The 288,358-nt window shown below is 37.2% G+C and overlaps 1 protein-coding gene and 5 pseudogenes across 1 annotated transcript; 2 read left to right on the top strand and 4 right to left on the bottom strand.

The window, feature by feature from the left end:
* Positions 1-10,142: 10,142 nt before the first annotated feature.
* On the top strand, positions 10,143-15,801 carry LOC109105470 (annotated as a pseudogene).
* Positions 15,802-17,410: 1,609 nt separating this feature from the next.
* On the bottom strand, positions 17,411-18,044 carry LOC122144395 (regulatory factor X-associated protein-like). The gene is made up of 3 exons (XM_042755256.1): positions 18,038-18,044; positions 17,628-17,989; positions 17,411-17,551 (listed from the first exon to the last, which is right to left on the bottom strand). The coding sequence occupies exons 1-3, from the start codon at positions 18,042-18,044 to the stop codon at positions 17,411-17,413; spliced, it is 510 nt and encodes a 169-aa protein (XP_042611190.1).
* A 1,184-nt stretch (positions 18,045-19,228) lies between these two features.
* On the bottom strand, positions 19,229-19,573 carry LOC122144404 (annotated as a pseudogene).
* A 31,337-nt stretch (positions 19,574-50,910) lies between these two features.
* On the top strand, positions 50,911-92,848 carry LOC122144394 (annotated as a pseudogene).
* Positions 92,849-102,564: 9,716 nt separating this feature from the next.
* Positions 102,565-209,064, bottom strand: LOC109048322 (annotated as a pseudogene).
* A 9,423-nt stretch (positions 209,065-218,487) lies between these two features.
* LOC109111507 lies at positions 218,488-236,359 on the bottom strand (annotated as a pseudogene).
* Positions 236,360-288,358: the final 51,999 nt, after the last annotated feature.

The raw sequence follows: 288,358 nt of genomic DNA, 5'->3' as shown, positions 1-288,358 counted from the left end.
TTCACATGAGGAAAAAGGAAAAGATTGTGCCGGAAATTCAGTCTTGTCATTTTAAAAGTTTACGAGTTGTTACATTGATCGTGAGACCAATGTTCTCTTCACCCTAATGTCCAAGAAATCAGTTTTTTTTTGATTTGTGCTAACAGCTAAAAAGTGTTTTAACACCAACCCAGACTGCATCTGTGTAAATAGAGAAATGTACGTCTGTCAATTATACATCAAATACTGCAAATGATGAGCCAACTGGATGCCGGTTGCTCTTTCAATTGACTTCTCTTCTGGTATGTCAACTTATGCTAAATCGTGGCTCTTGTTTTATAGTGGCTTCAGGGCGTCGGGCTGAGTGAAAATATGGAATGTCTTCTCAGTTATTTCATCATAACAGCTGGAGTAAAATTGTAATATATCAGAAGAAGTCATCCACCCGTACTAAAAGCTGCCAAGCCAGCAAAGACGATCATACATGGCGTCAACGTAAGTTCCCGTCGCTAAGCCAAACCCTTTTTAAATCGTCACAGTACAGCACCAAGCAAAGATAGAAAAACAAAGTGAGTCAAAGACTGGCAAAGGATTATGAAAACAGCTTATTTAGGATAAGGTGGATTTTATTAGAGTCTTCTTATTAAGATTTCTAGTGTGATAAACAGACAAAGCAGTATTCCATCGAATATATAAGCAGTAAATTATTAGAATGAATTTATTACGATATCTTACCTTAGATTTTTTCAAGTGCACAAGTCCTCCCAATTAATTACATGAAACTCTAAAAAAAGCAGTACAAAATAAACATGTAATTTCAATGCAATTTCAATGTTACGTGTGACTTTGTAAATTATTAATATATATATATATATATATATTAAATTATTAATATATATATATATATATATATTATATATATATCTATATATTTATATCTATATTATATATCTATATTTTTTTTTTTTTTGATTTGGAAAAAAAAAAAACCCACTTTCTTCAACGAGACAGATCACTTGTGGTTGGACCCTTTGGAATGACATCTGCGATAAACTGGCTGGCAGCGGGAGCCTGGTTTTCTCTTGTTGACCCCGGAGGCTGAATCTAGATGAGCACAAGATGTAGGCAGATCTATACAATTTGAGGATCTTTGGAGAGACAAAGAGGAACGCGGGTTATATTTCATTCAACACCCCAAGGGTATATACAATAGTCAACTATTCGATCCTTATTTACATGTACCTATAATCCGTTATTAGGAGCATCAGATGTTGGCAATCGTCAATTGCCTGAAAGAAAGAAAAACAATGCTGTAAACTTCATAATCCACAGACATATCATAATCTTCAGGGAAAATAAAAATTGATCCTCCACAGCTTTTGATCCCACACATATCACTGTGGTGGTTTACAATTTGCCCAACCAATGCTGAAGATCCATCAGCTGTAGATCAAGAGGCCTACAGGGACCACAATCATCTTCAAGTTATGCTGTAATACCATCTCTGTATTTGTGAAGGCCCCACAACTGAAAACTTTGATAATTTTTTAAAATCAGCATACGATACTTACTAATATTTAAGGTTGTGGAGTCTGAACGCGTAACCATGCCCGTCCATCTGGACGCCATTTCTTTCTGTCATAAGATTAGATTTAGACAACGAGTAAGCTGGAATTATTAAAGATAGTGTTATAACACGTATCGAAAGCTGACGGGAAAACACATATCGTCAACTCCAACGCACCAGAAAAGCTCCCTGTGATATTCTAGAGGCTCTGCGCCTTCTAAAAAACGGTCCCCTCGTTATAAAATATTACATTTAATATACACAGCACAAGGTAACCTTATCAATCACTACTCCTGAAACAATAAGGAAACATTCCTAACCATGTGATTCATGCCTGTTGTAGCGGTAAATCTCTCAATTGAAACCAGCCGCCCATGATGTTGTTTGACATAGCACCACCGTGAAGACTGCAGTGACGTAAAAGGACTGCTAGTCTCCGCGTTCCTCAGTTCCAGTGTGGGGGCGGCTTCAGTAGCGACTTCCCATCCGGCGCTCTTCGGCGCTTGTGCTGTTCCTTCGGCCGCTTGTGAGGATTTGTTGTTCGTAGGAATGGACTTTTCGCGGAGGTCGGTTCCCGTGACTGGAGGAAAAAGTTAAACAATGGAGTAAATGTAACTATTTATTTTATCCGTTAATTTTAGTACGACACCCATTCATGTTTGTCCCGCCTTACGAAGTCGCCGTAGAGGCCGCGTTTTAAAAAGGCTGCGCTCTATTGCTGCAGTAGGGTATGTTTAGTTATGACACTGGTGACAGCTTCACTGAAGTGCAATGTTCACGGTGGGACATGGGATGATGGATTTCACCTTTAAATGACTTATTGCAGTATTCGATGATCCTGTCCGCGGGAGTTCGGCTGAATACTATTGGGACATTATATGCTGTTTGATATCAATCTAATGCAATTGTCATGCTGTTTTTAATCCGTCTAGTGAAATAATATTAGGGTGAAGCGGTTTTTTTTTTTGAGGCTAGTTTGGTTGGCTCTTCTTGCTTTGTTATTTTGTTATAAACCATGTTTCTTTAATCATTGTAAATGAATGAACGTTGTTTTGAAAAATACTTTGGGCTATACTAATAGTATAGTATAGTATATATAGATATATAGCTATATCCTTCTTAAGCGATCATCTATATATACTATAGTGGACACTTTTGTTGCTTTCGCAACTTCAGCAATTCGTCCAGACTAACAATCTCCTCATCCCCTTGTGGTCACACCTGTGGTCTTTGTATTCAGGATTCGTTTGTCATACTACATTTGCCCGGGCTAAAACGGTAGTAGCATGACTCGTCATGATAAGGAGAAACACTCTTCTTTAGCAGTAGATGGCAAGTGAGTCCCTTTCCCCCCCCCAGCTTGATGGACCTCCATCACTGGAGCCTGTCCCCGGTTTGGTTTTTCCGTCATACAACGAGGAACTCAGATGTGAGTTGTTTTGATGGTATATGGCAGTACCTATGTATACACTGATGGTCAAAAGTTTGGAATATTAAGGTTTTTAAAAGACGTCTCGTTAAAGGTATAGTTTCCAAAAATGAAAATGACGCCATGATTTACTCACCCTCAAGCCATCCTAGGTGTATATGATTTTTTTTCTTTCAGATGTATATCAGAGTTATATTTAAAACTGTCCTGGGCTCTTCTAAGCTTTATCATGGCAGTGAAAGCTGGTTGAGATTTTGAAGCTGAAGGCGCTTTATTAACTCTCTTTATGATGGATGGACAAACCTTTTTTGAGTTTAAAATCTTTGAATAGCATTCACTGCCCATTATAAAGCTATGGAAGAGCCAGGACTGTTTTTAATATAACTCACAATTGTAATCTTGTCTGAAAGCAAGAAAGAAAGTCTTATTGCGCCTAGGATGGCTTGAGGGTGTAGAAAATCATGGGGTCATTTAGTTTTTTTTTCAGATGCTCACCTGTTATGATTTCTGCATGGATCATGTCGAATGACTGAAGGACTTGGATTAATGAGGCGGACGATTCACCTTTGCCATCACAGGAATTAACTACATGTTAAAATCTCTTGAAATAGAAAACAGATTTTAAAATTATTAAATCATTAAAAATACTTGTAGTTTTGATCAAATATATGAACCTTTGGTGAAGGGCATACTGAACATCCTACATTAGACCAAACTTTTGACCAACCACTTTCCTATAATATTGGGGTTTATCAATCCCCACTTCGGAATCCATACTGGCTCATAAATTAGATCTGCGTCTTGGGCAATAAGAGGATTTAATAATTGTTAATGCATATCTCTGTCCCTATCACAGTGGGCAGGTTATGCCATTGATGAAGCCATTGAATACCTGGAGAAAAGACAGGGTCTCGTATCTCATTGTTTTTGAAGAACTCCATGTATAAGTTCTGTGTTTTCTGATTAAAATAGTTTGTTGTTATGATTTTTCGGTAACATATGTACTTACACAAATATCAAATCTAATATCAAAATATATAATAATCTGAGTTCAACCTTGGAATCCCAGAAATGAAGTTCTGTTGGATCCTTTTCTAGCAGCCCAGTTGTTCAGGAGTATGTTTCGATTGTTTTTCACCACGAGAGGGCAGTGCTACCTCTCTTGACATAAAAATCATAAAATAAACATTACATAAATCCCATCCTCTTGTGTGATTTTACACAGAATGATAATCCAACATGTCACTTATGAATTTAGTTGGTGGTAGATGATGCTGCATCACAAGACAAAACTACACGAGGTACTTTTCAGATCTATACATTTAAAATAACAATATCAACATAGTTTACTGGGTGCATTTTTTCAAATTAAATGTTTGTATCCGCATTTTGCCATGAAAATTATACACAAAAGAAGTATGGATCACAAAAAGTTAGAGTTTTTGACATGGTTAATAACCTTGGGAACAGGCGGTGCAGTGAGAAATAGGTACTATATAAAAACCCTAGTTTCTACAAACCTCAGTAAGTTTATGCAGTTTTTATGGTTTGATGCCTGAAGAGTTTAACTATGTGCTCAATCCCAGCTAAAATGGCTTATTTTGGCACCCGACTTAGCTACTTCAATTAGTTGAACTTGGTTTCTTATTGTGTTTTTTTAGATTACCTTTACTCTGGGAAAGCTAGACTGTCGCGGACCTGCTCATGTCTTATGGCTTGATGCAAGACGGAGCGACTAAATTTGCCTGACATTGAAAATGTTGAAAGAGGTCTTGATGCACATCGCTGAGCAGCCTGTGAGACCTCCACTTTTTTTGTAACCTACAAATATACAGGCAGCATATTGGCCAATCTCTTGTTTGGTAATGTTGGATGTAAATATCTGTTTGAAGCGCTTATCCAGGATAGACGTTTATCAGATTACGCAACAGACCTTTCCTTGCCATATGTACCTTCTGACAATCTTTTTTTCCTCATGTTTCCTTAATGCAGAATTAACATGGTGAGTCTCCTTTGTATCCAGAGCTTACCTGGAAACCAGACCTCAGTGGCCCTTCATCGTTAACAAGGGTTTTCTCAAATAAGCTAAATACTGGATAGTCATAACGGAGAAAATTGTCAATACTTTTTGCATTTTCATTCTTCGTGTTAACAGCGGTCCTCCCCCCCCTGTTTTTCCGTTAAACGTCTCCTGATGTCTGGAGTCCCACTTCCTGGTGTGGTTCTCTTCTGTGTGTGAGGGAATTAAAGACAACACAATGTTGGTTTTTTATGCTCTTCACACTCGTGAAGCTGCCTTGGAAACTTTCTCCCATCCTGCATGTGGAACGCTGGTAAGGCTGCTTTAGATTAAGTAGCTCTGCCAACTTTTTGCACCCAGCATCAACTCCCAAAAATCACTTTTAGATTAAAAAAAAATTTAATTTTTAACCTTTTTAATTGACTCTTCTTTAATTTACTTTACTTTTATTATTATTATTGTTTACATTTTAATGTAACCTTTTAATTAAAATAAATGTTCCTTACCCTTAGCGGCTTTTGATGTGTAACCTTCTCTTCATTGCTCAGTGTTTTGCAATCCCTGTAAACCGTAGAGAGTAAGTCTGATTACCGGGCCCGAGAATCGAGAGTTTGTGCGTGTCAAGATTTTGAAATAGAACTTGCATTTAAATTGCAGTGTACGGCAATTAACCTAGGAATCTTTCAGAAAAATGAAGGTGATTTCCTTCTGTGAGGTAATGAACAGACTTGTTAGATTATCCATTTTAGCGTCAAAGGTTGGTGCCCAGTCTGGAGTTGGTTACCGATTGGGTTATAAAAAAAAAACAAAAGAACAAACTACGGATACAAAAAAAGGAAAACAATCCCTACATCATCACCATCAAACACACAGACAACCAAAAACAGCGAAAAACACGACAACTGCGTTAACTTCCTCAACTGGTGCCTGGAAGGCTGGATGTCCCTCCGAGGAAAACTCAGTAGGCTGCTGTTCCTGCTAGTGTGCTGTTTCAGTGAGCTAACAGGGGCCATGGTTATTACAGCCCTTGCCTCGCACCAGCCTCTTGCCCACATGTGTCGGCTCAGACGCCGCCGTGCGCGATGGACGTGGTGTACATGTGTCAGCGTAGCATTTATTATTACTCTGGTGACGCTACATAGGGGGGATTTTTCCTTGTTAATTCTTTTTGTTAGTTTCATTTTTGTATCCGGTGTTATGTTAATATTGCCTCATTTCCCATCTCTTCGCTTCCTCCTCACTAACATCGCGAGGTACAGTTTTGTTTTTGATTAAAGAGGGTGCATGCGTCGTTTTTATCGAGTAGGGGGCCAAATAAATATAATATAATGTAAAATAAAAAGTATAATCAGTTGGCTTTCCTTCTGCATATGCAACTTAATTTGAAATCCTTGTTTTAATTAGAAACGACATGATGATAAATGTGGTCTTTTTTTTCTATTTCTGTTTTTTTGTAATTGCGATGTGCTTTATTGAAGAAAAAAAAAAAAAAAAAAAAAGAATTTGTATGCAGAGCATCAAGAATCCATCTTCTGGGTCCTGATTTGCAATTTTACTAAGAAAATCAAAAGTAGCCTGCATTTTAACTGACATGTTAAAAAACACTCAGTGCCCAGGCATCCCTGAGGTTACCACACGTGAACAGCCGACTGATAATGGTTCCTCACAGTTGTTCTGCAGTACTCAGTGCTTTTTAATGTGGTTTCACCTCTATTCGGGGTTTAGCTCTGCAAACCCTTGGAGAGTAGGGGGGGGGTGGGGGGGGGGGGTTGAGGGGTGCCGGTTTTGCTTTCCTCTCCTTTCTCCTCTCCACGCAGGAAGGCTATTTGAGTCCTCTTATATGTCCCCTGAATTCTTGTCATCCAACTCCTAAAGAGGGCTATACTTTTCCATAATTTAACAACTGGACACATATTTATTGTTATTTTTTTACATCAGTGATTTACGCAGCTACTGATGCATTGTATTTTCCCCGCCCTAAATATAAAGAGCATTGTCAGTAACACAAATATGATCCTGTGCCACACTTGATTGAAGAGGGAGGCATTTTGCGGTTGCCACTGTTATTGGAAGCGAATTTTTCCCCTGTCAAACTCATTTGATCAAATGGGCACTAAATATTGCGAGCTGTCCACTTCTCGGTAGTAATCAGGAGTGTTAGACGTCCCTCAGTTGTTGTATTAAAACTGTGAAAATGTCCAAACTTCTAGACTCTCGGTTCGCCATGTCCGCGGCATTGTGATCATTAACTGGACAAGTCACTGTATGACACAATCGAAGTGTAATCCTTCCGCGCCGAGGAACCGCACGAAAAGTAGGGCTATCGATAAAACGCTTGTGGGCACTTCCGCCAATCTGAAACTTCTAATTTTACTATGAGAATTTATATTTAAATTTTAGCACGCTTCTATTTTTCAAGTGTTTCAAAATATCAGGTATGTGTTCACAGGAGAATAGAGCAATGTTTTTTTTTTTTTTTTTTTTTTTATGAACACCTGTTTTTTTTTGTTTTTTACTTAGTCTAAATTATTAATAAGTTATAGCCTAGGCCTTTTATTCCATTCCAGCGTCCCATATTTAGCGTTTTGAAATTAGCAGGTTACGAGTTATATGGGATAGACCCCACTAATTAAGACCCCTCAAAGGAATGGTGAAACAAAAGATTGCGCGATGTTCTTACACGTACTATTTTAAAAAAACATAAAGTATATATAACCCTAATGGTTCAACAGGGTTCACAAACCAACTTTCAGTATCCGCAAATTTGAAGGTTAATCCTACAAGGTAGTGAGAAGGCGCTCGTTGCGCTCTTTAAGGTAACTCATAGCAACAGCGTTTTCTTTTCCTTTGGGATCGGGAAATCTGGTCGTACGTTGACAAAAGGTAATAAATACTATTTATTAACTTTCGTTAATATTTACGTATCACTTAATATATAAAAACGTTTTATATGATTAATATATGTATATATTTATAAGTGTTTTTAAGATAACTGGCAGTCATCAAAAACTAACGTGTACAGTTTGCGGGGCGCGTCGTGGAACCACAGACCGATTTTTTCTTTCAAAATATCTTACAGAAATTCCTTGGAACGTTGACCGAAATAATTCGCGCTGGCGGGAAATTTCCGCTGAAAAAAGTCAGGAAAATGTAAACAAATTACTTTGACTTTACAACCTTGGCCTTAAAGGTGCATCACTTCCTGTGAAAGGGAAAACAACTGTCCCGCACTTGTCATCTGACCCTGAAAAACAAATTAAAAGTCAAACGCCCTCTTGCCCACAATGGCCCTGTTTCCTTCCTCTCAAACAATAGGCCTGTGAGTGAGTCTAGTTGGAATGGATGATCCCAGTGTGTCTGACGTGCTGGGAGAGTTTCAGAGTTACAGGAGCGGCGGATGAAATTCCGCACGAAGGCGCTGAGGCTCCAGTCAGACTGACGCCAGCTGCTCTCGCTCCATCCAAACACACGCGACTGTACACCTCCAGTTCGGCGCGAGCTTCCAGCCTCGTTCGGCTGTTTTTGTCGCGGAATTACCCCGACTACGCGGATCGTTTGTTTTCGACTCGTCAACATTAGGGTAAAGAATTAAAAGTGTTATATAGCACTTTTGATATTTATTTATTTTTATTACTATTTTTAACTTTTCACAATTCATGTCATGACAAGTGTCTGTATTTTAACTTTTTTTTTTTTTTTGTCACACTTTACTTTTTCTTTCTCACGTTAAAACTTCTTGCATGTGAACCGTTTTAACAAGGTAGGCTGCGTAAATAAAGACGTTGTTTGTTATGCCACTTGCTGTTTACGGAGCTGCTTTATAGAGAGGACGGTCGCTGACAGTTATTACACCCTGAAATAGTTTTTTAGATAAGTGCTAAATTCAAACATTACAACATTTCTTAAAGCAAAAAAACCAAAGTGCGGTTGATGGGAAGGATGCGTATGCGCGTTTGCGGGGGAGTTAGGTGATTAAGCCTATCTCAGCACTCAGACTTCCAGACGCCAGTTTCATAAGGACACACTGCCTTTGAGAACAGAGCAGATGAATTCACCCTCAACTGATCTGCCACTGCCTGTGCCTATTTGAAACCAAAGCAATGATTTCATGCATCGCTATTAGTCCTAATATGGTGTGTACGCTGAAAGCATTTTTTCTCCTATGGGTATTTGATTAATAGTTAGCGGGTGGTTGTTAACACCTATAGTATCGCATGCAGTAATATTTTCAGAAGCTATTATTTGACCAGTCCAGCCTCAAAGATGGAAAGCATGCATCTCTGGTTTCAAATGCTCAAACGGCATTGATTTTTAGCAGATCGTATTCTGCATCAGAAAGCTTCGGCAAGAAAGGGAGAGGACGAATAGGTGAGCTGAGGTCCAGTGAGAAACACAGTAGGACCTGCTGACAGCAACAATAACTCAGCAATAATTCATACATCCCAGCATGCACAGATGCATGATGTTGGGCTCCAGTATAAGATTTTGAGATCTGCATAGGGAAATGTTGTTTTTACGTCAATAAATTACACTCTAATAGGGCGAATCTCAAGAAAATATCCATGTCACATTTCACCCCAAAATCATGAGAAAGAAGCAGGAAATTATATTTTGCTTAAAGAAAATAAAACCATTTAGCTTAATATTATTTTAGATGTTGTCATTATTTTTCATGACATCAGAGCACAATTTGTCGCTAATTCACATAACCATGATGCAAAGTAGTATACATTTTTCTTTTACTAAATACATAAATAACCAATAAAAATAAAATTTTTCATTTGTGTAATTGTTAAAAATATTTATTTGACCACAATGTAACTAGTTATATAATTATGTCCATATTTTTTAACTTTTCATTTGTACTGATTTAGATTAATTTTTTTATGTTAATTCAGTTCTAACTAATTAAATAATTTAACAACTTTCAAAAATGTTAAATAATTTGAAAATGAATAACAATTATTTTAAATGCAAATATAGTTAAAATTTCTGACATGCTTCTTTGTTTGTTCACCAGATAAAAACGACTGACTGCCTGATGAAAAATCCCTGTCAGTGGGTTATTATTCTATACCCACCTGTATCTTGTCTGTAGAGAAATAAACGGAGGCTTCTGGGTTGGAGTGATTTAAAACAAGATCTGCCCCAAGCTTTGAGAAAAATCCGGTCGCTGGTGTCTCCCCATTGCATGATGCACTCCACTACATCCATCACGTCCCTCTTCTCCTTCACCAGTCCAGCTGTGAAAAGGCTTGCTGGGCTGGAAACAAGGAGAGACGAGGAGGAAAAGTGGGCGGAAAAGGCTGTGGATTCCCTCGTAAAGAAGCTCAAGAAGAAGAAAGGGGCCATGGAGGAACTGGAAAAGGCTCTGAGCTCTCCTGGCCAGCCCAGTAAATGCGTTACCATCCTTCGATCCCTGGATGGAAGGCTCCAGGTGTCCCATCGTAAAGGTCTGCCGCATGTTATCTACTGCAGAGTGTGGCGCTGGCCGGATCTTCAGTCCCACCATGAGCTCAAAGCACTGGACTGCTGCGAGTTTCCTTTCGGCTCTAAACAAAAGGAGATCTGCATCAATCCATATCATTACCGCCGTGTGGAGACGCCAGGTAGAAATCGATACACAAACCACTTTTCTTTTTTTCATATTGATTATCGCTTTATGCATCTGTAAGTTACTGTTCTTACTTTTTTCTTTTTTTTTTTTTCTCTAAACAGTTCTACCTCCGGTCCTTGTGCCACGTCACAGTGAGTTCAATCCCCAGCACAGCTTGTTGGCAAAGTTCCGGAATGCTTCCCTACACAACGAGCCTCTCATGCCCCAAAAATGCCACTTACCCAGACCTCCTTCCCTGTGATGCCCTGTAGCTCATTCTCTTCATCTCCCTCCAGCTCTTTAAACCAGTCCCCGACTGCGCACAGCTACCCCAACTCCCCCAGCAGTGCGGCCGAACCTGGGAGCCCCTACCAAATTACAGGTACAACAAATGGACACTAATTAGCAGTGATTTCTCAAGCATTTTATTTGATGTTTTGGATCTTAATTTAAGTATAGTGCCAGTGGATTGCATACATTTATACAATCATCTTGGTCATTCACAGCAGAGACGCCTCCACCACCCTACAGTATGATGGAGACCACTCCATCTGAGGATGTGAAACCTGGAGAGTCCTCCAACGCCAATAAACTCAAATTCTGTCTGCCCCACACAGAGGTGAGACACTCGACTAAATATACTTACTGTGCTTTATGTACATTGAAATGTGCAGAAGCTGTGAACACACCTCATTTACAATGTTGTTATTGTTAACAAAAAATGTTGAAAATATATTTTTTAATTGAAATAAAACTGAAATAAAATGCTAATATAAGATGAAAACTTGAACTTTAAATTAAATTATAATTTAAATTAAAAATGTAAAACAAATATTCACTTGGCCAATAAATGAAATAAATAAAATACATTGAATAACTAAAAAAATGCAGCTAAATAGAAAGATTAGGAAAAAAGGTATATAAATACTAAATAGTACTAAAATAATTTATTTTAGAATAAAAAATAAAATACATATGAACAATAATTACGTAGTGACAAAAATGTTAAACAGTTTTATATAACATTGACACTTAGCCAGTCAAAATCCACCTGACTTGATACATTATATATATTTTTTTTTCTAGACTTGAGGGCAGTGTGTTATGAGGAACCAGAATACTGGTGTTCAGTGGCGTATTATGAACTAAACAACAGGGTGGGTGAGACGTTCCATGCCTCTTCCAGGAGCATCCTCGTGGACGGCTTTACGGACCCCTCCAACAACACGAACCCCCGCTTCTGCCTCGGATTACTATCCAACGTCAACAAATCCGAAACTCCACCATTGAACACACTCGCAGACACATAGGCAAGGTTTGTTTAAAGATTTACATTCCTTTTTTTCTGTTTTGTGTTTTGAAGAGGTTTTTGTATCAGAAAAAGACAGGAAACCCAGTTGTTCTGAGAAAAGCAAGCTGCTGATAATGACTTCCATCAGTTGATTCAATTCCAAGAGAAAGTAATAAAAAATAAAAATCACCACTTGCTAGACAGTGTTTTATGGCACCAGTCAACACGGCACTTCAGAAAGCCAGCGAGACTTAGAGATAGATTCCACACATTGTGATCCAAATATTGGCTTTTCTCAGGGCACTAGATGAGCATCCCTGTGTCAGTGTTGGAAAGACATTTAGTGTTGCCATAGGTTACAGCAGTTACAGGGAGAAATATGCACACATACACACGCCAGGCACAGTGTGAGTTCCATCGACTTGTGTAAGAGATCCTGGTGGGAAGAGCGCCAACAACAACAACAAAAAAAACAACATCATGATTCATCAGAAATAAAGAATATTAATAATTCCTCCTCTCACCACATAAAAAAACAAGAATGCTGGGTTTGGGGATAGTGATTTCTGGGATTTACCAAGTTCAAAGGTGGATATACTGTTTTATGTGTGAACTTTGTGCTTGTGGTTAACACATGTATAAAATTGTTAGATGTTATTTTTATTCTTTTTGAGGACCTGTTATATTAGCATTATTTATATACTGTTATAGTTTTTATAAATATTTTCAATTCGATTTTATTTTTATATTTTCAGTATATTTTTGTTTTTGTGCTTCTTTTTTAATACCCGTAAAAGCTACGTTCGTCTTCGGAACACAAATTAAGATATTTTGGATGAAAATCGGGAGGCTTGAGACTGTCCCATAGACTGCCAAATAAATAACAGTGTCAAGGTCCAGGAAAGTATGAAAAGCATCGTCAGAATAGTCCATCTGCATCAGTCATTCAACCGTAATGATATGTCTCTCCAAATCAACGTAGCGGTGCTGATGCGTTGTTTTCTTTCAAACCAAACTGTAAATACACGTAAAAAACGTATCCTTGTGGCGCAGCTGATACAGAAGAGCATACGCCATCTGTGTACTGCTCAGAATTGCCAAAATGGTGTTACGCTGATTTGGAGAGACACAGAGGAGAGGAATTGTTGAATAAAGTCATTATTTTTGTTTTCTTCATGTACAGAAAGTATTCTCATCGCTTCATAACATTACGGTTCAATCACTGATGGCAGATGGACTATTCTGACGTTGCTTTTCATACTTTTCTGGACCTTGACAGTGTAATTTACTTGGCAGTCAATGCAATAGTCACAAGCCTCCCGGTTTTCATCCAAAATATCTTAAATTGTGTTCCGAAGACGAATGAAGCTTTTACGGGTTTGGAACGACATGGGGGTAAGTGATTAATGACAAAATCTTAATTTTGGTATACCTTTAAATGTATTTCAGTTAGTTGCCAAGGCAGCATTTAAATTTTTGTTTTTTTTTTTGTTTCATCTATAATATATTATATTTTTTTTTTATTCCAACTTTATTTTAATTAACAAAAATGCTATAATAGTTTTCATTTTAGTTAACAATAATGTGGCTTAAATGCTTATGGTGTCTGTCTATAGTGAATTCATTATACTAGGTTGGCGATTACACACCTAAATCTGATTTTGTTTTCAAGAAAATTGTATTATTATGGAAATTAAATGTATAAGAATAAACGAAATGTATTACTGTTGTGTAACAAAGTTACTGTTCACATCATACAATAGAAATTTTACTAAAATAATGACTTGTAAATAAATAACAAAAATAACTTCTTGACTATTGATTAAGTGGTGCCAGTGGATCCAGAAAGCTCTTTTAGAAAAAGAACATTTGAAACAATTGTATAAATTTTTAAAAGTAACAAGACCAGGAATGTGCATTAAGTAAGTTAAAAGTACATTCCAATTACGTTTATGACTTAAAATGATATATGTGCAGTTTTTAAAACATTTTCCTCTTTTGTTTTAGGTGTGCACTTGTATTACGTCGGAGGGGAGGTGTACGCAGAATGTCTAAGTGACAGCAGTATTTTCGTACAGAGTCGGAACTGTAACTACCAGCACGGTTTCCATCCCACCACTGTCTGCAAGATCCCGAGTGGATGCAGCCTGAAGATCTTCAACAACCAGCTGTTTGCCCAGCTGCTGTCTCAGTCGGTAAATCATGGCTTCGAGGTGGTGTATGAACTTACCAAGATGTGCACCATCAGGATGAGCTTTGTCAAGGTAAAGAGGTTTATATAGAATATGTGGTGCATCATGAGCAGCTAATAAAGGTCATGTTAACACCCTAGCAGCCAACTGGAACAGCATAGCAACACCCTGCCTACCACCAGTAAAAAAAACAACTCATTAGAGTCACTAGTTAAATCTACACTGGAAATAAAACTACACTGATTTTAAGGTATGCTTCTAAATCACTTGAAATAACCCGAATCATTAGAGTTTTCCTTAGAGAATCAGTCTACATTGGTTGTGCTGGATGCTTTTTATTCACATAGAAGAACTGGCTCATAAGAGTCATTAACTAAGGAATCAGCCTTCATTGGTTGCGCTGTATGCGTTTGATTCACTAAGAAGAACTGGCTCATAAGGTTTATTCGTTCTGGAATCAGGACTACTCAAGTAGTGCTGTATGCTTTTTAATCACTAAAAAGATCTGGTTCATGAGAGTCATTAATTCAGACAGCAGACTATTCAGTAGCAATGTCAATGTCAATAAGTATTTTTGTAAGGTATAGTAAGGTAACGTGTGAATATGCAGAATGCATGTGCTAGAACCGTTTGGTTCCAGTATTTATTTATTTTTTAAATAGAACCGGATCTGATTAAGAACTGATTCTCAGTACCAAAGCCTAGAAAAAACTTACTTTCTTTTTTCTTTAAAAATGCAAAAATCTACTTTTATAGTTTATCTAAATATGAATATAATAATATGCAGTATTTTAAATAAGACTCAGTTGTCAAGCTTTTTTAACCAAACAGTATGGGTGAAAGGTGCTGTTTTGATCATCGTAATACAGAAAGGTCATCAACGTCATTCACAAGCTAACAGCTCTTGAGGGGCTTAGCACTTCCAAATAGAAAATCTTCTATGTGTTGCTATGCAAACATAATACGTAGTTATTCTAATCTCTGGCTTACTATTTTATGGATCTTGCTCTGCCAAAACACACTGCGGATCCCATAGCTCTAGAGTTCTCCGGTTACTGTCTTGATATGACACATAACATTTTCCCTGCTTGATTTGTATGTATATAGACAAAAAAAAAACAAAAAAAAAACAAATTGATTGTGATTATTTCTATGTTAAAATATGAAATGGAAGAGTTTTGGGGAAAAAAGTTTGCAGGTTTTTTTTGCAATTCCTTTTGTTGCTGCTGGGCAAATTTTTATATTATTGTTGTTGATTTGTTTTTAAAACCTGTTTGCTGCTTTAGTTGTAGTATAAACGCCCAATTATTGAGAATGAAATCTGTCCTCTTCCCAGGGCTGGGGAGCGGAATACCACCGTCAGGACGTCACCAGCACCCCCTGCTGGATAGAGATCCACCTGCACGGGCCGCTGCAGTGGCTAGACAAAGTTCGACCCAGATGGGCTCCCCACACAATCCTATTTCCTCTGTGTCCTAATGCATTACAGAACAAGAGGAATATAGTTCTCCAACAGACATTTATAGCGCTCCCCAAGACACATAATGCTCTTTCTCTTGTGAAAGTATCTTTTCAGTGGATTTTATGGTACTTCTATAGGATCAGCCAGGAAATATGTACAATATCATGCTGTTAAATAAGCAGTGGTTAGATAAATGCTGCATTGTTTTAATAATATATATATATATAGGAAGGTACTTGTTCTGGAAATTTTTCATTTGGTCATATTTTGGCTAATATATGCCTTCTATAACATTTCAGGTTGTTTTTCATTTGCGTTAGCTTTCTTGATTTGTAATACAAACACCCCCCCTCCTTCTATTTTTGCCTGTTTATTTTCTAATCCAAACACAAATATTAAAAAGTTGAACAATCCATAAGTATTACTGCCTTTTAAAAATCTGAAAACTGCAGGTTATCAATTTTCACAAGATCAATAAAACTTTCAGCTGATCGCTCTTTAGAAACTTTTCTGAGTTTACTCCATGTTTAAAATAATAAAGCTGATTGAACAATTCTGTGTGTACGCTGTTACTTCCAGCTACACGGTCAAGTTGTGGCAAAAAAACTAAATTGTAGCTTGCACTGGTGACATTATTACAGATTAGATTAAGATCACTAAAATTATTTTTTTATGATAACAGCTGCTGTTTCATATTTTCTTTCATTAATTTAAAATTCCTAAATGACACTACATGTGTCCAAACAGGATGGCTATTCAAATGTATTGTTGCTATACAGTAGATTTAGCTGCTAATTCGTTTCATGATCTCAAAGAGCTTGATGATGACAGCAGTGCTTAAGATCGATTAGATCCTTTTCAAGTATCTCAGAATGCAGTGTTAATAGTCTCCACACCACTGAGGATGGCCTGCAGCTCATATTACTCACAGTTCCCCACATGAATATAGAATACTGCCCATTTAAAAATGTCTGTGAAAATGTGACTTCATTAAACCTTGACAGGGTGAGGTAAACCTTCTGCAGTCTTCAGTAGTTGTGCTGTGCTTGAGCTCGATTCTGTGTGGGCAGTAAACGCTGCTGCCTGCTGAAGGAAAAATGATGACTTCTGGACTCCTCAGCAGAGACTGAAACCCAAAAATAACACAACATCAGCTAATGGTAAGTCACTCTGCTAAAAAATAATATTTGGTTAATATAAATATTAATGGGATTTATATTACATATAAAATATACATATGAGGTTAAAATGATATAAAATTCACTAACCCAATGCAACAAAGAGTATTTGGGGCATACAAATAATACATAGGAGAGATTTAAAAAAAAAAAGAGAATAAAACTAGATTTGAGATATATATAAAATGAAAATGAACCTTCAAAAAAATAGCTTAATTAAATGTTAGATTCATTTGTTAATTTTATTTATTTATTGGTTTAGTTATTATGGTTAACTAAAAATAATACTATAAAAATGTTAATTGAAATAAATTATTAACAAATATTAGATGAAAACAATGAAAAATTATGTTAGTAATTTGTTAGTAATTATTAAAAATGTTGCATTGGTAACTAACAAGTTTAAGTTGAAAAAATAAATATTGACTGTGGAAATAAAAACTAAAACCGAAACATAAAATAAAAAATTAATATTTGAAATAATATTAAGAATACATCAAAAGTAACAACAAAAGCACATAATAAAATTACTAAAAAAAATGAAATCTAAAACTATAAAGATAAAAACAATTTAGAATAGTAACAAAAACTATAATAGTATATAGATAATATTAAAATAACACTGCTCTAAATGACTAAAACTACTCTATTGCAAAACACCAAGTGTTTCAATGCTCTTACCAGTCTCTTACTGGTTCAGCACCTGCTCAATGAGGGACGGTCTGGTGGGGCTCTGTCTCCCGTGGTACCCAGCCGTTGCTTAGTAACACTAGATACAGGCCTCTCCTCCGAACCCTCCTTCACATCACGAACAGAGGAAAACAGTTTGAAATAAGCCTATGAAGTTGGGATAAAGGCTAAAGTTAATACATCAACTGAAGCTGTTATTTATCCCAAATAAGCACGTCCTTACTTCTAGTTTTCCCGATGACATGGCCTGGTCGTTTTTCTTTTTCTTATACTTGTCCTTGTACATTTTATTCCGGTGTTTTTTACACATCCAGGGTTTCCTGGCTTTGGCCACCTGCGTCGTGGTCTCCGTGCAGCCGTCATAGGTGCAGGTCTTGGGCACGTTCTCGCTCTCTCCGGACGTGTCGTCGTCGTTGAGCTCCTCCGGACTGGCCGCGCCGTCTCTCGCCTCCGATACGTCGCTCTCCTCGCCCGGGTCTTCCGTGTCGTACGGGAAGTTCTCCTGGTCGGACGGAGTGGTGCTGCTGTCCGCAGGTGCGGGGGTTTGGCCCTCTTTACCCGTGTCTGCCCCAACTAAGATGAACGCTGTCGCTCATTTTGTCTTTTTAGGGGGAGTAAAACCCAAGTTCTCACCTGTCATCCGATCTTTATAAACGTACTGACCAGACGTGCCTTTGTAGTGAACTCGGCACAGAATAAATTAGTATTAAGCTGATTAAATATGACTGTCATTAAAATGCCGCATTTTTAAATAAAACTATACAAACAAATAAGACCTATACGCATAAAAAAGGAAGAATATGAGCTGTGAAGGACTCCTGTCACAACAACAACAACAAAAAAAACGGTAATGGCTGCTGCATAAAGAGAGACGCGCCTGTGTGATGAAGCGCCCTCTAGCGGTACCACGCAGCGATGCAAATACCTGAATACAATGGTCCTAACTGCATTAGCACGTGTGGAAGACACTATAAATAGCCTATATGAAAAATCCATTGCATTAGATGACTAGATATCAGACTAAAATGCAGATGATAAAACAAAAAATAGCCAATACCTTTTACTCAGAGTATTGACACTGAGGTGGTATGGCAATACTGATTCCCCAACAAAGTGAAGAATGCATCGTTGATAAAGCCTCAAAAACCACAGGTACAGATCTCACGTACAGGTGAGTTACTGTTCAACCAACATAGCCTACGTGCTAAAGACATCAGCAATGCTCCATCTCCACACCAGCACATAACTGACTGAGATCACTAACAACTTTCAGCTGTTGTTTCTTCTCAAGTATCACTCCCCTGACTTCTCATTATTTATCTGTGTGGATCTCAGATTGCTGTATTGTTATTGTGTATTGCTTATATGTATTCTCATCGTCCATTTGCGAATAGTATTATCAAGTAGATAAGGTACAAGTATCTAAAATATATCATTATATAGTTCTAAAAAGTCATGAAAGTGTAGTCATTCATATTGTTAAATTATAAAATTCCAGTATGACAGAGTATGACAGTTTTTTTATTATTACAGTTCATTATATACATAATGTGACTGACCAATACACAAGTCATTAAATATTTTTCCGAAATCATACAAAGCCTTCATGATAATACAGTCTATTTCAATACAGCATTCCTATGAAGTTTATTTATTTTAAAGTTAACACCAGGTTTGTGGAATTATTTAATCTAATAATGTTAATGAAAATGACATTGATAATGATGATACATATTAATTAGATACCAGATTACTTGCTAAAATATTTCTAATATTCTAGAATATCCGAAAGTTCAGACATGTGTAAATCAATCTGTCTTTCTCTGCTGTCAGGACAGCGATGACACTCTTGATCTCTGTGAGGAAATGCTGCAGATCTCCATGTTAGTGAAGGAGCTCCGGCCTCACTGCCGCATTCTGGATAATGAAGAAAACTAGAGGATATGATGTTCTTCAGCCTGTGGAGAGCAATGATCAGCAGGGTAAGGAGGGAAAAAGCAGGCAAGCTGAGGAAGATGGAGACGTAGAGTAAACATTCGCAGTCCGTCCGTATGAGGCAGCGGGCCGCCCCGTGTAGAAAGAGATTTAGGGTCTGAACCTCAGGAAAACTCTCGCTGTCCACTTTCTGTTACCATTTATCTCATCCACCAGCCCATCCATCCCAGACATGAACTGGTTAGAGATTGGGAATCTGTTGGGAAGATAGGATAGAAAAGAAACAGATAAATTATTATTACAGAACACATTTTTTTTTTCAATTCGTTTGCTGTTTTGTAAATTCAATTATTACTTTTATTACTGTTCACTTTAAACTTTGGGATTATGCTCTGTGAACATATGATTTGGATCATACAGATTTTTCATATTTTTAAATATTATTGGATATTAACAATAATGTTGTTACATTCCCACTAATGACCTACTGTATAGCTATCCATAAATATGTTTACTTGTGTGAAAGTATTTAATAAATTGTAAACAACAAACCATCATTTATATTGTATTTTATTATAAGTAAATATTATATTCAAATATAAACAAATTTATATTCAATATATTAAACAATATATTATGATATATAATATAAACATTTATTTTAATATATTAGGATTAGAAGCATTGGAACTTATGAGATCATGCAGGAATCCGTCAGAAGATATTTTAAATTATTATTGGACACATTAATGTTATTCCATTTCCATTTTTTTAGGCCAAATTGTAATATGCTTATTTAATTTATGAAATATTTAATAAATTATAAATAGTAAATAACTAAAATGCATTAAGTTTATTATGAATTTATAAATTACATTCATAATACATTAATATTACAATTCTTTTTAGATAGTTATTTTTTTAATATAATAATAAGTTAATGGATTATAATTAAAATAACATATTATATCTGCACTATATATTTATAGCATACAAATTATTATAATATATTAAAATTAATAATAATCATGAAATAAATGATATTAAAATATTCTTTCTTACAGCTCATAAAGACTTTTTTCAAGACATTTTCCAAAGGTTTTCTTTGCTGTTGCCTTCCCCTTCTTGATCAAGGCATCAATCACTAAACTGGATGAGAAACACATCCCCGAAATGTCATAATTTTATTCATCTAACAGGCCAGTCATATTTAACATCAAGCCACCAGAGTTCATTGACACACAGCTGACTGTTTCCTTATCTGATCTCTGTCTTTGATGAATGTTGGATGGTTGGTATGGTTTCGAAAAACAACAAACAACAACCAGAAACACTTAAATACTTCAGATTGAATGTGAAGAGGATGATAATCACATTTAATTATGCTTTTTGTATCAGGCAACCTGCATATCAGTGGGCTCGTAAGCTGGTGCGGGTTGTGTGATAGGCCAACCTCTGGTCCATTAGGGACTTTGGGGGGGGGTCACACCGGCCCAGGGGTTGCAAACAGAAGGTCAGTCAGTTGTTTACACAGCATGCATACTCATGCCTCATGAATAATAATTGAGAGGTACCCGAGTCACAGAGTTTCCCAATTTAAAGAGACCCAACATGCCAAATCCTTTGTTTGACAGGCTTTGTCAGTATCAAAAAAATGTGGATTTTACAACAGCTGGGTTAATTTGTGGCCATTCAAAAGCTGAGCTTATACAAGACTAACATGCAGTCAGCTTTGAGCGAAAAGTTGTTTTTCATATTTACAAGCTCATATAGCAGGCAGCGTTACATGATTCACATTTAGTCTCCCTGAGACGAGCACAATTTAGCGGAGGTCCACCTCAGCTGTTCGAGAATCCTTTTCATTTCAATTTATAAGAGAGCATGTGTGCTTGTGCTGTAGAGTGCATTAGTGTGTAAACGAGCTGCATCAGCGGTTCACCATTTGGTTACAGGTTACAATATGTGCCTTTTTATTATGGTTTTTTCACATACATTGTGCTTTATCATAAAATGAGGATCAAAAATATAGTTTAATTATTAAATATAATGGCAACACTTTACAGTAAGATCTCATTTTGTGACATAATTAAACATTAGCTAATGTACAATGAATGCAATGTATTTATTAGTTAATAAAATTACATTGTCATTGTTTGTTTCCAAAAACAATTTTTGATTTAAAAAATGCATTAGTAAATGTTGTGAAGATGGAAAAATGCAAAAAAAAATAAATAAATAAATGAAGTTAACTAATGCAGTTAAAGGATGGTTCACCCAAAAACGATAAATCTGTCATCATTAACAGATTTTCAAGTTGTTCCAAACCTGTATGAATTTCTTATTCTGTTGACCACAAAAAAAGATAAAATGAATTTTCATTTTTGGGTAGACTATCCCAACAACTGAGACCCTATTGTAAACAAAATACATTTTAGGAGCTGCAATAGATCAGTGTAACGTTTCTCACGATGTTCAGAATTTGTTTTCAAGAATCCTAAAAATTGTACACAGATGTTGGACAAGAAAAGTGAAGTATTTTTTAGTCTGCGGTACACCTCAAAACACAAACTTTTTATTTGTTTGTTTGCTGGCGTATTTCAACCCTAAGCTTCATTGTATGGGACTACAGCCGTCTGAGCCACAGTGGGCCCTGAGAGCCTGGTGGTTTTAGAGTCTCATAAAGGGTCGTGATTTATGACCACTTCCTTTTTTTTTCTGAGACGCATTCGTCTGCGCAGACGTGCTAGGAGACAGCAACAAACTGGAAATCCACACTTTATTTTCCTGGTACATTTCCTCAGTCGACTTTAATGTTCCCCCCTACCAGCTTTTCAATTTACGAGTGTGAGATGAGAATCCCTGCGGCCGTATAAATCATTCCATCCCTATTGTGGTTTTGCCTGCAATCCAGGAGAAGTTCAGCGGGTCATTACGATGTGCGGATCTGTATCTCTGTTTATGGATTTCGGTTTAGAGAATCTTGGGGAAAGAGAATGTGGCCTATTAAGAAAATGACTCAAACATTAAGGCTCCACAGAGGTATCAATGAAACAAAAACAAAACGGGGAGCGGGGGATGGCGAAATACAGAGAGAGGAGAAAAGGAGATTTGAGGGACTGACTGGACTACCTGATGATGGTACCAATATCACTAGAAGCAGATACATCTTTTATAAATCACTTAGCATAATGATATTTCAATTAAGTGCATTAAACGTCAGCATGACTATTTAGAGAAAAGTTTAGTTTTTTAAACATTCAAATGAAAAATAACATCAGATTTTATATTTTTTTCTGAGTAACTATAGTATGAAAATACTGACCTTTTCGAAGCAAAAAAAACTAAACAAAAAACGTCGCACTAAATCACACAGCTATCCGTCGCGCTCATCTCAGGGTCCTGGAGTGAATTCCCTCGTGGGATTTCCTTAAGCTATAGCGCGCAACTGGGGGAACTAGATGCCACTTATGTTTGTGTTGAGTAGCAGAGAAGGAAGCAGTCGTTTTCTGAATGCGCTTCAGTCTGGAGAGCTGCTTCTAAACAGTGGGCTGAATATCGACTGTCCAGCTGTTGTACTCTGAATTCCCCCCCCCTCTCTGTTTCATTCCTGATCATCTCTCTCACTTTCTCATTCTCCCCATCTCTACTGGACGTCTTCTCACTTTCTTTAGCAGCTGATTTATGTTTCCAATTAAAACCAAAGGATGCCTCAATAACACACAAAGATGAGACCATCATTCTTGCTTTAATTGCTGTAATTGGGATTTCGATTATCTTATAGTGATTATACCTCAGCTCAGCAGCTCAGACTCTGTTATGGCAGGCTTCGTCCAGGCAGGGTCTGCTTGTCTATCTCCCCTGCTGCTGTGCTCAGTCAGGTCATATCTGACAGAACTTAATCACGGCTACTCATCAGCATCATGAGCCGAGAGCCTCTAGTGTTTAGCTGTCTTTGTGCGCTTTACTCTCAGATACGCTCGTAATGAACACTGAAAAATGAGACCTATGCTGGGCCCATATAATGTACTGTCATCATTTAGTCACCCTTGGGTCGTTATTCAAACTTGTCATTCAATACTTTTGTACCATGGCTGGTCAATAGGGTCCTGGTAAAGCATCATTTTTGGTTTTACGGTTTAAACTTAAACGCTTAAAGTTAAGAAAAAACTATGTAGAGGGTTGACAGTGGTAATAAACACAAATACAAAAACACCATCATGGTAACACACTATAAAAATGGCACTAATATATACAATAAACATCTAATTTGAACAACATAAGATATAACTTATTATGGCATTTTTAAGTGTTTATGTGTAGTGGACAAAAGAGGCTTTTTACAGATACAGATTTACAAAAACATTAATATATATAAATGTATTTTCTTGTATATAAAAGTAATTGTATATTGTCTCAAATTTTTTAGCATTTATTTTTTAACCACAAAGGTTTATGGATACAAAAGACCCAAAGCAATAATGGTTTTCTATTTTGATTTTATTTACTTTAATTGAAACTAACTTATAAGTTACATTAAGTGTTATATAGACATGTAAATGCTCAGAAAAATATAGAATATAAAAAAAACAACTAAAAGCACTAATTAATATTTGCAATAATTGTAAGTTTCCAATTCAAATTTGAAACTTAATTTAAGTGAATTAGCAGATCTTTTTCTTTGTAGATCTACAATTAACAAAAATCACGTAGATAAATGTATATTCAACTTTTTGTTTTAAATTTTATACATTAATCGACAAAGATATGGAATACAAATATATATATGGAATGGAAAATTATTCATTTTTACAGTGGTATGGACCAAAACATTTTTCCATTTTATAAACCATTTTCTTTTGTGTTCCGCAGAAGAAGTAAGTCATACTACACGAGGGTTTGGGACAACATGAGGGTGAGTAAATAATGACCGAATGCTGTATTTTATGCGCTGAATACCTCTTGTAACATTCATGTCGAAGTATTCACTCTCCTTATAAAATAAAGTGCAAGGATGAGAGTTAGAGGCAATTTCTGCCTATAGACATATATTGGCCGCATTCCACTGTCAGCTTAGATGGCCTACTGGGGACTGTTGGTACCCTTCCTGAGTCCTGGTGGCTGTGTCTGCTCCTGTCCTTGTGGGTCTTTCTAATTGCTCCAGCTAATGGCTGGCGCTGAGGCACATGAGTGAGTGCTGTTGGATTTTGATAAGAACAGTGCCTTGGCTGATTTTTCCTCTAATCCATAAAAACTGTAAAAAATCAGAGAAAGTTTCTTATTCCCCTGATGCAGGCGATTCAGACCCAGCTTTGGTGCATTTATTCCATTGCCACAAGTATAGGTCGAATGTTTGACTCACGGCAATCACGTCAAGGCCGCCTGGACAGCATTTTCATTAGAACTGTGTGCTGACTTCAGGGTGAATGGGGTGCATTGATAATGAATTCATCGCTCACCCCCGAGTTCTGCTCTACTCTTTTTGACAAGAAGTCATGTTGAAGAAGGCTTTGTGGCAGACAACAGCGTGTGTCAGTCAGGATATTCCTGTGAACTTCTACTAGGCACTATGGGAAGGTTTACACAGTGGGAGCATGTCAGAGAAAGAGTCCATGGAGAGCACAACTCTTTCGATTTTCCGTCCGTCTGTTCCAGTTTTTCCACAGCTGAGATGATGCTCTTTGCATAGTAATCCAAGTCTCTGTATTTTCTCTGACAGCGTCAGAGGCAGTAAGCCACCTTACTAGTAGGCCTAGCAACTCACACGGTGACCATATAGACATGGATATTAACATTTATAGTATGATTATTTAATAATTTGGCCTCATATTTCATCAATTTATGGATGTTATCTTATATTTTATATTCTTGTAATGTTAAAACCTAATGTAAGTGAAGTTTTAAAAACGTTGTGTACAGGGTCAGGAAATGTATGGAATAGATATTAAATATACGTTTTGATTTAATTTAATTGTAAAAACTTTAAAGTCTAATTCTATCTTTAAAACCCCTTTGTTTTTTTTTTTTTTTTAATCTTTCTTATTATTTTTTTTCTATATTTTTTTTGTTTTTTTTTAGGTCTTTAGATTTACAAAACCATTCAATTTCTTCGATAAGTGTATGTACAAAACATGCAATTGCTCTTAATCATTCTTACTTCTTAACATTTATGGGACAAAGACATGGACACAAACAAGGACTAAAAGTAGCAATGAATGATATTGATCCTATTTTAATCTAACTTGAATAAAAAGTGGAATTTAAAATGGCATACAGACACATAGATGTTCAGGAAATTACACGTCCATGGACAAATATATAGATTAATTCATTAATTATATATAACTCCAATTTTCATTTAATATATTGTACCTTTAATTTAAAACATGAGGAATTTTGAAATGGTCATTTTCTTATAAAACATTCATTAGGGAGAACAATGTATATTTAATCGTTTTGTTCTAAAATTTCAACATTTACTGAAAAGATGGAGTACAGAATGACTAAAATAGCTATAGAAGATACATTCTAATTTAATGTCCATTTAATTTGGATTGTCTTAATTAATGTAAGTGTCATACCAGACCTACATGTTCAGCCAAACTTGATGACGAAATGTAGATAAAAAACAATTAAAAAATAATATATGGGTCTTCTTTTTCCTCCTAGAGTTCTAGGGACCTACAAAATAAATGCATATTTAATCACTCATATTTTTTACTTTTTCCACAACATTGACCGGCATGGCATATAACGTTCTAACCAAAGCCAACCTCATGCCATGCTTTGCTAGCCTGAGTCTACAGAAATATGTGAACCACCTCCATCATATCTGTCCTGAAAGACTTTTGGACACCATTTTTGGCCATAAGCCTATTCAACTAGCAATCGACAGTTATCTCAGCATATATGAGAACTGTGAACACGTGTCGCTCAGCCCATCAGCTGCTGGCGATTGTCTCGCTGAAATACCATCAAAATAATTTGAATGGCAAGGACGACGTACAATCTGCCTTACCACAGCAGTAACAGCACTCCTTACTCCCAAACATTTAGACCAATGTACATACATATACTGTACATTATCCGTTATCAAATAAATCACATTTCTATGTTTCAGGGGGATTCCTTATTCATCAAATGCTCCGACCCACCACTTAGGCCCACTCACACGTCAAGCAAACTCCAAATAGGTGCTACACCCACGACCCCCGGTCAGTACCGTGACGTGTTTCAACATACATTCATCTGAATTTTCTAGTGTTAGATGTCATGGGTTTAATTGTTGGGAGAGGAGAGACAATCCTCAAGTGTTATATAGCCTCCTGAACTCTATAAGCACAAAAATGACTTAATTTACAGCCCTCCTGCAGTACGCGCCCCCCCTGCATAACCCATTTCGTGTCGATATTGTTTATACACGCGATACACACCCACCACCCCTGATTCGTATATCAGCAGATCTCAGAATCTTGTTGTGCAGCACAGATTACCATGGCTTGTATTGTTGAAATTTCTCTTTCTGAAAGACAAAGAGAAAACAAACTGCTGGGAGGGTAAGGAGGGGAATTTGTCCAATTCCAGGGGACAAAGGCCTGTTGTTGACATGTAGAAGGACAGGAAAATAATTTCTTCTGATACTCTGTAAATCACACAATGAGTTGTATAAGACATTCCAGCCGTTACCCTTTGGTATATGAAATGTGGGAGTTTTCTTGATCGATCTGTGTTGAAATTTACATATAAATTCTTCTTGTTTGTGCTTACCAAACATGTCAGGGTTCTTTCTACTGTATGTGATCTTGTGCTTGAGATATTGAATCTCCAGCCTGTGCCTGTTGGATGTTGGATGATGCAGTGGCGTGCAGCTTGTGTGGTCTTCAATTAGATTTATAGAGGCTTTGTAGTGTGGACATGTTAGATGTGTGTCCGGTAGATGTGTTGATGGCTGGTATTCAATTTCTCAAAGAAAGTCCTGGTCAAGGCCCTATGCAGTGGAATTGCTGAGTCCTAACATCACATATTGAGAGCGGTATATCGCAGGACCCCTCAGGGAGTGTGGAGTCTACTCGGAAATGAGAGCCCATGATGGTTGTGTTACAGTTACTTAAACATTCTCAGTATGAGCAGCACATCCACAGCCTGTTCTCAGCTCTTAAATATTGGTTGGTGAATAAAGAAGTGGTCAAGGCAGTGGCCCAACTGGGTACTGCAGTGTGATATATGGATGCGACTGCCTATTTCTTCAATCATTTGTTAAATTCTTAAAACTTATCTCAACCTGCTGTTTGTGTGAAACTAGCGGGGACTACCTGGACTGTTTCGTTAACAATCCATATGTGTTGCACTGCAAAACAGGAACCATAAAGGGGAAAGGAATGCAGAACTAAGGGTTATACATATAGGCTAGTCAACAACAAACGTTATAGCAACCCTAAAATTACAAGAAAGATATAAATGGATGTTTCTGCAAATTTGGGCACTTTTAGTCCAGGGGTTGGTTTTTATTAAAAACAGATATATGCTTTGTTGATAGGGCCAACCATTAAAACTTTGCCTGTTAAAGCTCCATGCTTTCATCATTTATTTTACTGCTTTTTGATGTACCCTACCGTTTTATGTAGGGACTATAGGTTTCTGTTGAACATTTGTCCCCGAGAGCCAAACTTTGCAAAATCCATCATTAACAAAACTATGAATCTTCTTTACACGGTTTAAGGGGGACCATGATTAAAACAGAGTGAACTAAACACAATGTTTAAAAAAAAAAAAAAAAAAAAAAATTCATAATTTGTGACCAATTTCATAAAAACACCCTTTTTCCCACCAATTTTCTAAAACAATTGTTTTTTATTTTTAAATGTTGATTATTTCAAAGGGTTACTAATGACAACATTCATTTGGTTATTTTCATGTCTGGGAAAAAGTGGGGATTAAATGGGTTTGTCTAAGAGTTTAATTGAAGGTTTGTTCGAACTTTTTTTTTAATGCCTTTGATTCAAGTAGTTGTGTCATAGTTGGAAAATAAACTACAACCTGACTAACTTTTTAGGCAGCCATAACATGGCCTCCTCCAGTGGTTCCGGACCCCGACCTTCTTTCCCGACATCAGGAAAAACCTTCATGGGTCTGGGGAAGAGGGGGGTGGGCGCCTTGTGACGTAAGCACATCGAGTGCTACACGCTGATCACGTGGTTTGAACCAGTCATTGATCCAGTCAACCTAAAAGCACCCACCCTCACTCTTGCTGCCTTCAGAGGTTCATGCTTCTAGATTTGATTCATGTCCAAGATTTGGTTTCAGGTGATGCTGAACGATGAAAAGTCTATAAACCAGCTGAGAGGGGTGTGAAATTCATAACAAAAAGTAAAAGGGGTAAACTATTTGTTTACGGCTAAAAACTGTTTTTACAATTCTTGTATTTTAGGAATGGAATCACACCACCCCCCAAGTGTGGTGATGTGTCTTGTAGCTGTAGGTTTGCGAGGGCCCCGGTGCAGTTTGTTACCAGTGGGGCCATGTTTGAAAATTGTTTAATTTGTTCTGTTTGTTCTGTTTATGTATTGGTGATATTTACCCACAATGTTTAATTTTTTATCTTTTCTAGTTTGTAGGTGTCCAGGTACAAAGGACACACCAAATCATAACATGTATAAAATTGCACCTGCACAGTCTTCACTGTAAACAATTTCATATAGTCAAACCCAAAAAATGATTCAGGGACACCTTCAAACATTTCTTCACCCTTATTACAGTTATTTTGCTATAGTTTAGGAAATAGTTACTACAATTATTGCACCAAGAACTCTGAGTTAGGCAGGTGAGTTGTCAGAACAAATTAATCTTGATCATGTCAGATAACTTTGATAGAAAGGTATGTAATTGGCTGTAAAGGATGACAATATTTACCACCCCTATCGCTACATTTGTTGGCCAATACCAAAGCCATTCTTAAATGTTTGTTTCAGTCTGTGGTTGTTAAAAAGTTTGCTTAGAATAGGCATTACCACATTCAGCAAAACCTCGGTCAGGTCAAAGTGTGCAGAATTTTGGTCCCAAATTTTTATTTTTTGTTGTGTATCAAAATTTTATGGTTAGTCAAACTGTAGGAGGAATTTTTTGGGTATAATAATGTCCACAGTGTCTTTATTGTGCCTTCTACGCGCTTACATAAATGCACTATACATTTCGTGTCCTGCACCCATAAAATATATCAAAAATAACTAGCTTATCTGGTGTCTATTTTTTTTGTTTCGGATGTGGATTAATTCTTGTTGTTAAAACGTTACAAAGTAATTCAGTCAAGAGCCGTGAGTGATTTTTTTCATTTTTCTGGATTAAACAGTTTAACAGGCATCTAGTAGCTAAAGTCGGTGCGGTCACTGTAAAAGGGCCATTATAATGATACACAGCCGATTTTCTTTCTCCAATGTTTACTTTCACTTAAGAACATTAACTGACATTTTTTTTGTGGCTTTACTCTCCAAAGACGGGTATTGTGGACAAGTTTTTATATTGCATGTTTTAAACTCTTGAATCTTTTTAAAATTGGCAAGCTTTAAAACATCTGCAAATGATAAGGCTTTCGTGTCGTGACTAGTAAGGCAGGTACAAGGCGTTGTCAACGACTTGTGGCCTTTTTAGGGGGGGCTTTGTGGGGCTTCAGCCAGTTGGTTGAGATCGAGGGGTGGGGGGGCCCTATTAAATTGTCACTACTTTTTTACCCCACTCTTAAAGACGGCTCTGGTTCCCCCTTTAACTTGTTCTTAAACTAGTAGTATAACTAACTACACTAAACTTTGTAATTTCTCAGGTCAATCTGTTGTTCTCTCTTTTTTTTTTCTTTTTTTTACTCTCTGGGTGTTTTATGTAAAAAATGATCAGCTTTTAACCCTCTGGTGCTCTTCGGTCACTTCTTCGGCCGCCCGGCAATGTGTACAGGGTCTTGGGCCTGTATACTATTTCTATTACGATTCACATCCCCTTCTATTCGGCCGAGGTGTACCGGAATGGCTTTGGTGGGACGGCTAGTATGTCTTTATATCCCCTCTGGGAACCCCTGTTTGAACACCCCCCCAAGTGAGGGACATGATTTTGGCGGTCTAAGATGGTTGTGAAATCCTAGTAGGTCCATCAGACTTGGTGGTAGCTATCGCACGTGGTTCAGATGAGTTGCCCATACAACCCGAGGAAAGTGAAGATGCGGAAATCGGACAAAATATCCACAGAATGTTATGTAGGATTGGGTGTCGTGTAACGTACATATCAAAATGACTGCTCTACAAATTGCAGAAAACACAGCAACAAAACGCACAATGAACAAAGGAGAGTGACTTGTTCTGAAGAAGAAACCCTCTAAAACTTAGCCCAAATTGGATGAGTGGCAAAACCCAATACCACATCCCACTTCTCACACATTAATATTCACATCTACCACTCCCACGTGAACGGCAGTGACTGCGTAATGCACAATTTCAATCGGTAAGTGTCAATACATACCAAAATGACAAAATAATACCACGCGTACGACGCACGTAGAACTAGAGACAGTGGCCTGCATATGCGACGGGCTGTGGGATTAACAACTCACGTTCACAAACCCAACAGATCGAAAAATGCAGCTAGCACCCCAGGCATTACATAAAACAAATTTACACCCTCAAATGAGTTGATGCTGGCTCTAACCAAAACAAGTCAAGAGGATGACACTGAACACAACTACTTCTACGTGAGATTTTGAAATAAGCACTTTCATCAGGTCATCATTGGACTTCCCCTTCCTTTACAAAATAGTAGTTTACGTTTCGTTAAACAAGAGCGTTGTGTTCAACTAGTGCTATGCGCGAACTTGTAGTAACTAATTCAACAAAATGATTGCTTCATAAAAAAAAAAAAAAATTATAGGCCGTTTTATATAGCGCTACTATAATAATACTTTGGACCTCTCCTAAAAAACCATGGGAATTGCTCAAAATAAACTCAACAAATTGTGAGTTTTAAAGACATTGGATATATTTTAACATGAATTCTTTGAATTCATTGAAAAGTAATTATAACAACACTTTGGGTTTATTTTCAGTGGGCAAGGATTATGATTCATATTTAGGTTGACCGTGGAAATTATCTCAAAATACAAAATGACAAAAATATTATTGAGCAAAAATATATTTCATTGATTTTACTGGGACGAAAATTACATTTTTAGGTGGATCTGGTCACTTTTTTGACCATGAAAGCTTTACAAAGTGGTACTCCCCAAAATTTAAGGAGGCACAGAAGGGTTAAGACTTGGTCTATATAAACTTTAACTTTTAAACTACCAGTATGTGTGGGGAACTAACAGTAGTTTAAGTTTAATTTATATCTAGGTAATCTCATCTTTTCTCTATTCGCTCTCTCCCTCTCTCTCTCTCTATCGACTTTCTGTATAATGGCACTAGGGTTTTTTCTTGTTTTTGTTTTAAGTAGTGTAGGTTTGGTATAAAAAATCCCCGGTAAATAATTGTTTGAAGACAAATATTGAAGCTGTATGGTTGTTGGGTTTTGGCAAAGGCAATGACAAAAACAGATGCCTTCTATGGTTTTTATAGATTCATAAAATTCAGATTAAAAACTCCATATAGGGGTTGCAAGGGGCGGCACACCAAAAGGCAAGCCAAACGAGGAAACACAAACAGCGTCAAGTACCGCATGGCATTTGTAACTGGTGGGTTGGGGGGTTTTTCGATTTTACCATCTTGTCCTAATGCCTGATTTGGTGTTTCAGATATTGTGGAGTCTCTGCCTCTCTCTTGATGTTTTGGTGACCTTGGCCAACAAATGAACTGAAGCCACTTAAGTCTGTGGTCAAATTGATTGATTGCTTATTTAAATGTGGCCTTTTTAAACTTCTCAACGGGCATTTTTATGCATGAGGGTGCTTAGAGACTATATAGTAGTCAACCATATGGTGACTTGATCTCTCATGTAAATTCCACACGTGGCTTTTGGGTATGAAGGCTGAAATCAACGAATGGGTTGGTACCACTTTGGTTCCTTTTAAGGTCGCTTTTTCTGGGATTTATACCATTTATTTTACTGTGTATGCTAATGGCACTATCACGTAACAACTCTGAATTTCAATACAACGGAAAAAATCTGTTTCTGCCTAAGTACACTAATTTGGTTTTATGGTGCACGACCGACCTATTTGCCGGTCGCTTGGACTTGCGTCTTCATTTTACGAAAAGAGAAATTTGTTATTATTGTTCGAACCGGCTTATGTGGGGAACAATTATTCGTAACGGCTATCCAATGTTAAGTGGCAGGGCAAACATAAGCGATTTCCAAACAAAAACAAGAACAGGTGGTCCATCGCGCAGCTCTTAGTAAAGTGCGTCATTGCGGTGTTACTTCCTTGACACCCCACCTACCCTCTATATATTCAAGCTAGTATTTAACTCCGATTTAGGCGCTATATCGTTTTGGGTATGAAATCGGAGACGAACAGATAGCCCGTTTATTCGGGTTGACTTTGTGCAACTTTTAACATCAGTAGAGCGTCAGTGACCAGAAGCTCCAAGAATTTTTTTTTCGTAATCCTCGTTTAACCTGCTTGATGACAATACTGCATAATTTCGTCGAGAGTGACCCTTCATTGGAAAAAAAAAAATCTCTTCATTACTATTTTAAGCGCACGCTGTCAAAGATGCCACCCCCTTTTGTAAGTTTCAAATAACTTTTTCGTTAGAAGGTTTATACATTTTGCGCTTCCTGGCCACGGTAATGGAGGACCTCAGAACCGTCGAAATCCCGCCCACCATTCGTGAGAACTATGGAGAAAGCGCGCACTGCACAATGCAGTCTCTCAAACTCAGAGGTCTTTCAGTATGATGAGATGGGGGAATAAGGACCAAGGCTTCATGCTCTGTACAAACAACTGGCCCAGACAGCGTATCTTCTCGGCGGGCTAGGAGGTGAAGACACCTACGGCGAGCGCTGCGTCCGGGCGCTATGGGACTTCGCGCGACAGACGCAGCTTGAGGCTCATTGAAAACGAGAGGACTCCTGAGGCACAATCACTGAATTCGTATTAGGAGGTGCTGGAGTCCACTGGCGAACTCGAGTCAGCGCCTTTATCCGACCCTTTCCTGTCCTCAGCGGACCCCCAGCCAGTAGCTTAACCAGAACACCTCTCTCAGCTTCAGGGGGGGCCTCTGCTGAACACTGGCCTCCCCCCTACGGTGGGCTTCCCACTGTTAACCGTGCTGAATCATTACTTTTCCACCCAAGGACCTACCACTCCCACAACCGACTGAAGGGCATCTGTTCACTCTCTCCATGGAGACAACCTTGGAGCCAATTCAAGCTGCTCCAAACCAGCGACACACAGCGCCAGGCGTTTGCCACATTGCAATCTCAGAAGAGCTTGGCATGGAGATTTTGTTCTTGCCCAGTTGGGGTTTGCCGATGTTCTTCGTTGTCTGACTGAGGGTCAAGTCCAGCGGGCCCCTTCGTATCCAAGGATTTCCTACAGAAATACAATTCATATACCACCAGCCAGAAACGGGTGAGTGACGGCTATGCCCCAGCCTACCTACCAGGTAAAGCGTGGTTTGGATAATATTTGTTATTTATTAATAATGTCGATACTAGTGGTTTATCTCTCCCGAGTTTTGGTTATTGTTTTCACTAAATCTCTCTAAATCATTTTGGGTAATTGAATTATAAGGGTTGAAGTGAATTAATGAATAGACTTATTAGACAAAAAAAATAAAGACCTTAAACCAACAAAATTAGATGAGTGTTGTCTTGGGTGAAACAGTTATAGAATGGGGTTTTAAGAGGACCGCGGTCTCATCTAAACGGAAGTAAGGGTGCACCCCCCTTGAGAATGGCGATCACCAACCCAAATAGAATAGTGACTGGATAATAAAAAAACAGGGCAGGTCTGAAAAAAGCTCGCACAAACCGACGCCCTTACTAGACAACCTTACAATCTAACACAAAGGTCACATAAATAAGGACATGTGTGCGTGGCAACTACAACACGTTAATTGACCCCTAATGAGTTATAACTTCACACTATACATGTGGAAAGAGAGGATATGGCACACTATGTGTTCTAGTTATCTAGTACACAAATGAAATTTGTAAATTAATGTATGAGGCTAAAAAATGAAGGTACTACTTTGCACGGAGAGAAAAATGTGATAGATGGAGAAAGAAACTATAATTTAACAGCGTATTCTTGATTCAAACGAAGACAAAATTCCTGTGATTTCCAAATAAATATTTGAGTTAGGGGGGTCTGTAGTGCGCAAATGGACGGCAACAATAATAAAGAAATTAGTCACTTTACTACATCTATTTTTACTTTTTATTGGGATGATTAGTGCGCCGTGTCCCATTCCCCCATGAGCACACGCACAAATTACAGGTGAAAGCACCCATAATGAAAGAGTCTTGATTGTATTGAAAAACTTGCATTAGCAATAATTCGATTATACTCCTGAGACCCCAGGTGTATCACACTGTGCATGAAAACAAACCATTCATCACCCCACACCAGAAGATGCAATGACAAAAATCATGGTATAGATTGTGTTCAGCACGATGCATACACAAGAGATAGTTAGGGATGAATTTACTAACTGACACAAATATTATACAAGGTTAATTGTCTGTAACCCATCAAAAAAATGAAATAAAACTAAATACATACTTTTATTAGATTTAGTATTAGGAGGAATTACATACTGCATATAAAGAAAACTAAGAGCAAAAGTAGAGAACGACAGATCAGTGAAACAGGGTTCCATGTGGGAGATGATCACGATCGCTACACTGAATAACTTCAATTTTCATGTTGGAGAGTGACTTTATTTTACTCTTGTGCATATTTGCAGATGTAATTAATAAGAAAGTTACACCGACTCTCTGATTGTAGGAAAGTATTGTGGACAGAAAGGACAAAACAAGTCAGTTCAAGGGCTGGTTTGACAGCAAAAAAAACTGCGAATTTACAGTTCATGCTTCTCAGGTTTATAACAAATAGACACTGTCTTGCGAAGTATAGAGCAAAGAGAGGAAGTTAGAAAACCTTGTGTTATTTATTAAGAGAAGCCTTGGGAGTATTTAAGTAGGGCTAATTTTGATAGGTTAGTATTTAAGTGGGACTTTTAAAAATCAGGAAAGTGGTTCTTTCAGTTGGTTGTTTTTGTGCAACTCAAATCTGACGTGGATTAGGAACCCGTTTGCACCTTTGCAGATTGAGGTGTACGCCAATATCGCAAGAGTGGCATTTTTTGCTAGAGCACGGTCTTATCACACCACTTCTGTTGTTGACACTAATAGCACACCAACTCAAATAGAAAGGCGTTGGTTATTCTCACACCTTGGGACTGGAAATAGTGAAGGGAGGAATAACAACAACAATGCAACCTGAGGGCTCTATATGGTCGGGTTCTGTGGCGTGTTCTTGCCCCTGAGTGCGGACGAAAAAGCACCTAGCGTCACGCTGCTGATGCCTCATTGCATGGTACGGTACATATGTCTTTGTGCTCGAGCGTGGCTTGCTGCCTTAGTGCCCATGCTTGTGTCAGAACACATAAGGATCAAATTGCGACATTATATTGAGAATGGTGAGCAGTACGGTGCGGTCCTTGCGATAGCCCAGGTAACACAGAGTAATGGAGTCTTGAGGAAGGGACCCGCTTCCTGTTGAGATGAGCGGGTATCGAAACATGTTGCCGAAATGTCCACCCAGCGTTGTCGTTTGATATGCGCACGTCAGTCCACACACATTGGCGTTTCGTTGAGTTACATTTGTCCCACTCACGAGGTAGCGCAAAAATGGTACCATTAGGTAGAAGAGGTGTTGACGAAAAGGGTGGCTTTCGGAATTACTCACAACCGTGCCAAAACATATGCAATATAATTGGCCAGTGTCTTATTTGAGAGACAGGGTAAGGCACTTACTAAAGTTTCCCAGTGTCCTACGCCACTTCATAATGCCACTAATGACATCCAAAATAACACATTAATCCTTTTCTTGTAAGTTTAAACGCAGGGGTCATTACACACTTGTATGATTGCGTCAAGAAACACCCCAAATGTGTTTTTTTTGTATTGGTCTCCACACTTATTAGATGAAGAGAATCACACAAATTGCAAGGCATTTAGACTAAATTGCACAAATCGGCCCAATTTCTTGATTCGCGCTAGACCACATTTTTCTTAAGGTGAGAATCTATCCTAACAAAGTTATGAGATTATGTGAAACCAACTTATACAAATTTGCATGTAGCACGCCTTTTTTACTTCCCTTTTCGTCCTTTTGCACTAAGCATAGTTCACAACTGATTCAGCTCGAGAAGAGATAGTAACACAGGGTTATCTTCTTAATTGGATAGTCAGAACTATAGAATTCCTAACACACTTCTCGGTTAACATGCATGCGTACCTTGCTGTCCAATCCCACCCACTTATGAGTAGTGTGGCCTTAAGCGTCATGTTGATCATCCACAAGTAGAGTCGAAGTATTGAGTAAAAATATTGTCCATATTGTCAAAGAGACGTAAACTGTTATCTATTCTCATGTAACCAGGATTGCACATTAAAACACCTGTTGCATAATATGTTCTACTCTTGCCAGAGTCTCCCTCTATTGTACGACAGCCCGCCAATAGTTCTCACTATTTTGGACGCCCAGTGCGTTTGGTTTGTGTATCTACCAGTAGTCTGGACGCGAAGATTTGTGTTAACATTTCAGTGGTGAGAGTTTCAGTGTGTTCACTTTGGCTGGGCGTTTGTGGGGGGTAGTTAGCCATAGCTGGGTGGATTTGATGTATCCACTAGAGTTGGTCTGAAAACGCAAAAAGAGGCGAGATTTATGTTTTACGATCGAGTCAAATAACATGGTGAAAGGTAAATTACCGTTTAAAGGCAAGTAAAAACTCAATTGTTAACCACGGAAAAAAAGTCTTTAAATTTTTTATTTAAAATATTTTTGTGCTTTGCAGGTGTGTGAATGATCTACCCCCGGCGAACCCAGATTCAACGGTCTTTCTTAGCAACAAAGGTGTGTTCACAATTCTTCCCAATTACCAGCTCACAAAGGCAGTGCCGGGGTCCTATGTTGGTGTGGTGCTGTCCTCAGAGCTGCTGCATCAGACAGGGGATCTGTTTTCCAAGGAAAACAGCTGTCCGCTCTGGCACAGCCTTAGGTCCAGGTACCCAATCTAAATTTGATTTTGTAAAATGTCTGATTTTGAAAAAAAAAAATGATTTAAATATCAACAGTTTTATTGAACTCTGAATCTATGCACTTGGGTTTTGTGGTAGCTCACTTTGCTACGTATTACTCATTACCTGCTGATTGGTTCTTTTAAGGTGAGAAGGAAGCTCCAGAGGTAGGCAAATGCAGGAACCGACATTAACCTGGTGGGAAGGTTCCTCCTTCAGAAAACAACCTCTAACCCAAACTCACTAGGGAGGGCGAGGGAAAAACTGCTTCCTCTGTGCGAAGCCGAAAAAAGAAGCACAGAACCTTATCATCAGGGTCGCAACTTTAAGATTCACGTTTCTGTAACCTGACATTGTGCACATAGGAATACTCATTGGGATAGCTAGTGTATTGTGTTTTCTTCTGTCTTCTACTCGAAGTTAAAACCATAACGACACATGACTTCTACTTAAAAATAAAGTCATTTGGCAGCATAACTGGGTTCCTACATGAAGCTCCATTGAATCTGCCACTGAAGAAAAAAGTTCTTCATATAATTACTAACATTTCTTCTAGGAAAGAAATTGTTCTTTTAAGAACTGCTCACTGAGAGGTTCTGGGTTCGGGAACCAAAAAATGGTTCTTCCTATGGCATGATTGTGCAATCAAACCCTCTGTTTGGAACGCTTTTCTTTAAGGCGTGCAACTTGGGGAACACTTATTGATGCAAGTTTTTTATCTATTCGCCACTCTAGAGGCCACTCTAAATTACACTCTAAAGGGAAAACAAGCACTAAAGGTAGTGGTGAGATTTTTCACTGTGGGTAGTTTCAGTGGACCGTCCTGGGCTGAGTCGGGGGCTTGTGCGATGGATCTCAAGCTACCGCGTTAAAGCCATCCAGAAAGGATCACTAAGATACGATGAAACCTCCACTCAGGAGGAGACCCTCAGCAGAGGTCTCAGGCCCAAAAAAAGTTCACCAAAGGCCTTAATGCAGCTAGGCCAGAGGCTCACGTGTGGGGGCTGTGAAAGTCAGCTCAGTATCTAGGTAAGTGACATTGGTTTACTTATATTTATTCCAAATAACTGACATAGTTATAGCTTTTTCTTGATCCTCGTTTTGAAACATTTTATAATACTATGTTTGTTTTTAATTCACCATGGATTGTGATGGTGCTTTTTGCTGCTCGTGTAGTCTGATCGAGTTGGGAAAGAACTTGCTCCACACGTAACAAAAACATTGGTAGCAAAACGCATTCCAGAATCCCTCCAAAAAAGTAAAGATAACTGCTTTCACAACATGGATTGGCGGGCCAAAGCTAGTGGCTTGGAAGCAAGCTCTACAATGGTAAACAAATCAATCATTTGGATGTTCTGAAAGCGTGTTGCCATTTTTACTTGTTGTCATGCTAAATTAAGAAGTGAAACGATATCAAACTTTCAAGAACATTAAGTACTCCTTTATACTTTACAAATGGGTATTTTAGTTCATGTTTAGATGCATAAATGTGTTCTATAGGATTGTCAAACTCTGTGGTCAAGTCTGGAAACAGCAGCAAAGAACCCATTGGCAAAAGTATAAATTCAGAGACGGTGATGTACTGTGAGGCACAAGTAGGTGTTTTTTTTTTTATTGGTGTTACAGGATTCACTGATTCACAGTTTCTCTTCTGCTTTCCTTTTAATCTTTCTTCCCACCGCAAGAGTCCTAATACTGCTAGTTTTTTTTTTTTTTTTGCTATATACTGGGGTGTAACGGTACATGTATTTGTCCTGAAATGTCACGGAACTGATATCATGGTTTGGTTCATGCAGTCAGACGACGAATACAGTCAGTCATAGGCATTCAGTCCAGAAGGGGGCACTTGTGTAATTTCACCACAGGAAAGAGCAGAAGAGGAGACTATCCGAATCAAAATTCAAATCCAGAACAAGTTCAGAGGCTGCGTTTACACTTGGCATTAACATGCGATCAACACTGGGATCAAGCAGATCGGATCATCAGTCAAGCAGAATATGGCCGCCGTGTACACTTGTCAATCTATCAACCTGACTTTTGTCGTATTCTGGATAAACGATTGGATCTGTCTTTCATGCGCAATATTCAAATAAGTCTTCAGAGACATGGCCCGGTGCAAAGTCAACCTGAAGTGGCTGGGTTTTCTTTTGAAAAGCATTTTTTAATCGTGGGACATTTTACAAAGCCAAAGATAAGTGTAGGAGTCTCACTAGTCTCCACACGGTGTTCTCCGTCTTTTTTTTTTTCTGGACAGTTCGCGAGAGAGGGGGCGGCGTTTTTGCCATGACGTCCCCCTGCGAATGCAGAAACACGGATGGCTGGTTTGCCATTTACATTACACTGAGATCCGCATCACAATGTGTCCCCTGACTACCTCTGATTTAGACCAGGACATCGCTGATCGGATAACATTCCGCTTCAGAAGGTGCGTTTTACAATTGTCTTTTCAAGTGTATGGTGGACAACATCCCGATTACAGGTCGACATGTTAATGCCAAGTGTAAACGCAAAGCCAGAGACGCCATTGCAAGAGCTATAAGAACCGCCTGCTTGTTTTTAAATCAGCGGTGTGGAAAAGTTTGGGGTTCTAGAGCTGCCACTGGCGACGACTGACTGATCTCTATTCCAGCATTGCACACAAAACTTGCTTTGCCATCATTTCCCAAAATGTAATTTGTTTGGAATATTTGAGGTCTGTAAAGAGAAAGAATTGTACTGTACTGTACCAGGCAGATCAAGCTCAAACCGTTCGTGATGCTTGAAACCAGGAAGACAAAAACATGTGTGGGGGTTTATATAATGTATTCATTTGAATAGGAACTGGACCGTCCTCCAGGCTCCAAAAACTTTGATGGCATTTTATTTTCCTCTTCACCTCCATTATAATGCCCAAGGAAAAACTGCATCACACTGCTGTTCCACTAAGCGCCACCTGCTGTCATTTTCATTCAGGTCCATCGGCACTGTCTTATGTAGAATAATTTTTACAAATCAAAAAATTCTGTATTTGGTCTTTAAATCTTGAAAATTATACAATCTAATTAAAATCAAAAACAACTGCTCATGCTACATGTAGCATTACTGTCTGTTCAAAAAAAGAAAATAAAAAAAGGAAAAAATGGTGCTGAGTGTACCTGAACTCGTTATTGAACCGTTGATCCTCTAAAACCTGAGGTACTTACTGAACAGGGACTAGCTTGTTACACCCTTACGTAGAATACCTATCCAAAACTTCAGTGCTTTGGGAAATGGATGATTTTACTCTTTCCTGTTGCTTTTTCAGATTTAGGGGTCTAGGAAGCCTCTTGGACCCCCTCTAGCAGCATTATAAATGGTTGGCGGGTCAAAAGTGCTCACACACTGCACTGCATGTTCTGACTAATGGACTCTGCCAAATTCGAAACCTACCCACAGTGCCTTATTTACTGACCATTACTGCCATTCAGGTGGTTTGATGATGAGAAAAGCTGTGCTTAGGTTTCTTATTAACAATCCTGTCAGATTGTTTTGTGAATTTAAACTGAGGTGACTGCAACATTTCGTGCTGTTTACTGTCCTTGGTCATTTTAAGATTGTTTGACATTCTCAAAACAAATCGACATAGGCAACACAAACTACATCATGAACTATATCGTGGCAGTTATTTAGGTCTCAGCATAGTCTACATGGTATTGTGTGAGCAGGGGTTGGAGAACTATGGGCAGGACACAGCTGCAGACCACGTGCAGTCCATGCTGCTGGTCATTGAGGGGTAATCCACAGCATTTGAATGTGGACACATGTGAGTCAAGAGTATAACTGAAGACCAACGGCAAGCACACTGCAAACGCAATGGTGAAAATGATGGTTCAGATAAGAGAAGGATACTGAGAAGGCAAAGCACTCCTAAGAAAGGGCCAGGATCAGGACCCCGGATGAGAAAAAAACAATGAAAATAATAGCCAGCATGCAATTAACTTTTTTATCATGTATAATCCTGATAGCACAACCAAGGCACATATGGGGAATGTTTCGAAAGAAAAGGATGCACTGTAAACAAGTAATAGTTGTAGGAAAACAATGTACTACCCCATGGTTTCACCGTACCTCAAGATGTGTTTATTTTTCTTAAAGATATTCATATTGTTCTTTTTAATAGACGGGAAAGGCACAACTTGGTTATTTCATCCTTTCATTTGACCTTGTTTGCTCATGATTCTATTGCAGAAGGATCATTGACTTTATTTGTATTTGCAGTCAGCTTGTCGTCAGTTTTCAGATGAGAAATTGGATTTAAACTAAGAATTAATATGCACTGTTACTTATTCGATCCTACTGTTTTTGACATTCTTGTGGCCTTAAGTGTTATCTTCTAGGTTTAGCATAAACCAAAAAACAACCTATTAAAAACGCATTTGTAGCTAACTTTTTTTGTTGTTGTTAAAATTACAACGTGCCCATGGTTTTTAATACTCAAGAAAAATCGTTCTTCGACTACTCTTCCTCCTAAATCATGATTTTATACAGAATTGGTCAACATTCATCCGAAACCAATGTTACGGCCTTTCAAAATATATTTTTTCTCAGTGTCTTTATCATTAAGTACTCAGACGTGAAGATGGGAGAGGAGAAAACTGATATCAGAAATTATGAGTATACTCCCAACTTCTAAGCCCGTAGGTTGGAGCAAAGAGAGAGATTCAAGTCCAATCATCTAAAAGCGATTGGCTTCGACTCCTGTCATGTCACAAAGCAGCCATTTGCAGTGTGAACGTCTGGTCTAGATTTAATTATTTAGCAAATTTGTGAATCGTTATTATAAAGCGAGATGTTAACAGGACTCTGTGCTTGACGGCTGAGAAGCCACAACTGGCAGATTTGCGACGAAGGAGACTTCACGTATGTTGATGCTATGTCGGAATGATCCGAGATGCAAGCAAACACGCGACCTCCCAATATTGGACTAATAATCTGGTTAGAAAAAAAAAAGCACACAATTGCGTTACATTAATTAAGGCCAAGCTGTATCTCAATCTCTGCTCAGAGCAACAAGGTGGAAGACGAGATATGAGAGACCAGCTGGAGCTGAAGAAGCGGCTGCGATAAGAACATAATAAGGCTTTGTGGGTCAGGGGAGACGACTTTGAGACCTTCCGGGTGATCTCACAGCTCGCTTTAAAAGGGATGAATCACATAATTGTTGGTCGCCTTACTTGATAGTATAGTATTTATCATATTACCGAGAGTACTTTCTTAGTTTAATTTATGGTGTTTTTTTAGTCCTCCTTTATATGTGTTGCTGCAATCATATCTTGTAATGAGACTAAAGAAACACTTGTCGGCACACTGCTAGATAACTAACGAGGGCAATTCAGTTTGAAATGCTTTGTGGTTAAAAAAAAAAGTAGTCATCACTCAAAATTATGGTTATCGTACATATCCAAAGTTGTCACAGACTGCATTCATGGTTTCCTCTGCTGACACCTCTCTTCATCATCTTCATGGCATCTGTCCATTGATTGGGTGGTCTTCCGTTCTGATCAAATTAATGAGCTCATGGGTCTTCTGCTGACTACAGAATGAAATAGGAGGCAGGCACAGTCAAGCCGTTTGATACTTTGGAGTTGGTGAGGGGAATGAGCCATACGGGTATTTTGATTGTGTACACTGCAACCACTGTAACTTCTGTCTTACTCTTCAGACGACTGGCTTCTATTCGATCATATGCATGAAATATCAGAGGAAAAGCCATTCCCCAAAAAAAAAAAAGCACCCACCTTCCAAATCTTCTTAATAAATGTAATTAAAATTTTCATTTAAACCTTAATTATATAATATAATTAAATCACAAATTATATAACTCATATAGTGGCATAATACCGTACCTACATTAAAGTATTAATTTTAAATAATTATTCTTTCGAAAATTCTAAATGTCACAGACGTGTGGCCATTTCAAGAAACAGTTTTTTTGTTTTTATTTTTTTTTTAATATACAAAATATACCTCACGCCCAGCTGTCTTTGCAACATAGAAGTACGTTTTAATTAGGCCTCAGTTTCCTGCATACAACATTTACTTTTCAGCGGTTATTTGTGCATTGGTGCAATTGTTTCTCATTACGAGCAACATCAGCAAAGATGGAATATGGTTTTCTGCCAAAGACAAGATTAAAATCAATCTGCGAGAGACCGTCCTGAAAACAAAAACACTAGAAGTTAGATCAGTGATAAGTAATCTGTAAATTAGGAAGCTAGAAAGACTTGGGTGAGCCAGGCCACATGTGATGGGATGATAATTCAAATTATTTACAGAGTGAAGAATGTCTGGGGTCACTCATTTACCCAGGCAAATAATTTCTTCTATTATTCCCTATCCTATGAATCAGACTCAGTACATAAGAACATTCTTTCGTACTTATTCTTTAAGCAATAATTCACATCCAGAAATGAAAATTTATCTCCTCTCCCATCCAAAATTGTAGAGTGAGATTCGTCTTCTGAACAGATTTTGAGTAAATTCAGCATTACCATCACTTACGATTGCGTGAAATGGGTGCCAGTCAAAATAAGAGTCCAAACGTTTTATAAATACATCACAATAATCCATAGCATCCACAAGAATTCGGTCCATCAGTTAATGTCGTTTAAGTGAAAAAAAGCTTGTTTGTATGATAACAAATTAAGCACTCAGAGTTTTTTAATCATCAAACAATTAATTGTGGATTATTGTGATGTTTTTATCAGCTTGTTTTGACTCATTCTAATGGCATCACTTCCACTGCAGAGGATCCACTGGTGAACAAGTGATGTATTGCACTTTCCCCCAATCTTCGCTGATAAACGAAACAAACATCGCCTACAGATGTGAATGGCCTTAGTGTGAATCAACTATGAGCAAATTTACAGTGTTGGATTGAACTATTTCTCCATTTGTTCGATATACTTTTTTTTTTCTTTTTTTTCAGGATGCGCTCGAACAGAGGCTGCAATTGTGAGAAAGCAAACCTAATCACTGTGGTTGTTTATAGCAACCATGCAGTTTGAGCTACTTACCCAAAGAGAAATCTCCAACTATGGTGTCGTTTTGAACAATGATGATGATTGTCACTATAGCTGTCCTCACCACTGGATATGGACATAAAGCATCAGATGTTTCGAGGCAAGAGCCGATGAGCAGCACTGGGTCCAGACAAAACGGTAAATTTTAAAATGCACTGAACAGAGTCCACCTGAACAACCACTTTGGATCATAGAATCCATCCCAGTTCTTATTTTTTTTTCGTGACACGTTTTTTTTAAAAAACTTGGGGGAAAAAACATGCAGGTGTTGAGCATTCATTAATTCCACATTAAAATCCACATTGCGACCAGAATGCAATTGGTCTCATCATGTTAGCCTATACTTATATCAGTTCCCTGTTATACTACATATCGTGAGTAACAAGCACCAATCCAAGAATGAGCAATAATTTAGCAGCATAGTTCACGGCCAACGCAAAAAGTATGATTTAATCTGGCCATCATTTACGTCAACCCTCGGGTCCCCTTTTCAAACCTTTGCAAATTTATTTTTTCCTTTCATTAACAGCAGTGGAATTTTAACACTTTTTTTTTCTATTTGTGCTTACTGCAGAACAAATCAAAATCAAACAGGTTGGGCTAGATCGCGCGTTTTCGGTTGGTGAACTAACCCTTTAAATATTTCAGTTATTCAGTTATACTTGTCCTATATCTAAAAATGCAATGAGCCTTAAAAATTTAGACGGATGGGTCCCTGGTTTTGGTTGCTCTAAACTTTTAAATACTTTGGTTAAATTATTGGATGTCCTAAATCATCTTTATATCTGTTTAAAACAGAGGCCAGGAGAGGATGGAAGTCAACATTCAAAATGATTCCAGGCGTTCAGTCCAAACACAGCACCATGCAGCAAGGAGTCCGACTTCCCCGATTAAACAGTTAAATGCACTAGTAGGTATTTTTTTCACAACATGTATTTCAATTTTTCAATTTTCAATTATCAATTTTGTTTTTTTTTTTGATTACATAGACTGAACTTTTTTCCCCCCAATTTGCATTCACTGATTATTTTTTAAATAGTTTAAAAAACAACAACAACTGGACTGCAGTGGGTTTTTCCTCAGCTTTTTTCATTTCACGGTAATTCTTTAATAAATAATCCTCCACTATAAAAACAGAAAAAACAAATTTCCATATCAGAATGTTTGTTCTGTGGATAATCATTTTAAGTTGCATGCTGACGAGTCAAGGTTAAGAACGAATGTGTTTTTTATATAGGCTTAATTATGTTAGGTGCAAAATTTTAGAATAGCCTACACCTACATAATTCTTTTAAAAACTAGTTGATCTCGTTACATGTGCGTTTATGATCAAGGAGAGTTTGAACACTTATACAAACACAAATGTTCCTCTGATTCGTGAAGGGAGCTTTCGAGCAAAGACTGTTTGTGAGCCGCCTCACCCTAGAGGACCGAGGCCGGTGTGTGTGTGCGTGTGTGTGTGTGGTGTGTGAGAGACGAGGGAGGGATGGAGCGTGCAGCAGGTCCTGCTGTGTCGGGGCTGAATGTAAATCACTGCACAGACAACGGAGGAGAGAGAGAGAGAGCGCCCGCTGCCGAACCGACATCGCAGCCCTCCTGCTGCTGAGTGGAAACAAACGGAGGTGCCGGGCTCACATCACGACTCCTGTCAGCACAACTCACCACTGAATCGTGTTTAGAGAGAAGCAAATCTCTGAATATTCACTAAATTCTTCACCTAAGGCAAGTAAGAAAGGTCTTTTTTCCTTTTCTTCTGCTAATATGAAAATTTACGCAAACCGAAAGCTCGCAAAGAATTTGACCCTTTCCCCCTTTGAATATTGTTTTTGCTCATTCTTACTTCATTTGTGTCGATCGTTTTTCGGCTATTGTTTATGTCATTATGGTCAGCGACGGTGACTGTTCCATTTTTGTCCGATCAAAGTTATTCGAAAATACACTAAGAAATTCAACGAAACAAGTTTTCTTGTAAGGGGTCAAAGTATTTTGTCCTATAGTGTTTGCGCGACCGTATTCAAACTGTCAATTGTTTGGGAAATATGTAGTTAATTAGGGCATAATGTTCTTTTATTATGCTTATTTCTTTTAAAATATAAGTATTTGCGGAGAAGTAATCAGTGTCACTCAGTTTTGTGTGGTGTGTCTGTGATCATGTTTTTAAATATTCACATATTTTCGAGCTTTTATGAAAGGCTTGTGTTCTTGGTCGATAAAACCCTCCGCTGGTATTACTAATAATGAATGTTGTTTTTAAGAAACATTCGTTGGAGAAATGTTTTTTATTTTTTATATTTTTGGAAAACGTACTTTTTTACTTTACAGTTAAAACCACCTTTATGTGAGTTTTTAAACCTAAAATAGTGGTAAAAAATTCCATTTTTCAAACATGTAAAGCATTATGAATACAAAATCGATCCTCATGGCAATTTAACATCCATATTTTATTTAGCGATCCTTAGTGGTCAGTTGATCCTGAAATCAGAGAAATAACTATTGGTCAACATTATAAAAAAAGATACTTGAATGTACGCTACACCATAAGTACCTGTAGACTTTTGAGCACATGTTTCAAATTATGTGCACACGTTTTAGTGTTTGCCATGCCAAGTGGACACTGTCAACAACTGACTGACATTCGCATGCATTTAATTTAGCTCTAACGAAACTATAACCTTTAAAAGGTTATTTTTTCAGACAGACCAGACCATTATTGACCCAATAGTCACAGGTTAAAAGCAGCATGCAAAGGTTAAAGAATACCCCCCCCCCCCCCCCCCCCCCCTAATGGCATACAACCCTAACTTGTGTTTCGTGTTCTCTCTGTGTGTGGTAACACAATGAAATATTCTTTGGATGAAAACCGGGAGGCTTGTGACTGCTTGTCCCATATGATTGCCAAGTAAATTACAACGGTCACAGGTTCCAGAGAACGTATGAAAGACTCGTCAAAGTGGTCCATCTGCCATCAGTGATTTCATCCGTAAAGTTATGAATCGACTAGAATACTTTTTTGTATGTGAAGAAACAAAAATAACCGATTTTATTCAACATTTGTCTCCTCTGTGCTCATTCCCATCAACGTCAGCGCCATCTTGAGATACCACTGAACGCACGCAGCATCCACTCTTCTTGTCACCACACTGCACGGATGCTCTGTTTTCGTTCAAATCAATCGTTTATGCACTGTAGCAAACGTATCTTGTGTCTTGGCTACACAGAATGTAGCAATACCAGTTTTGCGTTCATGGACTATCTCCAAATGGCGGCATTTAATGCGGAACGAGACACAGAGTTTCAAATTGTTGAAGAAGTCTTTAGTTTGGTTTCTTCCCGTTCAAAAAGTATTCTCGTCGCTTCATAACGTTACCGTGACCACTGATGGAAGATGACGATTCTGATGGATGTCTTTCACACTTTTCTGGGACCCTGACACTGTAATTTACTTGCAGTCAATGGGACATTCAACAGCCCTCCCGTTCTCATCCAAAATTCTTAAATTATGTTCCAAAGCTGAACTAAGCATTTATGGGTTTGGAACGACATGGGGGTAAGTGGGTTGAAAAAAATTAATGACATTTTCATTTTGATGGAGTAACCCTTTAAAACAAACTCAGTTTGGTAACTTATTTTTCCATATGTAATTTTTCACATGGAATATTCACTAAATCTTCACCTTAAGGCAAGTAGAAAGGTCTTTTTTCTTTCTTCTGTATATGAAATTAAGCAAAACCGGAAAGCTCGCAAATATTTGACCTTGTCTTTGAATATTGTTTTGCTCATTCTAAATTCCATTTTGATAGTTCATTTATTATTATGTCATTATGAACATGACGGACGTTCATTTTGTCCGATCAAAGTTATATTCGAAATACACTAAGAAATCTAACTGGAAAACAAGTTTTCTTTGTAAGACCAAAGCAATTTTCCTATAGGTTTAAAAAGGACGTAGCCAAACTGTCATTGTTGGGAAATATGTAGGAACAAGCAAGCAATGTATTATTATTTCTAAATATAAGTATTTTGTATCTGTGCGTCACTCAGTTTTGTGTGTGTCTGTGCATGTTTTCTAACATCATACATTTGAGTTTTTTACAGAAAGGGCTTCAGGTTCTGGCCGAAAACCCTCTTGGTATTAATACTTAATAATGAATGGTTTTTAAAAAAACCTTGAGGAAATGTTTTTTATTTTTATTTTTGAAAACGTACTTTACTTTACAGTTAAACCAGCATCGTATGAGTTTTAACTCGCAGTGCAAAAAATTTACTTTTTCAAACATGTGCTAAATATGAATACAAAAAATCCCATGGTATTTCATCCATATTTTACATCCTTATTGGCCATTGATCCTGAAATCAAGAAATAACCATTGGTCAACGTGCACACGTACGCTACACCATAACACTGTGGGTAGACTTTGATACTACTTTCAAACGTCACACGCTAGTGTTTCATGTCAGCGACACCTCGTCAACAAATAGACTGACAGTCGTATGATTTAATTAGCTCTAAGAAAACATATAACCCTAAAAGGCTATTTCAGACCAGATACACTGGATACCCATGTCACAGGGTTAAGAGTATAGGCAAGGTTAAGGGAATACCCCCCCCCCCCCCCTATGGAATACACCCCTAACTTTGAAATCGTCTTCGTAACATTAATTGAAGATATTTTGATGAAAACACGGAGGTTGTTACCTGTCCCATTGATGGCCAAATAAATTACAGCTGTCCAGGTCCATGAAAAGGTATGAAAGTACATCGTCGTGGAATACTCCATCTGCCATCAGTGATTCAACTGTAAAGTTATGAAGGGCATAGAATAACATCTTTTTGTATGTGAAAAAAACAAAATAACGATTTTATTCAACAATTTGTCCTCCTCTCTGTGTCTCTCCGATTGAACGTAGCCGCCATCTTGGAGAATAGCCCACTGAACGCTAAGCAGCATACCTCTTCTGTGTCCAGCCACACTGCACGGATCGCTGTTTTCGTTCCATAAATCGTTTATGCACGTAGCAACGGTATCCTTGTGTCGTTGGCTGACACAGAATAGTCCTACGCAGTTTGATGCTTCAGGGGATATTCTCCAAAATGGCGCTACGTTAATGCGGAGAGACACAGAGGATCGTAAAATTGTTGTAATAAAGTCTTTATTTTGGTTTTCTTCTACGTGCCAAAAAGTATTCTCGCCGCTTCTATAACGCTACTCGGATGAATCCACTGATGGCATATGGTCTAGTCTTGTGGATACCTTTCACACTTTTCCTGGAATTTACACTTAAAATTTACTGGAGCAGTCAATGGAGCAGTCACAAAGCCTCCCTGTTCTCATCCAAAATATCTTAAATGATAACCCAAAGCTGAACGAAGCATTTTATGGGTTTGGAACATTATGGGGTGTAAGTGATTAATGAGATTTTCACTTTTGGGATGAAGTAACTCTTTAAAGCCAAACTCAGTTTATGGTTAACGTTATTTTTTCCATAGTTAATTTTTGCACTTTAGACCTAATTTGATCAATGGAGTGGAGGAATCACTTTTAAGAGAGGGATAAAGTTCAACGCTACAGCCGAAGCGCAGAATCGGGGGGCAATGGGCTCCTCAGGTCCCACTCACAGTTTCTACTGCAGCCTCCTGTAACCGATAATGCACCCTCAAATCTCTGAGCTCAGAGAAGCAGGCGAGAAAGCGCGCTTTTTACCAGAATGTTATTGGGTACTTGACCGGGCAGTGTATGCCATCTCATCCGACCTGATAAGAACCTTTGACGCTTTGCTGGCCGCCCCTCCACCTGAATCTTCTTCCTCTGATAACGCCAACCTGCCCCAAGGGGTCAGAACTCATACCCAATCGATGGGCTCCAAAAATCCTCACCAGTGTAGATCAAGCCGATGGAAGGCAAGAAGCTGTCTTGCTTTCGCCTCTTCGGGGTGGGTGTTAGGTAGCCATGCCTACCTGAAGCTGCGCCTACTATTTTCTAAAAAATCTAGCAGTTCGGCTGCCATGTGTAGGCTATATGAGCGCACGTTTGCATTTGTGTGTTTCCATTTTTTCCCAAAGTTTCCATATCTTGGTTGCTTTGAATGCAGTTGGATTCTCAAATCCAGAGCAGTCGATGTTACGGCAAGGATACAAACTTAGGGCACTCGATAAGCAGTTAATTCATGCATGGCTTTACCATAAATACAATGCATTTTAACAGAGTACGCACAATCGACATGCCTCAGGTCTTTTTCCTAAAAAATTAAACTCATGCTCTCATACATGTTCATAGAAAATTTGTAAATATCACTCGCCTATCCGTGACTATGTTCTCTATCATTATTTTAGTTGAGAGTTATGTGTTGTGCGCTCCACCGAAGCCTTTAAAAAGCTGTGAATACTCTCCAGTACAAGTCAAACCTAACCGGTCTGTGAAATGTGGGAAAAGAAGCCGGGCCTTGGGCCAGCTCAAGTGCCCCACGGCTCTAGCCAGCTCGAAATCAGAGACCGCAGTCCAAACAGATGGCAAAGAGACTTTCATCAGACCCAGAGAAATTGTTGCACCATCATCCGCAGTGGGTTGAAGCCACGGAAGGCAGTTCGCATCCTGCTCAACAAGTAAGAGACAGCCCACTCCTATGAGGCACAGTTCTGACTGACATTACAGTGATGCATAAAGCTTGATTCAGGTGTGTAAAGAGGATCCTACACCCTTTGAGGGAAAGCAAGTCAGATTGCTTGTTTATTAATGGAAAATCTTGATATTGCTGCAGTATTTAAGTCAATTTCATAGTCTGAAAGGGAGAATCTGTTTTGTGTGTGTATCATGATTGTTATGTAGAAGTTGATTTTCATTCATGTGATTTTACCTCAGACAACTAATGAATTATCATACTCGTTGTTGTTATGGCAGCGCATCCCTTTGACGACTAGAGGGATGGAAAGGAAAGCTTGAAGCCTTCCTGAAATTGCACATTGGGGATCCCAGATAATTGACTGGTAGTGAAATAGGAAATGTTAGAAATGATTCATTAAATCAGCCAGCTGAGTTCCCTCTTCCTTTGTTATTGTAATCAGTTGACGTCATAATACTTTATAGACCTAAAAGTGTTTTGAGATTGTTTCTTCTCTGTAGGGAAACTCAAAAGAATATCCTAGAAATAAGGAGCTCAAACATCCCAAACAATTTTGCTCTTGTTTTTTTATAATCCTCGTGAAATGAATTCTAGTCCACAAGCCTTGAGATTATAAATAATGAAGCCTCATTATTTCAAATTGCTACAAGCAGAAATCTCCCTCCCCCTAAACCTGCAGCCAGATTTAGGCAGATCTACGTTGTAGTTTATGAATGGGAATCTGTGTCTTTGTCCCCACACACACTCAACATGAGATAACAGGTTTTGCGTCAGAGCATACAGAAATAACTCGGGCTTCTGCTCTCATTTAAATTCCTCCCACCTTTTCGTTGCTGTTCTGAAACATCTGTGCTGCCCACACACATGCAGAATGACAGAAGGTGGCACACAACTCAATGCCAGGACCCGTGCTGTGGATGTACGTGAATGTATAAACAAAATTCTAAATAATTTGAATCATACATCATTGGTAAATAAACCTCCACATCGTACTAAGTACAGTGCAGTTCAAAAGTTTCAGCTTTGGTGAAAGCTTTTTTTCCCTCCAGGCAAGACTTTTATGTGCTTAGCAAATTTTATTATCAGGATAAAAATGTAAATTTAAAATGCTTATTTTTTTTTACATTTGTGTTTATGTTTGTATTTATTTTTCCCCTTTTGGAGTAAAAAACAACAAGCACTCAAACGACATGAACTTCTACACGATTTGAGAATGATCCAAAAGAACATGTGCTTCATGTGGAAGGGAAACAAGAAGCTTGACGACTTTTTGTTAAAATCACATGGGGCTAATGTCTATCAAATTTTGCTTGATTTGAACAGGAAACTGTAAACAATACTAGGTAGAATCTTAAAATATTTGCTATAATTCATTTTACCCGGTCATAAATATATTTATTTTTTTGATTTAGAAAGTTTGGTTTTGCATTAATCCTACAATGCTTTATTTTGCAGGTTTTTATTCTGAAATCAGGGTTCTTTTAGTATTTCATTGAGAACTACTATTATACTTTAATAGAAAATATGTTCAATATTTTTTTGTTTTGTGTGTCCATTTTAATTTTAAAGTGTTCTCTTTTTTTTTACTTTGAGTTAGTTAGTGTACAATAAACTAGCAACATAATTATATATCTAAAACTACAACTAAAAAACCAAAATGGATTGTAAATATATATAAAAAATAAATATATAATATATTAAATATATCTATATATATATATATATATAATGATAGAGATATATTATATAATCTATACGTATGAAATTATAAGAAATATAATAATATAATATATATATTTAGAGATATATATCATATTCTATATATATATATATAATATATTATTTAATTTCAGTAAACCAAAATTTTATCTTTTGTTAAAAGTTTAGTCTGTTTCAAGTACAAAAATAATAATGGTTTTAACCCTGTTTTGAAGTCTTATAGTGTGGACTTTTGAATGTCCCACTGTACATACTTGTCTTTTCAATATGTCTGTGCTCTGCAAGGTAAAATGGCAAATAATCAGACGCCTATTGACTGAAATTTCAATTCAAACTCTATTTAATCTGAATCTGCGCAAGATCTGTTTACTTTTCTCCATGATCTCTGTGCTGGTGGCTCTTGCCAGTATTTCAGATCTTCAGACTTGGTCTTTTCTATGTGAAAAATCCCTTCTAAATCCAAACAAATCCCTTGAATGTTGAAAACCAGCCTTCATATCAATGTGCATCATGCCTAAGACTTACTGCCTTTTTAGAGTAGCTGTATTGATCAACATATACGTATTTTGAATGAAAGTTTCCATAAGCCTTCCTCCCATTGTGTTGGTCTGCATACAGAGATTACACAGTACGGCATAAAAGCCCTGTTCCCATCCAGATAAAGTAGAGCATTAATGGGTAGCGCTAATTTTAGAACAGGGATCGATTGGGCATGAGGGAGCTGTATAATGAACAGCCTTGCCAGACACCTTACAGCACACAATTTTGTCCTGGAAACAATTATGAAGACAAAAAGCAACGGGAACCCAGGAAGGAGAGACACAGAAAAGGGAAATAAAGGAGATAATAGAAGAATCTATAGGTTTTAGAGACGAAAAGCTGAAACAAGTTGCTGAAATGAAATATGAGGTTGATGAGTTCAGGTGCGCATCAATTAACGAAGCAATAAAAAGTACATTTTCCTGTTTATTGTCCAGTTTGAATCTGCATGATCCAGGTTGTGGAAGCACGCTTGCAATGTTCTTGTTTGCGGTACTTGTTTTGAGTTTAAACAATAATAAACTCTGACTGTGTAGGTGATTAATGGGATTTCTAAAGTGATTTTATTTAAGTTCAGTGTTGTTTGAGTCATGAGATAACATTATCTTTTTTAACCTAACACAATCATCTTTTTTGTATATATAATGCTACAGCCATTTTTGACGTAAGGCCTTTCTCTGTTTTTGCAAAGTGCAAAAAGTAACCAAAATTCATGCAGGAATTCATTTTTATCTGCGGATGGAGATTTTTAGGAAGAGAGTTGGGAGACTGCATATTATTCAATGGGTGGCAACGATTTTTAGCATTTTTCTTTCTGCTGCGAACATGTCATGTAAAATGAACCTGTATCTGTGCCTTATGAAAGAAAAAATCATGTAGATTTTCTCCGTTTTTTAGTCCAGTGAATAAAATTACAGTTTATCTCCTTCATGGGACGAGTCTAATGTACAATCTGATTTGTACAGAGACTGCTTAATTGCGTATTGCACATTGCATGGCATATTTCAGAAAAAAAAGCAGAGCGTGCCGAGTTTTCCCCCCCCCCCCCCCCGGAATCTGTCTGTTAGAGAAAGAGCTAATTATAAATGGCAAAGCACTATGGAGATGGATTGCAATCTGATTACTCCCACATGGGAGTATGAACGTGATTTTCCAAGTGCAAATGTATGTTTCTTTCAGCTACAAGATCCTGTCATTTACTTGTGTTTCTATTTGCTTTGTAGGAGATGCGATGTGCCGTGTGTTTAGGTGCGGTTGATGTAATTTTCAGATCAAAGGCCGGTTGTTTTTGGTGCAAAAACCTTGCGTATGTACTCCGCGAAAACACAATGGTTGTTGCAGGAGTTTTTGGAAGTATCTGAAAAAGCCATTAAAACCGCGACACAGGCCTTGCTGTCTTCAGGGATGGAATCACTGTAACGGAACCAACATCTGCCTCTAGCTCTGATGTCTGTAGCACCTGTCGTGATTTTAAAAATAGATGTCAGATACTGGAATGCATGTTGCCAGTGTCTTGTGTGGACAATTAAATGTGAATGAACCGGAAATGCTTCATGATCACGAGCGGAGAGACTCTGGGTTTTTGGGTCTTTGCGTGAGTCTCATGGCACCTTTCTGATAACCCTGCTATAATGAGGTCAGAGACAGTATATCAAGCTCTTATTCCATCTTCCTACATATCGTGAGAATTTTATCTGAGTATTACTTGTAGGTTGAAATATGGATTGTGTAAGGTTTTAAGTGTGTAAAAACCATTGTGAATATCATGTACTACAAGCCATGTATAGATGGGGCAACTAAAGGTTATCATGGTGAGAGAGAATCATCCAATATTATTTTTTCTAGACAGATTTGTAACAGCACCATACAAAAGAGTTATTGGGTGTCAGATCTTGTGGGCTTGACTTTTGCCACTTGACCACTTGACACTAGTTTTTATCGTTGATTCAGTGCTCCGCATATAGATAATTTCAGAGTTAGAAAAGTTTTTCTGTGCCATCTGATCCGTTCCCCTCAGATGGCCAGTGGACCTTGAATCCAGTCCCCGTGTGATCTCCAATAATTTCCTGTCCGGTACACTGATGCAGGCTCACATTTTTTGCTTGTGGTGCAATGCTGCTGAAGGACCATTCCTGACAGAATTGGAACAAAGAGGGCATGCAGCTGCCAATTCATAATTAACAGTGTGCAGACACTTGTCTTACAAACCCATTTTAACTTCAATCTGCCCACCATGCACAGACCCTCCAAATGTCCCTGGCTTGGAGCTTTCTGTCTGTCCTCTGACTTTCTGACACATTTCCACCCTATGCAGCGTACTTACATGAACGTAATCACAGTTGTGGTTGTCTTTCTTCAACAAAGGGACAGGACTTTGGACCTGAGATAATTTTATAATCCCATGCTTGTTGCTCACTCTCCTTCCAAAGAAACTGATCAATCCCCCCCCAACAGGTTTCTATGACGATGTGATCCAGTTGCTTGGTAACGGCCCTGATCCTTTGTGGACATCACTGTGGGCACAGTGTGTGAAGGAGTGTGTTGGGGAGTTAGAGTCTGGGAGGGAGAGGTAGACATATGATAAGTGGTTTAGGCCCTTCGGACATGGCTCTCTTTTTCCTTATCCGTTAAGCCAATATTTACACGCACACAGACTACACACTTACACAAAAGACTTAAAGCTACACAAAACACAGACCTTCTAATAGTTAACACAACACACACACACACACATAATAACCAGACAGACGTGTCTTGCATACTGCAACTGATTCTTAATGACCTCTGGCATATGACTTTGGGCCTGAGACAGAGGACATAGCAGGCGTTGTAATCGGCAATCACACTCATGTGTGTGCTCTTCCTGAGATTTGTCGTATGGACATAACTGATTTTTCTTGCCCCGTTTTGCATATGCACACACCTGCTTAATTAGCCATGTCTTTTCAGTCTCTAACAGCCTTCCATTGTCTGTTGGGCGAAAGGGCCTTTACCCCCTCTTGAGCTCTCCTCACCTCTCGTTCCCTTCCCCTCCTGTCCAATGAAAATGGCCAGATATTCTGCCTTTGGCATATGTCTTGCTCTCTCCCAGAATATTGTGGTCAGCAGAATTTCTTTGTTTCCTAGCGTGTTAAATCCCATATTAAAATCCAAATCTGGGATTAACAATTTAAATTAAGAATTGAAGCGTAATCTGGGTTTCAGTATTGTTTCTTAATGTATTGCATTTAATGAAAATTAAGGAGGCAAACTGCACACTGCACAAATTTTTACTTTAGATGACTTTTGTTGTTTGTTTTTCTAGATGATGGTTTTTGTTTTAGTTAACTGTAAGATGAGGTTTATGTTTTTTGTTTCAAATGTTTTAGATGAACTTTTTGTTTTTGTTTTTAATTTGATTCTAGGTGACTGTTTGTTATTATTTTTATTTTGTTTTACTCTACATGATCGAATAATGTCATTGTTCAAGCTTTTCAGCAAACAGCCTCCTTTCTATGTTATATTAGTCTCATTTTAGATCGTGGTAGACCAACAGCATTAAGTTTTGTGGGGAATAAGCCTCATTTAACAACAAAGAAAAGTAGGAGTGCACAGAATTCCTTTTAGAAGAAAAGTTTGTGCATATTCTATATTGATCATGTAGTAATTCATCAAATGATGATCAAATGAGATTAAAAAATGCACGTATGCCCATAATTAATTCATCATCATTATCATACCCATATCTTTTATCGTGTGCCTGTTAATAATTTGCAGTGTTCCTTGTGCATGACGCAATGTAGTAAAAATGTGACTCTCAAGTTAAAAAAGTTAAACATTTAAGAAAACATTCTGCTCTAGACCTTTACTTTTTTGTTTCCATCCAACTACCCTGTTTTCTTATGTTTTTAAACACACTGCTGTGTGAATGGCCCCCTTATGTGCTGAGTATTAGAAACACCATATCATGCACAGGAAACTGCAGACATGAGCACAATGGTCAAACATGTCCATCTAGCCCATGTTTTCACATAGAAAATAGAAATCCAGAGCAGTGGAAGCAGAAACATGTTCTGTGTGAAACTGCCGTGCAAGGAACGCAAGTCGGTGAGTCTGCTGCATTGTCTGCCAACCTTGCACTCGTGACTCACCAGATTGGAGAATTGTGCCATTGCTTTTCAACACAGATTTGCATGAACATGTTTGTGGTTGCCCTTATTTTGCATAAGTCCTTTCAATGAACTGGGCACTACCGCAACACAGACCGCCAGTTGCAAATAAACAGCATTGAAGGTCCCTCAAAAAAAAGTGCAGTTTTTCATTTGCTTTGTATATTAGCTCATCCATCCTCATTTATTCTGAGTAAGCTGTTAGCGTGTCGGACAGCAGGTGTCTGGTTGAATCAGATTTTAGGTTAGGTCTGCTGCTTGTGCTGAGGTCACTCCTACCCAGGTGTGGTGTGTGTGTGCATGAAGGTGCGTGTGTGTTTTGTATGTGATCTTGTGTGTCGACAGCTTGTGTTTGGGCATATAATAAGCACTGTGTTGTGTGCACAGCAATATGCGCTTTCCATGGCAAATCATTTATAATATGTGTATGCTGCCCAACATAACACACAATGACAGCCACGAAATTAGGAGCATTTATATATGTCTTGTTAAAACAAAGCACCACAATTTTACTTTAAAACTGCTCTAAGTGACTAAGTGTTTTTGGTTTTTTTTTTCATTCTGTTTTTATGTTTTCAGTTTCTTTTTTTTCGTAGTTCATCTTGTTAGCTTTGTCTTCACTTTTGCATTCCTTTAAGTGTTGCACACACTGCATAAGTGTTGCTGCTTTGAATGTTCTTAGGAAATGATTTCTTTGAGGAAACACTCTGAAATTAATTAATCAGTCATCATATCATCATACCCTTTTCTTTTAATGTGTGCTGCTGTAATAATAAGTCCCCACTGAACTTTCTAATGACAGCATGTCTGGTGAGACTCTCATCCCAAGAGAGCAGTGACACGATATGCGAGAAAAACAGTCTGATCATCTGAAAGCTACGTCTTTTACGGCAGGTCTGTTCTTGAGGGGACGTGATTTTTTTTAGACGCTCACTGCAGTCTTCTGTTATAATAAAATGATTTCTAATCTCCACCCACTTCTGGCATAGAATCAGCCTTATGTAATTGAGGTCTTATGTAACTGCTCTTGTAGTCTGCTCGGCATTTAGCAGGCCTGATTTAGGAGATCAAGATGGCCGCTAAGTTCATCTGCAAGAAGCTCCACATTTATAGCAGACACTGACATTAATAGGAGGGCTCAGTTCCCTTGAAGGTCCTGGTGCTCTTAAAGGAACAGTGCATATAAAATATGAGACTTGCGGTCATTATTTACTCATTCCAAAGATATGATTTTCATTCTTCTCTGAAAAGTAAGGGTGATATTATGTAAAATGTTTAAGTTGCTTTTTCTTCAAAAACGACCAAAAATCATCACAGGAGTACCTTAAAAGATGTCTGTGCAGCTTCTTAAGTCATTCAATAGCTGAAAATTACACACATTAACCATTAACCTTTTTTTATTTTTTGAAGAATAGAAAGTTCAAAAGAACAGTATTGTTTTGAAATAGAATGTTGACATTTTGTAATACTATAAATGTGTTTACTGTCACTTTTGATCAAATTTAAATGGATCCTTGGATGCCATCAATATGAATTTCTTTTTATAAAAAAAAAACCTTAAACAACAGTCCATCTTAAAGTGCCATATTGTTAAGTTGTTATTGTTATGAATCTGTTTGTCCTTTTTTTGGAGTATTAAAGGTGACTAAATTATTTTCCATTGCACATTTGTGGAAAAAGTGCCTATATCATGACTGCTTTTGTGTGTTCTCCAGTCAGGCGAAAGAAATTCCTGAACCTAAAAGATATAATTGTTCAACACAATTAATGTACCCCACTATGTCATCAGATTCAAATATGACAGTTATGAAAATGTCAGGGTGTCAAAATTTCATCTTGTGTCTCCCTCATCCGAATGCAAAACAAGCTGAAGACAGCAGTTATTTTGAACACTTTGTGGCGGAGGCTTGAGGAACACTCAGATGGAGGTGGGCAATAATTCAATCTGTTGTCTGATGGGCTTCTTCTGTTTAAGGACCAAACTGTTTTGATGAGACATGAGCCTCCCACGAGATCATAATGCTGTCATAAAAAAACGCCCTATTTTGTTAGGCCTTATTTTTCTTCCCCGTCACTCCCTCTACGCACATTTAAACACACATACACCCACATGAACACACACATATGGGTGTAGGATGGCTGTATATAAAGCTTGATGTTCTACATTTCTACCCCTACAGACTCCCTGCTGTGTTTTACAACATGCACACATGTGTGGGATGAGGATGAGTTGTGAAAGCATGAACTGGTATTGATGCAGGTCATTGATCCATCAGCTTTGTCATGGCAATGTATTTATTTCTCTCTTCCCCCTTGACAGGGACAGCTATTCTAGGTCCCATCACATGATACTAAACTGGATTAACCACCAGCCTGGTTACTCAAGATTTGCAGTATGACCCTGAATGAGTGCGGTGAGAAAGGAAGAAGGCCCCTTTGCCTTTGTTTTGGTTTTTTGTGTCGAAGGCTGTACTTACTTTTGAGGACTTGTTATTTCTTTCAACGTTGGAGATACAATAGCTTGTTTCTCTTTCTTGTCAGCAAACACATGGCATAAAACATCTTGTGGTGTGTTCTCATTGGCGATAATAAAAAATATCTCTGTGCAGTGCTAGATCTCTCAGCACACCCAAGGACAGCGCCACTCACTTTGACTGTCTGTCAAATGCTGCGGTGTTTTTTTTCATGTTTAATGCTTTCTACTTTTCCTGGTTTAGTTTTCATGTTTAATAGTTTCTGCTGCTTTTCCCAGTTTAATATCCAGATAGTAATCTATTTGTAGGTTCCCTGATAAGTAAAAACCCTGACACAGAAACACTGGCTCAACCAATGGCATCATCCAGTTTCCAGTCTTCTGGTTTGTCCAACCAATGACTGTGTGGTGCTGCTCTCATAAACATTTACACATTTCAGTTTTGAAATTTTTACTGTTCAGGTGATTTAATAAACCGTTTTTAAAGGTCAACATTCTTAATACAAATTCCTGTTCTTATTCTGGACCAGAGGAGTTTTTTTTATTATTTAATATTATTTATACTATTGTAGTATTTATTTGTATTTTGAATTTAGATTTTCAGTTCTCATTTTTAATTTCAGTATTCAGTTCTCATTTAATTTAAGTTTTTTGTAATTTTGTCATTTTTTTTAGTTTTCTATTTATTCTCTTTTATTTTTGTTTTAGTAATTTAGGATGGCATTTCAAACTTTTTTGCAGTTTAAAATTTTATTTCAATTAGTTGCCAGAACAACATTTCATTTTTTTTTTAATTTAATATCTATATTTTATTTTACTTCAACTTCATTTCAATTAACAAAAACACTCACTTTCAGTGAACATTATTTTAAAGAAAATATTTTTGATCCAAATGCAACTAGCATGGCATATAAAATTACTTTTTAGAAATGCCCATTTAGGGATTATATAAAATAATAAAGCCTTTCCACATTTTTGACAATAGTAAATGCAGTAATGTCATGTTAATGTCAAGATTAGAAAGATTACCAAGATTTGTTGATCGTATTGTAAATAAGAGTACAATAAATTGTAAATGTACACATTATATTGTTGGGTGACATGGGTGGATTGTTTTTTTTTTTTTTTTTTTTTTTTGACACTAGAGAGTCTGAGATCAAATACCGAGAGAGACAGAGGTGCAGAGTTTGGTACCAATTCCTCTGGTTCACGCCAGCTATCAGAAACCAACACTTTCCTCCTGAACCAGGACAAATGCTGTACTTGTCCTCACTGAGAACAGAGGGGCACAATTTTTACTCTGTTAAGAGGTTTCTCTGCATTTGTTCTGGGTTATTATACACATAAGAGTATGTTTTTGTCACAGAGATGTTAAACACATTTGCTCAGCCCATGAGATGCTCTTCATGTTGCACCCTGGGCTCATATCATGCATGTGAAAGCAAAGGGTCTGGTCTGGGATCAGCTTTCTCATTTTCTCAAGTAAAATATAATATTAGGTGGACATGGAAATGCTGATTTCACATCAGCCTTATTTTTTGTCCTTCATGTTGTCCTCTTTTTTTTTGATGACGACATAGTGTACCTGTGCAGCTATATATAACCCACTGGCCTAACTTTCTCATTTTCTCACTTTCACTTTTCTTCATTTCTCTATGAAACTTCCCTGAAAGCAGGAAATAAAAATAGCATATCACAGTTTTTTTTCTTTTTCTTGCTGAATTACCAGAGCTGTGGGCGAGAACAACAAGATGGAGCATCCATACTGCAGCAAAATGCTGCCTTGAAGAGAGGATTTCATTTGTTTTAAATGTAATAACAATGAGACAGTTCATTTGTATCAAGAGACCCTTTAGTCCTCCAGACTTCAAAATATTTGCCTGCCCAAACGCATTTATTTGTGTGCTCACATTTGGAAAGAAGCAGAATGAAGTATTGCAAAATTTTGTTTGATTTACATGTTGGGGTCTAAAAGTCTGCAGTAGCATTTTGCTAATTGTTGCAAATTACATTAGATCAACATTTTGAGTTTTTGTTCCAAAAAGTGCTCTGCATTTATCCCATTGAGGTTTGCACATACACAGCAGTGAATAGTGAAGAAACGAACACACACACAACTGCCCCGCTTACATTTTAAATATTTATAACATAACTTCAAATTTCTTTGTTTTAAACCTGTGTTCCTGTGAATTTATTATAATTCTATAGTTGTACTATTATAATTGAATTAGATTTTATGTGAAAAGAAACAGAAAGAGTGATGAAAAAGTGTATGTATGTGTGGTTTATTCTGCCACAATTTTAGGCACAGCATTTCAATTAGAATTGCATGTTAATAAATAAATAAATAAATAAATAATTGCCAGTTTACTGTCACTCTTGTTTTCCTTATGTTTTGGCTTAGTGCATGTAAACAGCGTCACCTAGTGGTTTCATTAATTATCGCCCTCTATCATTTAAGGAAATATTCAATTAATTCTATTTATATGGTCTTATCAGTGGAAGGAAATTGATGTGGATATGAATCTAAGCCTCGCATATTCGTAGTGAATAATAAACATTTAATGATTTAAATTGCTCTACAAATGAACCATGTCAGCTGAAAAGACAAATATATCATGCGCTGCCACAGATTTTCCTCTAGATGGCGCAATTGTAGCATTGCAAAACGGGAACTTACTGTCCACTCACCTCTGTGGTGTCTGTGCCCATCTAAGCTATAAATGACTCATTTTTATTGTTTACTCTGTTCTTTCAGGGAAAATAGAAGGTAAAAAAAATTCAACTAAAAAGATTTAATTTAATGTGTTGTCCTTATATTCACTGAACGTTTAACTTCTTTGTATAATTATGTAAGTGGGCATAATCAGCGCTTTGCCATGCATTGGTCTCATCTCCATCAAAGCTGCTGTTCAGAAATAATCCATGTAATATGCATTTAATCTTTGGATAGCTCTGCAGTTTATTGTGCCAGCTTGATCACTTTGTCTGTTCCACTTAGAGAGTCAGAGAACTTCTGATCACAGTCTTGCATAACCAAACTTGTTTTTATATTTCTTCACAACATCAAAGCTACTTTTTTTGCTCTGGGAGACAGCTATCTCTGTCAGTCTGAGTCTGACTCTTTGCTGCTTCCATCGCTCCTAATTTCTGATTCTCTCTCGCCTCTTTTTGTGCATCACCTTCATCCTAGTGGTCTTTTCTGCACTGCACCCTTACGTGGAACTGTTTTTCTGATGTTTTTTAACTGGAGCTTGGTGAGAAAACATCAGAAATATTTTCATCCTTAAGGCCCGGTGCTCCTGCTGTTTTGGGTGCAATTAGTTCTCAAAACAAACCCTTTTTATCCTCCTCTTCTTCTTTTTCTTGTTGCTTAGTACATCAAATGTTGTAATCTGTGCCATGCCAGTTAGCTAATGTTGTTTGTGCCTGAAGATACCATAAATTGATGCTATTACCAAGAAATCAGACTTATAATTTGTGGAAACGTACTATAGATTAATTTACATTGAAAGTGGGATCTGAGCCGTATTTTAGGGATCAGCGTATATTGTATTGAGGGCTTTTTTTGGTGTTCAAAACAGCCAGAATATTCCTGCATCCACCTAGCAATGCCCTAGTAACCACAAGAACAGCAACTGCCTAGCAACAAGCTAAAGCATTTAGAACACCTTAGCAACTTCCTAGAAATGTTCTAAAAATGCAGAACCCTTTAGCAACTAGCAAACCTAGCGATGTGGTAAAACAATCAGAACACCTTAGCATCTGCCTAGAAACATGCTTTCACTATTCAGAACACTTGAGCAACTGCCCAGCAATGTGCTAAAGCACTCAGAACACAGCAACTGCCTAGCAACATGCTTAAACCATTAAGAACACCTTAGCAACTGCCTAGCTATGTGCTAAAACACCCTGAAACACCTTAGCAACTGCCTAGAAACATAAACCCCTAGAAAACAGGACACGTTAGCATCTCCTAACAATGTGCTAAAGCACTCCGAACACAGAAACTGCCTAGCAATCATTCAGAACACCGTAGGCAACTACAAGATACATGCTTAAAACATTCAGAACACCTTAAAGGGATACTCCACCCCAAAATGAAAATTTTGTCATTAATCACTTACCCCCATGTCGTTCCAAACCCGTAAAAGCTCATTTTGTCCTCGGAACACAATTTAAGATATTTTGGATGAAAACCTGGAGGCTTGTGACTGTCCCATAGACTGCCATGTAAATAACAGTGTCAAGGTCCAGAAAAGGTATGAAAGTTGTCGTCAGAATACTCCATCTGCCATCAGACGTGCAATCAGGGTTATATGAAGTGACAGGAACACGTTTTGTAAGCGAAGAAAACAAAAATAACGACTTTATTCAATAATTCCTTTGTCAACGATCTCCTCTGTGTCTCTCATTATCACCGTATGCTGTGTATGCTCTTGTCTATGGGACAGTCTCAAGCCTCCAGGTTTTCATCCAAAATATCTTAAATTGTGTTCCAAAGACGAATGGAGCTTTTACGGGTTTGGAACAACATGGGGGTAAGTTATTAATGATAAAATTTTCATTTTGGGATGGAGTATCCCTTTAAAAAAAGTGCTTAGCAATGTGCTCAAAACTTTTTTAAACATCTTAGCAACCAACTATTATTATTTCCATTTATATAATTTTTATACTAATAAATGTAATGCCATAGCAAACAAAAGTGCAATCTCAATGTCAGTTTCCAACCCCCATGAATAAAATCAAATTAAGAAACTAAAATCTAAAGTTTCTGTACCCTCTCCCTTCATTACAAAAAAATGTCTGTCTGGCTAATGAAGAATCATGTATTTTCTTCATTCAAGCTTTAGGGGGCTAGAAATCATACTTTGTCAAAAAAAAAAAAAAAAAAAAACAGGAATAATTTCCTGGTTCTTCTCTAAAAAGGTCCTCTGTAGCCCTGTGTGTGTTTTGTGCTGTTCTCAAGTCTGATTATATATGCATTTGTTTACTTGTTGTCCCCTTGATTCATTGTTTGAAATAATCAAACTGTAAAAAGATTGTCATTGCAGCGTCCCCAAAGATGGCCACAGGGCTGATGGGAAATGATGCTTGGCTGGAAGATCTAACTTCTTCTTGATTAGGGGCAATCAACAATAACATGGCTGGTGGTTATTCATCTTAAAAATACATTAGCGATGGGCTCAGTAAAGCCTTCAAAGCCTTCTGGGTGGTGATCACAATCAAACCATCTCATTGGTTTTTTGAAGAAGAGAGGGCTGGAGCTGTAATTTGGGCTCTTTGATCATTAGGTTTTCTATCCTAAATCCATTATTAAAGAGACATTCAGATGCTCTAATGGATCTAATGCTGCTAATGACTTTCTCTCTTTCCAATCGCAGGTCATATGCCTTCAAGATTTCTTTGGAGAGGAGGACATCTTCATCGAATGTGGCCCGGAGAAGTTCCGTTACCAGGATGACTTTATGTTGGATGAAAGCTGTAAAGAGCCTTTCAGTAGTTGCCTTTGTATTCATTTGAGTGAAAAACACTACTTGTCATGATTTCATCAGCAGAATGTCCATGTGGATGGCAACTTCCACCTACCCAGAAATGTTCTCTTTGTCCCGTCTTGCATGAATAACATCATGTTACAAATTAATTCACAAGAAGCTTATGAATGAGTCCATTAAAGTTTCATCCCACAAATGTGGAATATAAAATAAAGGCTCATTCCCCCTTAACGCCTACACCAGCCACTTCTCTAATGGGTTTCTGCCTTTGCCACTTGTCCTAGATGGACAGACCTCTTCTCCTCCTCTGGCCTCTCCTTGTCTTTTCTCCCCATGTTGTTCCTGTTGTGTTGTTGTTGTCAGGAAATGACAGTCTGTATGCTTCTGTGTCTGGTTTCCTTTCATTAATGTTGTGTAGAGACAAAGGCTGTTCGCTGTTTGGCTCCTCCTCTGTGCTGATGTGAGCTCAGTGAAGAGCAGGCGCCCCAGTTTTCTAAAGTGTATCCGGAAGAGCTGTTTAATAAAAGAGACTTCTCTCTATTGTCAAAACATCTATCTCTCTCTTTCTCTCTCTCTCTCTCTCTCTCTCTCTCCTATCCCCCTCAATCTCTCTCTCTGTCTGTCTGTCTGTCTCTCTCTCTCTCTCTCTCTGACTATTGACAACAAATTCCTTGTGTGTTTGCACACACTTAAGGTAAGGTACGGTTAACTTTATTCGTAACCAGGTGAACTTATGCAGATAACACTGTAGCTTTCTCTCCTTCTGTCTCTCCATCCGTCCATCCATCCATCCATCCATTGTTCTGTATTTACTCGGTGCAACTTATAACATCCAAGTGAAAGATAAAACGCCAACATGTCAGAAAAAAAATAAAAGAAAAAAAGAATCACTGAGTTGGAAAAAGGAACACCACCCTCCTAAAAATGACTTGTACAATCAGGTCAGGTGTAACTAATCACCTTCTCAGTGAAACACAAAGCCATTTGACTTTAAACTGTGATCAGCTGTGCTCATTTTGATTAGTTCAGAATGAACAGAGCTTTCCTGGAGCATTTCAGCCCTTGGTAGTGCAACTGAAACAAACAATCAGTTATGGGTGACAAGGCACTGTCAAAAGATCTCCGGGATTTATCAATGCCTAGAACAGTGAAGTCTATTATTAAGAAGTGGAAGGTATTTGGTACAACACAGACCCTCCCTGGATCAGGATGTCGCTCCAAACTGGATGAAAAAGCCAGGATGACACTGGTTTAATGACAAATTTATGACAAAGTGGTCATTGTGTGCATGTGACAACAATACCACAAATTCTCCACAAATGTGGCTTGTATGGGAGGGTTGCAAGAAAAAGCCACTCCTCAAGAAAGGCCACATGCAGTCACGACTGAGCTTTGCCAAAACCCACCTTGAAGATTCTGAGGCAGACTTAAATTGAATTATTCGTCCTCACCTCCAAACGATATGTCTGGCGGAAATCCAATACAGCTCACCTTCCAAATAACACCATTCCTACAGCAAAGCATGGAGGTGGTAATATACTATTATGGGGGTGAAAAAGGTGAATGTCTTGCATGGCCAAGTCAGAGCCAGTGAAAATCTGTGGAATGACTTGAAGACTGCAGTCCACAACGGTCACCATCAAATTGAACTAAACTTGAGCAGTTCTGCAAAAAAAAGAGTAGGCAAATATTGCAGTCTAGATGTGCAAACAAACATATCCCAAGAGACTAAAGGCTGTCATTAAAGCAAAAGGTGTTTCAACAAAATACTGACACAAGGCAGTGATCCTTTTTCCACCTCGCTGATTATTGTTGTTTATTTTTACATTTTTTTCTGACATGTTGGTGTTATATCTTTCACTGCAGCTGGATGAAACAAAAAATGCATCCGTCATCTTTTCAGTCTGCAAAGCAACAAAATGTGATTATTTTAAAGGGTTCTTTTCTTTTTTTACCCACTGTATGTCTCTCTCTGGCTCTCTCTCTCTCTCTGTCTGTCTATATATCTATCTATCTGTGTGTCTATTGTCTGTGTGTGTCTCTAGCTATCTCTCTGTCCATCCATCCATCCATCTCTATCGGACTGTCTATCTGACAGATAAATGGCTGTAACCAAGTTACAGCTCCACTGTACAGAACAAATTTATTGAATGTCGAATGGTTTATCACATTGAATTAGAGCGAGTGCAGTCAATCATGAGTAGAGGTTTAATTACACAGGCACTAGTAGAGGAACACGTGCCACTCTAATGAGTTCTGATCAGAGCCGAGAGGAACATATGAAGCATGCCAATGGCGAAATGGATGGAGCCAAAATGGCAGGCTTTGACGACAATGATTTCCCTGGAGGACGCATATTTAATATGAGCAGAATGGTAGCACATAACAACACACTGGCAGTGATATATCGTGTTAATTTTTATTTGATACATAATACTCACAAGTTATGAAATCGTTGTTGATGAAGATTATGTAAGGCTGTTATTAACAATTGTAAGAAAGCATATTTTTAAAACTAGACTGTGTCTTATAAAAGAAATGGATTTTTTAGTACTGGAGAGTAAAGTGCTGGAACTTTCTTTCTATATGTAACTCCATAGAAACAGAGTGGAGTGGTGTCCTGCCCTTTCAGAAATCCTGGCTTAATAGACTGTGGCATTTACTGTCATACCTGGTGTCACAGTTTTATTGCGCTCTCAATGCATTATGTACACAGGGTTATTGCAGCAAAAGCAAAAATGGGATATACAAACACGGAGCATGCGAGAATATGAGCAGCACTTAATCTGCAGAGAATCTAATTTAATCTTCAGTCTCTGAACTCTGTTTAGGGTTAAGGCCTTTTCCTCACTTGTAGCGCTGCCATCTTTTTGATCACACTTGCATAAATGTGCTTCAACAAGCTGACTGTTTTTAAAGGAGGATTAATTTAGCGCTTCAGTTTAAGGATTATCTTCAGGCAGAGTCTGAGTTTTATAGGACATTTAAAAAGGATTTGAGACGGCAGTCGAACTAGACAGTTATTTCGTAGTGTGATATACAGTAGAAAAAGCTTTTGAAATAATGAAAATTAAGCAGTCAGCTATCGATTTAACATTTACTACTGATGCAAAATGGTCAAATTCATTAATGGAGCACCCATATTTAATGGCAGGACCATTTACTCATTCTCATGTCATTCCAGACCTTCCTTCCTTCCTTCCTTCCTGGGGATAGTTTACCCAAAAATTAAAACTCGGTCATCATTTACTAATGAATCCTGAGAGGTTCTGTCCCTCTATTGAATGTTCAGGTAACCACAACTTAATAGATCCAAAAAGGCCATAAGGCATCGTAAAATAAATCCATATGAATCAGTATATTCCAAACCTTGTGAATAGATGAGTTCACTTTATATGATGAAAAGATTTAATTTAGACTTTGATTCACATAAAAATACATGCATAGAGAGCATTGCATGTCGTAAACAAATCTCATTTGAGCTTCCATGTTTACCATGCTGTGTGCTATGTGTGTCCATCTTTGCTTGGATGAAACCAAATTCTAAAACAATCTGAAATGCATTCATTTTTCCACTGCCAAATAGAAGTAATTTCATCAGGACTTTTAGACCTCACTATCTTTTCTAATGTGATTTTGCTGTGTGACAGAGTGCCGAGTGATGAAATCAACATCCTATGGGAAGATGGGGTCTTTAAACAGAAGCTCTCCTAGAAGTCTCGTCCTTTTCAGACACAGCAAGTCTCCTTCTGCATCAGGTAACATTCACATGTGCTTGTATATGCATGTTTTGCAACAGGAAATGCTTCTCTGATTAGTTTCCTTTGCTCTCGATTGAACACTTGTTAAAAAAAAAGTTAATAAATGTCTCACATCAGATAATAAACAAACTAATAGGAAGTCATGCATATGTGACAGCTCTCCGAGTAATAAAGCACCCCTCGGTGCCTGTGCACCCTTGGAGCGGAGTGTGTGTTTGCTCGCTTCTAGGTGCAATTGCGTTCAGATATAGCTGTCTGATTCACAAGGGCACATCCTGATGGAGAGGAGTCAAAGACGAGAGATACGAGATATTGAGGCATGGGGGAGGTAGGTAGATGGGGTGATGAGAGAGAGAAAAAGAGAGAGAGAGAGAGAGATGGAGGGGGTAGTGTGACTCAGTCTTGCAGAACAACAACAACTGTTCAACAAATAATACTGTTTTTTATGATCTGAATTATAGGCACTATGCACTCTGCTTTTTGTACCAGTTTTATTGGTAATACTATGATGCCTTTGATATATGCCATTATTACCATGTTCATATTCCATACATGGTACTCCATATGCAAAAACTAATGGCATAAGCATTATGGTAGTGTCTGGATTAAATCCAGAGTTCAAATTGTTCTATCCGGTCGTCATGGAGACGCCGGCTAAGGGAACTGTGCCTTGGAGACAATAGAGTTGCCCATATATGGGCGTCCCTTCCTGTTTGGCAAGCTTAACGGAAGCAGGCTCAGAGAGTGCGGTTCATCACTTCTAGTGAGGTGGCTGGTTCTCAGCAGACACTCGCAGACGTGAACCATAAAAGCAAGAAATCGCGTTTGCTTCGAGTGCCAGTCATTCATTTTCACCATTCAGCCCTTTAATCCTATAAGAAACCCTAGGGTGAGGGAGAATATGCCAGGTTGATTCATGTTTGCAAAGATTTCATTGCGCCGGTCTGGTTTTAGGATTAATTTAATTAGGATTGAATCCCACTTATAACTATTGTCTAAGTTTATATAATGTGCCGGTGTTAGTTAATGTTCTTTAAAACCTATAAAGCCCTACTCTACATATTCAATATGGATATTACTAAAGCCTCTAAATTATACAATATAAATAACAAAAACTTTGCTGAAAAAAAAAACACAATCTAAAACATGCCCTCTGATTGATAGTTCATACTTTTTAGCAAGAAAAAAAACTTTTAGTATGATTCTAAAAATGTCCACCTTTTAGGTTGTGGTACAAGTAAATGTATTTAAATGGAATTAAGTGAATGTAATAACACATTTTGTACTTTTAAGTAATATTTCAAGCCAGACATTACTGGATTGAAGCAACTGAGGTTTTACTTGATTATCCAAACATCATTTTTAGAATTTAAAAAGTGGAGTATCAATTAATGAGCCTCATTTGTTCTCTCAGTCATCATGTGTATTGCATTGCATTATAAGTTTTGCCCCCCACAATGAAAAACTATAAAGCTTTGTACATCAAAACTACGCATTTAAATATTAATTTTACAAAGATATATTATTGTTAGATACAGAGTGACAACTGATATTTATGCATTTATGTCAATTTAGCCTGTTATACTATTTTATTACACGGCTCTCTGTGGATTTTGATTGGTCAGTTGCGACATTCCGAGGTATGTTATCACCTGGATAACAACCTGTAAAAGCTGATAAACACAGGCTCATCCGGGTGACAGCAGTTGACGCTGTACTCTTGCTTGAACTATTTTTGTTCTTGGTGGAAGCTTTCTGTTTGTTTAGCTAATAAAATATTAAAAACTCGATTCAAAAATGGTGTACAATTGTTTAATTATGTCATCCTGTTATCGTGGACTCGCTTTCGTTTCATATTAAACCCAGCTGCTGCCGTTTTGCTACGATTGTTTTGTACGCTGTAATGGATTATAAGCGAACTAACAAACTGGTAAGGTTTTAAAACATTTTCGTCTTAACTCTTTTATTGCATTAATTATTTTGTGGTGAAATGTTGTGTAATATGTGGTTTGCCTGCACCGTTTCCCTTAAAATGTCCGTTAAGTTTGAATTTGCCGCTTGCTCGCAACTGCTGTCTTCACAGAAGCTTTGCGTTCAAATATTTCAACTCAAATCAATATATAGCATCTAATTATTTTACTTATGTGGCAAGTAGCCGTGTAATAAGCGGGATAATGTACATCCAGCTGGTTGGTCTCGCAGAATAAAACCCTTCAGGCTGATCACGGCCTGTCCTGATCACCCTGTCGGGGTTTATTCTGTGAGAAGAACCGGCTGGATGTACATTATCCCTTACATAAAGATCTCATTGATTTACATTTCAAGCAAATTCAATCTTACTTTTTGGCTAGATAATATCAGCAACTGCATGTGTTTACTATAAAAATTAGGTGTGTTTCCCTTCTTGAGCTCCACATTCTCTGACTATTTGCAATTCTATATCATATTGAGCAATAAAAAATAAATAAAATCACACTATTATTTTATATGTCAAGCTTGAGGATTCAAGGGATATATTACCCCCAAAAGTTTTCATTTGTCGGTCCAAACGTTCTTTCCTTCTTCTATGGAACACAAAAGAAAATATTTTGAAGCATTTTGAAAGATTTTTTTTTTTCCAAAGTCAGTGGGCAGTGTTGTTTTGTTCACTGTATTGAACAAAAACAGTTGGAACATTCTTCAAAATACCTTCTTTTATGTTCCACAGAAGAAATTACATCATACAGGTTTGGAATGATATGAAGGTGAGAAAATTATGAATATTCATTTTAGGTATCTCTCTATGCAATGATCTATTTTTTATATAATAATTTAATTTATAATTATTCATTATTTTTATTTTCAGGCAGTAATGTCAGTTAATGTTTTTAATGGAAATTATCATTAAGTGTGGATGAGAAAAACTTAACTTTTTTATTCTTGGGGTCCCAGGGTCGGTTGAGAGTCTGGGTTTGTGGTCCGTGGCTCTGTACAGTTTGAAAAGCCCTGCCTTACTTAAATTTTCAGTTATTTAATTTAGCCTCCACTAGAATCTAAAGCATACAAACACATGCCTTGTATCATCTTTATTTCTCGCTCTCCTACTAGGAGTCCCACACTGGCGTGGGCAGATGTATACATAGCGGAGGCGTCCTGTACTTTCTCAGCAATGCACAACCAGTGGACAGATATGATTGCAATTGCAATTTTGTAGCTGTTGCATTGCGTTTTAGTTGTTGCTTCTTCTGGGTTGTAGTCAATGGCATTTTATTCACATCTACTGAAAAAGCTGACAGTCAATATACCAAAAATTCCCATCATTGAAAGGATCAAACAGACTGGTTGATAAACAGACATCTGTCTTGTAATCTGTCAGACAGCGTAGGTCAAATGTGAGATATTTCTTGGGATGAATCAGATTAGCGATTTGCAGAAAGGTACTGTGCTTACTTTAGAGAAGGCCACTCGCTATATGAGTGCTGTTTATATAATACACCCTGTCAGGCTAAGTATAGCACATTGATTTCTGGTTGAGAGTGGCCTGCACACCTTTAAACACACATGAACGCACTTTACCTGATGAATTTCTACACAAATGGCACTGATGTTCTGTTTGTGTACAGTTACGAGAAGCCTTTTGTTTTTTTAACACAACGAAAAACCGAAGCCAATGTCATCCTACGGATTATTCACAGTTTGAGCGGCGCAATCAAGTGTTGAGCTTGACAACACATTTCGAGTTGCTTTAACAAAGAAGACACAGTGAGACAGACATAAACAGCCTCTCTCTGTCATATTTATTAACAGCTGTGTGGGCCGGCGGAGATGTTGCTCATCTATGCCGTTCACATTACAGACTGCATCTGCATCCTTCTCTGCCTGTCCTATTTAGTGAAGGCATCCTTCCAATGGATTTCTGATCTATAATCTTAGGATGTTTGTGGGGGACTCACGAATTTCCTTTGAATTTGCACGGATGAGCTTGGCCTTGTAGTCGACCGAATTTTTCTCTGAGCAGTTTATCCAGAGAGTAATCTCTAATCAGCTCCAAACACCGCTGGCTCACTGTCCTCACGAAGTGCAGAGCTGCTCCTGTCACTCAAACCCAGAGACCTTGTTATTATTCTTACTGTGTAATTCTGGCCAGTCGCACAGCTCGTTACTGACAAACCCACAAACAGCTCATTAACCCATTAGCATGTGCCCTACTGCAGGAAAACTGGATTTTGTTAATGCATGTTCCTGGTCTTATTGGGTGTGATTCATCTGTGGACGCTATTCCACAGAAAAACAGTTAGTTAATCATTTTTATATGTTTAATCAAAATTGTATTAACTTCTTTCACCTGGTTCCAAGATATGAGTTTTAAATATTCAGTAATATTATCAATTTGACTGCACAAACACTATCGGACGAGAACAAAACTGGAATTGAATTCAGCTAAATGGATCAAACTGTTTCTGTAGAGCGGATTCATAGGCTGAATTGAACATGATGATTTTTGCAACATCAACACTGATACTGAACTGTCCCAAGCTGAATAACCAACACTGTCTTCTGTAGAGCTGCTTATAGCTGAATCTAAACTCATTTCATAATTGATGAACTTTACAGTTATTGAACTGAACCGAACCAACACTGATGTGACTTGAGCTGAATAATGACACTGCTGTCTTGTTAGAGCTACTTTTAGTGCAGAAATTTAGATTTCTCATATTTAATGAAGTTTGCATCATTGATTGTTATTTTTTCTGTTTATACGGTGAAGCTGATTTGAAACAATCTGTATGGTATAAAGCGCTATGTAAATAATGGTGACCTGACTCTTTTAATAAATATTAGCTAAACTCTAAAACAAAAGTTTATAAAAATAGGGTCCAACGTACTATGTCTTTATAAAGGAATTTAGTGCATTGATTTTTCATAGGTGTTTTATGGTTTAAAGGAAATTTACGTTAACTTAACAGAAAAAAAATCCTACCAGTACCTTTTCTATTTCTCTATGGATTTTTTTTTCTCGGAGTGGAAGCTGCACACTGGTTACTATTTTATACTTTTGGCATTTTTTAATCCAAAGTGACTTGTACTGCATTCAGTATTGCACACATTTTATCAGTTTATGCATTCCCTGGGAATTGAGCACCATTCTCTACTGTTTGAGCTACAGGAACATTTGAGGCTGTTGTCAGTAATGATGTTTCTAGTCACTTTAGTTTAGTATTCTAATTAAATGCTGCCTAACACCCACTTTACCAATCCTGTCAATTCCCTATGGATAAAAGTCCAACCTCACATTTTTACTTTTTTCTACAATAAATAACCTTTTGAACAATGGGAAGTTCATGGATGCTAAAGGTGATAAAGGATCCAATGCCAATACTTTTAAGAGTATATAATATTGTGAACCCTGATTTCAGCAGAAGCATGTAAATAGTAGATTAGAGCCCACAATAGGAATGCTATTTAAAAAGAAAAAGTCTAAACAAATATAGATGTATAATATTGGCCATAACATAAAAATAATCTTTATCTACTTATATCTGTGTGTATCACTCTTTTGCAATAAAAAAATGGTATGAAACGTCGTGTTCATTTGTCAGTGATGGAATAAATTTTTCATAGCCCTTATTGCACAGAGACTGATATTACTGTATCCTGGTCCACTCTATCTGGCTCTCTCTGAAAAACCCTGTCGTGCATATCACATAGATGCACCGTAAATAGAAATTTCATTAAAAATGATATTCACTGTGAAACAGATGTGCTTGCTTGAATGTACTCTAAGCAGGCTGCTTGCTCTCAGAATGGAGCTCTGAGCACCCCAGAGGACAAGCACAACCACAGTCTAGATGCTCCATATTTTTGAATAATGCAGAAGTATATTTATATATAGTGTATTGCATAATATGTGTAAACATATAAAGTGTTCGTTTTTATTTTTTGCCAAGCACTCTATATACTTTATGTAATTCATTCCTGTAATTACAACTTTACTTTTTACATTTTCACTATCATTTCTTGTTATTCGAACATTTTGACTTAAAGGAATAATTCACCTCAAATTGAAAAATTTGCTGAAAATTCACTCCTCTCAGGCCATCCAAGATATAGATGGGTTTGTTTCTTTCATCTGAACAGATAAGTGGATTCTCTGCAGGGAATGGGTGCAAACAGCTGATAAAAACATCACAACAATCCACAAGTAATTCAACATGAGTTCATCCATTAATCTGTTGTGACATGAAAAACAGTTTTATCTGTGGGGAAACAAATCCATCAAGGCATTTCAACTTTAAACTGTTGCTTCTGGCCAAAATATGAGTCCATAATCCATAATAATACTTCCTTCAGTGAAAAAGACTCACATCAAAATCCAGCAACATATTTGTGACCCTGCCTGTGAAAAGTTTTTGAGATTTACTGTTTTTCTACATAAAATCATCCTTCATAAAGATATAGAATATTCTGTGAAACATATAACCTTTATATCTTTAATATTGACTGAGTTAGGCCATGTCCAAAGATTGAAAATCATAGTAAAATTATAGTAGTGAAACTCAAACTTTGTTGCTTGTTATCTCATAATTAGATTTTGAGATTTTAGCCTGGATTGTCACAGACAGGGTCACATTTGTTTAGGACTGTTTTAGACTGCTTTTGCTTTGTAAACGGAGTTTGAGTTGTTCTATACATATTTCACTCCTGATTCATACGAGATTACATTTTCACCGGAGAAAGCATATTATAGATAGAGACTCATTTGAAGTAAAAGTCATCTTAATCATGGATTTTGTTTTTGCAAACACACATCTTTCTGCTTTGACAATGTAATAATTGATGGCAAAAAAGCCAGGTTTTTTTGTAATATTATTCATTGATTTTCTCTCTCTTTTAATTGTCTGGGGGGGCATTTTTTTTGCACATATTGATAGATATAATGAATTTAATTTACAAAAACTTGGAAATCGATTAACAGCCCTAAAAACATAATCTATCTCTTTTGTGATTGAAATCATAAGTCATTCATATTCACACAGGAGTTATTTCTGCTCAGCTGTAGTGGTGAGTGTTAGATCAGGACCAGGGGTATAATCAGGGGAGGACACTGTCGCCTCTTTCAACCGTCCATGTTGTATCGATATCCTCATTTTGAATTCATGGACAAAGGGTCATATGCAAACAGCGGACCACAATTGGCACCTGGTGCGAAAAAGAGAGAAGTAAACAGCAGAAAGAGAGGAGGAGAGATGAGAGAGGTCACATCACGGATCCAGCCTCCCACAGCTGAGCATGTTACACAAGAGCAAACTCAGAGTCATTTTCTATCTTTTTTAGTGTCTAAATTTATATTTGTATTATAAACCATGCTGAAACACATATCCCATACATAAAATATTGGCCATTTTACAAGTAGTTCCTGTGGTGCTGTAACATGCTCTATAGCTGCAGTCATTTATGTTTTGTGTATTTATGAAGGGAGTGGGGGAATGCATTCAACCTCTGCTTTGGTTATGAACGGTGATGTTCAATTACTTGCCAGTCATGGAAAATACGATGTATGTTTGAGCTTTCAAACCTTCGGTATGCTCATCACAAAAAACAATGTGAAAGTTTTCACATGAACGGGGCTGGCTAGTTTTGTCTGTAGCCGTTGATGCTTGCTTTTCCCCACAAAGAAATGTAAACAATAAAAATAAATAAACACATTATATTAATCATCATTACTACTCATTAAAATTTCAAGAGCAATAATCAACAATAATGATTTAGTCATGAGATTGCAGGTTTTCGCCCTTTAATGAGGGTACCCCGTTTTGCTAATTGATAACTTATTTACATTTGGCCGTTTGTGTGTAAATACATGTACGTGAGCAGCATTTTAAACAGTTGGTGTAAATAAACCATCAACGCCATTTGTCAGATGCATCTTCTGTTCCACCTTGCTCAGTTCAAATGGCTTCTTTGTTGGGATGTTGAAAAAATAAAAGTGAATGGTAACAGCTATTAAAATTCTCACTACTAACGTAGCGGTTAAAGTAGTTGACAAATTTTTTTACAATACAATGGACAAATATTGCCCTTTAATGGAAAAGTTTATTTCTGACCCTGAACAAAACCATGAACAAATAACACACAAAAAAAAAAAAGAATACCTCACACACAGGTTCCCAGTCCAGTTTTGGAATATTGTCCTTGCTTTTACATGTTCTGTAGTCTACCCCCCCACCCCCCAAAAAAAGGGGGGGTTAAATTTTGGATGTTTGTCTAGAGTAGGTAGTTTTTTGCCATTTCTAAAAGGGGGACTTTGAGAACATGTTTGAGAACTAACCCCAAAAAAAACAGTGATGAGTCTGTCTGTGAAGCATCACTTGCATCAAATTAATGAAGCACCACAGATGGTGCTAATGAGTGTACTTCCATCATCCCCTAGTCTGACACACACAAACACACCACACACACCCACACACACACACAAGCACACACACACACCACACAGCACTAGTTTTCATTTTAGGAAGGCATCTCATTAGATGGAAGTGGTTTTATATGTGAGCTAAAAAATGTAGCAAACCTCTTGATTATTGTAAAACAAATGATTTTGGACGAGTGGAAGTCGTTTTTGGGCATGCTTACTTTATGTAGCTATGAGGAAAATGTTCGAGATTTTAACCTCACAAGTATAGCAAAACCTGTAAACACTTGCAAAACCACTCAATCATTTCAAAGAGAACTTATAGCGAACCCCAAAACACCCAACTGAATCCCTCAGCTTTCTGTTCTTGTTTCTTCTTCTTCTAGATTAGATTTAATCATGTTCATAAATAATAGACTGAACGCTAAAAGTATTGACAATTCTAAAAAGCTATAATTTGATCTTTGGTCTGTTTCCTGTAAACACCACATCGATCACAAAGGTTCATGCTGACAAATGGCTTTATTAAGAAGCGCTTTTTATAGGGTTAATGTTCACCTGCTTTCAGAAACCAAAATAAATGAATAACTAAATTATTAAATAAATACCTGAGAAACAAATAATACTTAACCGAATTAATAATAAATAAATACCTGAGATCAAATAACGTTAGAGATCCCTTTTTGAATTATTTATATTAGCCTAAGTAAAATGGTCTTTTAAAATATATTTTAACTACACAAAAGGAGCGAGACCTTAGAAAATCACTATCTCATGTTTAAAATACGGTTTTTAGTGTTTCTGTTGTATCTGGCCGAGGTTTCGAGTTGCCATTAAAGGTCTGTCGGGTGAGGAAGATTCTGCGCGTTTCCACCTTTGACCTCAGCCCACGCGCGCTTCCCAACGACGCGTTACAAGCACTGCTCGGGCGCGCGTCACAGCCTACGCAGGCAGGACAAGCGAGCCAATGGGCGAGCAGCGGCCTCACGCTCTGTACTCCGCTCTGCTCTCACGTGCTCCTTCATGGAATCCGCGCTCCTCAGCGAGTGCTGCTGCTTTCTGCCCACTGGAATAGCACTGGTCTCAAGATTGCTGCAATACGAAGGTAGGAGAGGCGGATTCGCTGCTCTTCTGCGGATACATGGTGGGAAGCTGGCTTTTTATTTTTTATAACGGAGTTAAATAGTGATGTATATTCAGCTGGAATGATCGCCAGAAGGATTTTTTATTTGAAGTGTATTTATAGATCAGTCAGTCGGTTAATAATTTCAAAATTTCATTTAATTCTTTTATAGCAAAGACCGAGGAGTGTTGTAACCACAATTTGTTTGAAACTAGGGTCTTTAACTGGTCTTTTTTTTTTTTTTTTTTTTTTTTTATACGCTTTGTGTCTCAAACATTCCCATGTTTTGTCTGCTACAAAAGAACATTTTTTAGAAATGACACTAGTCCCTTTTAAAATGAAATGGAACTAGTATGGTTGCCCAATTAAATTATTGTGGTAATTAAATTCAGTTCCCAAAAATCATTTTTTTTCTGTTATTCCTCATATAATTCTTAAGGCATTTTAACAGCAACAACGACACATGATTGGTGGTGTGTATGCACCTTTGTGGGTCTGTAATGTACTAATAGTGTTACAAACTTAATTAATATTATATTATTTTTGTAACAGTATCTTTTGCCAGTTATCCTTTTTTGACATAAGTAGTGTTGGCCCAGTCATATTTAATATTGTAATCATTCTATGCATTTAAAACTCATTGCAGTCATTAGAAACACAGTGGTTGATTTCTTTTCTATAAACTTCACTACAAAGCTTTGACCTTTCACATCTTATTCTAGACGCTAATAGCTGCGCTTTTATTTCCAATGTTTCAAGACTGTGAATAGAAAGGGAAATGATGCAGTTTTAAAAATATACTTATTTTTGCTTCTTATTTAAATTTTGTTGGGGGGTTTTTTTCTGTTTAAAAATCATCATTTTTGGCGATGGATGTTTCACTTTTTTTTTGTGTCCTGGTAACATATGAGAGTGTGTAAAACTGGCAAGGAGAATTTCCTAATCTTTATCACAGGCAAAAAGAGGCAGTTAGCCTGTGAATATGAATCACTTCAGAGAGTGTCAGATCTTCTCCATTGTTGTTTAGTTCAGTCCTTTCCCATGACTGATGGGCCTTGGAAGATTTGAGGTTGTAGAAAAATGGAGGGATTTTGTGCGCCTGTGGTGTGTGGCTCTCTATCCCCTAAAGAGGATTTTTTTAGTGATGTATGTGTTGGGAAGCAGGATCAGCTGTTTGGCACGTTTCTTCTCTTCCTACTTGGCAGACCGGCTTTTGAAAAGCTACACTCTTGAATATAAGAGCACTGTCAGCCACTCCTAGGACTGTGGCTGGGGGGTGATGTCGGTAGGCAATTTGCGTGGGTAGCTTCATTCACAAACTTGGTTACGGCTGTGTGGTGGGGGGGTGTGTGTGGTGTGGGTGTTGTTGGTGTAGGACATATTTTCCCTTTTTTCCTTTGTAGTGAATGGGACCCCTAGCCAGTCAGGCTGTCCCAACCCCATTTCATGGCAAAAATCACCCAGGTCCCATCTCCCACCAGCCCAGGGATCTTGAAAGAACCGCTAGGGTAAAACCTTCTCTCGCACAATCACCCTAATGCACACACACAACGCCATGTTTTACCACTAGCTCCTGCCCCACCTGCCCACACCATAATCTTCTCCCACCTAGGTGCTTTTGATATAATCTACTCATCCTAAAACCCAGTTCTACTGTGGCAAAATGGTCCTTTTATGGTTTCTACACTATGGGCGTTTATCCAGTAATAATTGTTTGATTTGAGTGTCCCAGACTCCTTCCTCTCTTTAGGACCTTCTTTTGCCCTTCCTCCCCATCTCAGGCTCTATATAACACAGCTCCGTCTATGTTCTCGAGGAAATGGACAAGGCCAACATTGACAGCAACGCTTTACCTTCCCACTTCCTTCAAAGTGGCGCTAAGATCCAACAATCAATCCTTAGTCTGGGCCATTAATAGTTGGAAACATTCTGTCGTCATCAGGTTTCATCATCATAGTTAAGCATGAAAGGTCCACTAGCATCATCCAGTGGAAAATGAGTGAATTCTAGCTTGTAGTAAGAGCAGAGCAACTCTTGAAGTTACACTGAAAACCCGAGGTGCCAGGAATTAAATTTGCCCATAAATCTAGCCAGTGGCGAGTATGTTGAGAGAGAAACATGTACCAAAAAGGCCTTCTTTACCTGCCATGAACGCTAGTATTTTTGCAGTTTTTGTGAACAAGATTTTATTGTTTTTTGCCGTTTTTTTTGTTTGTTGATATTACCACATTGATTTGCTTGAAGACTTCTAGATTTTTCCAGGTTTTTCACTGAAGTACAGAAGTCAGAGACGTGCGAGGGCTGATACAGTGGGACTTTATTTTTTTTTATAGACAGTTCATATACGTGTTAAATTGTAAGCCTCGCAACATCACTTACATCAGTGAGGATGACTATATATGTCTATACATATAAAATCAGGTTATTGTTACATCATATTACACACTCATTTTCTTAATAATATACCCTCTGCAAATTGAGCAAATATTGTTTTTTTTACTCACCAAAAGCCAAATTTGGTGTACTCCCAGGTGTGTGGGCGTTTGAGCGAAATCTAATTTTGGACCCTGATGCTGGGGTTGAGTTCAGCAATGGAGTAAAGAAGGATGGACATAGGTAGCGTAGTGCTGGTTGAAGGAGCATGCAACCCCTCCGCTCACCATCAAGGAAATATTTATTTATTCACATTTTGGTGTTTTTTCCAAGGGCAACGCATTACTAGGGTTGTGGTTGGTGGGGGGCGGGGGAGGGTGGGGGGAAGGGGTGAGTATGAATTTGGGAGGAGTTGGTGTGTTGCATCTGACCCAGTCAATCAGTCTAAATATCCGGCAGTTGATAGACTAACGGCAAGAGAGTTCTAAATGCCCGTAGAGGGAGGTGTTGCTTCTCCATCCCAGTCCAAAGTTTATCTCTCGTATATAATATGAGCCTTAACCCTAGTGACTCTGGGTTTTCTCTTAATAATTCAAGAGTACTCTCTGTGTTTAGAACCAGAGTGTTTGTCTATTCCTCTTTACTAGTTTTCTGCGTGACTAAAATGCCCTAGAGCATTCAGTCATTGAGGAATATTGGCAGCTCCATTTCCAACTGGTTCAAAATGTTGAGCCTTTGGGACACATCAGATCCAGCTGCAGTGCTGTTTTTAACAGCCCGCAAGAACACGTTCTGATATTGAGCCCAAACTAGCATTAATCAGAAACTGTTGGCCACTGAAACACTGGAGTTTTACTTACCTTAAATCGTTCATAGTTGAAACAACTTAGTTAATGCTCTCAAACATGTTTCTCACTTGCTTTTATTAGTTAATGCCTTTCTCCTAAAAGTTGCACTCTTATTATTGTTAACCCCTAACTAAGAAAACTCATTACTACAATTATATCTGACACCAAGATAAAATATAAGTATAATCAAACTGATTTTAAACAATGGTTTGGCCATATGTGGCCACCATGTAAAGATCCATGACCAGCTATTTTTTTTTTTTTTTTTGGTAACGGGGGGGGGCACCGTCTGACTAATTTCACTCAAGAATAAATTAATGGTTGACTGCAAATGGCACTTGTCTTCATATCATTGCAACTGGAACATTTTTTGTCGTTTATATGACGTAATTGACATACATTTTACCGGGGCTGGTGACCACAAAGCCGGTCTCTCACTTAGAGTCACTGGGTTATATTTTTAGTAGTAGCCCATAAAAAAAAGCATTGTAATTGGGCCAAAGTAGCCAATTTTCTTTTATACTTAAAAAATCATTAAGAGATCAAGTAAAGATCCTTATTTCCATAGAGAATCAGCCCCATAAAGTCTCTATCATAAATCTAAATCAAAACCTAATTTCTGATTAGTAATATACATTGCTAAGAAATTAATTTAGACCACTTTAAAGGTGAGATTTTATCAGTATTTAATTTTTTTTTTTTTTTGCACCTCTCAGGTCCAGATTTTCCAAATAGTTGTTTTCTTGGTGGCCAAATATTTTCCTATTCTAACAAATCCATACATCAATGGAAAGCTTATTTATTCAGCATTCCGATGATGTCTAAATCTCAGTTTCGGTAAATAGGAAAGTGACCCATATGACTGGTTTTGGTGGGTCCACGGGTCAAAATTTGTTGTCCAAATTGCATTAGCAGTGGCGAAACGTCCTCTTGAGGAAGAGTCCTGACTTTTACTGATTCTAACTGCGCTTCAGTCAATGTTCCGGTCTGAGAGACAGATGCTGCCAAGCACTTTGTGTTTGCCCCTCCAAAAACACTAGCAAAGACTCTCAGATTCCTCGTCATACTTTCAACTTTATCTTGCACCGCGCAGCCTAAGCTCTTGATGTTGGATGATCTCTCTGCAGTTTGATTCTGTCGAAGGGGTCTAGGTGGCTTGTGCTCTCGGGGGGAGCTCAGTGGTGCTGCTTGCAGAATGAGAATTTGGGACAGTCAAATTTCTGCCCAAAGCAGAGAGACACATCTCAACGTCTTTCACAAAACCATCTCCCTGCAATTTTTTTAAAAGTGGGTCGATGGCTTTGAAAACTCCCCCAGTGGAGTCTCGTGAATGAAGGAAGGAATGAAAAAAAACATTTTGCATAAATATGGATACAAATGCCAAAAGAACTGAATGTTCTACGTTCCAAATGTTTCCCGAGACAGGCAGGCACTTCTTTATCTGGCTTATGAATTTATATCTCTGAATGTCTCTGAATATTGTTATTGCTTCTCTGTGGCTTGGTTTAGTCAATTAGTTGGCAGTGTGCATTAATAGATGCTTAATGTACTGTATGTGATTTACAGGCAGTACTTCTGCTAGCAAATCCGTTTCCAAAGGATTAAACCATCTATGAACCTCTCTGATAGTTTATAACTGCCAGTTTTAAATGGCCTTACTCCTTCCAAGAGAACAATTTAAGCACAGATCATTACTAGTGATTTATTATTAATTAGCTTTGACCGCCTGTCGAGCCTTGGGGCTGTGAAAATGCATTCAACACATGACCCACTTTTCAGAAGAGCGAGCCACGCCAAGAGTGCTGGATATCATAACTGGGAATATATAAGTGTGGTGTGTGGGGGGGGTTGCTTCTGTGTCCTCAGGGTGCATAGTACCCCTCACTATCTCTCTCTCTTTCTTTCCACAATATTGCTGTTCCTCTGGGGGAAATATGGGACACCAAAGCATTTTATGCTTTTATGGCTTGCAAATGACATTTTTTAATCCGTGTCAAAAACCACATGAAATTAGCGATAGGGCGGGACTTGTTCCAAGTCTGCTAATTCCTTCTCAATCTGGCTCTCGAAAAAAGGATGAATACGAGCGTAAAATGAGGGTCACGATTTTATTCGTATCATCAGAATTGTGAGGATTAAATGCAGTTTTTTTTCCATTGGATTTTTGATGGAGGTTGTACCTAGGTGAGAATGAGTGTTTTGATTGTGTGCCTAACATGCAAAGTGAGAGGCCATCGAGTTCAGGACATCACCCCGGTGTCCCCTCTAAGTCTGAGCTGTTTTAGGCTGAAATTGAGATAATGCACATGATTGAGGCTCATGAAGTCTTATTTGCATTTAAAGTAGCAGAGCTGCTCTCTATTTTGTTGTTTTGCATGGACCACACGTACTTTCTCGTTCCTGTTCATGCGCAGAGTTCACAAGCCTCCGGTGGTTATTTCTTCTCAAGTTTCATTTAACAATTTTCATTAAAAACATCATTATTGCATCATCCTCCATTAATGAATTTCCCTCAAACTGTCTGCTGGGGTTGCATGGATCTTCACGATTTTGCCTTTGGTGTTCTTCCCCACCTGTATATTTTCGTGTTTAAATGAAATTGTGTTTGGGTGCATGTATGTTTTTCAGTCATGCCATGAACATTGATTTAAAAATTAATATTAGCAATGTTCCTAGTATGATATCAGTCACACGTTGGATGTTTACAAAGGAAGCTGGATTTTTTGCATGTACTTGTGTATCTGTTTTCATTGTACATGAGCTAAATAATGATGTTCTCAAGCTCTAATGTTACTTACAGGGATAAGTCTTCAAACACATAAAAGAAAAAATCTGTCGTAGAGTTTAATCCCCTGGTCCCCCCAATTGTCATTCCCAAACCTATTCTTTTGTAGGACAGAAACAAGAGCTAGTTTGAAAAACGTGCTAACAGACCATGTTGGCGTGGAGTGTTTACTTCTGAGTTGAGCTTCGAGGATTCATTCAAAAAAATAGACAACTTGTATTCTGTATGACACGTTGGTCTCCACAAGTATTTTCTTTACCCCCCGACTTCAAGTGGGTTTTTCATGGTTTTTGCTTTTTTTCACCTTCTTACCTTTTGGCCTCTGACCCTCAAGAGATTCTATGTCCTTGTATATCTTTGCTGTCGACGCCACTGGATGCAATCAAAAAAAATGTAGTTATTTGTGGTTTTTTTTGTTATTAGTTTTGTACTCATAATCTATCATTGTTTAGTTGTTTTTTAATGTATTAAAAAGAACGATTGTGTCATTGTCTGGTTAAAATATATTGGAATGCATCTATATAAATCATCTAATGATGTTTTCGTAAGTGCACAAAATGATGGTCATTGAATATGGGATTCCAGCAGGTAGTATAATTCAGCTACATTAAAACCGTAAGTCCCTATATGCTAGTACGAGCTCAACTGTGTGTTCTCTTATTTTTTACTAAAATTCTTTTGGGACATCCTCTTCTGTTTTATATTTGGGACAGTTGGGCTCGGGAGCTACCTTTATCACATTTTATTTTCCCCAGACTTTGCGGATGTGTTTATTTTGTACTGTCCAAAACATATAGTGTTAAATGACCGCCCTGCGTTGTTCCAAAACAGATTAATTGAAAGTCAGTCATGTGCAATTAGATTAGAGGATGTTAATTACCAAATGTACCTGAATGTGACTCCTTAGGATGATTTTTCTCACATTGGTTCGCTTCATGGTAGTTAGCAACTTAAACATTGTCTAAGATCTCTAACAGCGCTATTCCCCAAAAGCCTCTGCGTAAACAGTGATCCTGATGAGACCCCCCAAGAGGTATACTGTATGGCCTTATGTGGATTAAAATTTCCCAATGCGAATCCCCATCTCCACACAAATTAAAATCATCTCAGGCATGTAAATCAGGTCATTCAATCAAGTATGCCAAATTGTCGGCAAACAAAATCCCAAGTTATCTCTAAATCATGGTAATAATGCGGGCATTGTTGTTGTGATACTGAGCCATGTTAAATTGTTTTATTTTTGGCGTAAATGCTTGTGATAGAGTGGTTCCTTGGCGAGGGCAGCAGCTACACGGGTCTAGAGAGCATTGCTATAAATGATTGCGCGTTCAGATAATCATAAGTGCATTCACGACTCATCAAGTTGCACAGGATGCTGAATAACAGACGGTTTATGACAACTGAGTACTTACATTTAGTCATGTGCACCCATTGGGATTTTTTAAATTGCTGTACTACTGATCAGTGAGGGAAAAAAAAAAAAATAAATAACAAGAATAATATACTTACTTGCCTGGTATTATAACTGTTGTCTTTCCGCGGTCCTGAGAAAAAGCACAGAAAATTCAGGGCCTGGTGATGGTGTAAAGTCTTGGACCCTTCGCATTCAGCGGAGACAGAAACAGGAAGATGCCTTAGGCCGGGCTTGTCTACCGGCCTGCTTCCAGCCTGGCTTCGTCAGAGGGAAATATTAGTTAGTACCCTTTACAACAGTTTCCATGGTAACACAGACGTTTTTTGATAGCGCCCAGGACAAACTGTGATTAAAGAATGAAAACTAAAGAAACGGGCTGGTGCGATGCAGAAACACACACACACACACACACCCTCTTTGAGTCAAAACTGGTTTTCTGATGACCACGTTAAAAAGCCTAGGGACCTTGACCTGTCTCGTATGCGTCCACGCAAATGCCATTATCAGACAGTTGAGTGTAGGAGTGCTGACCCTCCATGACCCAGCCACTGGTTCGCGTCTCGGCAGATTTGTGCGCGGTCGTTCTTCGCCATTACGCAGCCCCTCTGAGTGCATCCAGGGGCCGTTTGGTGGTGGCAACGCATGGCGTGTGCTTAAAACAGTCCAATAGCAGAATCCATTTGAAGATTCTCCCAGCCGAGCAAGGTAGCGATGAGAGGCGGCAGTGCTCCTGGAGGACATTTTCCATTACTCTCCGCGCGGCGCTATGAAAGGTCGTCCCTGCAGCCCTGACTGGCGTCAACCGGGAGCGAAAACCCACCTAAATTGTACGCACAGCCAGTACTTTCGCTCAAACTGTCTGCGCGATGGGCAACCAGCGAAAGAAACACCGATAACATGTCTTTGTCCTAACACGGTGCTGTGTTTAAAATGAGAAGAAAGGGATTGTGTCCCGACGGATGGGCAGCGCGATGTGTGCGACCGTGGGTAGGGGGGCAGGAACGGGAATTCCTGGTGTTGGAGTAGTAGAACGGGGCCATCTTGTAGTATACCAGCAGCGGAAGAAGAGGCATTAGTCACGGGACATCGGACCCAAGCCGATCTGCTTCCTCAAGTTGATCGTATTTTTTTGAAGTTCAGAGTGCGGGATGTAGGGGGTCGTTAGGCTTTTTTGGAGGTCTAGTATTTGTTACACTGTGCGTTACACCCGCAGTGGCAACTGGTACCGGGGTTGTATGCTAAGATAGTTAGTTTATCTGGTTTAATTCTTTATCTTTTCCTTCCTCACAGGGTGGATCCCATTGAACATCGGGTTCCCATCTCTTGTCCTCATGACCGCTAACCAACGTCTGCCATATGGGATGAGGGAGGAAGTGACTGTGAGTGTGTTAAGAAATCAAGCCAAATCACATTAAAACCATTTCAGGCTTGGTTTAAACAGTGTATTTCATATGGTAAAATACATATTAATATTTTAGAATCAGACTTTTTTTATTCTTCAGTTTTCCATATAAAATTTTGGTTGAAAATTATTTTTATTTATTACTGTCCTATTTTGTCATTTATATTTTATTTTATTTATTTGTATTTATTAATGGCAAAAGGGAAGGCAACGTTTATAATTTTCCTTTTTTTTGAGTTTACAAATGTTTCATCGAATAATATTATGTTTTTCATCTTATCATGTTCATTTAAACAATGGTCAATCTCAATTACAAACTACAAGGGGGTGGGGAAAAAACAACGCCACACTGAGAGATGAATCAACAACTTTATATGAGTTTTTCTGAGGATTTAAAACTCCCGGTCCTCACCACAAAATCAAAGAAACCTAAAAAAATCACCCGTCGTTAACCCAGCTCACACAAACAAACATTAACACCGCCATCAACTCCCCTCCCCTCCTGCACTTCGGAATCAGTTGAAAGATGATTATGTGTCAACTCTTCATGAAACAAAACGAACACTAAAGGAAAGCACCAAGGCAACCAGGACGTTGTTTTCACCAACCGGTGTTTTCACCAGCCTGTCTAAATAACCTGTGCTGGGCCCACATCTTTTCACAGATCTTCAACAGGATCATTGGAGCGGTGTGAAGTCCCCCCCTGCCTTACAAACGCTCCACCATGCATTCCCCAGTCCAAGGAAACCAAAAATCACAGGACTGGAATGACTACATAGCTGTATGTGCCCGAGAAGAGAGGTTAACATCTGGACAAGTGTTTAGACTGCTTGAAAGGATTATTGGTGCCTCCCCTAGACTCACGGCCTTTCACGACCGATATAAATCACAGAAGTTGATGAAAACAGTAGCTTCATAAAAATCCATTCCTCTTCACATCCAAAGCCAAAGTCAGTCCATTTTGGTTGGAACTTTTTGCCATTCTGTCAGTGCTACGAGATTCCCCGAGCACCGGGACATTTCAAGTCAGCAAAAAACGGGGGGTGTTCAACCCCCAACCAATCTAGTTGCATGAACAGTTTAAATCTCCTTCATCCCGCATTGTTGCAATAAAATGTGCAGACACCACTTATAGTTATTTTGATACACCCACAATCTTATTAACCAGCTTTTCCTGTTCTATTCCTATCTATAGCCAAACACCAGTACATCAACAATTTTCTTTCCGAACAACAATGTTTGATTTATATATATAGAATAGATATATATTATATATATTATTTAATATAGAGGTGTGTTGTGTGGTGTGTGGGTTTTAAAAAAAAAATTTGTTATTCCACAATATCTTTATTTTTTCTTATCTTTTGTTTTTTTGTTTTGTTGTGTGTCTCTGTGTACTGGAAGCCTGCGGTCACCAAAACAAATCCCTTGTAGGTTCCAACATACTTGGCAATAAAGCTCTTTTCTACCTGCTGAATTCTGACTAGCTGAATTTTTTATATAGATACTATAAATAATAGGGTTTAGTTAATACCAAACCAACACGGAAGTAACTTGCACCTTTGTCTAATCCATGCTTTATAATTGCATTCCAGAACACGTTCTTACAGAGTGGCTCTTGTGACTCTCCTGATTTTATGCAGATCTGGGAGGTGTTTGCTTAACTGAATGAAGAAGGCACTTTAAGTAATCAAAAACCTTTATAGTTGTGTTCAATTGCTGAACAAGAATGTTGTAATCTCAAGAGTGTCTGCAGTGGAGGTTCATCCAACAAATTGCTTCATTTTAAAAATTGTATAACTTCAATTTGTGGTTATACAATCCATTTCCACTTCACTGCACACCACTGTAAGCTGACCTGTAAAGCACTATGAAAGAATCCTATGAAGTGTAAAACAAAGGTCTTTTTTTTTTGTGCTGCATTCAAGAGATTCTGAATGTTGGTTGATAATCCAATTTTTTCCCACTGCCTACAGAGATTTCAGATTTCAGTCATCAAAAACATAATTTCTGAATGAGCCCCACTCAGTCTTTGCTTTAATTTTCTTCGCCTTACTTCCTTACCGTCTGCAGCCGAGCCCTTGGAGGAGACGCCATAACCACCAGTCCCCGACATCCATTTGCAGATCGTGAAACAAATTGTGGCCAATGATCGGAGATGGGAACTTTTGCGGGTGGTCCACACGTGCGTGGAGCACTCGACTGGCATGGCTAAATGTCTGAAGATCATCAACAAGCGGGCAAATGCAGAGGAAAGGTGAGATGGGATGCATTATGGCTTGTTGTCAATAAAATGCTTATTTTTTTATAACAACATCTTAACAATACAGTTTTTATTCTGAATCCTGTTTTCTCTTTGCACAGGAGACATATGATCCAGAATGAGGCTGGCCTATCCTCAGAATAGTGAAAACACCCAAACATTTGTGTGGCGTGATTGATGTATATGTACACTTACAGGACCTCTAACCTGGTCATGGAGCCTGTTAAAGGGGTTGTAACTACAGCTTACGCACACTGTCAGTTTAATGCACCCCTAAGTGCCCACCCGGTCAAAGAACCTGAGGTGAAAACAAATGCAGCTCGACTACAAAAGATTCAATTGAAAATCCATGTCACAGCTGGTTTTTATACGTCTTGCTGGATATCTGGATGAATTTTAGTCTCTTGGTGTCTTCCGTGTAATGGCTTCCCTGTGCGGTTTTTGCTGGCTCTGTTGAGTAATGATCGTGTATTTTAAGCTGCTGTTTTCACTTACTCGACCTCTTTTGAGGGATTTCTCGGCCATGTAACAGCAAACCATGCCACCATGAACTTTCTGCCTGCTTTATACAAACAACTTGATCTCAAGAACACTTGTGATGAATTTTGTGTACAATGCAAATACCGACCTTCTTTGGCAAGAATCAGAATAAGTGTCAGAACTGGTCCATGCATTAGGTCATAAAGTGACAGGCAGCCAATATCTTGCTGTTTTGTAAACAGGCAATACACAACAAAGGAGAGAATCACTTAGTGTTCTTGGTTGAACAACTTTAGTAGCTTTATAAGAATCAATGTATTTAATTCTACAGTTAAGGTCGTGATAATTATATTTCTAAATTGAATGCTACTGTTTAAATATAGCCTTCTGTATTGAAGCATATATGTTTTTAATTCAACAGTGAGGGGAGGGTGATATTATATTTCTTCTGTTAAATAGACCTTTTTTTTATTTGTACGTATCTTTATTATTTGAATCTGTCCTATTTTTTGTAATTTGAATCTTCATTCTTATTTTTAGGGAGGAGATCTTTTTGATGCCATCACCTCTGCCAACAGATACACTGAGCGGGATGCCAGCGGCATGCTGTACAACCTGGCCAATGCTATCAAGTACTTACACAGCCTTAACATCGTCCACAGGGACATCAAGCCAGAGAACCTTTTGGTAAGATATCAACACGCCATCCTTCTTTCCATCTTTCCTTCCTTTCAAAAACGTACTTCTGAGAAAGTCATCCTGACATGTCTAACACATGTCACAGGTACAAGCGCAACAGTTATCACATCCTACAGTGGCACTGTTTGGTTCACCCACCTCCACAGGCGGTGGGGTTCCTGTGTGACATGCAGAGGAAAGGACGGATGAACTCATAGGTCTTTGTGGGCTGGGACTATATAAATGGTTTGGAGAAAGAGATGATGAATCTGCAACTCTTTGACTTGAGTCTAGACCAGCCCCTACTGAGTGAGTGTAAACTGTATAACTCACTTCTGCCTCGGAAGAACTGAGAATGTGACTCACACATTTCCAGTTCACAGACTGTACTGTTCCTACCAATGGCTGCTTTATGAATCAATGGCCCCTATCATGTCCCCCTTCTCTGCTGAGACAGGACAGAAATGTTGTTTATGAAACCCTGTTTATGAACTGGGGAATTTGTCTAGGAAAAGCTGTAGTCCTTACATTGAAAAGGAGACTCCGCTTACAGTGAATAAAACCATCTGTTTTCTCAACACACTCAGTGAGCTAGAAAGAACCATGGGCCCAAAAACTGGCTCACATAAGCGCTTGCTCTCTCTCTCTCTCCCGTCTCAAAGATAAGCAATCGCTGGCTGGGAAGCAATGCGTGTAAAATGCACCTTGCAATGCAGAATGAGGCTTTTTCAAAACACATCACTTTACATATTATATAACGCATCAACACAAGCCTTCCAAGCTTAGGATCCTGTTCCTTTTTAGCATCATGGATTTTAGGTTCAAAGAGATTAAATGCACAATATCCATTGATTTGAAGCCAGTGCATATTTTTGACACTGATCTGCACATGTTCACCTTGGGAATTGAGATCCAGATATGTCATTTTCACAGATTGCTTTGAAGAGACATGGTTGTTTCTTTTGTTCTAATGTTGCTCTTGGCTCGTCGGTTCACAGTAAATAAGATGAGCATCAAGATGGAAGCAAATCCCTGAAGCTGGGCTACTTTGGCTGGCCAACCGTCGTAGACGACCTCTGTACACGTCTGTGGAAACACCACATAGTACACCAAGATTATCGCCGAGACCGTTGTATTTAACATGTTTGGCACAAATGGAATGTGCAATTCAATTTTTTTTTCTTCGTCATGGATCGTGTGATGTTAACATAGGTGTTGTGATTGTTTATGATCATATGATGAGAGTTTAAAGATAAATCTAATAAACCAACATACTAAAACCCCTTTTGTTTGCTGTTAGGTATGGCCTTAAGGTAGATATCTGGGCCGCTGGAGTCATCACATATATTCTTCTCTGTGGATTTCCTCCATTTCGTGGGTAAGTTCATTGTATATGTCAAACATGAAGAAAATTCATTCTTAAAAACATTCTAGGTGTGTATGGAGTGCAGCTTTGAGTAATGTAATCAAAGCTGTAAGGTTATGTAAGCTGTTACTGCGCCACCCCATGGCTATTTGTGGTACTATCAATGAACACAAGGAAACGAGCTCCCCCTGTTGATATATATTTGAAGTTGCACTCTTTGTTGCAGGAGCACTGATGATCAAGAAGCTCTGTTTGACCAGATTCTGCTGGGACAGTTAGAATTCCCTCTTCCATACTGGGACAATGTATCAGACTCAGCCAAAGTAAGTGAAATATGTGTGGATTAAATAATAAATATGTGGGATAATAAAAAAAAAAAAAAACAATATGATAATTTTTTTAAAGAAATATGATAATATGTTTTTTTAAAGCAAAATAGTATGATAATAAATAATATTTGGGCTTTTTAAAATAAAAATAATATGATTAATATGTGTGATTTTAAAATCAAAATAACACGATTATACTAATAATATGATTATTTCATAATTTGTCTATAGTGATGCATTATTTCCTGACTAGAAAATAATGCATCACTATAGACAATTTAGAATGTTTAAAAACAAATATAATTATTATTATAACTACATATTATTATTATTATTATTATTATTAATACTAAACACCTTTTGTTGCTGTGGTATGGCCTTAAGGTAGATATTCTGGCCGCTGGTCAATCACCATATAATTCGTCTCTGTGGATTTCCTCCATTTTTTCGTGGGTAAGTTCATTGTGTATATGTCAAACTGAAGAAATTCATTCTTAAAAACTTCTAGGTTTTGATGGAGTGCAGCTTTAAGCTGTTAGCTGGCGCCCCCCCATTGCTATTTTGTACTATCAATGAACACAAGGAAACTAGCTTCCCCCTGTTTATAATATTGAAGTTCAGCTCTTTGTTGTGCAGAGCAACTGCTATTCCAAAGAGCTCTGTTGTACCATATTCTGCTGGACAGTTTGTTAGATTCCCTAACCTTCCATACTGGGACAATGGATCGACTCAGCCAAAGTATTGTGAAATAGGTGTGGATACTATGTGGGATACATAAAAAAAAAAAAAACAATATGAGAATTTTGAAAAAAAAAAGGATAATAATGATATATGTTTTTTGTAAAGTCTTATATTGAGATAGTATGATAATAAATAAATTTGGGCTTTTTAAAATAAAATATAATATGATTTAATATGTGTGATTTAAAATCAAAATCACATTATACGAAATAGGATTATTTACTAATTCTTGTGAGGGCTGCATTATTGTTCCTGACTAAACATAATGCATCACTATAGACAATTTAGGAAGTTTAAATCATAATGAGTTTTTGGTTTTAAAAACTCCATAGTAGTAGTCAGATTTATTATAATATTATTCTTATTATTATTATTATTAGTATTATCTTAAAATAGTAATATTTTTATACAGTGGGTATTTTTAAACTTTTTGTTTACTGGAAGCATTGTGTTGACCAATTCAAGGTCTGATTGTCAATTAGGGGTTGCCAATACCCCGCTGGTCGCGTCGGTCCCGCCTCAGGAGCGGAGATTGTCTAGGGCGGCAGGTGGAAGTGGATCAAGATACACAGCGCGGCAAGAGTGCGGGAACATCCCTGGGTCACGGGTGGTATTCCGCCCGCCTTCCATTACATAGACTGTGTCCGTCAGGACTTTCTTTTGCTACACCTTAATAGCCGTACTTGTCGACAGGGGGGGGGGGGGGGCAGAGCGGACGACGTTGAGGGTCGCTGGGTAGTTAATACGTAGTGAGCTGAGGGGGCGTCGGTGTAGGATCCACAAGGAGAAGGGAGGCCAGGGAATGAGGGGCGAAGACAAGAGAGATGGATAAGGAGCGATGGGAGATGGGCCGGGCGAAAACGCGCACCACTGGCAGGGGCGGGAAAGATCAAAAGGCACTGGAACAGACGGGGCCCGCCCCGCAACAACACCCCGGGAGGCGGATGATAGACGTAAGAGCCCACACTGGACTGTCAAAGCCGGAAGTTTAACAATCAAGGCAGCTAACCAATAAACATTAAAGACCCAGTGGGTGAGTACCATACACCATTTGTGATGTGGCCCAGCTTTTATGGGCGGCAAAAGAGTTCCAACACTACAATCATACTTTGAAATGATTTTCTGTACTAACAGTTAAATGGATTTACGAGCTGATGATTTGAGTATATCCTTAATGTTATTCCTGGCGCTGTCCACTGAAGCTTCCACACTGATTTTCACTTGGCTTAAGCTGCCTTTCGACCATGACTTTTTCCCTCCAGAGATCAGGGTGGTTGGAGTATTCTAATCAAAACCCGAGCCGAAGCATCGTATTTGGACTAAGGTAGCATCATGTGTCCTCTGCAGCCTTGCCCTCCCCGGTTCTTGTTGAAACACCCAGTGTAGGCACTGAACCTGCTCATTTCCTGATCACGAGGACTGCTGTGGTGCATACTCAGACACCTGTGGGTGTGGAAGTTTTCAGTCCGTGGAGAGAATGAGCCTGGATTTCTTCAGCATCATGGCATTGGCAATATTTTTTGTGCGTTTGTCCCTCCAGTGGGGCTCGCCTTGTGTCACTGTCCTGCTTTCTAAACCCGCTCCTCTGATGAGCTTCACCTTGTGCAGACAACATAAAATGCTCCGCAGTCCCCGAATCCTCTTCCTGCTTGTCCCCATGCTTTTTGTTTTTTATACAAACGTCATTTTTACATAAAGACAAACACAATATATTTATTAGTAAAAAGTAACACTACAAGTCCACAAGTTTTGGGGTCAGTATACAGATTTGATTTGTTTGAAATAAATACTTGTTTCTTCAGCCAGGAATGCAAATGAATACTGAAAAAATGCATAATGGTTTTAAAAAAAAACAATTATCAAAGGCAACTGTTTTTCACATTGAGTATAATAATAAAAAAAATCTCAAGCATCGACCAAATCAGCATCCTACTGTAGCATGATTTCCGAAGGATCTTCCTGATCTGTGACATCAAACTTTTTGACACTGAAGTGTATTTTATTTCTTTTTTTTTATAAATTTTACTTTAACTTTTTTTAAAAACACGTTTCTCAAACAATAATTTTTAATTTTCTACGTGAATACGTTCCCGCCCAGCTAGGGCAAAATGTATTTTTTTGGAGGGGAGTGACTTTATTAGCAGTAGTTTTATTTTGCTCTCCTGTACTGTCCAATGACGAACATTCTATATTCCTCCATCAGATCCCCGCTCTTGATACGGAGAGGCCGACTGCTCTGACCGAGGATGCCCCCAGGAGCTGAAGCGCGGCTCCCGGGACCCACCCAGCTCAACGCTCGTCGCCCTCCACATCCCAAGCCTTTAACTCCTCCCAGCCCGGTACTTGGTCCCCTTGCGACCTCAGACCCCCTGCTCCCCCAACCACCCCTTAGGACCTTCCTGCTCTAGCCAGGCCCCACCCTCCCCATTCCATGTCCCCTACCACCACCCCACCCCCACCACACCGACCAACGCCCGAGTCTAGACATACTTTTCCGCGCCTGCTCCACAGAGACTGTGCACAGGCCCTCTTCTCCCCCTTCACTCTCACACATTGAAAGGGAAGGGAACAGAGTGGAAGGGCCACTAACAGCAGAAGGGGGTTTACTCGATGAGTCGGGCACCGCGGCCGCGTGAACCGATGACCTGACCCCTTTGTGAAATCTGATCCGCATAAAACACGGTGGCAGGGGAACATGATGACACAACCGTCAAGAAGGGGGTTGTCTTGTTTATTCTGGTCATTATAATAACGTTATTTCTACATACTTCATACATTTTGGGTTTTTTATTCAAGTTCACACACAAGGTCATTCTTTTCTGTTGAACGCCGACCTTAGCAAATGTTATGTTTTTCATGGGTCCGGAATTGTTCCATTACTGTTCACCGAAGGACACTGTAGGGTGCTTTAGAAAAAATGGTTTCCTGGTAATTAGTACCCAGTGTTCCCCAACAACGTTTCTAAGCCGACTGCCAACTAGTTGAATTACTGCTGATACCTCTTCAGAGATAAACCATTATCTCGGAATTCCCTTTCTATTGTGTTTGCCTAGAACTTGTTCATGACGATGAGATGGGGACCTTTTTTTTGTAATCAAATGTCAAGCTAATATAATTTCAATTATTTTTGATATTGACAACGACTTTCTTTTTATCTATAAACTAGGCACATGTTAAGTGACATTTTTCATAAACCCCTTTTTACAGTTTTTAGGTCTCTGTGACCTAAGCCCCACTGCATTGTGGGGAAGACATAACCACCTTCCTTAATAAGGGTGCAGCTCTTGAACAAATCAGAGGGCCAACGGTTCGTCTGATTAATCTTCCATTTCATTAATGCCGGACATGCATTCAGTGGTACCACGGCTCGTGTATTAGTCTCACAGGAGGATCAGATTCTTAGGTTGGTTGTTCAAGTAATGAGGTGTTCTGTAACCTCATACCACGCCCTGCGTACTGTTCCTTGTCTTCTCTCCATTAGTGCATGGAATCAGAGCTTGCTCTTGTCCTTCTGATTTGAGACATTCTCTTATTAACAAATCTATCTATACACCCATCTTTGTTGTTTACCTGATGCGCCTGACCCACCGCCTTTTATCACTCTAACAAGTCATTTTATTGCATCACCATCACTCACCCGTAACCATCCCAAGGCCCAGCTGCTATCCCAATAATAATGACGGTCTCATGTATCAACGTCATAGTAACATCATGTATATTCTCCTCAGAGACCCATACCCAAATCAAACTAACCATAGCCCATATAATGCATAGGGAAACAACACTATACCAAGAAACGCCAACCTGAAATCCGTTTATAGTTGACTTGTGGCACTGACTCATAAAAATGGAGGGCAAACTTTTAAAAGCTCTTAGCATAATAGTCCAGCACTAGTTTTGATCAGCAGACCAAACAACCGATACCTTTTGTACAAATTACACAACAATAACAATGTTCCAGCAAATACAGTAATCCAGTGCATACAAGCCCAGGCTTTCTACTTTCTTTGTCCGTCTCATGATGCTTTCCCAGTCACGTGTTGTCTGCGTGTAAAAAAAATAAGCGAGTTAAATCTGTCTCCAACACAACAAATATTTCTCTTTTATCCTCTACCCATACCGGATCCTTAGGCCCAGTTTATATGCATTTTGGTGGCAACTGGCAGGTGTCGGCGTGGAAGGAGCGACCGGAGCGTGATTTCATCACCACAGTCCACAAACATGTTGCCTGGGATCAACCATCCTCTATTTATCCTGGAACAACATGCCACCTCAAAACCACTCAGAAAAAGAGCTATAACTTTGCAGGAAAATCCTCTGTTTTCGGGCTTACGGAGGGTTAGCCCACCCATGTCCGCACTGCTTCCTCCGGGGGATTTCACAACAAGAAGACACCACAACAAAACCTTTGGTGTTTCAGGACCCTTCAGAAATCCACACATTTCGGCAGATGTTCAGAGATTTCTTTGGTGAGCACCACTACTTCTGTCCTAATCAAGAGGTAATGTATTGTTTTTTTTTTTGTTTATGAAACCAAATAGTACTTTTTCCATCATTTTATATAATTTCCTTTAAATGTAAAAAGTTAGTTTTATTAGCCTTGCACACAAAGCTAATCTCAAGGTCCAAACAAACCATTAGCCTTACTGAAAGACAGACTACCAACAAAGTGTTTTTTACATTCATTTTATCTCAAGTTACAAATAAATGCACCATGAATTATGTAGAGCATATTATTTTAATGAATTAAACTTTTTAAAGATGGGCTTAAAATGTTATAGTACCACAAAACACCATGCAAAACTATAGCCAACACAAGCTCACCTTGAATGAAAAATTAAACATTTCTTAATGTGGGTAACACAATGAAAAATGACTAGGATGATATGTCCACATTATATTTACGTTCCCATGCATGTTTTTGTAAACATATCTTTACATTTTTAAAACATGGAAAAACATTGTCTTTTCGTTTTTGTTCACCCAGTACTCCCCGGTGTTTTAAGCTCATTTTATGTGTTTTATATTCACTGTGAAACCACCATAAGCCCACTTAATGTTTTCAATTAGGCAATCCCTCTAATTACAAACTTTGATACATGTTCAGAGTGAAGTGTTTAATAACAGTTTTTGTGTGTTTTTAACTTACGAATCTTTTACCTTAACTTACTTTATTAATGGAGAAGCCTACAAATCACACAGTGTTTTAAGCACCATTATATCATTTGATTGAAGATATTGAGGGAAGGTTTATCCTTTGCAGGGCAAATCCTAGAGGGTCCTGGCCCTTTTTACCTGAAAAAGGAAGTAGTAGAGAACCTCTACAAAACAGAAATTAAAAAACACCCAGTGACAATATCAGCTCAGTAACCAAAGTTAACCCCAAAAACAGCTTTCATTATTTGCAAAAGGTTGCCTTCTTTGTTCAGTAATCAATATTCTGTTTGCATACCGTATGCCTTTTCGTGTTAAATGTTATTGGTACAGGTGATTAGGCTAGGGGGGGGCAAACATTAGTAAAAAAAATTTTATTTAAATACTTCATCTCTCACTGAATAAATATAATTTATGTTCTACTTCTTTAAAAATCAATACATTTTAATATTTTTGGGAATCAGTCATGATGTGGGCTTATTTGACACCAAGCGGGGCTTAATGGTGCCGAAGTACGTCTGAAGCCATGTCACTTAAATGTTAATACTGGGTGAATACCAAATGACTTTTTTGCGCCCTTGAACAAGGGGATATCATATGTAGGGAAGTTCCAAATGAAAGTGAACAACTGAATCCCTTCATGAAGGACCCTTGCAGAAGTCCGTTAGCGAAGGGAACATGCGATGGTCACTTCACGGAAGTGATTTCCGTTTGTGATCATGTGATCTTCGGTCAGGAGATCTCGCGATGCTTTTTAAAGCAAAGCTGGGGTTGATTTCTACTTCACATTTTTTCGTCATTGATAGAAATTATTTAAGACGGTATGTAATGTAGTTTAGTTTGAAAAAGTTTATTAGTAGGCTAAAATAAGACACAATTAGGCAATATTTGAATAAATTAAAAGGCTAATAATAATAAGAAATATTTATTTGCAACACTGATGGAGTGCTGAATGCTGCTTGCACACTCAGCGTTGTCAAAGTAACATTTGGTCAGTCATTCCCTTCTTCAAGGGAGTTCCAAACGCTTATATGAGACAGTAATGCCCTGCACCCTTCAAAGAACACACTTCAAAGGCTATGCTCTTCGAAGGGATTTGGGCATAGGGATGCTTACTTCCATTTGAAATTCGCCCACTGCCTCTCAGGGACCTTCGTCAAGGGATTCAGTTGTTCCCTTCCCGAAGTGCCCTTCAAGGCCGCAAAAAGTCGTTTACAATTTGACCTATGGTTTTTGATTCATGTTCTGCAATCCAAATCAAAACAAAGCCTGCATAAAAGGCCTCGAAGGCTTCTCGATTTCAAACGCGCGTTTGCCATCATTACACGAGCATCTGTGAAATACTTGATTCTGATTGGTCAGTCGCAACATTCTGAGGTGTGTTATCACACTGGATAACAACTGTAAAAGCTGATAAACCACAGCTCATCCGGGGTAACAGCAGTCGGCGTCTTGTACTCTTGCTTGCTGTTATATTTTTTTTTGTTTTTGGTGGAAGCTTTGCGTTTGTTTAGCTAATAAAATATTAAAACTTGATTCAAAATGGTGTACAATTGTTTAATAATGTCATCCTGTTATCGCGGACACGCTTCCGTTTCATACAAATGCAGCTGCTGCCATTTTGCTACGATTGTTTTGTACGCTGTAATGGATTATAAGAGAACTAACAAACTGTTAAGGGTTTAAAACACTTTCGTCTTAACTCTTTTATTGCATTAATTACTTTGTGGTGAAATGTTGTGTAATACGTGGTTTGCCTGCACCGTTTCCCTTAAATGTCCATTTAGTTTGAATTTGCCGCTTGCTCGCAACTGCTGTCTTCACAGAGCTTTGCATTCAAAGATTTCAACTCAAATCATATAATTTCGCGTCTAATTATTTACTTAGGTGGCAAGTAGCCGTGTAATAAAGCGGGATAATGCACATCCAGGCGGTTGTTCTCGCAGAAACAAAAACCAAACATAATCAGACAACATAACTTACCTAACTCAACTCATTAAATTCAGAATTAAGTTAGTTAAAAAAAAAGAAAGAAAAAACAACACACGAGTACCTCAAAAAGATGTTTTGAAAGATGGTTTGGCTTGTTTTTATTGTAAATACGACAAAAAGGAAACAATTTTATTTTACAGTTATTGATCTATATATTGGCATGAATTTTTAAAAACATTTTAAGAGACACCAGTGAGATTCTGGCTTATCATCAAGTTGCAGCAAATGCATGAAAACAGCAGGTGGGGACTGAATTTAAAAATTAACATCTGAATCTAAATAAATCATCCATTATCTCTACTTCATGCCATCAACTATTCCCTCTCCTTCTCCACAAATGATGCAGATATAAAATAAAATAAATTAAAACAATATGCAATCATGATCAGATACACCTTGCAAAATAAATGAACAAAAGTTATTTAGTAAATGTACAAATCAAATCAAATATACAGTACTGACCACTCACCTACACAGACAGACCTGCACTTTGTGTGCGCACTGCTGTCTCATGTATAATTCAACATCCAATGGCCATGAAAAAGGCAGAGCAACAAATTACTTGCATAATTTATTCATGCTTTTCATTTCTGAACTCAGTCTTAACTTCCAGCTGACTAGTAATGTACACCTCTGCAGTAAAACGACTATATTTCAGAGTATCAGTGTTGTTGATTGAAAAATGTCCTTCTCACTCTTTTCTCTCTCACACTTTTTAAAGAGGGGGATTAGAAAAAAATATCTCAGTATTCGTGTGTGTGGATTTCAAACATCTCAACAATCCAACGTATTAAACCGCATTTCGCAGTCACTCTCGGCTACAAGGATATGTCTTACTGTGGCTGTGGTTGTACAATGTAATCATCACATATGATTTAAATATATAATTCTTTAAATACAACAAACACAATGCACAAATTTATACAATGGAGAATGGGCCTAAAAATGTAGTAGGAGACAAAAAAATCAAATAAAAAAAACTACTTATACGCTGAAAAAAAATATGGGATGTTTAATGGTGCAATGTTGGTTCTGAATTTTTTAAAACTTTAACATTAATAATTTTCTTTTTTCATAAATAATGAAATGTGTGAGTGAAGGAGGGTTTCTTTTTATTTTTTTGTTGTAGCTTTTTTCCTCCTTGTTTTTTTTATGGCCCGCTTACATATGCCTGGGCTTTTCCTAACCACCATCACCAATATTTACATATTTGACAAAAACAATTACCAAATGTACAAAAGAGGAAAGAGAAGCACTTGATTCCTGTCTGAGCAGTTCACTTCCTCCCTGTGAATCCGCACGGCCTTCATCTATAATTGTCCAACATCATCATTATTTCGTTGGAACTACACAATATCTTACCAGCAAGTCATTAATAAATTAAAGGAGTATGGGATCTTCCATAATGGAGAGCAAGCGGGAAGTATGATTTTTATCCCCCTATAGTGACGAACTGCAACCATTGGAGTTTGTATTTACAAAGACTAAGTTCCGCGCATCTAATCCCACACAGACACCTCTTAATCCCACACCAGAACCCCTTCCTTCCCTCCCACAACCCTCCCCCCAGAAACTGTTTTGTTAGTGGTTTATCTCTAAGCCTCTTCTGCTGGGAACTGTCCAACGTACAGGTCCATCCAGTCCTGCCGCCGTCGATCTTATACGATGATCTTCGCAACAAAAAAGGACCATTAGGCAAACTCATCATAGTATGTGTGGGAGTGAAAGGACCAACCCTAAGGGTCTAAGTAACGTTGGCGATATGGGTCTTGTGATTTCTTCCCAGGCCTTTAAAACTCCCCACCCTGAACTTTGAGGGGCACCATGCATCTGTCAAGCAGGAAAGGAACTTCACTTTTCTCACATGCCTCAACTGCAGGCCCTAAACAAGTCCCTCTCTCTCTCTACTCCTGTTGTCTGTCTCTCTTTGTTCTGTCTTAAAGTAACTCTGTTCTGATGTTCGTAGTGCCAACGATTAAAATCAATGTTAAACGCCACAATGCTGCCCGATGCCATCCAGAGTGATCACAAACCAGTCCTGCAAATATATAGAAAAAAAAATAATACATTCAACTATGGAAAATGTCCATAGTATCTTATATATGCACTTATAACCTCTATATGAACTTGTTTTTGTACATGACTTATTGTCACGGTATATGACTAGTAATATGTATATGACTGTGTGTGTGTGTGTGTGTGTGTGTGTGTGTGTGTGTGTATATATATATATATGTTACTGTGTATTAAAAAAAATTTTTTTTACATGCCGTAGAACTATATATAGATATATATCAACACAATAAATAGATTTGTTTTTACTTGACTTACTATAGTAATCACCTATAAATGTACTGTACTGGAATAATATAATATATATTACATGTAAAGTATATAATTTATATATGTAATTTTAGAGACCACTTTTCTTTCAGTTTAATATATAATATAAGTGAAATAAATATTAAAATATGTCCTGATGTATGGTGATATCGTTACTGCTGTTAAAAAGTTTGGCTCACTAAGTTTTTTTTTAAAGAATATAATACCTTATTCATCAAGGACACATTGAATTGATATAAGATATATATAATATATATATATATATATCACACCCACACACACACACACACACACACACACCACACACACACACACAACCAGTCATATCCAATCATATCGCGATGGAGGCATTGCCTTCACTCTCACACGTGACTTTCCCCCATTCATGTCTCAATTCTCAATTACCCCCCACCAAACTCACTGCAGGCTTTTGGTGGTCTGTTAACAAAATCATCAATGAGCCTCAGGGAGGTGAGGAGACGACCCTACGGAAAAACTGAGTGATTTATAGACTTTTTAATGTTATCATTTTGTAATAGTGGTATTGTTTTTAATTTGTACTACAATATTTTAAGGAGACACTTAGCCTCCCTTGCCTACTTGTATATATTATGTACTAAATGACGTTATTTTAGTTAAATAAACACAAAACTTTATTATATTTTACTATATTATTATTTTTAGGTTTTTGAGCTCAGGTGTGCTCACCTCTGGTCATGGGATCAGTCCATAGCCGCTGATGCCTGCATCACAGCCAGGGTAAATATACAGCTGCTTAAAATCACAGGCCTGCCAGACTTCAACAACACCGTTATCACCTCCTGTAACCAAGTTCTGACCGTCGCTGACTCAACAGTATGGCCTGGGGGAAAACAAAATAAGATAAACATAGAGACTATTTTGGGGTTAATGTGTAATTCTGTTCTACTATATCTTCTTACACGTGTGGAGTCATTGATCTCCATCTGTGCCAGAAGTTTGCCATTAATGCTGAAGTTACAGAAGTGTCCTCTCTCATAGTAGATGATGCATTGACCCTCACTGGACACAGAGATCAGACGAGGCTGGAGACAGTTCTCAGGGCCCTCCAGGGCCCGCAGTAAATCTCCTGTGATGGTATGCACCAAACATGGGCCCCTCTGTAAAACAACGGACAACAGCAAAAACCTCTCAATTCTGTCATTACACAGCAAGAATTTTAAAATGGGAGAAAATAAGAAAATAATAAGAAGTCACTATTTTTTAAAATAAACATCTTTAAGACAGTAACATAATTTTAATTTCCCTTAACTGTAATGGTTTTATTTCTATATAAATTCTATAGCTCAGCTCTCATGGAAACCAATACTAGTATGAAAAGAGTTAATTTATGATATGCTAATTTTCCAGATTGCTTCCTCTCAGACTGAACCTTTGGCCCCACTGATGACAAGTCCCAGTTCAGCACATACTGACCACACACACCACCCTCATGGTCAATGGCCTGTCAGAAAACCGCTCTAGGTGCTGGATAATCACCTACAAAACAACAAAAGGTCGACTTCTGGAATCCTACAAATCTCAATCAATCATTTTTTTCTACATAATACGCATTACCACACAAAAATAAAAATGAAAAAGAAGATATGTTAGGAATGAGATGAAGTTAGGTAAGCAGGCAATAAATAAAGGAATTAATTTAATATATTCACAAAGAATTTCAGAGACCATTTTTCTCTCAGTGTGATATCAATATAAATTAAATAAATGTCCTACTGTGTGAAATATCTTTCACACTACTTTTCAAAAGTTTTGGGGTCAGTAAAATATGTATTTTTAAGAAAATAATACTTCTATTCAGCAAGGAGGTCATGTGCTCACTGTTTGTTGGGATTGTCTCCAATGATGTGGTGTCGTCCGCTCCAGTTCCACAGCAGAAGGGTTGCATCTCGTGAGCCAGAGACAATGTAGCAATCACCTCCAATTGTAGGACTCGATCGCGCAAGACAGGTCACCACATCCCAGTGACCCAACAAACAATCTGAGTGAGTTTCCCCTGAATGAAGAGTGAGCAGATGAGCGCATGTGCATTTTAGAAACATACACTTCACATTTATTTGTAGTTTTATATGTTCAAGCTGGCATATAAATGGCCTAAAATCACAAAAGACACAAAGCACCTGTCTCAGTGGAGTAAACACACTGGAAACTCTTGTCCCAGAAACCACAATGCCAGGATGTAGCGTTGTCAGCTTGTCACCACAAAGCAGTGCGTTGTTGATCTGAATGCTTTGATCCACCAAATCTGGTGATCTGCCTTTACTAATGCCAGAGTTATTGGCTGGGGAAAGAAACAGACCAGGTGAGAATGTCTGAAGACACAAGTTTCATCCATTTTTTTAAAGGATAATCCACACAAAAGTGAAAATTCTCCTCAGAATTGACATTTTTGGGGTGAACTATCCCTTAACTGAAGGAATTTCAGGCCTGCCCCCCAGTGACGTGACAAGTTTACATGGTCACATGATTTGAAGAACTCACCAATCAGAGAGTCCATCTCAATAGGAAGGTGATGAGCCTGTTCTAATGAATATCCTGGAGCACCTCTGAGACCTAAACTAAAACAATGCTTACACATTGTAAATAAACTTGCACCAAACATTAAAAAAAGGTGGTTTGAAAAACCTCTGATTTCTTTAACTGTTGTCTAAGAAAGTTGCAAATGGTCGTGCTCACCGACTGTGTTGTGTGCCAGCGGTTGAACGGCGAACAGTCGGCTGCATGTGACTGTGACCGCAAGAATGCTGAGGTGAGGCAGTGTGTTGGCCGCCACGTGCGTGACCGGAGAGTTGGAGGGGAATTTGAGCACCATGATTACATCTTGCTGCATCTGGTCCTTGAACATCAGAGGACTCTGCGGAAGGAAACACTAATGAGCAGAAGAGAGAAAGAGGAGGACGAAGAGGAAAAAAAAGGGAGGTGAAAGGAGAAAGGAAGGGACAAGGAATTAGAAACAAAAAATACAAAAATAACAGGGTTAGGGTTAGGGTTAGGCAGGATTTCTGGGTAAGGATATAGTTTAGGGTCATTTTTGGGATGGTTTGGACTGTCAGGAGGGGGAGGTTGGATGATATGTGTAACACCCGACCCTATACAGCCTTGCTACTGTAGGTGTAAATCAGTGTCCGAACCAGGCGTGATGTCATAAATCACATCTATTACATCGAAAATCTAAATTTTATGTACTACCGGCCTACGTCATTTTGTCACTTTGTGGCACCATTTTGCATTTATGAGGATAGACAATTACAAAATTTTGGTCCATCGCAACTAGTGAGGATAAAGTGTAATACTGAGCTACATAAAACGAATGTAATAAAGAAAAATCGTGATAAAATATGTAATAAATCAAATAACAATAAAATATTGATCTATTTAAAAGAGATCTAATATAGATAACTGATAAAAAAAAAAGTAATATAGATCACAATAAAAAGAGGTGTCTTGAAAAAGACAGTAAAAGAGATATAATAAAGTCTCACCAGATGCATGGCGGAGCTGCGTGGAGGGTGAGGCTCTATTAGCAGCTGTGATGGAGCCTGTCCAAATGACTGAATCTGAGCCTCCATGGACTAAAGAGAGTGACAAAGAGACAAAACAAGCCGTTACATTTTTTAGTTGACAGACCCCTGAGCTGCCTCACATCTGACAGACATTTACAGACATGGAAAGACAAGCGGAAAACACTGCATCATAGTTCACTCATTTTGGGACAGAGGACAGAAAGATATTGACAGGAGACAATAAACACTAATGATTGAGACTATCAAATAAGATTTTATTATTATTGGTTCTATTATCAAGTCTACTGATAATAACAAAAGCACTGCAACTGTTGTGTGTTAAACAGGAAACATAGTGTTCACAGGAAAATGTATTCATATCAATTGTATATATTTTAATAATGATTACAATAATTAATACTACTTTAATTTAATTTTGTGTAAGTGTTTTTTAATTGTTTTTCATACTATGGAAGTCAATGGGGACCACAACTGAAGGTGAACTATCCCTTTAAGACATTAAGTATTTTATCAATAATACTTAATAACAATAATAATTGATCTTAATTATTGACATTAAGCATTTTAATATTATGAAATAAAATGTTTCACATCAAGATTATTTATGATTAATTTATTTAATTCGTTTAAGATTAGTATTGACATTAAGCATTTTGAGATGATTATTACTACAGTATTAATATTAATTCATCATTTTGTTTTAGTTTTTCTAAAATAAAATAAAAATCATTTTTCTGCATTTCATTCTGCATATTTTATTGAGACATATAAAGATGCCAATAAATAAATATACTGAAAAAATCAGTATCATAAAAAACACATACTGGACAATGTGTAATAGAAAGCCATCCAAAAAACACTTTAACTTGATTCACAAAAGTAGGACAAGTTCCTAGATCAATATCCTCCTTTGAATCAATACTCACTGACCTCTCTGGCGAGGGGTCTTACCTCTCTGAGCTGGGGGTCGGTGATGGTGTCCAAGTTCAAAGATCCCTCGTAAGACAGGTAATGGAAAACATTGAGAGCCCTAATGGCCTCCGGTCCTCTCTGCTTGTAGCCAAAGATGAGATCGATCCACTGGTGCAACTGACAGGACACAAATTCACTCTCCAGCGCCTGAGACAGGAAGAGGACAACAGGGTTAATACAAGGGCCAATCAGGGCTTCTAAAGAAATTACTAGCCATGTAAAGACTGTGTGAGGTTCAAAGTTTATTTCTTTTCTCTACAAACTAGAGCTGCTCCATTCAGGGAACTGGCCTTGTCTTATTTTGATTCTTGACACACTGGCTGAATTGGAGTATTAATCCTAATGGCAGCTGAAATTGCGCAAGTAATGTGGAGCGAACAAAGGTGCTTAGATGCACACATAATGATCTTTCCATCCCTCACCATCCTGTTGATGCGAACAAAGTCCTCTGGTTTTTTGGCCCAGACTGGTAGTTCCACGTCACACACAGCTGTCCTGTCCTCTCTCACCCCCAGGTCATATCCGCTGCTGTTCACGAACATTTCAGGGAGGTAGTAGAACTCAGGGATCAACTCCTGTCATACAAACAAACACGCTGACGTCACAGCACAGAAATAAAATCAGTCACAGCATTGTTTTACCTCACAAGACTTCGCTCACCCTAACATCAGATGTGTCCCTCTGGCAACTTCGCCAAGAGCGCGCAATGCCAGAAAATGTCCGGTCGGGATGGTCGAACTTGTTGTCATTACAATTCAAGAAAAACATGGTGAAGGGTTCCTGTGGGATTGAGGAAGTGGCACACAATATCAGATTAAAACAACTTTCATTAGCTTTTCATAAAAAGAGAGTTAAGATTGAGATTTTTAAGTTCTAATAGAATATAAATGGACTTCAGTGAAGACTCACTATCCTGACAAGCCAGAAGAGAGTGGATGCTGCAGTGGAGTACAGTGATGTGTAATGATGGGGTGGAGTTCCGTCATCCTCCCATGTCTCATAGCGTTCGGCATAGAAAACGGCTCGCTTTGGATTCAGGGCTCCGATTGGCTACATTACAAACAGGAAGGAGTTTAAAATAATTTGAGTTATTATACTAACCAAAGGACAAATTAATTTTTTTAAACTATAGCTCACTTTTGATTCAAGGCTCTGAAAGCTAAGTATTATTATTATTATATTTAAATTATATTCAGAAAGTATGCTTTAATTTGATTAAAAGTAACAGTAAAGTCATATACATGTAAAAAAAAAAATCTTTCAAACAAATGCTGTTGTTTTGAATTCCTCAGAATTAATTTATTTTCTATTCCTCAAAGAATCCTGAAAAAAAATGTATCACAGTTTCCACAAAAACACAAAGCAGCACAACCGTGCATTGATGATAAATGTTTCTTGAGCAAACAAATCAGCATATCAGAAAGATTTTTGAAGGATCATGTGACACTGAAGACTGGAGTAATGGCTGCAGAAATAATCAGGTATTAATTACATTTATGGAAAAAGGCTTTCAGGAGTTGCATACCTTTGAGAGATCCCGGAAATTCCCAGGCAAGGTAAGATCCAGGTCCTCGGACTCATAGTTAGTCAGGACCCAAGGGAAGACAGGATATTGGTTCAGATCATTATAGGTCCTACCTGCAAACAAATATCAACAGACAATGTTGTGTGTGAGCATGTTACTTACATACTGCATATCACAATCCGATTAGTGATAAAACTATTAGTTGCAAAGTAGGAAAGTTATTTTTGTGCAGAAAAGAATCTTACCTGCAATTGTGTTGAGGAACATGAGGTACTCGAAATTTGAAATCTCCCTCCGCTGCCATCTCTGAGTCATATTAGACGACTTAAAGAGCTGCCTTGGTGTTGCCAGAGATATCCGTCTATGGGAGGTTAACAGCAAAATAACAGACAATCAATTAGCGTTGGCTAATGACACATTTAGTATTAATTAACCAGTTAAATGTTTAGTCATATAACACCACTCCTAAACTGATCTCATATGACTGAACCAGTTTCAATATTAGAAAGCCAACACCAAAGACCTTACCTTGCCTGAGGGAGGCCATAGCTGGTGCCAACACCGACCCGGGGTAAACTGTACAATACCTTCTTTACTGTGGCCTGATCCGGAAAGTTAAACATGACGGATGCTGTGGAGATGATGATAAAAAATAGTGCAATTAAAAACCTTAAATTAAACAACATTTTGACATTGTTGTTTGGAGTGTTGGCATCTTACTCCTGTTGGCCATGAAGACCTCTAATCCAGTGTTTTGGAGCAGGTAGCGTCTGGAAAAGACTGCTCTGATCTCACTGAACCCTTTCCCGTGCAGACCTTCAGTATACGCCAACACCTGACAAACACAAAAACAAAGCATTTAATACAATCAGAGGAATGGTAGTTCTCTGCATTTTGAACTCTGGGACAATAGCATTGCAAACGCATGATCCTAAATTCTGACTGGATGATATTTAGTAATTCCCCCCAAGGCTATAACTCATAGAGTGACATCAGTTGCACATACAGCACCTTTGAATCAGTCTTTTTGAAAGTTGGATCATCCTCGTCCACCTCGAAATAGATCTCTGTTGTGGTGATTGACAACGTTCCTCTAGCAACGATCACAGGAGCAACGAGCTGGGCCGGTGTGCTCAAAACCACCGGACCTGAAAGAAACCATGACCACAGAATGAGAAACGTAACATATAAAAGTCCTGAATCCTGGATTAGTGAACAAATCAAGTGATTGTGTGAACTTGGGATTTCAAGACCAGTACTGGAGAGAATAAATAATCTTTTTGAAAATCTAACATTTAATACATTTAAAATCTACCTCGTCTGGTCCTAAAAAGCATCTTTCACCATTACCAATCCTTAAAAATGATAATTTTTAGTGGTGACATTAGCTGATTGCTGTTATTATCAGGATGTTACTTTACCAAGGCTCAGTGATTTGTCACATAGCATTTATAGCTCAGGTTTTTTGAAAACAAAGCATGAACAAATGATCAAAAGCATCAGATTTCAAACGACACTGAGATGATCAAACATAGACCTCTTTGACTAAGAAAAGTATTTTGGAAAAAATTAAATAAAAAAAACGAAATTCTGAGGAAATAACAAGCCAATTAGTTTAATTAAATACTTATTAAATAGCCAAAATGTGTTAAATACAGTCAGTGACTCATTAGGATAATGATTAAGTGGCTACTTTGATAAGCGTTAATTAGTTAATTTAGTGATTTAGAGATTCAATATCAAAATCAGACGTAGTACTTAAGCTCATAATCACACTCTTGTGCAGATTCAGTTGAGATTTGTATCAAAAGGCACAAGGGCTGGAGCTCGTTCTGGGCTAAAACGCTAATTAGCATACTCGTTTACTGAAGGACAACTTGCCTCTTGAGATAAATACCCTCGGACGAAAAGCCACTGGGAATAAAGTACAGTTGCATACATTAGCACATGCATCAACAAGACATCAAAGAACCACCACACCAATGATTTTCTACACGAGCGGCTAGAGTGGCACTCTTGGTGCAGGCTGGCATTTAAGACTAATTTGTTTAATAGTGCCATGGCAGTCGTACAATGGGATCTGAGGAGGCTGCTCGAGAATAATAGCCTACTGAGTGCAGTAAAGATGATGAATACCTGCAAGGTTTGTCAATCTCTTTCTCCTGCAGCAGACTGATGGCATCATCATCTCCTTCCAGCATCAGGTCCGTCTCAGGGTTCTGATTGACCACCGAATGACTACGGAACGATTTCTTTGACTTCATGCCCTCTTCTTCCTCAGAGCCTGCCCATACAAAAAAATATAGATATTTACAATAATTACTCTAAATAGTCCATGCAAAAACCAAACCGTATTTTTATTATTTAGGTTTCCTGATAAAAATAATGTGTATTTGCATATGTATTATGTATGGACACACATCACTTTAATATAATATGTCTCTGAGACATATTTGTGCACTGTAAATCAGACTGAGGTGGTATGGATGTGTTTCCTGTGGCTGACCATATTCTTCTAGAGATTTGAGAGCAACATCCAAGTGGGTGGAGCCATAGGCATTGCGTACGAATCTCCGCCTCCTGCGCAAGTCATCCTCCCAGTAGTCCAAACGCCAATAATCATGCAGCTGACTGAGGTGGAAAGAGAGAATGAAGAGGCGATGAATGGCCAGGAAACTAGCAACAGAATTCCAGTAGCAAAGGTTGAGTATAAACTGTGAGATTGTAACCTCTGTGACATGGTTCCCCATGCTCCATGCTTATTGGTCAAAATGTTGAGGATCTTCTGTTTCATCAGCTGTTTTGCCGTCACGTGATCTCTGTGTTTGGCGGCACTGATGAGATGATCACACATCTTTTCCTCTTCTCTCCTGTCTGCAGCGTACTGGGCACAGTTTGACTATGAAAAGAAAGAGCAAATGATCTTGACATCATTCCTTATGTATGATAAACAATTAAACCGTGAACACATGACAATGATCCACACAGACTGACCAACCTCAAACTCAGCATGTTTGTGGACATCTTCTGCTCTCTGCCTGTTGAGGATGAACTCAGCCTCATTGGCGACACGGACAATGTGATCCTTCATGGCATGACACAGAAGCCTGAAACAAAAACACAGTGAAATATGTAAAGAGAACAGTCTGCATTTTAGCAGCATTAACTTGAAATTACTACTTAATTTTGCATAATGAGCAACCTCCTTTCAATATATTGCACCAGATCTCACAAAAAAAAAACAGGAACTGTACATTGTATTTGGTATGAAATATCACTTTGAAAAATTTTACTTAATGCCAGCCGAGAAGGAACTTTAATGAGAATGCAACGTACCTTCCCTCATTAATAAGTTCGATGAATGCAAGTCCTGCATTCTTTTGTATGGAATTCTGCCACTCCTGAAAGCACACAAAACAACCGTTATGGACCTTAATAAATGCCATAATTTAAACATTTTAATGTGCCGAAGATAAATGCATTAGTGAAATGATGAATTTGTGAAGTGTAAAATGCTAAAATGTTTTTGTTGCATGCATATTGTTCTGATAATAAATACATTTTTTCTGTCTATTTTTAGTGTGGATGGGTAAAAAGGCGCCTGATATGGTTGCTGAAGAGATGCACTGATGATCTTTTCTGATTGGCTCTTTGCCACATAACCGAGAGTGATTTTTGAGAAAGAGAGGGAGAGAATGCACTTAGCATCCACTGCAGATGCTTCTAGAAGGACACATCACAGGCAGCTCCCATTACCTTCTGCTTCCTGCCAATCAATATTTAGGGTACGGTTTCGTCCCCTGAGCCACTAATGGAGGGCCTGGAGCTTCAGTAATACTATATGTGCTGATGGAGCGATGATGGGAAATAGAGGAGGGAGGGGAAAGGAAGATGAGAGGGCATCAAACACTGGATGGGCCACTGCTACACCCCCAAGCTCCTAATCTTCACTCCAACTCTGAAGGCAGAGGAAGCCTGCTGAGATGCGGGGGTAGTCTGAAATCTTAATCATTCAGAAGAGTTCAAAGAGGTTTAGTGGGGTTCCCAGTATAAGATACTGACACCCAGATCCAAATGTATGATAATTCTGCTTTGAAATGTTTGATTAGTGGTGAGAAAAGTACATTTCTCCTCATGAGGACTGATGGCAAAGCATAGGAGCACAGGATTTTCAATGAGCGTCTTATAGGTAAGTAAAAATTCTTCACCTTTAAACACTAAATGATTTAAGACAATGTTGATTAATCAATTCTACAAAAAAGACTGTGAAAAACAACAGGAATACTTTCTGAATGTGAAGTTTAGAGGCGTTACTGGAAGCTAAAGCAGCATTACTGCAGCTCAAACAGTTGAGCATGGTGCTACCAAAGGTCTTGGGTTTGATTCCAATGGAATGCATGAACTGATAAAATGTGAATGTATTTTGCTTTGGATAAAAGCGTCTGCCATATGCATGAATATAAATGTAAGCTAAAGCGTGTCTAGTTCCGAAGTATCCAGTGATACTTTCTGATACCCACACTGGCCTTGGCGTAAAGTAGGGTGGGTCTGAAATTGGATCCTGTTTAGGTCAAGCACAAAGAGGCTGAAAAATATTGAAGAAATGTTGCCACATTGCAGCACTGTGACCTTTTCCAAGATTTTAAGCTGTTTAAAAGCTGTTTCATTGCAGTTTATTTGGGGTTTATGAAACCTGAAATGTAAGTTGTGCGTTGATAGAAAATACTGAAACTTGGTGAATGACAAAATGAAGTCAAAATGAATTATTCAAAATAAATTATTAGAGAATAAAAGGAAGAAATCTCACCTGTGAGCAAAAGAGCATCACAAGCTCCACAACCGATGTGCTGGACTTCATGCAAACCAAGCCTGTAGCAGTACATTGACAGAAAAAACAGATTTTAGCATGCGCATGTCTGAGAAATGAAAATAAATCTCAGTGGGTTCCAAAAGACTGACAACAATAGTGAAAATGTTCAGATTCAGAATCTTAAATATGAACTTTTCCTTAACGTGTATTTTCCAAGTTTATATCGCATTTGAAATCCCATATATTCAGTGTAAGACTTTTGGACCCCACTGTACATGCGTGTTACATAAAATTACCTAACGTAACTGGCTCAAAACTTTAAAGTGATAGATCTGATCTATTTTTAATGTACACACAGTTCTGCTTTAATTAAACAACAAAAACAGACAAACATTAAACTATGCGGAGGTCAAGACAAGGTGAGAGCACAGACATTAAAGCCTGACAGGACAACAGGGATGGGAGGGAGAGGATTCAATAAAGAGGGTGGAGAAAGAGGAAGGAAATATAAGGAGACAAAAGACAGTGGTGGAACAAGAAGCAAAAGTGATTCCTCTAGATCTGGCCCAGTGTGAGCAAGTTTTGGGTCATTTGATGGAACTGTCCACTTGCCATACCCAGCTATTGCTGCAAATTATTTGTTTTATACAGTTTTTATTTTCTTTCTGGTAAAGAAAAAGTTTCATAAAATATATTTTGTCTGATAATGTATTTTTAATCAAATTAATTTAATTTAACTAGAAATTTAATTTCATTACTTTATACATATTTTAATTCAAAAAGGCATTTGTTTTTGTTGTGAGGACAGTGAAAATAATTAGAATTATTTATTAAAAATAATTAGAACATGTACACCACTACACTTATCTCTATGACATTTCAATTATTTATGCAGATTTTTATTACAAAAATGAATTTGTCTGTGTTGTGAGGGCCAATGAAAATATATCAGCTAGGTATATATATGACTAGGCCTAAAAAGGGAGGAAAATCCTTATTGTTGAGCAGTTTTTTTTTTTGACATCCTTTGGCGTCCCCATAAATCACTTCCTTAATGTTTAGCTTGCAATTAATCCATCAGTTCCTTCAGGTGTAGTACATCTAAATTTTTTAAACATCCTTTCATCCTAAGCAGTTCTGTTATTCTCATACCTGCTCTGGGTCCATGTACTCGCACAGTTGTGTGTGTATGAGGCAGCCAGTGGACACACACACAGCAGACAGTGAGGGACTCCACAGAGACACCAGGTAGAGAGGAAAAGGAGCACTATACAGCACCTGTACCTTCTATGAGCAACTCCTGCCCATGACTGCCCAGCAGAGTCCGCGAAAGGAAGGGGGCGAAATCCACAAAGATCTCCCTCAGCAAGGGGGCCACTTTCTCTAAGGCACGCTCCAATTTAGTTGTGATACTACGGGTGGAAAATGAAAGACAGACATAGACAGAAATATTCCAGTTAGTTCCAAAGTACAGAGGACCTGTTTCAAAAATTACACTTTGCTTTCAATTCCAGCTGGTTAGTACGTGACAAAGTCTATGGCATTACTGCTGGGTTAAAGCCAACCTACAGTAATTCAACCACAGGGAGGCAGAGAGAGCAAATGCTTAACGATCACCCTGTTATATTGCACACATCACCCTTAAGTGCCACTGCGCTTAGCTACAAGCTGAGTTAACCTGCACTAAGACTACAACTTCAGCGCCAGGGATGCAAATGACACCAAACAAGGGCAAGTGTGAAAGGTTTCATGAGGAAAAGAAATCAGTGATACAACCGTCTGAGGACATCCAATGTGGTGCAAACAAGAAATGACTTGACATTGAAGAATGACAATGTCTCTAATGAAACGGTAAGCTAGCAGGGTTGATTCTGTCAAGTTCTTGGTAAATGTAACTGTTGATTAGGAAGGTGCATGCTTTTTGTGGACTATCAATGTGTTTGTTAGGCATTTTGCAGAATTTCAGTTACAAAGCACTAGCTAATGTCACTGATACTAAATCCTAACCAGGTCTGATGCAAAGAAATACTGGAAATCACAGCCAAACATAGCATATTTTGATCTCTATGTTGCATTCACATCACATTTGCATACTAAGTAGGTAGCTAGTAAAAAATCTTTCCTTTCTTTGTTTTGAAATTGTCATGTCATTTAAAAACAAAGACAACAGCTTCATCAGTTAAGGTGCTTGATATGCCATTTTATTACAGACATTATTTTGCGGCGCTCTTTCTTTAGTTCAGTTTATATAGGTCAACCTTAGTCATATTTAGTCTGTGGCTGTGAATGGCTCAAAAGTAAAATCTCTTCTTGTCATCTTGTAATTACAGTAAATGAATATGATGTGAAGGCAGCATAAAAATACAAAGAAGTGGACCAATGAGATTTCAAAGCGGGCAGGGCTTCCCAGAATAATGCAATGGAAATAGAAACCAGCGACTGGCAAAATGAATAACACAAAAAATAAAAATAAAAAAAAAATAAAATAAAAAACAAAAACAAATAATAAAATACACATAATAAAATAATTAGATTACAATCTTAAAAAAAAATAGAAATAGAAATATTGCCTTGGCAACTAATTGAAATAAGTTTAAGTTGCAGCACCAAAATGACTAAAACTAAAACAGAAACAAAAAAATTAAATAAAGTGAAGAAAGAAATGACAAAAAAATGACATTTATCGCATCATGCCTGGTTTGGACTATATACATAGAGACAGAATCAAATGTAGCAGAACCGTTACAAAATCAAAGCAGCAGTGGTGGTGTAGCTGGCCAGCTTGAAAACTCACAGCCACCAGGAAAGACGGGAAAAAGAGGCAGAAAAAGAGAGAATGAAAATAGAAAGACACAGAGAAAGAAGGGAAAAGAATGTTAAGCTGGTAGCAGTGGGTAAGGGGGGCCAGTTCAAGCTTCCTTGCCTAAGAAACTGTCCTGCACTCTCTGGGGGCTGTTTGGAATCCTGTCAGCGAACTAAAGGATTTGAGTTCAGGAGGCGTCAGCCTGGTTCGCAGTGGACACTGGGTCCACTTCACAAAAGGCACTGCAATACAAATGGGCACAAACAGACAGTAATGACTGTACAGGCATTCACTGCAGCTCTTAGTCTAAAGTGTGACGTAATCCCTGTGTGTTGATCTGTGCCAAATCAAAGGATGATTGAGCCCCAAAGCTTCCGTGTCGTACATGCAAAGAGACAAAAATGAAGAAAATCAATTCTGTTGCATTCAAATTAGAACAGATGTACCCATGTTTTGCAGGAAATACACTTCAGACTATCAGTACCTCAAAGTGCATCTTTAAAAATGCACAGAGACCTCAGTATGTGTTTCTGAGGGAATCTGTGGCTGTGGTGCGTGCTGTGGTTACAAAGATATACAGATCGGGAAGTGTAGAAAGGAGACAGATGTATGTAAGTGGAGAAACTAATGGATTATGGGAATCAAATGAAGAAAGACTGACAAAAAAAAAAAGAGGATGAGCACCGGAAGTGAGAATGGATGATTTAAGGTTTTAAGCATGTGAATAACTGGATAAAGTGAGGAAAAGCACGGGGTGGAGGATTAAAAGATGTGTGGTGTGTGTACCTCATGTTTTCCACTGTGTCTTCAGGCATTGGTGCAACGGTTTGCACCGCTGGGAGGTTTTTACTTGTGGCACCATTCCACAAACTTGATGAAGAAGAGGATGAGGAAGAGGCAGAGTCAGTGGCACCTGTGAGATATAATGGATGAGACACATTAGAACAGATTAAGCACAATGAATGTTGACAAGGAACTGTTTATAGTGCTACCAAAGCATGCTTAAATGTCTAAAACGGTTACTAATGACTAGAAAAGAGTCTAAACTTATGAAAGCCAATGACAACCCCAAATAGAAAAAAAAAAAAAACAAGCTTTTTCCATCCAAATTAAAGTGATATGCACCAATCAAATGCACATAGTGTATAGACCAACAAACTGCATATGCTCATGGGATGGTAAGATGATGGATATATTCAGGACGACTCGCCTGTTGTGTTGATCATGCTTTTAGGTGTTGCCGTGGCAGCAGCAAAGATATTGGGGGTACTTCCTGAAGAGGGCACACCACTGGTGGTGGGAGTTCCTACTGTGTTCACAGCCAGGCTTCCTGGAGGGGGCTTCTTAACAGGCACCACCACACTCCTGTGAATGTACACACACACACACACACACACACACACACACACACACACACACACACACACACACACACAAACAAACAAACATATTGAATTTATTCAATAATTAATCCCTATACACATCTTCATATCAAAATACTTTAATTAATTCAAACTAAACAAAGCCTTTTAATAAAAAATATTAAATTAAATATATATATTTGAAATCTTAATATTAACAATAAATTATATGTAAATACACTTTTTTGAAAGAAGTGTTTTATGCTGACCAAGACTGCATTTTTTAAAATAAATACAGTAAAAATACAGTAGAATTATTGTGAAAAATGATTACAATTTAAAAGACCAGTTTCTGTTTGAGCACATAAAATATTCACCTGTCCTACTGAATTATTAACACTCAAGAAGCCTGTGAATGATTAACAGCATAATCTTATGTATAATTTATTCATCAGGTTTTCTTAATTGGGAAGAACAAAGAGGATTGATGTTCAGAGAGGCTTTAGTTTGTATTGTAGAGTATCAGTGGATCCTACACGCTAAGCCAGTCAGTCTCTTGAGCCCTGAGCACACTATTGCACAGAGCTAGTGGCATTTTTGCAGACGCCTGTGCAGTAATGAGGAGCTAGACACAGAAAAATGGACTGCATTTAAAACAAAAGGAAGGCCTTGTGCTTGCGTATGCGTACATTAAGGTGTTCTTTAATTTCCAATTGTTCTCAAAAAGTCTTGACGTACCACATGTAAGTGTAATCGCATTGATTCATGAATGATTTATTGGTTCAGTCATTCTGTTCCAAAATGTAATTTTAGCATTTTAAAGCATTTTAAGACACCAAAAGCGCACACCTGAAGCAAAAGCTATTCCAAAAGGCATGCAGCATTAGATATTTCATTTTGCTCAACTTAACTTTATATAATTAATTAAAAATTATATGTAGAATTAAATTATATTCGATTAGATTTTATAGATTTTTTTTATTAATTACAATGAAATGCATATCATTGTTTATTAACCTCAGTGCATTGTGGGTCTGTACTAAAAGGTTTACATTATTAAATGTTAACCTAAGTAAAATTATGTCTATATTTTAAGTATAAAATATTAAATTATATAATATTATAAATTATTATATCATATATTTAACCTTGATATGGATCTTGGGGTTTAATACTTTTAATTATTTGAATGATTATTTGAATAATATTGTCTGTTAATAAGGTTGGTCTGAAACAGAACAGCACATATACATGACAGAAAGCATAATGTATCTTGGCTTATTTTGATGTGCTAGACACTTCACCCTAGAGCTGCCCACCTGTCAATGAAGTGGAACTGCATGGGCAGCATAGCAGCAGCTTCTCTCTTCAGGGCAGGGTCAGGGTGGTACGGCCGGGGTTCAGGCCCTGCCTCCCCCCCCTCCATTGGTGCTGCCACTAAACTCTTCAGGATTTCCTTCACATTGATTCCCTTGTTGGCCTGGCTGATGCTGGAGATTGATGCGGCCGGTTTCAGAACCTCCACGCCAGGAGGCGACTCCAGCAGGGACTCGCGGGACTTCCTCACCTCTGATGAAAGTGTGCACAACAACTCGCTCATGGCATCCGGGCCTCCAGAGTTTCCCACTCAATCCGCTGGAGTCTGCGCCCAGTTCAGAGCCATTGAAAGCACTGGTGACTTGCTCCTCCCCGATGCCGGAGTCAGTGTGAGGCAGTGAGCCCTCCAGGGGAAGATCGTCCAGAGGGTTGGCGGCCTGTCGTTCTCCACGTACACCATCTGTGAAGGAGGATGGGTTTTCTGCAATTTGCACACACATACAATAGGGGTCAAAAGTTTGAAGGAAGACTTTTTAATGTTTTTAAAAGAAGTTTCTTATGCTCACCAAGCCTGCATTTATTTGACCAGAAATACAGTAAAACCAGTAATATTGTAAAATATTATTACACCTTAAAATAACTGTTTTCTGATTTATCTGATATATTTCAATAAGTAAAATTTTCAGCAGCCATTACTCCAGTCTTCAGTGTTGCATGATCCCTTAGAAATCTTTCTTACATGCTGATTTGTTATTATCAGTTATTGTTGGTGTTCAATTATTAATATTATTATTTATTATTATTATTATTATCAATGTTTTTGCTGCTTAATATTTTTGTGGAAACTGTGTTTTTTTTTTCAGGATTCTTTGATGAATAGAAAGTTCAAAGAACAGCATTTATGTGAAATGTTTTGTAACATTATAAATGTATTTATAAGTCCTTGCTGAATAAAAGTATTATTTTTTTTTATTTTAATTTCTTAAAAGTTAGTATATTGCGTTTTCTACAAAATATTGAGCAGCAAAAACTGTTTTTCACATTTATATTAAATGTTTCTTGACCACCAGATCAGCATATTAGAATGATTTCTGAAAGATCATGTGAGACTGAAGACTTGAGTAATGATGCTTAAAAAATTCAGCTTTGTCATCAAAGGAATAATTCCACAATATTACTATTTTAACTTTATTTAACAAATAGATGAAACCTTGGTGAGAATGAGTTTCAGAGATAAGAGCAGAGATTCAGAAGCATTTCAGAGATGTTTCCTGTGCAGCCTATGCCAAGAAGTTCTTTTCCACCCGAGTATTAATTTAATATTGCACTCGGATAAAGCTTTGCAATAATGCCTTGCACACTTAAACTGATGAAATCCTCCCTCTGGGGAGTAATTGGATGACTATATACAGTAGCAGAGATAATCAGAGACAGTTAACAAATGTCTGAGTGGAAGATGTCTGATTGTGTTTAAACACTTATTAGCATTTGTTGGTGTTTAAGTGTTAAATGACTAAAGATACACGTCTACTGAGTGCAATCAAAGTCTCACAATGACACTGCAGATGCTATGTTCACCTGTGCTGGTGGGTGAATTAATCTCTTGTCGGATGCTTCTCCCCGATAGGCTGCTGGACCTGCCGATCTCCCGTTGGGGCTCCAGAATGTCCCGATATTTAGACACCATAAGGACAGAGATAAAGTAGACCACAGCCAGAGCCAGGAACTGAGCCTGTTTACTGTCATCCTATTGAACACGCAGTATGGTTAACAATCATACTGTTCATGTTAACATACATGTTTTGTTTCAGCTCAGGTAAGTGAGTGTCTCACCACGTCTCTGAAAACGACAGCTCGGAGACGATTGATGTCCACGTCCTGCAGCAGTCTGTCTGGGTCTTTGATGGGAGAAAGGTTACGCGGGACATTCTGTATGACGGTCTGTGGCAGAGAGGATGAGAGAATCATACACACGCACGCACACACACACACACACACACACACACACACACACACACACACACACACACACACACACACAGGTTTTATTATGTACATATATGCATACAAGAAGTTTTATAGCAAAAATGCATTGCTTTTTGTGCATGTGCATTTGATGTGTTTTCAGAAACTCCTTAGTATGTGTTTGTGTATAGATGCATTTTGCATGCGCAGATGTGTTTGTTCTCTTGTATTTGTGCAGGTGTGTGGGTGTCTAACCTTGCTGGCGGACGCTGCAGTCTGTAGGTTCTCCTGGGTCTTGCTGATTGGCAGTGAGGTTTTGCTGCCTCTGTCTCTCTGCCGCTGCCTGCATTCCAGACAGTTCCTCACTGCTACACAACACACTGAAAGGAGACAAAGAGTTTTACTAGAACGTCTGCCTTGATATTCACAGCACAACACACAGGCACATAACTACACTACCGTTCAAACATTTTGGGTCAGTATGGTTTTTAAAATGTTTTTGAAAGACGTCTCTTCTGCTCACCAAAGCTGCATTTATTTGATCAAAATATAGTAAAAACAGCAATATTGTGAACAATTATTATAATTTTTTAAATTATTTAAAATAACCTTTTAAATATATATATATATATATATATATATATATATATATATATATATATATATATATATATATATATATATATATATATATATATATATATATGATTTTAAAAGTTATTCCTGTGATGGCAAAGCTGAATTTTCAGCAGCCATTACACCTGTTTTCAGTGTCACATGATCCCTCAGAAATCATTTTAATACGCTGATTTGGTGAAAACAGTTGTACTACTAAAAATGTTTCTGGAAACCATGATACATTTTTTTATGATTCTTTTAAGAATAGAAAAAAAATCAAAAGAATAACAATTATTTGAATTTTTTTTTGTAACCATGTAAAGGTCTTTCCTAAATTGAATGCATCATTGCTGCATAAAAAAAAAAACAAAAAAACTTTTGAACGGTAATGTACATACTGAGATGCACATCACGGCTTTTTTGCCTTATGGTTTGAAACCACTGTAAAGGTGAAGTGGTGTTCTTTATTAATGTCTAAATACTTTTTCCTATCCCATCTTAATGAGAGAAAAAATAAGTGAACCCTTCTATCAGTGTAAACAATGCAGGTCTGTTTGTTTGATGGCCTCATATATCAAATTCTTTTAAACTACTTTTTGTAGGCAGCATTCATTCTATTTTGTTGCAAAAAAAAAAAAAAAAAAAAAAAAAATATATATATATATATATATATATATATATATATATATATATATATATATATATATATATATATATTCAGTACTTCACCCTTAAGGTACAAAAACCTTACACTGAAACTACTTTATACAGTCAAGGCATACAGTATATAAAAAAAATTCAATATTTGAAATAGTTACATGGGTAAAATACATCACACATACCTAATCGTAGACACTGGCGCATTAGTCCCCCAGACGACATGTTCTTTTCAGCCTCAATCTCGCTGAAATTGAGAGAACTGGCGAACACGAGCACATCCACCATGGCCATCAGCCGGCTCAGAAATGTGACTGCCGTTTCTGACGACATGCCCTGGGTCGCCTCCACATTCTCAAGCTCCGTCTGGGACACACACACATACACATAACCGAAGTCCAGAAGTTTAGAAAAGTTTCGAAAAGCAAAACACACACACACAAACTAAAACACAGAGTAATGCTCACACCTACAGAGTATTATACTGCTGACAAGGTGCTGACAAACAAACAAATGTGTGATAGCAGCAAATCAATAATGCCAGGCCAACTTCACATGAAACATGCCTCTCGAAAACATTTAGTTGGGGAGGAAGGTGCTTGGAAAACCTCACACCACTAGAAGGAAGTTCAAACCAGTGTGACACCCATTTGAGTGTGAACAGGTAGTGCTGTGTGCGCTTAATCTTTGCAGTGGTCAGGGAACACATCGCCATTTTGCAACATCAATATCAAGAGTTCAACATAATTAAATTGTGTATTACAAAGGAAAAAAGTTTCTGTAAGGCAAAAAGTTGACAAGAACATACCCACTGTGATTTTAAAAAGTCGTGGAGCCTTTCAAGCAGAGGCAAATATGCTTTAAATTCTATAAAAAGCCTCTTGTGAAAAATACAGGGTGATGGAGATATGAACTGCTATCTTAAAACCCACAGCTGAGTACAGAAAATAAAAAAATTGATGTTGCAAACTGGGAACATGCTTGTTGCTAGGAGACAAAATAGTGGCGGATAAGAGGTCAGGCAGTGGTGCACTGTGGGTATGTACAGGAGCTATAGCTCGGACCCACCTCTGCACCTGTGCCAGAGCTTCCTGGCAGGCTATTAACTTCATTGCTTTTTGTCCCTTTCTGTAAGCAAGAATCTCCTTGTGTCTTTATAACCAACACAGAGGGGAACAAATGAAGTTGACATTTAATAAAGAGCCTTATAAATGCACAAATATAACTGGGGGGGGGGGGGGTGCTCATCACAGCACCATGGTGTGTGCTAATTTATTTAATGCAATTTAATATCAGTATCTGTATCTGTTTGAAGGTTTTCAGTGAATAACAGATGATTATGATGAAGAAGGTCTGATAAGATGCTTTATCAGATATGACCACTTTAACTGATCATATAAAAGAATAATGCTAATAAGTTTGCATTTTAATACATCCATAATCTCACATTTAAAGGTGCACTCAGTTTGTTTTACTAATTAAAAGAGTTCTACACATGAAGAAAAAAATAGTACTTCTGAAAATATATTTAAAATCATTATCAATCACTATTTACATGGGAAGGCAGCATTTTGAAATCATAGGATCAGTCAGATAATACTTACTGGACACTTTTATGTAGACTGTAAATGAATCGTGGCTGACTGCAAATATAATATTTTTATATGAACCTGAAAACTTATGCATGATGCTGCAGTTATAATACCTCTATACCCAGCCCAAGATGACTGGAATATTGATCAGCTTAACATAAACATGAATTACTGAGTGCTAACCCTAACCTTGAGTGCATTACATATTTCATAAATCTTTTATGATTAAATCGAATGAATGCAGACATAGTCTGAGGCTGAAAAAGACAGAAAAGATGGAAATGATCTGAAATGGATCATACATTCTGAACTGTGGTATTAGTGATATTAAAATGTAACATAAAAAAATAAACAAGACTGCAAATGTTAGAGAAGAATAAATAAATTGGAACTTACAGGGTTTGAACTAACCTTAGAACTCTGTACATGCAAAAGATACAAAAAAGAGACAAAGAGACAGAGAGAGAATTAGAGGGAAGGGAAAAAAGGAATTAGAGGCAATACAGACAACAAAAGAATACAAAGGAACAAAAAAAATGCTGAGTCAGAGAACATTTCAGAAAAAGCTCTAAGAATGTTTGCCCGAAATAAAAGGGTTAGATTGCAGGAAAAAATGCCAAAGAAAACAGGACAAAAAAGCAGCAAAATTAGGGATTGTGTTCATATTCAATATCTCAGGGTAAAAGCTGAAAGGATGACATTTGACATCAGCAGCACTCAAGGATGTTTCTATGTGTAGGTAAAAATATCTGATCTGGTGTTAGCACTCTTACTCTTGAACTCAGTATAAGATGAGACATGTATTGTTTCAGCAACCATTCTGCGACAATACAACATTCAGTGATATTCAGGGAATAGAAACAACTTTTTTTTTCTTCTAAATTCAATTACAGCCCTTCCAAACAAACAAGAAAAATCAGCCACTAAAAAGTAGTTTTATAATTCAAGGATGTTGTACTGATGTGAATAACCACTAGGGGCCGCTCAGGTGCCACTTACAGATGGGGAGGTGGCAGCAGAGAGCAGGGGAAGGATCCCGCCGCACGCTATAATGATGTTATCAACCATCTGAGAAATGAGGTGGATGGTGTTGTGGACAAATATAATGTTCTCGTTACTGTTTACGAAGTCCATGACCGATTTTGTAGAGTGACTGAGAGAAAAAGAACAAAAGAAGACAGTAGTGAAGCAAGACCATGCAAAAGCATATAACGTTAATCTTTTCAGAGTTTTACTGTCAAATAACACAAAAGAGGTTACAGAGAACTAGACTTTAAATAACATCCTTGTTGTTAGTCTTGGATCAACCAATCAGATTTTACAGACAGGGCAAGGAGTAGGGTTAGGGATTTCAGAAAAGTTGTTTTAGGACAACACAAGACGTTCATCCAGGAAAATGTCTTAGCTGGTCATTTCTGAAGGCCAAAAACTCTCTTACCTCCTCCACATGTGTACATCACTTTCCAGGGCAAACAACAGGTCAGTGAGAAGGCGTTGATGCATGGGTGACCATTTGAATTCTGGGATACGGAACATGGTAGTTCGAGGGCCAGGGCTGAACTGCCGGCGCTGTTCCTCTGTCATCGGCATACCCCTGAAGCCCAGATCCACACGGAGGTCCCTCTCCATCTGACCCGACATACGACCATGAAGAGCCTACAGGAAAGCACCCATTCAATCATTCAATCCAAGCCATTGGCTCTGATTGCTTGTTAGTTCATTATGGCATTCATTTGTCTACTTAATTTTTCTGGTTTTTACCCAGATTGAGACGCAACTTATTTAAAGGGTTAGTTTACCCATATAACAGTCTATCCTTGGTGGAATACAAAAAGAGATATTTTAAAGACTGCAACTTCTTTCGTTACTACCATTTTTTTTTACATCCTCTAAATATTCTTCTTGGTCACAAATTTCAAATCTCATTTGTGTCAATGTATATTCCAAGATGTCCAATCCTGCTCCTAGAGGGCCACCTTCCAGCGGAGTTTAGCTCCAGCCCAAATTAAACACACCTGATCCAGCTAATCAAGGTGTCCAGACTCACTAGAAACTCATTGGAAAAGAGCAGCATGAACATTATTCCTAACATGTCTTTTTGTATTCCACGAAATAAAGAAAGTCATACAGGTTTGGCACAACATGAGGGTGAGTAAACCTTTCCAAGAGTTACCATCGGTGGGCAAAAACAACAAATAAAAAAAATCTAATAAAAGATATAATGAGTGATTCGCACCTGCGTGGTGGCTGTAGTCTGAATCTTCTTCATTTCTTTGTCCTTTCCATCGTCGGATCTCTCCGTGTCTGAAGTGGTGCTGGCTGCATCCCCTCCGCTCTTTCCTGCCCTGGCCTCCCCAACCTCTTGCTCCAAGCACTCTGCTGTCCTGGCTGCAGCCTGGGCCTCGGCTTCTCCTGTGCTGATGTCCGCCAAGGAGCTCTGCAACTTAAACCCATCATCTTCTGTTAGGCCACTTGGGGTTTGAACCAGATCTGAACCACAAGAAGTCATGTGGGCCAGCAGGCTGAGGTCGTCACTGGCGCTTGAAGTGTGTGGAGTTGTTGGACAATGGGGCTGTTCAGGGCTGGGCAGCACCAGTGGCTCCGTCGACGCCAGTGAGGGAAGCAGCTTCTCATCCACCTTGGGGAACAGGAAGCCATTGTTGCTGGGAACGCTGTCCTTTTCATCTGCCAGTGTGATTAGAGGACCCAGGTTCCCATCGTCTTCAGTCAAACCCACCACGACGCTTTCCTCCTCTTTGGGGACAAGACTCCCATTGAGCTTGTGAACTGCTGCACAGTAGTCGCTGTCTAACAGCGAGTCTACTTCCACCAAGGGACCATTCTCCATGCCACCTCCTCCTCCAAGAACCTCTGGGGACAGATCCAGATCGTCTAATTTAACCTCTGTAGCCTCCACCTTCTCAGCTTTGATGTCCACGAGCAAGTCATGGACTTCCACACGAACCCCTGCGGCCGTCCGTTCGGCTTCGCCCTCTGGACCTTTGGTCTCGGCCAGCAGGTTCCGAGAGTCTGCGTTTTCTCCATAGTCTGCCTCGCTCTCTGGTGTTTGCGTCTGAGATGTGTCATCAATCTCGCGGATCTCCAGGTTTCCGTTGACAGTGGTGGGTTGGGCGGAAAGGCCGGAAATTGTGCTGACAGAACCTTTCTTTCCTTTCTTGATGTTCTCTTCCTCTTGTCGTTGGTACTCCTCGTACATCTTTGCCAGGTACTCTTTGTGCGCCTCATAGGTCACCTAAAGAGGTGGGTAGTAGTAGTTGTAAGTCTACCTTCGTGTTAGTCTACTTTCCAAGCAGATTTTTATTCGATCTCCACCATTAGATGGATACAAATGGATCACTGCAACACTTTATCCAATTAGGAAAAAAAAGACTTATCAGTGTTGAACTAAAATCAAATACAATTACTGTTAGTATGACCAAAAGACAAGGCCATAGAGTGGAGACAGTAAAAATAACTGGTACATCTTTCACTGACATAAGAAATACATTAAAACCATTAGATATGATTTTATGAAACTAAATATATCAAGAAAAGGGCATGGAGATTGGCTTGCTCTAACCTTGGAGTGGGCAATGGAAAGTGTGTCCACCCACACGCGCCAGCCTCCCCACTCATACTTGATGGCATGGTAAAGCAGGATACGGAATATGTTGTAGACCATTTCGGTGATCTTCTGCTCCTCCGGGTTCTTTGGATTAATGTAGCCCAGAGAGAACATCCAGTCCTGCCACACTGAACACTGCAGCAGACACCTACACACATTACAATGACACCATGATGCAAATTTAGATAGAATGGACTAATACTTCACTCAAGCAGAATGTTAACTGATGTAAAAGCTCTGGCACTAAATTTTTACGCCACCTGTTTTTAACAGTGGCTATAGTACACTAATGGAAAACATGGTTTTCGAAAGCTACTGAATTGTGCATACTCATTTCCTCTATTTTTACATTTAAATTACCTTTGAGTCATCTAATGCTCAATTGAAGTTAATCTTCCAAAACACTATTGCTTTAATAACACTGTTAAATGTAACATTTTAAACATTTAGAAATCAATATCCATATCTTTTTTTTTATACTCAAAATTAATGCTATGATTTTATATTGTATACCTTTTTTTAATAGTGTGTGGAATAATGCAAATTATGCTCTGATAAATATTTTAAACAGTCGTAAGCTATATTATAGTCGCATGACCCAATTACTACCCCATGTTTAATTAGTTCCAGTAATGGAAACCTGGAAACCTTCACTCAATGTAATCAGAACTAAATCAAATCTAAACTTAAAGAATCAAAAGCTGAACGCATCAGAACCACATAAAGACAAACGGGCTAAGCAAAGTACTAAGGAGAGAGCGATTTATGATTGCTGGAACTTGCTGGAAATACTCCTTCCCTCTTGTCATCTCAGATTCCAGACACGTCTGCTCACTTCAGAATGCCGGGCTTGTTATGGAATACAGAAACAAGCAGTCCCACTTCACCACTGCTTAAATATGCATTGTGATTTTGGTATGCAGTTGTAACCATGGCAGCAGATGACTGAGTCGGCCTGGATGCATGGTGCGCCATGGGCTTATTTAGGATAGAAGTGTGCAGATACACACATACAAACTCTCTCTCTCTCTCAATGTACCTAAACCTTATTAATGAGCAAATAAGGCTAACCTGAAGTCCAACAGGTGACCGTCAGGCTTAGCCTCCGCAGGAGCCCATGAAACGGAACAATGCAGAGAGAGTGCCACTACAAATCTTCATTCCTCAATGCATTAATTATGACACTAATTGATTTAATAGGAGGGAGCATCTTTCCCACTGAGAGGGAGACGCTAAATGCTTCTGATGTTTGCATAAAGCTTGCTTGTGTAAAAATATTGTAGTGTCTGCATATGTCTGGGTTTCTGTGGGCATGTTTGTATGTAAGAGGGGATTTGTATGGTGTGTGATTCATCTTTTGAAATTCTTTTTTGTATGTTTATCTATAAATACTAGGTTTGTTTGTATATGTGTCTTTGGTGTTTTCTCAGAGGATCTAAGAGAGGAAGTGTCTTTTTACGTAACAGTAAAAAGTTATGAATTGTTTGCTCATTGATATTCAATGCTAAATTCAATGCTTAACATGAAAAAACTGTACACTGTATAACAGAACATGAATTTACTTAAGACAAAAAAACCTAAACACAGATTTAGTAGTGTGCATAAACGGCTTACCGCCTGTTCTCTCTGCTATTACTGAAGAGTTTGATCATGTCGGACAGGAAGAGGCGTCGTACTTCCATCAGCTCAGCACTGGGGGAGGAACTTTTAAGCAGCGTAGCCACAACCTTCAGAATCACTTAGAAAATCAAAACGAAAAAGGAGAGAGAGAAATGGAAAAAGGAATGAGAGCTTAGACACTGATCTGATGTGTGTTGAAATTGATCTGATAAAATAACTAGAAATGAACAACAGAGACTTACTGGGGTTTTGGATCTTGACTGTAGAATCGGGTTCTGGGTGAGGCTTATGCACCACCTGAGTGCAAACCTGTTCTGTTAAGATCTACGTTAGACAAAATTCAGTTTGATTAGACCAGGAATCAGTTATTCAAATACACATTATCATCATTCTTATAAATATATTAAAGATAAGGTTTCAGAAAGAACGCTTTCAAGGAAGACTGAATATATTGTTATAAAAATATATCTGAACATAAATAATAATAATTAATCATATTTTTGCTAACAAATTATTTAATATATTCTATTTTAATACACCATATTCCTAAATTGCCCAGAACTTGGATATTATCATTTTAATAAACAATATTTATCATAAAGCTGCTTCAGACACTTTTCATGCCTAAAAAAGCTTTTACTCTTGGTAAAATTACTGCATGAATGGCTCATTGTTTTAACAACTGTGGTAATAAATATTTATTAATAGATATAAGTGATTGCAATTGCACCATAAATTTATTAAAATGCATTGAAGTGTATTTTCCCCTTGTTTTACACAGACATTAATATTCTTTGTTAACTTACACTTCTACTAAAAATAAAAAATTATAATTAAAATCAAAATAACATATAGAATATAGAGAATTTCTACAATGGATTCTCCATTTGTGACAGCTGCCATGTCACAGAGAGCAAAACATACTGAGAGGACCTTTAGAAATACCTTTTATAATGCATTATATATAGAAAGTGTTTAACCTAGAACCGTTTTGCAGACAAGTGGTTACCTCGTAGAGCGTGTTGTAGGTGGTGATGGTCACAGTGCTGGTGTGCATCATTAGTCGCTCTCCGAGCAGCGTGAAGAGGCTGTGTGTGTGCATGATCTCCACCTTCCTCCTGCACACAGACACACACACACACACACACACACACACACAGAGCACAGGGGGAAATGAGATAAGAGGCACATGTGTCATGTTGTTTGCAGTGAAATTGACCATGCAAAGGCAGGTATAAACTCACTCACTGGTTCAATTTTACCCCCCACAGCCTTCCACACCATTAAGATCAATGAGGAGGTGCATGCAACTGGCACACTGATGCGATTAGAAGTGACACCGCACTCCTCAAGGGCACACACACACACACACACACATACACACACACACAACACACAGCTGTCAGTGGCCCTCTTACAGCCTTTCAGTGTTCCCGAGCACGTCAGTTAGGGGGAGGGGGACATGACAGCACATTTAATTCACCACTCAGACAAGGCTGAAGATGCATATGATAAATGAATACGCAAATTAATGACACACAGTTCTACATGTGGGCATGTCTAACATAAAGGAAAATTTCCTAAATATTAGTTATAAATAAATAAACAAAATGGGACATTAACCAGATTTTATTTTATATATTCTATTTGAAGGATTAACAAGTGTTTTTTTTTTTTATATATATATATATAATCTGATTTTATATTTAAGCAGGAAAGTGATGGATGTCTGAATTATGATGGATAACCTTAATACATTGTAAAAAAAAAAAAAAAAAAGATTTTGAGTTTGTAAATAAAATGAAGATTATTTCAGTCTCATATATTTATGCAGTATTTAAGTCTATCTACTTCAAGATTTCACATTTAATTTGATTTGTTTCTTAGCATTTCAAAGTAATTAATTGTGATACTTACTAGCAATTTCTGTGTGAAAATTGTTTTTATACCAAATTGTTTTCTTTGTAGCATATTGTCTCTGCCTTGCTGGACACATGAACTGTCAGGACAAATATTCCAGCAGTTGCTCATGCGTTTAACACTTCCTGTCAGCTACAGAACAGTCATTCTCTAAATTTGTTCTCTTCCCCTCCTGAAAGGGCAGGTACACATAGTGGGGTCCTTTCTGTCCATGTGGTAACTTTTGAACTCCTAAAACTCCGGCTGTGTTGTAATTGAAGGGACTATTTCTATATAAAGGTTATAATGTATGAGACTTAAGCTCAAGAACTTGAAATGAAGAAACTTAACATGACTATTAACCGCACAGTAGGAATAATCCCAATCCCTAGGTTTCTTTGTGTGCTAACACACCAAATACAACTTTGTATGCTCATATACAGGTCTTTACACAAATGTTTTGATCATTAATACTCACTTGTGTCCCAGATGTTTCAGGAAGTAGCCGAGAACTTTAAGAGCTTGGACTCGTATACTCTCGCTTTTGGAGGCCAGGAGCTTGTAGATGACTCTGAAAAGTAAATAACGGAGATACATAAATTGTGGGAAATGTGGTTTCATTATTGAATTAATGCAGATTTGCATCCTGTGTTTTAACATGCTGTGCAGTTTGAAAAATATAGATGTGAATGAAAGGAGTAAACCATGGGTTAATTAGTTGTTGTTTTTTTGAATGGACTAAAACTATGAAAAACTATGTAAAAATTATGAGAACAATCGTGATTACATATTTGAATCGATTGACAGCCTTAGTAATAAAATGTCATAAAGATACCCAGAGGGTGTGAATTCATAGGGAGGGCAGTTCAAACAAGCACTTAAGTCCCTTGCAATGGGTTGTGAGGCGAGAGAGAATGTGATTGATGCAGCTGTGACAGCCCAAATCTATTTAAGTTACGTAACCGGACTATGCAAGAGCCGTTTGTCCCCGAGGCCTCACCGTATTCCATTCCTCTGGTCGAAGGCAGGGATCATGGAGGCGGGGTGCTCAGACATGAGCGCGACCAAGAGCTGTAGCACATCATGGATGTTTTCATCCTGCCGGAGAGAAAAATGAACAAACAGACAGTGAACCAAACAACAGTAGACTGTAACGATCCACCAGATACCCTTAAAATGTCTGGGTGTTATATAACGCTGCACTTAACTAGCAGTTTTCAGGATTCATTTGGTGTTTTTAATCAAACGGCTGCAGAGATGGTGCATTACTGCAATTTCATGGGACTCAATCGAAGCATTAATGCAGCTTTCAGGATAATATTAGCACCTTCCTGATGGACTCAAATACATCTGCACTTCTTCGGACACCTAAGGTGAACATTTCAGGCTTCCAGAAAGATAAAGGCAGCTTGTTTTTCTTACAGATCATGTAACAAGGTTTGTTTAATAAAGGCTAAAGAAAATTAGACCACAAGACCTTTGCTTCGTTTTACCTCATGCATGGTTAGAAGGTAGTTTAATATGCTCTGCAACTCATCTTCCTTTACTCCTCGGTCCTAAAAGAAAAAGGAAAGCACACAAAAATTACATATATGCAGGCCCACATTATAATTTGTCTAATTTTTGTAGATCTAATTTTTACACAAGTTTATTTTTTAACTTTTGATAAAAATTTTCTTTAAATGTGGTCAGTGTGTCATTTCTTTTTTTTCAGTCCATTTAACTAAAATGGCATGAAACCAAGCAGACAAAAATATATATATATATTTTTTTTTAATTTCCAGTATATATTAATTATATATTTTGTTGATGCTTGAGTTAAAGGTTTTTAAGGAACCTTATCAAAGGTCTTGCAATGTATTTCTTACATGCTATGGACATCGGCTGTAAAATCATCTATGATTTGACTTTTGAGAAAATACTTTGATACTTATATAATTGACACTTAATTGATACTTAATAAGTTGGGTTTTTCAAGGTTCTGAATGAATAGGAAAACATTTGATGTTGCTGGTATCTGCATTACATTGTTAGCGTGAGTCTCAATGCTTTGTTTGGTGAAGTGAAGGGCTTTCTTGATGGATTGGGGCCACTATTACAAGCCGCTCACAAAGCTAATAACTGCACGAAAAGCGAGAAAATGTGGAAGGGGCAGAATATAATAGGAACAAAACAAAAAGGCAGCGGCTAAATGAAAAAAAAAAACAAACAAAAAAACGTGCTGCTTGGCAACCACATCATGCTTCTCAAAACAGGACGATAGCGTGTAACACACGTAACACACATTGCTTTGTGTCGAGTGATGATCCATAATGCAATTCTCTCCGTGTTGGCCTCATCAAGCCATCTGTATTGTTTTTAAACAAAGGCAAATAAACAAATTTCTGCATGACTGCCTTTCAAACTGGATCAAATTTGAGGGAAAAATTAGGATAAATTGTGTTATTTTAACAAAACAGACGTGTCTTCTCGCAGTCACTGCTTGGGAACTAATGCATTTTACCCAGGCGGCCTGAATCATTGCAATGACATGTCAAATAAAATCAGTTTTGAAGAACAAAGAGCTGATGCACAGGACAAGGCAGAGCAGAAATGACATGGAATATGTTACCACATGTGTCAAAGATAGTTTTATTATAAAGTCTAACTACAAAATATTCATCAGGGATATTTCTTTTTCCTGTATATACACATACACTTACATATTTATATATAAAAATATGAAAAATATTTATAAAACAAAATATAATGATTTTGTACGGTCTCACCTTGAGAATGAGCTGTTTGAGGAAAAGGAGCTTGAATGCCCGCAGGGATATAATCTCCTTCTGAGAGGGCCGTGGACCATCTGTAAGAAAACACAGTGACGTACAGCGATTACATTGGTTGCACAGATCTAAACTCTTAATAAACACCTGCGTATGGTGTTTATTATATGTGAGACTCTTAATATACGCTATTTATCATCATCAATGAACCGAAAAATTAACAATACCTTATGCCATTTTGATTCCTAATTCTCGGTTTAAGCTTGTTGGAAAAACATTTATGGGGCCGACTTTATAAAATATATCACTCTTTTTGAATATTTCACAAAACCAACAGCTGAAAATCATATGACTCATCTATTAATGAACAAATTAAAACATTTTCAGGGACAAGGGAAAAGCTGCAGCTCAAAGCTGCAGGTTTCTTGCAATGGGTTCGAACAGAATTCAGTACAGCGACACACAAAACACAAGAAAAACAAAAGTAGCACTTAAGACGCAGCTTAGGGAATACAAAATCCCTAAACACACCGCCAATCCCATTTCCAAACTACACAACCACCCTATTTCTCTCTCTCTTTTACAATCTCTCACTATCTTTCTCAAAGAGACACACGAGCACTCCTCATCTTTTATTGAACGTGCAGCGCCCAGACGTTACAAAGCTGCCATGAAAAATTGACATCACTCTCTGTATGGAAAGCCAAAGTGTAGCAGAAACTCAGTGCATGTGTGTGATGTAATGAAGCAGGTCAGCGTCCTCCCGATTTCAAGCCATGTTCATCCCTGCATCAGGTGTGTGGCGCTGTTGTCCTTGCACTGCAGTTCAGCACTCTGTGTGTAGTTACACACATTCGTACGCTGTGAACGTGGTCAAGGTCTATTTGTAGCCAGGTACATCCCTTGACCTTTCCCAGCTGCAATGATTTGGCGCAGTGAGAGAACTGATGATCGGCTGTAGACTGTGCGCTCTGCTTGAGATCTGGAGGAAGGGGTCGGTATATGTGTGTCCCATAATATTTAATAGGATGACCACTTTACAGCATCCCAAAGGTCAAAGCACGGCCAGTTGGGACAATCAATCAGAGCCTGTTAACATAACAGATCTGCTGCATACTTAAGAATATAACAAAATATTTGTCATTGACTGTTCTGTGTGAAAATGTGCTTACAGATATGCAAATGAATGCTTAGTGAAATGCTATTAGAATTAGATTATCACTGTATTTGTTGGCCAAAAGTTTGTCAATTTAAAGATTTAAATCATTTGAGTTTTAAAATCCAATTAAGACTAAACATAAATTAAAACAAGTCTAAATTAATGCTACGCTGCACAGAAACAAACACACTCACTCTACAATGCGACAGACCCATGCAACATCATGGGAAGGGCAACAGGGTTGCCATGGTGACGGGAACTGCATCTAACAGAGATAATCAGCCACAAGTCTCAGTGTTTATCTGAAGTACACAGAGAAGGGAAGAACCTAATGCAACTACAGGCTTGTCTAAATGGGCCAGTACATCTACTATATAATATAATATAATGGACAACATCTAAAAACTGAAGTACATGCACAGCTTTTACCCACCCAGCAGATCAAAAAGAAATACAAATTACCTTTGCTCTCGTCTTATGCTCACTTAAAATTAATCTTTAAACACATTGCAATCCTTGGTAATTCTCAAAATGAATATTCATTTCTTTAATTTATAATGATGCATACATTCATTTGTAGCATTTACAAAATTATTTTTAAGTTGATTACGTTTAATTTACAAAACAGTCTAGAATTTTGTATATTGACCTGCATTGGCCAGAACTGTAATATCAGTGCATCCCATATTATATTATATATATATATATATATTATATATATATATATATATATATATATATATAGTTTTTAATGAATTCATTAACATTTTATTAATATGAATCAAAAGTGACGGGAAAGACTTTCAAATTGTTACAATTAGAAATTTTAAGTTTAAAAATGTCTATTTCAGAAAAATTCCTGAAAAAAAAATGTATCACAGTTTCCACCTACATTTCAACAGTTAATAATTAGAATAATTTGAAATATTTCTTGAGCACCATATCAGCATATTAGAATGATTTCTGAAGGATCATGTGACACTGAAAAAATTATAATATCTACCTTTTATTCACTATCAGCCAGAACACAAGAATAATAATCAGCTTATTTGTATTGGCCAGAATTTTAATGTAAGAAGCTTTTATATACAATACCATTTAATATTCTTATTTACCATCATCAAATATCATATCAGCATTATGTCTGCCATCAGATATGCTGCTTTTTAAATACATTCATTGTTTACTTAAATGTCACTTGTAAACTAAACAAATACATTTGAGTTGAACAAGCAGATCATAGTGATCAGCTGTTTAGGGGCTAACGTTTATAAGCGTGTCAGATCAGTAAAACACATCATCAGGCTGTTATAGTTGTTGGACGCTACAAATCATTCATTTCAGACTTTAAAGCATTAGATGGAAGATCTGACAGATTTTGCATGTGGCATTTGGGAAAACAGTGAGAAGGAAAGAGAAAAAAAACTACAACAGACAAGAGAATGAGAAAAGAAGTAAGAGAATGAGTAAATGGGAAAGTGGAAAACACTGAAGAGCAAGGCAGAGAGAAAGTAAACTTGAGAGGAAACCCGGATTTAGAATGAAGATGAGCAACAAGAGAACAAAGGTGCCCAGGATACTAAAATAGACCGAGACAGATGGGGAAAAAGGAGTGGGCAGTGTTTCAAACTTCATTCATGCTTAATATTGCTGGCTGTCTTTTTGTAGACACACTCTCCACCCTGCCACAACATACCGGTTAGCGTGTGTGAGGACTTCTGAACTGCTCAGCTGCTCCCAGAACATGTTTATTTCCTCTGTGGTATTTTGTTTTGTTCAAAAACTACATGATCATGAGATCTCACTATCTAGGGATTTCATTTAGGCTAATTTCGCTACCCGATCATGTCGACAATGTGTAACTATCTTGTATGCTATGACGTAAAGTGTAAAAGAGTCCTGTGAGGTGGTAAATTCTACAAATAGACATGTTTGAGGACTCACCCAGGCCTTTAGGGGTGATACCGCTACTTTCCAGGGGGTTGCTGGCCCAGTAGTAGTACTTGAGGGTGTGCATGAGCTGCAGGACGGTGCCCACTCTACGGATGGTGCTGTAGATGGTGGCGGTGCCAATGAATTCTGCCGACAGGTACGTGTAGAGGGAAAGCTGAACCTGAGAAATGGAAAACACACACAGTGGATTACATGATTTAAAATGGGCTGAAAGGGTTATAACAAGATTCTGATTGGCCAATACAGAGTCAACGCCATGCTTAAATACATAGAGTAAGCTGCGTTCATGCCATGTCATCATTACGATAATTTCGAGATGACAACATGTGGCATTCTAATTGGAGCTGTTCACATCCTTGGACTCTTAAATATGCATTTCTTTGGCAACACTATCAACACCTAAACATAGCAGCTAAATGAATCTGAGGCGGGCAGGTGGTACAGTGGTCACATGGTACACATCATAGCGCTTAGAAAATTCCAAGTTTACAAGTTGTAATTATAACTCATAAAACTTGGTATCTCGAAATTACGGTAATTACGACATGATCTATAGTACAGTTAGTTTATTTGTCATGGAATATATTTTCCAGCAGAAGGATGATTTTTAATTAAATGCTTAATAAAATAATTTGTGTAATAAAACAACATTTTAATGAAAAATTTATCTTCAATATTACAATATAATTTTTAAAATAATTAATATAAATTTTTAAATTAAAAATATGAATATATTTATATATATATATATATATATATATATATATATCCACGATCCTTCAGAAATCATTCTAATAGGCTGAAATCGAAAATGTTTGTAACATTATGAATGTCTTTACTGTCACTTTTGATCAAATAAACACATCCTTGCCAAATAAAAATAATTACTGTAGCTTAAAAAATTCTCTAACCTCAAACTTCTGAACAATACTGTATATTACACTACTGTTCCTTTGGCTGAAGCAACTGACAGTCCTTTCACGAGTCAGTAAATAAATATGAAAAGCACAGTATTAGATTTTTCGCTTTTACAAATTTGTTCCTGTGAAGAAAATGTTCCTGTGTTTTTGTGTAAAAAGCTGTTCTCCTGAAGCTGACCCTCACACACACACACAGACATGTGTATCCCACATGTACACACAGCCGTTTCTTACACTGATCAACATGGACATGCTAATTAGGCTCAGGCTTAATGAGGCTGCTGTGGAAACCAACTTTTATCAGTGTGTTTAATCTCATGTTTGATCCAGCCTGCTAATTCAGGTCAATATCATGGGGACATTTCCCCCCTAACTAAATTACAGCTTTATACGCAAGCAGTTCAAAGATAAAGCAAGAAAACCAGGACCTCACAATGACAAGATGAATCCACTAGGCTTTTTACATTTTCTTTTGAAAATGTAAGCAGTGCCTGAGCAAAGTTCACCACCATGTGTCTGCTAAGGTGTTATGAGTGTTTTATTTTTTAACAAATTCCTTTTTTTCACATCAAGGTAGAACACTGAAAAGTGTGAAATCTGCCTCAGACTGAAAAAGCTGATCTATAGCTTGACTTTTTTTTTCTCCATAGCTGTAATATTTCACATATCTGCTTCCTGCACTCAAGCCTTCACTTCATCTCTCTATTTTTCATTCCCTCTGGATGTTTCTTCATTCTCTCTATCATAAAGGGCTGTAGTCACTGCAGGATATTCACTCCTCTGCGTGGACGGGTTAGGGAACAAAAGCCGACGATCATTTCTTCCTGCGGTCATGTTTCCGAGGTCATTATCTAATAATTGAGCCTCTCTGCTTTTGCAGAGGAATGGCACTTTTTCCCCCCCAGATTTGTGGATCAAGTGCCTTTGAATGCAAAGCTTATGCACACACTTCTAGGGATGCATGATATATCGGCCACCATATCGATATCGGCTGATAAATATTAATTTTTCTGTTATCATTATCAAACCGATAAGAGAATTTGCCCAATATCTTAGAGCTGATAAATAATACATTATTTCCTGCAGAGACACTTCAGATGCGCACTGTTCACCATGATGGTTTTTAATTGCTTGAAATATCATTGGAAACACTTCGAAAAGGAAAATACAGTTAACTGCAAAATGTGCAGGGCAAGTCTGTCATATTATAATGAGATTATTAGCTACTGTAAAATAATGTAACAGAATCTTTGTTCGCCCGTGTTTTAGCACTTTGTTAAGAGAAGAGCGCATCCACAACGAATCTCCAAATATGTGGTATATCTAACTGTTTTAATTTATTTCTTTCATGTTTCTCTTGTGGCCCAAACATAGTGAAAACAATGAGAAGAAACGTATTTCGTGTTCAACGGGTTGTTTTTGGAAATTGGTGCATAAAATAAAGCTGCTCCTTTGCTTCATTGATAAAGTGTTACTGAAGTGTAACAATTTTATTTAGGCTATAGGCCTATAATTCATTGTAGGCTATAATAGACCTGTTTTAAAATAATTTTTTTTTAAACAATTTCAGTGAGGAGTAGCCTAAGCTAATAGCCTAATTTTTTATTTTCCTCACAGGCTGCGAGTAATAATAATAGCCAGAAAATAACAGGCCTACATTAATTGGAAATGCCAAATACTCTTAATAATGACAATATTTAATGATTTTGACAATATCTCTGGCTATAGTCCTTACATGATTGTCCTCTTTCAACACACTCCATCGTCTTATCCTCAGGCCCCCCGATCCGCTACGCCACTGTCCATGGAACGATTTTAGTTATTTATTTATTTTTTTTACATGCAAGTAATGTTGTCCAGTCACTTGTTTCCATTATTTAAGCATTATTTTATTTATTTGTAAGGTTTATGTTTGATTTAGGTTGAAGTGTTTAATGCTGAGACTTTTTTGGTAATCAGGCTCTCAAAAATTATGTAAAAATGTGGATTTAGATTTATCGGCCAACATATCGATTATCGGCTTTCGTATTTAAGGAATTATCGGTTATCGTATCGGCCAAAATTTTCGTATCGATGCATCCCTACACATTTCACACCTCATAAATGTGACGGATAAAAATATCTAGAAGCATATGCTTTGTGCAATCATGTACACAAGTGCATAATGCATAATGTAAGCTGACTGCTTGGGTTAGAATTTCATTAACACTTAACCTCTTATAAAAGGTCCTTTGGTGGTGGTTCCATGGGGCACTATATATTACATATATTGCAGTTTATCTTACTGAAATAAATGGACAAAATACAATTATATTAATTTGAAAGATCAATACAGTGTGCAAATTTCCTGTAACTTTCCTTGGTGAGCATAAGAGACTTTTGAAAGCTAGTGTAAAATACTAAAATACAATATCTTGAAATACTGTTTTTTAGGTTTTCTTTTACCTCTAGCGTGTGTGGGACGAGCTCACCTTAGCTGGTGTATGGATCCAGATGGCAGCATTAAACAAAACGTGATCACACAGCTGCTTCAGTAAAGGAGCTCCGTGAGTCAACCCATCTAGATACTTGGCAAATGACAGAAACTGCTCCAAAACTGCCCTAGTGATGTGCACCCGAGAAGACTAATAAAAAGAGAGAGAGAGAGAGACAAGTGTCAGACAGAGAAAGTGAGAGACACAGCATAGAGCGAGACATTTGACACTTTCTATTAACAGAAACGCTAGATAGGGGACAAAAAATTTTGGTTTTCGGATAGGGCCACTATGCGAGCTGGATTCAATCCTACATCTCCTGAACAAGTGCTGCAGCTCAGTGTGTCTAGAGCATGTGTGTTACCCACTAAACCATGGGTCTGCTTATCTCAACTATTTCAATTAAGATATTATTGATTAAAATGATAAATAGTCATCGTCTGCAACCTCTGCTCATGTGAATCTGACACAATTTTGGCCAAATACAACTTCTAATTTATGATTAACTGACTTTTATTAATAAAAAAAAAAATACTGGATGACTCTCTTACCTTCTCCAGTAAATAGCCAATAACCAGGAAGCCTTTTCCACCCAACATCTGCTCTTGCATGGCTACTGAACTCTTCAACAACTCCACTAGAAAAGCGAGGAGAGTGGCACTGCAAGCACAAAAAAAAAACAAAAAAAAAACATTTGTGTAGCATTTGTGAGAGAATGGGATCAGGATACAATGTGTAAGGGTTTAATAAACCAAAATAAAGGTTCCAAATGAGGGTTTTCATAAAATAACCATTTTTGCTTCCCCACTGAACCTTTCAGTAATCATTTCTTCAAAGAACCATTTTTTCTCAGAGTAAAGAACATTTTAAAATCTCAAGAATTGTTTATCAAGGTTCCATGGATGTTAAAGGTTCTTCACGGAACCATCAATGCCAATAAAGAACCTTTATTTTTAAGAATGCACATTTCTTATAGTAGCCAAATGTTTAAGGACACCTCAAGGGCAAGATAATATATCCCAATGAGCAGTATTAGAGGAAAAATGTACACACACACACACACACACACATACAATGATGGTTTCCCTTCCTAGAAGCAATATCGTCATTCTAGCAAACACAAATTGTATCTTAGTTTCTTAAATGACATAGTTGAGACAGTGCGATTGCAGATGAAATCCTCAGTGTCTCTTTCAATTTCTAAACTGCCATAAGCTGACGGATGGGCCGGTGACCTCACCCATCTCCCCACAGACAGTAAATCCCAGCGGGGAACATTACCACTGATCGATATCCCACAGATTTCTGCTCTACTGATTATGCCTGCCAGCTCACTGCTGATCGCTAATCTACTCGCCATGCCTGCAAGCTCAATGAGCAGTTTTTTTATGTTTTCGAAAGAAATCTCTTATGCTCACCGAGGTTAAAACAATAAAAAAAAAAAACATTAAAAATAAATAAATTTAAATATTATTTAAATTTAAAATAACCATTTTCTATTTTTATATATTTTAAACTTTCTTTTCTTTCCTGTGATAGCAAAGCTGAATTTTCAGCAGCATTACTTAAGTCTTCAGTGTCACATGATCCTTCAGAAATCATTCTAATATGCTGATTTGGTGTTCAGGAAACATTTATTATTCATATCAATGTTGAAAACAGTTGTGCTGCTAAATATTTTTGTGGAAACTGTGATGTATTTCTTTTGCAGGATTCTTTAATGAATAGAAAGTTCAAAAAGAACAGCATTCAAATTGAAATCTTTTGTAACATTATAAATAGCTTTACTGTTACTTTTGACAAATTTAATGTATTCACTGCTGAAGAAAATCTAAAATTTCTTTTAAAAACAAAAAAACTTCTGAATGGTAGTAGTCTCTGTAGATTAACCTTGGATAGAAATATGTAGTGTAGAAAAAAAGGTAGAATATCCTCTTACAGATATAAATGGAATATGATAAGCTCAAATTGAAGATCTACTAAACCCTACATTAAGTTCAGTGGATCTGCAGTCTGTATGGTCAATACTCACCAGACGGTCGTCTCCACAGGGCTGTCATTGGGTTGCCTGTAGTCCAGCTGTGAGAAGAGCGGGAAGAGAACTTGGATTCCTCCAATAGAGTGGATGGCGCTGTGGATGGAGTGGGTGACGATGGCCTTCACATCCTGCATACACAAGCAAAAATGCACACTTGCTTTAGAAGACTTTCATAGAAGGTCATAATGCATCATATATACAGTATACAATTATTATCAGTTGCATGATGATAATAAGCTGCATGTTGTGCCTTCAGTCCCACAATATGTGCTTATATTTTCTTTTACAACCATGATACATCAACGTCATCACTATTACTATAAAGATATTACTTGGGATTTTTAGATTTTTAGATAAGTAGGTAATGAAAAAAAAAAAACTGCAAATGTGGGATTAAATAGAATATGATTCTTTCTATATTAAAACACACTTTTCACATTTAACAAAAACAAAGAAAGAAACCCGCCCCCCCAAAAAACTTATAGTAAACTAAATTGAAATTTGTATGAACATGTTTAACTAATTAATCCAAAACATTTCCTCTCTACATAAATATTTTTTTCAGTTTTGTAGCCTGTTTTTTCCCCAGTACTCAAGAATCATAAACAGCAGAGATAAACATGATATGGTGTGTGTGAGAGTAAAAAGCGACCTGCAGCATCAGGGCATGTGGCGAGTGCACAAATATGGAGGGGTTTTCTCTGGGCGAGGACTCCAGGCACAGCTGTGCGTCGGTGGCTTTAGCGTTGTAGGTGAAGGCAATGCTGCTGGCCAACTTCCCATCATACAGAACCTGCTTATGGTGTTCAGCTAGGTGGATGTCGCTTTCCGACTTGAACTTAAACGTGCTCTGTAAAGACATAGAAACACATAAATGAAGAGAACAAATCCTTCAAATGAAGTTCTCTCACATTTTCAGTCTCTCTTGGCAGCAGACTCGTGGAAAGCACCAGGGACTGGGCCACATCACAGAGGACTGATAATAATAATAATAATAATAATAATAATAATAATAATAATAATAACAAAGCGTTAATTACTGAGGCGCAGAGCAGCCAGACACACAGGCGTACATTATGTTAATGAAGCTCTGGCTGCAGAAATATGCCATTTCACTAATGGTGTTAAACATTAGTATGAGCGTGTATGTGTGTGTAAATGTGCATGTATCTGCAAAAACTCTCTCATGTAAAGCACTTTGTGCCACTACTGATCTACTCAACTGAGGGAGTGAATGAGGGACTTGCGTAAGATCATGCAGAATTTCCTGACCATGCATGACAGGACTTTAAACTTACCATTTGATTTGCTTTTTGTATACAGATATATATATATATACAGATTTTGTATACAATATGGAATGCTCAGAAAGAATTCTACTCAGTATTTTACACAGTGACCTGCATTTGTGTTTTAGACAAATAAATGGGTTATTTAGAATGTAAACATCAATGTGCAATTTAGGAAAAAATGTAGGATGCAATACAAAACATCCATCCAATCCTATGTTTTACTTATGTAGGGTCATGGGAATGAGATGGCCAATTTAAAGATATATAACATCGAAACTGACCCCATTTACCCCATTATAGATGTATCTAGTCTTATTGTATGCTATTCAACAGTGTTACAATAAAATAAAACACTAGTAAATACAAAATACATAATTGCCCCATGAGTCTACAGCAGCACTTCTGAGCAGAAAGGACAGACGCATTAGAAATGAGAGCAGCATAAACATAGTCACACACACTTAGCAGTTTTTAAAAATGGTAAGATGCAAATAAACCGTTGCACTGGCACTGTGATTCACTGCAGTTTTCTCAGGCCTGCTGCCAATGTGTCCACTTAGCAACACACTGACTGGCACTGAACGCAGCATCAAAACTGATCTACCAGACTCTGTTCACGCACCCTGCCTCACCCCCGCACTCCAGACCAAAATACACACACAAACACAATTAGCTTAAGTTTAACTAGCTCACGAAACAGGAACATATCCTATCCTTCTATAATTTATGAACATTCTTAAGAACAGCACAAGAGGGTTTATCTAACAGCTAAAGCACAGCATGCAATCAGCACACTAAATAAAGCATCAAAACTAAAAATATATACAAATGTAAAACAACAATAATGATAACTAAAATATACCTAAATTAAGTAATGAAATATAAAATGTAAATAAATATAATAACTTTACAAATAATAAAACTATAATACAAATTATAATAAAACTAAAATAAACTATACAAATAATAATAACAATATCTATTTACATTTATGCATTTTGCAGCATTTTTTTTTATCCAAAGTAGCTTACAAAAGAGGACCAAAAGCAATTTGTCAAATAGCCAACAAAATTTGTAATAAAACTTTACAAACAAACAATTAAATAAATGTTTTCATGAAAATATACTTATGTTTTTCTCAAATACAACTTGCTTTGCTGAAGTTGAAACCAAGGCATTGTAAATGGGGAAAATATTAATCAATAATCAATCTTAATCTATAATAAAATCCAATAAATGCCATCTAAAGCACAGCATACTGTTACCACACTAATTAAAGCATCAAAACTAAAAAATAAAATTTAAATATAAAAAAAAAATCAATCAGTATCTAAAGTACAAAAACTATGTACACAATAAACAAACAGTATAAAAATATATAGCACTCAACTGACTATATGACTAGCTAGTTGTTTTATGACCATCAAATCCACCAACATAATTCGTCTCTATTATTGACCAACCTGAGAATCACAAACACTATGCAAAAGGAGATAGAGACCATTAACATGGTCATGCAGTCAGTCGGCATGAGCACAATATGTAATCTGGCCCAGTGTTCCGGCACATTCATGTGGCATTCATCTTCTCTGTCACAGAGGGCACAGGAGCACCGGCAAACTCAAGCAGCTGTCTGGGAAACGGGTCACTGCTTCGACACAGCCTATGGCTCATAGCCCATGCTGTGAAGCTAGCACACTTTTTCCCTTGCTGTCTCTCTCTCTTTTGCTCCTCGCAATCCCATGAGAGGACAGCTGCACCAGCAGCAGTGACAGAGACTAACAGCACTGGAATTAAGCAGAGCTTTCATGCACTCTGGTGATCTATATAACTTATAAACACACACACACAAAGTCACCGGTCCAGACGGCTCTCTTTTTGACAACGCCAAGTGCCCCATACCTCACATGCTAATTACCACGGCAACGCACAGCCAGAGAGCAGCTTGTTGGCTGTCACATGCTGACCAGACATCTGGACTTCCTCTGGTACAGGGACCACAGCAGCAACATACACTGACACCCAGACTTACACAGACAAACAGACAGATAAGGACACAAATGTGTTACAGACACACATGCATGTAAAAATTGGCTCCATATGACTCTGCATGGCATGCTATCGTTCTATTTATACTAGTTTTGTATTATGCAATATGTGTACTATGTCTGCATTCAGTATGTGTACTATGTTTGCACCTGTACATTTTATGTATGCATGAATGCTAAATGCCCTGCTACATTTGCAGAAATGTGCAATACTGTATAAATGCAATAAACTCAGAATACTCTACACTAAATCCCAGAATGCAATGTGCTGCACTACACTTGATCTTTATTTCAAGTGTGACCAAGCAATAATTCCTACCATCTGCAAACTACATTCTGCATACTTTTAATTTATTTTCAGGACGTTAATAATTTAATTAAACAAGGATGCATTAAATTGATCCAAAGTGACAGTAAAGACATTTATAAGCTCCAAAGCAGCATATTAGAACGATTTCTGAAAACTGGTTTAATGATGCTAAAAAATCAGCTTTGCATCACAACAAAAAATTACATTTTAAAATAGAAAACAATTATAAATATTATATTAAATTCTAATAATATTTCACAACAATAATGTTTTACTATATTTTAATCAAATAAATGCAGCTTCGGTGCATTTGCATGTTTTCAATATGGTGACAGCAGGAGGAACGGCTGATGCAAGGTTAGCTTGTACTAGTGACTAGTAAAAAATAAAGCAGTGGCTTAACAAGACCTGTAAATGATGATTACATTAAAAATCCACATCAAGTTTTATATCAATAATGTAAAACATTCATTGCATACATTAGGTCTCATCAGAGCATCACTGACTCATCAGACAAACACACACAGCCCATGAATAATCCACTCTTTCTTCTTCTATTTTTCTTTTATAGCTGGAGTGAGCTGCAATCAGACGCAGAGGAACTTTTAGTCATGTGGGTACATGGATTAATAATTAAAAATCCCTCAATAATCCAGATGAGGTTAACTCTTTGTGCCAAAAGAGAGAGAAACAGAGAGCTTGTTTGGCTCATAATCACAATCTTGTTAACAACCTGACTATCCTAAAAGGCTGCATGTCTAAATTATAAATATTTAAAAATATCTAGAAAAATTTAAACAGAAATAAAATACAGTTTTCATACACAAACTTTACCAAATAAAAACCCACTATGATATATATCATGTTGCCTAATTTTAAATCAACGGCAAAATCATGATAAATACATTGTGAATGTTAGATATATCATCCAGTCTTATAGAGCAGCAGCCTAAACAAGCTGTGCTTTGCCTGATGCAAAGACAATACAGAGATCAGCACTGAGAGTTGGGGTTAATCATCTGTCTATTTAGCTGTAATGTACCACAACATCATCTGACTCAAGTACACAAAAGCTGCCCTGTCCGCATGCTTCCTGAGAGCTTTAACTTTAATAAGGGAGTCTCGCGCTTGGCTGGAGAGAAAAATTCTGCGGCTGATTTTTTTTTTTAGTTAAGGGAGAAAAATCAAACTTGACGGCTTGGATTTCCCCTCAACGCTCCTCTCTGAAACAGCCATTAATTGGTCAACCAGAAAGACAAGACAGCGATTAACATCACCCATCTATCCTCTCCTCTTCCAGTTTTTGTACTGAGAAGGGATTTTTTAAGTGCTGCTTTGCCATAAACACTTTAGCCCATGAAGCAGAAGCAGCAATCAGCCCCACATGCGTACAGATCCGAGAGACGGGCCTGTCTGAGAGGTGAGAGTCTGGTTAATGAACGAGAAAGAGAGAAGAGGGAAGAACATCAGGCATTATTAACAGATCTGTCAGGGAAATGTAGAGCCGGTGTAATGAGAAAGTACTTCAGCATAGCCCATGTTTCAGGAAGGGTTGTCTCAGCCTTAGATACGGACCGCCCAATCTCCATTTACTCAACTACTCACAGAGAGCTGAAACACAACACAACAGTCAGCGTGTACCGGTTTTTATCAGTCCATCTGGAAGCTAAAACACATTCACTCTCTAGTTCATACTCCTGACAGCTTTTCTAAAGGTTTGGCAACAGATTACAATCACAAAGAGTAATTTCTATTCAAAGAAATAAAAATATGAGCATAACTAGAAAAACTTTCATGAAGTTTCCATGGCCTTTGAAAATTTGACAGATTTCCAGTACTTTTCTAGGCATGGAAATCACACTGAAAATAGCATTGCATGTATCCTTTGCAGATAAAGCATTCCCAGAATGCACTGCGTCAAACAAAACATCCAGGAAGGGGAACAAATTCAAAGCACAACATTTATATTAACCCTCATACTGCATTCAATACTGACAGTTAACAGTATATAACAGCTCCATCATTTTTTTTTATTTTTTTTTTCATATGAATTTTTGCAGCATATTACATCATTAGTTTAGCAATATGGGCAAATGCCAAACTCTACTGAATCATCCCAGTTTTATTTTTGTATTATTACATTTACTATAATAGTATTTATTAATATCTTTAATTAGCTATTATTTTTTATATATTTTTTAGTTTAAGTAATTTTGTCATGTGCTTCTGTCAGTTTTATTATGACCTTTTTTATATTTCTATTTAGCTTAAAACATTTTTTTTTTTTTAAGTTTTAATTTTAGTAATTTTGGTGCTTCAACTTCAACTTATTTTATTTCAGTTAATTGCCAAGGCAACATTTCTAGCAAGTTTTTCATCTAATATTCATGTTTTATTTCATTTCAGCTTTACTTCAGGTAACAAAACCAATTTGAATAGTTTTAGTTGCAGTTAACAATAACAACACTAAATCATCGTCTTCATCTGAGACGCCACATTCAAGTGGTGTATTCAAATCCCTTAAGAGGTTTAATTTTAATATGCACACTACCGTAGAGAGTAAGTGTCTGTGTAGATGGCAAACAGTGAGGTAGAGTTTAGGAAGAGAGTTTTTATGTTTCAGAACTAATCCACCTGAATGTTCTCAGCACTGAGTGTTCAGTCAAACACAAAATGCTAACTCTGTACTTCAACAATCGAGCAGCAAAGGTGGAGGAATATCCCACAGCTGCACAGCACCCAACCTGTACAACCAATGACCATTCAGACTCTCTCAAAAGTGATCTCAGGGTTTATACCTTATACCCAGCCCGAGCTGATGAATGGCAAAGATCTGTGCAGGGTTCAGCGCCTCACTGAAGACGTAGACAGCTCCGAGCTGCCCACAGAACACCCGGTTAGCATCCGCAGTCTCTGAAGAGCCCAGGAAAACATTTATCATAACTCTGCAGGAAGGGAGATAGGAAGAGGAGATCATCAAGATAAAGAAAGAAAAGAAAAAAAAAACAAGAAGAAAGATACCAAAAGTGGAGCTTTTTATCAGTTCTACGGCTTGAGAGTTTTCTGAAAAAGCCCTCTGGAGCTGTTTACTGCTATCTTCTGGTCATCTTGTTCTGAATTTGTTTTAGCTAGTTTATACGCAATTACTATAAAGGTTCGCCTAAGGGAAAAAGATGTACTGTGGCTAATCTATATCCTTTTGATCTACAGAGACAAGTGCTTATCTAATTGCATATCATTTGGACCCAACAGGTGCAATGTTTTTCAAAGTTGAAAAAAAAAGTGATTTTGGCAATGCTGAGATGATCGTGTGCTTCCTGGGGCTGTGTATGAAAAAGAATGAGAATGTTAAAGCACAGGAAAGATTGGGAAAGCTGCCTAGCAGCACAAACACTTACATCATTGGTGTTGACGTGCCATGCCATGTCCACCGTATGGAAACCAGCGGGCCGTTGACATAGAACGGATCTCACTATTCCTCCAACGGTTTGTAGATGTGGGACTATGCTGATCATGTACCACTGTAGATAGAGGGCAGAAGTAGAAACAGGCATTCAGTATTCACGCCGGCTCACTCAGCCAAGCAGTATCAGATTCTGAGTTTATATCTTGTAATTTTGACACTATGTCTCACAATTCTCAGTTCGTGTCTTGTAATTTTAGACACTATGTCTCACAATTCTGAGTCTATATCTCGCAATTCTGAGTCTCACAATTCTGAGTCTATATCTCACAATTCTGACTTTTTTTTTGCAATTATGAGTTTATCTCACAATTTAGAGTTACCATCTTATAATTTGGACATTTTTCCCAAAATTGCAAATTTATAGCACACAATTCTAGCTTTATTTCTTGTAGTTATGAGTTTGTCTTGCAAATTTAAGATAACATCACGTCATTTGGACATTTTTTTCTCAGAATTTCATGGATGAAAGGATCAGTCTGCATCATGAAAAACTCTTGTTTTGGAACATTTCATTTTGTATGCACATAAAATACACAAAACCATGTATTTTATAATTTAGGACAGACCATTTTCGTCCACAGAATTATGCAGGTGACTAGGTTCGGATTGGTTATCAGGAGTATTGGGAGAAATTCCATTGAACTAGCAACTCATTGGCCTTCTGCTCCTTCTTATTTTTATTTATTTATTATTAGTTTATGTTATTGCCTGCCTGAAGCAACCAAGTGATTTTTTCCAAAAATTAAATTTTCTAAATTCGGCATTTAGTTTTAAATTGATAATAAATTATCCACTAGTCTTGACTTGACAGCATCAATTACCACAAAATCAAATTATTTGCAAAAACAAGCAAATTAAATACAAGCACTTTAACAAAGAAAAACCCTCAGTGTAATGCCTTGTCTCATTGATGTCCACTTCATTATTGTTAACGCAATGGAACGAGGGAATTTATTTTTTGGGTGGTAACTGATGGCATGCTACATATAAGGGTTTAAATTATACTGAACCAATCTTTCAAGCTTTGGACCAAAGAAAATTCTGCGGGAAATGACCCGGCCCCAAAATTAAAAATGGTTCAATTTTTTAGATCAAGCGCATAAAACATGATCTCATTACATGCTTCTAAACCAAGAGCTAAATTTACTGAAACAGACTCATTCTGTTTGATGGCAGCAATGCTAAAAGCTGTTTTGGCATATGAATTAAAGATCAGAGCCTGACGTTTGAAAGCACTCCAGTGAGGAATACGACAACACGGATCACGTAAAAGTGTCAACCATGTATCCGCAATTCAAGCAAATAACTGAACTCTAGTAGGGTGGAGTCCATATGGATGAGCTCTCTGGAAATTAGTGTGGCCTGTCAGAAATTGGGAGATTTAGTGCAAACTTTCCTCAAAAGACCTAATTTCCCAAATATCCTCTCCACCTTTGAAGCATCTTATTAAAGCGTAAGGCGATATTAGCCGGGGGTGACAGGGGGAAAAAAAAGGATAAGCCAAAATCTCCTAAACTGAAAATCCATCCCGTAACCGAGATTTCATAGCTTTTAATGCCAGTTAAGATTTTACATAAATGCAAGAATGGGTCATCTTCGTCTAGACGGGGCTTTGGATTCCCCAAAAAAACTATTTGAAACGCAGCCATAGTGAGTGTCCTCCATTTCCAAAATTTTCTTCTGAGCTATTGGTCTCCCATTGACCAATAACAATTACACCATTTAAGTTCTGCATGGATCTTTTAGCTCTGTTCAGTTCAATTCAATTTCTTTTTGTTCACATCTCCGATCCTCCCTGATCCCCTGTTTTGGCTCTTTTCTTTCTCTCTCTTAATATCTTAGGATGTTAATATAAATCTAAGAGTCACTAACAAAGTGGTTGATTAAAACCCAGCCCTTTGTTGCCCCCCACACACTGTTTCAATAGCAAAAGTGCGGGACTAATTAGGTGAGTTTGTGCAGTTCCATTGTTAGACCTAGTACACATTTTCTCACACTAGTGTGTGTGTGTGTGTCTGGGGTGAAGGAGTGTAGCTTGCATTCTAATTGGCACACAACCCTCCCTTGTCATCCTTCTCTCTGTGAGCAGACAGGATGAGGTATCATATTTAAACATCCCTTGCCAAATTTATTTTCATTTGTTGTTTAACAACGCGTGCGACTGAGCCGAATCCATCCCACCGGGACAATAAAAGGAGCCAAGTTATCAAAAACCAGATGTTGTTGTATCAGCCCACTCTGAGTGAGAAAAAAATATATAAAAAACACAGAAAGAGAGACAGTGCTAAATAGACAGATCCTCCTGAGTGCTAAAAAGGAATGAGGTGTTATGGGAATAAATCCCACTGGAGTTCCCTTGGTTTCTTTTGTGCACAAGCTAACAAGTCAGAAGGGCTTCAAGTAATGCTGACTCAGTGGATACATCAAATTTGTGCAAAGATAAAGACTGAAAGAGAAAGACAGGTGTGGTTTAACACAGCTGCTGCCCTCTAATGGCTCATCCACTTATCTGTGCAGATAGCCTGTTCATTCGCTTCTCAGAGATTTATATTGAATTACCAATTTAAGAGAAAAAGTCCTTTTCCATTATATTGTTTTTTGTTCCTTATAATGCCTTATATATAGGCTACCAATTTGAGGTAGTTACACTTTGATTTCATGCTTTTCTTTCACCCTAGTACCAATTTTATCATATTACACCATATCATCAGAGAGAAGTCTGTCATTTCACTTGAAGAACGAGTTATGGCATTTTGATAAAAATAGGTAAATAAATAATAAAAAATGTAACTTTTAAACTTCTGCAAGGATGAAAAGTTTAGCAATAAAGATCAATAACATGCATTTAAATAATGCGGATTTCCATATTATGTATGGGTATGCACAGGTAAACTACTACACAATACCCAAAATTATCCAAGAAACGATAGCTAAATTTCTAGATTGCTATGGTTTTTAAGGCTTTTTGTCTAAGTTTTTTACAAGCATAGCTATGTGGCTGCTAGGTTTTACTGGCCTACGTATACTCATCAAAATTTAGATCAGAAGTTCAAAATCAAAGTTAGTTCAAAAAATAAAGGAAAAGACCATATATTCACACTATGGAACCCTCCACTAAACTCTAGCTACATCTACTTATGTGTAGACAGGTCAAAACTCACCTTCCTGGGCTGGAAGTCATACTTCACACAGTGTTGAAAGCCTTTCCCCTTCGACTTCAGTGATGTCACAATTAAACAGTTCCCCACAAAGTGCGCTGAGTAGCCAATCCCTTTGCTGGTTCGAAAACTAGGGGACAGGCAAAAGAGAAAGTCACAGATGGAGTTTTGGCTCTTTGCCACCGTCACCTTTGGTTTGCTTAGTTGGGAACACTTAATTTCTGGCAATATTGTCAGCTTGATTGCACAGACACTATTGGAAGAGAGCTGAACTGGATGAGGACATGACTGAATCATCAATAAACTGACTTTAACTGAAAAAATTGACTATTGTTAATGTAATCTTGCATTATTGACAAACTATTTTCCTGTTTGACACTGTAAAGCTGCTTTGACACAATCTATATTGTATAAAGCACTATATAAATAAATGTTACTTGACAAAACACTGATTTTATTGAAAAAAAAAAAAGTATTGTAAATGTAAACAACGGCTTTACAAAACAATAAATTGTAAGAAAAGGCAATATGAAACAATATTTTAACATTTTTATCATAAACTTCACAGACTTTTCAAATTCTATTTACAACATTTCCCCTGCCTCAAATTTAAGCACTTTGTTATTCAGGCCATGCTACGGAACAATCTGATTTCAACATTTTCCGAGAAAAATAAAAATAAAAATTCATAGCACTCTTATAAGTCAGATGTGAAAACTCCAAAAATGTCAGGCTTTATTCTTGGCGGGAAAACGAATATGGCTGACTGAGTCATTGGCAGCAGAGATTTGCTGGGAGCGCTGGCTGCTGTCGATAAGGTGACTGGCTATCAGTCGGGCCTCAAAGCAGTGCTGCTTCTCTCGCTCTGTTTCCTACACGACTACATAATGCTATGCTGAACTCATCACGGTAACATAAAAATGGGAAACAGGATTACATGCGGATTTACGCGAGGTCAGTGGCCCTCAGACTTCTCAAGTGGTAATATGTACCTTCAGTGTCTCCTCCCTCCCTACTGTGGAAAAACTGCTTACCAAACAAGGAGGATATACATTATTTGCTGTAACAAATATTCATAAAGACTTCCTGGTGATAACGCCGTTGCCACGGTGATGTTGTAAAACCATTCAAAATCCACATTATCACCTGAGGTGCACTGCTTCTGATTATATTCAGATAATGTAATAATAATAATGATAATAAGTACAAAAATCACTAAGTCTTATAAGATCCGCCATCCTGTGATATTCATGGAAAACAAAAATGGTCATTAATAAAAAATGACATACATGTACATACACAATTATGTGTGTATATGCAAATTAATTCCTTTTGAAAAACTGCTGCTACAGCCGTGCAAGTTATTAATTTTTTTATAAGCATATGACTTATTACATGTAATCATTCAGTGTGTCCTTAAGGCAAATATATTCAAGTCATACATTTACAGTACGCTCTTTCCTGGGAATCAAACTCATGACCCTTGACACAGTTATCTGCATGTTGAGCTACAGGAAACGAGCGTGTTAAATTAAATTACATCTATGTATACTAATAACTCATTCTACTGGACTTGTCTGCAACCTTCAACACAGTAAATCAACCAATCATCCTATCTGTTTTCTTGACAGAGAGCATAAGGGATACTGCACTCCACAAGTACTGAAGGTCCTTCAGGGTATCTTGAAGGGGATTACGAGTGTTTTTGTGCAAGAAAAAACCTGACTAACATCAAAACCAACGCTACAGAAGTGTAGAATATGGCAATAAAGTTTAGCACTGACCATTAAATTAACGGTCAAAACTAACAAGGATCCTCAAGGCTAATCTGCAAGGCATCTCCTATTTACAACACTGGTTTATTTTCAAAAACAACAGAGGTTCTTCAGAAAATCTTTTATGATATTTAGGAATTTTTGTGAATTTATCTAGTTTGCCCTCGGTACGGCAGGCTTTTCTTGGTAACTGGAAAATAGGGCAGGGCTCATAACTCCTAAAATTAGCAGTCTATTCTTGTGGGCCAGCCCTGTAGAGACACTTACCACTTCAAACAGAAATGGTAATATAATATTTCATATGCACAGATCTCCCATGTTTCCACCACGCGGAGAAGCTTGAGGCTCACAGGTGTTGGTCTAGGTCGCTCAGAGCTTCTGCTCTGAAATCAGTCCTGGCATTTATATTTGAAAAAAAAAAAAAAAAGCCATAGCATTACCTCTGCACTTCCTTAATGCGTCACACACATTATACTCACCAGTATAAGTATGGTTTATCCTTGTCTACATTGATATTATTGAGTGGGTCCATTCGGAACCAAGTGTTGAGAGTGAATCCATTCTGGTAAGGCCACTTAGCAATGGGCGGCAAAGCAATGGCCTGGGGGTGGGGGGGTGCAAAACACAAGCAAATTAGCAGTTGCACATTTGCAGAATCACAAATACAACATTTGCAGAACAAGCTCATATATAATAAACTAACCACTTTGTTCAAATCTGACCTTGGTGCAGTGGTTAATAGGGCTTGGGCGTCGTGACGTCATTACTTGGCATGGCCGCCATGCTGATGGCCTCCTTTACTGCTACTCGGACTACTGCGCAGTGTTTAGACATACTCCCTCTCAGCCGTGTGTCTTAATTTGATTAATTAAAAATCTATTTCAACCATGGTAAACCGTTGCTGTATTGTTGGGTGTAATAGCGCAACAAATAATCGCCCTTTGAAAAAAAAATGGATTAACTTGCCACTGCTTTCCTGCTTGGAGGCGCGACCACGGAGACCAAGTGAGGTATAATATCTGAATATTAATTTATATAGCTTAAGTAAACCACTGAAAATAAGGGAAATTTCCTGGGGCTACTCATCCAAACAACCGGAAAAATTTCTACATTCATCTTTCTGTTGCTGTCCCTCTGCTGACAGCAAAAATTCGTACTACAAAAACTGCTGCATTAACTAAGCGAGATTGTGAAGCTATGTCTAACGTGACTTTGCTTACATTGGTGTGAAATCGTGCTCTCACAACAACACGCTGTTATCTTAAAAAGGCCAATATCACGCTAAGGTTGTTTCAAGTAACTTAAGCAAAACGATGCCTGTTTTGCTGGAAGGGCAACGTGTAGCAGGACAACAGCACAGAGACGACAGGTCCGATGGAAGGGCTAACGGGATATTTTACAGGAAAATACTACAACGGGAAGACAGCGGGAAAAGAGCTCAAATACATGAGAACCCCGGAAAAACCGGGGAGGGTTGACAGCTACTAACTAAACTTTTGAAACACATAAGTTAGTTAAAAGTACATGTGAATGGTTGTTAGCACTAACGGTTACTAAACTTGCAACTAGGCGGAGTGCAGTTTACCTTTGTCCGGATTACTGTATACTGTTTGCCGGCTTTATGATCTGCAGCTCCTTAACCCATCCATTTGTGAACTGCACATGAGACTCCAATGACTTGTAGCTTCGGAAATGTTCTGAAGTGTAGGCGCTCACAAAACAAACAAGGTAGCCGAAGATATCTGTAATGCGAAAGTGCGGCAGCAACTCGTCGTCGGTGCTCTTTGTTGGGATTTTCATATTGATCCAAACCGTTAATAGTGCCGATTTTGTCCACATACCGATCCCTGGCATCCCTACTTAGCGTATCCCTGTAAATCCCACAACCTTTTCGCGATTTTAACATATTTTTTCTTTCTCCCAACTCTGTTTCATCTCGTTCGACTTGCTGTATGTTTACATTCACGACGCCATCAACATGGCCGCCATGTCCCAGAATGCAACGCGGCGCCCAAGCCCTATACCACAATTTGCATTCTATTAACAGCATTTGCAGCATAGCGTTGATTACCACAGACAATATGTTCAGATAATTTGAGATAATAACTCTCTTAGCTTGTACAAAAACATTTATGCCCTTACAGTGGATGGCTATGGGGGTAGAGGGCAGAAATGTGAAGCTTATATTTTTAACATGAATTATTCAGTAAAAATTGTTACTATTTAAATGTATGAATAAATATATAATTTAGATACACTAGGCTGCTAAAATCTTTAAATGTTTTGAAAATCAAGATCGTGTTTTTTTATCAAAATACAGAAAAACAGTGAAATATTATGACAATTTAAAATAACTGTTTTCTATTTTAATATTTTTAAAAATGTGATTTATTCATGTGATAGCAAAGCTGAATTTTCAGCATCATTACACCAGCCTTCAGTGTCCCTTGATCCTTCAGAAATCATTCTAATATGCTGATTTGGTGCTCAAGAATCATTTATTATCATTATAAATGTTGAAATCAGGTGTGCTGTTTAATATAGTTTTTTTTTTTCCAGGATTCTTTGGTAAATAGTAAGTTCAAAGGAACAGTACTTATTTGAAATATAAATCTCTTGTAACATTATAAACATCTTTACTGTCACTTTTGAATGAAATCAACTGAAAAGAAAAGGCCTTTGCAGAACAATTTCTTCTCGCAAAAAATCTCACAAACAAACAAATTCATAATAACCTGGCAAAGTGTAGAAAAAATGTAGAATAGTCTCTTTAAGATATAAATGGCATATGATAAGTGATTATTATTATTGTTGTTGGTGGTATTCTATATTTCTGAACACTATTCTCATGCTCACACCAATATAAAGTCTGGAATGATTATATGAAAGCTTTATTGTAAAAAAGTGTGGGAGGTTCTCACCGCCGCACTGCGTCCTGGGAAGTTAAAGAACGTGTCAGGGCCGTGCCGCTGAGGCATCTGATTCAGCACTGATAGGAGCTTAATGGCGTGTCTTGGCTATAGGCACAGGACACATGAAGGAAGGAAACAATTAAGAGAGGAAATTGTAATTAGTGAGAGAGCGGGGATGAAAGGAAATGGGTTATAATGAGAGAAGACTTTGAGAACAGAGGTAAAGATATATATTTTCATGAGTCAAAAATGTCAAAAATAAATTATTATTAATAGCAACCATTATCAACAACCTAACAAACCAACCAACCACTACTTGAGCCAATCAATAACCTGTCCATCAGCCTCAACCACGGCAGCACAGTTGAAATCGATGCACGGCAAACCACAAACTGAGGTGTCTGTGGGGAGGGCTGATGGACAGGAGATCATTGGCTCGGCTTGTTGGAGGTCTAGATAAAGATCTGCAGATATGAGCTTCAAAAACATATTTCAAAGTATTCAACATTCAAAGTAGTCCCATCCTCTTAACGTTAGCAGCTCCTTGAAGCCAAATTTTCCCTCCCGGCAACAGCATGCAGTCAGTGGAAAAGGGGCAGGAGTCTGTGGTGCAAGAAAACTCACCCACATGCCTCCGTCGCCCCTCAGCATGCTGAACAACAACTTCAGTTCCTTGACTGTGATACTATAGCTGGCCAAAACCCCCAGCATGTCCACTAAGAGATCTGAGGAAGACAGAAAGAAGAGAACAAAATGACTCAGCATTATCGGTGCACAGAATTGCCGACTCATGAGGATGATGTCACTTGGGGCAAGAAGCCAATCGTTATCTTTCTGCTGGAACATTATCTACAGCATGTTCTCCTGAGGCTCCTTTAATCATCAGAAACACAAGTCTATTCATTCACATATTGGCTGTAATGGCTTGGTGTCAAACCGTCTGCTGGTGAAATTTGTGAAACATCTGCGTTATGAATTTAGAAGCTCTTTAAAGTGCTGTGCAAGACATGAAATAATCTAATTTCGAGAAAAATAACAACCCCTCAGCAGTGATGTTTGCCGTGGCATAATATCATTGTAATTTGATTTTCCAAATAACCCCGTTATACGCCTTTCACTCAAAGGCCACAAATTTGGTCAAAAATGGACAGAAGCTGGAAGCGTACGAGAACTAATAGTCTGATTAGCAGCGGCATTTCCTAACATGCGGATCTGTCTAAAGAACGGTAAGAGAGAAGCTTTCTCCCAAATGTGCTCACAGAGCCAATTTTACACATTACCCCTGCAATAAACGACAGCCATGGTCCACTGATTGTAATTACACAGAAATATTGGACACAGAATGCACAATGAGGGGTTTAGTGAGACAGTGAAACCTATTTTTGCGAAATGTAACGGAGCCAAATCATAGAGGATTGGAACATATGGACGGGAATGTGATATACAACAAAGATTACAGTTTATTTGAATTTACAATTTATTTTTATTTGACTTTTCACACCATGTTGGGAACCCGCACTTGAAACCTCGCTACGCTTTACTTTAGAGCTCACCTGCAATCATGTCATCGACGGAGCTCATCTTTTGCAGCACCTGCTGGATGAGCCCCACCTCGGTGCTGGTCTGTAGGTTGCGAACGCTCTTCCGCAGGATAGCTGTGAACATGCTCCAGATCTCCGCCTGGCAGGTGACATCACAGTGCTCCAGCAGCTCCACCATGCAGGCAATGCTTTCCGCGTCCTGGATGATAAAGTTCATCTCCAGGTCAAACTCTCCACCCACCAGCTGAGAAAGAAAGACAGAGCCAGTGTTAGTCACAAATGAAATTACTGAGGAAAATGTTCATTGACGAACGATATATTTTCAATCAACCGCAATGAAAATTAAAAATAAACATCACAGTGAGATCATGGTTAAACTAAATTTCTATAAAATATATTGTTGCCAAAATATAAGGGAAAAAAGGTAAGTTTTGAGGTGTTTAATGTAATTTAAGTCAGAGTAAAATTGCCTTAATTGATGAATACAATATTGACTCAAAGACAAGAACTAAAATGAATGGACGGATGGATGGCAATAGTTCATGTTTATTTATAGAGCATTTTATAAGACATCTTAAAAACAGCCTTTTAGTAATAAACAGGAAAAACAGCATCAGCGACACAAAATTGCAATTAGAGAATAAATGAATTTGAACAGAAAAGGCAATTGGGGAAAGGTCTTGTGAGTGCAGTGAATGTGGGAAGAAAAGCAAAAAAATAAAATAATAATAATAACAATACAGAGAGAATTCTTAAAGGAGCAGTTTTTGAGGTTGTGTCCGTGGAGAGCAGCACTCTCAGCCTGACAAACAATGATTGCGATTTGAAAGGGTCATTTAATGCTGGGGTAGAAAGAACATAATGACCTCACACACTCACGTACCCTCTACCTCTCAAACAACACACTGGAGAGGAAAGGAATGGACAAACCAATCAGAGATTGTTCCATGCTCTGCAGCAAGCAGCAATAATCAATGGCATCAGTCTTGGAGTTCAACAGGCATGAAATTGGCCAGCTCATGGCCCTGCAAATCCCAAACCTCCAAGTAAACAAGCAGGTGATTTGGAAAACAAAGGCTAAAATGCCTGTAAACTACATTTCGGTGAGAAGGTGAGGTGCAGAACTTCCTTAAGAATGTGCTGGCAGAACTATTGATTTTCACACTTCATCCAATACAGTCAGATTGGGAACGCTCTTGCACTTTAGAACCTTTTGTAATTGGGCCGTCGATAACCTTAGCACATGTAATCTCCCTGTGCCACTCACCCTGATTATTTCTAATATCCACGTGAGGACCTTAAACATGACTTTACCATTATCGAGTAAAGCAGCATTCTTCAATTTCATTCAAACCATCAGGATCACATTGTGAGATCCACTACTGCTTTTATGCACTACATACTAGCCTAAAGAAGTTTTCTATGCAAGTATGTGAATGCTTCAAGCAATGCAAATTTGATTTCATGCATCACTGTGCTCAGACGTGTCCTAATGCATTAATTATGTTGTATTCTCAGTGCCGCAGGGTTTGTCAGCATTAGCACTTAACTAACTTCTATGGTCATTTTTTCTCCTTCAGGACAACAACTGTTATGGAGAAGCAGAATCTTGCTAGTTAACTTTAGTTCACATGTTCACTGGACACTTCTGATGGTAACTAGGTTTCTATCTGTTGAGATAGGATTTGTTCGCAGGTGTTTCCGTGGTATCATTCCATTAAACTATTAACAATCCATATAGTGCAAACAGAAGGACAGCAGGAATGACAATCCTATTGATCTGTCACGGTTCTTCACTCACAGAGCCCTTTAGCGAATAGATGATTAATTACGAGATGTTTACTCATCAATAATTGCCTTTAAAACCCAGAGAGATCATGGGTAGTTTAATGAACAACCAAAAAACGTAGCTAAGCTTTCAAGCAAATGGTTTCTAAAAGATAAGCACAATAAACACGTTTTTTGCATGTGGAAATTTACAACGTTAGCCAGCCCAGCATAAAGTCTTTGTGAAATGCTGATAACTACACACACTAAGATTTTGTACATAATCAGTACACTTCACACAAGGATGCAGTATAACAAGAATAGACTTGTTTACTTCCTACACATGACACTTATGGGATAAAACAGACTTGCACAAACACAAAAAGACGAAGGATAATACTAGAGTTTCTTTCTGACCCTTGAACACTGACAGTGGTGTCAAACACTATTTTTAAACAACAGCAGAATGCAGGAGCTGTAACAAAGAGATCAGACAGAGCACGGTACAGCCTCCAGCACAGTAGCTCACAAAATCTCCTCAACACTTCGCTCATGTTTTATTACAGTGGGAACAGACTTTATCTGTTGAAGTTAATCATGGCAGATATGGCGGATGGGATCGGGAAACAATCTGAGCCAGATGCGCTACACACCAGGTCACATCTCTGACCGATGTGTCGATTTTATCTAGAAAATTTAATTTTTAGAACATTTGCTCATCTGCAATACAGCGCCAATGCATTCCCTGCCTGATGTTCGAACGTCGTTCAGCAGATGCTCCGAGACATTAATCATTACATAAGTTTCTCTTGAATTTTTTTTTTTTTTTTTAAATGTTAAAAAATAAATGATCAAAACTCTCTAGGGCTCCGGCCCTCCAGGAATTGAGTTTGACACCCCTAACTTAAGGCAACTTTGTACAACAATGGACAAATTGAAATATTTGACATTTTTATGCAGAAAAAAATATATTTAATGAAAACAAATTTCTTTAACCAAATACTAGGACAAACATATTTTATCTAGTTTTTAAACACCAAAAGGCAAAACATAATATATATTACAATATGTTTTAGATGTCTCATATTTATCCCAAGATGTACAGTCCACGATGTGCTAACAGGGAAAGGCTGATGTTCAGCCCCCAGAGAATAACAACCGCTTTAGCTGTATGCTAATATATGACATGCTAACTGAATGTCAGAGATTACACTCCGTGCAGCACTAAAGCAGTTAGCAACAAATTATTTTTCCACAGGGCCCCCTTCCTCTACTCCCACCCACTCCAAATAATCAATTACTATCCAGACATACAGTTGTGTTTGGAAGCCAGCTAATTCATCTCGAAATGAAACACGCCACAAGCCCAATAATTAAAGGGGGATAGTGTGATTTGCACCGAGTTTTTTTTTTATTTCTCCGAGCTGTTCTTAAGTGCTAAATTACTCAACAGATAACGCAATGAATGTAGTAAACCACACGCCAGCGACAGATGAACATCTCTGGGTTGGTGCTTAAACAGTTGATTGATTTTTCTTCATGTTGGGGGTTTGAAGGGATGCTTTTTGGGGAACATTTGTATTTTATGTGGTAGAGAACAAATTATTCAAAGAACGAAACGCTTAAAAGTGAACTAATCGCATACTTGCCCATGCATTCATGCAAAAGCAGGGCCAGTTCACGAGCATCGATCGCCGCCATACAGAATCCATTAGCCAAAATTAGGCCAAAACCTTAAAGTAGTGAGCTGCACGGGTAGAATTAATTCTCCTCCTATTTCAATGTACTCATTTCTCCTGGTGTATCTGAAGATTTAAAAATTACTGTATTAAAAACTACCGACACACTCTTTAATTAGACACTGTGATTACACACTGACGAATACAAAGATAGAAGGGGCAACTGTGAGGGACTGAAAATAACTGATGCTACAAAGCCTAACATATCAAGGTTGGCTGGCAACCATCTATTCTACAATCCACCATGATGTCCAAGTCCATTTTGAGAATGTGATTGCCATGCTAAACATATGACATGGCAGCAAGAAAGGAGAGCAGGTACAGATCAAGACTGAAGAACAGAGTGCCCACTGTGTACAACTGGAGAAATTGGCTGTAGAAGATATGTGGGTCTTGAGCTAGTGCAAGAATGTTTAACCGTGACACTGGATATGACGCAAACACAGAGCAATCTGACGAGAGGGAGACAGATCCGGGAGAACATAGGCCGCCCCACAACCAGTCCTCCACTAATTCTTAACACAAAGCCTTATAATCTCACATAAAGGACACACTGCTCTACTGTGAAGAAGACCAGGATCTATAACCTTGAAAAAAGTCACCCAATTGAAGCACTTATCAAATAGTGGGCAACGAAGAAAAATGTCTTTGGATATAAACTAACGTTCAATATTTTGGGGTTAGTAAGAAGACATTCATCGGCCATGTAACTTCCATGATTGCATCATTCTTTCACTTTTACCACTGTTACAAGCATTTCATCATATGAATAGACAAACCAAGGCATGTTCTGTTAAATAAAGAAATAAAACAGGAAATGCACGCACTGTACTACTGTTTTGAAAAACTTCTGAAGTTTCTGATATATTGATGGCGTATGCATGAAGCTCTTAATTTCAGCATAGCTTCTAACTCTCGCCTGCTATGAAAGCTTTGAGAGATTTGTGGTTCTTACCAACACTATTGCTGCCATCTGCTTTCTTGAGGCAGGACTGTCCCGGCTCACACCCAGCACAACACAACCGCTGCAATTAGCACTGCGGTCTGTGGAAGAGAGGCATAAACTGCCCGCAGCACTGGCAGGGACAGCCTCACTTCACAGTTGGCCAGGCTGTTGAGCACACTCTGCTTTCTTCTGACAGTGAATGATGTTCACAGAGCTAACAGCACCAAGGTTCCCTCGAGTGCATGAGGCAAGCCTCACTATTACAATCACTCAAAATTAGGTCACTCAGATTTCATCATATAACTCAACCCAGTCAAATTTACATTGGAGGGATCCAAGCCATTTCTAGGGACCAGAATATCATATAATGAGACTGAGCATGCAACCATTTAGCAATCAAATCTCAATATTTACATTATTAAATATTCCATATTTACAACTGAACATTTTCAGATGCAGTATTTAAGAATCTTTGACAAGAAAAAAAAATGTAATGGGAAGTTACGTAAGTGTATTGCATCCTGATGACTCCTGGAGTTTACTTTATCACCGTACTCAGAAAACCTGTGAGGAAACCTGTTCCAATAGACCACTGAGCAAGTAATTATGCACTTGCTAGCCTAGCAATCCTCTCACAAAGGCCTGAGCCAAAAGAGGCGAAGGCGGCAACTGGCACAGGCTCCTCCAGGGTTTGGCATGAAGTTCTGCGTCAGTGTAGTCTCTGGAACACTGCAGTCTCCTGCCGTTAGACTGAGCAAGGAACGGGATTCTGTGACCTTACTGAGAAAACACTACCTCTGACATTCACTTAGGACATATCTAAATTTACTCAGTGATTTTTTAGTATCACTGAGATACTATTATATTTTTTTTATAATATTTTGAATTAGTCTTAGTTTTTACATATTATGTTGTGCTTTTTTTAAATAATTTTTCTAAATGAGTATATATATATATATATATATACACACACACACACATATATACAGTACACAAACATGTGTACAGTATATATATAATTCATTGTTACTTAAATTTTACTTTTAAAATTCAAGTTACACTACATGAAAATGAGAAATACTGCCCATATGTGTGTGTGTGTGTGTGTGTGTGTTTGTGACATATCAGGACACAGCTTTGTATAATGACATGGGTATGACACAGGTATTACAAGGAGAGGGTGATTCATGAGGACATAACCCATGTCCCCATTTTTCAAAACGCTTATAAACCATACAGAAGGATTTTTTTTTTTTTTTTTTTTGAGAAAGTAAAAATGCACAAAGTTTCCTGTAAGGGGTAGGGTTGGTGTAGGGCAATAGCACATACAGTTTGTAAAGTATAAAAACCATTATGACTATGGAATGTCCCCACAATTGACAAAAACAAACATGTGTGTGTGTATGTATATATATATATAGAGAGAGAGAGAGAGATATATATATATATATATATATATATATATATATAGAGAGAGAGAGAGAGAGAGAGAGAGAGAGAGAGAGAGATAGATAGATAGATAGATAGATAGATAGATAGATAGATAGATAGATCGATAGATAGTTAATTTTTACTTTGATCTTAGTTACACTAAGTGAAAATGAGTTTTTTTATATATTCTTTTATTTCAGCTCTATTTCATTTTCAAGTTTTTTATGGTCTCAGATTTTGTTTACTATAATAATCCTGGTTCTTACATAATGCTCAATTACGTAATCACTCAAATGAAAAAATTTAATTTCAGTTAAGACTAGTTTATCCAAAAATCTAAATCATTTCCTCACCCTCATGGCGTTCCAAACCTGTAATTTTATTTCTTCTACAGAACACATGAAAATATTTTGAAGAATGTTTCAACTGTTTTTTGTTCATACAATGAAAATTCATTCAACTTTGAGTTTATGGTCAAAAATAGACAGAGGGACGTTTTTCAAAAACATGAGGGTCAGTAAACAATGACAGCATTTTCATTTTTAGGGGAACTATCTCTTTATGAAGACAGTTTTATGAAATAACAATAAGGATAATAAGATGTGGCATGTTTATGTCAGTATGGTAAACCGAGGGACTGCCTAATCTCAGAAATTTACTGTAATCCTCACATTAATATTCTTAAATTGTCATTTTTCATGTGGTGGCTCCAGCCGAGGCGTAAATTCAAACAAGTATTCCTAAAGTAGGAAAAGCAAAAATAATGAGGTTGTAAACATTACAGATCAGAGTGAGCTCTCTTCTGCTAGTCTAAAGGTCTTATCTGAGTTCGTGTACTTGCGCTGTGGCTGAGATATCCTTCAGTAGAGCAGCCACCGTGAGGCCACTCATTTTCGGATCTAGTTTTCTCATTGTGTTTTTCAATTGCTTGCACTTGAGATCTTAGAAGGATTACTGCGGCCTTACCATCTGTTGTGCAGTGCAGCTGCTTTGGTTTTACACTCTCTCCCTCTTGGCCACTCGCAGAATGCATTTGTTATTTTTTTTTATAATGCACCGTTCGAGATTGCAGCTTCCCTGCCATGGCCCCATCCCACCAGGACAGCCTCTCTATATCACAGTGCGCCACAAAGGTCATTAATCGATTCCTCTGGGTTAGGCGTTAAATTTAAATTCTCCAAGGCTGGTCCTGATAGGTGGTACACACGGCTTTTGGGAATGGGAAGAGAATTTCTATAGAGACGAATGTGTGATATCTATGTTTGGAAGGCTGGGACAGCGTGATGAGAGACGAGAGAGATAGGCATGACTGAAAGCGGTGACAGAGTCAGTAGAACGCACTCTGCGGAAAGAATATGTAATTTCAGCTCAGCAGGACGGAGGACTTCAGAGATAAAAAAAAATGCCAGAGGAAGGTGATTTAATGAGGCATTCAGAATGAATAAACTTGAACATTGATAAATCATCGGAGAGGGAGCAATGCAGAATTTGTGTGTAAACAAGGAATGCCATGCTGAGAGGACAGCTGTCAGTGGAGTGACAGCTTTAATAATAAACAAACACGCTTGTCTTGAGACTAACTTCCTGCAGAAGCATCACGAATGACAATGAGGGAAAAGACATATGGGAAAGAGTCATATGCTCAGAGCATTTACAATGGCCTTCCATTCAACATTTTAAAAGAGAGGAATAAACTAAACAAAGAACACCAAAACAAATTTTAAAAATAAGCATTATATATATATATATATTAATATTAAATAACATTTAAAAAAAGGAAACAAAAGCAAAACTTAAACTTAAACTTAAACAATAACAAAAAATAACAAAATGCAAAATAAACATAAAAAATAAAAATATTTTTTAGAGGCAGTAAACCTGCCAACGAAACAAAATTTTTAAGAACAAACAAAAACGGATTATAATTTTTTTTTATAATTCATACATTAAATACAAATAAAATATTTAAAAATATTTATTTATAGGCTATATATATATTATAAATAAAATAACCAACAACAAAATACATATTTCAGAGGCAAACATCATGTAAACTAAACAAAGAACACCAAAACAAATTTTAAAATAAGCATTATATATATTAATATTATATAACATTTAAAAAAAGGAAACAAAACTATATAAAACTCTCTCTCTCTCTCTCTCTCTCTCTCTCTCTTTATATATATATATATATATATATATATACATACATACACACACACACATATATATAAAACTATAATGTAGTGGGCCATGCGGAAATCTGTGTATACCTGTTGTAGTAACTCATAATACACACCCTGTGCACACTGGTCAGAGGTGAGAGGACACCAGTGTACGGCTGGTTAGCCATTAGCAAGCATTAGCCTGTGGATGGGACAACGGTCCATTGAAGGGCTGCATTAATAATCTAGGCCTTCAAAGGCCCGAGCAGCTGAGTGTCAAGGCAGAGTGGGCTAATTATGTATTCGTTTGCCTGGGGTAATTTGCACCCATTGTGCTGTTCAGGCTGAATCAAGACATGAGATCACAGATTAAACACTTAACGCCAAAGGAGAAGAGCTTTTCAGATCCATAGTGCAGAGGAGGAGGAAAACGAGGCCGGGTGAGAAAAAGTATGAGGGGTACAGCGCTTCATATGCATAACACTGACTTTATTTGGTTTTGGTCCAACTATATTGTACATCAGAGTTTTTAGTGGTGTTTGAGGTCTGCACTGAGACTAGACAAATCGTTTTTTCTTTAAGAAAATCAGAGAGGTGCCATTAAAAAGTCATGAAGCATGGGTGTTGTGGGTGGCTGCAAGGGCACTTTCTGAATCAACTGGCAAATAGAAAAAGAACTACAGGGTTTGAGCAGACAGCCTTCAGACAGATTAAGGGTTAAAGGATGACTAGAAGGCCAACATACCATATGGCTAGTGATGGACTGAAATACATTTTTTACAAATACACAGAAACAAAAATGAAAGTTTTCATTTAACTCAAAAGCCAAACTAAAATAAGGACATTTTATATCAACTTTTTCATTATATAACTATTTTCTACAACAATTCCTTGTTGAAACATTTAAATTTGATAAAAACTTGTTTTCATGACAGATTTATTAAAAAATACATTTAAAAACAAAGACATTAGGTTAAGACATAGTTATTTTTTTGTAGTTTACAGACATTGTATTTTCTTTCCTGAGGTAAAAGTAATGTTACAGTACGTGACATTGTTTGAGACATGATACATTTCAATAAGTTGTACTGTACCTTTCAACATACTTTCAATGCTTATTCATGTTTGCTGTAAGAGGAAGAGATGACGATTGATATGCACTCCACCGAAGTAATCTATCACACCACATTAAAGAGTGCCAAAGTGGCATTCATTGTTTTAATTTTGCGATAAAATCAACAGAGGTTGAATGCAGAGACTTTAGTTCTTATCAAAAGTAACATTATATTATATTATATCATTGCTCTTTTGTTGATTTTGTTTGCTTCCATTGTCCTCATTTGTAAGTCGCTTTGGATAAAAGTGTCAGCTAAATGACTAAATGTAAATGTAAATGTAAGCTCAAAGATTATTGCGATTATTGGATGGCAGCCATGCTACAAATATAGTTACATTTAGTTAACAGAGACCAAAAGATCAACCTTGGGATTTAGGAATAAATATCAGTTCATCAAATGAAGATCGATCAAAATCAAGAAATCTATATGGTCAACACAGCTGACATGTTTACCTGTTATACAGTAGCTCATGTCGTGACAGTCAAAACTAATTAAACGTCACCGTTTTGGACAACGATTCAACTCTCCAAAAACAAATTTTTAAAATAATTTTCAGCCAAAGATTATCTAAATTTCTGAAAATAACTGCATAAGGCTCTATTATTTGCTGTCTATCTCTGGAAACTGCCATGTAGGACACACGCATGATAGCAGACAATTCATGGTTAGTGATACATAACCTAATTTCCTGTTCTTTTTCTGTGTGTTTGTATCGGACTAACTTTGTTTGCCTGCCTGATCGTGCGTCCCATGCCATATCTTCCAGTAAGACCTCTTTTTCTTTCTATGCCAATGCAAATCCATCTCTTAGCACTCTTCACAGCTGCCCAGCCCAACTGATAACCTCTTGGCCTGTCACATGGGAGATGGCACATTTCTGTCTGAACCGTTCCCTGGCTCTCCATTTGGTCCCTTGGCACCTCCTGCAAACGCAGACTGTCAACACCCGCGAGCCGTCAGAGGCCGAGGACAAACAGAGGAGCCTATCTCCTGATGTCAGGCCAACACCACACACACTCGCACACAGACACAAATGCTCTGATCAATGAGAAAAGCAGAGTGTCTTTGTTATCTGTGATTAGGTTTTCATGAGCAGAAGCCGCAGCCTGTCTGGATGACCATCTGGTCATTTACTCGCTCTCAAAGCGCCCTGGGAAATACAGTCCTTGCGTCCCGTGACCTCCCACCATTTCTGCTTCGCTGTCAAGTTTAGCCGCAGTCAATCAATACGCCACAGCTGATCATCGTCACTATGTGAGTGAAAAAGAGTGGACAACTAAATCTAGGACTGAGCATTTCTCATTCAAAAAACCTGGAAATGTATTTTTTTGTGTGTTTTTTGATTAATCATCACTCTTACTACTTTCTTCATTTTATTTGGCTCATGTTGTTATGAAAATATTTGCATATTGGAATGGTTGAGTAAGATCACATAACATTAGAACAGCCTTCTGTCTGTGCCGCCTTCATTTACTTACTTGTTTTCAGAACTTTACTTTATGCTCTGACCTACACGCTTTCGTCTCAAACCTCAAGTAGAGTGTGCCCCAACATCAAGGTTAATTACCTCACTCTCTAACACTCTGCTTTTGAGGCTTTATGAGTGTTTGCCCTGCACCTTCATCTGCTTTGTGTTAACAAGAAGAATAGAAGCCCTAGAAGCAGACACACACACAATGTTTCTGCCGCTGGTCGTGCTGTGTCAACGTTTCTCAGATTAAGAGGAAAGAATGTCCTTCCTGATCGCTGAATGCCGCAGTAATGTATCAGCATGGGACAGAAGGAAATCACAGAGAAGGATAGACAGAGAGAGGAATCACTAATAGAAATGTGTGTTTGTGAGACTGCAGCATTCAGTAACAGAGAACGCTGCATATGAGCCTGCAAGCAAATATTTATGAAAAAATCCAGCTTGATTTATTAAGCATTCAAAATTTTACAGTCAAAAAAGGTCCATAAATCATTGTAAATATCCAACATAAAAGAAAACAAATTACTACTAACAAATAAAACAATTCAAAACCAATCAAAATTCCCATCATAAAAGCGCTGAATCCGAGTGAGCAACTTGAATCAGTTTTGAAATCTGCATTAGGCAAAGTTTCACCCTCACACAAAGTCGCTGATTGTAGGGATTGCTATTGAAATGACTGGATTTTGCCAGAAGTATGAAATGTCAGTGCTTATCAAAATGAAAGCTTTACATTTCTGCTTATAAATCCTCCAACATTAACCCAACTGACTTCTACAGAAAGTTTTTTCTTTTTAAGGAAACCTGGAACCTGGATGTTGTCATTTTTTTGTGCTTATCATTAAAAAAAGCCTCAAAAGCTATCAATTCATGTATAATCGACAACAGTGAAGAAATGCAATATTTTCTGCAAAATGCTTAAACACACAAGCTGTTTGTAGATATTCTCTCTCTCTCACTCTCTGTAATTGGTCTTCTGAGTCTCCCAGAGGTGGGTCATGTATATTACGCACACCTGTTCATTACATCTGCAGTGGGGCTGTTGAGTTCAGTGTGCAGAATAAGACCACGTCGCACAGTAATTACTGAACATTCGCACTGCACGGCCCACGAGCATGAATACAAGTGCACATATTTTTCTGTCTGTCAGGTGTAAAGACGTGTACAAATACTCTTCCAGTCTTATTCCAAACAACCAAAAGGTGTCAGTCTAACATTCTCTGAATAAAAGGGTGACATCACAGTTGAGTGACATCATAGAGTTCACCTCACATCACATCATTCTCTAGCTAGACATCTTCTATACAATGTAGTTCAAGTAGTTCTAGTTATTTAAAATACCACAAATTATCTGTTTATAATAGCAGGTCTATTTATTAAAACATGGTCAAAACCTGACTATAAAGGACATGCCTGGACTATATTCACACCAAGTTCAAAGGATTTTAAAATTAAACACTTCATCTCTATGTACTACAAAACATTATATTGCAATGTTGTTGTTTTTTATTATTTGGAGGCTATGCATAATTTTTATTGCTCAGATTTAAGTACCCAAACTTGTTTTAGAGATTTTTTTAAATATATAATTTAATAATAATGTTTTCAATTTTAATAATGGAGGCCAAAATTACTTATATACATATAAATATTTATGAATGTGTGTGTGTATTTTATATTTATAATATTATATTATATTGTACATATTTTAATATATATATTTTTTAATAAGTTAACAGATTTTTTTATTATTTGATATTGTTTTATATTTTAATAATGAGGGAGTATAAAGTAACACTAAAATAATTTATTTACATTATTTAATTAAAAAAAAACAGAAAATATATTTTACAATGTCGTTGTAATATTTTTTAATAATGATAGAGGTCAAAGCTCAAGTTTTCTTATACATAGCATTGTTTGTTGAGTAGTCTGAACAACCTGAAGGAAGCAGAAATAGTTCTGTATTACAGATCTCACATAACAGCGTCAATAACTTACAGTACTTCTCTATTCAGCACATACTGACTTCTTGTCTGTGATGTATTTACAGTGCTGGGGAAAATCTTCAAAGGAGAATTCTCGCTCTCAACGTGAATGTGCTCAATCGCACGCTCACCCACAAACACACATATCTATTTATCGTTTTTGAAGAGGAAAGCATGAAATAATAGTAGAAATGTTGAACAGAAAACAGAGGAATGTATGAGGATGACTCACTAAGATGAAGAAGAGAAGGAGAGAAAGAGGGAGAGACAGAGACAGGATCTACCCACACACTCTTTTATCACCAGCAGGCAAAGCTGCTACTGGCCCCAATCAGGCCTGATTACACACAGAGCACAGGTCATCTGCCCTCCAGGCATGAAAACACACCTGTCAATCATGCCAGAGACCCCACACTGTGCCAGGCATGCATAACTGAACACAAATCAACATGGAGATAGAGGGAGAGGGTTTACTGCACAGCTCATACACAATTTACTGTACATATAAAAGAGGGATCAAAATGCATTTAGTTCTGCTGTGATGACGCTAACTATTTGAATTTTAAACATTCCATTTTGTCCAGTGCAAAAAGTTGTACATACCCTTTTGTGATGTGCTACAGTAAGTTCTTCCACATATAAACTATGATAGAGATGATAACTTGCAATTACAAGTTTATAACTCACAGTTCTCAGAAGAACAGTCTGAGGAGTGACATAAAATTGTAATTGCCTCATTTTTTATTCTGTTATGAAAAAAAATTACAGAATTGCAAGATGTAAACTCAGAATTCAGAGAGAAAAAAAGTCAGAATTGTGAGATTTAAACTCAGAATTGCAAGAATGTCAAAATTCTGAGTTTATATCTCACTACTTTTTCTCAGAATTGCAAGAATAAAGTCTGAATTGTCAGATTAAAAATTACCCTTTTTTATTTTTATTCAATGGTGAAAAGAGGTGACTATCTATAATCAGTGACTATCCATAAGTCACTGATAGTCGAGAGGCAACAAACAATATTAAGACATAAGAGCATGTACTGTACACTCTTAAAACGTCTTGTCACGTGGAACATACTTAAAAATCCATTAGGCAGCTTCTTCGGGGCAGTTAAAAATAAAATAAATTTAAATGCTGAACATCTCAGATTCTCCAAGGGGTATGATAACTTATGAGCACTGTATCTCAGAGTGGATGTGAGAATGCTTGTAGATGTGTGCGCATACTTAAGACCTGCAGACAAGACACATGAGTGTGTGTGTGTGTGTGTGTGTGTGTGTGTGTGTGTGTGTGTGTGTGTGTGTGTGTGTGTGTGTGTGTGTGTGTGTGTGTGTGTGTGTGTGTGTGTGTGTGTATCCATTATGCAGAGAAATGGCATTCTAGATTAAGAGCATCATACTGAGCTTCATAACCTTCATACTATGGTAATTGTATTTGAGGATGTGGGCCTAGTGGAAAAAAAAATACAGGAGAGAAAGAGAAAGAGATGAAGAAAGAGAGGGGGTTATAGAAAGAAAGGAAGAATGTGTACCTTGATGCGCTGTATAAATTTCCATTTATTAAGGCCCCAAACCGCAAGCTCCAGTCATTCCTTTAATGCACCATAGTAACCCTCATCATAAAACTACCCACAAACCCATTTTAATAAAGCACAAGATATAATTGTGATGCAGAACAAAACATTCAAAATAAATAATAGAGGCAGATTGACAAATAATATAAAATAACCATCCTTCTCTCTAATATATCAGCATCAGCCATTAAAAAAATCTGTCAGTTGACCACTAGAGTTTTTCCGTGATAGACATAAATGTGTGCTGTGTGGGTTTTTCTCTTTCTCTAAAGCAGTCATGTCAGGGCTGTCAACCTCTCTCAGGTTATGACAAATGGCAGAAAATATGGTTATTGTGGTGTATGTGGTCATAGAGTAAGACAAATCACCTGTTAAATGTTTAGGTGAAGGACAAGAGGGGGAAAAAAAGAGTTCCAAAAAGTCAAACAGTTTGTAAGAACACAATCCAAATTTTCAATTTTTAGTATCATATTCTATCCATGTTTTAACAGACATTATTAGCAAGTTTGGATTGACCTTGGCTGCCTGTTCATTTTGAGAGACACGACTGTTGAAATACGGTTGTCAATCCTAGACACTGTCTGTGTGAATTTAGCCAGTTTCATATCAATCAATCAGCATGTAACCTTTTCAAGACATCAAAGAAAGTGCACATCCTCCAACCAATCAGAACAGACTATGGCAGAGCTCAAAAATTAACAAATGAGGACTTAATCCCTGTAAATATGATGCTTTGCTACCCAAGCCCCGCCTATAAACCTGTAGTCGCCATGCTTAGGTGACTGTGCAAGTGTGCAGCTGGATCTATTTGGAGACCTAATTAAACCGTAAATTGCTCATTATCACCCAGTGGGGCTAGCAGGATGCTTGCCGCAGAAGGTCGATTGCAAGGCATTCCTTCATTCGCGCAGACTCTGAAAATAAGGTTTTTTCCCCCATTACATGCACTGTTGAGCTTCCTCTGAGACTGCAGTGAGGCAGCGTCTCTTTCTCTCTCACCCACACACACCTCTACTTTTACACATCTGTTTGTCCCAATTCTCTCTTCCAAACTAAATTCCAGTTTCTTCTCTTCCCCTCCTTTGGGTCCTGAGGCTGTTTGCTCTGTCACCTGGATGTGATCTTATTCAGTGTGTCAGCAGGAACACAAGGAGTGACAACACACAGGTGAAAAGCAGAGAAGAAACCACATCACATCAGCTGCAGCGGTGGAACACCTGTCTCGCTGAAACACACCCACACAAGGTATAAAAAAAGCTGGTTTTTACGTACAGCTCCTTCAATATGGAAGGGCTTTTAGGCACTGGTGAGCTCTTTCAAGCTCTGGATCAAAGGTGCTCCAAAAATCACACCAAGCTCCTGAGATGTGGTAAAACATCAAAGGCATCTTGTAGGGCTGTGAATGGACTATAAGAGGGATGTAGGAAGATTCTGGATGGAGCTTCTGCTGCTTGCCATCTTGATAATCAACTAATGGCTTGGGGCAATTTACTGTAGAGAAGTTGCACAATTACTAAATTATGAATTATTGGAGGCTTTAATTAATGTATCAGTGTTGTTAAAAATCCTTTTTTGTTAATTGAAATAAAAAATAAATAAAATAAAATGTAAATATTACATGAATTACTTAACTGAGTAACTGAATATAAAAAAATTCTAAGTATTAAAATTACTAAAAGTGAAACTTTTAAAATAACAGCTAAATAGTAATATTAAAAACAAACTAATAAAAAGCCCTTGAAGTATACGGAAATGATTTGGAAACACAATATCTATTCTCTTTTTGAACCTCAAAACATTTCATGTAGCTCAAATATAAGTAACAATACACAAACATGTCAAAAAGGGGCTTGATTTTTATGCTTTGATTAGTTCAACTGTGATTTTCAGTGACACACTGTGGTCCAGATTATCAAGAGAGCAATTTGTACACTGAATATGGTGACTTTCAGTCCAAGTAGGTGACAGCACTCAACACTCAAAGGCGGATAATATGGTGTTCAGACAGGACGTCACCTTCCTTACAAGAACAAGTACATGGAGCGTAACTGAATAGAACAGAACGCAGGGGTCTAAAGAAGTGTTTTAAAAGAACTATTTCAAATTGCCAATGTACTAAGAATGACTGTAAAACTCAATGACTGCAGGCATTTGGCAAAACCCATGGTGTGACAGCCAGTACAATGGCACAGACCAATAATTATAATAAGGAGAAGAAATTACTCCCCTTAAATGGGACAAAATAACCATCTCTAATTGTAATTACTGTGTAAATGATTTTTTTTTGTGGTGTAATTCACATACAAGTGCCAAATTCAGAGTCACTTTACAGCCATTAGTGCTTATGTGAGATATGGATGCTGCATAAATGCTTGAAATGAAATGAAAAGATAAAATGAAATAAAAATAAACAATTAAATATTTATTTCTAAAATAAATAGTTACAATTATTTATTTTTTAAAATAGTTTTATATATTTTTAAATATACATTTATAAACAAATAAATATTATATATACACACACACATACACACACACACACACAAAACATTTATCATGAATAATTTGTGTTCTATTGCTATATGGCCTCTCACACACACACACTCACAAAAGTAAAGTGCAAGCGATCTGCTGTTGTTTGCAGATCCCTTTTTGCAACCCTTTTTTATTGCATTTCTACCCATAATCAAATCACGAGTGTCTAAAGAGCGGGTGGAATTAGCACAATGACGCAACTGCCTGTAGACAACCTCTGCCAGTTCTTAACCCCCTCGTCCCCCGTCCCCCTTTCACCCCCTCCAGCTCAGAGCCGCTGCTGTAACCATGGTGACAGCGCAGTGAAGGGCTAGAACAAGTTTCTAGCCCTTCACTGCAGAGATGGATGATGGTGTCTCCACGCAACACGGGTGACTCCAACATGTTTACGTGCCTGGAAAAACATGCAGGTGCAGACGCTAGAGAAGGTGGAGAGTACAGTAGGTGGAGTGATGGGGCTTCAGATGTGGAGCGGCTTCCCAAATCCCCGCTGTTGGGTTGTGACAGGAAGCTGATTACTGTGATTCAAGCACACACTCCGTTTCTGTCTCACTCCATCCCTGCGGCTCTACCTCGGGACAGAGGAGCCTAGTAAAACCGAGTCCTCTATAATGGAGAGTGAAGCAGTAAAGCAGAGTACGGAGTACTCACTCGTTTTACGGTTTCTGAGGCAGGGAACGGCAATTTTCTCTCTCATAAGGGAGTTCTAGTATGTCACGCTGTGTAAAGGTCAGTTAAATGCTCACTTCCTCTTCATGTTCATCAAGTACTGTTCAGCCACATTTCACAGTGCAATACAGATCCCATCTCTTTTCTATGCTTTAACTATGTTTATGAAAACAAAGCATTACCTAATAGCGTCCTTGAGCATTGTACACACTGCTGCAGGCAAATAATGTGACCAAACGTGAATTACTGACTGATTACACAGGCATTGCCCTCTGAATACAAAACGACCCTGCAGGGTTGTTAAATGACATTATAATTAAACCTCACATATTTTGCTTACACCTGAGGTGGGGAAATGTCTTGGAACTACAACTAATTACTCCAGCAAACAATAAATAAATGAATTCATGGTAAGAATAATGTTCCAGGCAAATAGCAAATGCCGGGATAGAGAGTTAGGCACTGGCTATAAACAGGTGCCTTACGATTTTAGGCTCATTTGGTCATTTCTGATCGAACAAGTCCTTGGCTGCTTTGAGATTTCTCACCACAACAGCCGTATTTCTGAAATTTAAGCCATTATTAATAAGATGAAAGAAAAATAAATAAATAATAAAAAAATTAAATAAATAAAAATAATAAAACAAATCTTGATTCCCCTTTTTACCAATACAGTCTGAATTTTTTTTTTTTTTTTTTTTTTTTTTTATATACACTTGTTGAAAAATTAGAAGCTAAATTGATAGTTCTGTATGAATAAAATTAAATAAAATAAAAAAAATAATAATCTAGATTCCCTAAATGCTTTTTAACTAGATATGTACTTGAAAAATGAGATGTTAAATGGCCAAGTTGCACACACACACACACACACACACACACACACACACACACACACAAACACAAGAACAGAGTGTCTCGACACCCACACTTCCATCTTGTGCCCTTTATAAAACCATGAAGGGCAAGCAGAAAATCTATCTTGCTATTTTAGCATTGAAAATGTTGAAGGAAGCCAATGAAATTTATGGAAGGCAACAAATCAGCCGCTTGCCGCCTGTCATCTCCATTAGACAGTAAACGAGGTCCCTGTATCCTTGAGCAGAGACATGGCTGTGAAGAAACTGAAAATATATTTCAGCAATTTAAAACTCATTGAAATGAACACTTGACCACAATTATCTCCAGTCTATAACCAGGAAACGGCATCTATTCTGTTACCGATACATCTCCTTGCACCACCACCAGAAAGTCTCCAAACATTAGTGCATGTGATGCCGTTGAAACACTTGTCATCTTTCATAAGGCAGTGGCATTTTAATAATGTCTTGTGGGTTGCTTAAAGACGAAAGAGACTGAAATCAGGTCTTCATAGGCATTCCCATATTTCAGCAGCCAATGAGTCAATGTTTGAACAGTCACTTTTATAATGTTGTTTTCTCTGCGACTGCACATTATGTTTGTGTCTAATGCTCAGTGTTCATCTCAACCCTAGTCATGCTGCTGTTTGGAGGAGCACCTTAGCAACAACTGCATCAGCATCCATACCTCCTTGCTGTTGGACATCAGAAAAGCAAGATTGACAGCTTCTACTGTACAGTACATCACCTCGTAAGGCAAATTGCTCCCTTGGGGCATTTAATGAACTTTTCAAGGCACATTTTGTATTCTATTTGTCTTATGATAGTGCACTTGTGAACTTTTACACATTCCTGCAGACAACAGTGTACAACCTTGATGGAGAAAATGAAGGAGTCACCCAGGGTCAGAGACTTGAGAGCCAGGCTGCTTAACCAGACAGTAACCTTATCTTAAAAGTCTGAGCATTATGAGCTGAGAGAATGCTGATCTGTTGTATTTGTCAGAAACAGCACCCCAGCAGTAAACAGTTAATTTTACATTTAAAAGGGTAAACATAGTTACTATCCTGGATCTAATTTCAAAATGATTTGTTTTCAACAAGGTTATAGGCATCAGTTCCAAACATATATGCAGGTTTTTCTTAAGGAAAGACTGTAGATCAGAGCCTGACACCTTTTTAGATTTTAGCGATGGAAGTTATTTTAAAACCAAACTTTTGTTTACAACAAAGAGACATTACAAATCCAAATATAATATACAGTACTATGATGATTTTGAAACTGCCAATCCCCTTGGCTCCAAACATGGAATTCACAAAATTGGCTGTCTTAATTTTATTGTAAGTAACTTGACCCACAAATATTTTTACACTTAATACACTGAAGTATTTTCATGTTTGCAATAACTACTCATTTAACATAATGCATGATCTTCTTGAGGGTGTAATTCTCAGTATGAAATTTAATGGCTTTTTGGATATCTTTGTCAAAAGATGTTTTCTCACATTTATCTATTGGTAAACAAACTGTTTACAGAAAACTTTGTACTATGAAGTGGGGATAGGTGTATTATAAAAATGTCAGAGATTAAATTTTATAAGCCATTTGATACTCAAGCTCATACTGTGTTGCAGATGAAAGTTTGTATGTAATACCTTTGTTTGTAATGTTTTAATTCAACATCAAATTGCACTGCAAGGGAGAATTCAAAATAAAGCTGTTGATGAAAATGATTTTGTGTGCAATGTTTTCAGGTCATTTAACAGTGTTTTGTAAATCTTTTGAGACTGTACAGAGTTAAACTAATTCTACCAACCTAAAACATGTAACTCGTTGTTTTTCTGTATCCTTTTCAGTATTATTTTAACACTTTTTAGAGTCAAAGAAGGAACTCTGTCATAGTGTAAAATGTTGAACTATTTTGAAAATGTTAATTTAACTATATAGTGGAGCTATATAAACTGTGATCAAAAAAAGTGTTCAAATCAACTCTGATTCAACTCAACACTGGACTTTTTGCTGTGTTCAAGCCTACAGTTTCAAAATGCCAATTTAGATCATATTTAATTGACTTCTATAAGTATGGCAGGTTAATAAATAGTGATAAGAGTGCTGCCTCAGGCTGAGAGTGTCAGGGACTGAAGATCACCTTGTGAAGGGAATTTGATCCCTAAGCCCTTATATTGTTATGAAATTTGCATTCATTATTACACTGACTGTAGGGTGTCCACCTTTCCACTAAAGCTTTTTGAGGGATTTGTCATTGGCGTCAGTGATGCACTGTAACACAGCAACACATTGTGAACTGATGGGTGCTATAAATCCATGCAGTTCTATTTCTATGTGGCTAATTCTAATGCGGCCTACTTTATCCACGTTAAAAATAGATGCAGTGATATAAATGGCTTTTAACAAATCATGATGAAAGCAATGTAGCATAACTGTGCCAGTTAAGGGAAAAAAAACCAGAAAACTAATAATAGAGTATTCTTTTAAAAAGATCCAGACTGAGAAGAAAGAACAAAATTACAAGTCAGACACATTTATCTGAAAGACTGCATAACTTCATGTGTTTAAATAGGGCTCATATCATAAAAAGTTTTGTTTGTCTTAAAAAATTAAAATAAAATTTAGACATATTCAAACTTCCTACAATTCAAAAAGACCACTTAATTACCAAAACAAGGATACTGTTACTCAGAGAGAGTGTGAAAGAGCAAATGATACCTACAGGACAAAAAATAAATACATAAATAAAAACTCATTATTAATATTATTATTATTATTATATTAGTTTAGTTTTTCAATCATTTACTGTTGCCCTCACAAATTATTATGAGCAATAATAATAGAGAACAACATAACAGCAACACTAAGAGTGATGCTTGCCTTAGCAACAACCACTAATGATTAAACCTTTCCCAACTTGTGGTTAGAGAACATTTCATAAAACAAAAAAATAGAGAAAAATATATAAATATATATAAAAACAATGATCATTATAAAAAATATCATAAGAAGTTGGTTAGTCATTATTATTTACTTCACGTATAACTACAGTTTCTATTCTGGAAAAAACATGCGTGTTTGCTCCAGGCGTTTGCTCATGGCACCAATCCACATGACTCACAGACTTGTGAAAATAACAGAAAGATGTAAACAACCTCTTCAAAGACTCTACAGCCAGTTGCCTAATCATTATAGAGATGTAAAAAGCAAGCAGCTAAAGAGGCCCCAAGACTCTCAACTGACTGATCTGAACCCAGAGGAAACATCTGCTTTCTCAAAGAACGAGAGAAATCTATGAAAATCAACACTTGATCCAGAGGGGAGCCTGTCAATGTGCCGACAGTCAGTCTAGAGGCCTGCTTCGGTTTCAGGACCTTGGAGAGCGAACAGTCCATATTTCCCCCTTTTCAAAGCATAGTGTCTGTAAATAGTGTCATAATGTCTGTGCTGTTCAAATTGTGTATGGATTTGGGGGTAAACGGTGACAGAACTAGTGCACTTATTCTTCAGGGGCCCTTTCCCCCTCCTAGTGGTCCCGTACTCCACCTCTCTTTGGGTTTAACCATGCATTTTACAGCTATGGTGGAAACAAGAGGCACATGTGGTGTTCCTCATTCAGTGATATGTGATTACGGGCAGTGCAGTGGCTTCAGCCAATCAAATTACAGCAGAACAAGGAGAGGAACAAAGGAGCCTGTGCACTAAAGTCTAAATGCACTTCAAAGCCACCAAGCCTGCCATGCAGGACAGACCCCAGCACTGGCAGAAAGGGGGGTGGCGAATGGAAAAAGACCGACTGAGATGAAAAGAACAAAGGAAGCTCTTGAGGCAGCGAAGAACGGATAGATGGTGAATGGAACAGAGACATGGCGGTCTAATCATCTACAAGCATCAAAAAATAAGTCGATAACAGCCTTATTACGGACCATTGACGGGTATATCCTCTGTGATAAGACTGGAGCTCTTCTGGAGAGATCAGATTGGGCATTAATTAAGACTAAAAGCCATCCTACAACTTAAAGCAGTGCTAAGTCTAAAAGCTCAAAGCAACATCACAGACTCATGCTCTTAGCAGTAGACTCTAAATGGCTCTGGGCAGTTCAGGAAATCTAGAGCTACTGGGTATATGGGTTGTACAGTTACTAAAAGTATATGAACCCTTCAACCAGTTAATAAAGGTATAGTTCACCCAAAAATTTATGTTTGCTGACAGTTTACTCACCCTCGGCCATCCAAAATGTAGATGAGTTTGTTTCTTCATCTGAACAGATTTGGAGAAATTTAGCATTACATCACTTGTGAATGGGTGCCATCAGATTGAGAGCTGATAAAACATCACAATAACACACAAATATTCAACATTGAATCCAGTTTATCAATGAACACCTTGTGAAGCGAAAATCTTTGTAATAAAAAAAAAAAAATATTAAGATGACTCAAACCATTGTTTCTGACTAAAATACGAGTCCTCTATAATATTTCTTTCTCTCATGAAAAAGTGGTCTTGTCTGAATCTGGAGAGGCTACAGGAGATGGACTTTTTGAACTATGGACTGGTATTTTGGACAGAACCTACAGTTTAAAGTTAAAATTCCTTAATGATAATTTCTTGCAAACAGTCATGTGGATTACATATAGATTATTATGATGTATTTATTAGCTGTTCGGACTCTCATTGTGATGGCACCCATTCACTGCAGAGGATCCATTAGTGAGAAAATTACATAAAACTAAATTTCTCGAAATTTGTTCCCATAAAGAAGCACACCAAGAACCAAACGTAATTCAAACATGCTACACTATGTTAATATGTGTGAGGAAGTACTTAACTGTAATGGTTTGAGAGTGATCAAGATGAAGGATACTAACATAGGACACATACCTGTAGGTCTCAGTCAAACGAAAGGAAGTGATGTAATACACAGCAAGCCTTAATAACACTCACAAATTCACAGCACATTCTGGAGAGCCAAGTGCCAGCCTCAAACCCCGAAGCCAGTTTAAGACACACATCAAAAACAATCAGACTAGACTATCAGCCCAAGATATTTTTTTCCCACATCAGCCTTGCATTATTTTGCATCCTCCTCCTCCCTACAGGGTCTGGGAAGTCTTGGAAGAAATTAGCTTTTCTGTTTTTGTAAATGAAGATGAATTTCATATTCATCAAATAATTGCCATTTCCACAAAAATATTAAGTAGCACAGCCGTTTTTAACATTAATAATAATAAGAAATGTTTCTTGAGCACCAAATCAGCATATTAGAATGATTGCTAAAGGTCCATTTGACACTGAAAACTAGCGTAATGGCATTTTACCAGACAGTCTCAAAGAGTTAATGTGGTAAGAATGGACCATAAGCCCAATCCCATGCTTTGTAGCCAACAAATGAAATAAATGGTCTCTCTTTCCTCTGCCCCCTCCATACACATGACTAGGCTTTTCTCTCTGCTGCACTGCGAGACTCAAACTCTCTCCTGAGATTCTTGTACCCTCTGCAGTGGAAAACAAAACAGTTACCATCTCAGACATCTGAATAATGAACACACATACACAAACTCTCAAAAAATATCACAAAGGTTATTATTAATTGATGTGTTTTACAGAGCTCTGGCCTTTTTAGGTAAACTACCAGGCTTTTTAAAAGGATAATTCATCCAAAATACCACTATGGGAAAGAGCAGTCTGAACATACTGCTAAAAAAAGAAAGTCACACGGGTTTGGAATGACATTGGAGTTAGTAAATGACAGAGTTTTCATTTTTGGGTAAACTATCCCTTTAAATGAGGTGAACTTCAGAGCCATGAAAACATCTAGAAACTTGTAGGGAAAACCCAATTTATGCCGCCACCAAAAAAGGAAGAAAGGAAAACTTCACAAATGAGGACAGAAAGGAGATCACCATTTCTTTCAACAGCTGTGAGATGTGACTGTGGCTATTAAAACAATACAATAAAAATATTGTATTGGGAATATGATCCCGCAAACAAACTCATGTAAATGGTTTGTGTGTTTGTCTATGTATCCTCTGAGGTACGGTTGTAGCTGCGAGGAGCTGCATTAACGACCTGTTCGAGCTTGTTAAACTGAATGCCATTGTCTCCGCTCAGCCTGCAGCTCGCTCTACTTCGTAACCAATGACCTCTGATTTAAATGAGTGTTTATTCTGCAGCAAAATTTAAGCTTTATTAAAAGGAGAAGGTCTCACACCACACAAACACACACACGTCAGCAGAACACTAACAAGTGGATCAGGGTCAACTACACTTGACAAAATTAAAAATTCACTCATTGGTGGAATCCATAAAGCTCAATGACTCCTTATCTATTGTTATCAATCAATCAATCAACTTGTTTTAAACACATAAAATGTCTATATTAAAACAGACAGTATTTTATTTTATGTTCCAATCTTTGTAGTAGAAAATAATTAAATCACCAAAAATATTTAGGTAAAAACTAATATTATTAACATTAAGACTAATAAACAATTTTATTAAATTTTAGATCTTTACATTAACTTTAAAGGGTTAGTTCAGCCAAAAATTAAAATTATGTCATTAATGACTCACCCTCATGTCGTTCCAAACCTGTAAGACCTCCGTTCATCTTCAGAACACAGTTTAAGATATTTAAGATTTAGTCCAGGAGCTTTATGTTCCTCCATTGAAAATGTATGTACGGTATACTGTCCACGTCCAGAAAGGTAATAAAAACATCATCAAAGTAGTCCATGTGACATCAGAGGGTCCGTTAGAATTTATTAAAGCAACGAAAATACATTTTGCTCCAAAAATAACCAAAATGACGACTTTATTCATCATTATCTTCTCTTCCGGGTCTGTTGTGAACACGACTGCTGTGATTGTTGACGTACAACGCTGCTGACGTGTTCTCTGGTGCACCCAATAACAAAGAAAACACGTCAGCAGCGTCGTACGTCAGCGGCGTCACTGCAGCGTCGTGAAAGCGCTTTCCATTTCCATTTTTGGCTGAACTAACCCTTTAATCCATCCATCCATCCATCCATCCATCCATCCATCTATCTATCTATCTAACTATACATACACACAAACATATATATATATATATATTCTAATTATTTCCTGGATTTCATTCTATTTATCTATGTGTATATACAGTATATATACACACACACACGCACGCACACATCTACAGTCATGGCCAAAAATATTAGCACCCTTTGTAAATATGATCAAAGAAGTCTGTGAAAATTTATCTGCATTGTTAATCCTTTTGATCTTTTTTTTTTAATTCACAAAAATCTAACCTTTCATTGGATAAAAAGAATTTAAAATGGGGGGAAATATCATTATGAAATAAATGTTTTTCTCTAACACCATTGGCCACAATTAACGGCACCCTTTTATTCAATACTTTTTTAAACATTTGCCAGTTTAACAGCTCTAAATTTTCTCCTATAATGCCTGATGAGGTTAGACAACACCTGACAAGAGATCAGAGAGCATTCCTTCATCCAGAATCACTCCAGACCCTCCAGATTCTCAGCTCCATGTTGGTGCTTCTTCTCTTCAGTTCACCACACTCATTTTCTATAGGGTTCAGGTCAGAGGACTGGAATGGCCATAGCAGAAGCTTGGTTTTGTTCTCAGTGACCCATTTTTGTGTTGTTTTTGAGGTTTGTGTTTGGATTATTGTATGGTTGGAAGATCCAAACATGGCTCATTACAAGATTACTAACAAAGTCACTTATTGATTTTTTTATCTGTTGGTATTTGATAGAATCAAAGATGCCATGAATCTAAACAAGATGTCCAGGACCTCCAGCAGAAATATAGGCCCACAACATCAAAAATACAGCAGTATATTTCATTGTACACATGGGGTACTTTTTATCCCTGTGTTCACCAAACCCATTGTGTTTGCTGCTTAAAAGCTCATTTTGTTTCATCTGACCATAGAAGCCAGTCCCATTTGAAGTTCCAGTCGTGTCTGATAACTGAATATGCTGGAGTTTTGTTTTTGGATGAGCGAGGAGAATTTTTCTTGAAACCCTACCAAACAACATGTGATGATGTAGGTGCTGTTTGATCATTGTTTTAAGGTTTTCTGACCCCGAGACTCAACTATTTTCTGCAATTCTCCAGCAGTGGTCCTTGGAGAGTCTTTGGCCACTCAAAACTCTCCTCCTCACCGTGCATTAGGATGATATAGACACACATCCTCTTCCAGCCAGTTTCGTAACATTTTCTGTTGATTGGAAATTCTTAATTATTGCCCTGATGGTGGAAATGGGAATTTTCACTGCTCTAGCTCTTTTCTTAAAGTCACTTTCCAATTTGTGAAGCTCAATTATCTTTTGCTGCACATCAGAAATATATTCTTTGGTTTTTTTCTCATTGTAATGGATGAATAAGGGAATTTGGGCTTTGTTTTCCCTCCTATTTATATTTCTGTGAAACAGGAAGCCATGGCTGGATAATTTCATGTTCATAATCACCCTGGAGTGCTCAAAATTGTGAATATGAATGGGAATATACCTCAGAGATATTTTACTCATAAGAATTTCTAGGGGTGTGTGTGTGTGTGTGTGTGTGTGTATATATATATATATATTTATAATTTATAATTATAATTATTTAATTTAATTTTTTTCAGGCACTATTTTCTGCCCTATTCAAGTGCCCATTATTTAGCAAGAGTAAACATGAGAGAGAGTGAGAGAGAGAGACCATCACTGGTGTAAAATCTCCATCAGTCTCTGAATCAGACACAAAGGAACTAAAGGCATGGTACATTAAATGAGACTCAGAGTCAGACGCCCCCCAGACAAGAGCTAAACACACACACACACACACGTGCTGCACACAGTCATCAGTAATGAATGCATCCTAGAGCTGCGGTTTCCTGTGTGAGTCTGAGAGTACACATGGAGCTTCAATCGACTTCTCTCAGCGTCAGCAGAACTCTTCTACGACACATCTCTGTAATCCTCCCCCTCATTTTCTCTTTCTCTGTATTTCTCTCAACTATAGCACACACTCACAGTCCTAGAGCAGAGAACTAAGATGGAACCTTTCCTGCCTGATCTCCACAGAGACAGAAATACTCCCCACAACCAGAAGAAAAGAGGCCATGTTTCGCTGGACTAACAGTTAAGCTAGATTCTAGTTGGAAATGATTCACAGGTTCTTTTAACAGACCTCATAATGTACTTCTGCATTTATTTCTGGCATGTAACAGTGACAGCAGATCCCAGAAATTCAAAAACATAATTAATCAGTCCAGTTAAGCAGGGGTGTTGGCATGAACCATAGTCAGATAAAGACTCTAGTGAGCTGACTCAAGTAGCTAGGGGAGTCTGATACATTTTTCTTTAATCTGAATAGTCAAATGAATCACTTCTTAAATTAATTATCACTTAAAGTTAACACTTTTAAAAGAAATTTATATTAAATATTAAATGTAATTCATATTTCTTTAAGCATTTTTTTTTTCAGTTAAAGAAGCTTAATGATTTTTTCTGTGATCCTTACTGTTTTTGAGGAAGATAAATAGTGCTATGATTTTTAACAGTAAAGTGTGTGCATTCTGTCCATCTTGCATTGCCAAACACAATTTCAGCAATAACAATGTCCCAAATGTCTGCCATTGGTCAGACAGTCAGAAAGCCCCGCCCCCAAACTGTTAATAAGGCTTGTCTGAATGTAGAAAGAGACAGTGCAATATTTTTAAGAGCCGTCTAATAATCAACTGGATTAGTAGAAAAGTAAATAATAAAATAATTTAAAATCTTTAAAAAATCTGAAAGTCACTTAAAAATATTTATTATAAAACAGTACAATAAAAAATGTTATAAAAGAAATAACAATAAAATAAAACATTAGGAAATTAAATAATAAAATAAACAATCTTTACCTTTAAATTAATTACATAATCTGAAAGTCACATAACTAAAATATTTATTGTAATTTATTTATTATTTTTATTATTTATTATAAATATAATATAAAATATAAAATAATAGGAAATAAAATGAAACATTATGAAATAAAATACAATAATATAAAAAGCACAATTTACCTTTAAATAAAATAAAATACCAATAAAATAAAAATGAAAAATATTATAAAATAAACTACAATAAAAGAAAAAAATGATAAAATAAAATACATTAAAATAAAAACACTTTATCTTTAAATGACCTACATAATCTGAAAGTCACCTCATTAAAATAAATTGTCCTTTAAACTGCTTCAAATGGAGTCAGCTACTTTTTGTCAGTATCTTCTTGCCAGGAAAAAAAATTATTGTAATTTAACTACTTAAAATTATGAGCACAAAATACTTTTGTTTCAAAGCAAAACACTGTGACTACTATAATGAGGATTCATTCGCTGCTTCTAAAAGAGTTTCAAGCCTACATGTGTGACAAAATTAATGAAGAACTGTCATTACGGATGCAACAGTGTGGGCTGCTAAAGTACATCCCATTCGGCTCCCCGAATTAGCTGAGAGTGTCTAACCCTTTATGCAACAGTGCATGTGTCAATATATGGAGCACCACTCAGGAGAGATGTGCCTGTGAAAATAGTGAATCCTATCGGATGCTAATGAGCATGGCTAAGGGCTAATGAGAAAGTGTGAGATAAAAACACCTACACGCTGGAACAAACACTCCAGCACGCTACAAATCCTGCGCCCGGGGATACAGAACTGTACTGTTCTCTGTTGTTGGAACATCTAAGACCGAAAGCTGTAACAATTACTTTCTAAAAATAGCCAAACCTTCAAAACTGAAGGAGCTCGGTTTCACAAAAGGAGAAAAACAGCAACATCAGTGGATTTCATAAAGTATAGACCCATTTGAAATGTGTAAGCAAATACACACTTTTGTGACCAAGCACACACACACACACAGACATGGAAAGCAAGCTGAGGATGGCGTGACAGGAACTTGGCAATGACGAGAATGGAGTGGCAGAAGTTTGACAATTTTCCATCTGTGGCGATCCATCTGCAGAATTAAGCGTCCATTACCGTTCACTTACACACACAAACTACAAATGCAAATTTCTTTAACACCAGGAACGGTGACTCATAAATAAGCAATTATTGCTGAAGTTGAAGAAGAATGCCACAGCTAGTTTCTAAAATAGTGCCGAACTGATCTAGCAATTATGAATCTGAAATTATACTGAAAATCTTTGTGAACTGGGCATGGGTTGTAAAATCTGGCATGTTTTTGTTAGCTTGAACACAGCTCGACCACCTCCAGCTGGTATGGCCTGTTTATTACCAGCCAGGTACACATTATCTCAACACATCTGGCATCATGCAGTGATTGTAGCAGTGGGAGGGACCATTTTCAACTGTGCACTTTCTATCTATGACAACAAAGAACAAGACGACAACTGTTCATCAGACTTATTGCACAGGTAACGCTTCAAATGTCAGGGTGCAGCTGTGAACCTCCAGCCTCTGCGGACTCATCTGCAGTTGCTACGGTGAGGAACACAACCAAGATCCATCAAAAGACATTACGCAGCCCACAATAACAGCATAAGGATGCTTTTGTATTAAAGTGCCCCTATTATGGGGTAATGAAAGATGTTTTGGGAGTCCCCAAAAAAAACATGACATGCATGCAAGGTCAAAAAACACTTGCATTGTCTTATAATATGCATTTACTTTTACCTTACTTGCTCACTTGCCTCAATGACTCCCAAACGAATCGCTCAACGATTCATTTTTCCAAACCCTTCCTTTGCGTGATGCTAATCTGCGGTGATTGGTCCGATTGGTCTCATTTTTATTTCATCATGCGTTACTGGGGAAACCGCTATTTTTACCACTCTAAAAGCAGCACCTAGTGGCAAAGAATGAATTTGCATTTTTAAAACAGACCAATGAGAAAAGACCAACAAGTGGGTGGGCAATATGCTAATGTTTCATGTTGACATCAACATGAAACTGCTTGGATTCGTTTTAAAAATGACTCGTTTCAATGATTCAGAGTCAGCTCTTTCTTTAGAGAGACAATAACTTTCAGATTTAAAACTTTGCAGGATGTTTTCATTCACTTAGAGCTGTGTTACACACTGCATGACAAGTAATTTTCAAAAATCCATAATAGGGGCACTTTAAAAAGAACTCCATGTAGCTTCAAGCTATAAGCAGACCCTTTTGTTATACTTTACTATCTCTTGAGTAGTAAAAAAACAGTGAAATTCTGCAAAATATATATAATAAAATATTATATATACACACACACAAATGTTTTTATATTTGCTTATAAATCTCCCATTATGCTATATTATGACCACATCTACAGGTTTAGTATTTCTTTTTGAAACTGACTGGTTGTAGGCCTCATTGATCAGAGCTTATGCACCTTGAGTGAAAACTGCCACAAATAACTGAAACTCAGATCAATCAAGCCTACAAACAATCAATCAAAATAAAAAGTACTGCAAGAAAAAAGAAAGCAATTTTTAAAAGGCTCTTTGTTTTTGCCAACATAACTTGCACACTTGCAAAGTAATTACAGTGCAGCAGTATTTTCCAGCATTAACAGCAGGTATTAAGGAACACTTAATAAAAAGTACTGCAAGAAGCAAAGTCCAAACTGCTTTACAAGTGGCTCGCTGATTGGCAGAGGCCTGTAAACAGGTCTGGAAGCAGAGACTATGGTGAGCAGTTCTTGTTTACCTAATTTGGTTCGTAGTTCTAGTTCTTTCTATTTAAATGTTTAGTAGTTTAATCTAATTCAATCAGTGTTTTTCTAGAAGTCTGGTATTGTTTTAATGTAGCACTGTGGTACTGCAGGAACGTTGTCTGGCTTGACTGTGTTCATGCTGTATATGGCTGAAAAGACAAAAAGCCACTCTGATTCTGACTCAGAATGAGTCCCTACTGGCTAAACCGAAGCACCTCAAGGGCACGGCCACACAGCTCTGGATCAATGAAAACACACTGACATCAGTACAGCCATGACTGTGGAACTGTGGGAAAGCTGTAGGAATGAAAATCAAGGCTGACCTTTTTTCCTTTGTTTGGTGTGTCACAGCTCACACACGTAATATGTGAATACACAATATACTAACATTTCTGCCTGTGTCGCTGACCCTGAGGACTTGCAGTAATATTTGTATGAGAGCTTGACAGCAGCATAAAGCCGACCATATCAGAGCCTCAGAAACCACAGTAAATGAAAGAGTTATTGCACAGCGGGAGGTCATCTCTGGGTCTCCTATGGAAACAGGTGATGAGGGGCTATCATGAAATCAAAAGCACAAGCACATTAACATCAAATCAAACAAGACAATATCTATGTAATGCTGCTTCCTGTCATTTCAAAAGGGAGATTTTTTAGGGCATACTAAAAAGCATATCAAAACAATTTCATACTGCATGGAAAAAGAAATTAGGAGGACATAAACAACACCCAAACAGCATTTGTAAATATTTGACTCTGAAGATGACTATGATGGACAGAGAAAGAGGAAATGCTAATGAATGCATGCCCATAAAGCATCTCTGCTACTGCACCTGCAATTTATTTCTAAACACTAGAGATTAATATTTTAGTCAAGCAATCTAATACATATAAAAAAATAGTTAGTGATTACACCAGAGGTTCTCAATTCCAGTCCTCACGACCCCCTGTTCTGCACATTTTGTATGTTTCTCTTATGGCTTCAGGCGTTTGTTGTATTCGAACATAAGTGCCCTACAAAGTGGACATCACAGGATATTCCGCCCTGATTCCAGTCTGAAGCGAACATCTATGTTCCATTCAAAATGCATTGAAGTGTGTGGTACGTGAATTTAAATTGTAGTTATTTACAGTGGTCACACTTGTCCATGTGTGAAGATGTTGCGCAGTGCAAATCCGTGAATGATTGTTCCAAAGTGAAGTAAACTTCAGAAATTAACACTGCTAGCTCAGGGAGTAGGGAGCAATGAACACTGTGTAGGGACCATGTCAATGGGAACACAGTTCATGCACGGAGCTCACTTCTAACGAGCTGATCATCTGAATGGGGCGCGAGGACTGGAATTGACTTACACTAAAATGTGAAAAAGTGAAACAATACTGAGTCTGGCATTTCTTTATTCACTAATGTTACTATTACAAAAGGTTTGAAAAAAAAAAAAAACTTTTTAATGATTTTATTCATGCATTTGCTGCTTTAAAATTTAAATGATAAAATAAATTCATAATCATCTTATTAAAGCAATTGTTGCTTCCAAGCTGTTTGAGAGGCGTGGCACAGCTGTTTGAGAGGCGGCTGTGTGCGCTTTGTCTGAGAGCGCATTGAAGACCGTCTCTCAGAGAGTGTGCGAGTACTTTGTGGGTTTAAATAGCTTGAATGTTTAAATTGGCCGGACTTAAAATGACATGCAAATGAGAATTCTGTCAACTGTCCGTCAGAAACACAGGCTAGTCTTGTATTGCAGCATGCAGCTCGCTTGCAGAGCAAACTCAACATGGATATTATGGAGGCCATTTGTGCATTTTGAGAGAGTGGGAGAAGACGTGGTACCACTCAATCCCATCAATCACACGGTTTGTGAAATTCCATCTCATAGTTTTAAAATGACTGTTCTGCTCTGACAATCTGTTTGGATTCAACCTACATGCTATAGTGCATAAATGGTAGCTGTGATTTTTCCGCGAAACCTAAGGGAATGTGTAGAATTATGCACAATGCAACAATGTAACAACGAGCTGAAACATTGCATATTCTTTTACAGGACGTTGTCTCATTATAATTTTTATGTAGCCCTGTATGACAGATTTGCTTTGTACATGTTGCCCTTAATGGTACCTTTCCTTTTTCAAAGTGATTTAAGCAATCGCAGTATTGCGGTACGTACCCCGTGGGGAGGTGTATTGCGGTTTGTCGGTTCAGTTTGAATATCATTACAAAAACAAAAAATACTGTATATGTATTATTATGCTTATCAAGGCTGCATTTTTTAACCAAAACTACCGAAATAAACAGTGTGATATTTGTGAAATATCTTTGCAATTACTACAATTATGGTTTTCGTTATATTTGATCTTTTTATATACTTTAAAATTTTATTTATTCCTGTGATGTAAAGCTGAATTTTAAGAATCATTACTCCAGTCTTCAGTGTCACATGATCTCTCAGAAATCATTCTAATATGCTGATTTATTATCAATAGGTAATTGATACAATTTTTATTTATTAACAATTATGCCTCATATAATGATGGTAGAAACAGTGTCAGAATGAGCAGTATTAGTTTTATTCTTCTTCAGCTTTTGCGAAAATAAGGAAATATACTCTACACACAGAGGTCACATTTCTCTAGTGCTTTGCTTAGAATTCCTTTATACTCTTAACAAGGTGCAAATATACTAATAAGAACTGAAATATTGGCCACACATCCACATGCAGCTGACAGCACACGCAATCATCTCTCAACACCTCAAAGTCATGTAATCCACACTGGCATCACCAGCACATTATCATGCATTCAGATGTAACGGTGAAAATGTAGGTGAGGGGATTCAGTAGGAACGTATCTGTCATTGGTGCTTACAGCAGACAAAGACACAAAAGAAAATCAATCTGCGTATTCTAAATCGTGTTTTCACTAGTACATCAGTACTACACACCTCAATGCACTGAAAACTCACACGTTGTCTTTATTTTGTCAAGGTCCTGCTTAAGCCTCTTCTACCTTCCTGACCTTTTATTTATTTTCTTCTAACTTCCGTTCCCCAGCGCAGTGCCTTGAGCATGGCCCTCACAAACAATACATACTTGTGTTGCCGAGAAAAACAACAACCGGGTAAGCTGGAGTAATCCAGCGATCACAAGACCATGCTGGAACTGAGCTCTCTGCTAAAGGCTGAATGAGGCAAGAGCTTGACCTCTAACCCTGGATCCTGCACTCCACACTGGCATAATCCATTCAGATTCCAAACCATCAGATTCACTCAATTCAACATAAATGTCAATGTATCTACTTAAAGGGATAGTTCACCCAAAAAATTAAAATAACCCTATGATTGCTCACCCTCAGCCATCCCAGGAGTACATGACAATGTTTAAAACTTTACAAAACGGCATAATCTCTAGTTTCTGCTAACTATCGTACGTGTCTTCACGAGAGAGTGGCATTCCTGCGGATGATGTAGGACATAGCGTAAGCTCCAGTGAGAAGGCAAACAACGACCGGAGGCACAGAAGAGAGAGCAAAACAAAACACAGCTCACGGAATGAGAAGTACAAAATGAGCACTTGTAAAGAAGAATGTTGAAGCTTTTCAATATAAGCCCAAAGGAGGCTGGTTTTCTTTTGCTGTAAACAAAACTTGATTCTTGCGAAACTAGCTTATTCTCACCAGAGCTTAGTGCCTACATTAAAAAAAAGAAGAAGAAAAAAAAACTAAACATGAGTGTGTATATTCAACACCGACACATGTAAAGAAAGAATGGATTCATAGGAGTGGGCCTTTGAAAATTTATGTGCATTTGCGTCATATTGAATACAATTAAAGAACAATATAATGTCAATTAAGGACAGAAAGGCCATTAGGCTTCCACTGGAAATGGGGAAAAAGGTGAGCTGGTTCACACTGTGCTCACTGCATTAAACATCAATTAAAAACACACCAGTAACTGCCACACAACAGCCCCTTCCACAACTTTAAAAGGACACTTGAGGGGGGGGCACTGAAAAGCTCTCAGCCTCTCTCACATACACAAACAAACACTGGCGTGCTCAAGCAAGAACCCTGTCCTATTGACCTTAGCCAGGGTAGACAGCATATTAACGGCACACTAAACATCCATAATACATCAAAAAACTCCAGACAACGTTTCGCGTCAAACATCAACAACATAGAGAGAAATGTCTTTGGGTCACAAAACCGCCAGTTTTAGAAACAGTTTTATGGCCACTCAAAATACCATTACATACAATAGCATTACATAACTTAATAGACTTTTAGTGTTAAATCTGTGTCTCTAAACCAATGGTTTCTCCCTTTTCACTGGCCAGTGGCATGGGATAAACATGGTTTTTAAATTTAGGCTGTATACAAACTGATGCGTCACTGTTTAACTAACCATCTTTGGCAACCATATAAATAAGGTCTTGTTTGGACATGCAAAATGACATCTAAACAGTGTTATTTATTTTAGTATTATTTATGTACTATTATAGTGTATTTATATTTGAATATCAGCATGCTGTTTTTACTTTATATTCATTTCAGTTTTCTTTTTAATTTTAGTTTAAGCTATAGAAATTTTCTTAAAAAAAAAAAAAAAAAATCAGCTTTTATAATTTGGGCAATTAGTTTTATTTATATTTTTTTCCTATTTCTAATTAGTGAATAATTCAGACTGAAAACCAGTCTTGCATTATTGTCAAAAGCATAAAAAATGATCATGCATTATTTCTTTCTCATTCATTATAGTTCCTCTGTGGTTAATATTTTGAGGTTTATAGCTTTTTATAAATTTTTACTAAAAGAATTGGTGCTTTTTTTTTAGTTATTGTGATTTTTAGTTAGTTAGTTGCAAAGTCACCCACTTCACTTTTTAAGTTAAAATTTTTTCATCTAATGTCTACGGTTTTCAGTTTTTAATCATTTCCGTTTTAGCTAACAATCATTTAATTTTAATGTAATAATTTTAGCCAACAATATTGCATCTAAGTGAACCTGAAATCCAATCTGCATGTTTTAAAATAAAAAAGCCACAAAAAAAAAAAAAAAAAAATCCATCACCTGCATTTTTTTCACATTAGGCCAATTTTCGGGCATATCTTTGTGTTTTACAAACTAAGTACTTTGGAACAAAAAGACTAAACAAGATAAAAGATACACACAAGTGAGAGATTGTACTTCTGCCAAATGAGTTTGCCAGAAATTGTCCTTCTTGGAGCCACACTGACTGAAGAGTTTGAAGATCTGCAATATGGGCTCAATGTGAGCCCTACGCATTTTCTGAATAAAAAAAAAAAAAAAAAAGAAGGTAAAGGAAAACAAGCTGAACATAAACACATTTTCTGTAATAAGTTTACCTATGACTTTAGAGTCGGATACCCGCGGGCATTCAGGGCTGCTATTAAAATCCAGACCACTGCAACAACACACTTTTCTGCCCTTTATCGATGTGGAATTAAATGCTAGGCTGGTTTGTAGGGAGTGGAGACAGGAGGGCAGATCAAATTGAGGAAAAAAAAAAAACAACACACAAAAAAATCCACAAAACAATATTAGAGGAAATTCACTGCTGTTGACAGCGAATAATTCAAACCAAAAATCAGTCTTGCATTAATGTCAAAAGCATAAAAATGATAACGCATTATTTCTTGCTTTCTCATTTATTTACAGTTCTCATGGTTACATAAATGGAGTTTTATCATGGATGCTAAGCACCTGTGTGCTCGAGACATTGAGCGAAGGTGCTCATTCAAGCAAGAACAGAAGTTTAAAAATATACAGGCAGAAAGCTTGTGCTAGGAACCGACTCAACAAAGCCATCTTTTTTGTGAGTCGTCCATACAATGGAGTGAAAAACTGACCACGTATCCCCAGCAAATGTAACGACACTTCAAATGTACCAAGTGATAATGAGTCAAAGATCAGGCATTCCAGCCCACAAAGCCAACTCAAATCCTCTTGTCCGGCTTATCTTTTCCCTTCCAACCGACAGGCGCTGTGCTCTCCACACCATAACCAACATATATGTGGGTCCTAAAATAACCCTCTTGAGCGGGTTTATTCCCCCAGCAATGCAGCACAATGGCTCTGTGGTGCTGGAGGACAAGAGTCTGAAAAGCTTGTCCTCTACCTCCCTCTGCCTCTGTTCCTCACAGTCTTGTTCTCTCTCCTGAAGCCCTCTCCCCTTTCGGTGTCTCTCTCTAGCTGCCTCTACCCTTTTTCCAGTCTAACGCCAGACAGAGTGAGTCAGAGTGCCGGATACGCCAAGGGCATGTTAGAGGACAGACTCTTCACCGGCGCAAGCTTTAACCGGATGCCAGACTGAGCTGGAGCTCACTGCGAGACCTTGTGGTGGTGAGGGGGCATTTGCATGAACTCTGAAGGGGAATTTAGAGGGTTGGTCCAAACAAGAAACACAGCATGTGGCCAAAAATGGGGGAACAAAAGAGAGAAAGCCACAAATACACACTGTAAAACTGCTAAACCATGGCAATAGAGTGCTGCAGGGATGACGTATTTTTGTAGGCCAAACCAGAAGTTAGCATCACTGGTTCCCCTCCACCAAAAAGCCAATGGGATTTTCCACTGATCTTTGGATTATTACAGAAAATAAACTCTGTGACCCAAAAGAAATCCGCTATTTTTAAAGGTTTTCTTCATCGATCGGCAAAAAATTAACATAACTTCTATGAATTGTGAAGATTAATGAATTTACATGTAAAAAACTAAAGTTAGGCTACAAACAAAACTACACTTATGGTCACCATCACTAAGCTTCCAACAAATCTTTCAATCTTTAAAATCTACAAGTTGGAAAGTTTAAGTTTGCAAGAGTGTGAGTATAAACACACAGCCACTTGGCTGAGCAACCATTTATTTCAAGATGTTTAAAAGTGTAAAGAAGAAAATCACAAGTTGGGTATTACTGATGTATTTTAGGTGGTAACATGAAACATTTTTTGTTTACCATAGACCTTAATTCAGGCATTTAACCAAAAACCTATTCAAAAAATCCACTGACTTCAGGTTGAAGTGCAATGAGAACTGTAAAAAAAAAAAAAAAAAAAAAATGCTAACTCTTTTCCAGCAACACTCAATCGAAAATATAAAGATTGTTCCATTTTTTTCAACTATCACATCATAGTAACACAATTGTAATACAAGAATTTAGTACAGTCCATTCAAAAAATTCCTTTATGCAAATTGTTGCCTTTAAAAATCTTGAAAAGATCTGATATTCAAAACATTCAATTAAGATCTGATATTCAAAAGATTAATTTGCTATTGTGGCATGATATCCATCCTAAACAGTCTTTACCAATTGCAGAGACCAACTGGGGGGAAACATCATCGGACAGAATGGGTTTAATTCTGTCCACATAGCATACCATGCTGCTTTTAGCGGGTGCAGGCACCGGGCAGGCAAAAAAACTAGGCCAACATGAATTTCATATGACTCTCACCAAGTACAAGAAAGATGTGCTGTGTGTGTGTGTGTGTGTGTGTGTATGTGGTGGGGGGTTGGGACAGGTGGAATGAAAAATCGGCCAATCCAAATAATATGCAGCGTGGTGGAGAATGCAACTAGCTGTCTGCACTATATGCAGTGTATGTGTGTTTGTGTGTGTGTGTGTCTGCATTTGTCCATCCCAGGCTCAAGAATCAGCTAAACTCTTTGAAGCAGAAAAACAGAGCTTGTGCATGATCACAGCAGGCATGTAGCCGCCCCTAACCCTGGTCGCATTCACAAAACAGAGACACATACTAGCGTCTACATACGTGTGAAGAACACAAAATGAATCAAAGCACCTGGCTTCTCTATCTGATAGCATCTCCCTATACACACGCTTGTAATTTTATTGTGTAAATGTGCCCCTGGTTAGGTGAGAAACACAAAACTCACTCTACAGCAGCGAAAGCATCTCGACACATGCATATGAACCGCGAGCACTTCTCCTTGAACAGTTTGACAGTAGGACTTAAAAGTATATTATTTCCTTACTGCCCTTTTCTATAATAGATCCGCTGCTGTCTGGAACATGCTGATGGAGAAATGAACCTCTTTTTCGAAAAGCACAGAATTAAAGAAATATGACCTTTTAGCAATTCTTCTGAGGAGATAGACATCTAGACGTGTCTGCATTGATGTGCTTACACAAACAACACACCCACACAACACACTCACAAGAGAAAGAAAAACAAGCCAATCTGCATCAAATGCCTTTGTGTTAATGTAGTAAGACAGTTACCGTAGATGTGTGTAACCTAGAGGAGAGGGGGAAAAGGCGTTTGTTGTTTTGGTGTGTGGTGTCCGAAAAGGAGGGTGTGGTTTGTTAGATGCTGTACAGCTCTGAGATTATGGCTGGGTAACAATATATACATTTTCTGATTAACTGTGATTCATTTGAAAAATCTTGATATCAATAATTAAAATCACAAGATGCTCACAGTGCCATGAAGTGTGACCAGTGTAGTTTAATTCACAAGCTAATGTAGTCTAATTGATGAACAAATGACTTTTTGATCCAGTCCTTTTGGTGAATCATTCAAAAAAAGATTCCATTACTCATTGAATTCAATGATTAAGTTAGAATTTAGAGTGTAGAATTTACAGCAATAGCTGAAAGAGAATTTCTTTCATATATAAGCAAAATCCAACATGATAAATGATAATGATACATTTTTTAAAGATTAAAAAAGATTGCATTAAATTGATCATAAGTGGCAGTGAAGACATCTTACTGAACTTGAAAACAAATATACATTAAATAAATGCTGTTTCTTTTTCAACTTTCTACTGAATCTTGAAAAAATACTAAAAAAATACTAACCAGATCAACTGTTTTCATTACTGATAATAATTAAAAATGTTCCTTGAGCAGATCAGCAAATTAGAATGATTTCTGAAGGATTATGTGACACTGAAGACTGGAGTAATGATGCTGACAATTCCAGCTGTCGTCATCACAGGAATAAACTACATTTTAAAGAAATTGCAATTAAATTGTATGAATATTTCACAATACTACTGTTTTTTACTTTTTGATAAAAGTAAAAGCAGCAATGAGTTGTTTACAGCTATATGAAGTGTATTTTGAGTTCAGAACGTCTCATTTGGTCTCATTCAGAACAGCTTATCCAACTCATACCTGCTGATCACAACTTCTAAGAGGCTTGTAATGCATGCATGATGTACAGGACATTCCGCCAAAACCTGGATGTCTGAGCTAAATAGTGACAACTTTGTTCACAATCTGGGACAAGAAAGTGTTTTATCCAACTTATCTGGAGATTTGATGGTGACGTTGCCGTTTCTTCGACCTGGAAAATAACAACGTGCAAAACGACCATACCCTGTTACGTTTCATTCACGGCACAACAGCAGTTCATTCAAAAATGAAAACGTGAACAGCTACAGCAATGATCGCACTACAATATAAGCATTTGTATTTTTCAATCATTTCAGCAGAAGCAGGAGCTTTGTTATCAGATGTTCAGAGAAATGGCATGACAAAGACTTTCTACTCAGAAGTCAGAATCATTCCATTCATTTTATCATTTTCTTTTGTTTTTTGATTTGTTTTTTTTAAGCTTATTTCAAGTATTTGTGCCCCGCATTATGCATGGAGATTCTGATTATTCACGAAGAAAACGGGGCGCCAACTTCCAAGTGGTACACAGAGCGTGTATACAACCCATTATATTGCCTTTAGCAAAAAATGCTTCAACTACAAAAATGTGGTTCAAACAGATTTGTTCTTTCCTGGCCTCTGAATCTGTTCTGACCTGAAGACATGTTCAGGGGAACCACATAAAGAAACACCTTTCCTGCTCTATAGTTTACAGTTTAATTATAATATATAGATTGCCATACATAACTTTCACAGACAGAAAAACTTTCCACTTTACTGCTTTCCATCAAACCAGTAAAAAAACTTTCCACTTTACTGCTTTCCATCAAACCAGTAAAGGCAGGCAAAATAACTACCCATTTAGATGTAGATTAACTGAATAATGGTATATATATATATCTTAGTATAACAGTAATGACTGTGTAGCATTTAACTAACTTTATTTTCCAACAGACAGCTGTCAGTGACAAAGTGTGGAATGATTCAGTTGAAATATGCTCCACAGGGTACATGTTTCACTTGCGCTAAGGTTAGAATTCTGCTGCCGTCAAACGCAAGCAAATTTATGATTGTCTCCGACTCAAAAATCTAACTTCAGTGTCAGATTCTGGGCTCTCATCCAGAAAGATCAGGGATTCTGGAGAGAAGCGTTCCCCAGTGTAGAGAAGCTTGACGATAGACAAAACCAACTTATCTGTTTTGAAACAGCTCTGCAATAGCATTCAAAATACATTTACAGAGACTCTCATTAGCAGAGATAAGAGTCGCGCTAATGAAGCTTCAAAAAGCACTGCCGGAACTACGTCACAATGGACACTGGCTCCAAAACTGGCAGGGAGATGACAGACTGGGCCGATCTAGAATACACTACAGTTCTTTTCTTAAAATAACGGCCTCTCTAACATAAGCTCTTATGAAAGGGGGGGGGGGTGGGCTGCCAAGTTACTGTACCACCATATCAGTGGAACATGGCAGCCGTTTTAAATCCAAACAAAAGGTCAAGATGAAAACCGTGGGAAAGGAGCGAGGATGATGTTTGTGCATCTAGCCCAGACCGAGGAGGAATCTGCTGACATTTTTAGCATTTTCTGCAATGATGTTAAGGGATTGATGAAATGCGCTAAAAAGAAGCTGAGATCTGAGACTAGCCCAAAGCCACGTTATGATAACTATAACAATAACTATTTATAGTTATGATGTGGACTTTAATTAGAAAGATGATTTAAACTTGTGAACCAACCTTAACATAATACCCAGGCACAATGTGATGACAAAAAAATATAAAATCCCATCTGTTCCATATTAATATGGGACAGAGACAAAAAAAACAAAGCACAGCAAAATCTGGAAAAAGCATACATTTGGCAAAAACATTACAGTGCAGAGTCTCTGACACCACTAATAGTTCAGCTTTTTGAGAAAACGTTGGATGCAAATATCAGTGGCCAATGGCCATGGGTGTGGACAGGAAGAGCAGAAGTGCTAAAAGCCCCCAGTCGCGCTCACCATGGGCAGCTAACAGGCCACTGCTTTAACAGGGAAACATGTCAAAATAAGCATGACGGTAGTGAGTTTATGAGGGAAAAAACGCACCACTCAGTCACAGGAGGGAAAAAACTACTTCATGATTATATATGGGAACATGGGAAGTACATAGAACATACTCTTCAACTACAATCAATAAAAGCGCTACAGCTCAAAGTAACAACTATTGTAGTAAATCTGCACATTAGGCATATCATGTAGTGTAACATGATTTTAATCAATGCCTGTGTCCTTGTTTTATGTCCATCTGCCCGAGGATAAAATATGGACACAGCAAGCTGGTGAGATGACCCCCGCCGAAGCTCAGCCTCGTCCTTCCCAACAAATCAGACACATACTGTGTGATGTTACACAGTTCTTACAGACAACTTCATGACTTTGTGTGTGTACATAAACATAGACTTTTTGTGAATACAATTTAAACGTATCAAATTTTTAATCAAACAGGATTTAACAACATTACCTAGAGGTTATCAGGCATACTTAAGACATGTTGAGCCCTGATATTTATTTAGGAAAACTCAAATTATTTTCTGTCTAGCACACTGGTCATAAAAAGCTGTAATCCTGCTTGTACTTGGACTGATTGCGTTTACATCAAAACTCACAGTACTGATTATCTGACTTACTGCATGCATACAATTCTTCACAGACCTGTCAAGTAAAGAATTGTATGCCTGAATACGATTCATAAAGCACTTTTATTGAAGAAAAGTGTGGCCCTTGCACCTTGTTATGAATGCAATCTATCATTATACATTGCTCACAAAGCATTCTCTGTGTCAGACTGAAAGTATGGATCACTCCCATCTACATAACTAATGATTGAAGTCAATGATGACGAATGCCAGGAGCTGCACCCTGCCTTTGGCTCTAATGAAACCACCAGGTTTAATGAAATTCCTGTCTCAAGGTCTTCACAAAGACAGATGTTACAACTCAAGCTCAAGCAATTTACATTTAAACAGTAAGTTTGGGCATACTGAAGGACAAATCTTTTTGTTACAGCAATAGCTTCTAGTTATGTCACAGACGATATAAAAAACTATTTGCCAATTGCTAGTAATGGGGAGGAACATTCTCATTGCAGAGAGGGTCTGATTGGACAAAACTCTTTTAACAATATTTAATTGTCAGTGTTTCAGAGAATACTAGCATAAACATGATTTTAAAGCTAACATGCCCTAAAAGCCACAAACAAATTTACATTTCACAAGGACTTTAACTCTACTGTAGCAGAGGCAGAGAGCACACATCTCCCGCTCTCTGAAAGCTTTCAGCATTGAACGATGACGCAGCACTGTCACAGGTTAATGCAAGCACTTTCATTAAAGCAAGAGATCAGTCTTACAGTAGGAGGTAAAGAAGATTACCATGGCTTTGTTCACATATTCATTAGCTACTGTCACATCTGCTAGATCTCTGAAATATAAATGTACAGTAAACGATTAATTAATTTATGATGCAGCTTATCTGATTGTGAGGGCCTGATTTTATATCCACTTCTATATTGTTGTTTAGTTCTGCAGACAAACAAAGTGATCCTATAGGCTAACTGCGCTGTGCCATCTCACGCTCCCTTGTGCTCTTCTGACCTTAGAGATTACAGATCCTGTGGAAGGAAGGTTTGCGTACTCTTTGTGTTACACTGTGTTGTATCATAACCACTCTATGCATGGCTACATCCTGAATGAAACTGAATAAGCGATATAGAGCTGTTCTCTCTGTGGCCAACAAGGACTGTTTGCGCTGACTGCGCACCAGCTCCTGACCTTGGTGATCCTGCAGAGTGGATGTGAATAATGAGATGATCCCTTTGGATGGACAACAACAGCTCAGCCACAAGAGAGCGAAGAAGACAGACAGATAGAGAGAGAGATGCTCCTAATGTGTATTTAAGATACAAACAGACACCTCAAAGCAGTGCTACAACCATCGTAATATTCTGCATTATGTAAGGTTAAAAACATTATATTATTATATATATATATATATATATATATATATATATATATATATATATATATATATATATATATACATATATATATATATATTTATAAAACTTTCAATATTACAATGCATTCCGAATAGACGTGATGTGACAATGTGATTATAGCATAGCACGATGTAGCCTCACCCACAATAAAATCTCTTTGGATAATGGAAAAAAAATCTCTTTGGAAAATCCTACTACTAATACACTACTAGGATTTTTTTTTTTTTTTTTCAAAAGAAATGAATACTTTTATTCAGCAAAGATTGATTGATCAAAATTGACATTTATAATGTTACAAACGATTTCTACTTCAGATTCATGCTGCTCTTTTAAACTTTCTATTCATCAAAGAATCCTGAAAAAATGTATTACGGTTTTCCACAACAATATTAAACAGCACTGTTTTCAACACTGATAATAATGCAAAATGTTTCTTGAAAATCAAATCACAATATTAGAATAAGTTCCGAAAGGTCATGAAGACTGGAGTAATGGCTGCTGAAAATTCAGCTTTGCCACAACAAGAATAAACTACATCTTAAATATATTATATATTTCTGATCAAATAAATGGAGTCTTGGTAAGCATGATAATAAAAAAAAAAAAAAAAAAAAACCTAAAAAATCTTAGCAACCCAAAACTTAGAGGTGTAACTGTATATTAAACAAAAAATATGTTGCAGTTGGTTGGTACTGTAGGTAATGTGTCGCATTACACAACGTTTTTGTTTTCATTGTGGACAGACAAAATGCTTGACACTGATTAAGACACAATTTTAAGATAAAATTTTATACTCTAATTTGCTTGGTTTAAAATATGTACTACTTTTACACGCCAGTAGCTTTAGTGTCAAATAAACTACTGTGTAAATCCTCCTGTCCAGAACACAAAACTGATCCAGTTGGCCGTGTGGAGATGACAACAGTTGGTATGGTGGGAAGCAATCAGCAAAATCCCATGGTGCCGTTTCCATGGCAAACTATGATGCTTTGCTAATGGCATGGGATTCTAAACGTCAGGCCCTCTGTGGCAGTCTGTGCATGTGTGTGTGTTACGTGGGGAGAGAGAGAGAGAAAAGGAGAGGGGGAAAAAACGACAGACAGTGAGCAGATTGGCTCAGTGTGCCTCTTCACAGGAGAAACTGAATGGCGGGAGGTGAAGGACGACTACGCATCAAAGAAAGAAGGCAAATAAAATTACTGTATCATAAACAACATTGTAACTCCCTCGTCGTGCACCAAAATTGCCACTAATATTATAATTGCATCCTACATATTTCCAGTAACCATGTAAAGAAAACTGGAATTAATGTAATACAGTACAAGAAGCAAAAAGACGAAGCTCATTTCCTGATTTATCTGAGGGTGAACTCCGCAAGATTGCAGCTGTGACTACAATAGTAACTATGTCAGTTCCACAGGGAGCTGTGAGCTCTGCATACAGTCAGGGAAGTCTTCATGTGATCCATGCTAAATAAAAGACGCTCTGACCCTATATACATAAACAGAAGTGCTTTGAAAATAGACCAGCGGTAGGATTACAGTAAGAAATTGGGTCTTAAAATAAATCTAGTAGCTAGGCTACTGATAATAATCTAGAGCATGTGTGTTTTAAAGTGTGTCTGCGTGCTTGCATGTTGTCTAGCACATTATAACTCCCCTCATGAAGAAGGTTCTTTATTGGTATCTATGGTTCCACAAAGAACCTTTAATGTCCATGGAACCTTTCCACTGCAAAAAAAAAGTTTTTTTATGGTTCTCCTAGGAACTGTTCATTGAAAGGTTCTCTGGGAAACTTAGAATGGTCTTTCTGTGGCATCACTGTGAAACCCCACTTTGGAACCTGTATTTTTCACTCATAATGGACACTCTTTCATCTCTCTGCCAGATCAAGACCAGCCCTCTCTTTTCCAACACCTCCTGCGTGTGTCATTTGCTCTGAAGCTGGGTGGTGGGGATGTCTGGCATACCACTGTAAGGCCACGAGGTTGAGGACGAGTCTAATTACATGCAGGGTCTAACAGCAGTGCTCCACAACATGTGTTCTCTGGTCTGAATTTCAATAGCACGTAGAGAGATGCTGAAAAAAATTTTAGCTTTTGAATCTAGCACACTTCAATTAGGCCTCAGCCTCGAGAAACTGCCAGGAACGAGGCCTATAAAAACAATCCTTCATATGCAAACTCTTCAAATGCTTTCAAAAGGAGAATAATCAAACCAAAGGTGAATCTTGTTCCGAGTCTCAGTCAAGAAAGGAATGAGACCTATCCCAAGACCTTTTGTGGAATCGCCAATTAATTAAGGTGATCGGTACATCTGCTCTGCTAAATGGCATTCCGCATCAATCGATGTTGGCTGTACTCAGGCACAAGCTGCGGTTTCAGACAAAGCTGAATAATACATGAGGTCTACCCCACCTACAGTTGTGTATCGGCATTGTGCCAAAACACTATGCAATGCTTCTATCTTTCTTTAGTGCATAATGTTACATGCTATACAAGCAGCATGCTCCCTAGCAAAAGTACTTGTTTGCCAAAATACCATAATTGATACAAATAGTGTTACTATTGCAACATTAAATTAATATAGAATTTCTGTGTTTGTAGAGTATTACTGACTGATGGATTGTGGCGACTTGAAGTAACAATAATCTAAGTCACTATGGTTTTCTGAAACTATTTATGCACATTTCACAAATAAATCTCCGTTGTGACTGAAGCAGTCAATATGTGGTCCACAAAGCCCATCATCACAGTCAATCTATTCCTCCCCACTTATACAGATCAATTTGTTGCAGTACACCATGTTTAGGAAAGTACTGTAGTGATTTTGTTGTGTAAGTGTTTCACGATAAAAGTAGGTACATCCAAAGGGCCTTTAGCCCCTTTGTACCCTATCATACAGAACCATACATATACGGGTTAAATCTTCTTAAAATATATGTATATTTGGTTCAAATTTGATCAATAGAATAATATGCTAAAATGCTAACACTGAAAGGTCAGAATTTGTTATAGAAAAGCTGGTCTAATAAATAATATGAGATATTTTTAAACATCTATTTCAACATAAAACATGTAAATGTTCTATTGTGATTGATTAGATATTTAGACAATGTCACGAAGGCTCCAAATGAAAAAAAAGACCATTTCTATGCCTAAATTGAGTCAAAAAAAATGTCAAAAACAACAAAAAAGCTGAGTAGATGGTAAGTGACCTGTTTAACGCTCATCATCCGCATGCATATTCTCTAAAGCGCGCCATGCACTACAATTGGCGCTAGTATTTCCTATCGAGCGCTATGGAGTCACGTGACCCGCCATCAGCTCTAGCAGGGAGAGATGCAAGCGCCTCTCCGCTGTGCTGCTGCACTACTCTCTCCAGTTTATCGCGTTGGCTCGAGGTTTCAGAGCACATCACCACTGCAGCAACCCCCACCCTCCTCCTCCGCCACCTGCTTCCACATGCACGGCTACAGGAACTCTGCATCCCTGGGCATAGAGCAACTGCTGCAGCATCCCTTCAGCGGACTCCGCCGCTGCCATGTTTTAAACACCCAGCGCTCTAAATTTAACAATCCAATGGAAACTCCATGACCGACGTCTTCTATTAAAGAGTAAGCGACCTTATCGCTGCAGTATACACAGATTGTGACCGTAAATCGAACGCTTACGGTCTGTATAGTGCACATAATTACCAGCAAGCGATGTAAACACGTTTTGCTACGTCGTGGACTGGTTGCGATAACTTTTTTACAGACGCAGAGATGCGTAACGTAATAAGTTTTGACAACGTTACAGAAACATTGTTTAGACGTTGCCAGCAAGTCCCCTTAAGACCTGATACTATAGCGTCATAAAATGTTAACTGTAAGTAACCTACACCTAAATGTCTTCAAGACATTATTCTCATGGGGCATTTTCAAAACTTTTTAGACGTGATATATTCTGTCCTGAGGTAAAAGTGTCCTCCTTTCAAACTACGTTTACCGTTTTTTTCCCCAACTATTCAAACATCCTCTTCAATACACAAAGGTGAAATAATATCAATAATCACAATTTATCCAGGCTAGGTGAATTATTTGCCATTTTCACACGTTAACCAAGCCAGTTCGTAAACTGAAGAAAAAAAAAAACCGTTAGACTTTCACGGAATTATGACGTCTCATTGAAACGTAGGCATTAAACATTCCATTTTGGATTTGTGTTCATAATAAAGAACTAGTATTGATTTTTTTTTTATTCGAGGTGTGGTTTCTGTGACTTTTTTAAAACTGCGACGTTCCCTGACTGCAATGCTACGACTAAAAAAACTTCTCGGTGCTTGCTGGGAACCTGGCTCAGCCAGTTGTAATTATTGATAAGGACATCGATTATTGATAAATAAACTCTCCATTCCTTCCTTCAAAGCAACGGTCTTCCCAGCATCTCGCGCAGCGCACATTACCGAATCTGTGTTAATACGTTTTCTAAGCTGTTTCATAACAAGAACTCAGTTGAATCCCGCTTTAATCCACCTCGCTCACCAGCCTGTGGCCTCCATGAGCAGAAACAGCAGCCATATCTAACATGTACTGACACAGATGGGGATATAACAGGTGCCCAAACACAAACAGCATTCCATTAAAGCTTAAAAATAAAGAGTCGGCCTATCACAGGCGATACGTTAACCAGCTCTGAATATTAATTACACCCACACTGCTGTTCATCTATGAGATGTATGGCTGCGTCGCGTAACATCTACCCACCAGTTATATTTACATATCAAAAACGGAACCCATAATCGGAAATAGGGTTTAATCACACAAGACCTATGTTTAGTATGTCGTCTAGGCAAGAATTATGCATCCAGTGGCATGTTCCGCTAAAAGAAAAGATGCATTCCCTTATTTGGCGAGTCATTGTTGCAGGCCGGCGTGTTGATACACTGCAAATAAACGCAGTGATCAACTGTGTAATAGTACGCTGGGAAAATGAATTATGACGGTATGAGTACGATATTTTGCCAGCCTAAAGCGAAGCTGGTAGTAATGAATCTGACTGGGATCTCAACAAAATACAGGGTGACATTCCTCCGGGAAATATTTCTGGCTTTAGTGCATTTGATCAAGAATTCAATTCTCATATGACATCATGCGCGCTAAATAAAACATGCGTCCGATGTATGCAGATGCTTACCAGATTTAAAACTGTCTCCACGATATCTCTGTTGCTAACCTCCCCGACCTGGATCAAACCAATGAGCACGGCGAATTTCATCTTGATATTCCGGATCGGAACCGAGGGGTTTATCACCCCGGCCGGTAGTACCACGGCGCCCGATCCAGACACCATCATTTCCCCGGTAACGGAGCCCGTTACGACTTGCTGCCCCGAACCCGGCGGTGGTGTGGGTGCTTCTCGGTCCGTGAGCGAGGCGGAACCCGGTGCTAAAACCGGTTTCTCGCTCGACATATCCGACCCGAATCCCAAAAAGGAGCGGTCGGCTCGGTCTCACCTGCTTTTGTATCACCGAGCACTGAGCAGCAGCATCAAATTCAGATGAAAAAGGAAAATTCTCGATCAGGTGTCACAAGGTTGTCCTCCCCCTCCGAGATGTGCACATCCAAACCCGATGCTCGCGGCCGTTCAGAGGGATGCACAGGACGAAAACACGTCTTATGTTTTGCGAAACGGTCCTTCTCTCCTCCCGATGTCAGCCGAAGATCGGTGCGGTGTCAAGGCTGTGTTGTCTTTCTCAGGACGCCATATTGACGCCCCCTGTCTGCGGGAGCGCTCACCACGCCTGCGTGCTGCTGCCCGACTGTCAATCAAAAGGTGGTAACCAAGCAGGAGCACGTGTGTGCGTCCCATTCAGTAGGTGTCCCAACATTGGCAAATTAGATTAATGTAATGTAGACTATAAAAAAAAATTATAGCGGGATTAGTTCGGACTGTTAAACAATTGTAAATAATGCCATAGTCCAATGATGTAATGATAATGTGACGATCTCTCAGACTCTTTCACATAACTTGAATGAATATTTCTCAGGGTACGTTTATTTCTGAAATCCAAATTCTATATTGACGTAGGCCTATACATTAAAGTACTGGCTGCCATGAAACAACTAGACCTAACTGTTAATGAAAAAAAAAGTTTGTCACTGAACAAGCCTTTTTGTTGAAAAATATGTAGCCTACTGTATATATTATAAAAAATAAGAATATATATTATTTACATATAATCTTTTATGTGTGTGTGTGTGTGTGTGTGTTTAATATATATTAATAAAAATAGATAAATATATTTATATAAATAGATTTTTTAATAGATGTTTTACAAATCCAATCATCTGTGCAACTGGACTTTTGACACTTGACTGAGATCTTCATATTCTCTGTAAAATAAGTGCAATTTGTGAACATCATATTTGTCTTCATTAAATTCCATTATATCCGCCACCCTGCTCTAGGAATCAGCTCTGGCCTTAACCCATGTACACCAAACACATGACTGCCAAATCACAAAGACTCACAGTTTCCTTCACTGTGCCTGCCATTGAAGAGAACCTTGCTATTGTGATGTTTTAATTTTAGCACTGCAGCAGAAAGCTGTGAATGGGGACGTGAGCTCTCCTTCACTCAGAAGGACACGAGTACTGCCACATTTTGGCACAAGCCTAAATAGAGCTTTAAAGTCAGACTGAATGAAAGTGAGCTTTTTCCAAGCCTTCTCTCCCTCCCCTATCCTTTCCTTCTTTCTTTATTTCTCTTTTCCCTCCCTCTCTGTCTCTTCCTCTCTCACTCACTCATCTGCTTGCATCCCGTTCTCTCAAAATAGAATGGATCTTTAAAAAGCCTTATATAAGGAACATGCTATAGGAGACAGCAAAACTAAGAGATATTCCTCACTAGAGCTCACTTTTCATACAGATTCTCATTTAGAAATCTATAATAATACTTAAAAAACAGATTTGCAGATGTATAAAGACCATTCATGGGTATATCAAGAATTTTAAGATGTTTTAGAGGTATAATGTGAAGTTTTATTTGACTTTCTCTTGCCGATCTTACAGTAATTTCCATTTCTATCTCTCTTTACCAGGAATCTCAGAGAGAGGCACAATTCCTTTTTTAGTGATGAGGAGATGAATATATGGAGTGAGGGAGAGGATGAGGGGTGGAGAGGGGGATGGGTTCTGCTCAGAGGAGGAGGGGAACAGAAGGGACCAGCAGCTGGATAGTGAGGAAGAGTCTTTAGCCAATACAATGGCTGACAGGAGGCTGAGTCTGCATTCAGAGCTTTACGTCCTGTCACCAGACTGGAAACCTGCTAAACTCACATGCACTGGTGCAGAAGACACACACCACACACACGTATACACATATATATATATATATATATATATATATATATATATATATATATATATATATATATATATATTATATATATATGCACCCTAAAGGACAGTTTAAGACAAAAAAAAAAAAAAGAATCAATATGATTTTTATTCAAACATTTATTTGGAGAAGCAATGTGGTATAATTTATTTAACTTAATAGTTTAATAAACACAGTGGCAAATATAATGACTCCAAACAGGTTTCCTTGACACTCCAGAACATCTGCCATCATTTGGAGGGATTGTTTAAACCAGAAATGTCTCTTAAAGCTAAAATGAATCACTATTTACAACCCTTTCTGAAGCATTTCTGAAACAAAAGGCTAGACTTTATTCATCAGGAATTGATTGGATTGTGAATAGTTGGTATTACATTGAGAATGGAGCCAGGTGGTTGAAGAGGAGGGGTTAAAAAGTGAGAGAGATTTGTGAAGTCAGCTGTAAAAGAAAGTCATTGCAGAGGCGGAACAAATTAATAAAAGATTACTCATGTTTTGTTTGTTTGTTAAGTATGCCAACCTTACGATTTACTTTGATTAAATAAAAAAGTTAAATGCAAAATTTAAATGGTGAATACGGAAAGTCTGATTTGGAACAATGTAAATGATAACAGAATTTTCATTTTAGGGTTAACTACTGTAAGACTAAAGAGAGAGGCGGAACTGCTTTTTGCTGTGGAGGAAAATTTTGAGACCTCTCTCTACGCACGCACTGGTTGGCTGAGGGAATGTCACAAACGCATAAACACACAGCACTATTCTGCTCTACATCTTCTGTCACAAGACAGGAAAAGCCCCTTTATGTCCATATCAGGCATGAAAGAACACTTCAGAAAGGAGGAGGGAGCTTTTACGTTTAAAAAAGCTGCACCGTTCACCACTCGCCCACATCTCCCTGTTCCCATAGAGCGCGTGGGTTTGACCAGACAGGTCTGATCTCAGCTGTACTCACAACAGAGCACAACAGGAAAACACACGTCCATGACTTACACATTTTTTAGCGAACACTTTCACCAATGTACCAGAAAGTACACTTACAAATCACTAAGAAAAAATGGTTCTTTTAAGAACTGATCACTAAATGATTGTTTGGGGTACCAAAAGAGGTTCTTTAATGGCATCATGAAAACACTTATTTTTGTTTCTAAAAAGTGCAGTATTAACTTGATTGTTAGATGATTGTTTATTGGGCCCATAGTCAAATATCCCATCCCCAGTCTCCGTGATATTGTTTTCCTTGCATTTGACAATGCAAATGCACTGATAATATAGTTGTTGTGCAATTTAGGAGAATGAATCATTAGGGCATCTTACGGTGCTTGTTTTTAATTTGGTCCAGAATTCAATAAATTCTAGTATATCATACATATGCCCAGAGACTGTAAAAACAAGAAATATAGACATCAAGGGCTTTTAACCTGACCATACTTCTATTGTTTTAGAAAATTAAGAATCTGTAGGAGAAAATATAAACAAATAAAAATCAAATAAACCACTAAGCAAATATAAACAGCATTTCACAAGCAAATTCTTAATGAAGACCTTAATCAAAACTTTTAATGAAGTAATTTTAACATTTAATATGTGCATAATTGTGGGGATAATCATTTTATGTGCGTGGGCTTATTTGTTTGTTACGAAATGAGTGCGGAAACTTTACAGTAAGGCCACAAAATGATGTTTTGCTTACTTGTTTATCTATCTATCACATACGTTTGTTTTGGTTTCATGAACAAATGTTCATGGGTCATGGGTCAGCAATTCCAAGTGGGAATACAACTTATAGTTGTGTGTGTGTGTTTGTGTTATATACCATGTGAACAGCAGGGTCCCATCTGCCGTTGTACGTTTGCATTTCGTATGTGAATAGGAAATGAATTGGCTTGTGCAGACACGGATGTACATCATATATTTGTTTTGTATGCTGCATTACGGCAGATGGAATCTGCCGGTTTGGTGGAGGGAAGTTCATAAAGAACTTTCAAACAGAAACAGCTTTCTTCAATGCTAACAGACTGTCAGCATCACATTCAGCTCTGAAAACTGAGAGAAAACAGATGAGAAAATGCACAGTGACCAAGGAGATGTTCTTTTCCTAGAGGAGAGAGAGAGAGAGAGAGAGAGAGAGAGATGCAGACAGACAGGGGGGAGAAATAAAGGGGGGGGGAGCACAAATAACAACACAAGAAAGAGTAGAAAGGGAGAGGACGTAGTGCTGTCACTTTGCCATTTCACCCTGTCCCTATATGTGAGATGCTCAACACTAGCAGGAGAAATGAACAGGCATGTTTAGATTAAAGTGACATCTACCACAAACACACACACACACACACAAACACACCACTTCATTTCTGAGGACATCACATTGACTCACATTAAGTCAACATAAAAACCGGTTCCTCTATCATCTATATATGATACACATCTATAATATATATATATATATATAGATATATATATATATATATATATATATATATATATATATATATATATATATATATATATATATATATATGAGTGTGTGTGTTGTGTGTGTGTTAGGGTTAGGGTTAACCCTAACCCTAACATTTTTAGAATTATATTATATTATATTATAAACCTAGAATGAAACTGTGTGATGTAGCCTATAAACTGCCATTATATGCCTTTAAAATTTAAGATATTTGGGCAAAAAAGTTTATCATATCATATGCTGACAGTACTAATTATATTATAAACCTGGAATGAACAAAAATGCATTTTTACTAGAAGAATAAAATATATATTCTACTCCCTTATAATTAATACTTATTATAATATATATACTATTTTATTAAGATATTTATAAACCTGTTTCAAACCTTACAATTGACATATAAAACTGTATATTACATTATATTCTCTACAATTAATATTTATATTAATATAAAATGTATTAAGACATTATTTGGCCCATTTATAAACCTTTTTTTTTCTTGTGAGCACCTCAATCCTCACTGTTTACGTCAATCTGGGCCCTCAGTGGTATGCACAAGCCTCATATACAGTAGATACTTTGTCACACTTACTCACAAAGATGCACAGACCTTTGTTTCAACACAAAAGACTCAACACGAGTGCTAAACAAAGGTCTGTGCATCTGTTGTGTGATTTTCTGCATTTCATTCCCATTGGTTTCTCTCTTTAGTACCGAGATGGAGATTAGTTCTAAATGACTAAATGTTTATATGTTCCTAACAAAATGCTATCATATGACTTACAGAATACTTTTTTTAGTCATTTTAGAGCTTGACAGCTGCAGTCCTCATTTACTTTTATTATATGGAACATCTACAATATTCTTCCAGAATTCACCAGGAGAAACTGTAACAGGGGTATTGCTAGATCCTTTTTACAGAAGCACGGGCCCCAGTGAAATATTGCTGTGCCCCAGTAAAATATGACTTATGTGTCAATGGAGATTACAGTATAACAACCTGAGAATCATTGTCTTTGGCAATATTTTAGCAATCATGTCTTGTGGTTTCTATCAGCTGTTAAGAAATGGACAATGCCAGACTCAAAAATGAATCACTCTTTTGATCTATGGTTTTACAAAAATATGTATATAGAACATTTAGCAACCTTTGGATCCCATCACTGTATGTCACAGTCATTTGTATGAGGAATATAACAAGCACATCTTCTCTGAGTAGTCATGACAGCTGCATATATCCTCACACACAGAGACTGTAAAGCCAGTGAGTGCATGTGGTCATACATCCACACAGAATGTACGACGTGAACCCTGTGAAGTGAAGTACCTGCTGTCACAGAAACTCAAAGATGAGGCTCGACCAGCCGTGTAAAAGGTTCTGCTGATGAGAGGTCTAAGTAATTGGTCACATCCTGGAGTGGATGTGATTCACAGGATGTGCAAGCGTGTGGCAGTCATCAGAAAAAAGAAAAAAAAAAAAAAATAGTTATAAGATGAAAAATTCTTGTGATGTACTTAAAACGGATGGACCATTTCTAGAACTACACAGTGATTTCCAAGAAGGCATGTTCTATTATTCCAAAACAGCTTTGCATGACATACATTTGGAATAACAATGAGATGAGATCTCCATACTGTCACAGCCCAGGAATAACAGGATTTTTATATTAAGCAAAGCTTTTTAAAATTATTTTTATTTAAAAAATCATTTAAACTGTGCATCTGCTCTAAAGCTTGTATTACAATCAGCAAATGGCTTTACATTTCCTAGAAAATGATTTAATATGCAACTTGCATCACTGACAGCACAGCCACAGTGCGAGAGACAGCGTGACTGTTTTTATGCGAGAGAGAAAAGTGTGTTCACACATATACGCAGAAAAGCTAAATGTGTTGTGTGTTGTCTGTTGAAGAGAAGGCATCAGATGGAGAAAAAGGAGATAGGACAATGAGTCATAGGGCACCAGATGAGGTGAATCCTGAATTCAATAAAATCTCCACATCAAAACCATGTATCCAGTCATGTGATAGGATATTTTTCTGGTTGCTTAGTTTTTATGCCTCGCACACTGTGCTGGAATAGCCTGCCCACAACTGAATCTCATTGGTTCACACTCCTGCTTTGGTTCATTTTCAGTTAGATAATTTCCAGCAACACAAGCTATATGGAAAATATGAGTTTTACACCTGATATAACTGAACATTGAGTAGACACAAAAATTAGTAACTAACACAAACTTGAGGACAGAGTTTGCAATGTTGTGACTGTTTCAAGGCTTACAACACTTTAATGAAGACTTTTTTAAAAATCCCTTTGAGAAAAATTAATGGAAATAATACTTTCAGAACCAGTGAATAAGGCACTGTTGCACTCTATTGCTTCTCTTTCACTGTAAAAACAATAGCCTACAGATTGAGCTTTAATATTAAATTAAAGCGACAGTCCAATCAAAATGGCAATGAAAATTCTGGCATCATTTACTCACCCTTGTGTCATTCCAGACCTGTATGACTTTCTTTGGTGGAAGATAAAAAAATTAATTTTGAAGAATTTTGGTAGCCAAAATTTTTTAGTTCCTATTGAGTTCCATTGTATGGACAAGAAGTATTCATACAGGTTTGGAACGACATGAGTAAATGATAACAGAATTTTCATTTTCATTTTATGTGGAATATCCCTAACAACTGAAAAACAAAGCAAATCCTATAAACTATATAAACAATAAATCAGAGTAAATAAGGACAACTAAACAACAAGAGGGGTTGTGTGGGTCAGGATGGAAGGGGAAAATGACAACAATAGACTGATCAAGAAAATCAATTATTCAGTGCATTTTATCCAACTGGTGAGGGGAAAAGAAAATTGGATGTTGAGCTCCCCTGCAATCCTGTCATCCTGTGCATTGTGTGGGAAATGGAAGGAGAATCAAAAGAAAAGAAGAAAAGACAACAGAGGAGAGTGCTAGAGGGGCCAGGAGATAGAGGAAGTCAGTGACATGAACAAAATGGTAGCCAAGGCAACTGTATTTCGCTTTTTTTTTTTTTGTCTGTCTCTCTGGCGCTGTACGAAAAATGTAGTTGTTTTTCTTTTTCTTTGATTCTGACTTTCTCTCTCTCTGCATGTACATAAACATTATGGTCACACCCAGCCACCAAACTGACACTCTGTCAGCTCTAAAAGCACAAGAGGCTGGAAATAAACAGGAGGAGAAAGGCAGTTTATGGCAGTTTTCTTTACTCCAAACACAGTGATGCTTAATTTTTGTAAATGCTGCATTGCTTTGCAGAGGCGTATGAAATAGCTGAAGGTTGTTGCTGCACATTGCTAATTGGTGGCATTGCTAAATTCTGTGTTCCCAGGAGAATTATGTCTAAACAATCCATCTGATTTAAGCTATAGATCGGTTATGAAATGTTTTGAATAGGTTTTTCTTTGTTGAAAGGCCAGACCAGACCTTATCCTGACCAAAGTGCAAAAACAACCATAGTCTCTCTTTCTCTCCTTCTCACACACACATACACAAACATCAATAATTCATCTATTTGATCTTTTATTTATTAATGACCTTATTGCTGTGCTTTGTCAGAGCTATAGAAAGGTGTTTTTTTTTTTGGTCGATCACCTTAGGAATTCAATCTATTAAGCTTCCTCTGAAGCTGTGTGTGTATCCGCACTGAATCTTTGGAATAAAGTGAAAGATTCAGTCAGATGTCAACTAAAAAACAAGCCCAGACAGCATGGTGGTGTCAGAAAATGATGATATTGTCACCATTTCCATGTCTGTGTTTTTTTAGATGCACAAATCCACTGTGTCATGCCTGCAGAGCAGTCGTAGATTAATATGGGTTTTTCAATGACTGATGCCAATGCAGACATCTAGAGAGCAGTGTGGGTCATGGCTGATATATCTATGATATTATTAAAAATGACAAGTGAGACTTGCACAAACAGGCTGTAATTAAATGGACATTTTATAATGTATTTAATCAAAATTAACTCAACAATAGTAGAAAGTTCTGTCCTTTGAAAAACACTCCCATTCAAAGTTTGGGATCTGTAAGATCATTTATTTTTTATTTTTTATGCTCACCAAGGCAGCCTTTAGTTTATCAAAACACAGTAAAACAGTAATATTGTTAAACAGTTTTACAATTTAAAGCAACTGTTTTTAGTGTATTTTAAAATGTATTCCTGTGATGGCAATGCTGAATTCTTAGCATTACTCAGTGTCACGTGATCTTTCAGAAATCATTCTACTGTGCTGATTTGCTGCTAAAGAAATATTTCATATTTCATATTATCATATTATTCACCAGTGCTCAACACAGTTGTGCTTTTGAATATTTTTATGGAAACAGTGGCCCTTTTTTAGGATTATTTGAGTAAATTCTATTTGATCATTTATTTGAAAATGAAATGTATCAAAGTAGCCTTTACTGTCACGTTTGCTCAATGTATTGCATCCTTGTTGAATAAAAATATTAATATCCTTTTTTTTTTAAGTGTGTGTTCTTTGAGCTATGACATACAAACCATGAAAATAACTTATTCGGGTGTTGTTAAAAAAGTAGACCTACATCATTTTCGGGCTCTCTTTAATTTTAACATACTGCTTGTATACTAGGATATGTTGTAGACAAATACACACAAAAAGCGTTCCAGCTGTGAAACATCAACACTGTTCAATCAAATTAAAGGGCAGAACTAATTATTGTATAAAATAAATAAAAACACAGCACCATCTGAGATCACTCTTTCAGAAAGGAGAAGCAGAAAGGATGGTCGACATTACTTATGAAATCTGACCTTTTTTGAAATAAAGTCATGCCATTGCTGTTTTGCTCCCTAATGATGATGTATGGGCCGCAGTGAGTGTCCTCTGCCTTCCGTGCTTCTGCGTATAAAGACGTGTTATTCAAATTGCGTGGATCAATAGTTCCCTTGGGACTCTCTGGGGTCCTGCAGACCCAGGAGAAAACACGATCACTGCTAATTACTGGCCATGCTGTTTAGAAGCAAATTAACAGTTCTATGACCTCTAAATTGCTATCCAAGTTGTTTGCTAGTATTACTCTAAACGCACCTGTACTCAAGCGACGTCGACCATACCACTCCACTATTGTGAATCCATACTTCCATCTGGTGGTAAGAGGTGAAATTATATATTATGATACTTTTTTTTTAATATTACCGTTTGCTACCGATTTAACAGTGTTTGGTCCAGACTCAAAACGATTTCTATGTGAACCGGACATGACTTTTAGATTGACCACAAACCAATTTACATCCCACACACAACAAATACAGTAAAAACAGTACTGCATTGAGTTTTTTTATTTTCCGCATTTCCAAATGACTGGAACTTGAATCACCCTGTTTACTGTTTTAAAAACAGACATTTCGCCTTCTCCGGCCATTGAGCTCAAGTCGAACCCAAATATACTGTTCCCATCTAAACAACAGTGAAAATCCAGCTGATTTAACCAGCTTGCAATGATAATTCAAGCAAAATACTGATATGAGGGGAAAACAAAACAAAACAATAACTGCGCATAAAAGCAGATAAACCTGCCGATAAGCCTCATTTATGTACAAAATATACAACCTGAATTGTATCTACACATTTACACACAAACACACGTAAATGTACAGCTTTGTGACCAGAACAGACATGCTTCTCAGAAGCAGTGAAATGAATTCATGTCCTAGACATTGTAAAGTGTGACAGCACACATATAACAATGACAGTAATAATAATTAATTATAATAATGCATACTTGCAACAATCATTGGCATTTTGTAAATTATTTACAATATTGTGTGATTTTTAATCTTAACTAATTCATTTTGCATTGTTAAAAGAGCACAATACTGTTCCATTTATCATGATAATACATTATTGCTTACCTGGGACAATGAATATTGTAATGATAAAACATTTCTTAAAACAGAATTTAGAAATAATATGTACTTGTAAATACTTCACATCAATATGTCAGCAGGGTACAACCTTATTTTAAAAATACAGTCACTGTAACACTAGCTTCATTCAAATGAGGATAAAACACCTAAATACAGAGTTTTAAATAATGTTTAGACAATAACGTACCTATATTTGGTTTGAGAATGCAGTACTTTAGCTTGTAGTGCTTGATAAAACGAAACCAGACCTGCTGTTTTAGATTAGCGTGAGGGGGCTTGTCATTCACATCTGTTAGTTGTAAGCGAAGCTCTAAAGGTGCTAGTTAAAGCTGTCTGCTGCGGTGAAGACTGGACAACAGGAAGCAGCGTTACGACTTTTTTACAGGCATGGCTTCATAGCTACGGTGGAGTCTGTCTCTGACACTTTCTCTGTCCTTCTTTTCTCATCCCTCATCATATGCCCCAAAACACACAACAAAAGCCATTTCAAAAGTAGCAGTTTTGAACAGCTGCATAAATTTATATGAAATAAACTGACTAACTCAAATTCCCTATAAGGGGTAAAACACTCTAATATGAATCCCAATGATCCACGGTCTATTAAACCAACAGGGCATGGCAGTTTGTTGTTGTTTAGGGGCTAGAAACAACATTAAAAATGTTCCATTTGCTCTTTTCTTCTCTCTTGAATCCCTCCTTTTCCTCGCCAAAGTTCATTTTTTGTGACCATCTGCCCTGATGTTGAACTACATCCCAGTTCCCTCATGCCTGACTCCATGTAGCCATGTTCATATTTTGGTCTCTGGGCCCTCGGGATCCAGAGACAGGAAGGAGTTGCGGATGCGGGCCACCTCGCTAGCACAGAGATGGCCGAAAGCTTTGTTGTACCACTCTGGAGACTTTCCTCTGGAACAGCAAGCAAATATACAGCATTTAGTGAAGCATTAAGACTTATGTACTGCGTTCATTACACATGCTTTGAGGACGCACATGACAAAAAGGAATTTCTAATCAACCAGAGGAATAATTATGTTCAAATAAAGCAAACAATTTAAAGACAATTATAACCATGTCTGTTATACTAAAAATATAAATTTTACATAAAATGATAAACTGTAGATTCAGAAAGTATTCAGACCCCTTCGTTTTAAACATTAAGTTATGTTGTAGCCTTTTAATAAAATACTGTAAAATATATATTTTTTTTTTCACATCAATCTACAATTGCATATCCCATAATGACATGCAAAAACACGCTTTGTAATAATTTTGCAAATTTCTTAAAAAGAAAAATCTAAAATATATATAATGCTCACAAAGGCTGCATTTATTTCATCAAAAATGGGGTAAATAACTATTTTATTTTAATATATTTTAAAATTTAATTTACTACTGTAATAGCATAGCTGAATTTTCAGCATCATTACTCCAGTTTTTAGTCACATGATCCTTCAGAAATCATTCTAATATGCTGATTTGCTTCTCGCGAAACATTTCTTATCAGCATTGATGACAGTTGTGCTGCTTAATATTTTTTTGGAAACTGATAAATTTTTTTCAGGATTCTTTGATGAACAAAGTTTAAAAGAACAGCATGTATTTTAAGTAATAATGTTTTGTAACAATTATACAAGTTATTAGTATCACTTTTGATCGATTTAATGCATTCTTGCCGAGTAAAACTATTATTTCTTTAAAAAAAAAGAATCTTACTGATCCCAAACATTTTGAACAGTAGTGTATACTTGAAGAATTGCTTTCAATGCACTTACTTCAAATCAGCTCTGCATATATGTGTGAGTCTGGACTTCCCAGAGCCACACGGTTCAAGCAGATACTGTGATTCCAGAATTATTCCTCTCACTCCGGCCAGCTGTGGGCTTTCCTCATGATCGATCGACACCGACACCAGCACACATACACCTTTTGGCATTTCTGTCCTCCACGTCCTAAACAGAAAAGAAAACATCACCAATATAAATCGCAGCAAACAGACTGATAGTGCATCTGCCATCCCCTACACAGACACAAGAGATGTAAGTGTCAGTCTGCCAAGTGCAAATTTGATTAATTATCAAATAACATGCAATATTCCAGCTGAATGTTTTCCTTCGATCATATTACTGTTTGTACCTCACAGCTGCGTATTTGTCAAGTGATGTTAAGCTGTAGTCTTACAGTGATATTTTGGGTATGACCTGGGTGGTCTAATTTGCTTAGCTGAAAGCATTTTATCTTGAACTAACACAGAGAAGTGTGATAATATCCCACAAAAACACACCATTAAAGCACAGCTGTTCAGCAGGGATATGTGACACCTTTACGAACCCCGTTTTCAAAAAAACAAAAAAAACTAAATAACCAACAAAAAGCCCTTGTTACAGATGCAGCACATGTTTTTGCTACAGCCATAATGGTGTAATCAGTTTATTTAGATATTTGCTAATGGCCTCAAACATGGGCTACCCAGGACACATGGCTTGAACAGTAAACAATACACAGTATCAGATCATGTTGTTGTACTTGCCTGAGCACCACAAAGTCTCTGTTGGGGTGAGGGGCCATGCTGTTCAGCTCATACTGGTACACCTCTGTCTGCTTGTCCAGAGTTTCTAGAACCTTCCACTGTAGCAGGTTACTGTCCCACAGGTGGCGCTCTCGCAGTATGCGTTTTAGCACCACAGATGGAGGAGCCTCCACCTCTACAGACACACGCCAGCGTCTCAACGGGGTCCCGTCTCCCACCTGTGAGAGACATCAGACTTCCCTCAGACTTCTATTTATTTTATGGGCTTTTGGTCTTTTATTGGATAGGACGGTCAGAGGAGACAGGAAATTGGAGTTGGGAAATGACACAAGTCAGATTCGACCTTAGGTTGTCAATAAATGTGACCATGCTCTACCATGTCTCCGTTTACATTTTTGATATATTAATATTATTATTTATCCAAACTTGTTTGTTTATACTTTCATAAGCCATTTACTAAATGTAAAATCAAGATGTTAAGAGGATTTAATAAATAAAAATTATTCTAAATAAATGAAAAATAAATAAATGTTTCAATTCATACTATATTTTTATGAAACTAATAGTGGGTTTTATTATAAAGTAAATATTTAAACCATATATTCCATATAACATGAATGAATGAATGAATAAATACATGAATTATTACCTTTTTGAATGATATCTCTGTATTGTCAACATTTGATCTGGTCACCCATCCCTTGGTCTTGTCTTTGGTCTCCTTCATCAGATTCTGTATCAAGCTCTCCAGATAAGAGCGACATGTGCTTTCCTCCTCTTCTTCCTCTTCCTCATCCTGTTGCGGCTGTTTTTTACAGAGCTCGTCCAAAGAGGGCGCCAGCAGCTCAGCTTCCATGTAAGAGTTCCTGGACTGAGAGACCATTTCCTGAGGAATCTGCACAAACCACATAAAAAAAAAACACTTCAACAGAAGTCTCCTCTTGTCCTCTAACACTGAGTAATGATCCAACAGAATATTTATTCTACTATTCAAATGTTTGGAGTCAGTAAGATTTTTTGTTTGTTTGATTTTTAAAGTCTCTCATACTCACCAAGGCTGCATTTACTTGATGAAAAATAGAGTAAAACAGTAATATTGTGAAATATTATTACTATTTAAGCTCTTTTCTATATTTAAATACATTTTAAAATCTAATTTGTTCCTATGACGGCAAAGCTGAATTTTCAGCATCATTACTTCAGTCTTCAGTGTCACGTGATCCTTCAGAAATCATTCTAAAATACTGATTTGGTGCTCAAGAAACATTACTTCTTAATGATTATACAGTTATATAGTATATACTGTATAGAGAGAGAGTTATACAGACATTTTTTTTTTCAAAAGAACAGCATTTATTTGAAATAGAAATCTTTTTTTAAATGATTTAAAGTAGAAAACTTTTGTACAAGTCTTAAGTTATTACAATAATAAGGTGAACTTTTGTACTTGTTCTGCACACGAGATCATAAAACAACCACAATTTCTCAATGCACACATATCTCACGGCAAACATGTCAGAACATGTATCTTGTACCTCGAATAGGTTATTGCACTCAGCAATCATGTGCGCGAGCCCCTGAGTGGCCGCAAGGTTCTCATTCAGGTCCTTTTGGTCTGGCCGTCCAGTGGCATACTTCCTCTGAATAGACCTGAATGCAACAGAAGATATCATATGCATGAGCTTCCATGTGATCTATAATATTTAAAAACATTTTGTAGCTGCAAATGTATAAATGAAACTAATAAACCAATGAAAACCATCTATCATGGCGCATTTTATACATTTATATGAAGATCCAAAACATCTGATAAGTTTCATGATGCCCCCACCCCCTTCAGGCCAGTCTAAAGTCCCCGATATACTTTAAGCAAGTTCGTTTTCGGTCTTCGTTTGGGGGCAAAAAGAAGTTTAAAAGGCTGAGCGACGGTATACTGTTTTTCGAACATTCTGACCACCCCGCGCTGAAGATTAATGTAAACATGACTCTCAACACTCAGGCATATGCCCTAAACACAACAAAGATGCAATGATAGTGTATCTAGGTGTGAGATGGGTACTGATGGTCAGATTATAGAAAAAACTATAATGATTAGCAGCAGTTCAGAAGAACCTTCCCATTTCTATAATCAGTCCTTTAAGTGTGAATGGCTCATAGTCTGAAAACTTAAGCATGATGTGGAAAAAAATATTGGAGTCATCTCAATAACACAAACCTGTTTGCTACTTTATTTTCTTAGTGTTCATTTATTTTATTAAACTGGATAAATTATTACACCTTTTTATATTTTATGTGGTCATGATTTGATAAAAACAAAGGTTAATATTCCTGTGGCATTTCATTTATTTTTTACCTTTTAAATTTGCTTACTGAAAGAACACCAACAGCAGCAGTATGGTATAACATTTATTTGAAACACATTTATTTGGTACTTGCTACCTTATATCTTTACTCTTTCCTTTCATTCTTTTCGTGGGTTTGGAAAACTTGCATCTGTTTCTCTACATCGCTTTTTGCATAAGCTTCATTGCAATTTCTTTCTAAGAATTAAATGCTTTCTCTGAATCTTTAAAGTCTCTTTGCGAGTGATTGTACAGGTGCGGATATATTTGTGGCAGCTCAGATATTCGACACAGTATATTTATGTTGCTAGCAACTTGGAGATGTTCTCCTGCCGCCTGACCTCCGTGGAATGAGAAACAACCCGGGAAAAAAAAAATTGCACGTCAAAGAAGGTAGAGTTTCAGAACACACCCATTGATTGTGTAACCGCCACGGACCAAGGGTAGCTCAAAGGTGTTTAGGAGCCAAAACGAACTCCCCCAAAAAAGTTCGCTTTGGTCAGCTGTTTGGAACTGCCAAAACGAACTTCGTTTCGGCCTGATTTTGTTCGAAATGACATCAAATCAGTTCGGTTCTTCGATTTCGTTTGAGTATATCGGGCCTTAAGTAAGTTTAAGCTAACTACCCCTCTCTTTTTCTCCACACCCCTCCTCCCGTCTCTGGCCCTCAGGCCAGGTGTCTGCTCAGTGTCTAGTAATGAATGGGGGAGTGAACACAATGATGGGGGAGTTGTCTGTATGTTGAGTTAATAAAACACTTCACACCTTCTCACGCCACCTCAAGGCCCTGGAGACTTAATGACAAAGCACACATATCCTCCTATAGCTCTTATATAATAATGAAAGCCTTTTGTAAGTTGAGCACATGTTTGGAATGTGCAAAAATGGAACTGTTACCTAGGCGACAGGTTATCATTCTTCATGATGTTGAGGTGGAAGAGAGAAGGAGCGAGGCACACCGCCGAGATTCATTGGGGGGTCATCTGGTTCTCCTCAACAGAGGAAGTGACATCGTTTTAGGAAGCACAGCAGCGTCTGCAAGACCTCACGGTTTTCATCAGCCATTAACATGATAGCTGACTGCACCGCCTGTAGCGTTGTTCTTTAGGGACATCTGGGTAGACAATTGTATAGAGTGTTTTAGGGATTTGAAAGCACTGTAAGAAGTACAGTATATGGGTAAACAGACAGGAAATGCTCTTACACTGGTATATGGTGGAGGAAGGTCTCGCCCATTTTGCTCGTGAGGAGAGGCTCAGGCAAGTCTCTGAAGAACTGTTTTGACCAGGTCTGCCACATCATACGATGACTGATCCTCGTAGTTCACATTTTGGGGGAGGTTTCACACATTGTGCCGCAGAGCCCTGGATACGAGACTTTACACCGGATTTACGGAAAAGTCCCACCTGAAACAATGAGAAAAGTGTCTTTTTTTTTTTTTTTTTTACATAAAATGTGAGTGGTGCTTGTGATTCTAGGGTGTTGTGGGTGGTAGCCTGGTTACTGTTAAGTGGTTGTTAGGATTTTTTTGGGTGGCTGCTGAAGTTGTGGTTTCATTCATTGTTTCTCAGTGAAATTTAGCTGGCAAAATCCATTCATCTCAATAGGAAGCCTCATAATTAAGAGTTTTACAAGGGCAAAAACATTTCCCATGAAGATTTCACTTGTGTTCAAGTTGGTCATGTGTGCTTATTTTTATGTTTAATTTGAAAGTGACCTCTGTGTGCGTGGTGCATCATGCATCAGGACACTATCGACATTTTGCTAACATGACCGGAGCTTTACTGAACCAAGTCAAAACATCCCACCTCAAAGTCTCTATGATGTTCTGGTCTATGGCTTGGGTCCCTCTTTCTATAAGCGCTTATAAACTTTTTTCAGTCATTTTTTTGTCTGCCAGACCAAAATCGTGTGTCTGATCACTCCTCGACTTAACAAGCCACACAGTTTGTGGTATCATTCATAACCGCAACACAAACATTTGTTCAAAAACATAACCCTAAACATGAGCAATAGTAATAATGCACCATTAAAACAAAATGAAGCGAATACATTTTATTCTGAATTACTAAGACATCAACTTACAGGAAGAAAAACAAACACTATTAGGGTTTTGTGTGGCTTATCTGTCTTTAGGAATGGAGCAGTGGCTGGACATCAATTTTTGAACCTTATAATCAGTCTTGCAAATGTGAATGAAACTGTGTACCTGGTCCAAACACTGGCTCCTTAAAAAGCGCAGGGCGAGCTGTAAGCTCATGGGCAGAGGGTGACCGTACCGCTGAACATGGACAATCAGAGGAACACCGAATACCATCTTATCCTTGTAGTCTGGTCCCTTCATTCTCTTCATAAATTTTGGCACTGACCTAAGAACATATACACACAGTACTGAGAAGAGGAGATCAGTTTATGGCCGTATGTGTGTATAAAGTCTATCTGTGTGTAGGATCTGCTATAAGAATCTATATATAATGCAAGGAGGAGTGTGAATGGAAGAGTGCACAGAGTTTGAAGGCAGAACTGTGATGTAGATGGCAGGATGAGATTGTTCCACAAGCTCTGGAGTTTTAACACAAAACTCACGTAACCGAGGAGATACTTTGATCGGTGTGTCATTCAATAAGTGCAAAGAACTGACAAGAAATCCCCCAAACACATCCCACAGGGACTTTCCATGACTGATTCATCTTATTGCTTCAACAGTATATACCGTTCAAAAGTCTAGGGTCAGAATGATTTTTTTTAAAACATCAATACTTTTATTCAGCAAGGATGTATTAAATTGATCAAAGTGACAAAGACATTTATAATTTTAGAAAAGATTTCTATTGCAAATAAATGCTGTTCATTCAAACCTTCTATTCATCAAATAATCCTAAAAAATGTAGTATTACCATTTCTAACACTGTTTTCAACATTGATAAAAGAAATGTTTCTTGAGCACTAATCAACATATTAGATAACTCACCAAGTCCACCCATGCTTGTTGGACATGGAGTATTTCTCCATAATAGCAGTGAGATGCAATAAAGAAAACTTCTGCAGCAAGCTAAGCTGGCCCACTGATTGGCTGGATATCTGTAGCGACATTCCTGATTGGCCGAGGAGGTTTGACATCCTGAAGCTGGGCCATCTAAGGCTAGAAATACAACAGCAACATGATATATTCATGTAAATCTAATTATGAAAAGATCATTTAATGTTCTCTAAAGTATAAAAATTCAAGTTAGCAGAAAGACATGTATATGTGATTTCTTGGAAGAAAGTCTTATTTTAGTCTTATCATTAATAAGTGCCTCTCAGTATATCCATCCTGAAGTCTCACCGTGGTCGTGTCAGGGAAGCCCCTACCCCTGAGTCCCTCCTCTCTCTGGTGCTGGAGGTGTCCGTTTCATTTAAGGAAAGCCCATCCTTGTTGCCGTCGCTTGGTGTGGTCAACCCTTTCATTACAGAAGTCCCCTCAAAGTCCAATGTGATCTGACTGGAAGACTGGCTGTCAATAATCTCTTGCTCCCGCCCCCTGCCACCATCCCCCTCCCCTTCATTCTCCGGCAAGACTTTTTTGGACCAGTGGTCCACGATCTGCTGCAGGCCATTCACCATGCCGCAGAATATCATCCAAATGTGGGAATATGTCCTCCTTCTCAATGTCCAATAAGTCCCCCGTGCTCGCGTACAGGTGTGAGCCAGGTACGTTATCGTACACACTGATCCTGCTGCCTCGCAGGCAGCAGCGTGTCGCAGGCCGGAGTTTCCCTCCCACCAACTTTCCTGCACTTGAATGGCTGTGGCTCTGATCCAGAACCTTCCAGTTTCCGTGCTCCTTACTGGCTGGCGTCAGACTCTCAATCGACAGCGCATTAGGGGAAGGTACCAGGTTTGTGATCTTTTGGATGTGCACCAATAGCTCGTCATAGGAGCGGAACTCATTTTTGTGGCTCCGTTCGACCGGTCTCCTCCTCTGGGGAGCGCCGCGAGAACATCGATGTCTTCTAGGTAGATGCCTGCACGTTTACCAGGAGGATACAACTTTGAGACACTTCCCTTCATGTTTGGCGTGCTTTCAGCACTACCGCTGGTCTCAGATTGGCTGCTAGCCTCACTGCTGGCCAGCGAATTTGGGCAGTTGTTAGCTGATGGCATGTTTTCAGCATTTAGTTGCCCGCCATTGAAAATCTGAACACATCGTAGAGTCTTTAGCGCCTCTGGCTCGCTTTGCAGAACTGGGCCGCTAATAACCAAAGAGCGCCGCTCAGAGCGACCCATCGATGGCCCCCACGTCCGACCCAGCGTTTCCATCCTCCTCAGGAAGTCTTTGGCGCGTGTGCGTCCACGTCGTCTGCTCTTGGCAGGAAGTGAACCGTAATGAGGCAGCTCTCTGGGCAAGTGCAGTGGGGTGAGCGAGGCAGAGTTGGGCATGGCAGCCAAAGAGTCTTCACTGTGCAGGGAGCAGATCTCTGGCTCGCTGAGGTCTGTCAGAATGCTCTCACTGCTCACAGTGGTCCGCAGACCCTCACCCACCTCAGAGGGGCTCCGCTCCTCTGCTCTACCCAGGAGGTAATCGATGTCTTGCAGACGTGACCAGCGCCGACTGTTCCACTCAAACGTCCATCTATTACTGATGGCCAACAGGTCCTCCTCATCAGAGTCCTCACTCTGCATGCACACCAAAAAAGCACAGGAATACAATTAGTTTGACATTTTTTTGAGTATTTCAGTGTTCCTATACTAAAGATATAGAATATAGTCCTTATTTAGTAGTATAACTAAAACTGACTTAAAATTCTCACTCAGTGGACGATAAAATGGGTGAATGCTTCCATAGAGAAATATCACTAAGATTTGGGGATGGGTACCTTGTTTTCACTAGGGTCAGTATGCATCACCTAGCAACACCATGGCAAACAATTTTTTTTCAGTTAATATACAAATATGCATCCGATTTTTGTTCCTTATGATTGCATTACTCATTTCCCTTATGATTGCATTAAAAGTGTATACACTATTTAAAGAAATATATTTTAAATACACAATTATATATGAACACTGTTTAAACAAATAACCTATCCGTCTCTATTATATTTAAATCTAAATATATAAATATGAAAATCAGCTTTTTTTTTTTGATTAAAGGAACAATATGTAATTTTCACCGCTGGAGGGCGTGTATTCAAAATAAACAAAGAGATAAAGGCGTAGTTTGATGACACCATGACTGAGTGTGGAATCATGGGAGTTGTCATCTTAAAAACGCACAACATATTAAAGAGTTTTTGTTGTTTCCATGTTTTCTAAAAAACAAAAGCGGAAATCGAGGGATTATGACATCATTGGCAGGCGACACAATGACAATAATGACCGTGTATCTAGTTAAAATTGCTTATTTCTCTGGATTTAAACATTCTTCGAAACATTTGGGATAATGTACATACACATGTCAGCAAGATATATAACACTGTTCTAGTGGTTTTTGGATATTTTAATAAATAATTCTTACATATTGTGCCTTTAACTTGATGATGGAAACAATGGGATATTAATATGGAGACAGATTAGTCTCAAATATAATTCACGCAAAAAACACGATTCACACATGCGTAAACAATTTCACATGCATGAAACCTAATTCACGTACACACAAAAAAAATTCACGTGCATGAAAAAAAAATATATTCACAAAAAGCAATTCACATGCGCAAAATAAAATTATATATTCATAAAATACATTTCACAAATGCAAAACACAATTCGTAGATATACAACTGTGCACAAAAACCTTTGAATGTTTAAAATGTACGAGTGTCTGAATGTACAAATCGTCATTTACTACGAATCCACTCGGATTTGTGTGTGTGTGTTTTTAAAACTTTCCTGGCAGAGCTCTCTTCCCACGTGGGTCTGTCGTACTCTTTAGCCAATCAGATGCGAGCTTACCATTCAACCAATCATATCATAAGCCACCAAGAGTGCATTCAGAAGCTCGCAGGCAATCGGGGAGACGTCACAGAGAAAGCCCATAGAAGCCCTGGCGTTACATTTTAAAATACTATACAAAATAATTAATCAGAATACTTCTGCTCACTCACGCCAAAGAACTCCCCGCTCAAGCTCGCCGTCTCTGCAAGATTAACATGGCAGTTTGCACGCACAGCTACTAGAAGATTTACATCTGTCAGACAGGTTGCTGACGTCATCAAGCTTAGTTTGAGTCTGCGTCAGAAAACGGAAGTTCTAAAAAAAATCGCTAAAAATGGGCTTCACTTGTCTCAATTGAGTTCCAATTGGGTCGCTGTGTCCATTTCTTTTACTGTCTATGGGATTACTGATGTAAAGGCTTAATTTCCATTCTAATTAATCCATATTGCGCAAAAGGTGCACAGAATCGTGCTCCTTGAATGCACTCTCAGTGGCTTATGATATGATTGGTTGAATGGTAAGCTCGCATCTGATTGGCTAAAGAGTACGACAGACCCACGTGGGAAGAGAGCTCTGCCAGGAAAGTCTCAAAAACACACACACACAAATCCGAGTGGATTCGTAGTAAATGACGATTTGTACATTCAGACACTCGTACATTTTAAACATTCAAAGGTTTTGTGCACAGTTGTATATCTACGAATTGTGTTTTGCATTTGTGAAATGTATTTTATGAATATATAATTTTTTTTTGCGCATGTGAATTGCTTTTTGTGAATATATATTTTTTTTCACGCACGTGAATTTTTTTTGTGTATACTTGAATTAGGTTTCATGCATGTGAAATTGTCTATGCATGTGTGAATCGTGTTTTTTGCGTGAATTATATTTGAGACTAATCTGTCTCCATATATTAAGGCTTCTTTGTACAGATATTAACAATTTGTTTTGTAGTTAGTAAAGCCCAGGCACAGGTGCTCACACAGCACAGGAAAGAGCTGTGAAGGGCTCTCCTAATATTGTATGTGTCTGAACCTGTGTACCTTCACAACCCATTTCCAATTTAAAATATAACAGACCTCATACGTTTTAAAGTGTGATGATGTCAAAAGAGCCTCATGGTATTTAAAAAATGTCATACAAACTGGTTTGGGGGAATTCTCAAATATCATCCAAACAAGAGGCCTCGAACATAATAGGTATCAAATCACCGGCTGGTTGTGTTAAAGACAGCAACACCCAAAGACCCCTTTCACATGCCTGAGACGTCAGCAGAAGCGTCAGAAATGACGTACTGAATAAGATTCACAGCTTACAATCATAATTAGGCTGAAATACGACCCCTGAGTAAACAGTAAGAGAGTCTCAACTGAAGATTATACTGACGCTTCTATGTGGAAAGCCAACATCAATTCCAGTGACTGACTTTTTATATAATCTGCTTTGTTATAAGCAGTTCATAGGCCAATAATCAATTTTAAAACCCAGAGAGACAAAATTACCCTACAGACAGATTTTTATTTCAAAGGCACTATAAACCAGAGACATTACAGTAATAGTAAAACATTATAATTGTATAGAATTATTTTGCATTTAAATAGGTGAATCTCGTGAAGAAATGTGTTTTCATAATTTGAAAATGTATTTTGCATAAAGACACCATTAGAATTTTTGCATTGTGACATCATTTTCATGACAATGAAGGACATTCTCTCCAAAATCCTCATTAATGTGGAAACAATTAAATGTTTTCAAAATACAATGCAATATGGTAATGACACCTTTTTCTGTTTAAAATCTTCAGAATTTAAAATCATATATACATTACTGTTAAAAAGCTTGGGGTCAGTAAGACTTAAAGAAAAAAACTTTTATTAAGCAAATGACAGTAAAGCCTTTTCTAATGTTACAAAATATTTCAATTCCAAAAAATGCTGTTCTTTTGAATTTTCAGTCCATCAAAAAATCCTGAAACAAATATATTGCATACGTGTGTGTGTATGTGTGTGTGTATATATATATTTATATATACAGTTGTCAAATTGTAAAAAAAAAAAATTCAACGGGATGGTAAAAAATAATAAAAATGAATAAAACCTGTCAATTAACCAAAAAATAAAAATAAAATTGACATTTCTGTCCCCCTACTTCTGAAATCCCCTGTAATCAGCTTGGTGAAATTTAAAGTAAATCTCTGTCTGTCACCAATATTTACTGAGCTTTGATGACTGATGATTCGAAAAATTCTATTTAACTATTAAAAAGAATAGCTGAACATAAGTTCACAAATAAAACATATTGTTTAAATTGTTAATGCCTTGGGTTATTGTTTTGGAATAAATGAAAACTGCTTTAAAACACTAACTTAATGAGATCCATACGTGGCTTTAATAAATAGAATATAAATTACACTGTTAATGTTATATATATATATATATATATATATATATATATATATTATATATATATATATATATATATATATATATATAGACAGTTCTCATAAGATTCACCCAAATCCCTTTTTAAGATTGAAATGTTCTGAAGGGAAGAAAAAAAAAGAACTAATTAAACAGCCACTTACTTTCTTCTTGGGAGGCTCACGTCCAGTTTCATGGAGGCACACTTGTTCAGAGTGTTGAGTCGACTGGAAGAGAGAAGACACGGTCACTGATGCATCCGTCACTCTCATCTCCACCACAAAGAAACCATACAGCCACAGAGAGAGAGACACAATCCACTGTAGATCCTACATTCGTCTAACCTCTGTTTGCCTCTCTTCGTGCAGGTATAGATTTCAAGAAACTCTCACTATCTGTGTGCCGATTGGCTGACGGAAAGTGTGACGGACGGCTTGGCAGTCGTAGGTTCTAATCTCTTTCAAGACATGGCCATGAATGAATGAGACTCTGACTGGACCGCAGAAGGAAAAACACAAGGATAAAGAGAGCGAGAGAGTGGGCAATCCACCTTCTCGTCCACCTCCCCTTTGATCTTACCCTATAGTGCCCTTTAACATTCTCATCTGACTGATCTTCACCCCTGAAGAGGTTTTCTCCACCCTGTTTTACACACACACATCTTCTTTACTTTACAAGAGACTGCAGACCCCTCGCTTTATATCCATTCCAGACACAAACAAGCTATTATTTCACCTATAAAACCAGACCTGTTGTTTTTGACACGTTAAAATGTTCCGTCATGACATCAGCATGGTTAATCAGCTGTCTGCCGACACAATCTTTCAATCAAGATTCCCTAATTAAACATCCAGGGCCCAGATGGCCACATAAATATGCATAAATATCATGTCTGTGGTGTGATAATGAAACGCCATTATCATGCCAGAAGACACTGTCTTTAAGAACAGTGTGTGTATTCTCTGACAGTAAAGCTGTCAGACCTCACTAACGCTGTCATTAGAGGCATAGACAGGGAGACAACCTGCTGGAAACCCTCAACACCTCAAACCCCGAGCCTTGTTTTACACAAACGCACACAACCATCTGTTAGTAGCCTACACTTTCAGCCCCAAACCCCCCATGCTCCCTCAGGCCTTTGAGAGGGACATCAGAGCGGACTCCACGGGAGCTGCAATAGGGATCAAAGCGACGGGAAGGGGACAGACTTTATGGAGGACATGGGTCAGACAGCTACAGAAGCGGGGTCGCCACTGAGGGTTTGGTGTGGTTGTGTACTGGTCTTAAAAAGAACTGCTGAAGTTTCTGAAACACATTTGCTCATGAAAGAAAGAAGAAGAAAAAAAAGCTTTTTTTTTTTTTTACTTTTTTTATGTATATATATAGATACAGTATATACATTCAAGTAAATCACATAATTAATAAAAACCATTAATAAAATTAATAAAATCATTTTATAAAATAAAATTTGCTTATAAAATGATTTTTGGAGAAAAGGGTGTACACAGTCTTAATGGATTTTATGAATATAGATAAATACTGCATAAAAATAGCCGTATTAATAATAGAAAATAAATAAATTGAATGAACTAGGACAAGCAAAATTAAATACAAAAGTAAATCGGAAAAAAAATATTTCATGTTGTCCTTAAAGTTTTCATATTCAGTATTGTGCAATATAAATGGACAAAACAACATGGCCATCAGAGTACAAGTGATTGACAGTAAAGCCTCTGATTTTCACAGCTGTCGTTTTAAGTAAAGACGGTGTTATCAAGTTCCATCCTGTAGAATGCAAGACTCTGAATCTAAAGAATCTCAAGTTATTGAGATAATCTTAATCTAGATATTTGGAATCTTACCGGCAAGAGGCTCCACAAGGTCTTTGTCCGAGAAAGTCATGGTCCTCTTGACGGCAGATATTTCAATGGGAAACTGGAAATCTGCAGGCAGAGACAGAAAGCAGATCACTTCTCTGTCCTGTTCAAAAGGTGTAATGTAACCAATATATTCAGAGTGAGTTATCACGAAAGTTCACTCATGGATCAAGTGCATGTTATTTAATGTTATTTTCATACAGAGACATATAAAGCAAATTAAAATCATGAATTAAAATGAAAAGTGATTAATAAGCAATTAAAATCTTCGGGTTCGTCTGTCCAGACATCTGCGGAGGTTCTTCAGAGGCTCACAAAGATCCACTGCAGCTGTGGCGTAATTCAAATAAATCGAACGTAATCTCTGGCAGACGCTCCTTCACTGCTTACATTATACACAGCAGACTGGCTCCGAAAATGAACCAGAAGTTATCGCCCAACTCCCTCGATCTCAATCAAACAAATGCAAATAATTAGCACAAAGGAGGAAAGATGGATAAAGATGTGTACTAAGGTGTTTTCCCATTGGAATCTGGGATTTCTTTATTTATGTCATAATGACTTCACAAGGCCAAATAGAGCTTCTACCATTTTACGATTTTCTCATGAGAGCCAAGCTCAGAATTTACACGGAATTAAATATAGAATTGTTGACATTTTATCACTCATTGACGTAAAGTATAATAAGGAGGAGTCAGGGGAATAGAGAGAGAGAGAAGCAGAGAGAATAGTATCCGCTCGAGCCCTATGCTGGCCTGGGCGGAAGACTGAGGCAAAGGCATGTATTTTCCCGGCAGTGATAATGAAGACTTTTTCCCATGACCTCTTCCTTTGGATAGAAACTCTAGCTTACAAATAGCTCACCACGGCCCTAAAATGACCAGAAAAGATAAAGAGAGGGAGGAAAAAAATGTGCTGACAAATGGAGCACACAGCTGTGTAATGTGCATTTTTCTATTCCATATGTCTGAAACGGAAAATCTAAAATAATTCAGCTCGTGATCACTGTTTGGCTTCTGTCTGTTCAGCTGAGGTGGGATGGGATAGGTATGATCTCAAACTCAAAGCAACAGCCAACTGTTCTCTTTCTTTCATCCTACTGCATTCCTGATTTTTTACCATCACTTAACCTCACAGCTGCAACCACACTTCAGACATTTGTTGATGCCACCGAATCAACGAGCGATTCTTTGACATCTGAGTGTATGTTTATAGATATGAATCTCATTTCTTACCCTCATAAAGTTGGGCATACTGTGGGAATCCCGCCGCCCTCAGCCAGTCACATGCCTCCTTTGCCTCAATTTCTGAAAACAAACAATGACATGATTCTTTAACAGTTTATTCATCAATTTCGACCGGATCACACACACGTTCATATTTATTCATAAATATTATTATAACTAGCTATTGGCCTCAATAAAGCTAAAACAGCAAATACATTAATACTGATTATTACTGTTATTATAAATAACATGTATTGCAAAGTAATTAATGCACATATGCAATATAATGTATTTAATGACATTAAAGTTGAGACAAGTGAAGAAAATTAAGAATGGGATTCCTTTTGAGTGTGGGGTTTTTAGATCTCTTTTTCAGTTTTGTCTGGATTCATTTACACCACATTTCATTGAGAAAGATCCACAAGAGATGAAATAAGGAAGTAACACAAAGCGTCTCTCCAAATAAGCCATCATAAAAGCAGACGGGTCAGGAAATGACCTCACCACAATCCAACAATTATATCCTTTTCTTACAGGATTCTCCACATACTTGTGCTAAATTACACATTTGCTGAACAAAAACCACTCACAGACTGCAGAAATCTCCCTCTGAACACAACACTGAACAAAAAAAAAGGCTTGATACATACAGCACTCTCAAACTAATGTGAAGAAAAAGTCTAACTGTGGTTCTTACACTTACTGGTCGTTCTCATCACTTCATCATGCAGAAGAAATGTGTGTCCCTTAGATCTGAGCATCCCTTTTTTCCTCCAAGGTCTTTAAAAGTCCAAAATCTGGTTCAGTCAGCATATAGTCCAGTTGTGTCCACAGCAGCCACAGATAGCTGGCAGCTCCTCCTCTGCCCTGTCCCTTCCTTCTGTCCTCTCTCGCTCGCTCTAGTCTAGAACAACCTCCCTCTGGCTGATGCACTCATCCTCTCAGTCTCTCGGCCTGCCTTCAGTCTCTTTGTTCCTTTTTGAGCAAACCCCCTTAACACCATAACAACCACCCAGAATATTCTACCGACTGCATTGCAACCCTTTAAAAAACGCATATTACACCTTAGAAATCATATAGAAAACAACTTGGCAACCACCTACAAGATTCTAGCATTAGAGACAAGGAGCAAACACTCACATTTTCTTAAAAATATATATATATATATATTATAGATATAGTGGAGAGAGACAGGGAATTATTGGAAGAGGGAGAAATGAAAGAACACAACAACTTACATGGAGCCATAGCTCCAACTTCTATTAAATATTTTAAGGGGTCAATAAGAAACTCTAAGGCCCGTTTCAGAAAGGAGGTTAAGTGAAAACAGGTTAAGTGAGTATGTTAACCCTGAAATGAGGGAAACTCTGGGTTTTCCGATTCTGAAAGGGAGGTCATGTCAAACCTGAGAAAGCAGGGTAAGTCAAGCTTGTTTCTGAAAGAGAGGTCATTTATACTCAGAATTAGTTACCAGGGTAACTTACTCCTTGAACCTAACCTGGTCAGCAGCAGGTTTTTTTTTCGGTAAACTCAGAGTTTCTTTCGGTCTCCTTCCCCTTTTTAAAGTGCAATGTTTGCTTCATTCATTCATTCATTCATGCTGCAAAAATGCTTTTCTTAATGAGTATTTTGGAATCTAAATTGAGTGTATTTTACTTAAAACAAGAAAAATAATCTTAATGCAAATGGAAACACGATTACATTTCTTACCCCTTTGGCAGATAATTTGCAATATAAGTAAAATAATAAAATTTGGGTCACCATGGTGCTGTTGCCAAGGTGAATCATAACTCGGAGCTCCATTGATCATAGCTTTTCATAGTCATGGTGAACGCGCTAAACTCAGAGTCAACCTACTCAGAGTTGACTGAACTCGAAAACTCAGTTTTCAGCTGTTCAGCAATTCAGCTGTTCTGAACCCGAAAACTCAGTTTTGTCCATCTCAGGGTAAGTCAACTCAGAGTTCAGGTTTCACTCAAGAGTTGTTGAACCTCCTAATTGAAACAGGCCCCTGGAAAGCCCATAATTCTCTCTCTATGTGTTCCTTCCATTCCGCTGAGATAATGAAAGACGTTGTCTATGTTGTGCTATTGAGTAGAGCTGGCAGATAATACCAACATTAACTGACAGAAGCTATTCCGCTAGCTTCCATGTCACACATGATTTATTCAAAGAAACAAAAAACTAGGCACAAAATCTCTTTTGAAACATGCGGATGTGCTATCAAATACATTTGTAGGAGAAAAACACGTTGATGCCTAAATCCCTTTCTGGTGTTTTTTATTCTTTTTGTTTCCGATCTGACATTGTCAGTTTGGCCCATTCCTGGCAGCAGGACAGAAATTCCTCACACTTTGGTCTACAGCACAATCCCCAGTGATTAGCTCTCCCCTGAGGGGTATGAATTACAGATTTACAATAATACCACTGACAAACACCCAGTCCAAGTCTGAAAGACACAAATTCCCTTCACAGCACACTTATGTGTCATATAAATGTCAATTCATCTGCTCCCCTAAAGTATGCACCAATGGGACACATTATGGAAAATAAGACTGTTCTTGCTCTTTGAACAGGTAATACTACGTAAACGTTAGCTCATTTGTAAAACAGCTCATTCAGAAATCAGTACAGTTATGACTCACAACTTTGAGGACATTAACATATGAATGCCCACGTAAAGTAACACAACAACTACTATTCAACAACTTACAATACAGGTGTCAAAAAAATTGCATCCTGACCATTTAAAGCATCTCTAATTAAAGTTACACATACGATCCCTTGTATGTTACCTTACCACCAAAAACCAGTGGGTTCAAACTAGTTCAGCATGTGTAGCTTCAGAATAATACTCACACATGGAAGCAATTAGGAGAAAGACAAGATTGGGCCTTTTTACGGTGCAAACACTGCTATCAAGAAACAGCACTCAGTGGGGGCAGCCAAGCATGCTGTGACAGCCAGGAAAAGCCCCTCATGTCGCCACTGTGGATGTTTGTTGTGTTTTAATGGTTTGTTTGTTTGTTTTATTGACAGAGTTAAATAAAGCTTTGGGCTTTAAGATCACTCAAGGAGTCAATTATCAAACGACAGGTCCATGCAAGCAATGGAGGAAATTAAAGTGTAATGGTGTGTAATCATGGGCATTAGCGTGCATATATCATTGACATTACATGAGTTTTTATATGCATTTGTGATGGTCTTAAACATCTACTAGGAAAAAAAAGTGAATCGTGATGATCCCATATTGCATAGATTAATGTAGATTATATCAAGTCAACATGAAGTCAAAATGTTTAATACATACTGTATCCCTTGTAATATTTAGAACAATTAATCATTGAACAAACACTATTGAAAATGTCATCTTAAATCAAAATATAATTTCTTGTGTCTCCAAAAATTAATTTTCTTTTCAGCTGACATCAAAAAATGAATGCTTATATTTTGTACGAATAATCAAAAGTGACAGTAAAAGACTTTTACATTGTTACAAAAAAAAAAAAAAACTATATTAAGCAGCACAACTGTTTTCAACACTGATAAGAAAATGTTTTCCCCTCATTCGGGTACATAGTTTTTCCTACCATTGCTATGCTGATGAACAACCCGAAAAACATGACCGTTTTATATAAATACTTACTATTGGTTAGCCTCAACTTCTTGCTCGCTTTCAATATTACCAAAAAAAAAAAAAAAAAAAAAGCTTGCACTGTTCTCAGATCAGTAGTAACAACGACTTCTAATGAAGTGGTCAAATGAAGCCCAACCACTGGGCTTGTTTTGCAGAACATTAAAGAGACTCTGGGACCTTCTAAAGCTCAGAGGGGATTCTGGGTAGGCCTGAGTCCAAGGCATGGGAATAAAGAACTGCTGTGAAGTCATGAGTTTAATTAACACATTCCATTAATATCTAATGTCCCCCACCAACAACCAAAGGACTGAACCAACACAAAAGATCCCCAAAACAATAAACTTCAACACAACCTAAAGCAAAAAGCAGCATGCAGAACAATGAGTCAGCCAAAGTCAGACACTACAAAACAAAAACAACCTAAGAGAGATGCTGATAAAAAAAAAAAATATCACACAAACAAACAAAGCCATTGCCTCTGCATAGTGTTACGCTACTATGGCATCTAATCCCAGCAGTCAGGACACGCAGCCCCTCGTGACGCATGCATTCCTGATCACCTCGACGTGACAACAGGCAGTGCGCCATGAGAGAGAGCAGCAGGCACGGATGCCACGCAGAGCCTGGATGCCACGGGGCGCGGGGCCACAATCAAAGGCATTCTTGTTTTGATTGAGCAGGCAAGACCTCTGATTATACAAGAACACAGGTCCTGTGTACTTAGAAGTCACCTCAGCCCACAAAGCCATTCTTCAGTTTTTTCCTTCTTCCTCCACTTGCTCCTTTAGTTCTGGTTTAATTCTGCTTTAAAGTCAAAGTCAAAAAGGGAGACTCAGAGGAAACAATGAGAACATTTCCTGTGCATTTTCTTTTTAGAGGAACTGAGAAACTATGCTGCAAAACACTGTTGTTTTCTTGTGCTGAAAGTGAAAAGGTAGAAACTGGAAGCAGAAGGTTTGTGTTAAACACGGTGACCATGTGACATTTGTAACTACTATAATTCTGCAGTTGATATCAGTTTCACAATTTAATAAAACTACAGTAGCATTCTACTGATCATAATCCTGTATTTAAAAAGTTATTAAAGAACCCCTGTTTGAAAGGTTTATAATTTGGTTTTGGGAGTCCCCAACAACAGGTGTAATCATGGGCATTTACATACATGCAAGGTCAAAAAACTCTTTCATTTTCTTATAAAATGCATTTAATTTGACCTTATTTCTCAACGACTCTCAAACAATTTGTTCGAAGATTCATCTTTCCAAACCCCTACTTTGCATGAGGCTACTCTGCTCTGATTGGTCAGATGACCCAGTATGTTGTGATTGGACTACTGCATACAGCGCATGTTGGAAACCGAATGCCCATCACCATTACTGGATTATGTCTTATCAATAATACATCCTATTATAATAACGATAGTGATCCACTGTATTTTTGGGGAAAAGTTGCTTTACACTTATGTTAGTGAACCGGGCCCACATCTTGGTAGTAAAGACCCAAACAATAATGGTATATGTGTTAGCCGAACACAGACATTGAGTACTGAGAAAACACTGCAGTTTGTAACTTTGTAAATTAACATATTGCTCCATCCTTTATCAGGACTCCAAGTAATAAGAACGACAGATATTCTATATTAATCGACACATTTCTAGACAATAGCAGGCCCACAGCTGATTAATAGAACTATAACATGAGTTAGCAGGAGACCTTCAGCTGCACTGAGCGTATAAACAACACACAAAACTACATATTTTGCACAATCGACAGAACATTTAAGCAACAATTATTAATCACACTTAAAGGTTATGATTCTGAGGAGCAAACTGTTCAGAACATACTGGGCAGTGACTCATCTTTCATAGAAAACCAGTTTACGAATTCCACATTGAACTCACAGAGATTGGAGAAGCAGTCATCAGTGAAATGATGGGAATACAGCAAAACACTGGGATTATACTGCTGTGGTACTCAGAGTAAAGAGTCATTTTAACCACTGATTCCTCACAGCCTAAACCATTTGAAGTGAACAATGTGTTATCCACACCAACAAACTACAGCATTTGAGGGGGGTTGACATTACATTATCCACACGAAACGAGCTACAGCATTTGAGGGGGGTTCAAGTTTTCAGGGGACGTCCAATGCAGAATGTAGGTGGGCATTATGCAAATATGTTAGCTTGTGACGTGTGAACTTCACGGAAATGGTTTTGGAATTACAAATGACTTGTATCAGTGGTTCAGAATCTACTCTTTCTTTGAGATACAATAACTTTATTCATGATGCACTTTACAACTTTGCAGACTGTTACATTCACATACAGCTACATTACACACTGCATCAAAGGTAATTTTCAAAAATCCATAATATATTATTATTATTATTATTACTAACAAATCAATCAAGTAAAACATGTAGCCTTAGGGCCCTTTCATACCAGGGATGATAACTATGAAGCAACTAATCATGCTTGCTGTCAATATTACATACAGAATCTTTAAAGAGTATTTAGAATCATTCAAGTAAACAAATCAATAAAATAAATAAAATGATGGTGAAAAGGTTGCAAGCAGGATTCAAACCCATTGCTCTTACCAATGTATTTTTCTATTTTAAGGCAAGACACCACAGATGAATAAGTTGTTTATGATTATATGATTTTGGTCTCTTCTTATCACTCAATAAATCAGAAAATACTGTCAACAGCCAGGGGAAATATATATATATATATATATATATATATATATATATATATATATATATATATATATATATATATATATTAGTGCTGTCAACGTGTTAACGCATGCAATTAATTTTACAATCATTAACATGATAAAATAACTTAATGCAATTAACGCAAAATTACTGAAGCACAATTTCTATTGTGACCCTTTAACCCAATTTTGCTTCTCTGCTTGTCATCAGATCATTTTAAGCTGCTAAACTCCAGGAAAGTTTTCATTCCAATGATCCAGTAAGTGAATATTCATTCAAACAATCTGTCCTAATATAAAGTAAACCAGGCTGATTACATCAGAGATTGCAGAAAGAACAGAGACTCGCGTTGCGTTTTCAGTCAGTTATTCATTCCAGTGTGTTTCGCTTTTAAACAAAGCTCTGTCATATTCTGTGATTGTCTCTGAAGAGCGCAACCCCTCAGTACATACTGAATGGATTGTCAACACTTCCCACCACTGTATGGCCAGATGAGACGCAAACTACTTTTTCTTGACTGGATAACCAGTCTCACTAGTAAAGTTTTGATGGATGAAGACTGCAATCAAGGTAAAGATGATTGCGTACAGGAGTTGTACAGTACACGTGAGTCCGTTATAATAATACATGAGTGCTCTTGATGCACTGATCGCACATTGTATCTATGCACAGGCACAAAGATTTCCGTACATTCACGTTGTTTCCACACACATTCACGATAATGTTTTGATTTGTCATGTTTAAGTAGCTGTGTTAAGTTATACTGAATGGATCAATGTACTTAAGTAGATTTATGCAGTCAGCAGGCGGTTGTTTTTTTTTTTTTTTTTTTTTTTTTCACGTTTCCATGTGGTCCTGTTCGGTAAATGTACAATTTTTTTTAAAAAAAAAAAAGCTCTTTGAGTTTCTAAGTGACACATAATATAAAACTCATAAACTTTTCACATTTGCATATACTAACTGTCCTTTTATATATATATATATATATATATATATATATATATATATATATATATATATATATATATATATATAATATATATATATATATATATAATATATATATAAGGAATAAATTATTTTATAAATCAACGTCAAATATGAACAAACGCCTCTGTCAAAATCTTTGAAATATGAATAGCAATATCACTGGAAAGAAGTGAAAACAGCCTTTAAAGACATGTCATGTAACTGAAATCATATATGCCTATTTTGGACGTTTTTTTTTTTCACGGGTCTGAAGGATCATAAGATATGCTTGTAGTGTCTTGCCTTAAGCTAAATGCTCAAACACAAATATTAAGACCATACAGAGTATGTAAGTGTGCAATCTCAATCTTTGTGATACTGTTCAGCTTTGTTATTGTATCATGAATGGGAGTTTACGGCACATTCAAAGCTGTATTATCTGAATTCATAAAAATGTTTGACAGCAATCCCATTAGGCCACTAGTGTTAGCAGAGCAGCGGTCATGCTGTGCTCTTAAGAGCTCTGAGATACCATACCTCCATAGCACAGACATCAGTCCAGACTGCCTATATGGAAAAACACTTACATTACTCTCACACTAACAAACATTTCATGGATTCATAGTAGAAATGTTCAATCATAATCCACACCAGACAGAAAATTAAACCACTAGCTCTTGTGCCATTTTTATTTACAGTCAACATGAAATTACAACACATTTTTTACTTCCATTATGTGATGTAGGCAATTCCCTCAATTATACATTCATGATATTAAAAAACACTCACGATATTGAAAAAATATATATAATAAAACTAAAGACTACTGCTCTATGGAAACTAAATAATTGTGTCAATGAGCAGCTAGTGTGTTTGCATATTACAGTTACGCTTTGGTGTCTATGAGTTGTGTCGTCTTAAACAGTGTGAACTTGACCCTCAGACCACCAAGGCAGTAAAAACTATGAGTCCTTTTTGAGCTTCTGTAATGGTCACACTATCCCACAAACATTCAGCCTCTGTCTACTCTTCATCTAGGCTATTTCTACCACAACACACAACCCACACACAACACACACCACACACACACACACACACACACCCACACACACACACACACACACACACACACCTGTCCCATGGTTTGCTCCAGACAGTTCCTGTAGTGCCCGTCGAGTGCAATGCAGATTTAATACACACACACACAACACACCACACACACCAACACCACACACACACGCACACCACACACACACACACCACACACAAAGACTTATGGACCAGTGGCCATTTGCCCACACATGCTTAAAGTTAGGTTAACATTCCAGCCACTGGGATCTAAGGACGGGGCCGAGGGGGAACTAAACTGACCCGGAAATTCCGGCAGGAAGGGACCAGGGCCGCCAGTGCTCAAAACGGAGTCATAAGAAGGAAAAATCACAAAGGGAAGCCCTGAAACATCTCACTTTGGGCGCCAAGGCAGCAATGATTGTCGATGGTGAGCAAAGGATTACTTTTGCTTAAGTTGCAGGATGGGTGCTCGTGGAATTAAAACCCAAGTGATGTAGAGGTGAAAACGCATCAGAGGACAAAGTCAATTGGCCTTTAAAGCATAAAAACATAACTGACATATAAGAGTATGATTTCTTCAAAAAACGAAATGAACAGTAAAAAACGGCGGTTAGTGATATAAAACCAAAAAAAAAAACTAGGCAAAACAAAACAAAGCGTTCTTGTAACTGTAGTTTAGTATGACTGACTGTTGTACAAAGAAAAATACTATATATTTTTAACTTTAATTTTAAGCTTTTTAAAAATGACAAAAGGACATGCTCTTCATATTTGCAAACAGTTCAAAAATGCCAGCCATTTGCGCGCTTCAAATAAGTTGAATTAAGATATATATCCTGGTCCTCGCAGGCGCGGTTAGACGGCTGGGTTATGGGTAATGTTAAACCCATAGTAGAGTTTCCCATCAAACATTCAGTGTGATTTATCCGTCTTTTAGAAGAGCCCGGTCCAGAGCCGCTCCTCTTTTCCACAGACTTCAGCTAGTATGTTTCTCTTTCTCTACACTAATCAGCTCCTGGACTGTAACGCTACTTGTATGTGCCAGTCCCTCTTCCTTCGCCCTCTTCCGCCAGTACTCTAAACAGCTTGGATTATGTACAGTATTCAGCCCCCCGTCCCCCTCCCTCACACCGTGCGCACTGTTGAGAAAATGAAAATGTCCTGCCTACCGTCAGGGCACCATCTATCATAGACCCACACAACCCGCAGCTGGAGATGCCCCACCTGTCGGACTGGCCTGTTCCCACACACTGACAAAAATTGGGTCCAATATTAGAACAAATCTCCCTCTCATCTCTCCCTCTATAATACTATATAAAAAACAATATATAATTATTTATAGTGTATAAAATAAAAATCCAAAAGTAATAAAGTAACATTGTTTAGGCAAGCGTGTCGGGACATTAGAATCTCTCTGAACCCACACATAATGGCTTCACTTTTTGTCCAAATTTATTTTTGCTGATATCTCTCCCCCCCCCCCCCCCCCCAAAAGAGAAAAGAGCTCTTCCCCCCCCCCCAAGAAGAACCGCAAAGAAGAAAAAAAACACAAAGGAGAAAAAACCAAACACACCCCCCACAGAAAAAAGAACCCCCCGAAAGAAAAAACAAGCCATAACATTTTAAGATTCTCTAAAACTACTTTAATATCTTCACTGTTCCTTATTATTACAGTTTGTGCACATCAAATATAAGCGAGATAATTTCACATTATTTGAAAGATTTGACCCTCGATATGTAAACCAGTCAACTGTTCTCCAAGTTAACACAGTAAGGTATTCAATTACAAGGCTATACCAGATTGCCCTGAAAGATGGGCCCAGCCTTGCCTTATTCCTCTTTTTACTTTAATAGCTAACACTTGAAACCTCCATTCTATTTAATAACCCTACATTCAGCTTCATTAGACCAATAAATTAACCTATGAGATTAAAACCAGATCCAAAAACAAAAAGCTTTAAATAAATCAAACAAATAAGCCATGCTCAACTCTGTCAAACGCTTCTTTTTTTCTTGATCGAGAGATATTAATCCCAGAGCAGTTATCCTTTATACATAGCATAATCTAGTATATCTCTCATCAAAACCAGATTATCCTTAATACATCGGCCCTTTACACACATATGATTGTTCCTTGATGATTAATGCACTCAGGGATAATTTGTTAATCTAGCTCAGAATACATTTAGAAAAGATTTTATAATCCATACCACATTAATGCAACAGGTCTCCAATTCCTCAAAAATTACAACATCACCTTTCTTCGGTAACAAAAAACAATACTGCCCTGTTACAACTCTTAGGTAAAGACCCAGGTGTATACTGCAACTTAAAAAGCATTTCAAAAGAATCTTTTCCAATCACATTCGAAAAATGGGTTCTTCTCTAAATTCAGAATGGAAAACCATTCCAAGACCAGGAGCTTTCTGTGATGATAAATCTTTATACGCTTTTTGTAACTTCTTGAAAATTTGGGTACCAATACCAGTGAAAAATCCATGGTTCTTGGTACCAATTTACGGTACCAAAGCAAAAGGTTGGTACCCAAGCAAAAACGAAAAAAATGCAATTAAAAAGGTTGACTATACGTTCATTTAAGCCAAACTGTTGTAACATATGGTAAGTTTTAAAGGAATTTTTGATTGTTAAGGCACGGGACACACCAAGCCGAACTTCAAAAGAACCTAGTTGTGCGATGAATGCCGACGTTGTTGGTTGAAGATCTACGAGATAAATGCAGATATTACAAATTGTAAACAAAGACAGCGCTTTGCTTATCATTTTGAATATCAGTAGAAGTTGATAACGTTAATTATTTTCAGCAGCTCAGTTGTTCTTGAAAACTTTCGCCTTATTAGAATTGATTGGGGAAAGATCACGTCAACATGTTAATACAGCCTTCTGTCTGTACCTACGCCGTCATTCACATGTTTGTTTTAATCACTTTTGCGTTACTTCTCTGGCACTTACTCGTTTCGCTACGACTGAACATCCCAATCAGATGCTCGCACTCTCGCCAATGGCCAATGGTTCAACATGTTGAATCGGCCAAACTGCTGCCGATGTGAGCCTGACGGAGCCAACGTAGGGAACACACCAAACAAACTAGCCCGACCGTCGCTCACCGTCGGCCTGACGATGGCAAAGGACCAATTGTCGGCTTAGTGGTGACCCGGGCTTTACAAGATAAGAATAACAACTAAGTTAGCTAAAAAAAAAAACCCGAACTGCTTTTTCTTTGACCGATCACTTAGACACAAAAATGTTATACCATTTGTACATTCTCTAACATGTATATTTTAGATTCAACAATTCATTAAAAAGCACCTGGTGTGTAAAAAATAGTAAATATCATCATGTCAACCAGTTTTTTTTTTACCCTAAGAAAAGTTATAGGAGTCATTAACAGTAGTTAATAAAAGAAAGCTTAAATTCTAATGCTCATTATATTAGCGTGAGCCGCGCTTATGCTAACGATTAACTACTCTAATAACAGCATTCATTTCAATCCGACATTCAAATTAAAACTATTTCATAGTCATTCATAACAGAAGCGATGTTTTTCCCACAGCGGCATATGCAAATTCAGTCTCTGGCCAGTAGGAAGTGCTTGTACGAGCGCGCAAGATGAGAGAGGTCGTTTCCCTGGTAACGGCTGTAAATCAAAATAAGCGCTGAGCCTCTGCTGTCTCACAAATGCTGCTTCAGTGCATTACAGGCAGATGACATTCCATAATTTTCTGATAGACAGTCGGTTTGTGCCCTTCAGAAATACAGTGTTATAAAAACACACCGCACCAGGTTTAGACTGACAACGTGCGAGCCAGCATGTTGTGTATTCAACGAAGTCAAAGCCGTTTGTAAAAATCTGTTTGTCGCGGTCAGGGTTGGATATTTCCTCTAACTGTATGGGACACACAAACCTGTATGAACCACTGTCACCTGCTTGAATCTCTTGAATTTTGGATGCTGGGTGTCTGTCCTTAAAGGTTTTTTGTTAGTTTTGTGGTGGCTTTCCTCTTGTTGGATGCGTCACCTCAATCTCAGTGCTTTTATGAAGAAGAGCGCATCGTGCGCACCTTTGCGGATAGCGCACCAAGAAACGGGTTGACCGGTTACTGGGTACTACGGTTATCTTAAACAAAACTGGTACCGTAACAGTTTACGTTTTTTTAGTACCGACTTGGCACCGATAGTACCAGGTCTTTTGACAACATAGTTTCAGTTCCCAGGGTCGCGTCAACTTTTTTAAGACATGAAACATAATTCATCTTGTACATTTAGAATCCGGGACATTACTGCATATAAATCTAAATAATACATCACCAGCAATTCTTCTAATTTCATAAAATCATAGGTGAACAACACCATCTTTTTTTTAAACAACCATCAATTTCCTTTGATTAGTCTTTCAAATGCAAATTGAAAAAAAAAATTTGGGTAGGCTCAATCAGTGGCTTTTATTTTGGATAATTAATTAGTGGCCTAACCAGGGCACACCTTTTAAACTTGATCGATACAATGAAATTGTTTATCACTGAAGCTTTTTCTCTGAAAGGGCAGTTGTCAAATTGAAGTACATTCCTCGCCACATCATTTCCTCCTCTATGTCCCGAAATCTCCTTCTCACAAGTCCTGTATCCTGAGACTCTAATGTCCTTTTTTTGGAATATGATGAATATTGCTGACAGAAAACTCTAAGTGCACACTTTTCCATGGTCCCACCATTGGTTTTATATCACAATAATTCCCTATGTTGCATTCGCCAGTATTCCCAAAAACAATTTAAAATTCTCAACAAAAAAACATTGTCCTTGTAAAAGTTTATTATTAAAAATACCAATTCAAAATCCTTTTACTTTCTTTAAAATGACAAAGTCCATTGTTCGCATTTTGGGGGTTTTGTGATCTGAAATGATATTTTGGAATAAGATTTAACATTACCCACATCCTGTTTCTTGAATCACAAGAAATATAAAAACGATCCAATCTAGGCAGCATGACACTCTAGCCATCTGTAACTTTTACCCAAGTGTATTAAGCATGGTGGTTTTATATTCTCCAACTATCTTCAAGATTTAAAAATTTTAACCATATTAGATAATACACATGCTGATTTATGGTGAGGTTCTTCAGCATTTCTATCAAGTGTTAAAATTCAAAGGTGCAATTCCAGTCTCCTGCCATTATAATTACATCTCCTAAATTAAGAGTTTTTAAAACACAACCTAATTTCTCAAATAAAAGAACCCTTTCTGTTCCCCCATTAAGAGCATACATATTAACAAAGAGAAAATTAAAATTATGTATTTCAGCTCTTACTATAATCTTCCAGGTTCTATATCATATCTAGTTACAATTTTTGCTTTCAAAGTTGAATTAAATAGACTCGCAACTCCTGAGCTAACATTAGAGCCATGACTTAAAACATATTCTCCCATCCACCACAAACCCCATTCAGACTCATTACTCATATTACTATGGGTTTCTTGAAGAAAACCTACTGCAATATTCCTAATATTAAAGTATTCTGAAACTAAAGCCTGCTTTTTCCTATCCCGCTCAACTCATTTACATTTAGAGAAACCTATTTTAAGATATTCCATGAAAAAGAAAGAGTTAGAAAGGAAAGCAGGAAAGAAGAAAAAAAGATAACACAGACAACATAACATAAAGCGCATAGGTCTATTTAGCTTTACCTCGAATTCTTCTTTCATTCACATTCTGTCTATCTTGTCTTATAGTCGTTATGTACTTCTTTAAGTCCTATAACCGTTTCTGTTGGGATAACACCGTATGCATTGTACGTTTTACGTGCCACATACCACATTACACGAAGCAACAAACTTTTCCTTTCAGGGAATAAAAACCCTATCTTACCTTTTTCCTTTAGTCTGTTCCACAGAGTAAAAATCATCAATCGACTTTAATAGGGATGCTGACAAACCCAACAAAATCCAAACAAAAGGGCAGCTGTTGGCCTATTGGGTTAGAGAGGTCGACAGCGCTCTCTTCACTGTCAATTACTCATGGCTGAAGTGGCACTGACCCCCAAGTTGCTCCCTGGCGCTGGAGTATAGCTGCCCAACTGCTACGGGGCCCCCCAGGGGGTTGTGTTCACTTCTCACTGCTGTGTGTGTGTGCACTTACGGATGGGTAATGTGCAGAGCACCAATTCCGAGGAAATACTGGGTACCAAAAAATTAACCTTGGCAAATGTCACGACTTTTCTACTGACATTTTACTTTTTTGTTTCTTAAAACTGAACCCCTATATGATTCCTTACACACAATAAACTATAAAAATCAACTAAAGGAACAACACAACCAGAAAAAAAGAAAATAATAGGAAAAAGCAACACAACAGCAAACCCTCTCAAACACAAACCCTTCCCACTCCCAACATGCACTCTGACAGAGAGAGAGAGAGAGAGAGAGAGAGAGAGATCAGAGGGTTAAGTGTGGGATAAAGGGCTCTGGGCACACTCCCCAGAGTCCACACATTCCTCCTGGGAACACGACAAGGATGCACTGTGAGGCTGTGTGTGTGTGTGTGGTTGTGTGTGGGTGTGTGGTGTGTGTGTGTGTGTGTGTGTGGTGTGTGTGGTGTGTGTGGGAGGGAAGAAAGGACAGCAGTGGCGACGAGGAAGCAGGCTCATAGGGCATGAGGAGAATCAGCAGGCAGAACCCGAAATAAAACAATCTATTAAAAACAGCAGGTACTTTTTTCTTTGGGAAACTGCTAAATTTTCAGTGATAAGTTTTATGCATTACTAATTAAAAAATATTAACAAACTAATTTTTAAAATACATATTTAAATAAATATATAAAAATATTATAATACAAATTAAAAAATAATAAAATAATTATATATATTTCTTATTTATTTTTTTTTTTATTTATATTTTATTTTATTATTTTTTTATTATATTATTTATTTTTTATTCTTTTTATGATTATTATTAATCTTTGTTTATGTATATTCGTGGTTATTTTTATATTTATATATAGTTTTTTTATTTTAATTATTATTTATTTATTTTTTTTTTATTCTTATTAATTTTTTGTAATTATTATGTGTATTTTTTTTTTTTTTCTGTTTTATTTTTATTTTCTTATGTTTATGTTATTTATATTTTTTTTAGTTTTTTTTAATATATTCTTTTATTTTTAAGTTTTTTTATTTATTCGTATTTTGTTTTTTAGTTTCATTATTTTTTTTTTATTTTATTTATAATGTGATGGTTTATTATTTTTTGGATTGATAAAGTATTTATTATTTATCTTTTTATTTTTTTTTATTTTTTTTATGATTTGTTTTTAAATTTTTTTTAATTTTTTTTATTAGATATTTTTTTTAGTTATTTATTTGTTCTATAATTTTTGGGATTTATTTTTATTTTAAGGTATTTTATTTAGTTATTTTATTATATATTATTATTATTTTTCATATGTATAATTTTTTTTTTTATTGATTTGTTTATATGTATTATGATGTATTTATTATTTATTATTAATTTTTTTATATTGTATGATTTTTTTATTTATTATATTTGTATTGATTTTTTTATTTCAATGATTGTAGTTATTTATTTATTTGTTTATTTTTTTATTTTTTTTTTATTTATTTTTTGTTTATTTTTTTATTTTTTTTTTATTTATTTTATGTATGTTTATTTTTTTTAATTTTTATTATTTTTTATTATTTATTATTTTTTTGTTATTTTTTTAAATTTTTGTTATTATTTTTTTTTTATATTTGATATAGTATTTTGTATACTTTATTTTTTATATTTTATTTTAGATTTTAAATTATTTTTTTATTTTTTTTCTTTTTTTTATATATTCTTATATATTATTTTTATTTTAATGGATTTTATTATTATTATATTTTATCTACTTGATATCTCTATATTATTATTTATTATTCTATAATCTTTTTTTATACCATTATTCTATTATGGACATATTCTTTTATTTATATTATATGTTATGATGATTATATGATTTTTATTATATATCTAATACCTTTCTATATTTCTTATTATATTGCATTATTTAGTATTTATTTTCAATATTATTTTGAATAATTTAACTCTTATTACTAATTATTTTATACTTGACAGTATATATATTCTTCTTTATTCATTTAATATTAATTTTATGTCTATATATTATGCTTATTTATTTATATTGATGCTTATGTATTATGTGCGTTTATTTTATCTCTTAATTTATTAGTTTGATATATTAATATACTATTATATATTTATGATTGATGAATATTTAATGATATTATTTTATTTACAATTAAAAATTTATGATATCTATCTATTTTATATTAATTCTATTATAATTATTATATAATTATATAATGATAGTTGTTTCATTTTAATCATGAATTTATGTAGAATATGCATTTTTGGATATTTTTTTAAATTGTTATTTTATTTTGATTTTTTATTATATTATATTAAGGATTTTATACCTATGCTCGATCCTATCTATGATCGATTATCTTGATTTGATATAGGGTATATATACTTATACTATATAATTTGTATTTATATTAATTTTTTTTTATTTGTAATGTATAAGTTTTTTTTATTATATCTATTCTTATTTTATTTATTTATTATCTTATATATTTTATTTATTTTTATAATTTTTTATTTTTCTGTATTTTTTTGGTTTTTATATCGATTTTTTTTTTGTTAATTTTATATATTTTTATATTTTTTGTTATCTTTTATAATTTATATTATATTTTTACTTATGTTTTATTTTTTTATAATAGTTTTATTAAATTTTAGTGCTTAATTTTTTCATTTTATTTCCAATAATTTTAGTGCTTTTATTTATTTTTATTTTTTTATATTTAAATTTAATTTTTTTATATTTATTATTTTATTTTTATTATTTATTTTTTTTTTTTTATAATTATTCATTTTTTTATGATTTTTGTTATTATCATAAGTTATTATTTTAGTTTTTTAACTAGTTTATTAAATTTTTTTTAATTATTATTTTAATATTCTTATTTATTTTTATTGTTATTATTTATTATTTTTTAAACTTGTTATATTTGTATTTATTAATATATATTTGATTTATTTATTATTTTTGTTTTTATTATTAATATTTTTATTATTTATTTTATATTTCTTCTTTTATTATTTCATTTTTTAATTTTTATGTATTATATATTAGGTTTTAATTTTCTTTTTTGAATTTTTATTCATCTTTTTATTTATTATTTATATTTTTATTTTTTTTTGATTATGTTTATTATTATTTATTTAATTTTTTATATTATATAGTATTATTGTTTATTTTTTTTTTTTTATTTATTTGTGTATATCTTGTTTTTATAATATTATGTTATTTTTATTATTTTTAATTTTTTTTTATTTTAATTATTATCATTTTAATATTTTTTTTTTTTTATAATATTCTTATATTATCTATTTTTTTATTTTGTGATTTATATAAATTTTGTTTTTATTTTTATTTTTTTATTAATGTTTTTATATTTATATTTTTAATTTATTTATTATTTTTTTTAATAATAACTTCAATTATTTTTTTTTTAATTATATTTGTTTTATTATTTATCTTTATTTTTTATTGTAATTTATTTTTTTTTATTTTTTTATATATTTTTTTTTTTTTTTATATGTTATTGTTAATTTATATATATTTTTTTTAATTATTTTTTATAATATTTTTTTTTTTTATATATTTATTTTATTTAATAAATTTTTATTATGATTTTTTTTTTATATTATATTATTTTTTATATTTATTTTTTTTAATTTTTTAATGTATTTTTATTTTTTTTATTATTTTTTTTTTTTTTTTTATATAGTAATATTATAGTTTTTTTTAATATTTATTTTTTTTTATGATTTTATGTATTTTTTTAATTATGTATTTCTTTTTTTTTATGTTTTTAATTATATATTTTATTTATTTGAATTTATTTACTTATTAGTATATATATATTTTATTAATTATATTTTATTTTTTATAGATTATATTATGATTTTATTATATTTTTTCTATATCATTTTTTTTTTTTATTTATATTATTTATTGTTTAATTTTATATATTTTTTATTATTTTTTGTTATTATATTTTTATATTATTATCTTGTTTAATTATAGATTATTTTATTTTTTTTTTTTATTTATTTTTTTATTTATATATTTTAGTTTTAATAATTTTTATTTTTATTATTTAGGATTTTAGTATATTTTTATTTTATTATTTTATTTTAGTTTATTATTTTTTTTAGATTAATATGTAATTTATATTTATGTAGATTTTTGTTTGTTATGTAATAATTTTTTATATAGTTTTATTTTTTTTTTTTCTTTTTTTTATATTATGTTTTTTTATTTTTATTTTTTTTTAAAATTATTAATTATTTATTTTATTTTTTTATTATTATTTATATTAAAAGTTTTTATTTTTTATTATTTATTTAGATTTTATATTATTTATTTAATTTATATTTTATTTTTTATTTATATATTTTTATATTTTTTTATTTATTTATTTTTTTTATATATATGTTTATTTAATTTATATTTATCTTATATTTATGATTATATAGTATAATTTTTTTATTTATATTTAGTTCTTATTTTTATTATAATTGTTTATTTCTTTTGTTTTTTTGATTATTTTTTATTATTTATTTTATGTTTTTTTTTTTTTTTTTTTATAATGTTATTTTTTTAAATATTTTTTATTTATTATTTAGAATTTTTTATATTTATTTTTTTTTTTTATAAAATTTTTTTTTATTCTTTTTTTTTATAATTTTTATTTTTAGTTTAATTTTTATAATTTTATTTGATTTTTAAAAAAAAAAAAATATTTTTTATTATTTATTATTATTATTATTTATTATTTATTTTTTTTAGAATGTATATTAATTTTATTATTTATTAATTTTAATGATTTTTTTATTAGATTTTTTTTTTATTAATATTTTCTATTTTGTTGCTATTATTTTTTTTATTTTTTAATCTGATTAAATTTTTTTTTATTTTTATTTTAAATTTTTTATTTCCCAAGTCAAAATTTTTTTATTTATATTTATTTACTTTTAATTTTTTTTAAAGGCTTTCTTTTTTATTTAAGTTATTTATTTTTTATTTTGTTTTTTTTTATTTTATTCTTTTTTATTATATTATTTTTTATTTTGATATTATATTTTTGTAATTTTTTATTTTTATTTTTTTTTTTTATATTTATTTTTTTTGTATTATTTTTTATACTTGTTATTTATTTTTTTGTATTATTTGATTAATATATTTTATTTAGTATTTTTCTTTTTTATTGATTTTTTTATTTTTAATTTTAATATTGGTTGTAGGATTTTTTTATTGTCTTTTATTATTTTATATTTCTTTTTTATTATTTTATTTTATTTATGTATGTTTATTATATATATAGGATTATATTTTATTTATTTTTTAATTATTTATATTATATCTTATATATATAATTTTTTTATTTAGTATTTTTTATTTTATATATTAGTTTTTGATTTTTATTATATTGTTTTTTATTACTTTTTCTCAATTTTTTTTTTTATTTTCGTTATTTAATTTTTTTAATTTTTATTTAAATTTTTTAAACTATTTTATTTTTATTTTTTTTTATATTTAATTTTTTTTATTTTATGTTTTTTTTGTTCTATTTTTTATTTATATTTTATTTTTAATATTTTTTTTATTTATTATTTTTATTTTTATATTTTATTTTGTTAATTTATTATATGTTTCATTTTATTCTAATTTTATTTATATTTTAGTTTTAGGTTTTTTTTATGTTTTTTGTGTATTTTTATGTTAATTTATTATTTTTATTTTTTAAATTTGAATTTTTATTTTTATAATTTTTTTTATTTATTTTTTGTAATATTATTTTATTAAATATTTTTATTTTATTTTTTTTATATGTCTAATTTATTATTTTTTTTTATTCTATTGTATTTTATTTTATTTTAATATTTTTTTTTGTTTTATATTATTATTTTATTTTTTTATAAAATTTTATATTTATTTTTTTTTTTAATAATATTTATATTCCTGAATTTTATTTTTTGATTTTTTTTTATTATTTTTGTTATTTTTTTTTATTTATATTTTTTAATTTTTTTTTTTTTTAATTTTTTTTTTATTATTTATATGTATTAATTTTAGATTATATTCTTATTTTTTTTTTTTTATTTATAACTTATTTTATTATTATTTTTATAATTTTATTATAATTTATTTTTTTATATTTATCTTTTCTTTATTATTTTTTTATTATTTATTTTAGTTATTTTTTATATTTTTTTATTTTTTAATTTTTTATTTTATATTTTATTAATTTATATTTTTTTTTATTTTTAATATTATTTTTGTATTTTATTTATTATTAGAAACATTACATCCTTTTATCCACCTTTATGTTGATTTATTTATTTTCATTATATTTGTTTTTTTTTATTATATAAATTTTGTAATATTCTAGTATTTTTTTTTTTTTATTTTTTTATTTTTTTATTTATTTTTTTTTTTTTTATATATTTTTATTTATTATTATATTATTATAATTTTAATTTATTGTTTTATTTTTATATATAATTTTATATTATTTATATATTTTATTTATTTAAAGTTATTTATTATTTTCTTATTTTTGATTTATTGTTTATTCATTATTAAATTTTTTTATTTGTAATATTTTTTTATATTTTTTTATTTTTAATTTTTTTTAATTTTAGGTTTATTTATTTTTTTTTTTATTTACTTATTTATTATTATTTCGGAATATTTTTTATTTTTATTTATTATATTTTTTTATTTTATTATTCTATTTTATATTTTATATGTTTTATTATTTATTATTTTAATTTTATATATTTTTTTTATATTATTTTATTATATTTTTTTTTTTTTTTTTTTTTTTTATAATTTTATATTTTATATTTATTTATTGTTTATATTATTTATTTTTTTTTTTAACATTATATTTTTTAAAATTTTTATATCTATTTTTTTTAATTATTAATTTTAGTTGTTATTATTTTTATTATATTATAGTATATAGTTATATTTTTTTTATTTTCTATTTCTTTAGCGAATTTCTTTTTATTTTTTTATGTTTTTTTATATGTGATTATTTTTATATATTTTTATGGGTTTTTTTTTATTATTATTAATTTTATATTTATTTTTACTTTATACATTTTTTTTTTTCTATATATTTTATATTGTATTATATATATAGTAAATATTTTTTTATATAATATTTTTATATTAATATTATTATTATATTGTTTCCTTTATTATCAATTATTTTTATAATATTTATTTTTTGTTTTTTAATGTATAATTTTTTTTTATTATGTGTTATGTGGTTACTAGGGTGTACGAGGCAACGACGGGGCAATTACAAAGAAATGGGCGTTGATAACTGGACCAAGTCAAAATTTTAAGGTTCATGTCTCTATGATATTCGGTCTCTAGATATGGCGAGGGTCCCTCCTTAAATGTAAGATTATGGGATTTTTGGGGGGATATTTATTTAAACTATTTTAAGGACAGGGAAAATCATCAGTTGTTATCAGTTGTTTCTGTTTAACCAATAGTAAGAACAAGTTATGTGTCAGATTATAATACTCATGGGTTAGTTCAAACAGTTTGGGTAATACTAATACTGATCCTAGCCTTAATAAAAACAATCTCTCTGTGTTCACATGTATGACCCTACCTCGTTTAAAGGTGCAGTGTGAATATTTAGGAGTCATCTATTGATAGAAATGCATATAAATATATACTATGTTTCAGAGGTGTATAAAGACTAACGAGCCTTATGTTTGTTATTAACTTAGAATGAGCTCTTTATATCTACAACACCCCACGGGTCCCCTTACATGAAGGTCGCCAACCATGGTTTTATAACATAGCCCTATTGAAAGGACAGGGGCAACCGGGGGGGGGGGGGGAGACCACGTTTCGTCCCGAGGGGAGTAATGATGTTCTTGTGAAGCATAGAAACACTGACACAATGATGAACAAGTAACAATGATATTTGCAGAATAAAACATATTCTTCGGCTGTTACTCAGGACTATGACAAAGCTTAACTGGTAAGTCTGGTCACAGTAGCTTACTCTAAAGGGAGGGACTTTGCTTTTTATGATAAAATACACACGGTTTAAGAAATGTAATGATTCAAGTTTTAAAAATCGCCTTTTGACCTTGCATTAATAGAACATATCAGCATTTCAAAATCTAATTTAATCCAGTGATGAATGTTGTACAGTCCAGGATGTCATAATGGCAATGGGTCCAGTCTCTCTGGAACCCATGATCCGGCCTGACTTTCTTCTCACCCTGGTCTTTGGATCTTTTTACTAAAAATGCCTGGCTATGCAACTTATTGCAATAACCTTTCATGCGAAATTTCCAGTTCAAATCTAGTTCAAACTAGGCAACCGATTTCGAGACTTCGACCTTGGATGCTATTTCCAAAAAATAACACCAATAGCTCCCGGCCTTCTAGTGTTGCCATTGTTTTGGATGAATATGGAACAGGGAGATAGACCTGTATGGCTGAACTGAAATCACCTTGGCCGACTGAAGCCCGAACCCGGACACCAAAAAGCTCTTGTAACTGCTGTTGAGCACACCTGCCAAAACGAGTGCCACAAGCAAGCGGCTTGATAATGACAAACGTACATATTCAGGCATCCGGGAATCATGACCTGAAACAAGAGGTTTAATAAGGGACACTTGATCTTTTAATTTTAATACACCATACATTTCAACATGATCTATAATACTCTAAAAAATTATCTGCTAGTATTTTGTACTGTGTCAACAAATGGAAGGGGTGAAATATCTATTGTGGTATAATAAATAGATGTAGAATTATGGAATATGTATTTAGGACAGATGTGGGGTCCTATGTGCAGTCAGGAATTCTGGTATGCTGTACGGTGGGCGGAGGAAAAGTATTTTTCCCTTTAGTTGAGGTTCCGATACCACAAATAAATATGGATGAAGGTCACAGCCTTGTACCTAACGTGGTACCACATGCAGCAAACCACAAATTAAATGGAAACAATTCAATGAAAAAAAATGAACAAATACTGTCAGTTTATCGAACACTGCCTATTGTTTCTTCCAGCTCTGGTATGAATAACAAAAAGGGACAATGCACTGATATCGCAGAGATTATAGCTTAACCGTGCTGGTGCACTTTTTTGATTAATAAAAAATGAAGACCGGGTTCTTTTGAGCTGGTTCTTTTTGTTAAAAATGGACTGAAAACACTGCTCTGTATATTCCATAGCATCACTTAGATGGCGAACAAATTTAACATTCTAACCCAAAAAAACATATAAAAACCTATACCCAAATCAAATCAAATTTAGAGCTGATGAATAAGAATAGGGATCAATGCGAAACCGGAACCAAATCAGATTCAAATCAAATAAGAACAGCATTGTGAATGAAATCACAATAGATGAGCTTGTGAAGGGAAATCAAATTAAATTGAAAAGCTTGTCAAGTGGAATAATAAGCAAGAGTTGGTGATTTAAAATTCAAATGAATTCAACATCAAGAGCGTTGTATAAATCTGATTTCAAATCAAATAGAGAGCTTGAGAAATGAGAATTGAAATTTACCTCTACCTGGACCCAAAAGACCGCAGACTCTCACAAAACATATTTGATGATGGCACTGAAGGAAAGTGCAGTGTCAAGACCACACAATTTAAGTTTGCGCATATTTTCACAATCCTTATTATGGCACTAGGGCCTATCAGTCCACATTTAGCTCCACAACCATTTCAAAAGTTAGCAAGACCTGCTTTATAATTAAAGAGTGCTGCTTGATAGACAGGCACAAGGCCCAGGTTGTTTTGGTGGAATGGGGTTATTCTTGGACGTCACGATCGCTTAACAGCGCATAACACTTAGCCTGTCAAGCTTCCCGGAGGTAGAAGAATGTAGGGGTTTAAGTAGTTGTAAGACAACAGTCAGAGAGAAGCTCTAACCTCTGGATTAAAAGAAACTAAGAAATGATCCACTATTTGGGTCTCACCATTTAAGAAGAAATAAATAAATGTCAAATTAAATGAATGTAATTAAAAAGCGCAATAAAACCGTAACTATCACACACCTGAACGGCTTAGCGACTAAGTGTGGGATTAACATCATTATTTATAAATGAATGAGATTTGGTCTCCAAAAAAGCAAGAATAGACGGTGAATATATCCTTCCAGCATGATGTCGACGTCACAAAATGAATGCCATAAGGTCATGGACGTGGACAACCCTTTATAATTATTCACAAGATTAGGTCAGCATCCCCTAATGGGAGTACCCACCTCCGCTCGCAGCCGTCCCGACCACTCTCACACAGAGCCGAATGACAGAATACGGCAGGGCAGTCCAAACATTCCTGCTGCCAATGAAAGAGAGAGAAAGTGTGTGTGTGTGTGTGTGTGTGTGTGTGTGTGTGTGTGTGGTGTGTGCATGAAGCAGATTCCAACCAAAGCTGCCACACAAACTCGGGGCGCATTTCTAAAGCTATTCACTGTTCAAAGACAAATCGCTAAACATCATTAGGTATTATTACAAACCATATTTAACAAATCATATTTGTACTTATTGTATGCCTCAGTAAATGTCTATAGCACAAACCAAATCAAACAACCTAGCTGTTCTCCGAAAGACGCACACACTGGACGTAATCTCTGGAAACAACAAAGTGACCTGGCTATCATAGGCTTAAGTGAGTGGGGGGGGGGGCCCCCCCCCACTGTCTACAATATACACATGGACGAGTGTCATGTGGAAACATTGCGATGGACATGGTTGACATAGAAGGGTGGGGGAGGCTATTTGGGGCCGATTGTCCGCCTTATTAACGTGTGCGGGACCGCAAAAGCAATGAATCGTATCATTAAGAAAGGCACGGAAAAACAACGCCTGAATACAAAATACGATTGCTACGGTTGGAATGTTACCTTACAGTACATAAAAATTTAACTTAACACATAAACAGAGCTTAGGGGAAATGACCTGAGGATGAGGTGAATGGATTTTGCAGATCCTTATGCACACACTACACACGCAACATGTACGGTGGGCATGTCAAAAGCAGTTTTAATGCCCAGGCATAATAACAGCTCCCTGATGCCTGCATATTGGATGGCACATCGTCTCTTATGAGCTCAACCCTATACTTGTAAGTATAAAGGGTTTATCTTAATGTTAATAATGTCTGTTGGACCTTCCCGTGACGGGGGCGGGGATAATACTTTGGATTTGGACAGGCTGTTCTCGAGTGGGCCAGAAACAAAAAACTCTTTACATCTAGAAAACACAAGTTTAACCTTGGTCTTGTTAGACTGTTAGGCACGTCAAAGCTAAAAACAGTGCTTCATATTTACGCAAACAAGACCAAAAAATAAATCAGGCCCATCGTTTGTAAACTTAATAATGTATCTGCATATGTCTAGCTTGAGTGGTTCATAAAGGTTCACTGACATTTCAAAACTTATAATGGAATCACTTTAATATCGCAGTTATTGTACAAGACAGCAATGACAATAAATGGAGAGCAAAGGGGAATACTTTCTTAAAACAGATTTTTCTCCTAAAAACATAATCAGAAATCTCAACAACATCTCAAACTGTGCTCAGTTTTGGTAATACACGAAAGTTTGCAATCAAGTGTCACGGATTTCAATATGAACTCACATTTTTATCATATTTATCCAAATTTAAACTATCTGGGCTATGTTCTTCAACTCAATTTATGACTTTATATTCTTCTTCTCATTTTATTGCTCCTAATGAATTTTAAGAGAGAAACATCTGAGACAAATTTACAATACACTGCTGATATATATAGAAATAAAAATGTAGAGGCTAAGCCAGATTAGTCACAAACTGTTACCCAAGAGCACTTCTCAGAACTTGGGAATATCTTCATTCAGCCAAGCTGTTGCCTGATGCAAATGCTACGGGTAGGCGTAGTCCAGACCGCCTGTGGTGGCTGTCCAGCTGAATATATACTTGAGTCAACTGGAGTGCATGCTCCCAAAACACATCGCTGTCCATTGGATCATCTGAAGAGGTCAGCAGCCTGTTCCATCTTATCACCTGTTCCAAAGGTACAGAGGCACTAACAAGCACTTCGTTACTTAAAGTATCCCTCCCTTAAGTTCACACCAGAGTCAAACACGCCTGAAATATCCTATAAAGTTGTGTCCTTTTGTCCATATACTCATGAACACTGGCCAATACACAGACCAAACACACCTAAGCATGAAGGGTCAGTCTGATCGGAGAGCACACCTTTCATCTGAATCACCCCACTTAATGGTCGTGTGACTGCGGAGAGAAGCCAATAGGGTTGGGAGGATAGAAAGAAGCACTGTGCAGCCAACTGAACTCGTCAGCCGAAAAACCTGCTTCAGAGTGATTTGAGATGTGTGTTTGCTCAAGTACAGGTCCTGGGTCCTGTATTGTATGTAGAGTGGAAGCCCCATCCCCCCAAAAAAAAAGAAGAGGAAAAGAATGTTGCACCGAAGTGAAAAAAAAAAAAAAAAAAAAAAAACGCACAACCATCCAACATACGCATATGCTATAAAAAACTAAATCTTAAAAGTGTGGAATTGCAGTGGAGAAGGAGAGAGATTTTACAACAGCTGTCGAGGAAACCAAGACAGCAATATCCTCGAAGGAATCTCAGGTGAACATACTGCTAAATATTTCAAATCAAAAATTGTCTAGAATAAATATGCACAGCAACAGAAAAGAAAACACCTGCTATTGTTGTCGTAAGATGATAACATTCTCAAAAGTAAGGTGGAAGTCAAGAAACACCAAGATTTTGGCCACCGGGAGGCTCATATTTGGTGGTCTTGGGTATTGGGCAGATCGAATTGTTCTTGAAACGAATAGAAAATTAGTGGGTGGCCATTTCTTTAAGGGCTTCTGTAAATTGCTGAGGGCTCAGAAAAGACCTTGTCTTGTGAACTCCACACGAAGACGAAACACAGCTCACGTGGAGCTGAACAAAAAACATTCCAGACTTGGCCAAACACTCTACTGAATGTGAAAATCAAAATAAAAACAACTGCCCCATTTTGTTGTTGCTAGCAATGTATAGGTGTTCCCCACCTTAATGTATGAAAACATGCATGAACAAGTGTAGAAAGATGCTGTTGAAGCTTAATGAGGAGAACCTGACAATGACTGCCATCTGGTGGTCATGGAATGCAATTAGTTTTGAAAAAGTCAAATTCATAATTCACTCAGTTCAGCTGAGGACTACCTTCAGTCTGCATAAACCAATACAGAATTCAGTCCAGCTAAGACATCCACCCACATAAGGGCTGTGCCAAAATTACCTAAACATGAACTTGATCCATGACAAACAAACCCATGTCATTACGGGCATTTCACTTATGAGCTAAATCCAGCGCAGGTCAAACAGAGGTGGTTGTTCATGGTTAATTGGGGAGACACTGCTTAAAGTAATCCCACATGTTTTGTCAGTAGGAGAGTTCGACAAGTTCAGTATCCCCTAAAATCCACACAGATAAAAACACTGTGATTTTTAATATATATACATCTTTATATGCGATGTTTACCAAACGGATAAAAGGTCTGCGTGCTGGAGCAGAATTATAATCCCTGGGTTAAAAAGAGACAATGAGGTTAGTGGGTTGAAGGAAAGAGAGGAGTCTTCTCTTGCCCTGTTACAGCAACTCAATGAGTCCAGATTGCTTTTAAATGAACCTTTTCCTGTCATTTCCTCGACTTAAAGCCACCAACAGGAGTAAGCAAAGCCCTGCCATTCATGTATATAATGTGGACTCAATTCTACTAGCAATTAACATTATACCCAATGGGCATCCATAAGAACATAATTCTTCAAGGCTCAATAAGGTCTAGTAAAATACTATACATAATACTATCACAAATGCCCACCTCAAATTTTGAACCAAGTGGATCCCTCTTTAAATGCCACCACCCCCCCCCCACCAAAAAAAGGTAGGTACCTATATAACTCTGCTCATGGACTATTATAAGCAAAGGAAAAAGGTGTTTAAAATCAAGAAATCACATCATTCATGGTCATTCACAAATCCAGACATCCATTAGCATGCTTTCATAAATAATTGAGCTTTTACACCTTGCAAAGAGTTAAACTCAGTCTCAGTCCTCAGAATCTCAATATCGCTATCCTCAGGATGCTCAAAAACTCAGATGACTTCTTTAACTGGTGGAACCAAAGTGTCCAAAGCTGCTCTTTTCAATACAACAAAACATGCATGGTTGCTGGATCTCAAGTTCAGTTTTTAATTCAAGCCTTTTTGTCTGAAATCACTGTATTTTGCTATATTTTCAGCATTTTTACCTGTGTTAACCAACATCCTGTAACAAAGTGTGATAACAGTATTCTCTCTAACACTGTTTAACTTAAAGCTCAGGTAAAAAATACACTATTCTAAAGAACTGGGGAATTTCCAGCATGATAATCTGATGTGGGGGGTCGAAAGGGCGCTCTGGGAGGGGCAATAAACAGTAAAAAACGAGACAGAATTAGTTTTTGAGCATGTATGAGAGAAAACTATAATTTACTGCTACTATTACAAAGTTAAAAGTGTTGAGAAACTGTAGTATACTACAACCATATTCATCTGTACTTATACTATCACGATGGGAGAAAAACAGAAAAATTTAAATTCCTGTGAATGCACTGACAAAACATAATACGCCACAACATACTACTTTTGAGAGTGTGAAGAATATTTAAAATAGGTGGAAAAAACGGTGACGTGGTTCGAGTGTCCTGGATTCATGTTTTTGTGGAGGAAAGCAGCGCATTTAATCGGTTGAGAGGCGAGCAGGCATCAGCTAATGACATATACAGCGCAACCGCGGCTTTGCAACCCCACGCGCACAAACAGACCCGGCGGGAGCGCGCACGCAATGTCAAAGTAGATTTTAATTCTTTATAGACGCCTGCACAAGCATTCATCACATGCAAGTTTTATTAAAAAAAATCCATCTCAGTGTCCAAGGACAAAAATATGACCCTGATCGCTACAAAACTTGATCTTACTCGCGAGGCCGCGCATGGTAGTAGGTTTTTACTCATTAGAATATACAATGCAATTGTATAATATAAAAGTTTGAATTCGTGTCCTGTCACTGACCCTGCAGGTCGCTTTCTCACTCGTATGTTTCTCCAGAAGTAAATCCCAGGCTTTAGAGGTGGAGTCCGCGCAGCTTGCTCGCTGAATTGCCGCCGAAGCTGCAGTTTTGCTGGGACTTTCGGCTCGCTGTCAATCGTGGAACACGGTGGTGACACAATATACAGCGCCGCGCCCGGGTTTCCCTCTTGAGAGAGGACACCGTTATCACGCCGCTCCGGTCGGTCGGACTCGCTCTGCGTGCCGCAGTTGGTCGTCACGACCACCGATACGCGGCCGCTGCGTCACCTTGCAGCAGGAGATGACAGCGAAGCTGTTTAGATTTCGCTCCGACACCGAGGCTATGAATCGGAACGCAGAATCCACTCCGGATGGGTCTCATGCTCCCATGAGGTTTTTCCCGTGCGTCTCGAATCCAGCGGCAATATCGACTGCGAGAACAGCTGTGGTGAAAATCCCAGGCACTAATGCAAATGCAGAGCCGCATGGTACCCCGCGAATCACACAGTCCTAGCGCCAAGCGATCTCTATCTGCGTTTCTCTCTCTCTCTCTCTCTCGTCCAATTTGATAGAGGAAATACTGGACATTTCGGGGATCCTCTCGTGAAATTGGGGACATGACAAATAACATTTGCATGATTTGTAACACACGCATAACATATATACACATACATATTAGATTGGGGGTAGTTGGTCATTCTCTGTATTGTATTTTTTATAAACTTCGGCAACAGATAGATAGATAAGATCTAGAATAGATAGATAGATAGATAGATAGATAGATGGATAGATGGATAGAAAAATTAAAATTGAACATTTCCTCTATTAATGGCCAGGAAACATATGTTGACCTTTAGTGGGGCATGTTGTCACTGTGGAAACATGCGTTCAGTAAAAAGCTTATTATTAGACTTTTTTGAGACAAACAAAATTAAACAGTTACAAGTGACAGTGGCAACTTTGCCCTTACCTAATATTTATGAAAAAAATTGCTCGTGAAAAATGAATTATCTTTTGGCACACCAAGGCTGCATTTTATTTAGGGTCAAAATAACAGTCTCAATATTGTTGGAAAAAATAAACATTTTAAAATATCTTATTTTATTTAAATTGTAATACATTGTTAAAAAGAATTTTCCTGTAGTCAGCAAAAGCTGGAATTTTCAGCAGCCAAGCAGTTTTCAGTGTCACATGATCCTGATAATGCTGATTTGGGTGGTTCCAGAAACTGTTTCTTATTATAATAAATGTTGAAAACAGTTGTGCTGAAAATATTTTTGTTGAAAGCCGTGATTACATTGGTTTTGTCAGGATGTCATTTGGATGAATAGAAAGTTCAAAAGAACACCATTTATTTGAAATAGAAATGTAATTTTGATTCAGTTTTAATGTATCCTTGCTGAATAAAAAAAAAGAAAAATGGTATATAGTGTCTTTCAATTAACCATGAGAAAGTGCACTTGCAACAAAAAAGTGACTTAGCACCTGGAGATCCTGTCTTTCTATTAGTGTGTACATATACATTCCTCCCTCTCTCTCACACACAACACACACACCCACACAACACCACACAGGCCAGTGTCTGTGGGGTCAGGCCATTACACTGGCCTCAGCCTCCCTCTCAGAGGGGGGGTGTTTCTAGAGGGAAGTTTTGTGTTGGAGATTTTTATGTCAGTAGGTTAAAGGGGGTGACATGACTACTTGGTGTGAGGTGTGGGATAGACATGAGGAAAGCCATGAACACAGTGGGTTAAAGCAGTCAGTCCGATCCACACTTTGCATCCTAGGTTGGTCGCAGTTAAACTGGATACGGTGCTTGTAACCAGAGCCTGAACCTCCTCAACACATAAACTGAGAGGAAAGAGTTGTTACCACAAACCTCAGAACCTCAAAAAAAATGCTGCGAGTAAACTCTATCAGGTAAACAGTGGCGCTGTTTACCAGGTCTGGTTGCTGAAAGGGTCTCGCACTTCAACTTAACATTCTATATATATACTAGTGAGGTGATTTATGTTTTGTAACACCCTTTAGAAGGACGGGGCCATGAAAGACAAATGAATAAAAGCTCATAAACATAATCATAATCATAAACCAAGAAGGATAATTTGACACTCATCAATTTTGAAAAACATGAAACAATGTCACAATTTATACAAAAACAGATGTTGGAGCAATATAAAGTTTTGATGTTACAGGAAATTTAAATAAAAAATAAAACAAAAAGCAAACAAAATAATTATGTACTTATATATTGGCCTGCAAAAAATTTCAATCAGCAAAGTTGTATGAATGTGTAACCTATGCGTGAGCCCCAAATGTCCACTCCATGTTTAGCGTGGTTATCCAACACAGTCTAATGCGCTCATCTGTGGTGACAAGAATGAATTCATTATTGAGTCACCGGGCCCCTCAGGAGACCCTAATGAATATTCATATCAGAGACCACGTGAGCATCAGAGGGAGTCACTGGGCCTTTGGCATCTGTACTACTTTCTTAAAATCATCTTGATTGCAAGAACGTATCGCAAAATGTGTTCTAGAAAATCCAATGTCCTTGACTTGTCCCACAAAAATCAGGACACCTCAACCCCCAAATGCCTTACGGAGAGCAGCCCAATCACAACAGCAGGACACTGTTTTTGTGAGCAAACCATGCCATTTGAGAGCAGGCGTGTAAGGGATAGAATTAGGACAGACAGACGTTCACAGAATCAATGGGACAACAGGACTTAAGAACGGCACAACTCTCAGTTTGTTAATACCCTTATCTGGATAAGGCTAAGAAGCCTTTTCCCTCCTTTTTTCTTTCAGCGGAATACTCATACTTAACACATAATATCATTTTTTTTAATGTAGAAAGCCAATTTGTTTGAAAGAGTTAACATAAACAGCAAATCATATTTAAATGAAAAAATTAAAAATAAAGGACAAGAGATTTAACCCCCTTATAAGCATCACAAAGTTCAGGATTTTCCATTGACAATAGTTGTAGTAATTAAAAAGCAGTTTTCCACAGAGAATACTTTTTAAACCAAGTATCTGTCTATTGGTCAGCATGGCGAATCCGTGTGGGACCAACTTAAACAAAATCTGCATGATCTAATCTTTTGCCTCCACGAAATTGTGGATTCTTATTGAACATACTGGATTTTTTTGCCAACAAAAAAACATGTATCTTTTGTAATGCTGACGAGAAGCTGTGCGTGTGGAAGGTGTGGATTCAGTTTGGGTAAATTTCCAGGGTTTGTGGCGTCAGTGACTACGTGATGACTGCAGGGGCGGAAGGTCAATGGGAACTAGATCACGGATCTAACTTTCAGTATAGGGCTTCTCTGCACCTCGAGGCTTATCTCTGTCAAAACAATGATCTAGAAGGAAATCCCCTTCAAGTTTACAGTAAATCATTCTATTTCCTCTTTCCTTTGTCTTCCTGCAACAACGTATCACATCTTTTAGGACATCTCTTGGGACAAAACAAGCTCAAAATTTGTCCCGATAATTTCCCCTAATCCCAAACATCCCCATATCCTACAACTACCTCGTCCCTGCTGTTTCTTGAAACTTCGTGTAGAACCCCCTGTTTGCTCTGGATTCATTCCTCTCACCACAGTTTGATGAGGGGACATCAGGATTAGGAGGAAGCTTTTTGGCCAGATGGGTGCTAGTTTTCATTGCCTTATTTGTGGGTTTGTAGCTGCTTTTTTCTGGTGGGGAATGATTCAATCTGGGGCCCCGCATTTACATCCAAAGTTTCTGAAGGTGATGATGAAAATCATGAAGAGATCTGACATACTGTGTTTAACGCAGTTTATCATTTTGTTTTTCTTCATTAAGGCTTTGTCCTTCTAACAGTTTTATAAAAAAATAAAAATTCAAAATTAAAAAAAAAGATTCTGCCACCCTTTCTGTGACCCTGAAAGAACAACACATTTTTTGTGGCTGTGCCTTTGGGATTTCTATGTAAACACCTTCTTTGCATATGAAATATTTTTTTCCATCAACTCAGTTTTAATTATGTTTCTGCCAAAAATATAATAATGGAATAACCAGGGCTGTTGTTTTCTAATGGACATCTTTCACTGCAAACCCATGTGTTAAAAATTTATTATGAACAGTAGTAACAATTTTGTTATTCTAAAACACAAATTCCTACCTCCTAAAATTGGAACGCTCAGCTGTCTTTTATGGTTTATTCCTATGAAGAGACATATGGGCAATGAGCCACAATGGTATCGTCCTCATCAGCAGGATTTCATCATTGGTTACCCTTTTACAGAAGAGCCAATCCCTATGTAAAATGGATCAGAAGCTATCTGGAGCCTCGTTCGAGTCCTTGCCCTCGCCCACACCTGTCCCCATCTTCGGATCTCTCTTTCCACAACATAAACACACCACTACGTTTGTTTTCATCCCTTGAGTTGTTCCTAAAGTAATTAATAATGGTGCGAGCAGTATTATCATAGATGGGAGGAGTACTGGGTCTAAGTGATGGACTAGGGCCAAACACTGGCTCATTGACGCTGTGTGTAAGTGTTTTTCTGTGTATGTGACGAGTTTAGTTTTTATACCATCTGAACCCACTGTTTGTTGTTTGGCCACACCAGAGCCACTGCCTTTCCCCCCCGGGCTGAGGGTGACAACAACCTCCTGCTGGATCACAACCACCTCTCCTATCTCTCAAAATAAGCCCCGCAGGCCCACTGCAAAAATCTCATTGGTTTAATTTTCTTCCACAGATGCAGGAATGGACTAGCGAGATCAGATATGAGTTTTATTTCTATATATAGTGTTTATTTTTATCTCATTTTTCTCATATATGGGTATTTCAGAGCCTTTTTTTTCTCTGCCTGTGGTATTCCATGATCAAGTTCATCCCACAGCATCCTCTACCACAAAGGATGCATGTAGCCCAGTACAATGCATTACAAAGAGCTCATTTATGTCCAAACACACACCCCACACCATCACACACCACACCACGGCAAACACACACACACACCACACACACCAGCACACACACTACACACACGCATACTTACACACAATACACAAGTCTATTAGAGGGAACTTATTACGAGACTCCCATTTAAGCCATGTTACTAAGCTATGAGGGTATAGAGTATCTGACCTCTAAGCTAGGGGGGCATTTTTCTAAGGGAGGATTTTACTGATGTTTATAAATGACAGCACAGCCTAGGACAGACCACAAACCTGACCAAATGCAGCCATCAACTACAACACCTCAGCAAGGTGGCAAAGGCAGATTACAAAGAGTTGGTGTGATTGTTCTGTAAGTGTTAAACTTCTTGTAATTATCTGGCAAGACATAAAGCGGTGTGAGCGTTTGGAGGTGACAGTGAATTGGCCTGATATACAGGGCTACAAACCTAACATCTATTCAACAATATTATATCCCACATTAGATCACAATCGAAAGTTATTATAACACAATACTTCAAAGGTTTGGTTGTTTCAGGCGTGTCAATGTGGACAGCACGCATTTCCTTTTTTCTTCTCTGCAAGACATCGATAGGAAAAAAGGCCACGTATGAACATGTGAATGATGATTAATTTAAAAACACTGAAAAATGCCTTAGTGTTAACGTATCCTTACAGCGGTGGGGGTCCAACTACAGCCTCAACTGTAAGCCACATATCTGGGCTTTCTAAACACTCTTTAGCGCTATCTTTGAATGTCAACACACTGATCGATCACTTGGCTGTGCAACACCACATCAAGTCGAACACCAACCTGACGTGTTTTTCCTTTGGATGAAAAAAAAAAAAAGTAAAAAGTAACTTGTAAAAAAATATTAACCCCTGTGGTATCGAAATTTGGTACCAAACGACAAGATAGTTTTTGATACCTCCGTTGGAGCAAGGCAAGTTTGTCTGTGCCTTAACAACGCAAATCAAAACTTGGATACCCCGGCCCTATATAATATGAATAGGATTATATTTTATTATAAACTAAATATTTTAAACTATTCTAAACACCTTTTATATTACAAGTATAAACAGTGTAATTTGGAGTTCTGATGCTAAAACACTAAACATAATATTATTATTATTATTATTAATAATAATAACCACAATCACACAAATTAACTAAAAACCATCCAGACAAATGCTGCCAGATCTGGTTTTACTGAAGTACTCTATAGGAGTTTTTCGCGTTGAAACCCCTCAAATTACCATCCAGGAGTGGGGGCCGGGACATCTTCCGTGCACCCAAGTGGGCAAGAGCGAGTGCCACAGTCGACTGGAACAACCACCCTCTGTATGCCAATACTATCCATGGGAGGGTTGAGGGTTGATGGTTCTGGTGTTGTGTGGTTTGTTTTGTACTGACAGAGTATTCTGTCCTGCCAAAGCGCAGAGTGCTGACTTGGCCAGTTTAAACTGGCAATTTAATGTGCTCACCACTTGCACAGCAGCTAATTATGCAACTCTTTGGTTTAGAAACAAACTAACTTGACATCCTACTGGAGTGCACCTGAGACTCTCCAGCCGCTCTAAACCTCTCCTTCCCCAGTTATTACAAAACACTCCAACAGTTTTATACGCTAGAAAAACTCTTATAGCCTCTTACTTGAAACACCAATGTGTGGGTTTAAACCATGGCTGCGCTTTTAACAACGGCTGAGCCGAAGAGCTTTCCCCTTTTTGAATGGCCTGCAAAATATTGCCGTTGCACAGCACTTTTTATTGCAGCCGTTATTTTTTTTTAATCAGTATCTACAACTACCTCCACAAGATGACGTCTTAATTGGGACTTGAGTCTACTTGGTGCAAGTCATTAACGCGTGTGGTCTGTCAGCACATAGCGACACTTTTGTCACACTTTATTTCTACAATTCATATTTATTTACTATTATAATGCTACCATTCATGCATTGTTGTACATGTCGGGCTGGGCGCCTGTCCCTCGACATTAGCCTCACAGAGATTTTGCCCAGGGACACAACATGCCTGACGTGCCAGAGAGTGTAGAAATATCCCTCTGGTTTGTTCTGTCAGGTCCCGTACATCACAGACACACATAATCCCTGACACTAGGGCATGTGTCCTTTTTCTGGGATTGTTGTGCAATCCCTCCCTAAACATTGTAACACCGTGGTTGTTTACACAGATGTATGTTTTTAAAAACAAAGCTACAATGCCCTACATATAAGCTTTAACATTAAATGGCCACACACAAACAACAGTTCTTTCTGAAACCCATAGGCTCTAATTATCTAATGGATCAATGAACTTAAATGACAGGAGGATGCGACCGTGAATTGTTCTTGAATTTCGGTTCAACCGATTATTTTGGGGCCTGCAAAAAGCAAAAAAAATGTCTCTGGTCCAGTGTTTCGGGGTCCCGAATAAGAGCAAAAAGAACATGAATATAATTTGTGACTTCGAAAGGAACAATTGACGCTATAGCTTAAATGATGCAACTAGTCGGAGAGTGAGAGCGTGTCCCCCACTCTATCTATACAGAATCGTCGCAGCTTCTGACTCACGTGCGCAGCTCTGTGGATTGCATTTATAAAAGGCTTGTCATGAAGAAATAAATCACGTCTAATCATACATACTAAAACCAACTATGTAAATAACCTCGCATAGGAATTATCGATGTTTTTCGTAAGACTAACGCTCAAAATTCCGGCCGTGTTCCGGGATCACTCAACACGTCCTTACCCCCCATCAATGTGCCTGTAAATTTTTATGATTTTTTACAATCACTATGACAATGTGACCACGTGGCTACGTATTCCCGTAATGACACTCATTTATCAATCTGCTGTTGCTCAATAAAAAGAAGCATTGACGTTCCTTCCTGGCACATTTCCGCCAAATAAAAGGTTGAGAAATAAGCAGACTCCTCCCACCTACATTTATACCAGGTGGTATACCCTTTTTTGGTGTAATTCTTAACTGTTGTTCGGAAAAAATAAAAAGACAAATATTAGATGATAAGAAAAACTTACAAACCGCTCTTTGTCCATGTACATATCAACATACAGATATAGTATTCAAATTGGATCGTTAATAAGTTTTGTAATGTCTTTTAAAATGAAGTCTCTTCTGCTCAGTCCAAGCTGACTGCAACAAGACACATAACAGTAGAAAGCACATTTTGGGCTATTTATTTATATGCAAGGGTTACCCCCTCCCCCCCCCAAGTTGTTTGTCTTAATTTTTGTTCAGTTTCAGCTTCAATCCAAGAATTTTCATGGTGGTGCATCCGATATCCTCAAATATTTAAATAAATGTCCTAGCGACAAAGAATGATGGATATGAATGACAGATGTGCCAAGTTTGCACGCTAAATCTGCTGCACTTGCCTTTATGGGCCTGTTATATAATCTATGAAAATGTTACGAAAAACACGGGAGAGATTTCCCTCTTAAGGACCCGATACATTTATAGAGACATTCCCTAAGAGCATCAATTTCTTGTCTGCAGATTATTTGAGGGAATCCCTGTGAATGTGCAAATCTTTCGCGTTGAATTATGCTTTTAGGAGCAATCCCGTCTAGTGTACTTAGCAAAACAATATCCAGATATTTATTTTAATAAAAGAAGGTCTTTGCTGCTAAGTGGAAAAAGGGTATTTCTAAAGGATAAATAGACGCTGAGCTTGAATAGCAAAAGTGTAATACATTTTCCACTTGTTCTCGTATCGTTTTCAGTCAGATAAGAAATTCAGTGAAATAAATGCCTTAACATGAAAATGGGGCATGACAGTAGCCATTATGGCCTTCAAAGAATCTGGCAATTTCCTGATCAGTGGTTTTTCTGGATTTATGTAGGGGAGCCAAACCACTTAAAATTTTTCGCTCGGTTGAATTGTGTCATAGAATTGTAAACATGCTCCTACAATACTTTCCTTCAGTGGGAATGACTTCTCTGCATCTCTTCAGTGGGACATTTTTGTCTAAACTAAAAGTCTTGGAACATTTTGAAAATCTTTAAATCACGGGTCCATACCTCATTTTGATTTTTCCTCAATCTGTAAACTTTTACAAATGCAGGTCCTTCCCCAATTGCCTTTCCATTGAAACAAAAGATTTGTTATAGGGAAAAAAAGAACAGAAAAGAATATACACTCCTTAGATAATTAAAATGCTCACCACACCTCACGTGCAACTACCATTCACACACTTTGAAAAAACTGGTTCACATGTAAAAGGCTTTTGGGAACCACAAATGGTTCTTTGCTGGCCTTTTTTGTTTGTGTGTGTTTTTTGAGTAAAAACCCTTTTGGAACCTTCAGTTTTAAGAGTGTACAATGTCTTTTTTATCGTGTTTTATTTTTTTTCACAAACAAGACAGAACCTTGCCAAGGTTCCCATAATGACTATGCAAGAAAGTTTTTACAATTAGAACATACAGAGTCCGCTAAAAAAATCCAAAACTGATGCCGGCCAATATAGGATTTCAATATACTTCTAATAAATTGTCAAGCATCGAGAAAGGCAAAGGATTGAACAAAGTCACAGAGTTCATGTGTGGGTCTTTGTGCTTGAGAATCAGGTGTCGTGTGAAAAAGTAGGGCTCTTGCCATTTGCTTGGGTTTGTGCTATGGCTCCTGTACTGTACTGTACCCCTCTGTATGCTGACCTACACACACCCACACACACACACATTACACTCCTGACCCATGCAGACCAAACAGCTATGGCATGCACCAATCGCTTTTCAACGCTCCACATACTGTCAAGCCCAGCATACACAGACGTGACTCAGAGCACACAGTGACGCATTAAACCTGAGAACATGACCTTGGAGGATGCCCAATAATGTGTGGAGTGTGAAAGTTGGAGGCACAACGTGTCTCTAATTAATTAAGATCAGTTCAGCCGACAGTAACAGTATCTACTGTAAAATGCCATTAGAGATTTTGATTGGTCGGATCTTTCAATAAGATGCATCATTGACAACGAGGCAGAATGTAATTAATATTAATGTGCAAAGCATTGCATGAATAGATACACGTCCACCAACAACCACACACCACAAGATCACATGCCAGACATCACAACCGCCACACACACACACACCCAAATCTGCTTGGTAAGACATTAATGTCCTCAGCGCAATGGTCTAAAATCATCAGCTCTACAGTGTTCACACTTGATACTACATTCCTTCCCCCGCTCTTGGGATAAGTGGACATCACAAAACGCTCCAGTCTCATAAGAAAGAAATGTACAGAATTTAAGGTGCACTACTATGAGACACACATATACAAGTTTAGGGACACCAATATGGGGGGAGGGGTTTTCGTGGACATAGCGGATTTTGTAGATTTAGTGCAGATGACATTTAAATTATTGGGCTATCCAATTTGGGGTTGGATCTGTAAGCGCGCCTTAAGCATCTCTAAAGATAATGTACTGTACAGACATATTAATTTCGCGGTGTGAGATGTGTTGGGGGTTAAATAAAAAAAAATACGTAGTGTGGGAAGTCCATTATCATAATACGGTTTGTGTCAGACATCCGTAATAGCAGTTGACGCTATTGAACCATGTCAACACAGATTTTCTCTTCAGAACTAAGTAGAGAAGACACAAGTCCAAGAGTTACAACAACATTCTTTCCCCGAGCTTACTGCTGATTTTAGATTTTGTTTATCCCAGATCATCTCATCTCAGTTTATACTTGATGAACATAGGCATGAGATTATAGACTTTGATGATCACGCATGAAAAGACTGATCTTAAGCATTTTAATACACAAATTAATGACTTTCGTGACAGGATCATGTGACACTGACTGACCTGTGGAGCGTACGACGGGTGTCATTCTGCGGACATGGTGCTTTGGCCATCACATGACTAAATTACATTTTTAAAATCAGTTCCAAAACAAGATATATTATATCACAATATTTACGGGTTTTTAATAATATGTGCATGTATTTCAATCAAATAAATGCAGCTTTGGCAAGCTAACAAAGCCCCTTTTTTAAAACAACAGAAGATAATCATAATTATTCCAAACTCTTTGCTCCTTAACATTACAATAAATTTTAAATATATCTTACAACACATATTTATATAATGTAATTTTGGAAATCTTGCATGTCCTGGTATTTTATTTATTTAAATAGTTTTAAATACATACTAAAAACACTACACATTGAACAGGTAAACTATACAGAATAGAATATTGAGTACACTTACAGTATGTTGCCTTGATTTAAAACCAGCAACACAAACTTTTTGTAGGCAGTGTGAGGCATTCCAAGGCAATTCACTTGCAAGGATTTTACCAGGGTTAGGCATGCTCTGCTCTGTGTCATGTCTAACGAACAGATCCTTAAACTTGCAGAACATTCTCTGTAACATTGCTCTGAAATCTTGTCTGCTTCTGCTTTATTGTATTTAGCTCTATATGGTGATAATTCATCAATGGCGCCTTAAAATCTTTTAGCATCTGGTGTCTCTCTTGGTCCAAGGTAGGCGTGAACATTACAGACCAGTCATAACACTCCTGACATGTCCAGTAACCATTAACCTAAAGTCATTAAAGGGGGCAGACAACACGCTTCTCTACACAGTCTTTCTCTTTGTTCCTGTAAGTTAAGACCGTTTACATCAATATCTCCTCTCGCATGTCCACAGTGCCAGATTCTTCATTCCTCCAACTACACCATGCGGTTGCATTCTGCTCCACAACTACAGCAGGCATGAGAGCTAATTTTAAACTCTGAGGAGGGATTAGCAGAACTTGTTGTCGTTGCCTCCTGCTCTGGTCTTCTGAGACGAAATGACCTTCCTAAGCAACACACGCACATCATATCAGTCAGCTGTACTGTATTTAAAGGGAATATTAATAGTAAGATCGTATTAGTGTGCCATGAAACCATACAATAGGCAGCAGCTCACTATGGGTTTGGAAACACTATTATGCTTCTAAAAGGTCTCAGGAGTGTTTAATACATAGACATGATCCACAGCAGCATCGCTTTCTGTCTTCAGCTCTCATATTGTTTGCGCTCAGATTTGAAGAGGTATTACAGGTCTGGTCTAAACAATCACATCCGTCGCAAACAAACACCAATGAACATCTGCCTGACCTATAACAGCACAGCACACACCCAAACAAAGACAAACGCATTGTGCACGTAGTGCCTACTGTCTACTTACTTCACCGACGGGCAAAGATCTGCAGCACGGAGGCATTCACCACACTTTAAATAACACATGATTCTTCATGTCACCAGCAGGGTTATGGTGATGAGGGCAATATTCAAGGCTAGATTGGGCATGACTTCTGAGACCCCATGGGTGCCTCCATGGGCCCATCTACACACAGCCACACCTACTTCAACAGGCCTGCTCAATAGCAGTAACATTATGCACACTCCTGATAATTGTCCCGGTATTGGGCTGGGAGTCCAAGGTACAAACCGATTCGCGTGCATCGCTTTATAAAACACACTTAAGTGTTGTAGTCCGGGCGTGGTTCTAAGACACTTATTCACATCATCAGGCTAGTGTCTGAAGAATTCTGAATGCCCTACACTGTGTCAATCACAGCAATGAAACCCCCACCTATACCAGAGTATTGTTTTTTCTTGTACAATAGACAAAAACCTTGGCATATTTGGTTTTATATGAATAATTGTTGCTTGACCATGGAAAAACCGCATGCTATTTTCTATTGTTTGTTTACCAGCTTCTACATGGTTAAGCAAACCACCGTGCAATAAATAAGCTTTAACAAAACCTCAAATATTTTAGAACACAAGCACAGACACACCTTAAAACTACGAACATGTTAACTAACACATACTACTATTCTCACCCTTCACCAGACTTTCAAGCTCAGGTTTCCCCAGACACCACCGCAGCATAAAAAAACCTTTTTTTCACAATGCTAAGCAAGGACATCACACAAACCTTCGTGCAACCCCAAACTCATGTGATAAGAGAGAGTACAGCCATGAAAACATATGCATCTAAAACGTTCTCTCTCCTTTCTCTTCATTATCATCTGATCATTTAAAAAAAAGGGGGAGGGGCCTCTCCGTGTGGTTTCTGTGGTTGTTTGATCTTCGTCAATGTGAATGTGGTGTTTTTTTAAACAGCATGTGTGGTGCCACCGTCAGGTGAAACAATCCTTCTCGTGTATTTTGTGGAAAGCTGAGCTTTGACATACTATGGAACTGACCTGAGAAGGGCACGTCGGGTCAGAAATTCCAATTTTACTGTGTCCCATCCGTGCGGAAATAGATGCTTGTTAAGGGTAAAGTAAAAACATAGAGTAAGTCTACCTTCTAACGAGTGTAGGGAGGGGAATTGTGAACCTTTATACCAGAAATGGATTTTTTTGTTTGCTGTTATTCGATGGACAGGCACCATCAATAGGACTGGAAACCAAACCGGAACAGAAATTAGAATGGAACGACAAAGAAAAATGTGTTTTGAGGAAACAGGAAACAAGCAATGGAATGGAAATAGCAAATGAAAGCAAGAACATTAATTGGAAGAGAAACAAACTTGACAACAAGCACTGTGAAAAAAAAGTACATGTAGGTGGCAGATGGTCGCAATGGAAATTGAAATAGGAGTAGCAACAAGAAAATCACTGAAAACAGAAAAAAACCAACCCTGAATACCAAAAATGTAAAACAAGATGATGAAAATCAAATCTAAAAGGAGCAGAAAATTAGGAATAAGAATAACAATAGGAACCGCGGAATAGGAAACCGAAATAGTATCTTTGGAAAGCAAACGGAATGAATACCAGAAACAGGACTTGGAAGTGGAATGAGATAAAGGTTTCGCCTACCCTGCCTGAGTCTTCACTTTCATCATCATCCCCTCCTAGGTAAGAAAAAAATGAGTCACTGACAATATACAGAAAGGTGACTCCACAGATACACTGTCACCTTTGATCTCTGACCTCCATAGGGTACTGAAAACATGAGTGCGGCTACAATAACTGCGTGTCAAAGTAAAGACATGACAAGATGTACCCCTTCAAAGTTCAAAGGTGCATCAGCAAGGCAGTTAATTTACGACACAGATCTCAATAAAGATTACCTTTTTTAATCTCGTGAGAGACCACAACGAACTTAACTTAACTCCTGTTAATAGACTCACCAAGAATCAGCAACGATACATCGACATTCACAGCATCTGATGAGCTGTCTTTACACTGGGGGGTGGGGGGGGGGGGGGGGCTTACGTCCTAAATAGAACAATGGCTCTTTATGGACTGTAATCCATTGTTTTAAAGAAGCAGAAAAGCTATCACAGGAATGCTTAAACTGGAAGTGTGAGTTTCTTGGTGAGGTCGGGTGGGAAATTGTTTCATCCTCTGCTGCTGATTAGTGGTTGTTTTCAGTTTTGGCAACTTCCCAGCATGTTTCGCGTGTACCGCTCGTACTTTTCTTATTGATTAAATACGTCCAATTACACAAGAAGGAGCCAGTATACAGAGATCGCACTCATTATGCCAATCAATGGCCACTATTTTAGTCTTTGATGTTCAGAGGTTCTCTATTCACTTCTCTACTCTTTGTCCGTCTTGTCACCACAAGTGCGGTCAGAGACAAGCGACAGTCCATTAAACCCTAGCAACGCAAGAGGAGTAATCCAATGACGTCAGTATTTTGTTGGGGGAACCCCTTATATTACTCAGATATTACTGTGTTTGATTTATATTATAATCTAAATATAGCATATCTCGTTTACTCTTTTATCTAATCATATCGCTTCTCTGTATAATTATATGTAACTCTCACTTATAGCCTTTATTCTTAGGATTATTATACCATATAAACGCAGGTATACTTTTAAATGTATAATAAAACAAAATGGCACTGCACTTACCCTGACGAATCATGTGAATCACCATAATACATAAAGATGGGAATCTTCCTAATCAGTACACACTAGTATGGCTATCGCTTACTGACACTAGCAACGTTAAGTCGCTACATCGAAGAAAGTCACAACACAACTACGCACAGCCACATAAGACTAAAATCCCATCCTGTTCCTATGCTCCAGTTCTTTGGGTCTTTCTACTAGCAAGGGGTTAACCTCGAGCTCTCAAAAATACTGTACACTTTTAGGGAGGTGCGGATTGTTATTTTTGTGGCGCTTGTCTTTCGTGTGGTCTCTTCTTCTCTGTTCCCCATTCTTATCTAGTCTCTAGGTTGTCTATGAACTAGAACTAGTTGGGATAGCCAAACATGTACCTCTTGCTTCTTCTCGTGACTATGCTCCAAAAATAGAACTAGGTTTTCATCGATATGATCTCACATATCGGGCTTCTGGCAGTGTGATATTCCTCAAAACAGAAACAGAGAGACCCAGTAGGAAATGCTTGGCCCTTCCTGTCTGACCCAAGAATAACTCTTCAACCACTACATATTACATGAAACGGTGGGTCATTCTTGAACCTGGTCATGGTTTCACACCGTAACACTTCTCTATGCTTCCTTCTTTTCAAAAAAGAAGAGATCACATTCTTCTACAGATGTAAACTCTCCCCCACCGACCTCCAAGAGCATTTGAGTCCTACAGTGCCAAACTTTGAAATCTTCGAAAATTAGACAGACCAGGCACCCTTTCTTGCAGCCCTGATCAGTGCTCAGGACCAACCTCGGGCACCACTCCCAGACCAAGGCAGAAGTGACATTCCGTCATTGTATAACCATCGTTCAGACCCTACACCCCCGCCACACAAGTATGTGAACTTGTGAATGAGGATCAAACTCTTGCCAGAACTGTTCGAGAGGCATGAAATCGGAAGTAGATAGTCCACTGCTGTGAACTTCCATCTCACTGCTACCTTCCACAACCCTCCTTTACACCACGGTGTGTGTTTTTTCGATACTACTCTTTTTGCCACTAATTCAAAAAACATCCAATGCGTGAAAGTTGTGAAGGAACCATCCGAAAATTTTCAGTTTGGCTCAGGCACATCATTAAATGAACTTCCGCCAGTGCATTTCCTACCATTTTGATCTTTTAGTGTAATGGCTCGGCCTAAGTTTTGTGGAGGTCCAGTTTATACATGTCCCTGACAATGTACACACTCTGAGTTTGGACATTCAGCATCTTCATCCACAACAGCAGCAGACAGACATGATATTGTTGAGAATCACACCTCTCTGACCTTTTACAGTTAGCATCCGATGACGCGAGTCTGTTTGGAGCAATTTCGATTCGCGGGCTGAGACGCGCGGGCACGTCATGATTCTCTTCGTTTTGAAATCTGGGCGTTTCAGAAGTGTTATGAAAATCATTTGCGGAACTCTTCCGCAGATTCAGCTGGGAGTAACATATCTGAAACTCAGGCGAAAAGCTGGGCAACGCGTAGGTAGGTGGTATTTCAGCCTTTAGTCACACTGTCAACAGTTCGGTAGGCCTCCCACATGTTTGTTCCAACCGGTAATGACTTTCTGCACTATCAAAAAATTTTGCCTTTTAGAATGGTTGTTAGTCCATTGAAATGACAGTCAGCCCGGTCAGACTAAACAACACTGGGATAGATCTCAATCAAGTTCACTGCTGAGACATTGCTTTAAAGTATCTTCAGAGAATAATCATATACTGTAGGCTTGGAACGAGTTTTGCAATTTGGGTGAAGTACCCTTTAAGCATGTTTTCACTGTGAACCACACACGCTTATCATGCGGTTGTTGTTTGTGTATAGGCATCTCTGTGGTGATAGAAAGCTTTATCCCAGGAAAAGCAAACTGAGCCATTCACTACATCACAACCTGGATAACGTACAGGGTTTCCTTCTAGCAGGAATTTCCCTCATGTTTTACATAACCCAGGAGAAACAATGTGGCTGTGCAGGTGTGCTGGTCCAGAAACGCACCATGATCAGGTCACATACGGCTGTTTTCTCGACCCAAGGGTGGGGGAGGACAGACCAGACATTATCTGTTTTGCCTGCAGATGGCTAGACGGCGTGCAGGCTGGATTGCGTCTCTGACCCTCTGCAGCTCGCTCACCACTAAGGGCCACATTTGGACAGCTGCATTTTTATCAGCAGTAGCAGAGAAAAATAACCTCAGTCTGAGAAAGCCTGGCTCCCACGACCTTAAACACTCCAACGTATGTATTAAACAAAACAAAATGAGACAAAGACACATGCACATATACCATGTAGACAAACCACTGCAAATAATTTGCAATATCTGCAATGTCAACACAAACAATACATTCAAGTTCTCATGTCATAAAGTCATAAAGGTTTACTGGCAACGTCTCAAATTGCTCTTCATTAAATCTCATTGCTTTTCTAGGAAAAACAAATTGAGGTATTAAAGAGTGATTAAAAACAAAACACTGACTACATTACAAAATGTCTCACTGTTTTTGTGACCTCTGACTTCAGACGTGTGTGAGAGTGACGGTAAACTGGATTAAGGGTTTAAGACAGGGGGCCATTTCTGCAACCTCTGTCTGAGTCAAAAATCCGTTGAGTGTATCCCCCGGAATGGTCGATTGTCCCCCGCAGCAGTTTTACCGCTAGCCCAAATTTCACCTACAACCCGTCACAGAACCTGGAAATGAAACAGATAATACTCAACTGGGCCTGTAAATGAGGCATGCACGGGTTTGGTTTCACCATTTGTAACCCTAATCCTTTGTGTATAGAGTTATTTCTATCTTCATTTGCACAATATATAAAATAACAAACCCCTTTGTGTAGTGTGAAAATAATAGAACTGCTTTTCACACTCTTACTGACTTTGTACAGTCTGACAAGATAAGAAATCAAGTTGTGAGGTGCATGTCCTGTTTTATGGAGACAGGTTGGCACTCGGGCAGATGGGGCTTTAATCGACCGTGAGGGCTGTAACAATCTGAGGACAATCACCCCGGTCACGTTTCCTGAAATGTACTTCATCCGCCCTTAAATCCCCAGCTGTGTTTTTGACAACACTGACACCACACAACATCTGAACTCCCATCACACAGACCTGCTCTACCTGATCCAGAGGCGAGGGCCATGAGAGGAAATTAACCGAGAAAAATTATTCAGAGTAAACGTCATCATTAGATTTAGCGGGTCACCTTAATTTCCCTCACGTGAGCTCTCATTCTAGAAAGGAGACTGGGTCTTGACTCAGAACGGGAACTAGAGTCACAAAGTTAAGAAATGTCACAACACAAGGGATCCACGAGGGTGAAGTCATGGCAATTATGCATGATCTCAATGGCTCTTGCTAAAATTGCTTCAATCTATCAGAGAGTGATGAAAAGAAAACTGCTGCCACAACATAGAGTGTAACGTCGTGGGAAAACATTACCACCAAAGATTACATGACAAAAAACTACTAAAACATCATATAAACATTAATTCTGAAACCATTTTCTCCTTTCATACATACTGACATGTGGCCATAATTTCATGATTATATAATTGAAATTGGAATGAAATGAAATTATTAAATTAAATTAAAAGTAATTTTAAGAAACACCCCACTGTGGGTCCAACCCACTAACTGTACCAGAAAAAGATAGCCAGAAAGCATTAAGTATCACAAACTAGATCTGACAATTTCCTCTCTGTGAAAAAGTAAACTGCTCTTTTTAGACAGGAAGTAATGCAAAGGCTACAGTAAATGAATCAATCAGTTACATTGTCTAATGGAGGCAAAGACAGAGGATGTGCAACACTTACTCCACCTAACATTTTCCATTCACACACACAAACAAACATAAAATCTTATCTAGCACCACATAATGAAAGTCAAAACAAAAAGACTAACATGGGAAAGAGTCATTCAAGGACCACAGGGTGATGTAAACATGATTGAATCATGTAGTTGGGGCTTTTTTTTTTCTCCACATAACCTCAAAGTGTCACAGTTGGCATTTACACGTATCACAAATCCAACTACAACAAAAATAAACATCGGTGTCATATTGTTTGACTGGGAGATATTTTTTTTTCCTGTGTCAGAAAGGAGCATGGGCTCTCACTGAGTGGATTGATAAAAACAAATGCGTTTAAACTTCAGCATAGCTGTTTGCTCTGGTAAATCTCATTCCATCAGTATTCAGTAACACTTGATTTCATTACGTCTAGGACTGTTTTAGTTTAGCCAAGAGGGCTAGAAACCCTTTGAAACTCCGGCTTAAAAATGTTGTATCACTACAACGGAGATCTTTGTTGAAACGGACCTCAAGTAATCTCACGAAATTAAACATGACAACAGCAAGCACTCTTAGAACACGAGCAATACACTGCGAGAAGCAACATAATCCTAATTGTTATATTTTTGTCTATTTTCCTTAAAACAAAAATTTACTGGAGAAGAAAAGATGATTTACATTTTATTTAAAAATATCAAATTATATCACAACATTGTACATTATAATTGTCAGAAAACAAAATACTGTGCAAAAAGTTGGTGTCTGTATAATTTTTTTAAAAGTAATAGAAGAATCTGAAATAGTTTTTTATTTAACAAGGATGCATTAAATTTGACTCAAAAGTGACAGCAAAGACATTTATAATGTTACAAAAAAATATAGTTTCAAATAAATGCTGTTCTTGTAAAAAAAAAAAAAAACTTTCTATTCATCAAAGCAACGAATCCTGAAAAAAAAAGCATCACAGTTCCAACAAACTGCAGCACAACTGTTTTCAAACATTGGTAATAGTAAGAAATCTTTCTTGAGCACCAAATCAGCACTATTAGAAGGATTTCTGAAGGATCATGTGACACTGAAGACTGGAATAATGGCTGCAAAAAAATCAACTTTGTCAACACAGGAATAAATTACATTTTAGAGTAAAATAAAATAGAAAATTTAAATTGCAATATTATTTAGTTTAAGTGGTTTACACTGTATTTGTGATCAGATAAATGATACAGTTGCCTTGTTGACCATAATAGACTTCTTTCAAAAATAAACAAAACAAAAAAAAACCTCTTAATATTATTTAGTTGTATTCTTTAAACATAAAAATGGGGGGGGGCATAATTATCTTGCTTTTTAAGATTGCTTTTAGATACATTTTATAGAAAACAGGACAAAAATACATTCTTACAACAAATCTGGAAATTGCTAAATGCAGGAAAGAACAGTAACTCATCTACCTTTGTCAGATAAGAGTCGCTCCCTTTTACTCAACTCAGAAGAAACCAAACGGCAGGCTGCTCCCTGTTCATTCTGTCCAGTTTGGACCTTCAGTTGAGAAATGATTCTGCACCAGTGTCCTGGATGGCACAAACACAGCAGTGAACAAGAATCAAAACTTTAAAACTTCACAATAAGGGTCACTTGACTTAAGCATGCACATCAACAGACTGAAGATTACCTGTGCCAGCTCACGTATAGTGGAAATGATCTTGGCAATGGGACAGCGATATGACCTCACTTCCTCTCCTTTCAGGCTAAATAGTCTTTTTCTTTTCTTAGATATAGCTTGTTGTGCAACCGATTTCTGGGACAAACACGTCATGTTGCCCCAAACAGAGCTGTATTTAAATAAAACCTCATTAGAATGCGACTTTTGTCTTCAGAACTCCGTAACAGACTAAAGGCAATTGACACAAGCATGTACAGAAGCTATTTCTGTAGGGTGGGTGTGTGTTGGGTTGAAGTGGGGTGTCAAAAACATGCTCTTCCCTCTCGGTCACCCATGAGTCCCCCTTGTCCACCCTCTCAAAAACCCTCAAACATACACAATGGTTGTCTGTCTCTTTAAGTCCCTGCTTGACTCTGGAAGGAATGTCCGGCTTGGATCGGACACCAGTGTGCACGTCTTAACACTGCACTGGGACTGTGAGGTCACCAATGCAGCAACCCCAAAGACACGGTCACCCTGTCACAGGCCCCGGTCCTCACAGACCGAAGTTCTCTCACATGTTGCAGCGGAGACAGTCGGTAAACATAGTGACTCACTTAAAGACTTGTGGTCCTAGGACGATTGCAGTCACAAAAGAACATCTGTGGATGAAATATTTTAGATATTATTTAAAATATATTTCTTTAAATGTCTGTTTTAATAAAATAGCATAATTAGAACAAAATAAACAATTCTTCTTGAAAGTTGGGGGGTTTTATATTTTTAAAAGCAGTCTCTCTTACACTCACCAAAGCTGCATTTATTTTGATAAAACCAGTAAAAAACAGTAATATTGTGAAATAATGTCACAGTTTAAAAGTAACTGTTTTCTGTTTTAATATATTTGAAAATTAATTTATTCCTGTGATGGCAAAGCTGAATTTTTTAGTGTCACATGATCCTTCAGATATAAGTCCAGTATGCTGATTTAGTGCTTAATAAACATTCCTTATTATTATCCATGCTGAAAACAATTGTTCTGCTTAATATTATTTAATAATATAATTTTTTAGAATATTATATAATATTAACTTTTTTCAGGATTCTTTAATAGAAAGTTCAAACGAGAAGCATTTATTTAACAAAAATATTTTGTAAAATTATAAATGTATTTATTGTCACTTTTGATTTTAAACTGACTTTGCTAAATAAAACTATTACATTTTGTTACAGTAGTGTATATTCACAAAAAAAATCCTCCTATAGAACTATAAAAGAGATTTTTGCTTGTATCATTAAAAAAAGCAGTCTAAGTGTGCACTATTGGCATCTATACGTGGTAATTTTAGAGGTTCCAGCTGGGGGCCAGATCATGGCACATTCTGTCAACCAATAAGTAATTAGAGGATTTTACCCATGGAAAAGTAACCGCAGGTTTTCTCTAAAAACAATTATCCTTAATTAATGCAATACTAAATTAATTGGGGATGTTGTCTACGCACATGGCAACACATTCCACTACTGCTGTCATGACTGCTGATGTATGCTGAACGGGTGTCAGTAATTATGTTTATACAATGCCTTTTCACACTAGGAGTTTCCACTTATAGAATCTATACACATCATGCAGTGCTAAGCAATTTATACTTCAATTATACATTGATTTACCATTTCTGGGAGTTTCTGATGTTATGGAGACAGACATCCGGGCAACCTGGAAGTCCTGGTTTAATTGGTTTTACTTCTTAAAAAGTGTCATTCAATGAATACAGTAAAGAGATGAAAATATAGTGGAACTGCCTAGAGTACAGTATCTTAGAATATAGCTATAATATGAGCTTGTAACATATAGTTCTTGAAATGTTTTAAATTAGCACTAGTTTTTTGTGCTATAAGATTTGGAATGCTTGCCGTGCATTCAAAAACATACACAACTAGGTATCAGAACTGATGGCCACCAGCAAGCATCAAATCATCTAATATATGATACAGAACGAGAGAGAATGCCATGGTGTTACTTTGACTATGATATTCATACCAATATTCATATTAGGGCTGTCAAAATTCCTTGATAAAATATGAGTATTCTTTTATAAAAAAAAATCCTTGATTGCATTTTGTATGTGATTCAATTAAATAAATATATGCGCTGCAGGTTTAATATGCACTTTATTTATATGCGTGAAGGTTAATGTTACGCGCATCTCGAAGTGAAGCAGGGGCGGACTTAACCGCTAAGCAAACAAACAGTCAACATATACACACACAGAACCACTCAAACCCAACCTATACATACGAAACGAGTCTGATTTGCTTATAACATTAATCTGGGAATGATGCATTCTATCAGATTTAAAACAGTAGGCTATATCATTTATAAACCTACACCAACGCAGGAGAATACATCATTAGGCCTACCTTTCCTGAATATGCTAACTGTTAAATCGTGACTTCAGAAGAAAAGTTTGTTTTGATGTCCACGTGTTCTTGTTCAAGAAGTGACAGTGGCTGTAGCATTTTTTTATCATAAAGAAGTGGCCAAATAATAAAGAATAAGTGGACATTTTATTTAAATGTTGTTTAGTCAGTATTAAACAAGGATTAGATCGCACTGTAAAGTGTAAAAACATCATCAGGCTGTTGGAGCTCTCTGCAGGCATTTGATATTATACATAAAGTTATGATTGTATTGATTTTTTTACTACATTATGAACATTTACTGTTGTTCAATAAAGCCATATGATATTTTATTTGTGATATTTTATTTGAACTAATTATTATTGCCTCATTGCATTTGTATTTCAAGTAAGTCTGTTGTTTGCTTAGGTCTATTTTTATTACCACAAAAAAAATCAGATTACTCGATTAATCGTCAGAATAATCAACCAATTACTCGATTACAAAATAATCATTAGTGACAGCTATATGACAAAGATCAACTATACGATGCATAAAACATCACAGATCATTAGCAGCTTCCTCTAAAAGCACTTTTCACCTCATTATTCCTCATAAATGTT

Source organism: Cyprinus carpio, unplaced genomic scaffold, assembly GCF_018340385.1.
Source record: "Cyprinus carpio isolate SPL01 unplaced genomic scaffold, ASM1834038v1 S000006658, whole genome shotgun sequence".
NCBI lineage: Eukaryota > Metazoa > Chordata > Actinopteri > Cypriniformes > Cyprinidae > Cyprinus > Cyprinus carpio.
Note: the sequence above shows the minus strand (reverse complement) of the source record. Positions and strands in the feature narration are given on the sequence as shown.

Coding starts and splice junctions, on each gene's coding strand:
- LOC122144395 (XM_042755256.1), bottom strand. Junction 17,552..17,627: donor TGTCATCGGGAAAACTAGAA/GTAAGGACGTGC, acceptor CCAACTTCATAG/GCTTATTTCAAACTGTTTTC.